This window comes from Ahaetulla prasina, chromosome 1, assembly GCF_028640845.1.
Source record: "Ahaetulla prasina isolate Xishuangbanna chromosome 1, ASM2864084v1, whole genome shotgun sequence".
Taxonomy (NCBI): domain Eukaryota; kingdom Metazoa; phylum Chordata; class Lepidosauria; order Squamata; family Colubridae; genus Ahaetulla; species Ahaetulla prasina.
Genome location: NC_080539.1, coordinates 205,515,213 through 205,774,367, shown reverse-complemented (window position 1 = coordinate 205,774,367; position 259,155 = coordinate 205,515,213). Strand labels below are relative to the sequence as shown.

Here is a 259,155-nt window from a genome sequence, read left to right as displayed (position 1 = left end):
TTTACAATTTCCCATGTTTTCCAACCTGTTCTAAAAGACCTCTCATTTCTCTGAAATAGAATAAAGGGTGAATGGTGAACTGTATGGAAAAATATTTCATCCCAGAAAAAAACAACCAGTCTATTGATGTATGAACATAATTTAAATATTCCCCTAGCAATTGTCAAGTTTTAAGCAGAGGAGCATTTAGTTACAACTATTTTCTTCTTGTCAATCATATATAAGAGAATAAAAAGAGTAGCAAAAAGGGACAATAGATTAAGTATTGAATAGAATAGAATAGAATAGAATAGAATAGAATAGAATAGAATAGAATAGAATAGAATTTATTGGCCAAGTGTGATTGGACACATAAGGAATTTGTCTTTGTGCATATGCTCTCAGTCTACATAAAAGAAAAGATACCTTCATCAAGGTACAACATTTACAACACAAATGATGGTCATAGGGTACAATTTAACCCTTAATGATAGCAACAAAAAGTTACAGTCATACAGTCATAAGTGGAAAGAGATGGAAACGATGAGAAGATTAATAGTAATGCAGATTTAGTAAATAGTTTGACAGTGTTGAGGGAATTATTTGTTTAGCAGAGTGATGGTAGGAATTTAATAATTAAAATTTTAATTTTAATTTAATTTTAATTAATTGGTTACTTAATTTTAAAATCTGTATTTTTCTGTGTTCTAAATATCCATAAAGTTTCCCAAATTGATCACAGAGAGACAATGTACAGTATGTTTATATATATCATGGATTTATTCCTCAAATAACAGCAGTTCAGAACAAATAGCAGTTCTGAATTAGATTTGTACTTTTTTTTCCTTTAGATTCTTTAAGATTTGTCAAATTCTTTAGATTTGTCTCAATCTTATCAATATATATATTTGGCTATAAACAGAATGGTACAGATTATTTAGTTACAAACCAGTTATCAGTTATATATGTTGGATAACCATCTGTCTGAGATGGTGCAGGGTTTCCTGCCTGGACAGGGGGTTGGACTAGAAGGTCTCCAAGGTCCCTTCCAACTCTGTTGTTGTTGTTGTTGTTGTTGTTGTTGTTGTTGTTGTTGTTGTTGTTATTATATACTTTCTTCAATGGAAATGTATGATTCTATGTCTATCTGTACTGTTATATTTACTATTAAACTTGTTTCATGTTTTCTAAAACTACTTAGAAGCTCAATTACCTCACATTTAAATATTTATAAAAATCCTGAACACACTAAAACCATAGCAGTTTTTCCAACAGAATTGATTTATTGCTAGCTGGCTATAATTATTTTAAAATAGCTCTATTTAATCATGTTTACAGTATTTAATTTAATAAAGAGGCATAATAGTTCATTTAAATAGAAAAATTAAATAGCATCTGTTACAAATGGAAAATGGAATTATGCTTATTGAAATATAATGTAATGGGTTTACAATTTTTGGTAGTTATTTAGTACTGATGTTATAACTATTGAAAAATGACTAGAATAGTATTCCAAAAGAAACTAATGAGCAAATGAGCACTCCACTGAACTTCTCCTTTCTTTAAGTAAGTGATATCTTTTCTTTACCAATGTTATATTACATGAGATGTCAGATCTTTGGACATTACTTTTCTACAACTTAATGAAATGACTTCAGGGTGTACATTTTATTCAATGCTATACAATAGTAGAAACGATAGGCAGTGTTTCTCTCTGTCAATTCCTTTCACAGTGGCAGAACCATAGTAATCCAGTGAGGTAGTGTGGTCTAGTAAATTAGAATGGCAAAATACATTTTTATAAAACATTAGACAATAATGTCACAGTCCTTTCATTTAAATTAGTAACTCACAATTTTAATAGCTAGTAGATAGCTATCCTCACAGATAGTATGGTGTATAGTGCTTTTCTTCCATCATTTACTGTAGATATTTGATATTATTGTTTATAGTGGATGCTTGATGGTTAAATTTACTTTGAAAATTGTTTATTATTTATTGTTTTATGCTATTGTATGAGCTGGGAATATGCCACAATGCACAGGAATGAAATTAGCAGCACATAAACTTGGCTAATAAATTTGGCTAATAAAGGCTGTGCATAGCATTCAGCATTCAGGCTTTGAAGCAGCTATGCAAATCTTGCAAAAGATGTAGCTGCTTTAACAATTGAAGGGGAGATCTTTCATTTGTGCTTTCCATTACAAAGCACTTTTGTCTCAAAGCTACCAATTGCTACTATTGTAAAGGCTCTCTGCCTCTGGAATCAGAAGCAATATGTATGACATGTTTCAGAGAAAAACAATACACGAAGGCTATTTGTTGCTGCCTGTTTTGTAGGGTTTTCTTAGGTAACTTATTGTCCACTGTTTGAAACATGATTTTAAGTATATACATTTTGCTCTACATAATAAATATTATTAGCTTCATTGACAGAAAATTAATAAGGGTCATATTCAGTGGTGAAATCTAATTTTTTTTACTACTGGTTCTGTGGGTGTGGCTTGGTGGGCATAGTGTGGCTTGGTGGGCGTGGCTTGGTGGGCATGGCAGGGGAAGGATACTGCAAAATCCCCATTCCCTCCCCACTCCTGGGAGAAGAATATTGCAAAATCTCCATTCCTACCTCACTCCTGGGGGAAGGATATTGCAAAATCCCCATTCCCAGCCCACTCTGGGAACAGCCAGAGGTGGTATTTGCCGGTTCTCCGAACTGCTCAAAATTTCTGCTACCGGTTCTTCAGAACCTGTCAGAACCTCCTGGATTTCACCCCTGGTCATATTTAATTTTACTTGATTAATTTGCCAGTGTTTTCCTACTACAGTCCTAAACAAAATGATCTAGATAAATCCCAGGAAGTTTAATGCCAAGTAAATATGCTTATAATCACCACCTTTAAAAAGCTTTGAGGGTTTTGTTTTGTTTTTTGCTCATTGCTGATACTAAGTGACAAAAATGCTGAGGACTTTAAAGAAGAACTTACCAAGCCTTCTTCTCCTGGTCCTGGGTAGGTCACTGCAATATCTCTTCCCTTTTCATTCAGAGCTTTGATTTCAATGCCCAAGTTGGATTCAGGTTGTTTTAGCCAATTTTGCAAAACAGTCTTCACATCAATGCTCTGCCAAATACCAGTCCCTGGGTTCATGTCAAGTTTCAAGGATCGAAGTGCAGTCGAAGTTGTACCATCTTTCATAGGTCTGATGAGTCTCAGGATCTGCACAAATATTGTTGTAGGCCTCTGGACTTGTCTTAAGTAAATCCATAACTGGGCTTTAACTACTCTGTTATACTGTATTTTAGAACTAAATTTAAAGAAGCAACATTTGGGTTTTCCTTCCACAGGTATAGGAAAATCAGCTATAAGTAAATGAATAAGAAAAAAAAACTTGCTTGCAAATGAAAAATATTTTTAAAAGTAATACATACACACACACACACACACACACACAAAAGTGATTCTTTTTTTGTTTTTACTGAAGTTGATCACTCTGAATAAAAAGGAACAGTGAAAAAATGCATATTCTTTACCGCTGCAGAAGGAGAGAACCTGTGCCTTCAAGTACACAAATTCAACTCCCTGCATCTTTAACTTCTACATCTCTCATCATGGACCATGTTGGATTGGACTTCTAAGAATTAGTGATTCTCAACATCTGGGTGTACACCATCCTTGCCACAGGAATTGTATTGGACTTCGGCATGCATGCAATAATCTCTTTATTTAGTAAGAATAAAAATTAAATTACTGAAGTTTCTAAACGTACAATAATTATTTTAGAAATGGCCCTATGGAAACACATACAGGTAGTCCTCAATTTACAATAGTTCATTTAGTGACCATGCAAAGTTACAATGGCACTGAAAAAAGTGAGTTATCAGCATTTTTCACACTAATGACCATTGCAGCATCCCCCTGGTCACATGATCAAAATTCAGATGCTTGGCAATTGGTTCATATTTATGACGGTTGCAGTGTTCTGGGATCATGGGATCAGCTTTTGCAACCTTCTGACAAGCAAAGTCAATGGGGAAGCCAGATTCACTTAATAACCATGTTATTAATTTAACAACTGCAATTATTCACTTAACAACTGTTGTAAGAAAGTTTGTAAAATGATGCAAAATTCACTTAACAAATGTTTCTTTTAGCAACATAAATATTGGCCTCAATTGTGATCATAACTTGAAGACTACCTCTAGTAGAAAAATACAGAACTTTGAAATACTAAAATTAAAATATTCTAATTGTATTAATTCTGATTTTAAAAAAAGCCCTGTGGGACAAATTCATTAAATCTTAAAGAAAACTAATGGAAATATTTAATCCATCAACTGCAGAGTTCATGATATCTGCATAGATTTTTTAACATTTATTTTTCAGCCTGGCATTTCATGTTTGCAACATGCGGTATTCTTGTGAAAAGTTACTTAAGAAGAAAACAGATTGTAAATACTCCCTGAGATTCTTCAGGAGTTTATTACTTAAAGTAATTGACCAGCTGTAGAAGTCACTCTTTGAAAAACTTTCAATCAAAATAGCAAGAGATATTGAACGCATTGTATTATATTTTCAGACTGATAAAGGTTGAGCACCTGACATCTTAATTGAATATTTATTGACCTTAAGTGTTTAATATAAATAAGATTGCAAAGAAGCTATAAGAGAATTCAGATTTTGCAGTAATAACACTTGTAAGTTATTATTTTAGGTACGATAACTTATTTAATCTTTAATTATTTGGCCATGTCTAATCTGGTTTATGAATCCTGAAATTACGTTACAGTTATCAAGAAACTAATGTTAGCATGTAATGAACTGAGAAAAACAACTTACCTAAGAATACATATGCATGCCTACAAGATGTCTTTTTTATATGTGCCTTGGTGTGATATGGATTATATTAATAGAATCACATCACATCAGTATACACAAAACAATACCTGGAAGGCATGCACATGTGCTTGTGACCAAGTTACTATTCTCAATAGTAGCAAGAGTGCTAAAGCTGCACTTATTCTTTGTTTCTTTTTATGCATGACTCTACCTCCTGACTGAGATGAGATTTGGGACTCATCTAGAGACAGCACATCAAATTGCTCAGCAGAGCTTTGTGCCTGAATGCCCTGCTGTGGTGTAACAGCAGAGTTTAAATTGACTTTATAATCCTGGAAGTAAAATCCACTGAATTATATTCTTGAAGATAAAACTCCACCACATCTACACATTTAATATAATGAAATGACATGATTGAAATTCATTTTCATCATAAATGAAAATTCAAATAAATAGAAAAAAGTTTTTTTCCAGATGTTTCTCCAGTCAACAAAGATGAATAATTTTTGAAATGATTTGCAGACATTTTGTAACAAAAGCAATTTAATTCCTTCTTAATACTTACGATTATTCTCAAATATATTTAGATTATTGCATTTAGATGAAATAGATGCTATTCTTAGTATTATATCAAATGAAATCTCAGTATAGTATATCACTGCTGTCTGCTGGTAGCAAATCTGTGTCATCTGGGCCTAAGTTTTCATTTTACAATATTTCATCATTGCCTTAAGTGTTATTCTGAAGACAGCTGCCATGTCCAACTTTAGCTAATGAAGAACATAAGATACTATAATATAAATTCAGCAAAGATACTTGATAGGAGCTGTGGCAGATGCTTAGCACTAAGGCGATAACGGAGAAATGCTCATTCAATAAATAACTTCATTTCTTCTTAACATAACTAATGTTTATTCATAAACATTAAATATAGCACTGCTGACAATTAAAAAATGAGTTTCATTATGTGGCTGTTAAAACTATATAGTTTGTGTTCACTGATGTCTGTTGACAAGCCCATGAGTTAGAAAAAGAAGTATATAACAGTTGAGCTCAGGTTTTTATGAACTTTTTGTAAACCATTTAATTGATTTTTCCAATCGTTTCAGTGATTCAAAGCGAAAGGCTTCATTAGGACAATTTATCTGAAAGTGGATTCCAATGTTTTGAATATAATTATAACTGGAACAAGGATTCAGGATGAAAACTTTATGGATTTTTATCCTGGTAAAAAAGTAAAAGGTAAAGGTTCCCCTTGCACATATGTGCTAGTCGTTCCCGACTCTAGGGGGTGGAGCTCATCTCTGTTTCAAAGCTGAAGAGCCAGCACTATCCGAAGACGTCTCCATGGTCATGTGGCCAGCATGACTAAATGCCAAAAATGCACGGAACACTGTTACCTTCCCACCAAAGGTGGTCCCTGTTTTTCTACTTGTATTTTTTATGTGTTTTCAAACTGCTAGGTTGGCAGAAGCTGGGACAAGTAACAGGAGCTCACCCCGTTACATGGCACTAAGGACTCAAACCGCTGAACTGCCGACTTTTCGATCGATAAGCTCAGCTTGGTGGTGAATCATAATCACTCTGAGGTGAAATTGAATTGGTTCTCTGGATGTGTGATGTCATAGTATTTGGTATGTTATTCCTGACTGGCTGATATTATGTAAATACAAAATAAATTAGATAATTAAAAAAACATATCTAAAAGAACAAATCTGTAAAGATAAACATAACTTTTAATGGTGTAAACAAACTGTATGGTAAGTCAGTTTGGTGTAGTGGCTAAAACACTACACTAGAAACTGGGACCCCGCAGGTTATATTCTCACCTAGGTAAAAAGCCAGTTAGGTAATTTTGGGCCAGTCACTCTCTCCCAGCCCTAAGAAGCAGGTTAGGGCAAATCAATTCCCAAAAAATCTTGCCCAAAAACTAGTCCAGGGACTAGTCTAAGTAGTTGCCAGGAATCAAAAATTAAATCAAAAGCACCAAAAATAAAAATAAAAAACTACAGAGTTGAATAATGATTTTTACATAAATATTTTTTTAAATTCTAACTTACATATCTCTGTAATAAAAATAACATATGATACATGAGCAGATTGGAGCGATGATATTTGTTTTAGAGTGTTATTTATGTGAATGTTTTTTGTTTTCCACTTTTCAGAAAAATGTTTTTAAAACCAGGTTCTTCAGAATGTTTCGGTATATGTCTTTTCTATGTATTTCTTGATGTCCTTTCTATGTAGTTCTTTTCATATCTACAGCAAGCAGATGTTTCTTGCAGAATAATTTTTATAAGAAAATATCTTTCTACTTTTAAAAATAGCGTCTCTGTGGTACGTGCTTTAGAAAACAGTTTGTCTGAAAAGTCTGAAATGTGGCTTCTCAGCACAAAGACAAAAGTGTTTGTTAATAGAGGAAATATTAACAAAAATTACTTACAGTCTGTAGGCATTGTAATAATAGTTTCTGTTGTAGCATGATAATCGTCATCTTCTAAAGAGTCATCACTATTGTCATCTCTCTGGATATCATACTGATCAATCAGTTCTTGTAGTGGAGGAGCTTTAGGTAAAAGTTGCCTTATAATATCCCGGCTAATGTTAGGTGCTTGTTCTAGACGCAGTTTACTGAGGATTTGAATTTTTATAGCTTCTATTCTTGAAGATTTTGTATTCTGCCTCCACGTACATGCGTTGCATAGTCCACCTTTTTCTGTATTCTCATTTGCCTGATTACTTTCATTAAGTTCCACAGGTATGATTAACATGAAAAGATAAATACACAGATGCATTTTTAGTTCGTGTATAATCACACTTTCAAAACAGTTCTTTTTCCTTCTTTTCTCTTTCTCCTTTTCCTTCTCCTTTTCTTTCCTTTGGTTATTTTTTTTTTAAAAAGATCTTTCAGTGCTCTGTGAATCACTGAAGGCAAATGCAATCTGAGACACCTCAACACTCTGGTGAAACTTGTATGTTCCAGAGGGCTTTTTATATTCCAACCTTCCTTAGACATGTGTCGTCAAAACTAATGATTGGCTGTTAAACCAATAATGAATCTAGCTGTCAGATGTTAAAGCTGTATCTGCCATAAGTTGGTTGGCTGCATTTTGTTTCTGCCAATGATGAACTGGTCTGGTTATTATTCCATAGAGAGTATCTGCTCACATGCTGAAAAAATATTTCCAAAGAGCACAGTGAGCAGTATCAAAAGATAATATTTCCATTCTTAAATTTGAATCAGCTGTTTATTTTATAATGGATCTGTTCCCCTATCAAAAAAAGTCAACTTATGAATAAAAAGAATCTTACATTTTAAAGATTTTATCACAAACATTTACCCCAAATATTATATTACAGCATTAGTTGGAAAAATGAGATTTATTTGATTCCAAGGGATTTAGAGTTCATGCATCACAGCAATTATTAAGAATATTTTTATTCATTTAATTACATTTAAATATTCAAAATGAAGTGTCCCTCATTTTGAATTTGGTCATGTTATTTTCTTAAAAAGAGTACAAAGTGGTTTGTCTTTTTTTTCTTTCAAGGATGTTTTCTCAATTTCCAAGTTTAGCTTATAACCTAGGATTTCCTAGTGGTCTCCTACCTAAATACTAAATGAGCCTGATCATTCTTAGCTTATTTGAGATCTCCCAAAGTTGGCTTGGTGCTGTCATGCCCTATGGTCATATAATTTATTCAACGCAGATGGAAACAGATGAAATTTCATTCTCTTTGTGAATGTTAACATTCTTATCAGTGGTGGCTCTAAATTTTGGGGAGCTTAACCAAGACACTGTCAGAGGGAACCCAGTGTTATTCCCTAGGCTTCTGTTCTTTTTAAAGTTTTTAACCATCAGATAATTTGTTATGTAGAGAATCACATTTAAGGAATTCCTATTTCCAGGGATTCTCCTAAAGTTCATTCTCAGTGGCAGTGCACTCCAAAGTTGGGACTAGTGTGTAATTTGGGAATCCTCCTGGACTCTCAACAAAGTCTTAGCTCTTAATCAGTGAACAAGTTGCACTTATGGCTAGGATAGCCTTTGTACAGATTCATTTGATGTAACAATTTTATTTGTACCCTATGACTATCATTAAGTGTTGTACCTTAGAATTCTTGAACAAATCTTTTCTTTTATGTACACTGAGAGCATAGGCACAAAGACAAATTCCTTGTGTGTCCAATCACACTTGGCCAATAAAAAAAAATTCTATTCTATTTTATTCAATTTTGTCATCTGAATCAGGAAGCCCTTCAACTAAAGCTGATAGAAGATGAAGGAGAGTGAATAGCTGTAAGCATACCCCATGTTATTCAAGTAACGCCTCAGTTTCATAATCTGCACTGACTAACAATTGGCATCTAGAAACAATTCATGGACTCAGGACCTAGATACCCATGAGACTGCCTTTCTCTGCCCATCTTTTAAGGTTTGGCAGGGTCAAAATGTTCCAGGCTCCCTTCTTAAAGCGGTATCATTTTAATTGGCCTTTTCAGTAATAGCCCCTGCCCTTTGGAAGAACATTCTCCCTTATGTCCATGTCAACCTGAATACATTATCTTTTAATGCCAGCTCTTGACATCAGCCCTGATCCAGAAACTAAATTTAATACACAAAAGGGACACCTGTGCCAGAACATTTAGGAATCCAACACATGGCCACAGGATTGAAAATGCTCAGTGTTCATTCCACTCTGCAAAAAAGTTACTCTAAAGATTGCTCCAATTATTGCATAATTGCTCTCATCCCTCACATCAGCAAAATTAAAATTATATAAAATTATATAGCACTAACTGTCGAAAGGGAATTACAGATGTTCAAGCCAGCTTCCAAAGAAGTCACAGCACCTGCAGCCATATTGCAAATCTGTACTTGATCATGGAAAAATCTTGTGAATATCAAAAGATCATTCACCACTACAACAACTACAAGAAAGCCTCCAATTGTGTTGATCATGAGAAGCTATGGCGAGCCCTAAAAGACCTGGGGGTACCAGCACATCTGGTCAAGTTAATGAAATCATGTTCACAAATCAGGAAGGCATGAACACCAAATGGAGACACCATTTGGTTTAAGACAGGTGAAATCCAGCAGGTTCTGACAGGTTCTGGAGGACCGGTAGTGGAAATTTTGAATAGTTTGGAGAACTGGCAAATACCATCTCTGGCTAGCCCCAGTGGAGAAGGAATGGAGATTTTTCAGTATCCCCTGCCACGCCCACCAAGCACACCACACCCACCAAGCCACACCACAGAACTGGTAGTAAAAAAAATTTGGATTTCACCACTGGTTTAAGATGGAGAAAAGAGTGAGACGAGCAAAGTCGGACATGACTGAATGGATAACATAATCATCATCACCCACTTTTCACTGAGGCAAGTTTTGACTATAGTGGATTTTTACCATATTGCAGGATCCAATCTGGGTCGGTCATCGGGACCAGAGGTTTAGTCTTCCGAGCTTTTGGACTCATGATAAAGCCCATTCTCAGTGAACTTCTCTCTACACATTCTGCTAGAGAGAAATTCCCGAGGATAGGCTACAGCACAAGTCTGAAAGCTCAGAAGATTAAACCTCTGCTTCCAGTGACTGGCCCAGATTGGATCCTGCAACATTATCCTGGGACATGTATATTTGTCTTATACTAGATTGTTGATGCTAAATTTCATATGAGCATACTTTAAAATATTTAGAGTTATGGGTAGCTTTAAAAACACTAGTTATGTCTTGTTACATACAGACATCAGTAATACATTTTGCTATTTAACTATCTTAAGATGCATCTGTTGATTTAATCATCAATATATTGCTATGTGGCGAGGAAGCTGCTGTATATAGTCTATTTGTATTTGGTAATAGAACTTGGCAAGGTATTTTCCAATTCATCTTTGTTTCTCTTAAGTGATATTAAAGACCTTGGAGTTTTCATATCAAATGATCTAAGTGCCAAAGCCCACTGCAACTACATCGCAAAAAAGGCTTTAAGAGTTGTAAACCTAATCTTGCGTAGCTTCTTTTCCAAAAACACTACACTACTAACCAGAGCATATAAAACATTTGCTAGACCAATTCTAGAATACAGCTCGCCTGTCTGGAACCTCACCACATTTCTGACATCAATACAATTGAACATGTCCAGAAATATTTTACAAGAAGAGTTCTTCGTTCCTCTGAAAACAACAAAATACCTTATCCCACCAGACTTGAAATCCTAGGCTTAGAAAACTTGGAACTCCGTCGCCTTCAACAAGACCTAAGTTTAACTCATAGAATCATCTATTGTAATGTCCTTCCTGTTAAAGACTACTTCAGCTTTAATTGCAATAATACAAGAGCAACCAATAGATTTAAACTTAATGTTAACCGCTTTAATCTAGATTGCAGAAAATATGACTTCTGTAACAGAATCATCAGTGTTTGGAACACTTTACCTGACTCTGTGGTCTCTTCCCATAATCCCAAAAGCTTTAACCAAAAACTTTCTAATATTGACCTCACCCCATTCCTAAGAGGACCATAAGGGGCGTGCATAAGAGCACAAACGTGCCTACCGTTCCTGTCCTATTGTTCTTCTTTTTCTTCTTCTTATATATATATGCTTATACCTCCTAATATCTACTCATATATATGCTTATATAGTATATAATCTTTTTTGTATGATACTTATATATATTGTTGTGACAAAATAAATAAATAAAATAAATAAATTAAGAAATCCGTTTTGTACATTAAACTCCTGTGGTAGCCAGTATTAATTTACTGCTTTTCTAGTCTATCTTTTAAGATTGTAGACTTTATATTAGGGTGCAGACAGATAGTTACAGTCACTAAATAGGCAATATTCTGCATTTCCTTTGAATTCAAAGATTATGTTTAGATATTAAAGAGATATGCTGACTTTATGTTCCAAATTGGTCTTCAACGTCTAGCAGGAAAAAAACCAAGTTCAGTAGCATGATCTTCTTTCATAAGAAAATAACATTTTCTGAAATAAATGTATGATTTATGATTATTCAGGAAATTGGGCACAATAATCTAATTTCTTTATTAAGCAGATTTTAGATGAAACAAAATATTCACAGATCAAATCCCACCTCTGGGAAACAATATACAAAGGTTAAAACACACCTCCTTATGAGAAGCAAGTCGAGTAGGCAAATCTAATCCCTCCATGGTTGCAGCTTCGGTTAGCATGAATATGTTAACTAGCTAGCCACAGTATAATATGACAAGTAGGAAGGGATTGTGAGAATCCTAGTCCAAAGCAGGGGTGAAATCCAACAGGTTCTGACAGGTTCTGAGAACTGGTAGTGAAAATTTTGAGCAACTCGGAGAACCGGTAGCAGAAATTTTGAGTAGTTTATTTATTTATTTATTTATTTAATCGTATTTATATACCGCCCTATCTCCCAAGGGACTCAGGGCGGTTTACAGGCACTAAAAACAGATAAATAGAATATAAATACAATATAAAACATTTAAAAAACTTATTCTAAAGCCCGTCCAATTAAAAATAGAAATAAAACCCAATTTAAAACCCAAAATTTAAAATCTAGCTCAGTCCTGCACAATTAAATAAGTATGTTTTAAGCCCGCGGCGGAAGGTCCGAAGGTCCGAAAGCTGACGAAGTCCGGGGGGTAGATCGTTCCAGAGGGTGGGAGCCCCCACAGAGAAGGCCCTTCCCCTGGGCGTCGCCAGCCGACATTGCCTCGCTGACGGCACCCTGAGGAGACCCTCTCTGTGAGGCGCAGGACGGTGGGAGGTATTCGGTCGCAGTAGGCGGTCCCGTAAATAACCCGGCCCAATGCCATGGGCGCTTTAAAGGTGGTCACCAAAACCTTGAAGCGCACCGGAAGGCCACAGGAAGCCAGTGCAGTCTGCGCAGGATAGGTGTCATATGGGAGCCACGAGGGCTCCATCTATCACCAGCGCAGCTGCATTCTGGACTAACTGTAGCCTCCGGATGCCCCTCAAGGGAGCCCCATGTAGAGAGCATTGCAGTAATCCAGGCGAGGCGTCACGAGTGCGTGAGTAACCGTGGATAGGGCATCCCGGTCCAGAAAGGCGCAACTGGCGTACCAGGCGAACCTGGTAGAACGCTCTCCTGGAGGCGGCCGTCAAATGCTCTTCTAGAGACAGCCGTTCATCCAGGAGGGCGCCTAAGTTGCGGACCCTCTCCATCGGGCCAATGACTCGCCACCGATGGTCATGGATTTAGCTGACTGTGCGGGATGCCGGCATCCACAGCCACTCTGTCTTGGCGGGATTGAGCTTGAGCCTGTTTCTCCCCATCCAGACCCGTCGGCCTCCAGACACCGGGACAGCACTTGATAACCGTTGGGGTGGTTCGGTGTGAAAATACAGCTGAGTATCATCCCATAGAGTATCTGCTCACATGCTGAAAAAATATTTCCAAAGAGCACAGTGAGCAGTATCAAAAGATAATATTTCCATTCTTAAATTTGAATCAGCTGTTTATTTTATAATGGATCTGTTCCCCTATCAAAAAAAGTCAACTTATGAATAAAAAGAATCTTACATTTTAAAGATTTTATCACAAACATTTACCCCAAATATTATATTACAGCATTAGTTGGAAAAATGAGATTTATTTGATTCCAAGGGATTTAGAGTTCATGCATCACAGCAATTATTAAGAATATTTTTATTCATTTAATTACATTTAAATATTCAAAATGAAGTGTCCCTCATTTTGAATTTGGTCATGTTATTTTCTTAAAAAGAGTACAAAGTGGTTTGTCTTTTTTTTCTTTCAAGGATGTTTTCTCAATTTCCAAGTTTAGCTTATAACCTAGGATTTCCTAGTGGTCTCCTACCTAAATACTAAATGAGCCTGATCATTCTTAGCTTATTTGAGATCTCCCAAAGTTGGCTTGGTGCTGTCATGCCCTATGGTCATATAATTTATTCAACGCAGATGGAAACAGATGAAATTTCATTCTCTTTGTGAATGTTAACATTCTTATCAGTGGTGGCTCTAAATTTTGGGGAGCTTAACCAAGACACTGTCAGAGGGAACCCAGTGTTATTCCCTAGGCTTCTGTTCTTTTTAAAGTTTTTAACCATCAGATAATTTGTTATGTAGAGAATCACATTTAAGGAATTCCTATTTCCCACTGCAAAAGCTCACATTTCCAACGAAGTAGATATTTGGAGGATCAGGTGTAATTCCTGAAAATATATAGAGAGAGACTGCTTGGAGGCCACAATTGCCTGGGCAGGTTTCCCCATCTTTGGTGACAGCCTTCTTCCCTAGAAGGTATAGGGAAAAGCTATGGAATTGTCCTTTCATTTAGTTTTGTAATTCTGGAGTTGGGCTACTAAAATGCTTGGGTTTTTTTCCTATCCAATTTTTAATGACATTTTACAAACTGATATAAACTAGAAAACAGAATGGTTTTCTGTTACAAACTTCGTGTTATTATACTAAAAGAAATTGTGGTAAGTATTGTAGTGTTAAAAAGATCCAGTTTGGTCTAGTGGTTAAGAGAGTGTGAGTTCAAGTCCTCGCTTAGCTATGAAAGGTGTCTTTGGGCCAGTCCCTCTCTCTCAGTCCCTCCACAGGGTAGTTGTTGTGGAGGAAAACAGAAGGAAGGTGTGTTGGATATGTTTGCTGCTTTGAATTATTCGTAAACGTTTAATAAAGGTAGGATAAAAATAAAATACCAATACAGAATAAAGAAAACAACCACATGTGATAAAATATACCTGGACTTTGATTACATTTCCTGCATTTATTGGAAGTTCCATTATACATTCTTGCCAATCTATCAGGAGTCAAACACAATCGATGTATCACCTTATAAAAGTAATCTTTCAAACTGTAATTCAAAGTAAACTTTAAACCGTTAATCCATATATTTTCCCATTGATGAAGGTTTTTCACCCATTTTAACCATACAATTCTTGAACAAATCTTTTCTTTTATGTACACTGAGAGCATAGGCACAAAGACAAATTCCTTGTGTGTCCAATCACACTTGGCCAATAAAAAAAAATTCTATTCTATTTTATTCAATTTTGTCATCTGAATCAGGAAGCCCTTCAACTAAAGCTGATAGAAGATGAAGGAGAGTGAATAGCTGTAAGCGTACCCCATGTTATTCAAGTAACGCCTCAGTTTCATAATCTGCACTGACTAACAATTGGCATCTAGAAACAATTCATGGACTCAGGACCTAGATACCCATGAGACTGCCTTTCTCTGCCCATCTTTTAAGGTTTGGCAGGGTCAAAATGTTCCAGGCTCCCTTCTTAAAGCGGTATCATTTTAATTGGCCTTTTCAGTAATAGCCCCTGCCCTTTGGAAGAACATTCTCCCTTATGTCCATGTCAACCTGAATACATTATCTTTTAATGCCAGCTCTTGACATCAGCCCTGATCCAGAAACTAAATTTAATACACAAAAGGGACACCTGTGCCAGAACATTTAGGAATCCAACACATGGCCACAGGATTGAAAATGCTCAGTGTTCATTCCACTCTGCAAAAAAGTTACTCTAAAGATTGCTCCAATTATTGCATAATTGCTCTCATCCCTCACATCAGCAAAATTAAAATTATATAAAATTATATAGCACTAACTGTCGAAAGGGAATTACAGATGTTCAAGCCAGCTTCCAAAGAAGTCACAGCACCTGCAGCCATATTGCAAATCTGTACTTGATCATGGAAAAATCTTGTGAATATCAAAAGATCATTCACCACTACAACAACTACAAGAAAGCCTCCAATTGTGTTGATCATGAGAAGCTATGGCGAGCCCTAAAAGACCTGGGGGTACCAGCACATCTGGTCAAGTTAATGAAATCATGTTTACAAATCAGGAAGCCATGAACACCAAATTGAGACACCATTTGGTTTAAGACAGGTGAAATCCAGCAGGTTCTGACAGGTCCTGGAGGACCGGTAGTGGAAATTTTGAGTAGTTTGGAGAACTGGCAAATACCATCTCTGGCTAGCTCCAGTGGGGAAGGAATGGAGATTTTTCAGTATCCCCTGCCACGCCCACCAAGCACACCACACCCACCAAGCCACACCACAGAACTGGTAGTAAAAAAAATTTGGATTTCACCACTGGTTTAAGATGGAGAAAAGAGTGAGACGAGCAAAGTCGGACATGACTGAATGGATAACATAATCATCATCACCCACTTTTCACTGAGGCAAGTTTTGACTATAGTGGATTTTTACCATATTGCAGGATCCAATCTGGGTCGGTCATCGGGACCAGAGGTTTAGTCTTCCGAGCTTTTGGACTCATGATAAAGCCCATTCTCAGTGAACTTCTCTCTACACATTCTGCTAGAGAGAAATTCCGAGATAGGCTACAGCACAAGTCTGAAAGCTCAGAAGATTAAACCTCTGCTTCCAGTGACTGGCCCAGATTGAATCCTGCAACATTATCCTGGGACATGTATATTTGTCTTATACTAGATTGTTGATGCTAAATTGGGTCAGGTCCAAGGCCGTCATGGAAGCCGTGAACTCCCGAGCCGCTGTCGATGGCGGGCGGAAGATGGCAAGTTAAAGTCCCCATGACTAAAAGTCTGGGGTCTCAACTACCACCCGGCCAGCACCTCCAGGAGCTCGGGCAGGGCAGCTGTCACGTAGCAAGGAGCCAGGTACGCGATCAGCAAACCCATCTGACACCTATGACCCCATCTCACAAGAGGATTCGCACCCGGCAATCTGAGGCACAGTGGTCTCCCTCGGCTCTAGACTCTCTCTAATCACAACCGCCACCCCACCACCCCTACCCTGGGCCTCGGTTGATGGAATGCACGGAAACCCGGCGGGCACATCTCACGAGGCACACCCCTTCGTGCCCAACCAGGTCTCCGTAATGCCTATAAGGTCCATGGAACCCCCTGAATAAGATCACAAACAAGGGGCTTTGTTCACCACGGACCGAGCATTGCACAACATCAACGAGGCCCGGGCTCTGAGGATCCTGACCATCCGAGGCAGGAGAAGTCCAAGGGGTCGGAGCGTGATCGCTTTCAGACATTGAGCACGCGCTCCCGAAACTTGGTATGACCCCTCGCTTCCGCCATATCTGCCTCTCCCACTTACCGTGTCAATAGAACCACCCTCATCAATAGGAACACCTCCACCCCATAACCTCCGAACCTGATAAAGAAAGACCGCCCATGAGCATGTGCAGAGACTGGCCCTTACCCGACGGGTTACCCCATTGCCCGCCCTTACCCTCCCACCCCTTAAAAGTTCCCTCTCTAAAAACCCCACAAGCTCTTCTTTTTCATGCCACCTCTGTGGGTCCCAAGACCCGTCATGGAGGCCGGCCCTCGGTAGTGAGGAGGCCATTCCTGCGGCGGGGCACCTGCAGGCGCAAGAGTTCCTCATGAGTATAGTGCGTAGCAGCTGAGACTAAGAATCGGCAAAACAAAAGCTCCATCTCCGAATGGCAGGTGGTAGCAGATGGTACTAGTCCAGAATGAGGGCGGACGCAGAATGGAACAGCGATAGGCACCAAATGACAGTCTAGGTGGTATTCTGTCAGTGTATAGTCCAAAACATCCTGGAACCGGGGTGAGGGAGATGGCACTCAGTCCTTGGGCACATCCTCCTCCGTCTTCCTCTGTCCCCAAATAAGTCCCATTGTCTCCCCAAAAGTCCTAATAGGACCAAAACGCCAAAGAAGTCCCAAAAGGCCGAGGGGCATGGATGATGTTATCACAGTCACAACCACAGACTGGTTACAGGGGAACCGCTCCGGAATGCCTCCATCATCTCCCAAACCTCCAACAACCCCTCAGACATGGCCAGGAATAAATCCTAACCACCCCAGAGGCCAGGTCTCTCCAGCCTTATCCCCCAAGAGGCCAGGCCCATATAAAGGCTGAACTTCTCCGAGAGGCTGGAGGATATGAAGGCTGCCAAGTCCACAATCCGGCAGCAGGAGAAAGCCAACAAACCGTGGCACAAGAGGCAGATGGCAGTAGTAAGGGTAGATGTAATACCTCCGCTCTCATCCAAGTTGCAGAGGCTGAAACCCCCAAAGTCCGAAGTCGATGGTCAGAAGAGGGCCGGGAGACGAGTCCAATGGCTAGAGGCCCGCCAGCGAAACGAATCGGCGAAAAGCGGCCGAAAACGCCGACTCATCGCCCCACCTCTGAGCCTCAGAACATGGCCTCCGAATCCACCGCCAGCCTACCCGGCCTCGTTCTCGGCATCCATGTATCAGAGAAGGTCCAGAGACCTCTCCCATGGCTGCTCGAAAAGAGATCTCCCGGGCCGGGGGCAGCAAGCGGCTAGACGGGCCGCCAGGACATTGCCAGCATCGGAGGGGCCTTTTTCTTCGCCGGAGCCGAGTCTTCAGAACAGCGCCATCTTGCGCATGCGCAGAGCTTGAGTTTGGAGAATCAGCAAATACCACCTCTGTCTGGCCCCAGAGTGGGGAGGGAATGGAGATTTTGCAGTATCCTTCCCCTGCCGTGCCCACCAAGCCACGCCCACCAAGCCACACCCACAAGAACCGGTAGTAAAAAAAAGTTGGATTTCACCACTGGTCCAAAGGGTCTAAAAATTATTAAGTTGACAAGCCCTTTGATGGAAAACCTATACTGTATGGCTAGAAAAACTTTTAAACAAAACTGCTTTTCTTGAGTGATAGGTAAAGATAACGGACAAGTTATGAAGGCATATTTAGGGATCTCTGCTATGTAGTTCCAGTTGCTGGAAAGGGGAACATCATGATAATACAAGGAAACCATTTGAAGAGGGATTCCTAAAAGGAGTTTTTGTTTTTAATTTGCTGACGTATTTATGCCAAACTAGGGCAAGATATTTAAACTGGGCAAATAGATTCCAGTTTCACTAGTTGACCTTTGTTAGCAATTGCCAGTATTCTTTTAATACAGACATGATTTTTTTTCTTTTGTTCTACTTTATTGTCATATATGCATATGAAAACATACTAAAGACCTATATTATGGAGAGGACTTTTCTCCTGAAAAACAATGTATAGAAGGCAGGTTGGAACATAATTGAGCCTTTGTTGCTTCTCTGGTATAATTATCTTCATCCAGCCTATTACTGCCTAATTGAAAGAGGAGATATCATAAACCCCAAGTTAATAGATAATACGTTGATGCTTTGCACTGAGATTAAATACAACAAGAAATGAACCCCAAGTTGCCAGTGCAAACAAGCTATTCTACTACTTGTTTCCTTGTGCTTTGGATTACTGTAAATTGTTAGCATTATCCTCAGTTTTATTTGTTCCCACAATTTTAATTTATAGGACTTTTTCATATAAAGCATTGTTATGACAATTTAAACCACCCAGTTCAAACCTAAATATATGTGTTTATTTAAGTATATATGTTTATATACTACATAATCTTTTTGTATGATACTTACATATATTGTTGTGACAAAATAAATAAATAAAAATAAAAATAAATAAGTTTAGTCGTCTAAATCCTAAAATAAAGAAATAGGACAAAAATTATCCTATTTCCCACTGCAAAAGCTCACATTTCCAACGAAGTAGATATTTGGAGGATCAGGTGTAATTCCTGAAAATATATAGAGAGAGACTGCTTGGAGGCCACAATTGCCTGGGCAGGTTTCCCCATCTTTGGTGACAGCCTTCTTCCCTAGAAGGTATAGGGAAAAGCTATGGAATCATCCTTTCATTTAGTTTTGTAATTCTGGAGTTGGGCTACTAAAATGCTTGGGTTTTTTTCCTATCCAATTTTTAATGACATTTTACAAACTGATATAAACTAGAAAACAGAATGGTTTTCTGTTACAAACTTCGTGTTATTATACTAAAAGAAATTGTGGTAAGTATTGTAGTGTTAAAAAGATCCAGTTTGGTCTAGTGGTTAAGAGAGTGTGAGTTCAAGTCCTCGCTTAGCTATGAAAGCCAGCTAGGTGTCTTTGGGCCAGTCACTCTCTCTCAGTCCCTCCACAGGGTAGTTGTTGTGGAGGAAAACAGAAGGAAGGTGTGTTGGATATGTTTGCTGCTTTGAATTATTCGTAAACATTTAATAAAGGCAGAATAAAAATAAATTTTAAAAAAATTAAAACATAAGAAGATTCCCTGTAAAAAAAGATTCCCTGTTCTGTTTACTCCCCCATTTGTCCATTTTTAAAACAATACTGAGTAGATTAACCAAACAAAATCAGATTTTGAACGTAACCATTTCTGTAACTATCCTACTAAAGAAAGCATCAGAAAAAAAAGAACCATTGTGTCTAAACTTGAAAATATAATTATGACATAATGTAATGTTTACTTTGTTTTTTCTGAATTTGATAAAATAAAACCATGTAAAGCTGGGGCTACTTGTAGCCTTTTTTAGTTATCAGGAAAAAGCACAGAAAAAAGTAAAAGTAATTACAGTAGAGGATGCTGCTGATAGTCCCAGATTTTTTTTAACTTCTTTTGATGCTTAAAATACGGTTAAGCTTGCTTCTTTTTCAACAGAATAGCAGGTTGTTGCCTTCACTATCAGTGGAAAGGGAAGAATAATGGAATAAATTGGTGAAAAACTTACATTAATATTGCTTTAAATATCTTGGTATGACTCAGACCACTATTTAAACTGTACTTTAAAAATATTTTTATTTTTCCAAAAATAAAATACCAATACAGAATAAAGAAAACAACCACATGTGATAAAATATACCTGGACTTTGATTACATTTCCTGCATTTATTGGAAGTTCCATTATACATTCTTGCCAATCTATCAGGAGTCAAACACAATCGATGTATCACCTTATAAAAGTAATCTTTCAAACTGTAATTCAAAGTAAACTTTAAACCGTTAATCCATATATTTTCCCATTGATGAAGGTTTTTCACCCATTTTAACCATACAATTCTTAACATTCATCTTCCAAATTTATTCTAAGTAGCATTTTATAAACTTTAGAAATCAAGTGGTCATCTCCAGAGTATAAATTCCATTCCAATTCAGATTTGCGAGCTGCAAAAACAAAACTTTTATCAAGTTTAAATCTTTCAAATATTCTATAGTAATTAAACCAATCACAATTAAATCCATCACTTACTAGTTGTTCCCTCATTTTTATCTTGGGTTCCTGTTCTTCCAATATCAGTAGGTCAAAATGTGTCATTCATTTGGACTCAACATCTCTTTCCTGTATAGTGCTTCACGTGGTGATATCCACAATGGATATTTTAGTGGTCAGTTTTCTTTTATACTTCACCTATATACGCCCAATCGACTGCCTAATAAAATAGTTCTTAAAACCTCAGTTTAACCTTTACCTTATCATACCATAAATATGCATGCACAACTGAACTTTATCTTAGATTAACAAACAGTACAAATACGAATATTCTCCCAAATGTTTGAAAAATATAAATATTGCTTTTTTTGATATATGTGGCAGTGAACTGCAGTATTCTCTGGTTTCTAAACTTCAATTTAGTTTTATTTCCACCTCACGCACACAGTAAAAAATCGAACTCTTTTCTTCAGTCAAGGAGTTTATACTATATTCAGATGCTTAAATTTTGTGTAATTTTGAAGACTGTCAGTATAAAAATCATTAGCAAAAATAAACAACCGAATTACATAGACCTAAACATATAGTGACCCCTGCTGGAATATTTAAGACCCTAATATTTTAGGAGAAAAAATTATATTCTACCTAATTTTTTAAAGAAAATAGATAAATCGATGCTTGACAAAATCATTTTTAAATTAAATATTATGAGTTACCATTTTTTGAATTTCATTACTATTTTGTAATATTTAAAATTTAATAATTTTGTAAATATGTTTGTTTGACATTAGCAATTAAAATAACTTGTATCTGTTTAAATTAGATTTTTTTCTGTCTGTTGAAGTTTTATCTTTTTGAATTGTTTTTATTTGAATAAAGACACTGAATACAGATATGTGTACAAATTGCCTCCCTTTTTTCTTTTGTTTTATACAAAAACAAAATTTTTATACAAATAGGTAAGCACTAATGAGAAATCTCTTAAAGTTAATTGTGGTAGAAATACTCGCTTACTAAATTGCATATTAAATATATTTTGTTACTTATGCTGTTGATTTAACAGTCTTTAAGTGAGTTATAAACACAATTTAATATCTAAAACAGAAAAGATAAATGTTCTTACAAATGAAATAACTTTATGGCAGTCATTAACTAAAAATACAAGGGAATTGGTATTAAATATCCAATAGAAGTATAATGAGAGTAAGCAATATTCTTATCTCACATGAATTCTCAGTGCCAAATTTATTCTAGGAACTCCCTAGTATTGTGATGAAAGGAAAGAATTAGATAAACTGAGATTCAGGATATTTTATAAGAAAGAATTTTAATATTATTTTAAATCATGCTTCTTTGAAATCTGATATTAGTTTTCTTATTTCCTCTAAATGTAAAATTATTGGCACATAAAACTTTTTATTTTATATAGGTAGACTTCATTTAACAATTGCCTTTGAAGTTACAGTGGTGATGAAAAAGTAACTTTGTGACCCACATCACCATTTATGACTTTTGCAGTATCTCTCAGCCAGGTGTTCACCACTGCAATCAGTTCGTAGGGGTTGTTCCAGGGGTGAAATGCTCCCGGTTTGGACCAGATTGCCCGATCTGGTAGCGATGGTGGCGGGTGGTTCAGAAAACCACCCTGCCCTCCCCTTCCTGCCCCGCATGCCCAGCTGAGCCGTGCGATCATCAGAGGTTTTTTTTTTACTTTTAAAAGCATTTTTTCTTCAGCCGAAAAAATGCTTTTAAAAGTTAAAAAAAAAGCCTCTGATGATCGCGCGGCTCAGCTGGGATCGTCAGAAGCCTTTCAAAGCATTTTTTCTACAAGCTCTTCAGCTGAAGAGGCTGTAAAAATGCTTTTAAAGGGTTCTGTCAATCAGGCAACTCAGCTGGGATTGTCAGAACCCTTTAAAAGCTTTTTTTCCTCTGGCAATCCCTGCTGAGTTGCCTGATCATCACAGGCTTTTAAAAGCATTTTACTTTTTTTTAAAAAAAAAGTTGCCCACAGCCACCCAGTCACATTACCGCCCCCCACCAAGCCACGCCCACAGAACTGGTAATAGGTTTGCTATTTGCTAGGTTTTAAATGTTTTAATTTGTATATATTCCTGTGTTTTATCTTGGCTGTACACCGCCCTGAGTCCTTCGGGAGAAGGGCGGTATAAAAATTTAATAAAATAAATAAATAAATAAATAAATAATAACAAATTTTACATTTTACCCCTGGGTTGTTCTGTACCTGTTGTTTTCCCTTTCCTTTCCCTCTTACAGAGAGGAGATTACATAAACAAATGATCTCTTTCTAAGCTGCTTTTCTGCCTCACAGTGCTTCCCCAATCTAAACCTCAGGCCAAGTCATTTTGTCCCACAAGCCTCAGGATTGGCCTTTAATAGCCTGCATATTCTGTATACGAATTCTTTCAATTTAACTTTAAGAATGAAAATCAAGTATGACCAACTTAATGACCAACATTATTCCTCTGTTTTCACTAGTTAGTTATTTAAAATGTTTATCTACGTTCTTTACCTTTTTATCCAATAGTATTCTGTATATTATGACCAAGAATTAAATTGATTTAGGCTTTTTCGCAGCACAATGCTCCAGACCCCATTTCAGTCATAGGATTAAATACTAAAGGACTAAAGATAGATTTTTATTAAGCCTATGAGAAGAGTCCTGTTATCTTTCCCTTTAGCAGTAGGTCAACATAACAATCACTGATGTATTTCTAAATGCAAAGTTATACTTTCCAGTTAAGCAGGAACAACAGAATGCATGTTAAGGGGTGGGGGGGAATCTTTTGTCAATGGCATCTTCAGATTTTCAAAAAATATATTTCACTTAATTTTCTGTCAATCTGCTAGGGAGAAGACAGTGAACCTTTAAATACTCAAAGGAGTGCATTATTTTAAGTGCCTGTCTGCATGGTTATTTTTATTACTTCATTATTTAAATTTAATTTTTTTTAAAAAAGATAAGAGAAGATTCACAGAAATCTCCTAGTGCTGGCTGCTCAGGAAGTGACACGAGGCTGGCTCCAGGGGATTATAAATGCTTCTTTGGTGGAAGGGGTTTTCCCCGCCGCCTTGAAAGAGGCGGTGGTGAGACCTCTCCTTAAGAAGCCTTCCCTGGACCCAGCTATTTTGGGGAATTACTGTCCAGTCTCCAACCTTCGCTTTGTGGCGAAGGTTGTAGTGTGGTTGCATGGCAGCTTCCCCGGCACCTGGATGAAGCTGTCTATCTAGACCCGTTCCAGTCCGGCTTCCGACCCGGTTACAGCACGGAGACGGCTTTGGTCGCGTTGGTGGATGATCTCTGGAGGGCCAGGGATAGGGGTTGTTCCTCTGCCCTGGTCCTATTAGATCTCTCAGCGGCTTTTGATACCATCGACCATGGTATCCTGCTGCGCCGGTTGGAGGGATTGGGAGTGGGAGGCACCGTTTATCGGTGGTTCTCCTCCTATCTCTCGGACCGGTCGCAGTGTTGACAGGGGGGCAGAGGTCGGCCGCGAGGCGCCTCACTTGTGGGGTGCCTCAGGGGTCGATTCTCTCGCCTACCCTGTTCAACATCTATATGAAGCCGCTGGGTGAGGTCATCAGTGGTTTCGGGGTGAGTTATCATCTGTACGCTGATGATACTCAGCTGTACTTCTCCACCCCGGACCACCCCAACGAAGCGGTCGAAGTGCTGTCACGGTGCCTGGAAGCCGTACGGGTCTGGATGGGGAGAAACAGACTCAGGCTCAATCCCTCCAAGACCGAGTGGCTGTGGATGCCGGCACCCCGGTACAGTCAGCTGCAGCCGCAGCTGACTGTTGGGGGCGAGTTAGTGGCCCCAAAGGAGGTGGTTCGCAACTTGGGTGTCCTCCTGGATGGACGGCTGTCCTTTGATGAACATCTGGCGGCCGTCTCCAGGAGGGTTTTCTACCAAGTTCGCTTGGTTCGCCAGTTGCATCCCTTCCTTGACTGGGATGCCTTATGCACAGTCACTCACGCTCTGGTCACGTCTCAGTTGGATTACTGCAATGCTCTCTACATGGGGCTGCCCTTGAGGTGCACCCGGAGGCTACAGTTGGTCCAGAATGCGGCTCTTGCGGTAATGAGGGCGCTCGCGGCTCCCATGTAACATCACTGTTGAGTAGTCTGCATTGGCTTCCTGTGGTCTTTCGGGTGCGCTTCAAGATTTTGGTTACCACCTTCAAAGCGCTCCATGGCTTAGGACCTGGGTACTTACGAGACCGCCTGCTGTTACCCTATGCCTCCCACGACACAGAGAAGGTCTCCTCAGGGTGCCGTCCGCCAAACAGTGTCAGCTGGCGGCCCCCAGGAGTAGGGCCTTCTCTGTTGGAGCATCGACGCTCTGGAATGAACTTCCCCCTGGCCTACGTCAAGTGCCTGATCTTCAGACCTTCCATCGTGAGCTAAAAACATATTTATTTATTCAAGCGGGATTGGCATAATGGTTTTTATAGTTATAATCTTAAATTGGGGTTTTTATTGGGTTTTTAAAAATTTTTATAATTTTAAATTTAAACTTTTAATTATCAGCCTTTTGAAATTTGCTAGGTTTTAATTGTTGGTTTTAATTGTATATGTATTGTGTTTTATCTTTGGCTGTACACCGCCCTGAGTCCTTCGGGAGAAGGGCGGTATAAAAATTTAATAAATAAATAAAAATAAATAAATAAAATATAAAATAGATATTACATAAAAAAGTTGCAGAATATGAAAGTAAAATACAAACCCTTCCGTTGGAAAAAGTATCCCGGTTTTTTCCTTTCTGTCAACTTGGTTTGAAGCAAATACAGATAGTCTTTTAGTTACAACAGTTCATTTGGTGTTTCAAAGTTACAACAGCACTAATAAAGGTGACTTATGACCATTTTTCACACTTATGACCATTGCAGTGTTCCCATGGTTTACATTTGGATGTTTGACAATGGTTCCAATTTATGACAGTTGCAGTGTCCCTGAGTCATGTGATCCCCTTTTGTGACCTTCTGAAAAAGAAAGTCAATGAGGAAGCCAAATTCATTTAACAACCATGTTAGTAACTTAACAACTGCAGTGATTCACTTAACAAATATGGCAAGAAAAGTCATAAAATGGGGCAAAAGTCACTTAACAATTTTCTCACTTAGCAACATAAATTTTGGGCTTAATTGTGGTCATACATCAAGGACTATCTGTATAAAGATAGTTTCATGAAGTTGCTCTGTTAATAATGGCAATTGGGAGCAGAACTGTTGTCACTAAGTCCTGGTTGTTGTTGTTAAGTGAGGAATGGGTAGATTATTAAATGAGGACCTCACGTGACTACTCCCCACTTCCTGCTGGCTTCACCATTGACTTTGCCTATGGAAAGGTGGAAGGGGGCATTGGAAATCGTGATCACATGACCGCCATGGCTTGCTGAAACTCTTGAGCATTAGTCACATCATTTTTTCAATGCTGTTGCAATTTTAAACAGTTGTAGAACAAATGAACACAAGCTGAATACTATCTGTACTTTAGTACTGTTTTATTTAATTAATAAAGTCAAAATTTCATCCTTGTGATCTATTTATGGGGCCAGTAATGTTTTACACTCACATGATGGTACATAATCAAAACTGAATTTTAGATTAGCTAAATGTAATAAAAATAATAAAATTTTAGTTCCTTTATTAAGAAGACCCAAACTTCAGATGTGACAGCAAGCCATGTACTGAATAAACTATTTACAAGTTAAATTAAAAATAACATTGGATTTGTTTTTCATAAATAAAATTATTTTGAATATTGTGGAATATTCCCAAAGTTTAAGCTGCCATTCTTTTAGGGAAAGAATTAAATGTGTTTTCAATAAACGCATAAAATAACCTGGTAGCATTATCAAATGCAAGGCTAATTCAGTATATTCTGTAGTTAGGCAAGATTTAATAACACATAACAGAAAAATAACTGAAAGTATCAAAATTTGAGACTTGTTTCATCTTACAAGAGATCACCCTCCAGAATAATTGAACTTTACGACATTGTCACCAGATACAGTAAAATATTACATCTTGTTTTTTACATTTTTTACATAACAATTTTCTTAATATGTATGGTATTTTCCATTTTAACAATCTTAAGTAATGCTGGAAGAAAAATCCGGTCCAGTTCCAAGCTTGATGAAGAAAGATGCTGGAAATAAAATGGAGGCTGGCTGCAGGAAAGAAGGTCTGTTTATTTGGATGCCAAAAATTTGGATTCAGTGACAGCACCATGTTTCTGGGATGGCTGACAAAATGGGGTTGAGATAAAAAGGTAAAGTCGTTGCTGACTCTAGGGGGCAGTGCTCATCTCCCTTCCAAAGCCGAAGAGCCAGCGCTGTCCGAAGACATCTCCGTGGTCATGTGGCCAGCATGACTCAACGCCAAAGGCGCACGGAACGCTTCCCACCAAAGGTGGTCCCTATTTTTTCTACTTGCATTTTTTCGTGCTTTCGAAACTGATAGGTTGGCAGAAACTGGGACAAGTAACGGGAGCTCACCCCATTACACGGCAGCACTAGGGATTCAAACAGCCGAGCTGCCGACCTTTCAATTGACAAGCTCAACGTCCTAGCCCCTGAGCCACCGCGTCCTTAGGTTGAGATAGGTGGGCTTTTATACATTCTTTAGGGCCTTGTGATTGAGCTTCCTGTTTCTCTGCAAGAATAGAATTTATAGAATTTTATTGGCCAAGTGTGATTGGACACACAAGGAATTTGTCTTGGTGCATATGCTCTCAGTGTACATAAAAGAAAAGATACGTTCATCAAGGTACAACATTTACAACACAATTGATGGTCAATATATCAATATAAATCATAAGGATTGCCAGCAACAAGTTATAGTCATACAGTCATAAGTGGAAAGAGATTGGTGATGGGAACTATGAAACGATTAATAGTAGTGCAGATTCAGTAAATAGTCTGACAGTGTTGATGGAATTATTTGTTTAGCAGAGTGATGGCCTTCGGGAAAAAACTGTTCTTGTGTTTAGTTGTTCTGGTGTGCAGTGCTCTATAGCGTCGTTTTGAGGGTAGGGGTTGAAACAGTTTATGTCCAGGATGCGAGTGATCTGCAAATATTTTCACCGTCCTCTTCTTGATTCGTGCAGTATACATGTCCTTTAATATTCTAATGGCTGTCGCCAGATTCCTATGGGGTCATGGCTGGCTCTACAGACAAAAGGGAAAATGCAAATCCTAGGTGTTTGAACTAATCTTACCAACTTTGGCTTGCCTAGTTGTATTGCTTATTTGAAATCTCCATTTGCTCTTTGCTTATGAACAGAGTAGCCCAATACAAAATCTCCTAAACACTTCTGTTCGAGTCTGTTTTCCTATAGCAGGAAGACCAGGGCTGCTTTCTGCCTTTGTTAAGATTTTTCTCAATTTCTCCTTTAGGGGAAATATTTTATCCTGCTCTTCTTATTATTAAGAATATTTTAATTTGGGGGAAGGGCTTTCCTACAGTACTATACCAGTAGAAAAACAGCTTGTACCAGTTTTCTTTTGTTTTCCATTGATAATCCTTCTGTTGCATATCAGTTCTGTTTTAAGATTTTCAATGGTTTTCTTTTGTCTTGCTACAGGCATCTAATATTTCTTTGCTTTGAGGCTTACAAAACATTTTGCATCTCTAATAGTACCTTGCATTTTACAGTGCTTTAATACGGTAGCCTAAATCTATGCTTGTCGTCTTTTATATTTAGATAAATCCTCTTAGAAAAGGTTGGGAAGATGAAAAGTTAATCTTTCAGGCAGAAAGCCTTGGAGTGCTTTTCCCCTTAAAACCCAGAAACATGCCATATTTTCCGAGAAAATCTGCTTAATTTGGAGCGCTACCTAACACTTTCAAAGCAAATAAAATCGGGGTCCCAAGCTAACAGATGTGTTCAATAATTAAACCCGATAAATTCGAACACAGAAATTTCGTAATAAACTACAAAGGAAACGCTGCCCGCTCTTTATTCTAGACACAGGAGGCGGCGACGTCCAAAAATGCAACATTTCCGAAGAAACGGCAGATAACCCACCTGCAATTTTATTTGCGTTTCTTTTATCAATCTCTCGTGACCGGGGATAAAATTGGAAAATCTTTTTTTAAAAAAACAAAACACAACACGTCCTTAGGCTAGTAAAGCTCACTCGCCTCCGGGTGTCGCTGCAGAATTAATACGCGCGGCTGGATTTGCAGATTGATCGAATGGTTAATTGTGCAGGTTAAGCGCATGGAGGATCGGGTGAATTGGTTAGGATTTTCTATAAACAACCGGCAGCCTCAATTTCCTGGGTGGACCGGTCGGCGGATTCAGACGTTTTTAAGTGATCCCGATTTTGGGCCCACTTCGTTCTGTGAAAGATGCGTCCCTTTTCTGTTTCCAGGCGAGCGGGGGTTGGAGCCGCAGCAACAGCCTCGAGAAGAGTGAGTAGCCCAAGGCAGGAGAGCAATTTGTCCTTTTTTTATAAAAAAAAAAATTATTATTATTATTATTATTCGTTAAACAGTCACTACGGGAGGGGCTGCTGCTGCCCGGCGCCCTTTGGTGTCTCGACAGAGCCGAAGGCAGAAGGCTGCGTCGTGCCCGCCCAAGGAGGCAATTGCTCTGTGTGCAACCTGAGTGAAACCGGAGAGAAAGGGGAAGTTGGGCGGGAGGGCGCTGCCCCCAAAACAAAACGGTGTGCGACGCTCCTGGGCCACAAGGGGGTGAAGAGCGATGCGTGGCTCGGTCGGAGACGGCTCGCGTTTGTTTTCCTGCCCAGCTGTGCCCGTCACGATCCAAGTGGCTGGAAAACTGTTTGCTTTCCCGGCGTGGCCCCAGCTCCACCCATATAGTCAGCGCTTAATATCTATTCCACCTCGTTCTTCTCTCCCTCCCCCCTCCCCCGCTAAGTTGTTAGAAAGGCACAGCCGCCTACTTACTCCGGTTAGCTTCTCTGAAGCCGACAAAACTAAGGCGGGGCGGGTAAGTGGGGTTTGAAGCGATTTGCGACCCATCCGTTGCCAAAAGGTGGGCTTGGGAGAGAGTCGTCAGCAGGGGTGGAGAGCAGGGCTGGATGCGTGGTGTCGCTGTGTACTTGCTGAAGAGGAATAGCTCAGGCCGGCTGGCGAGTTCCTTCCCTTGCCTACTAGGTGTAAAAAAACCCTCATTCGTAAAAAGGCTGTACTTGCGCGCCCCTTAGGCTTAGATCTTGACCGGGAATGGGTGGGTGGGGTCTTAGTCTTGCAAGTCGCAGACCTCTGCTCTGGGGACAGGGATGTGATTGCTGAAACTTGTCTCCCCCACTCCCACCCTCGACTGCCATGTAGTTTATTAGGCAGATAGAATTTGCAAAATAAAAAAAAACCCGTACAAGTGGACACCACTAGGAAATGTGGCTGGGTGCACTTGCTTTTTTTACATCCATCTTGGAGGCAACTACACAGTATTGTAGTGGGGGAAAACTTGCTTGGTTTAAAATGATTTAAACTGGCGTTTTATCTACCTCTAGAGGATTTTTCCCATCGTCCTGCCGGTAATTTACAACATAAGGGCTAAACTGCAAGGTAAACATGGCTAAAAGGCAGGCTTGTGGAGAGTAACATTTTTTTAAAAAAATTACGATTTTGCTCCATTGCTCAATTTGTGCCATCTAGGTGTAGGCATTGGTTTTACAAGTAACGTTCTCTTATAAGACAGACTTAGAAATAGTTCAAAAGGTAACTATAGCTCCCCACCCCTTCCCTTGCTTTTCATAAGTAAATGGTAAGAATATATTCTATTATTATGAAGTTTATAATAAATTAATTAGCTATAGTGAAAAGAGCCAGCATGGAATAGTGATTAAAGATACAGTGGCTAAATACTGAGAGATTGTGAGTTCCCGTCCTGCCTTAGGCATAAAAAAATATTGGTGACCTTAGGCCAGTCATTCTCTCACCCTAGGAAGAAGGCAGTGGCAAAACAGTTCTGAAAACTTTGCTAAGAAAACTAAGAAACCATCCATTTCATAGCCAATGACAATCTTGACTTGCACTGTGTACTGAAAGCCAAATGGTATGCCTATCTAATGTGCTAGGATCATGTTTGCTAATTAGTTTATTTCTTAATTTAATTTACATTCATAGAACTACAAGGAATATTTTGCAGTCTGAGGAAAACTCTATTTAAATTATTAAAATTAAAAAAATATTTTAAATATTTTCATAGTGAAAACAAATCTTGATTTCAATAACTCAATAGCAATAACTGTTTTCAGCTTCAAAAAAACCCAATGATCACTGGACAGCACCATAGAGTTGGATCTTTTTATAAATCCTTGTTAGTAGCTATCTTGATTTTTGTTTATATCTGTCATCAACAGAATCTTGGACTTCTGAAAATGGACATTGTGTGATTGCTAGGAAAGCAGCAAATTATATTTTAGGAATTATGAGAGTGATGAAAAACGAAACTGACAGTACTGTAATGCCTGTATGCCAGACCTAGGCATTTATGGTCTGCAGGCCTCAACTGGCCCTTCAGCCATCCCTGTTGGCCAAGGTGGGGGAGGCGAGGGTGGCGGCAGGGGATGAGGCAGGGTGGTGGTGGGCGGTAGTGGCAGCTCTCCACAACAATCCAAGTTGTTGTGGAGATGTTCCCTTTAGGAAAATTAATTGCCCACCCATGCTCTATGCAGATCTGTGATATTGACATATTTGAAATCATTTCTAGTCAACCAGCTGACAAAAAATGTGTTACCAAATTCAGCCTTCAAAACAGGCTCTCAAATTGAGCGTTTTCTTTGTGCCGACTTCATGGATCCATCAATACAATTGTCTTATAAGTGACTTTATAATCAAAGTGGATTTGAAGAGTTGGCCTATTAATGACTGATAGTCATTATGTGTTTATTTAATTGCGTTATCTATTGCTTCAGTCTAAGCATTCTAGGATATAGTAGTTACTAAACTTATTACACAACAATAATACAGTTCAAACAGATAGGTTGCATAGATTAGAGAGAAGCTTGCCCACAGAAAGAAAAGATGGTTCAAATTTGAGTTCATAAACCGATGCAAGCATTTCTATCAAAATGCATGCAACTCTTATTGATTACTGTACTCAGACTTCATAGAGTATAAAAGGATAGGCATATATTCAATTTATTGGCAAAATGACATAAAGTTTAAGAATTTTTTTTTATAAAATTATACACAATAGAATAGAATAGAATAGAATAGAATAGAATAGAATAGAATAGAATTTTATTGGCCAAGTGTGATTGGACACACAAGGAATTTGTCTTGGTGCATATGCTCTCAGTGTACATAAAAGAAAAGATACGTTCATCAAGGTACAACATTTACAACACAATTGATGATCAATATATCAATATAAATCATAAGGATTGCCAGCAACAAGTTATAGTCATACAGTCATAAGTGGAAGGAGATTGGTGATGGGAACTATGAAACGATTAATAGTAGTGCAGATTCAGTAAATAGTCTGACAGTGTTGAGGGAATTATTTGTTTAGCAGAGTGATGGCCTTCGGGAAAAAACTGTTCTTGTGTCTAGTTGTTCTGGTGTGCAGTGCTCTATAAAGTTCTTGATACTAGGATTACTCTAAAATTCTAACTCATGCAACTGCATAGACTGGGAAAATGACTGCAATGGACTAGTCTGAAATGGAACAGTGAGGAGTAACCATATCTGCTACCAATCTTGCATAACATGGCAAAACACAAAGTATCCTTGTGCTTTGTTGAGGAAATGGTTAGACATTCTACAAATTAAATCATCTGATTTCTATCCCAGATATGCTTTTACGAGAAAAGGGACCAAAGATAACTGTATGTGATGTCTTGAGATCCCATTTGGCCCATCTTCACAAAATTTACACTGGTTTTCCCTGTAAGTAGATAGAGCCTCCAGCAAACGTAGGGTAGGGTAGGGTATCAAACTCTGCTTAAAGCAGGAGACCTTGTACTATCCTCAACAAGTGGTTGCCAAATCTTTTCTTGAAATCTCAGAGATGGAGCACCCACAACTCCAGAAGGCAAGCTGTTCCATGATTAATTGTTCTCACTGTCAAGAAATTTCTCCTTAATTCCAGGTTGGATCGTTCTTTGATGAGCTTCCACTCATTGGTTCTTGTCCTATGGTTAAGTGCTTTGGAATACTGGAGGACAGCTATCATGTTACCCCTAAGCTTTCTCTTTTTTAGGCTAGACATACCTCACTCCCTTAACTGCTCATTGTACAATTTAGCCTCTAGACACCTTTATTGTTTTTCTCTGCACTTTTTCTAGGGCCCCAGCATCTTTTTTGTATTTTGGTGACCAGAATTGGATGCAGTTATTCCAAGCATGGCTTCACTAGTGCAGTATAAAGCAGTACTATCACTTCTCTTGATCTTGATGCTATCCCTCTGTTAATGCAGCCTACGACTGCATTAGCCTTTTTGGCAGCCCAGTAAGATAGAGGCTGTTTTATTGCCTGGGCATATATGAATGAAGCAGAAGTAACACAATATCACTTTGTGACCATATGCTACTTGTCCAGGTAGTCGGTATAAAATATATTTTTTATCCTCCATACTTGTACTAACTTTGAAAAAAATTGAGATGTGAGCCTAGCACTGAGTTTGTATTCAGCAAAAGTAAATATAAGCTCTGGTAATTGGATGAATTATAGTAAAATTTGAGCAACCAGTGGGATACTTTAAATACATCTAGCCAGAGGAAAGAAGCAATGAAATCCTATTGTGCCAATAAGGAAACATTCATGCGACACAGCCCAAGGCCACTCTTATTAAACTTTGCCCTATCAGTGAAAGTGGAAAAGTAGGGGTGCTATTATGCTCTGTGACACAATAACTGTCAGAAAGAAATATACTTTTAATATATTCACATTTGCTTTGGCTTTTTGCCTGGAGTTGCATTTCTGTACTGCATTTAAGGAATGGCTTTAAGGTCCTTCCCCACTATTGAGTTAAAAGTGCTAATTGAACAAGTATGAGTATTAATAAAACAATACCCAACGTGAAACACACTTTCCAAACTGCTACTCCCTCTTCCTGCCTATTTTGCATCTGTGTGAAATCACTCTTCAATGTTGTCTTGTGTTTCAAGTGTGCCGCTCATTACGTCAATTTCTCTCTTCTCATTTTGCTGGTATGAAAATATCATCACTATATCACAAACCAGGGAAAATCTCCATTTAACAGGCATTGTAGCAGGAAACAGTAGGCTTGACTTCTAAAATCATTGTGGGCCTCTCCAGGGTAGCTTGCTTTCTCTTCCACATGCTGTATTATTTGGGCATTTTCCAAGTGAAAATAATGTCAAAGAAAGAAAGAAACACTTGGGAGGAAATGCTAGGGTTAGGGTTAGAGATATCTTCAGAACAGAAGGTGGCAGACCATCATCCCATGATTTTGAAGCTAGCCAGGATCTGCAGAATTGGAGCAGTGAATTAAAACTGATCAGCTGCTGGGTGACTATTTCTGTTCATGGTTACGACAGAGGACAATGATTGAAAATAATACATGCTGAGAAGCTTGTTGGATGCCTGGAAGGAAGCTGATGTCAAAAATAGGAAATATTGTGAATGGGGCAGGGATGACAAGGATGAAGAAAACTCCAGGGGAGCATTGCTGATGGAAAGAGCAAAAGCTGGAAGAGAAAGGACTGAAATGGATGCTAGCTAGTAACCGGAGTAGAGATGTTCCAATACCACACAACACTCCAAAACCAAACCTCTGATCAACTTCTCTATTGATCATTTGACTTTTCCTCCAAGATATGCTCACACGTATAAATACATGTACATATCTTGATTCTGCCTTTGGACAATATTGAAATAAGGGGAAAATACTTTTATAGTGATTCAATTTAATATAACTTAATAATTGTGTCTCTCACAGGCTGGTGATGAAACAAAGGCAGTATCATGGGGACACTAAAAATTGATTTTGTCAATAAGATGTGCCCTGTTGCAAGTCTATAAGCCATATTTGTCACCTCAATAGGATTCTTTTTTAAGATAACTGGTGCATAAAATCTAATACCTTTTGCCTCATTGTGTTAGATCTACATTGATGTTGGTCTCACTCAGATTAGGAATTAATTCTAAAGATGTCTGACATGTATGCTCATGTATGACTTGCATAATAACTTACATTGTCTGAAATGGTATAAGGTTTCCTGCCTAAGCAGGGGGTTGGACTAGAAGACTTCCAAGGTCTCTTCCAATACTGTCATTCTATTCTATTCTATAAGCAATTTCTACTTAAACTTGAAGAATTATTGTATAATGTTTGAAATATAATTTTCAGTGTGCTGGGTAAGTTTGACTGTAGAATATTTTTGTTATACTGAGATTATATTTCATTCTTCATGTGTCTAAAACATCAATAAATAATATCAGTTATTCTGAAGACCTTTGCTCTTTACCATTACAATAAAAATACAGAAGTAACATTTGACCCAAGGTTGCATTGCAAAAGGAGTTCATTTCGAAGACTGTCAAGTATTTGAATATAAACCTTTAAAGGTTGGACATATTTTAAAAAGTAGTTGTCTACTTGTGTCACTGTAGCTCTTCAAACAAGTAGAATCTAAAGTAGTTTGTCACATGAAAAGCTAGTAAAAGGAAAGCCTTATGCATGCTTCCTCAAGCACATTGATCTCAATACTACATGCTCTAAGGTGTGTGTGTAGAATTTCTCATTTCTGTGCTCTTTGGGATTGTTAAAACATTCAGGAGCACTCAGATTTTAACTGGATTTACAAATAAGCAGAGCACTCTATAGTGCGCCACCTCATTGCACGCATATCTTTGTTGAGAATTCTTGCTAAATTGAGGCTAGTAGTCTTTAAACATACTTTTACCATAATGTAAATTCCATTGAAATCGGTGGGATTTATTTCTGGGCAAACTTGGATTGGATTGGATTGTAGGAATCCAGTTGGGGGCAAAGAGGTGAGAGAAATTGTAATGCATTTGAAGCTATTATTTAACAAGAATAATTCTCTCTTGCTACACAGGAATCTAAACTTGTTGCGCCTCATATTCTGTGGATCATTAGGAAAAATATATTCAAAACAAGATACTAATTGGTAAGTGGCCTTCATAAACCCTTATAGAGATCATCGTGGTTACATTTTCAGTGGAGAATCTGGCACATCTACTTTTGTCATTAAGACAGAATATGCTTGCATGTGCAAGGTTTTGTTCGCTGGTTTCATTATACTTTCATTATAAATCATAATGAACGGAAAGTTACAGACCTAGCTAGACAATAGGTAAAATCTTTACTGGATGCATAACATAGTTTGAGCAGAATGTTTAGGTATTCAGCTTTTCTGGGTGTTTTATTACCATTCTGAATTCTAATCACATAGTTCTTGTATAGAATGTACAGTGTATAGTGCAGCTTTGCTCAAAATGTGGAGCAAATTCAGCCAAATATTAGCCTAAATTCCACTATTGTAAGTAGAGATTTAGACATTTTGAGTATGGCTTCTTTTTCATATCAGTTGTCTTCACTTTCCTGGTTTCTAAATATCTGACAATTAAGTTTTGTGTTTCATGCGCTAGCTTAATTCATGGATTGTAATGGACAGAACCGGGGCCAGTTGTTCTGAGATCATACAATGAAAGATCCTAATCTAAAGTGTGGTTGAATATTGTAAATGATTGTGGCTTCATAAGTTTCATTTAAGATAGTAAAGTTAAACACAGTATTGTGTGTTTAGAATATAATCCGAAGTTGTTAATTTCCTACATACTCTAATTTATTATCCATTTGATTTAAATGTACCGGTAAAATAGTGGAGTAAAAATTTGTACTGACATTGGCTGTTGCGAGAAGAAAGAGGACTAACATGAAGTTTCTACCCCCAGGTTTTCTCAAGAGTCTTAGAAGCCCTTAGTGTAATCATAACCCAGCTAGGTGACAACCCATAATTGACCTTAGCTGACTTGAAAAGCTAAACAGGATTAGATCTGGTTATTATTTGGAGGTATCACCATGAAATTCTAGAACTCTGAGCTAGTCTCTAAAGTTAGAAAAACATTCTGAAAAAAGGAAATAGCAAGTAGCAAGCGTGGACATATCCATGAAATCATCAAAATTGAGCTTTATTTGAAAGAGGCTTTATTTTACATGCTTCTCTGCTCAACTACGCATGTAAGAAAAGAAAGTTTAAGGATTCAGTTCATGGGTTGTTCTGTAACATTCCATTTTGTTTCCAGGATACAAAATTTAAAATATCATTAATTATTGTAGAACTATAAATCAACCTTAGTTTATATAATCTAGTTTTCCACATTAAATATGGTCTAAAATTAACTAGAAATATAAATATTAATAATATCAATGTGTTTTTAAATAGCTTTATATACTAATACACCTGTAAAAGAAGAGGGATTGCTTTTAATGATTTTACAATACAGAATAATACAACATTGGTATAAATCAGCGGTTCTCAACCTGTGGGTTGCGACCCCGTTGGGGGTCAAATGACGATTTGCCAGGGGTTGCCTAAGACCATCGGAAATATGGGAAGTATACTTGCGAGTCAAAGAATCGCGAATTCGGCTTCAGGCACAATGAATTAAAAAAGAGAGAAATATTTGCTCTGATGTCTCCCTCTCAAGCCAGCTGCAATCACTCCCAATCGCTAGCCTAATCTGGCTTCAGGTGTGATAAACTTAACAGGGGAAGAGTCTCTGCTTCAATGCCTCCGTCCTCAAGGCAATCGCAAGCAATTCAGATCGCTAGCCAATACGGCTTCAGGCATGATAAATTCAAAAAAACCAGTTTGCCGCTTTTCCCCCCTTCTGTGGCTGCTGAGATCACTGCCTAAAAAATAATAATTTTACGGTTGGGGTCGGCACATCGTGGGGTATTGTATTAAAGGGGTCACAGCACTATAAAGGTTGAGAACCACTGGTATAAATGAATATTGAAATAGGCTTCTAGTTTTGAAGGGTTTTTTTAAATGATTAATTGCAAAGAGAGAATTCTTTTAAAGCTGGGATATAAGAAATAGTTCATCACAGGGGTGAAATCCAGCAGGTTCTGACAGGTTCTGGAGAACTGTTAGCAGAAATTTTGAGTAGTTTGGAGACCTGGCAAATACCACCTCTGGCTGGCCCCAAAGTGGGGAGGGAATGGAGATTTTGCAGTATCCTTCCCCTGCCATGCCCACCAAGCCAAACCACGCACACCAAGCCACGCCCACAGAACTGGTAGTAAAAAAAATTGAATTTCACCACTGGTTCATCATTTGAGATATTGTAGGGGGAGAGCCTTATTTGCTGGGACAAAAAAAAGAATCAAGTGTCTGGTAACGCCTTTTCTGAGAAGCCAATTTTTATTTAAAGGCATACACTTTCATGAACTGAAGCTCACTTCATCAGATGCATAAAATAATGAGATTGATGTAGGTAGGGATGGTAGGGAGGGGAAAAGGAGTTGATTATGCATTTGCAAGTTGTGTAGAAGACAGATTAAAAATACCATATCAACAGAAAATTGTAATGTAATTATCTAAGGGGGGGTGTGTTTCTGTATTTTCTCTAGAGAGACTGTGACGGCATGAAAAAGAATTACACTGTTAATTAGACAATTCTGAATGTATGTTTATTGAGTAAAATTTTAGAGAGACACTCCAAATAGTAAAGCTCTTGGAATAAGAGTATACTGGATATAAAGTAGGCAGGCTGTCCATAAAGCTATATAGTATTCTGGTTTTGAAAGGAAAAATGTTTCGATTGTAGTTGCATTTGTAGCACCTATTGCCTTTCTCCCTAAATGAAATCTGCCTTTTCCTTGTCTTCGATTCAAATCTAGGAGAAGAACACAACTTCTTTGAAGGTTTTAAGGTTCTAGTTCCCATCTTCTTGGGAGTTTGATTGCTAACTATGTTGACTGAATGGGAGTTGGAAATCCAGCACCCTTTAAAAAGCACAGATATTTCATCTTGATTTATTTACTTAATGTATTTTCTTTCCCTATTTGGATCCTTAATGGAAGTTATCATGAGACTCAAAAGTCTACCCTAATCAGCCATAGGAATGCATTAGATTGACACTAAGTGTCCTACAGTTTCCCCCATAGGAAAATAGAAGTAATTTCTCAGATCGCCTAGGAATGTACTTTTTTTGTACTTTCAGATTTTCATGCTGTACAGTCTTCCTACAGATATAACTTTCTTTTTAATTGTCAAAGACATACATTGGAATACATCCAAGTATTATATAATTGACAGCAGAGAATGCTTTCATTAATACACATATTATGTACTTCAATGCTAATTAAACTTCTGTTCTTAAAGCATTTCCTCTTCAGTGAACTGTAGCAACAATTTGGGATTTGATGAACTCCTCTATAATTGATAAAGGATGTCCCTGAAAGGCCCCCCCCCCATGAAAATTATGTCATGTGTTTTTTATCCAACCCATCATTTCCTTAGTAGTTTCATATATCGGTAATTTCAGAATGATCTCTTCTATGATGAGGGTTGCTTGATTAAATTTATTTATTTTTCTTGGCTTACATACCATGTGTCTTAAATTCCATGTCTCTGAGTAAAGCTAGCCAAGATAATGATCTATTAAGAAATCAAAAAGATTTGCTTAGCACAATCATTTCTCAGGACCAAAAGATAGTCTTAAGACTCTTCAAAACAAACAATGCTCTGAGATGTATGGTCAGTTGCTTTAACTTTTTTATTATAGCAACATTGGTGGATATAGTACTCAAAGTAACAAATGCTCACACTATTGGAATTTAATGGATAAATCCAGCAAGATTAATAAATGTCACAAAAAGTTTACACTTTCAGGTATGAATTATATCCTGACCAATCCTTACTTTTACTTTAAACAGGTTATCCCAATACAACTTATGACCAATTGAGGCCAAAATTTCTGTTGCTAAGTGAGATAGTTGATAAGTTAGTTTTGCCCCATTTTACAACCTTTCTTGCCACAATTATTAAGTGAATCTGCAGTTTTCAAGTTAATAACACAGTTACAAAGTAAATCTGGCTACCCCATTGATTTTGCTTCTCAGAAAATCAAAATAAGTGACCACATGACTCCGCAACATTGCAGCTGTCATGAATGAGTCAGTTGCCAAGGTCCAAATTTTGATCAGGTGACTTTGGGGATGCTGCAACGGTTTTGTGAAAAACAAAAAGTCACTGTTTTCAGGGCTGTTGTAACTTTGAATATTCACTAAATAAAAGATTATCAGTTGAGGACTATCTGTATAGACTCTTTTCAATTTTAACATTTTCTTGAAGAAAACGCCTGAAAAGCTATTTAGAGGAATAATCCCTGAATTATTTTTTAATCTGTATAGTTCATAATTAACTGAATTATTTTATTTTTTTATTTTATTTGCATTTATATCCCGCCCTTCTCCGAAGACTCAGGGCGGCTTAAAGTGTTGGGAGGCTATGCGGTATAGTATTCAAATAGATAAAGTGATGGCTTTCTGTTGGTTCGTTCTCTTTGCTTAATTACTGCTGCAACATATTATTGTTGAGCTTTTCTGATTCAAGCACTCTGAATTTTCAAACATCAACTCTTGGAGTTACAGATAAGAGGTATATGCCAGGCAGTACAGAAAAAAACTGCAGAGAAGAAACCTTTACATGCACAGGAAAAATATTTTCTTAGTTCAATAATATTAGAACTCTCACCCAGTCACATGACACCGCCCCCCCCAGCCACACCTACACAGATTTTGTGGCTCCCATGTTTTTCTTTTCTGTGGGAAACTGGTCTCTCTCTCCCTCCCTCCCCTCACACACACACTTAGAGTTTAGCATAAACATGCAGGGAGACAAAAAAAATAGAAGCATATACATTTTATTGGCAATTAAAGCAGTCATTCATTCAATTTAGTGTTTGAAAGACTGGGAGACTCAGCTCTCAAAGGAAGACAGCCTACCCTATATAAGTTAGATGAGTCTCAATAAAGGGGGCATTTGCCCTCTCTTTCATATCTAAGAGCCTAAGAATGGTATCCAAAGTCATCTAGAGTTCTACCAGTTAATTCCTTCACCTTATATTATACCTGGTAAGTAGCACACTACTATTGATCTTGGCCAAAAGGCCGAGCAGCGGTTGGCAACTAGCAAGATTTATTGTGTAGGCACTGTATGAATCTTCTACCTAACATTAGCAGTTGCATTTTATATCCAGTATAATTTCTAGAAATTTTTTAAAAGTAGTCCCATATAAAGTTCATTATAAAAGTCAAGATGAGATGTAATAATCTAGTATATAAATGTCACCAGATTTGATGGTTTATTTAGGAGCAATCATACCTATAGTAGTCATAATTGTGCACATTCAACTGAGCTTTTTGCCAAAGCCACTACTTGCAGCTAAAGTATTAAGAAGTACTTCTACACTTTAGCCCTACCCTTTCAGTACAAAAGAAGCCCTATCTAGAAGAGTCTGAAGCTCCATTCCCAAGAGTAGTGCCTGTCTGCGAACAGCATCTCCATTTTCTTTGGATTTAATTTCAGTTTGGTCTCCCTCATTGAGCTCATTATCAAAAATCATTCCTTGAAAGTAGATAATAAGTTGCAGTAGAAATAACTCTCCTTGGCATACTGATAGCCCCTATTCCAGATCTCCATATGAGTTTTGCCAGTAATTTGGCCCAGAAAGCTCACTTTGGATATTGAGCACCATGAGATACAAGGTAGAGCCCTGAGGAACACCACAAGGCAGTACCCTGTTTCCCCCCAAAAAAGACATCCCCTGATAATAAGCCCAATTGGGCTTTTGAGCGCATGGCAATAAGGCCAAGCACTTATTGCAGGGTTCAAAAAAATATAAGACCGGGTCTTATTTTCGGGGAAATATTTTGAAAAGTAATCGTTTGCTTCACCTTCTGGACCAGGCCTGACAATAAAGTTGAAAATCATTGCAGAACAGTTCCTCCCAAACCTAGGCAGAGGAACTAGCCGCAGCCTGGGAACGGGCTGCGGCTGGGGCTTTAGACCGTGTCGTGCCTCTGCGGCCTCTGACCCGGCGCAGATCCCAACCGGCTCCTTGGTTCTCCGAGGAGCTGAGGGGGATGAAACGCCGGAGAAGACGCCTAGAGAGTTCCTGGAGGTCCAGCCGTTCAGAGACTGATCGGACACTAGTTAGATCCTATACTAGGACCTACCTAGTGGCACTGAGGGAAGCGAGGCGTTGCTACGCCTCCTCCCTCATTGCGTCGGCAGATAACCGCCCAGCCGCCCTGTTTCGGGTGACCCGTTCCCTCCTTCACCAGGGGGAGCGGGATGACCCGTTGCAGGGACGTGCTGAGGAGTTTAACGGTTATCTATACGATAAAATCGTTCAGCTTCGGGACGGTCTGGACCAAAATTGCGATGATTCAGATGGGGCGTCTGAGGGCGGTCTTGGTGATATTGTCTGGGATGAGTTTGATCCTGTGGCTCCCGAGGACATGGACAGGTTGTTGGGTAGATTGAATGCCACCACGTGTTTACTGGACCCGTGCCCCTCCTAGTTGGTGCTGGCCACTCAGGAGGTGACACGAGGCTGGCTCCAGGCGATTACGGCGCTTCCTTGTTGGAGGAGTCTTTCCGGCCGCCTTGAAAGAGGCGGTGGTGAGGCCCTCCTCAAGAAGCCTTCCTGACCCGCTGTTTTAGGTAATTATCGTCCGGTCTCCAACCCGCCGCGCGGCGAAGGTTGTAGAGAGTATGGTGGCATATCAGTTTCCCCTGCACCTGGATGAAACTGTCTATCTAGACCCGTTCCAGTCCGGTTTCCGGCCCGGTTACAGCACTGAGACGGCTTTGGTCGCGTTGGTGGATGATCTCTGGAGGGCCAGGGATAGGGGTTGTTCCTCTGCCCTAGTCCTATTAGACCTCTCAGCGGCTTTTGATACCATCGACCATGGTATCCTGCTGCGCCGGTTGGAGGGATTGGGAGTGAGAGGCACCGTTTATCGGTGGTTCTCCTCCTATCTCTCCGACCGGTCGCAGACGGTGTTGACGGGGGGGCAGAGGTCGACCCCGAGGCGCCTCACTTGTGGGGTGCCGCAGGGATCGATTCTCTCGCCCCTTCTGTTCAACATCTATATGAAGCCGCTGGGTGAGATCATCAGTGGTTTCGGTGTGAGGTACCAGCTGTACGCGGATGACACCCAGCTGTACTTTTCCACACCGGGCCACCCCAACGAAGCCATTGAAGTGCTGTCCCGGTGTTTGGAAGCCGTACGGGTCTGGATGGGGAGAAACAGGCTCAAGCTCAATCCCTCCAAGACGGAGTGGCTGTGGATGCCGGCATCCCGGTACAGTCAGCTGAGTCCACGGCTGACTGTTGGGAGCGAGTCATTGGCCCCGATGGAGAGGGTGCGCAACTTGGGCGTTCTCCTGGATGAACGGCTGTCTTTTGAAGATCACCTGACGGCCGTCTCCAGGAGAGCTTTCCACCAGGTTCGCCTGGTGCGCCAGTTGCGCCTTTCTAGACCGGGATGCCTTGTGCATAGTCACTAACGCCTCGTGACATCTCGCCTGGATTACTGCAATGCTCTCACATGGGGCTCCCTTGAGGAGCATCCGAGGCTTCAGTTAGTCCAGAATGCGGCTGCGCAGCGGGTGATAGAGGGAGCCCTCGTGGCTCCGTGTGACACCTATCCTGCGCAGACTGCACTGGCTACCTGTGGCCTTCCGGTGCGCTTCAAGGTTTTGGTGACCATCTTCAAAGCGCCCATGGCATAGGGCCGGGCTACCTACGGGACCGCCTACTGCTACCGAATACCTCTCACCGACCCGTGCGCTCTCACAGAGAGGGACTCCTCAGGGTGCCGTCAGCGAGACAGTGTCGTCTGGCGACACCCAGGGGAAGGGCCTTCTCTGTGGGGGCTCCCGCCCTCTGGAACGAACTCCCCCCAGGACTTCGTCAACTTCCGGACCTCCGAACCTTCCGTCGCGAGCTTAAAACACATTTATTCATCTGCGCAGGACTGGACTAGATTTTAAATTTATAGGGGTTTTAAATTGGTTTTAATATTTATATTATTTTTAATAATTTGGCTTTTAGAATAAGTTTTTTAATGGTTATCTTAATTTGTACATATCTGTTTTATTTGCCTGTGAACCGCCCTGAGTCCTCCGGGAGATAGGGCGGTATACAAATATGAATAAATAAATAAAAATAATAAATAGTTCTGCCAGATGATTTAGAACAGCGACCTCCAAACTTTTGGGCACCAGGGACCAGTTCTGTGGAGAGAGGTTTTTCTGTGTAATGGAGGGGGGTTGGTTTTGAGTTCTGCCTGCACCTCCGCAGATGGGGCTTTGCTTGTTTGCATGGCCTGGGTTCTGGCATGCCATGGTCCAGTGCCGGTGCGGGGATTGGGGGTTGGGGATCCCTGATTTAGAAGGATATCATAGTTGAGAGTAGTAAAAGTAAATTAATCAGATGAAATCTGAAGCCAGAATGTCCTTTAGAAATTAAATATTTATTTACTAATAGTTTACCAGTTGCTTTCAACTTCCTGCTTGTCTGCCTAGAACATTAAGTGAGTATCCAATGATAATGCTTAGTAACATATGCAATAATCAAAGCTAATAATTACATATAGCTTTAGTGTTAGCTAGCCTCGCCACTAGCCTTTCCCAAGGTGCAGATTTTTAGATTTGGAACTCAGAATGAATTTGAGAGGCAATTTTTTTTTTGGTGGGTTTTAATCCTTGCATACCACGCAAAGTCAATTCCATGTGGTCGCTGGCTATATAAATTGAATGAAATAATAACGATTGAATTAAATATCAATGAAACTATTGATAACAAAATTGCATAATTCAAGTTTCATCAACTTTCTGAAGGTACTTTAGATGCTAAACTATTCCATTCTGCTCTCTTTAAACTGAAATATAATACTTATAGCTTTATATAGATTTAAAGATGAGTTGACACTGTACCACTTGGGGGTGGTCTATAGGTTGTACAACGTCCTAGACAGCCACAATTTGATTTGTTGCAACTATTTAATCTAGGAAATTACTCAGTTGTTGTAAGCTCAGATTGTTAATATTGTTTAGAAGAAGCATATATTCATCAGTAAACAAGGTTAGGCTAATTTTGAAATTTTAATTTTGAACATACAAGAAAAGCTAGGCAGTCCTGCCCAGAAAACTCAGGCTGTTACCTCTCAGTTTAAAAACTATGTTATCAGTGATAGCTGGTTGATGGGGGAGGGGTTTTTCACCTCTTCACCTGTGATTGGTCTAAGTGCTACATGGTCATAAGGGTTTTATGAGCTAGAATAATACCACATTTCTATATATAGTATAAAGTAATCTTAATGAATCTGAACAATATTGCAGTGAGTATCAGTATTGATTGCTGCTTAGGGCCCAGCTGAGTATGGGTTTATAATACTTGTTTGTATGTTAATGCTTCGAAATATGCAGAACAGGTTTCCATATGCTCCACACAGTATCATAGTGTTGTAAACAACATTGTGTCTTCATGAGCAATTTAACACAAACCATTCTGCTTTCGATCTATTTTCTAGTATTGGGTAGACTATTGTTAGATTCAAGGTCTACTCCTATTGTGCAATGAATTTCTGCTGCAAGGCTGCCGGTATTCAAGGAAATTCACATCTTCTGCTCCATCTCGTAAAAGATCACGTGGGTCAATGTAAGCTTTTTAAATAATTGAGGAGTGGAGGGATACAGCAAAGCAGTAGGCTGAGAGGCAGTTCTTCAGAAGAGGTCACAAATGCTTTCCTGAGGTTTTATTAACAGAAGGATGTTGTTTTCAAAAATTGCTAACGTGAATTAGAATGTACCTTCATGCATCCATATTTTTTTTCTTCCTATCTTTGTAGCTGCTGTAATACTTTGCCAACAGCCTATTGACTTTTCTTAAGAAGTAGTTAATAAAGTAGTGTTAATTTAACATAATATTCAATGTTTGCTGAGTTATAAATTTTATTTATTTTATCTTTAAATAATCTAGAATTCCAGTGGTGTCTGGAAGCCCACATTCTTTTTTTTCTTAACAATTTTTTAAATATTTTTTTCTTTAACATCCATAAGTATTTAGTAGACAGTGTGTTATCTGGGTCAATATATTTTGCATACAGTTCTGATAGTGATATTACCATTTAAATATACATAATCATACTTTTTCAACTTCTAACATTTGTGTATATATAGTAATCATAATATGTTCTATTATATTTCAGTATACATAATATTATTTTCCCAATTTCTACTTTCTACTTCTTTTTTCTAACACTTATTAGAATAACCACCATGTTAAAAAGTATTCTATATCTATCCATCCATGGATGGATGGAGGCCCCCATTCTTGATTTCTGTTCTTTATCTTGCCATGACTTTGAAAATGTAATAAATCAGTCTGAATTACTGAGTTTTCTCCAATGTAATCTTGAATGAGGGATTGTTGTGTTAGTATGTGGCAGCTACTTTCTTTGATTATTAAATATTGAATATCCAAAACCAATTTGAGTTGTAAGTTGAAACTATTGGTAAGGTCATTATTTCAAGCCCAGTTTATTATAAATAGGACGAAGGTACGATTTTTGAGTATTTATGGTAGTTAAGATGCTGACAAGAACTCAGCTGGGAGTCTAGAACTTGAATTTGTGAAAAACAACTACCGTATATACTCGAATATAAGCCGATCCGAGTATAAGCCGAGGTCCCCAATTTTACCCCAAAAAACTGGGGTAAACTGGGGACTCGAGTATAAGCCGAGGGAGGGAAATGAGGCAGCTACCGGTCAGGGAAAGCCTCCCTCCCTCAGCCGAGAAGGCTGGCGGCTCCCCCGCCCCGCCCTCTCACTGCACCGGCAGGGCTTCCCCGCGCTAATGCAAAAGCCCGTCAAGTTTGCACCATCCGGTATAATGTGAAAAAAAGAAGAAAAAAAAAAAAACTCGAGTATAAGCCGTATATACTCGAGTATAAGCCGAGGGGACGTTTTTCAGCACAAAAAACGTGCTGAAAAACTCGGCTTATACTCGAGTATATACGGTAGTTCCATTTAGGGCTGAAACAAAAAGAAACTCCCAATATTTCCTTCCTGCTGGAATTTTTAAAAAAAAATAAATCTGCTTTTACATGCAGATCGGGATGCCTTGTGCACAGTCACTCACGCACTCGTTACCTCTCGCTTGGATTATTGTAATGCTCTCTACATGGGGCTCCCCTTGAGATGCACTCGAATGCTTCAGCTAGTCCAGAATGCAGCTGCGCGGGTGATAGAGGGAGTGTCGCGTACCTCCCATGTAACACCCCTCCTGCGCAGACTGCACTGGCTACCTGTGGCTTTTCGGGTGCACTTTAAGGTTTTGGTTATGACCTTTAAAGCGCTCCATGGCTTAGGGCCTGGGTACTTACGGGACCGCCTACTGTTACCATATGCCTCCCACCGACCCGTACGCTCTCACAGAGAGGGACTTCTCAGGGTGCCGTCCGCCAAGCAATGTCGGCTGGCGGCCCCCAGGGGAAGGTCCTTCTCTGTGGGGGCTCCCACACTCTGGAACGAACTTCCCCCGGGTTTACGCCAAATACCTGACCTTCGGACCTTTCGCCGCGAACTGAAGACGCATCTTTTTATTCGCGCGGGGCTGGCTTAAATTTTATGGATTTTAGTTTTTAGTATTAATTTTAAACGGGGTTTTAATTTCTATATATTTTAAATTTTTTAGGCAAATTATAATAAGTTTTTTAATCTCGCATTTTATAAAATATTGTCTTATCTGTTTTTATTTGCCTGTACACCGCCCTGAGTCCTTCGGGAGAAGGGCGGTATAAAAATCAAATAAATGAAATGAAATGAAATGACATGTGCCGAACACAAAAATAAATGGAAGAAGTAACATTCTAAACCCTGCAATGTTAATTTTTTTACCCACAGATATTGGGAGAAGTGCATACTCTCATCTCTGCTTGCAAGAAAGTGACATTCTGTACCCTTCTAAAGGACAATACATCAAGGCTGACTGTGCAGCTAAATTGAATAGCAGTCGTACCATGGGATGTATAAAATCCAAAAGCCCCTTCCCACACACTATTCTAGACGATGGAAGCAGGGAAGTCGGCAAATACGATAGTGGATGTAACCTTGAAAAATCTTCCCTTATTCAGGCAAACTCTGGGATGCCATCTTCAACAAACACTGCAGTGCTGGACTTTGCTCACCGTCTTTCCCTTGAGATTCTGGATCAAGCTGTGAAGCAATGGGCAATAAATGAAAGCAAATACAGTGACATCCCGTTCATAGAAAGTGATGAGCCATGAACTGCAGGGTTTGGCTTCCCAACATGCCTGTGAGGCATCTCGTGTTTTGGTGCTAGCACAAATAAAGCAACATTCATATGAGAGCAGTTGTGATTTTAAAAGTCATCATACATACAGCTAATCCTGACTGAGGTAACTTTTTGCCTTTAGTTGTAATAGAACCACAATAACATCAAATGGTTCTAGGCCTAGTATGTAATTCAGTATTCTGGTAAATCCCATTTCAGTATCTACAGTATAGGAATATAAGAATGCAACAAAGCCAAGTATAAGTACCTTAAAAGCAAAATCAGCCCTCCCTCAACCATGAGGGGAGGGAATGTTTGGGTCAAGGTCTCAGAAAAAGGTTTTAGCTATATAATTCCTATTGAGCTAAACAGCAGGTGTCAAACTGGCGGTCCGCTGGCTGGATGCGTCACGCGCAGGCCATGCCCATCCCAGCTCCATGAAGGGAAATGTCACGTTGTGGCAATGTGATATTGTGAGTTTGACACCTGTGCGCTGAAGTATCTTGGAAAAAAGAAAGTAAAGGGAAATATTGGTGCTTAACTTCCCTGTTTACATAAAGTGGATTTAGTTACTTAACATGACTCTGAACCCTATCAGGGCATTATGTGACTATCAAAGGTTTCTTTCCAAAGGCATCTTACTTCTTGTTGAAGTGAGACTAGTTGTTTTATAATTTTACTTGGTTGAGCACATTAAACTCAGACCAAAGACCTGCACGGATAGGTTTTTTAAAAGAGTAATACAAAAAAAAGTACATTTAATAGTTGGAAGAAAAAATAATTGAAATTATAATGATTTTGAAATTATGGTGATTTTGCAAATTATTAGTAAAGTCCTTATGAAAGTGTACTAAAAACACTGGAGGGATTATTTCTCTTGATTATCAATTATCAAGAGGACAATAGGGAGAGTAGACAAAGGGAAAGCAAAAATGCAATCTATAACAAGTGTGGCAGCTTGTATATATGGAGAAAGGTGACTACTGAAAATGTGGGAATAATGTATTAATTTAGTATTAAATTCAAAGAAAGCACAGTCTTTGTCCTCTTAGTTGTTCAGGAAACATAATTACCTGTTCAAAGGGAAATTATAATACAATAATACCGAAGAACTGCTGTTCTTAAACTAAACTGTATATTATTTTCTCTAAATAAATACACAATTCCTAGAATAGCAGAGTATATTTTCAGTGCAGAATTGAAAGGAGAAAGCTATCATTTTGTTTGGGTATAATTCATTGTAGCAAAAATGTCACCCCTAATGGTTTGAAATTACACATTTCAGATACTTTATAATGTAGTTTCCTTTGGAGCAGAATATTTTGTAGCAATTCTTTTTCCAACAATATTCAATAAGCACACACCAAATTGATAATTATTCTGGCAAGTAGTAGAAAGTAATTTGACTTCTCTAGAGCCAGAACTCCTTCAGTTCTTATACTTGTACATGCATATATATTCTACATAATATTACCCCATTAGTGGGCAAGGGCCAAACACAATTGTACAGTGAATGTCAGACTGACTTCGTATTGGATTTTGTAAAAGCTATACTATAGCAAGTGTTATATAAATATATCATCACAAACGGTCTGATTACGATTATGCCATAAAGTCATTGTTGACTTAGCAATCACAAAATAGATTTTATCCATGAAGACCTGTCTTTATTGGAATTAACAAGATACTTTAAAAAAATTACTAAATAGGTATATAATAAGGATACTAACTGAGCAATTTTACATGTTGCAGACTGGTTTTCTAGTAATCTCTTCATTTCCCTCTTTCTGCTCTTGAAGAAGTAACAGCCAGCTGCAGTTTTCACAGGATCTTCTCAGAAAGAGATATGGAGATCCAAATCTCAAATCTCAAATTTGAATCTTTAAATTTGGATCTCTTTACATAGGTTAAGTAGGCTAAATTCATTCTGTCCCTTATTTGTTAAACCACAGTAGCCAGATTTAAATCATTATTTGCAGTTTGACTACGATATCATTTAAGGAACAGTTTAAGGAGTTTCCTTAAGGAAGGAAACTACCATTGTTTTCAGCATATGTATTTTCCTTCTAATTAGTTAATTGCTTGAAATTATGTTTGAATAAGGGAAAAAAACGTATAACTTTGTGTATTTATCTAGAACTCTATATGAGAGTTCTAAAAAGTTTGGGCCCTTAAATATTCATATAACAATTACTCATCTATGAAGTAAAACTGGCATGTTTAGACAACCATGTCCAACTGGGAATGAAGATTAAAAAAATTTCATTGTAGACATGAATGTTCACTCTGATGCCTGACGAGACCTTGCTAAAACCTTTCAAAATTTGAGTGCCAATAAAACACTAAATGTACTACTAAAAATTCTCAGGGTACCATTTAGAAAGGATGTTGGGTGGAATGTGGAAAACAAAATACCACTTATGCTGTGAACGGAATGGGACAATTTGCTGCCAGCTTGATGCAGGACAAGTTGCCATGGGACAATTTAACAATTAAATTTAATTATTTAAAAGAAATAAATATTTTAATTTTTGTCATTCACATTTCATTTTGTTCTTTCTTTTGCATCCTTTTTAAATGATTCTATTCCACCATTTCTTCGATATTAGTGTAACTCTTGCCTCACAGTGAGTTGGCTGTGGCAAGTTGACTGTGGTGAGTTGGCGTGATGAGTTGGCTGTGGGAAATTGTCATAGACCCTGCTATGAAATATATAAATGGTATGAGTAAAATGAAAAACGTCTCTGTATTTCTGTTTTCAGATTTTTCAAGAGTACAACACAAAGTTTGGATTAATCAGTCATTTCCTAGTGCTTAAACCAAAAAGGACAATTTCTTTGAAGTTGGAAAATGGCTGAAAAAGACAAGGCATAGCAAATTAGGCTAACAAGATAATTATCTTTTTACTGATCATTTCATTTTTTCCCCCTTCCAAATGAAAAATGCTTCAGGAAGAAAGAATAAAATCCAGCTTTCTAAACAGTGTAAAGAAATGGACAAGTGTGGTGAACATCGCAGCAAACAATGAAAACATTCACAGCTATCTTTGGGTGAGGATTGCACATCCTCTCTACTCACTGAGGCTAGGAAGAATTCCCTTCTATTTCTTAAAATCTTGATTTGAAAGGCTGTGGGTATTTATTATAGCTGTATGATGTTCTGTTGTATCTTTTTTTTTTTTTTTTTTTTATAAAAAAGTTTTATTTTTACAATCTTATCAAATAATTCATCCAATGTACAGTTATATACAATTAGTCGGGCCTGCCCAGTCACCACCCCCCTTTTTAACCTTCTTCCCTCTTCTACCTTCTTTTACTTTCCAAACCTTCCTCTCCTTCTCTTATCTACCTCCTCTCCTCCCTCCACCCTACACTCTTCTCCCTCTTCTACCCCTCTTCCTTCCTCTTCTCCTCTTTCCTACCTCCTACTCTCTCTTTTTTCCCTCCCCACCATTCTAAAATGGCAACTGGTCAGACCCGACCCTACATTAATTATATTTATACATCTTCAATAATCCCTGTACATTAACCATCACTCCATCACTAACCTCAACCCCCCAATTCCCTTCCCCTTTACCCCCCACCCCGACTTCCCAGAACAAAATGCAGGGTATCAAAACTAACAATCATAATCTAAAATAATTCCTAAATTATAATCTCCAGTCTCTCCACGCTTATTCACACTCTCAATTCCCCTCTCCTTCAAAAATATATCTAATACAAATTATTTCCTAAATTTACTCATATGCTATTTGATATTTTTTTATCTGATACTTATTTTGAATATAATCAATCCACATTTTCCATTCTAAAATATATTTTTCTTGTGTATAGTCTTTCAAGTAAGCAGAAATTTTGCCATTTCTGCCAGATTTGATACTTTAAGAGTCCATTCTTCAATTGTAGGTAATTCTTCTTTCTTCCAATATTGAGCAATCAAAAGTCTTGCGGCTGTTATTAAGTTCAGAATCAATTTAGTCTCTATAGCTGTACAATCCATAATTATTCCTAGTAAAAAGAACTGCGGGGTAAACTTAATCTTCTTTTTCAAAATATTCTGCATGATCCACCATACTTTAATCCAAAATGCTTTAACTTTTTTGCAAGTCCACCATATATGATAATAAGTAGCATCTTCACAATCACATCTCCAGCATTTAGCCTGTACATTAGGATACATACATGACAATTTTTGGGGGTCTAAATGCCATCTATAAAACATCTTATAAAAATTTTCTCTCATATTTGCGCTTGTGTAAATTTAACATTCCTCACCCAAATTCTTTCCCAAGTTTCCAACATTATTGGTTGCTGAAAATTTTGTGCCCACTTAATCATACAATCCTTAACCAAATCAGTCTCTGAATCTATTTCTACTAATACATTATACAACCTCTTAATATGCTGTTGACCTTGATCTCTCATTTGTTTTAACAAATTATCCTCAATTTGCTTAACACCTATTTTTTGATCTAATTTCCATCTAGCTTGTAGTTGTCCATATTGGAACCATGTATAATTTTTCCCTTCTTCCCCCATCTTTTCTCTAGATTTTAATTGTAACTCCCCCTTTTCCATACAAAGAAGTTCTTTATAAGTAACTACCTCCATCTTTTGATATATATTTATATTTTCTATCATGTGTCTCGGGTTTGCCCATATTGGAATCTTTCCCTCTATTTTGTATTGATATTTCCTCCAAACCCTCAATAATGCATTTCTAATTATATTATTTTTAAATATTTTATCAACTTTCTTATCATATAATAAATAGGCATGCCACCCATATAACAAACCATAACCTTCTATATTCAGAACTCTTTCCTCAGTTAAATTAATCCAATCAGTAATTAATGATAAAACAACTGCTTCATAATACAATTTTAAATTAGGCATTTTAAGACCCCCTTCCCTTATATCCTGCATTACTTTTAATTTTATTCTTGGTTTTTTGCCCATCCATACAAATTTACTAATCCCCTTTTGCCATTCCTGTAATTTAATATCATTCTTAAACACCGGTATCATTTGAAACAAAAACAAAAACCTGGGCAAAACATTCATTTTTATAGCCGCTATTCTTCCCAGCAAAGATAGTTGTAACTTCTTCCAACTCTCCATTTCTTTCCATACCTTCTGCCACAATACCTCATAATTATTTTTGTATAATTTAACATTTGAAGCTGTAATATATATTCCTAAATATTTAACCTTTTTAACGATTTCAAAACCTGAAGTTCTTTCTAACTCTTCTTTTTGTTGTATATTCATATTTTTAGTTATCATCTTTGTCTTTTGCTGATTCACCTTAAATCCAGATACTTTACCATACTGACCAATTATATCTTTTAAACCAGTTACTGAGTATATTGGTTGAGATACAGTAACAACCAGGTCATCTGCAAAAGCTCTTAATCTATAATCTTGATGTTTAACTCTAATTCCCTTTATTCGATCGGAACCACGTATGTTATTCAGAAGAATTTCTAAAGTTAAAATAAAAAGTAATGGGGACAAGGGACATCCCTGTCTCGTCCCTTTCTCAATTTTAAAAGTTTCTGTTAACCCACCATTTACTATTATTTGTGCTGTTTGCTTCTGATATATTGCTTTAATTGCACGAATAAAATAATCCCCAAATTGCATTTTTTCTATTACTTTAAACAAAAACTGCCAATCCAATCTATCAAAAGCTTTTTCAGCATCCAAAAAGGAATGCCGCTGATACTTGGTTGTTTCGTTCCAAATATTCAAGTAAATTTACGATTTGCCTCACATTATATCTCATCTGCCTACCCTTAATAAATCCTGACTGATCATTATGAATTATTTGATTCATCACTGGCATTAATCTATTAGCCAATATCTTGGTAAATATCTTGTAATCAGTATTTAAAAGTGATATAGGCCTATAATTCTCTGCTTTAATACCATCTCGATCTTCCTTGGTATTAACGAAATAAAGGCTGTCCTCCATGAAGGGGAACATCTCCTCCCATTTGAATTTTATTAAATAACTCTTTAAGTGGTTCAACCATCTCATTTTGTAAATTTTATAATAAACAGCTGTTAAACCATCTGTTCCTGGTGCTTTACCGATTTTAAGTTGTTTAATTACTAAGAAAATTTCCTCTGAAATAATTAATTGATTCAATTCTTCTCTTTGATTTTCTGTAAGCTCACAAATATTTTGTTGTTGTAAATATCTTTCTATCTCTGTATCATCAACCATATCCTAGAATATAACTTACTATAATACTCTAAAATGCTTTTTAATCAAGTTCTTTTGATAAACTTCCTTACCCTATATTCTATTTTATCAATCGTTCGTGATTTCTGTTTTTCCTTATTAAATAGGCAAGCCATCTTCCTGGCTTATTGGCATTATTAAGCGTATTATGTTTTACATATTGTAAATTAATTGCTACTTGATCTGCCATCAACATATTAAACTGACCTCTCAATATATTTATTGATTCTTTTATTTTACTATTTCCTGGGCTATTTATCAATAATTGTTCTTTCTTTTAATTTCCTCTTCCAGTTCCTTTTTCTTTTCTGCAATTTATTTTTGTATTTAATATTCATTTGTATAAGATTTCCTCTCATATAAGCCTTACTGGAGTCCCAAATCATCTCTATAGATGTCTCTTTTTTCATATTCATAATAAAAAATTCTTTTATTTTGTTTTTATATTTATTTACAATTTTTTCATATTTAAAAAAAATCTCATTCAACCTCCCTGATCTCCTAGCCTCCTTTTCGATTAAATTCAATCCAAACTGGACTATGATCAGATAAAGTTCTTGAACAAATCTTCGTCTTCTTCACTCTAGAATACAAGTCATTAGTAATCAAAATAAAATCAATCCTCGAAAATGATTGGTGCCTATCAGAAAAGAAGGTAAAATCCCTCTCTTCTGTATTATGTTCTCTCCAAATATCTCTTAATTCCAAGTCCTCCATCATAACAAAAAAAGCCTCTGGTAATTTCGCCCGGCTTGATATCTTCCTTAAGCTTTTTGTCTTTTGAGTATCCAACACACCATTCCAATCACCCATTAATATATATGATTTATAATCCCAAAATACTATTCTTTTATGTAAAAACTTGAAAAAATTTTCTTGTTGTTGATTTGGAGCATAAACTCCTATTAATAATGTCTTCTTTCCCTCCAACAAGAGTTCAATAGCAATGTATCTTCCTTGCTTATCCACCTCAATTAATTTTGCTGATATATCCTTCTTTATATATATAACTAAACCATTTTTTTTCTCCAAAGAGGAGGCAACAAAATGTACTCCCAGTTTTGAATTTATCAAATATTTCTGGTCTAAAGATCTAATATGTGTTTCTTGTAAACAAGTAATGTCATTTTAAATTGTTTCAAATAATGAAATACTTTCCTTCTCTTCTGGTGAATTCAAACCATTAACATTCCAAGATAATAGTTTAATTGCCATTATCGGCCAAAGGAAACTTTTGGAACACTAGCCGCAAATCACATTTTGCTTTAGGCCTTGCTCCTCCCACTGTTTCCGTTGTAGTAGTTGCCAGTTGTTGTTGTGCCTTCATCTCTTGTTCCTTGCGTTTAGCAGCAGCTCTTGTCAGCCTTTGTTCTTTTGAATCTGGACCCGTCATAGGTATTTCCAACACTTGTAATAAATCTTCTTCCATCGCAATCTGTTCTTGAACCTGCTTCACTTCTCTTTCCTTCACTTCAGTCTCCTTTCTTCTAGCATCCAGTGGAGAAAGACTTCCAACTTTTAATGCCTCAACATAAAATTCTCTGCTTTTCCAACTGTATTGAGACGATGTACTTTCCTGCATAATATACTATTATACCAGTTGGAATATCCCATCTATATTCAATCTGACGTTTTTAAGTTCATTCACCAGGAAGGCAAATTCCTTTCTAGCTCTTAACATTTTGGTGGAATTTCCTTTAATATTAAAATATCCTGACCAGCAATCTGAATCTTCTCCCCCTTATATGAGGCTTGCAAAATCTGATTTCTCACTGTTCTATTTGTAAAATAAATAACAACATCCCTTGGCAACTTTTTTTGCCTTGCTATCCAAGAATTCACACGATATATTTTATCAATTTGATAAGCCACATCTACTGGACGAGCTGCTAATATCTCAGCAAATACTTCAGAAAAAATTTCCCTTAAATCCTCTTCTTTATTCTCTTTCAGACCACGAATTCTTAGAGCAAATTCCATATTTCTGTATTGTATCAAAACTATTTCATCCTCTGTCTTTTCCATTTTACTTTGAAATTCAGCCATTTTATTTTCTAATTTTAAATTACATTGCTTAATTACTTCAACCTCCTCTTCTAATAAAATCACATTCGTTGCCAAACTTTGTACTGCCATTACAAATCCTTCTTTAACTTCTTTATTTCCCACTTGAATTTCTGATATCTGCTCTTTCATTTCAGACATCTCATCAGTTATTACTTTAAATTTTTCTTCTATAAAGCCTTTTAAGTTCTCTTGTAACGCCTCTAAATTCAATGTTCTAGTCTCTGCTGTATGAGCTGGAGAGGCACCAGCTGATAAAGTTCCAGAGCTCTTTGTTACAGTAGACTTTAATTGTTTGGCTGCCATCTTCTATAAAATTATTTATTTATTTATTTCCAACTTAATATTCACTTTAAATCTTCTTAACTTCTGAGAAACACAGTCTTTTAAAGCAGTATTTAAAAAATCTCCCTAGATTCTATCAGCAGGCAGCAAAGAGTTAAAGCAGCAAGTAACATGCAAATTACCAACTGCAGAGGCACACGCTGAAAGTATCACTTTCGCTTTCCACTCGTTAACTTGTTAACAATTCGCCTCCATTTTCTTGCTGTTTTCAAACTTATTACAAAGTATCGGGGAATCGGCTTGGCTACTTGCTTAAAGTTCTCCCACTTTCGTTCTGTCCGGTATAATCCTTTATTGTCCAAAATAAATCTCGGCGTTTGGTCGTGGTGATTGGTTCCGCCAAAGCAGAAGAATCCTCGGATCTGGAGCTCTTCGGGTTGCTGGAGGGAACTTAACCCTTCAAACCCCTTTTTTCTCAGGGGCTTTAGGGAAATTCAACCTCTGCCCTCAGCTCACCCCTTCTCCTTCTCCCGAAGAGGGGGTTTTTCGAACCGCTGGACAGCAGATTTAAGCTGTCCTAGCGATTCCACATAATCCAGAGGTTGGTGATCGTAAAGATCACCGCCATCACCTACGGTGCCAAACAGGAAGTCGATGTTCTGTTGTATCATTGTACTTCGTTACTTCTTCATGGTTACTGAACACATTTCAAAGATTTCCCAGTTCTTTCTATTGTTGTTTTACCCAAAAAAAATCTAAATTCCAATATTATTACATCATTTATTGCCATGGAAACTTGTTGAAGAATGGTGATATGACCTATCCATGAAAAGATGTATACACAGTTGTGATATAATTTACTGGTTGATCACTAGTTATCTAAAAATACAATAAAATAATTAAAGAATATAGTCAGGTGCAAAATAATCAGAACAGAAGAAAATTAAAATCCTAATAAAATGTAATACTTGAATAGGACCATGTAATGAAAGAATATGGGCCTGCTGGTCTGTGTGCATATGCTGTATGTATAGTAAGTAACCCATCTTCTAGGGATTACTTGCAGAATAGGAGTATAGTACTGTTTTTCCTTATAAAATTATTTCTAAATCCTCATCTATCATCAAGTAATGATTGTTGGTTCCCAAAATGTGCACTTTTAAGTCATAAGCATGAGACCATATCTTATCTTCACCATATAGTTTTGAGTTAATTTTTGTTCTGCTGTAGCTCAGGGATGTCAAACTCAAGGCCCGTGGGACCGGTCTGGAAATAGCAAAGGACTGTCCCGCAGTGTGTCCGCTAGCAAAAATGGGGCATGGGCGGGGCACAGGCACCCCCCCAACTGCTTTTGGCCTCCAGAATAGTTCAGACAGCCTTCCAGGTGTAAAATGGGGCCTCTGGCATTACCCAGGCCCAAAACAGGGCCTCTGGAGTCACCCAGGAGGCCATCCAGGCCCAAAATGGGACTTCTGGAGTGTTCCTGGAGGACTTCCAGGCCTAAAACGGGGCTTCCAGAATGCTCCAGGCCACCTTCCAGGCCCAAAACGGGTCCTTCAGAGTGCGCCAAGAGGCCCTCCTTGACTCAGAAGTTTACAAAAGGGAGGAAAAGTAAAATATTTTACCTTTCAGGCTTGCAGGATTCTACTACTGTTGAATACTAACTAGGAGTGGGCGTAGACGCCACTCAGGTCCGCCAAAATGTTGGGAAAATTCTCAAACCTCATTGGCTGAGCCATCTGACAGCTCCCTATAAAAGGGCAAGATGTCAGACAAACCGGCTGTTGGGTTGCACCGATCGATTCAATAAAGAGCTGCTGTTTTGCTACAAGCTGCGTCCTGCCTCTTCCATCGCCCAATCTAACAGCTACTATAGCCTATGTCAATAATCTATAGTTCTAGTTTTCCTATGGAGTTTCTTGATCTGGTCTCTCTTTCTCTCATAAGATGATCAAGTAAATCAAGTAAGTATTAAACAAAATCACAGAAATGTTCGCCTCCCTATTTTTATATATGAAGCCATGTCGGTGGAAACCGTGGCCACGCCCCCACCTGGCCCTCCAAGGTCAAACCCAATCCTGATGTGGCCCTCAATAAAATTGTGTTTGACACCCTGCTGTAGCTGTATTTTACATTAGTTATTTAGAACAAAACCACTTTCTATTTGGCTAGCCACCATCTTGATTACAATACTTTATCTTTCTAGGATTTTCTCCTTGATAAAAACTCTAGTAGATTATGTAGACAGAGATAGACCTGATTACACTTTGTAGATGGCCTATATAAATGACCTGTGGCAGAAACAGGATGGTAATGTTAAATTCCCCAAAATTAAATAATCAGTTCTTGCAAGCTGGAATGAACCAGTTCAAGCATACCACTGGGAGGAACTGTCTCCAATTCAGTTCTACCAAGACCAAGTGCTATCACAATCTGGATATTTAATCTCTAACTTTGGCCAAGGTAGCATTTCCCAATTCAAGAATCATATGCAATCAGGGAGTGTGGAGTGGACTCATAGCTCTTACTCAATGATTAGATATCAAATGTGGCCGGGAAGACCTTTCCACTGCTTCACTTGGTGCGCTGTTTCCTAGATTGGGAAGCCCTTCGTACAGTCACTCATCTGATAGCTAGATTACTGCAACAAGTTCTACATGCGGGTGTCCTCGAAGACCACTTGGAAGCTCAACTGGTCCAGAATCAGTGTGGACAGTGAACTGAACTGGCTGAGTTTACTTCTGGGTCCATTTCAAGGTGCTGTGTATAACCTATAAAACCCCACATGGCATAGATACTGGTTATTTGAGGGGTTGCCTGTTTCTTATGGTGTTGGCCTACACCTCTCCAGGTTCCTTCAATTAAGCGATGCAACTGGGACCTGAAAATGTGCCTGCTCTGCTACAATGACTGTCCTGGGAATGAGTTTTTCCCTGATCGCTGGATGGCTCTCACTGTAATGGAATTCCAGAGGACTTTGACCTGATTCTTTTCTCAGGATCTGGACTAGGATCGGTGGATTCAGTTGCCTAATGTTGTATATATTTGTTAAGCTGACTGGATTTGCCCTCTTGTTTAATATGGTATATTTTCTATTTTTTTATTATACTATTTGATATTTTGTTTTCATGATGTAAGTCATTGTCAATTTGGAGTTGAGGTCTGACTCAAAATACATATAAATGAGATATTTTTCAGTCATAGTAGGCTAATAGTTCCTTGAAGACAATTCTTGATGTGGAAATTCATTCAGATTTCATTCAGGCCTTGTGAGATCCCCTAGGCCCGTGATGGCAAACCTATGTCACGTGTGGGCACCAGCTGCTTTTCCGGTTGTGCGCGCCGGCCAGCTGCTCTTCAAGCATGCTGTAGCGCTGGAAACCTAAAGACTAGTTGGCTGGCGCGTGGATACGTACCAGCCAGCTGATCGTCAGGTTTCTGGCACTCCGGCGCACGCGCTCACACACACGTGTGCACACATTCTGGTTTCAGCACTTGGTGCTGAAAAGGTTTGCCATCACTGACCTAGGCCCTGGTATCTTGTCTTCCATGCTGTTTTATAGCCAGAACATGGTTTTGCTCTGGCTTTACACACGTTTCTTCTATTTTATTCTAGGGAAGAAATCTGTAGAAGTCCTGAATAAGACTAGAAGCAGAACATACTGGAAGTATTTGGGAAGAATATATTTCCTTTAAAAAAGAATCAATATCAGTTTTGAGTGATTTTAGATTATCTTAGAAGGGCAACTGAAAGCAATGTAGGTTTTGTTTTAACTAGCTGTAGTATTACCTTTTTTAGAGACAGTTTATCTTGCTACAGTTACACATATTCTTTTTACTTTTAGATTAATCTAGTACCAGTGCACTTTCTCTAATGTGCAAAACCTAAGCTGGTGAAAAATATAGTATCAAAATGTTGGAGAGGAGCTTTGATTAAAGAAGCATCACATGCCCCAGTTACCACATGCACATGGTCACAGATTTCACTTAGCAGGAAAATCCTTTCACATTAGTTTTGTCAGTGAAGTTGAAGTGGTGGAACAGATAGTTTTTTATAGCTGTACCCGAACTACAGGGGGCAATTGCAGAATTTTCTGAGTAACTACAGTCTGCAAGTAAAAAAAAAAATCTCATACAATTTTATATATAAGAGAACTAAGATATATTGCATCAACACTCATTTTGGACAGCTGCTCAACTCTCCTTTGAATTAGTGCAGTTCATTCTTGCCATATTTAACTGTCCATATAACAAATTGTTTTAGCTGATCCAGAATGTCACATTTTACATTGCTTTCACAGAAAAATAAAAACGTATAGGTACCAAACTCCTAGAATCTGGAATGATATTTGTTTCTGAAAAATATAACTCCTCTTCAAAGCATTTCAATAAATTCCAATTCTTTTTATTACATGATGAAATAATTTATTGGATTAAATTCATCATACATTTTACTGGGTTATATAATACAGGCTTTGATTTTACATTAGTAAAACATCTTTATAATTTGAGGTCATCACTTCCAAGAGACTTAAAGCATGAGTCCAAAAATTCATCTGTTACTTCTTCAAGAACAGCTGGCTTCCATTTAGGGGATTGGTCTTTGTCGATAAGTACTAGTAGAGAAAAATGTTTTCAATTATGCTGTTCTTAATAATCATATTAGAAAGATCATTTTCTAGTATTCTTACCATGTATGAAAGCTAAAACCATTGTGGAGATCAGTACATTATGTAAGAGTTATGAATTTTCTATAGAAGATAAAAGTGAGCCATTGGATTTCTTGAATAGAAAAATACCTTATATTCCCATCTCCTGAAAACAGAATGACTGAGAATCCAACATTAAACCATTTATTTATTTATTGAATGGGGTTTTTTTTGTGCCAGCCCACTAGATGCATTTTATTATTTATATTCCTAATCTAGTCAATTTCTGTCAGAAAGACAAGTAAGAATAAATGATTATTTTTTAAGCCAAACACCAACAAATTACTTAATATAAAATTCTCAATTTCAACTCTGTCTCAGTGGTGAGTCTTTATACCTCCCCCACATTGCATGTCCTTACCACCAGTGGCTCCATGCTTGGATTGAGGGATCTCCTTCAAATCCTCTGCACTGCTCCTCTACCCAGCTATAATGCACTGAGATGTTTCAATGAAAAAACTCCTTCTGCAAGGCGCATTGAGCCTTCTAATATACTCTCCATGGCTATGGAAGTTATACTTGCCAGTTATATGGCAGTTGAAATATGCTTCTGTTTGGTATCTTCTGTTACAGATTTTGCATTGGCAAACCCTATGCCTGGAACAATCTTACATACTAGCACAACCAGAACAGAATGTTATTTTTCTAAGAGCAACTCAATTTTGCATACCCAGTCTGCTACCCAGTGAAATAGGAAGCAATATGCTTGATGTTCTGAATAACTATTAATGATTTTAATTATTGTCATTAATTATCTTATTTTTATTAATTATTTTAATTTTATTAATTTTAATTAATTTTATCTATTTTATTATTTTCTACTATCGTTATTACTTAATACTACTAAAACTGTTTCAAATAAAAAGAGGTCACCAGATTAATATATGTTGCAAGTATCCTAGAGAAATATTGTGTCCAAAGAGCATGTCTTAAACTGTCCCTGCCACCAGAAACATGTCTGAACTAATTGTTTCTGAAGAATCTCACTAGGTCTGCATTGTAATTCACTTAAAATGGGCTTGAAATGGCTTCAAATTTTACCTGATCGGACACCTTCAAAGAAGTCATGGCCTCGCTGTAAGATAAAAAAAGTCATTAGGTAATTTCCTAGTATATTTTGAAATACAATTTTCTTTCTATATTTTGTTCCCATAGCACTTTTTCACAAGAAAAATATCTTCCAATAGGAAAGAATATCTGTAGCTCAGGGTTGAATTGTTGGCTTCCTGGATGTTCTCCGGGGTTGGTTGGTTGCTTGTAGATGTTTCATTAGATATTGTTTATTTGGGTAATGAAATGTCTGTGGGCAAACAACCAAGCTCAGAGAACATCAAGAACTCCACACACAAAAATATCTAATCTAAAGGCCACTTTTGTATATTGATTTTCAATCTGGTAACATTTGTAGCTTGCGCCTTTGAGATTCCGGAACGAGATCCCTATGGAAGAATGAGATTTTGCACAGGGTCAGTGGGAGGATTGTTTGATATAAAGATTATACTACAAAATAAGCCGTTGATGGTTTTTCACAGTTCATTTTTGAGCTTCGCATACAGAACATGAGAGAATAGCAAAGCTCGCTTACTGGTGATGAATAGCCAAGTCAGTGGAGAACTGATGGCATGTGCACCTTTCAAATGAAATTATCTCACTCGGAGTGCATTCCAGATGATAATGCCAGAAGTTTATCTGGCAGTATGACAGATAGTAGGAAGCGACTATAATGGCCATTACATCACCCCTGCAGAATGAGTCTTCATTGAGTATAGTGTAATAATATGTAAGCTAGATGAGCCAGTTGCTGTAGTGCAGTGTCAGCGAACCTATGGCACGCGTGCTGAAAGCAGCACATGAAACCAACCCGCGGTGAATGCGCAGCCTCGCCAGCTCCTCTTCTGCATTTCTGTGCCTAAACGCACGCCGGTCAGCTGGTTGTCATGCGCGGGGTGGACCCCGGAAGAGCAACAGTCCATCGTACATGCACAGGCTTGCACCCGACCTTCTGGGTTGCCATCGCACGCATGCACGAAGGCCAGCTGTTCATCGGGTGTTTAGGTGCGGCTTGCACATGTGTGATGGACCGTCGCTCTTCCGGGGTCCGCTGCCCCCACGCGCATGATGGCCAGCTGACCGGCGTGCATTTGGGCACAGGAATGCGGAAGAGGAGCTGGCAAGGCATGGTTTTGCGTGCTATTTTGAGAATGCCAAAGGTTCGCCGACACTGCTGTATAGGTTAAAATATCAGGTTAAAATAAAATATCAGGTTAAAAACCAGGAGACTGTAAGTTCTAGTTCTGCTTTAGGCAGAAAGCGAACCTCAGATACAAAGCTACAGAGCCAGGTGACCTTGGGCACTCTCTCAGGCCTAGGAAGGAAGCAACAGCAAACCATTTCCCAAAGACTTATCAAAAAACTGCAGGGACTATTCCAGGCAGTCATCAGGAGTCAAAAACTAACTTGAAGGCACAACAACATGAACATTCTCGATCAACCAATGGGAGACAGAGGAAGGAGAAAATATTTTTTTCTTTGCCTGTAACATAGCAACAGCTTTTTAATCTTTTGAAAGAACCAAGTATAGTCAATATAGAATGCTAAAGCTTGACAAACTTTCAGAATTATATAGCATAGTCTCAAATGAGGTGAGGGAACCAGGAAAAATGGGTAGCAATGTTTTGATTGAACTAGAAACTAAAAATTACTTCAGGAAAAAAAACGCACATGCATTCTTATCTGAGTGGAACACAGCTTTATGAAAAATACATAAAATGGGGTCATCCTGTAGTATATCTGCTTTGTTACGTTGATGAGATAACCAGAACAAGGACACTTTCCAAGGTACAATTTATGTTTGCTAATCCCTCAAAAGGTTTGTTCATCAGCACTTGACAAATCATAAGGACTTCACTGACATGACAATGGCAATCCAGGTTGTTTTAGACCTTGAATTAATCCTTATAAGTTCTTTTATACATTCTTGGGAAAAGAGATTTCTCCTACACAAAGCCACAGCAAGTTGTAGCTGTCAAAAAAATAAAGCTTAAGTGAAAGAATACAAACTCATAAAAAAAAACAGAAGTAGAGAAAGTACACTATTCAGCTTAATGTCACTTTTCCCCAGCCCACAAGATAGTAGCAACATCAGACGCCAATCAGCCAAGTGGATCTCAAATGTGGAAGTACATGGAGATACATGTGACTAAAGTGTGATTGTATGGACCCTTCACATCTTGGCTATCATCCTCTTTATTAAGGTTAATATGAAACAATACTGAACAAAGTCAGTAAGAGAACAACAAGCCCTGTAACTTGCACTGCCAAGATCAAATGCTAACATTTAAAATCAATGGTGTAAAACATAATTACTGAGATCTTGGAGGTCGGCACAAAAGGGAAGCTAATTCTCATTTAGAAACAGTAAAATAGAAGGAAAAAATGACTTTATGGTATGAAGAAGGATAGTTTGTCTACCTTTAGCTAAAGGGTTTGCACCTCGTCTAATATGTTCACAGACAACAGTGTACAAAAATAGAATGGAATAGATAACAGAATTCCTGTTTGTATCCTTAGTCGACTATAGGAAATACCAGCAGTCCTGTAAGCCATACTTAGTGACATAAAAATATACTTGGCTCAGAAAATGCAACATGTCTTACCATGCATGCTTGACTCAATCTATATTCCATTGTGAATACATCTTGCAGGTTCAAAGAAGCTCCTTCTTTAAGTTGCCGGAAAGTTATCTTGAGTGAAGTTGGGGACATTTTAGCGATTGTCTGCAGGAGGAAACAGCTGATGAATATTTGATTCCAAAGAAGAGAAACCACAAGTTACAGTTTCATGTCAAAAGATAAAGTAATGAGTAAATTAACCATACAAGATAAAAATAAAGAAAAATCACCTAATAAAACTGAAACTCCTGAAAGACATACATTCAAACAACGATCATGAAATGAATACTCTTCACCTCATCCTCATCTAAAGCTCTTTGGTTGATTATTTTTCTCATAATAGATTTATAATACTGTAATTCTTCTCATATCTTTTGGCTCAGCCACATAAGACAAAGCTATATTATGATGGCATAGAGAAGAAACATTACAAAAGAAATAACACATTTGCAGTTGATTCTTGAATAACCTGCTTTAGTTAATAGAGCTCTGGAATCATGGTAGGTAATAATACTACATTGATATATATTTTTGTTTTTTATAATTTTAATTATAAATATATACTGGGAGTATTTGCCAATTATGACAGTATATAAAACAGATACTGTGTACATATAAAACTAATGCTCTCTGAGCATCAAGGGAATTAAAAGATATCTGTGTATAGAAGAACTGGGAAAGAAAGAATGCAAAATAATCTTCAGTCTCAAGAAAATAATGGAACCTAGACAGAAAGTACACATTTCTCTGAAGAACTACAGTATTTAGTTATGGTGAATTATGAAAAAAGATGCATCTCTGTACAACTATTTTAAAAAACAGTCTTCCATTAAAACAAATGAATGAGAGTTGTAGTAACAGAAGTAAAAAGCTTCACATGATAACATGGAGAGGACCAAGAAAGACTTGTCAGGAGACTACTGGATAATGGTGAATTAAATCATTCCTAAAAATTTAGCCAGTGGACTAGAGAGAGGACAAGTAGCAGCAGCAGAACATTAGACTGTGGATAGCTCAGGCTGGTAAGAAGCCTGTTATTAGAACACAGCAGCCTGCAATTACTGCAGGTTCGAGCCCGGCCCAAGGTTGACTCAGCCTTCCATCCTTTATAAGGTAGGTTAAATGAGGACCCAGATTGTTGGGGGGGCAACAAGTTGACTTTGTAAAAATATACAAATAGAATGAGACTATTGCCTTATACACTGTAAGCCGCCCTGAGTCTTCGGAAAAGGGCGGGATATAAATGTAAATTAAATAAATAAATAAATAAATGAGGAAATGGCTGCCTTCCTCAAAATGCTGGGTTGCAACAACTCCCACTATCCCAATTAATATGGTTGAAGGCAGGGAACTGATGTACAGATAGTCCTCATTTGGTAATTACTTCCTTTACAGCATGGGTGTCAAACTCAAATCACGTCACGTGATGTATCGGGATGTTTTTTGCCTTTGTGGAGCCGGGGTGGGCATGGCCTACGCATGACGCATCTGGCCCACGGGCCGCCAGTTTGATACCCCTGCTTTAGAGACTGTTCGCAGTTATGATGATAATCAAAAACCATCCTCACATTTACAATGTTTGTAGGTCTGTGAAGCAAAGGAAAGCTGAAAATCAGATTGCAAGCAAAGTCTCGGTTTCACTTAGTGACTGGTTTGTTTAGTTAAAAGGGTGCTGGTCCCAACTGCAGTTGCTAAAAAGGGAAACTGCAACTAGCAACTCCGATGCTAAGCAATGTGATAATAAAGCACGATCTCATATGATTGTACCACTTACAACAGCTGTTGCAGCCATTCTGGTTGCCATCATTAAACAAATTGCAATGATCACCATTTGTGACCTCCTGCCAGCTTTCCCACTGGTTTTCCTTGTCAGAAGCCAACAATGAAGGTTAATGATTGATTAACTGATTAAATGATTATTGCATGACTGCAAGATCTACAAGCATCGTAATCACAAGCCAGTTGTCAAGCACCAGAATTGTGATCACAACCATGGGGACATTGCAATGGCCACATCTACAAGGAATGGTCTTAACAAGGGTCTTTATTCAATGCCATTTAACTTTGAATGGTTGCTGAACCTGTGGTAGTTAAACAAGGACAACATGGAAATATGGATATACCACTATACTGGAGCCAAGGTACTCCACAAGTGGAAAGATCCAGGTTTTAACTTACCCTGAACCATGGAAAATCATTCTGCCTCAGCACAACCTGTATCATAGAGTTGTTATGGGAAAAAATGGAGGATGAAACATAGCGTACAATGCCGTGAGCTCCTGAAGGAAAGGCAGACCGTAAATCAAATAAAGAAATGATGTGTTACAAGAAGTTGAAATGGGAAAGGCCATCTTTCTAAACAGCTGGATAAAATGCTCAAAGCACTGTTTATTTATTATTAAAATGGGCAATATTTGCTTCAAGAAGTTTGCTTGGTGCTTGTTGATGGCCCTACAGTCACAGCGAAGTAAAAGATGGAATTGTTTTGTTCACAGTCTGCTTCAGTTGGAGCCACTTTTGAGGCACATCCTCTTTTAATTCTCTTTTAAAAGACAGGAGTGAAATCAAAACTTTTTTAGCTGAGAGAAACTGAAGGAAATCTATCCTTGGGTAAGGTGATACACAACTTCCTTTCTCAAAGGAGGGGCCTTCTTGGGTCTGGAATGGCCATCTGTCTGCTGCCAAATAGTTTTTCATAAAATGTAGATACAGAAGCTTCAACAAGTATAGAATGTTCATTATAACATTCTGCCTTGAAGCTAGCTGTGCTCAGCAGGCAAAGGAACAGATTTACCAAGTGCTGTTCTTTTTATAAAAACATTAAAACTACTAACCCATTGGAACAAGTGGCAGGTTTCCAGCGCTCAACCATTTTTCTGCTCCTGATTACTCAGTTCTCCTGGTTATTTTTTTTTTCCAGATGTCAGCTGATAAAAAGCAGTGACCCATTTTGCTTAGGCCTTTAGATCAGCTAATATGCAGTTGCTGGGCAGATCCTGCAAGCACAAGCAGGATAGTTTTATACCTCTGGTTTTTGAATACATGAGTCACTACCAGCTGGCTTAATAGGGAAGCAATGAGAGGACAAATATTCCTCTGCAAAATAGCAAACAAAGCGAACAGCACACATACACAAAACCCCAAACACAGACCAGCTTATTAATAGCATCTATTTTCACCCTTAATGTTCCAGTTCCTTTATTTTCCTTTAGTCAGGAGCTCATTAAAAAGGGCTAATTTGATACTGACCTATCCTTCCAGTGAGGGATTTCTGCACAGGATACACACCGTTTATCAATTTTATCTTAAGAATCCAAACTCTTGTCACTTATAATGCATGAATTTGTGGCATCTTGGTCCTTGTACCCATTGAGAAACTAATGTAGATACAACTTTATCTGAAGCAATAACCAGAATGAGCTTAACTGAGTTTGGCTGAAACCTGAAGCTTACTACGGTAATAACATGGAATGAAGGGAGTGGAAAAACTGCACTGCACACTAAGGTACAGGTAGTCCTCGCCTTATAACACTTCACTTAGTGACCATTTGAAATTACAACGGCACTGACAAAAGTGAGACCATTGCAGCATCCTTATGGTCATGTGATTTACATTTGAATGCTTGACAGCCAGGGGTGAAATGCTCCCAGTTCAGACTGAATCAGCTGATCCGGTAGCGATGGCGGTGGGTGGTTCGGAGAACCGGTAGTAAAAATCCCTGGTGCCCCCACCTATGCCCACCCAATCGTCCGCTTGCCTGCTTGTCGTTTCTTTTAAAAAATGCTTTTAAAAGTAAAAAAAAAGGCTCTGACGATCACAGCTGAGCGATGCGATCGTCAGAGCCTCTTTTTTTACTTTTAAAAGCATTTTTTTACAACCTATTTGGCCGAATAGGTTGTAAAAAAAATGCTTTTAAAAGTAAAAAAAGGCTCTGACGATCACAGCTGAGCTGCCTTTACTTTACTTTAAAGCATTTACTTAACACTGCTTAACACAATGGAAGCCGCCCTGAGTCTTCGGAGAAGGGCGGGATATAAATTCAAATGAAAAAAAATAATCACGCGCCACAGCTGATCACCCCCACACCCCCGTGCTATTCTACTTATCCCATGCCTCGTTTTGGCATGCCCTGTGCGCACACACATCACATTTGGTGTGTGGTGCGCCCTGCGCATGCGCGCAGCACGCATGCACAGCTAACGAATTGGTAGCAAACTGGTTCAGATTTCATCACTGTTGACAACTGATTCATATTTATGATGGTTGCAGTGTCCCAGATTACCTTTCGTGACCTTGTGACAAGCAAAGTCAATGGGGAAGCCAGATTCATTTAACAACTGCAGGGATTCGCTTAACAAACGTGACAAGAAAAGTCATAAAATGGGACAAAAACTTACTGTAACAAATTTCTCACTTAGCAACATAAAATTCTGGGCTCAACTGAGGTCGTAAATCAAGGACTACCAGTAATGCTGGCAACGTTTGGCAAAACTGAAGCAATTCAGTAAAACTTATTTCAAGAGGAGCATTAGAGCTCCCAAATTCTTGAAGACATGGAACTCTCTACTTGGCTCTAAAAGCTCTGGCAAGGAGCAAAAGTATTGAAAGGCCTTGGAACAATATAATCAGTGGTGGGTCGCTCCTGGTTCGATCCGGTTCTTGCGAACTGGTAGTAATGGCAGCAGAAGGCTCCACCCACACGCCCCAACATCACCACTGACGATCTGCGCATGCGCAGAAGCGGGCGCGTGTGCTCCCGGTAATAAAGGTAAGTGGAACCCACCCCTGAATTTAATGCATAGGAATGAATTACTATTTTCCCACTTCTCACTCCCTACTGGTTTCTAAGCAGCAGCAGCTTCTTTATTCGCTCTATGATCATTACAGAATTCCCAGCTTCTGTTTGCCTCCAGCAGCTTTTCAAGCTGTAGCTTTCAAAGCAGCAAATTCTGCAAAGTTCAGGAGACCTATATTCTCTTCCTGTTGCAGGGGATCCTTTGCAACACTGCACTTGGGGAAAACGAACAGTCAGTATGGATTTCTCCAAAAAGTAGCTTGTTTTTCTATTTTTCGTGGGATTCAATTTTGAGCCAATCCTACATGAGTCGGGACAGTTTATCCATCACCAATCTTTTGATTCTGCAGACTAAAGCAGAAAGACTGTTTCTCTTGTATCCGTGCTTCACCTAGAACATTTTTCAGAATAAGATGTTCCTCAAACATTAACAAGTTGGACAGTTTTATGCACTGGTAGTTCAAGGTAGTTCTAATGCAAAAAGAAAGGATGAAAAGAAACAGCTGAAAATATGAATGGTAGGGAAAATACTAAGAAATATCCCCCCCCCTCTCTCTCACACACACATACACACACACACACACACAGGAGGTGACAGTCAAAATTAAGAATTTGAACTGAGAATAAATGAAGAACCAATCAGTTAAGTGAAAGACAGACTATATGCTAACAGGGGAGATTAATTTATTCTTGATAAAAATGCTGTCTAGAGAGAGATCCTGATTTTTCCAAGGGGGGTTTAAATCTGGATAAGCTGCAGCACCTGGTATTCATCAACTCGTGCAGACCAAGGAGACTCAGAAAAAAATGGGCAGGCACGCGAAACAGCAGCATCCGACTACGGACGTTTGAGAAACGGTTTCTTTTCTCATTGTGGAAAGAATAATAATGGATGAATGAACAGCTGTGCAGTCAAGAGAGGGCTAGAAAGGAAGCTGCCCCAGATTAAGGGATCTTCTGGGAAATTGCAGCTTTACTAATCAAGCATTTCTCCTGTGTGCAATGTTTATTAATTGAGTCTAGGACTATCAGCCCTTTGAGTTAAGCAAGGTCAAGAAATGGGTTCCAGAAATGTTATTTATTATTGTAGAATAATAAATTAGAATCTTGAAAGCTTGCCAGGGTTTCTCTCTGCTCCATCTTATAACTGAATTGAGTTCCACTCTGGCCTGTCTATAAACGTAACATATTCTGGGTTGCCATGGGGTCCAAAAGTCCAGAAGATATAAAATTATATTTTGTTTTCTCCATTTTCCCCTTAATAAGCACTTATTAACTTTCTGCACAACAACAAAGACAAAACATAGGCATCGGTTACATCCAATCTTACAATAGACTGAGTTTCATTAATAATTGCTTGGGGTGTGTGATGAGAACTGATATCATGTGGCTGGAATTGGGGAAGGAACACAGCTACACTCATCCCACTATAGGTTTAAAATGACAGTGTAAGCAGTAGTTGAATCCAATCTAAAGTGATGTTTTACAGAAATAAAGAGAAGAGAGCAATATGTATATTCACAATTGAATATATAATGGATGTCATGGGCTTTGGTCTCAGGAAGGTGATTGCAGAATTGAAGCCTAAATAGTTAACACTGAGAAATACCCTAGATTTGTCTTATTCTCATATAAAAAATATAATTGCTTTTAATTGCAATTATAATTCTTGCATTGCTATTTACGTACTCAAACACACAAGCACTGCAAAAATGTAATTAATTTCTTAAGTAAGAAAGTTTTCTGTGACCACAGGCAAGCATATATACTGGAGTAATTGGGCAATACATCTATAAATAAAAAATAAATTCCCCTAATATTGCTCTAGCAATAATGCCTCCTATAGCAAATTGTTTAATATTATATTATATTGAAATATACATCACAACTATACAAAAGTTATATTTCACCAAAAGCACAATGAAATTATAAGTAACCATTCTCCCTCCCTCTCCCTCTCTCTCTCTCTCTTTCTCTCTCTGTCACACACACACACACAAAGTATACACATACACACAAAGTATGTAATTAGGACATGTAAGAAGTAGAAATAACAAAGTCAGTTCTACTACCACGATGACTTGACTAAAAATAGATTTGTGTTTATAATATGAATTGTAATGTTATTTTTATATATTATAGGTTATATAATACACTTTTTTATGTTTACGTATGGGTACAGCATGTATTTGTTATCCCAGTTCCTTGGTTTCAACTGTACCAAATTTAATACAAACTAGTTTTATAATCAATATACTGTAACTATTGAATTATATCACTTAGACGGAAGGCAAGCTTAGGTGAGTTTGGTATGAGTAGCAAGGAATGAAGCCCCCCCCCCTTTCAGGAACAGATCATTCTAGTGATTTCTGGAACATTCTGTCCTTCTTTGGACCGTGCCAAGTCTCTTCCTGAATTACGCTGTTCCAGGAGTGGTTCAGCACTTTCCTGAAATAAATCCTTTGAACCAGAAGCCGATTGAGATATTCCAGACATCAGGCTCCAGATAAAATGGGCCTAAATAAGTAAGGTTTGCATGTCCTTACAAATCATATATTTCAATGAAAAATAATGTTTTAAATAATTCTTTTTTTAAAAAAAATAGAGATAAGCTAAAAAAAATAAAAGCAACTCTGTGGTTCACCGTAATGCAGATTATTAATACATGGTTCAAAAGAAACTCATTCTGGGATAGATTTTTTTAAAAAAAGGGATAAACAGAGAAAGGGGAAATGTGGCAGTTTATATATTACAAAACGACTTAGCTGAACAGCTCTAAAGACCACCAAGCACTTTACATTTTTTTTCTGCATAACACCATGTGTTTGGTCATTGTTTCATAGCATTGGTATTTGATGAGTCCCTGCTTCTCTCTTAACTGGAGACAATACTGGAGTCCGAACCTTTTCGGCACCAAGTGTTTTTACTTGGATTATTATTTTATTCACTGGGTTCCATCCGGACTTGTTTTATTCTATTGATGAATGCATTACTGTAGCTGTTACGTATTTCTTGATAAAACAGTTGTAAATGTTTCATTATTGTTTAAAAAGAACTGCGTTAAAAGACAATGCTTAAGCACGGTGAAATCAGGAAAATCTTATGTTTTGCAATGAAGTATGTCTCAAATACCCTACATCAGTATTCAGTTGACTTAACTGCTGTTGCAAAGCAAAAGAAATTTAGGCATTTCATTACTTGATTATCAGTAATTAAGGACAGGAGAAGTATTGTATCATTTTAATTTTTTTTTGTGTCCTTTCATTACTTTTGTGCCACTGTGCTTTCAAAAGGGTACATATTTTTACTGTTATAAGATAACAAGGGGAAATTGTTCCTTTGATACTTGTAGATCTTGCTTCTATATATCAGCAAAGTGCTAAGTGTGATATTCTCATCTTATTTCCTAATATCTGCGGGCAAGTAAAAGCAAGGTGCTGATTTTATTTAATGAAGAACAAATAGAATTTAAGTTTGCAAACAGTGTAACTTTGTCAAGATGGGAATGTAAAAGAATATATAATACATTATTCAATTTTTATAGAGTCAATCAAAGTGTTTTCTATTATCTAGTCCTGCCTTAGGCATAAAAGCCAGGTGAGTGACTTTGGGCTGGTCACTCTCTCTCAGCAAAGCTCTCTTTTCAATAGTAAATAACTTATATCAATTACTTCAATGGCATATGGTAATGTATCTTAGCTGTGGTGTCGCAGTGGTTAGATTGCAGTATTGCAGGCTAATTCTGCCGACTGCCAGCAGTTCGATCCTGACCGGCTCAAGGTTGATTCAGCCTTCCATCCTTTCGAGGTCAGTAAAATGAGGACCCAGATTGTTGGGGGCAATATGCTGACTCTGTAAACTGCTTAGAGAGCACAATAAAGTGCTATGAAGTGATATATACTGCTCAAAAAAATAAAGGGAACACTTAAACAACACAATGTACAGTATAAGCCTAAATGCTATTATGTGCACAGTTGAAGAGAAATTCCCTTCTTCCCTTTAAGGAAGGCACAGTAATGGAAATTTACTTCTTCAGCTTTCAAACAAAAAACAACTCTCAAGCTCCACAGGCCAATTGCCTTAATGACAGGCATAAACAAAATGGAAGGATCTGTTTCCCAATCTGTTTGCTGGAAATCAAAAGATGTGCAACTGTTTAAGACTGTGTGGAAATTTGTCTTCTTTTTGATTACTGCAATCAGCTGCAGGTTTACTTTCATTCAGACTTTAAATTTAATTTCAAGCAACAGAATACATAAATGCAGCCAAACTTTGAAAAAGCCTGGATATATTCTTATGTATGGTTGCAGGAAAGCTACTGGAAGCCTATATTCATCAAGGTGCAAAACAAGTTACCCAGAGCAAAGGATGAAGCACAGCCTCATTCACTTTTAATATTGTAGCACACAGAGAACATTACTAGCCGAAGGCAGATTAGAGCAAAATGTGCTAGCCACTTCATTGTTAATAATTTCATTTCAAATGAATGTCAGCAACAAGCCCAGATCTTAAAAAAAAAAAAACCTGTAGAAATTGCCCTCCTTAAAATGTATAAAGTGTGAAGGCAAAAACATTTTCCAGGCCTATCAATAAGACTTTTCTTTTGGGAGGGGGGATTTCTTCTAGCCTTTATTTCATACTTTTTCTATTTTTCCATATCTCTCAGAAGTAACCATGGTACAATGCTATACTTTCACTGAAATTCACCCTAGCTATGATTAATGGAGGAAAAAACATGCAACCGCCACCTGATAATATTAATTTCATTTTGGGGGGGATCCAAGTTAATGAATAAGAAAAAAAAAACCAAGATGTTCTGCAGAAAATAAATGATCTGGGACTTTATTAAAGGATAAATCTCTTCAGCGTGAAAGTTTTAACATTGGATATATCAAAGGAGATATTCCATTTCTTTAAATAGAAAGGAACAGCTGATGATATTATGGCTTTTTTCAAAATACTCTGTGATCAATTAGGCTAAGGGTTTGCAACAAGAATTTGATATAAAATAAGGAAGAAAAAAGAAATCAAAGAACAAACAAAATGTGCAAGAAAAGTTGAAAAATAGAAAAGAAACAAATATATATATCAAGTGAATAAATATTCTTCACAGCAGTTATAAGTTCAACTGCTCTCTCTAAAGTTACATCATTTACGATTCATTCTATAATCTAGACCAGTGGTAGTCAACCTGGTCTCTACCGCCCACTAGTGAGCATTCCAGCTTTCATGGTGGGCGGTAGGGGTTTTGTCCAATACTGAAACACTTTCCTTTTTTTTAATTTAATTGACTTTTTTAAAAAAATTTATAGCATTATTTAAAAACATTTTCATTAGGTTTTCATAAAATTCCCCGTGACAATTTAAATTTCTGAAAATATACTATTTGTATCACCCGCGCATAAGTTTAGTTCACGTTACATAAGTGAAACTAAATGGCACTATAGTGTGACCGCAAACAAAAGAGCCTCTTCCCAGAATAGCTTTCCCCCCACACCATCCAGCTGTAACAGACAAGCAGAGCTGGTAGCCGGTGCCCCCCCGCCCCCCAAACCCAATCGACAATGCGTGAGAGGCATGGGCAGATGACAATACACAGTGCATTACTGTGGAACTGGTGGGCGGTTAGAAAATTTTACTACTAACAGAGATACAAAAGTGGGCGGTAGGTATAAAAAGGTTGACTACCCCTGATCTAGACGCAAGTTCATTTTTTATTATTTTTATGCAAAAAGTGCCTAAGAGACCTATTATATTATTGTCACCAAAGGGTTGGCAGCATTTTCTAGAAAAGAACTAAATTTGTTCTTGTGACTTATGGGCTATGTAAATTATTATTACTATTGTCATTTAATAGGACTTCAGGTTTGAGTATCGAATCTGCAACTATTTATTTATATTTTATTTATTTATTTATTTATTATGTTGCCCATGGATGACACTAATCTTTGGTGAATTCCTTGGTTTTTAAATTCTATAACTTATTTCTCCCTTTGGCTTATATAGGTAGTCCTTACAAAAGTTCATTTAGTGACAGAACAGTGGCACTGAAACAAGTGACTTATGACCATTTTTCACGCAACCATTGTGGCAACCAAATAGTCACATGGTCAAAATTCAGATCCTTGGCAACTCATTCATATTTATGACGGCTGCAGTGTCTTGGGATCATGTGATCACCTCTTCCGACCTTCTGACAAGCAAAATCAATGGGGAAGCCAGATTCACTTAACAACTGTTTTACTAACTTAACAACTGCAGTGATTCACTTAACAAATGTCTCACTTAGCAACATAAATTTTCAGCTCGATTGTGTAATCGTCCTTGTGTAAGTAGAGGACTATCTGTAGTATTTTATTAACTATGAAGTTCTCAGCTTGAGCTGCAGAAAGAGCAAAATGAGCAGAAGAAACAGAAAACCCCTGTCAATAAGTACTTGTGGTTGTAGTTGTAGTTATATATTTATTAAGTATCAGCACAGCCAGAAGTTACAATACAGTACAGTATTAGCTACACATATGGGCTAATAACTCATTAATATAATGGCCACTCACTATTGATATTTTTCCTCACATTTAATTTCATAAGGAAATCAATTTTCAATTTGAATGATTTAAATAACTCAGCCTCCTCAGAGAGCATAACAATCAAACAAATTCATAGGTTTACATCATGCTCTTGGGGCAGAAAAGAAGCCAACTAGGTAGGTAGGTAGGCAGGTAGGCAAGTACACAAACAGAGACAAAAAGATTTGAGGAGAGAGAGGGAGGGAGGGAGGGAGAGAGAAAGAGCTCTAATACCCTCACTAGGGAAAGAAGCAGAAGGTCGAAGAACATGACAAGCTATGTAGGAAAGACATTTCTTCACCATTCAGAGGAGAATTTTGCTATGAAGGAGGGAATCAGAATGAATATTGCTGGATTTTAAGGCTGGAGAGAATTTTAATGCAAAGGCATTATAAAAGATCAAAGGCAAGATATAGCTGTAACTTTTTTCTGTAGCCACAGTTTGGAAGGTGGGCAGTTTTATGACATGTACGCCTCCTCCTTCTCATAATGTAACTGCAGAATGCAGCAGCCATTGTATGAGTATCTGTTCTTGGTCTTTTTAAAAGAAAAATAGGCAGCAAAACTATATTAGTCATTTTATGTCACAGTTTGGGAGGTGGCTTTAAGGTTAATATAAACCTTAAAAGCAGGATACAGGTTGTCCTCCCTTGCATAGGCAACGCATCAAGCATCAAAATGCCGCTTAAAGTGACTGGATATAGGCATCCTTCAAATAGGATAAAAATCGAATGCAATATTACCTTTAATTGGTCAAGTGCAAAAGGAGATCCATCTTTCTTCAGATTTTGGACAATTTCTTCCATGCTGTTTGCTGAAAAAAGACTGAAAAGAGAAAATGTTCTTTAGTCAAAATGAGTCATATTTGAGAGGGAGGGAAGTGCTGCAACCTACGATGAGCAATCGGTACTTTAGCATGCAAAAAAGGCCTTACAGTAAATGTAATATATAAACTGCAAGGATATTGTTAACTTTAAATTAAGATTAAAATAATCTGAGCAGGAAAACTATGAATTCCCCCCTTGCCATCATGGTAGAACTTCAGTAAAAATATAAAATTTGAAACATTTTAAAATGAATATGGAACAGGAAATTTTGTGGGTTTTGTGATTTGTGTGTGTGATTGTTACTTTGTGCTGATGTAATTGTTATAAAGAGGCCTTGCAACTTAGAGTGGAACTGAGGTAGGCTATATATCTGATTTACTGCTCCAGGCCCTTGCCAGAGTTCCCAGAACCAGACATATCAACATCCTTTTGGGGAGGGGGTGTTTAAGTTGTAAACTTAATGCCTTACATTTTGTAGAAGCTGAAAGTACAGTTGAATCCTTTGACTTCCAATCTCCAAAGACACCCAATGTATACCTTGCCTCACGCTCCCTACAACCTCCCTAGAAACTTCCACAAAAGGTAAATCTCAAACTGCTACATCAGATTGAAAAGTGTTGTCCACCCAAATTTCCAACATTTTGCGTTGAATTAGAAAATGCTGTTTCTTCACTTAAATGTTTATTCACTCTCATACCAGATTTTGTTTTGTTTTGTTCTGACTGACTGTTTAAAAAGTCCTACAGGCAGTCAAGCTAAGACATAGTCATTACTTAAGAAGCAGATGTTACTGCAGGGATTAATCACTTCCTTCTGTTCGTTGAAAAAAAAGAAAATTGGAAATCCACGATATGCCAGCATATTGCTCATTAGTGCTACTCAACAGACCTGTACATTTAAGCAGTTTGAACAGTATATTTTTCAGCAAATTATGTTTGAGTCATTGCACTTTAGTGAAAAACAAATAATCAACGAATAGATGACTTTATCATAGACCCACCAATCATGCAAAAATGGTAGGACCATTAAAGGGCTATTCATAATGGCAATTTCCCGATCTTTAAATATAAGGAGTGCCATAAGTGGGGAGGAATACCATTTTACATTTGTTCAGGAAGGACAACAGGAAACAAATGACAACTTGGCATTGGGTCGGCCACAATCATGTATGAAGTACTGATGAGTAACATTTTTATGTTATATACAAATAGGTAGATGAACCAAAATATCTTCACTACTCACAGTTCTCTTCTCACAGCCCACAGCTAGCACTGGAATCTAGCTGGGAAAACTTTGAAGACAGTTTACAGGAGGAGGCTGGGGAAAATTTAAGACCCATTCTCTCCATCTATTTCTGGGGCGAAGCATACAATTCTCATTTATGGCCATAGTAGGACATTCAGCCCTATATAGAGCCACAAATATTTTTGTGCCCCTTAGTCAAGTGAAGATGATGATGATGACATCATGATGATTCAAGGAGAGAAGCAACTTAGAACTAAGGAGAAATTTCCTGACAGAACAATTAATAAGTGGAACAACTTGCCTGCAGAAATTGTGAATGGTCCAATACTGGAAATTTTTAACAAGATGTTGGATAACCATTTGTCTGAAGTGGTGTAGCATTTCCTACCTAGGCAGGGGGTTGGACTAGAAGACCTTCCAACTCGTTGTTGTTGTTTAAATTTATATGCTACCTGATTCCCAGCGAACTCTGGGCAGTTTTCAAATTGCTAAAAATATTTAAATACAAGGAAACTACACAAAACAAAAGGAACAAAGATGGCAGAGAATACAAACCTAAATGAGATGCTTTCAAAATATCTATTCTATGTTCTCAAAACAAAAGAATAGTTGTGTATTACTGGCTGCATTAAGTGACAAGTACCTGTTAATTTTGTCCATGTGTTCACCAAGGATAAATTCTTTTTCTTGATCAAGTTTGCACTATGAGACAAAAAAGAGAACAAAACTTCTTTCAGTGCCAAATCATTTAAAATGGTTACAGAAAAAGGCTCTGCTATTTCTCTTAATCAAAAAAACCCTAACCATTATGACAACAGCTCATTTTTATCTTTGTTATTGTGATTAGAAATAAATAAGGATTTTCCCCAAAAAATTGTTGGGGCAATATGCTGACTCTGTAAACCATTTAGAGAGGGCTGTAGAGCAGTGATGACCACAGGTGGTCCACGAGAAAATTTTGGTGGTCTGCAGAAAAATTATTTGCATTTTTTATATTGCACTAAATGCTATTTATTTTTTTAAAAAGTCATATTAGTGGTGCCCGGGATTTAAAATTATGAATTTAGTGTTCCCTGAGGTCCAAAAGGTTGGGGACCCCTGCTACAGAGCACTATGAGGCGGTATACAGTATAAATCTAAGTGCTATTTCTATTCCTTATTATTCTTAATCTCTGATCTGCAAGAGGCATTCTTGTGCAATTCCACCGATATACTGAGGACCATATTTGTGCTAGATCTTTGGAGAGATTTAGCATAAATGGAGTCAGACTTTCTTAATAGAGGTGTGCTTTGTATATAAAGATTCTCTATTATGAAATCTACTGTATAGTTTAATTTTCATTTACCTCCTTATGATAGGAATCCAAAACATCTGCAACATTTGCTTTTGTGGGGGATATTAATTCTATCAAATCTTTTTCGAGAGCAGCCATCTGCAAATAAAAGAATAGTTATAAAAAATATACAAATCTATTATCATATTCACAGTTTGAACCTTATCAAACAATCTAACATTTAAACAACAATGGGGCGGGCGGGAGGGGGGAGAGAGAGAGCCAACATTTTGTTCAATACAGGCCTTAATATTATCCAATCACATTTTTGTCAGGAAAAATGAGATGATTTTTCTTGATAATATCAAGAGAGATTTCAGATACCTATTAAAAACAATATTACATGAAAAACTAGGCTTCTTTTTGCTCTGGAAGCCTTATCTGTACAACTAGTATAGAACTAGTTGTAGAGATAACTTCTGAAACATTATAATTTCGCACAAGTGATTTCAAGACTGATGTTATAAAAAAATAGAACAGTTTGAAACCTTGGGAAGTTAGTTGACCTTTATTCTCTTTCACGACATTTTATAAAAAGAAACGGGGGAAAAGCAACTGAAGTTTGGGGCATCATCACTTTTTTAAAAAAGTTCCATCTGCAGGTAGATATCTAAGGGAGAAAGCAGAAATTTCCAACAAGAGTATAGACTTCTGAGGGGCCAAACCACTTCACTGTAAGATGTTATGAAATCCGATGTATTGTATCCTATCCTGGTTTCTATCAATAAAAGGACTTGGGATTGGTTACTGAATGGCAGAAATGTCTTTCTTCCTATAGTCCACTCTATCTTCCAAAGGACCCCTCCCTTCAGCCTCGAAATGAGACACAAACATAGGGCGGGGAGAGAAGAAAAATCCAGCAAAATATTGAAAACGATAGATTTGTATGTACTGAGTTTTGATTTGGATGGTAGCCTGGAAATTTATTTCTGAGTGCCAAATTAAACCAGACAAGGTTAAAAGACAAAGGGAGTGTTGATCACCTGATCAAAAAGTGCACAAAGTGATCTAAAAATATACCTGTCTCACAAAACTAGGAACAAGGATGCAGTATAAGCAGTAACTGTCAGGCCCAACCCTAAAGAAGAAACAGTGAAATCCATTTGAGTCCAATTCTTTATTTGCTTATACCTAATAGACAGAATCTTGCCAGACTAAAGCTATAAACCTCTAATCTATTAAATATATGCTGAGGAATTCTAGGGTCTGGCTACCCTGAACCTTTTCTTCTCTCTCCCATCCAGCTCTGGACTGGGTTCTCTCTGGAATGTACTGCCTCTTCCTGGAGAAACTGGTGCTACTGAAATACCTCCCTCTTTTTTTCAGGTGCACATCCCATAACTGTTACCTATTTTGGCAGATTTACCTTCTCTGCTTCTACAAAATGAGTTGCAATTCCTGCTGTGTGGACATCTCTTCCTCTCAGCCTAAATCCTGTAAGAGCAAGAAAATAGCCTAGCTTCCCTGGAAGCCTTGGCAAGAAATAGCCTCCACCCACATCAGGGAAAAGACCTGCAATTAAAGGGGGGAAAAAGATATGCAAGATGAAAAAAGGCTGTATAATTAAAATTTAAGTGCCGTTTCCCCCCTGCTAATAACTAGGCCTTGTTAAGTGGGCTGATTTGGTTGAAAATGAATCCTTGGCTGTTTTGCTCATCTTGTGGAAAAACACACTGTACCATTTTTGCCCACACAATTTTCTTAAGGTCTCTGCTGAAGTTGATAGCCACAAAAAGGAACATTTCCACTTTTTTAACTTGAACAGCTTATGTGAATTGTTGTGGGACACAAATATTAGTAGCAACATCACAAAATACAATTTACATGTGTAAGACCCTTTCCTCAAACTTTGTATTCGTGTGAATTATCTTTTCAAACCCATCTTCAGACTTTAGGATGATATTAATATGGAAAATGGTACTGATATATTAGGAGCCATTGGGCCTTTTTCTTTTGGGATTGGAAAGATAGTTCTCAGAAGCCAAATCCATGATACTATTTTTTCATACCAGATATTTTAAAAACCTTGTCCTTAAACACAGTATATGAGTAGTCTCAGGGTCAAATAAAATGGGACACTATGGAATGTATCCAGTTCATATTTCTAACTTACTACCCAAATCCTGGGTAACTCTGGGAAGTGAATACATACAAAAATAAAGTATAAAACCAAACCACTGGTTTATGAATAAAGGGAGCAGATTTGGGCACTTAGATTAGGGAGACACATCTGTGTTCCATTGCTGCAGTCCCCAAACTGAGCAGTTCCCTTCACATCCATATTGGAAGAAAAATTTTCTTAACCTATAAATGGTTCAGTTCATCGGGTTGCTTTTCTTCCAGATATTCTAATGATGTCCCAATCTTCTCCCCATGAACAAAATGCATTTATTCATAGAATAACTCTGAACAAATGATTCCCAACTTGTGGTCTATGGAATAAGTGCTAAAATAATTTCTAAAAACAAATGTATTGTATATTTCTGGAGATCCATCACATTTCAGGGGATGTTGGTGTTCTTAAACTAAACAAAGTGAGGCTTCAGGTGGCAGGAATTTCTTTTTTCTTTTAATTCACCATTTAATCTAAAATCCCTAAAATCTATTTCCCCATTTTGGGATCCTGCAGACATTATGTAGTTCCTGCATGCATTATATTGTTGCTCCTTAGTTAATCTGGTAGTCAGTCTCTGATGATGATGTCCTAATTCTACATAAAGAAAAGGTTACTTTTTTTTGTCAAATTCCATCTCTTGCTCTGCACCTATTTCAAAAATAAGCAAAGGACTCGGGAACAATTCTTCCTTAGTATGAAAAAGCATACTCCATGAGTGGAAATGTTCAAGAAATAAAGATCAAATCATTATTATCATTCAGATTTTATCTAATGTTTCCTCCTGTAAGTTCTAAGTGGTATACATGGGGGTGAATGATCTTCTCACAGACCCTTTGTGGGATGTTACCTGTCAGAATATGGGAGTAGATCAATAGTATTAAGTGCTGCAGCAGGGTAGGAACTTGACTCTTCACATGCTAGCTGGTATTTATACAGTAGTTTCTGCTTCTCTATGAAAAGTCAACATAAAATGCAATGTTTGGTGCTTACCTATTGCTGTCTCTGGCATTGCAAAAATGGTCCTCTCTGTAGCAACTCTGAAATGCCCATGGACAGACAAGCCCACACCCTACCAAAGGAAAACAAAAAGGAAGGGAAGGGACAGTTATGACCTGTAATAAGTTCTGCTGGGAATCCTAGTAACCAGTTTCCTATTATAGTCCACATTTAGGCCTAGCTACTCCCCATCAGCTCCATTTTTTTAATAATAAATTGCCACCATTTTTATGGTGCTACTAGATTTAGGCCATGCATTTGTCAATCATTTGGAAACCATTTTAAAATGATTAAATTATGTGCTTGATTTAATTAATACAGATTTAATACAGGTGCTTAGAAACCCTGCAGATGCTGAGTACTATTTTAAGCAGCATTCTCTCATGTCTTGTTTAACATAATACCAATTGCATATTTACATATTTTTCGCAAGGATATTGTGTCTTTATTACTATTCTATTTGTAAGATTTACATCCCATGTCTCCTCAGGATAGTCTACTTGGGGATCTCTGTATGTTTTATACAGATACATTCTCAGATTACTTTGAGAGAGCGTGATTGGCTCTTCATGATCCAGTAAGTTTCTATGGCTGACAGTGGGTTTGAAATTGGATCTCCCCATTTCTACACTATTGCCTTAACCATTATACCAAACTGGCTATCAAACTGCTACTTATTGCAGAAATACAATTTTCATTCATTCAGACATTTAGGCACACTTTTACAACTAAAGCTTACAATTAAGCACAGTAAAAGGTCTTTTAATCACACCATTGGTTTTATCTCTGGAAACAAACCCAGTTTTTCTCCCTCTAGACCAGGGCTGTCAAACTCCCGGCCCGCGGGCTGAATGCGTCATGCATTGGACATTCCCACACCCAGTTTAATGAAGGGGGGAAAGTCACAATACACCACGTGATGCCCCCATAACGATGTGAGTTTGACACCCCTGCTCTAGACCCAATGATTTTCATCAGATATTTCCATGCAAGTTGGGAAAACTGCAGGCACATACTCCTATATTTTTCAATGTGCATGTTCAAACGTATTCACTATTCAGCATACTGGAGAGGTCAGAAGTATTTGGCTCATTCAGAACAGGAAAACACTCAGCTCAAAAGGACTGGCTAGACAAGCTATTTCTTTCAGGGTCAGGAATTGCTACTTCTGGCACCTGAGATAAGGACTTCCCCTTCTGTAAAGAACGACTCTATCTGTCATTGCCAATAATAATTTAAAGGAACAGTTCCAACATTCAAAATATAAAGGAGCATAATTAAAGGTTAGACAATTTCTGGCACTCCAAGTATTTCAGAATTACATCTCCCAGCATTCCTCACCATTGCCCATACTCCCTATAGAAGCTGCGAATTGTAGTTCAAGCAATATCTGGAGTGCTACAGATTAACCACCCTTGCTTGATACCAAAATGCATCTCTAATGAATTATCAGCTCTGTTTATTTTATTTATTTTTATTTAATCATATTTTTATACCGCCCTATCTCCCGAGGGACTCAGGGCGGTTTACAGCCTAATAAAAACATACATATAAATACAAAATAAAACACCAATTTAAAAAAACTTATTAAATAAGGCCGAATATTAAAAATTGCAATAAAAATAATAAAAACCCCGTTAAAACCAAAGTTAAAATTTAAAAATTCTAGTCCAGTCCTGCGCAAATAAATAGATGTGTCTTAAGCTCGCGGCGAAAGGTTCGAAGGTCAGAAAGTTGACGAAGACCTGGGGGAAGTTCGTTCCAGAGGGTGGGAGCCCCCACAGAAAAGGCCCTCCCACTGGGTGTCGCCAGTCGGCACTGCCTGGCTGACGGCACCCTAAGGAGTCCTTCCCTGTGAGAGCGCACGGGTCGATGGGAGGCAATTGGTGGCAGCAGACGGTCCCATAGATAACCCGGCCCTATGCCATGGAGCGCTTTGAAGATAGTTACCAAAACCTTGAACCTTGTTGATTGACCTTCTAAATTACAATAAAATGCTAATTAGCTTAAGCCATTTCCTAGCAGGCCATCACTGTTGGAAAACCAAATTATTTCAGAAGATGGACTATGTATTGCAAAGCTGCTAAATTAATCCTTTAGTAGGCAATCAAAAGGTTCCTCCATATGCATATTATGCTAACAGAAAAAAGGATGTCTTGCTATTCAGTAACGTCAATTCAGGTTAAGGATGAGCTAACTTTTTGTAACATTTCAATACTAGGCACACACACAAAAAAGAACCACAAAATGCAAACACAAACCACATTTTTTTTATCACACTTAAAGCTATGGCTCATTAGAAGAGAGGAAAGCTGGGACTCAAGCCTCCATAACACTGGAGCTCAAATTTTAAGAGACATGGAAGAACAGCTTGCCAAGCAGTTCCTAATTTGTAACTTTATTATTAAATGATTCTTTCTTTTATAAATTACATGAAGCTGCAAGAAATAAACATCACAACAAGAAAGGTGAGGTATGAGTAATATATATTTTATGCATTTGCATGCTTTCATCTGATGACTCATGTTTAAATCAATGAATTAGTCAGTCCCTATTTTGTTTACATTTTAGTTATAGTTTCAAGGTTCTCAGGTTAGAATTATTTCTATTACACGCCAACAAATTTCTCCCTGTTTAATATCCAATATAAAATATGTATTTTCAATTGACTAGCAAAGCTAGCATTGTCCCAGAAAATCTCAGTTTATTCCACTCACAACTACCAGGAATTAGCCACTTATGAACCCCTCTGTATATGTCAGAGATAAATCACAGAACAATGATTCAGACTAAAATGGGGTCATTCCAAAAAATGACAAACTTCTGAGTATACAAAGATGGTGCTGGGGAACTGAATTATTTTTTCCAGTTTTAAAATTTGAAAAATCGATAACACTGTCTATCACTGTTTTTCCTCTTCTGATAAATTTCTGTAAGGAAACCTTACCTATATTCCCATCATCTTTGGATGCAGCCTTCATGACCCCTCCCAAATTGGTAGGTTGTACCGTAGTATAACAGAAAACACATTATATACATATGGACCGCTCATATTAACTAACAGCAATTAATTTAGTGTTATTCACAATAGATGTAAATCAAAATAAATTTAATTAAATTAAATCACAGTTCCCCAGCATCAGCTACTTTCTTACTCTGAACATTCCACATTCCCAGAATTAGTAAAAGAATCCATGGCAGCACTATTATACAACACATTCAACCTAACTAAATACTGTATACTAAGTTTGAAATACACAGAATCGTGGACATACTACTTTCAATTTGATGGAAAAATATACCAACAAATCAGAGGAACTTCCATGGGATCACCATTTTTAGGACTTATAGCAAAGACTGTAATGCAATGTCTAGAAATTATCCTTATCCTTCTATGCTATGTATATTCCCATGGATACAATCAAAAGTATGGATCCAGTATATTCATGACACCTTTGTCATAGTAAAAAAGGAATAAGTAGAGAAGACACATGAAACAACATCTTCTAAAGAAGGGGTCCCCAACCTTGCTCCCTTTAAGACTTGTGGACTTCAACTCCCAGAGTCCCTCAGCTAGCAAAGTTGGCTGAGGAACTCTGGGAGTTGAAGTCCACAAGTCTTAAAGGGACCAAAGTTGGAGACCCCTGTTCTAAAGAATAAAATTCATAAGGAACAAAGGACACAATAACATTCTACCCTTTCTAGGTATTCTCAGCAGCAGCTAATGGTACTAATTAGAAACACATAACTATCATAAACCATCCACACTAAGTGCTCCATTACCAAGGTGACAACCCAATTTCCCACAAAAGAAGCTGTGTAAAAACACTATTTAGATGAGTACACACTACAACCCTGAGCATCAGGAAAAGTAAACAGACTATTTACACAACTTCCAACAGAATGGATATCCATGCAATTTTATCAAAAAATTGATCGTTCAACCCCCTACGGCACAACCAACAAAAGCTATGAAAATATCAAAACTTCAGAGTAGTAGGAGAGAGGGTCAGAAAGGGGGGGAAGAAGAGAGGAGTGGGGGAAGGGAAGGGGAAGTAGGAAAGAGAAGGATAGGAAGAACGAAGAAAGTAGGAAGAGATAGAGGAAGGAAGAGAAGGGGAAGAAGAAAAGTTGTGGCAAAATAAAGAAGGGTGAATGGTGAAAGAGCAGCCCCGAACAACTGAAAATGAAAGTTAAAATATAAAATGAATGGAAAATGATGGATAAAAGACTGTACTTTTAAATATGTTTATGAGAAACAAAAATAAACTTTTTTGAAAAAAAAGAAAGAAAAAGAAAATATCAAAACATCTCCAGAAGATCCCTATCATTTTTATTTGTAGCTTTTCTATTCAATGTTTGTAATTTTAATCGTTTCCTAGTACTTTTAAACTTTTTATTACATAAGCTGCCCAGAGTCACTGATAAAGCTTCCTCCTCCTCCTCCTCCTCCCCCCCCTCCTCCCCCCTCCTTTTCTTATCCTTCTTTTCTTATCCTTCTCCTTCTTCCCCTTCCCCTCCTCCTTCTCCTCCTCCACTGAAGTCAGGAGGACAAAGATTTGGGTCTTTTGATTTGAGAGGGCTCAGATAAGTTTTAAAGGATAAAATGGGGCACCTTAACCTGCAATATTTAAATCACCCATTTCATTATTTAAAACTTGTCAATTCCCCCAAGTTCCCAAAAACTTTGTGCTGGAAAACACAAAAGAAAAAGAGTGCCTCTGTTCCCTTTACATTCACAGTGATAGAAGTGTCTCTGCCCCACCATTAATGCTTGGTTGAAGTATTGTTCAATGATAAAGTTATCCTATTTTCTTTAACTGGCAAAAGGGCGACTTCATAGATGTGATCCTGTAACCTGCTTGACAACATTACAAAAGTGGTTTGCTAGCACCACCTCTTGGGAAGCTTTTATCAACTTCCGGATTTAATCTAAAGCCCTGGGATTCCTTGGGGTCTCCTGTCACTATTTAAAAGCTTCCTGAGTTTTTTTGAGATCAGCCAGATATGGCTAGCTGCCGCCACCTGCTGTTTTACAAACTAATGTCCATAATGCCGGTTGTTTATCTTTCCACACTGGCTGCAAATGCAAGCATTTGGCTTTTGTTTCTGCAGCCAGTAAGGAAATAGATTTTTTTTTAAATTGGCCAAGTGTGATTGAACACACAAGGAATTTGTCTTGGTGCATATGCTCTCAGTGTACATAAAAGAAAAGATACCTTCATCAAAGTACAACATTTACAACACAATTGATGGTCAATATATCAATATAAATCATAAGGATTGCCAGCAACAAAGTTACAGTCATACAGTCATAAGTGGAAAGAGATTGGTGACGGGAACGATGAGAAGATTAATAAGTAGTGCAGATTTAGTAAATAGTTTGACAGTGTTGAGGGAATTATTTGTTTAGCAGAGTGATGGCCTTCGGGGAAAAACTGTTCTTGTGTCCAGTTGTTCTGGTGTGCAGTGCTCTATAGCATCGTTTTGAGGGTAGGAGTTGAAACAGTTTACATCCTGGATGTGAGGGATCTGTAAATATTTTCATGGCCTTCTTCTTGATTTGTGCAGTATACAGGTCCTCAATGGAAGGCAGGTTGGTAGCAATTATTTTTTCTGCAGTTCTAATTATCCTCTGAAGTCTGTGTCTTTCTTGTTGGGTTGCAGAACCGAACCAAACAGTTATAGAGGTGCAAATGACAGACTGTAAATGTAGGTTAGTAGCTTCTCCACAGACATGGTTTTCACAGCTTACTGAAATGCTTCACAGTGTTACTTTGCTTTTCCATTGACCAGTTCTTGAATCATTTTTTTTCCAATTATCAAGATTTATCATGAGGTAACTCAGGATTATTTATTTTTATTTATTTTTATTTATTTTGTCACACAGTATATATAAGCATAAGCATGTAATAACTATACAATATATAAGCATATATATATAAGCATAAGCATGCAATAACTATATTAATTGGATATAATGAAAGAAAACAATAGGACAGGAACGGTAGGCATGCTTGTGCTCTTATGCATGCCCCTTGCAGACCTCTTAGAAATGGGGTGAGGTCAATAGTAGACAGTTTTTGGTTGAAGCTTTGGGGATTTTGGGAAGAGACCACAGAGTCAGGTAGTTTATTCAAGCATTAACAACTCTGTTACTGAAGTCATACTTTCTGCAATCAAGATTGGAGCAGTTAACATTAAGCTTAAATCTATTGTGTGCTCGTGTATTGTTGCAATTGAAGCTGAAGTAGTCTTCGACAGGAAGGACATTGTAATAGATGATTCTATGAGTTAAACTCAGGTCATGTCGAAGGTGGCGGAGTTCTAAATTTTCTAAACCCAGGATTTAAAGTCTGGTGGCGTAAGGTATTTTGTTGTATTCAGAGGAGTGGAGAACTATTCTTGTAAAATATTTCTGGACACGTTCAATTGTATTGATGTCAGAAATGTGGTATGGGTTCCAGACAGTCGAGCTGTATTCAAGAATTGGTCTAGCAAATGTTTTATATGCTCTGGTTAGTAGTGTAGTGTTTTTGGAGAAGCAGCTACGCAAGATTAGGTTTACAACTCTTAGAGCCTTTTTTGCGATGTAGTTGCAGTGGGCTTTGGCACTTAGATCATTTGATATGAAAACTCCAAGGTCTTTAACAGGGTGGGGGTCATCTGTAAGGTAATGTCCATCAAGCTTGTACTTAGTGTTTGGGTTCTTTTTTCCAATATGTAAGACTGAGCATTTGCTGGTTGAGATTTGGAGTTGCCAAGTTTTAGACCATTCAGATACAAAGTCAAGGTCTTTTTGAAGGGTAGCTGTATTGTTGGTGGTGTTAGCTACAAAACAGTCTGCACCGTTTGTCTCTGGGATTATGTCTGCAGCCATTTGAAAGATTCAGAAAGATTCAATTTTAATTCAAGGCTGCTTCCAGTGTTTTCAGCCTTTACAGATAAATAGTGTGCTGAACGATCTCGTACAAATGCTACTGTAGGAGAGAAATTAAGATTGCCCTCAGCCAGGTAAGGGGTTTTGAACCAAACTGGATTCTCAGGGCAGTGTCAGGAAAACAGAAACGGAAATTTCTAGATAATTACATAAGGCAGTGGTGGGTTGTCCCCAGTTCGGACTAGTTCGCAAGAACCGGTAGTAAAACCAGTGGGAGGCTCTGCCCACTGACCCCGACATCATCAGGAAGCTTCTGCGCATGCGGCCCCATTGCGAACCGGTAGTAAAGGTAAGTAGAACCCACCCCTGATGTAAGGCATATATACTAGGAAGGAAAAAACACAGTAGATCAGCCAGTAATTTATCTTAAATCTCTATGAAAGTAACTTCAGTCTAATGAGAGATGTCCAAAACAAGTATCATTGTAAACTATGGTTAGAAACCACAATTTGGCCTTAAACAAACAAAAACTATATACCCGATGGATATACTATGATGTGATCACAGTTTTGTTCAGGTTTCAACAGATCAAATTACACCTATTTCAAAATAGAAGCAAACATTTTCAATCCTCTTATGGGAATACTGAGAATACTACAAACCTTGCACTGCTGGACATAATAACCCTTTGCTACAGTCTGAAGGCAACCAATACTTTCCAAATTGCATCCCGGGCTGATAAGCATTGGAACCTCAGTGACTGGAAGCCTGGAAGTAAGGATATATCTTACTTTGGGGAAGACCACTTTAGCAGCTTTTCTGATAAATACAAAAGCTTTGCTCTGGTACAGGGGTGAAATGTAAAATTTGTTACTGCCGGTTCTGTGGGCGTGGCTTGGGGGGGGTAATGTGACTAGTTGGGGGTGGCCAACTTTTTTTTTTTTTTACTTTTAAAAGCATTTTTTCTACAACCACTTTGGCTGAAGAGGTTGTTTAAAAATGCTCTTAAAAGGCTCTGGCGATCCCAGCTGAGTTGCCTGATCGTTAGAGGCTTTTGTTTTCTTTTAAAAGCATTTTCTTTTGCCTTTAAAAGAAAAAACAAGCCTCTGATGATCAGGCAACTCAGCTGGGATCGTCAGAATCTTCTAAAAGCATTTTTTTACAATCTCTTCAGCCGAAGAGGTTATAGAAAAAATGCTTTTAAAAGGCTCTAATGATCCCAGCTGAGCCTCATGATCATCAGAGGCTTTTTTTTATTTTTAAAAGCATTTTTTCGGCCGAAGAAAAAATGCTTTTAAAAGTAAAAAAAAATAATCTCTGACGATTGCATGGCTCAGCTGGGCATGGGCGGGGGGGGGAGGGATTTTTGCTATTGGTTCTCCGAACCACCCGCTGCCATCGCTACCGGATCAGGCAATCCGGTCCGAACTGGGAGCATTTTACCCCTGCTCTGATAGCACAACTACTAACACAGAAGAAAAGGATAGTAACAAAGATGGAGGCTCTGCTAATCTGCTAAGCTCTAAGATGCTCTCATCTCAGCAACTTCATTAGCTATGTAGGTTAAGAATGATCAACATTGCAGTCCAAAATATGTAGAGGGAATCAGGTTGAAGAGGAATGAATTATAACAATCCTTTCCCATACATCAAAATGCAGAAATTTTATAATCATCATTTATAATCTTAATCATTTGTAAGATTTAAATGCAAAAAAATGGAATAATCCCCATCTCCCATTATTTTAAATGACATGAAATGGTCTTGCTAAAGATGATATCTTAAGCAAATTTAACAGAAATTTTAAACCAATTTCAATGGAAGGACCCTAGTTTATAGCTCAGTGATGGAACCGTGCCCGCATACAGCACCAGTGCCGAAAAGGGAGCACTTCGCCCGCGCACACTCATCAGGAAGAGGTGCTGCCCAGGAGGCATGCGCCCACCAGATAAGGTACTTCAGGATAACATACTTCCGGCCAGCAAGTCTTTGGGTTACTGCCACACATGCGCATGCGCCGATCAGCTGGCTGGCACACATGCTCACACCAGAAAACAAAAGATCAGCTCTTCCAGTTTTCGGCACTGCCTCACGCACAAAGGCTAGCTGATTGTCGCGGGAACAAGCGACGGCACGTATGCCAGGCGACACGGCTCCACGTGCCACTTCAGGCACATGTGTCATAGGTTCGCCATCACGGTCATAGCTAATGTGGTTTGCCCGCAAAGATCCCTGGCTCAATCCTTTGCAGTTCCTTGCACAGCTGGAAAAATTCATCAATTATGGATACTCATTGCCAGAGTAAGCTACTTGGAACAATAGTATCAACAGTTATAAGCAACTTTCTATGACTCTACCTCCTATGATGCTAGGGACAGGATGATATTTCAGTACTTATAAAGACAACTAGTCCTATAGGATGTGATGCTAGAACCCTCCAAGAGGAGTCTAAAACTCAAACATATTGCATATTGTTCCATCTTGAACTCTAAATCCTCATCCTTTGCAATTACTTCATTATATTTTTGGCTGAGCTGAACATTTTATCAAGTGCACAAAAATCCCCAGAAATAATTGCCAATTATGTGGAAAATGGCATCCGTGGCTATTTATCAAAATGTACAGGTGACAATGCCATCAGAACATTCAACCAAGTGCTTATTTTTTTAAAAAGGTTCAGCCATCCTTATCTATGTCGTTATCACAATTCCTTACAAATTTGTCATCAAGCTGTAGATAACTTGAAAATGGGAGATGGATTTACTTAGTACAAAGGCATAGGAGCACATGGCTAATTGGATGTCACTGAGCTATGAATATATTAATAGCTACATCACACATTTCAATGTGTGAAATATTTTAAAGCTGTTCTTCAGAGCCATCACAAGAATTCATTTATTATTCTTAACTTTACAATTCTTCTTTTTCTCAGAGTACAGAATTTTGTTTGAGACTTCCATGGGGGAGATACACAGAAGTGGGGGAGAAAAAGGCAAAGCAAAATTATTATTTTAATCCCAAAGCTAAGTGGCCTACCTACAATGCTATGTAGAATCTAATATTTTTATGAAATTACAGAGAACAAAAAGTGGCATAACATATGAAGAACGGTTGCAGCAGGAATTGGGTATGGCGAGTCTAGAGAAAAGAAGGACTAGGGATGACATGATAGCAGCGTTCCAATATTTGAGGGGCTGCCACAAAGAAGAGAAGGTCAACCTATTTTCCAAAGCACCAGAATGCAAAACAAGAAACAATGAATGGAGACTAATCAAGGAGAGAAGCAACTTAGAACAAGGAGAAACTTTCTAACTGTGAGAACATTTACCGTACTTTTCTGAGTTAAGACGCACTTTTTCCCCACTAAAAGAGGGTGGAAATGTTGGTGCATCTTATACACTGAATATAGTCCCCAAGCCCCGCCCCACGCATCCCATTTTTGCAAAAAACGGCTCTGTTTTTGCCAAAATGGGGTGCACAGAGGCTTTGGGAGGCCTGCAGAGTACTCCTGGGGGCCGGTGAGGGCAAAAACTTTTTTTTCTTACTTACCTCTTCAAAATCTTTGTGTGTCTTATGCACCCATGCGTCTTATAGTCCAAAAAATATGGTAACCAGTGGAACAGCTTGCTTTCAGAAGTTATGAGTGCTTCATCCCTAGAGGTTTTTAAGAAGAGACTGGACAGTCACTTGTCTCAAATGATATAGGGTCTCCTGCTTGAGCAGGGATTGGACTAGAAAACCTCCAAGGTCCCTTCCATTATATTCTATTTCTTAGCTATGGTAAAAGCTACATGTCAGGGGCTGTAAAAGCCAATGGCAACTAGGCTGGATTGATGAATGCTCTCAATTGTCAACACTCCCACTAACAAATGTTAAATAACAATTTCTCAGAAGAGCTTTCTATCCTAGGCCCTGAATTCCATTTTTATTGATCTTCATCCAAGAAAGTGTACACCTCAAATGTCTCATCTAACTCAGAATCCATAAATAAAGTCTTCATTTGCACAATGTTGACATCTTTCATTCTTAAACGACTTCATCTGGCACCTTCATGCAGATATTAAGATTTACAACTAAGAAGAATTCTATACCAGAAATGCAATACTATACCACTATATGGACCTGGCTCTACAGTTAAATAAATTAGACATACATACATACAATTAGATGATTAAGAAAGAATTATGAGTAAAACATTAGACAGCTACTGTCATTTGATGTTAACAGATAGTTCATACTAATGCTGAGATGTATGGAAAAGGAATGAGGAAGCGGGAAACAAAGAATCTGTCACTCAGAACCACTGAAGGAACATCATTAATGGAAACTAAGCAAGGCCATGACTCCAAGCTAAAAGACCTTTTGAACCCAGTTGCCAGAGAATTTAATGGGAAGATTACACACACTGGATTTTTCCTTAAGCATTCTATAGAGCAGGGGTGTCAAATTGACAGCCTGCAGGCCGGCTGCATCACACACAGGCCACGCCCATCGCAGCTCCGCAAATGGGAAAAACATCATGAAATGTCACGTGACAGCAATGTGACATGGCGAGTTTGACACCCATGCTAAAGAGGCATCTGCTTGACCACTGTAAGAACAGAACGCTGAATTAGATGCTGGTTTTGGATTAAACTAGCCAGGTTTTTTTATATGTGCTTTTGGTTTGAGCTGTGGATAAAGAAATGTATTTCATAAGTACACCAACATCCACAAATATCTATCTTATTGCAATCCAAAAAAGTATCTATGCACACATACAGCTCTTATCTTTCCGCCTATCCATATTAATACAACTTTTAGTTCAAAACCACATTGTGTTTTCTCTGTCACTGAAGCTACATTGGCACTTATTTACATATATGATACAAAAACGGAAAAGACAATACATCTTGAACAGAAACAACAAAAATAATGCACTACAGTGGCTTTGGCTGGGAGATGAATAGATTATTCCCAATCACTGCAGTACTTCATTTACTTAGAATTCATTTAAGCTAGAACATGATTGTCAATACCTGTACATTTGTCTATTGTTAATTTAAACTATGTTTTAATTCCCATCCCTATAGAACCCCTCCCAACTAAGGAAATATATGTGTAATGAAAGTTCTAAGAGACTACCATCACATCAGATGTGTTGGTCTTTAAGATGCTTCAGGGCTCTCAGCTGTTTCTTTCAACCCAGCTCAGCTACCTTTTTAGAAATTCTAGGCAATTTGCACATGGAAACAAACTAACAGAAGTCAATGAGGTTTGCTCCTCAGATGCCTTTTATTGTTGTTCTTGATGAGAAATAACTTCCATAAACTCTGTGTGAGGACATTTTTGAAAAACAATAGTAAGTAAACCACTCCTGTTCTATAATAAAGCTGCTGGTATCTGAAATTTCCCTGGGCACATTTTACCCTGGTAAGTTATTTCTCCTTCACTATTCCCAACAGAAACAGGAATTCTTTGGTTGTCAATTCATTACATTCATTCCACCAGGAACAGAGAAATCACAATCTGCCTTTATTTTTATATAGCCATCTGCAGCTTTATTTACTGATGCTCCCCGTAAGAGGAGCTTTTACTACACACTGCTAAAAATACTGTGGATACTTTTAACGTATTTATGTTTTTACACATGCTTGTAAAAAACAGCTGCTAACACTGCCTAATCTTTTGGATCAGTTCAAGTGCATTCAAAAATTAGTGGGGAAACTTAATACCGAATAAAGGGCTATGAATATTCACTACAGATGTTATATGATCAAATAAAATATCCTTATTGCCGAATCAGCAGTCAAAACGAATCTGGAGGGAAAACAGGATTCTCAGAGACCTTCAAATCATACATACTTCCTCGCATAGCCTATTTCTCACCTTGGGGGTTGGGAGTGGGGTGAAGACTTCAAGTCAGGGTTGTCTCTTGGCAGCTGCCTGAACAAGTCCCTTCAGTTTTCTTGGTGAAATTTTTGGGAAATGGTTTGCCTCTGCCTCCTTCCTAGGGTTGAGAAGGAATGCCTTTTCCCCCCAAATGCCATTCAGTTGGCTTCCGTACTTAAGGCTGGGCTACACCTTCATTTTTAAAAGCAGTGACTCTGTGGTAGACCAGATTTAATAAATGAGTAGAAAATAAAACGAAACATCTAAAAACCAGTCTTGTGAAACATCAATTTGGTTCCTGCATTATATGCCTTATTAGACTAATGTAATCCATTTAAAGTGCAATTTATTCCATTTAACATGCAGTTCTGGTCAACCGATGGCCTGAAATGTTCTTAAAAGCTTCAGTTGCTTTGTTCAAAAGGAAGCGGTCTGCTTTCTGTTTTGTTCCACCTACAACATTTTATCTGAATTGCTGTTTGCGTCTTTTCTGCTTCAGTTCCATTTGGGCACATATCATCTGAAAACTTATGATTTCAACAGGAAACGACTACTGGACTCTAGGTCAACTGACAAAAAAAAAAAGATACAATTATCTACTATTTCAGGATGCATTTTAACCATGCAAGGCCCATCAACAGTTTTGCTTTAATTTAGCTGCTACTGCAAACAATTGTGAGACACTTTTACCCATTGCTATGCAATGCATCGAAGTGTGATTTAGGCATAGTATGAATGAACATTGGCTAAATGTTATTTATTTAGTAAACTATAATTAAGCAAACTCTCTCTTAAAATTTATCTATTCTGCATTTAAATACCTTGCCCTTTCAAAGATGACATTATTACTCGGCTTGCCACCACAATTGAGGCCGGAACTATGGTTGTAAGTGATGCTGGTGGTTAAGCAAGTCATCACATGACTGACCCAGCTTTATGACTTTCTTTGCAACAGTCATTAAAGGAATCACCCTGTCATTAAGCAAATGCCAGTCATTTTTACTGAAACCCATAATGTATGTATGTATGTATGTATGTATGTATGTATGTCTCTCTCTCTCTCTCTCTCTTTCTCTCTCTAATTTGTTTCCCATCTCCCAGTTCAGACTTTGAGTGGATTATATCAAATTAACAAAAAATCCAACAATTATAAATATAAAAACGGATTAAAATTACAACAATTAAAACAAGCTAAAAACAAGGGTTTGGAAGGTAGAGGCAGGCTGCCTTCTGTGTTAGTGTACAAATCACCTTCAGCCAGCAGCTTTTCCTAAGGACCCCATGCCAGTTGGTAAAGCCGGGTTTTAAGGTTTTTTCTGAAAGCTAAAGATTTCTGGAGAAAAAAAACACTGCAAATTGTGGTCATGTGGCCACGGGATGCTGTAAATTGGCTGGCTGCCAAGCACCCAAAATGCAATCACATAACTGGGGGGGATGGCAGCCACTGGACCTTCAAATCCTGATCATAAGTACCTTTTGTTTGGTAAGCGGATGCTAAGCAACTACTTATAGGTCAGACTGAAACAAGTAATTTTGCCTGGGTCACTGGATATCAGCAAGGTTACTCTCCTTTTAAATTTCAATTTTATTTGTGTTATTATGGATGATTAGGGGACTGGAGACTAAAACATATGAAGAACGGTTACATGAACTGGGCATGGCTAGTCTAGTGAAGAGAAGGACCAGGGGAGACATGATAGCAGTGTTCCAATACTTGAGGGGCTGCCACAGAGAGGAGGGGATCAACTTGTTTTCCAAAGCACCTGAAGGCCAGACAAGGAATAATAGATGGAAACTGACCAAGGAGAGATTCAACCTAGAAATGAGGAGGAACATTCTGACAGTGACAACAATCAACCAATGGAACAGCTTGCCTTCAAAAGTTGTGGGCGCTTCATCACTCGAGAAAAGATTGGATTGCCATTTGTCAGAAATGGTGTAGGGTCTCCTGTTTGAGTAGGGAGTTGAACTAGATGACCTATAAAGTCCCTTCCAACTCTATTAATCTGTTATCTGTATTTATTTTTTGTTTGTTTGTTTGTTTGCATCTTATATAGCATTTGAGACTCAATTTTGTGGAGTGGTTAAAGATACGGGGCAAGTTACCAGGAGACTGTGAGTGTTAATCCTGCCTTAGGTCTAAAGTCAGCCAGATGACCTTGACTAGTTGCTTTCTGAAAACCCTAGGTAGAAGGCAAGGGCAAATCACTTCCAAAAATATTGACAAGAAAATTACATGGATTTGTCCTAGTAGTCACTAGGAATTGAGATTGATCTGAAGGAACGACAACAACAACAAAATAACACTGTAAATTGCTAACTTAGATCATATAGTTCTTTTTAATTTGACACTTATATTCTTTTATTTATACTTTTATTATTGTATTCTTCTATTTATACTATTATTCTATAACTACTACCATTATTATTTTCATTCTTTAATAAGGCGAAAGCACGCACACACTTTCAAGCCCCCTCAATACCTGGAAGTTAGACCTGGAGGAATTCCACTGACATCCTTGTATAGAAGAGGATAAAGAAGTACTATGTGCACCTCTGATATCAATAGCACATTTTGGAATGCAAGTCTCCATTTAATGCCACAAGCCCTGAGGAGCCCAAATACCATTCTGGGTGTGGCATAAGGGTTCCTGGCCCAATGCAATTAACAGACCATTCCTCAATCCCGAGAAAGATGCAAAATCATGGACTCAAGTCGTATAAGAAGCCAGAAATGGAAAAGAGCAAGCAGACTTCAACAACCTCTTGCCATTATTACAGCTCTGCTCTAGTGGCTGAGAATATGCTGAAGTCTCACAGGATTGGTCAGTACAGCTGGAGGAACTGAGACCAATAAATTCTGAATAAACATTGTTTCCTTTGTTCATTCCCCTCCTTCAATAACTAGATTTTCCTGGCTGGCTCAAATAGATGTGTGAAAGTCAAGAAGCAGTATCAGTGATCTTGATACATTGGTTTCTCAGCCTACAGAGATTATGACAGCTTGATAAACGAACTGATCTGCAAACCCCGTCCAATCTTGCTTTGGGTGTAATGGGTGATTGTCTGCAACTGTCATTGCCCCAGTGAGAAACATTCCAGGGCCTAGAGTGTATGAAGTTGGATCTTGTTTTGTTTTTTGGGGAACTCTCGGCTTTGGTTCTTTGTCTGAATACCCTGAGTATTGCCTAAGTAAATAAGATACACAAGGAAGGAATGTCCAGAGCTTGTCTGGTCAAGCAGTTTCGAAATACAGAATGTTCAGCTAAGACTTCGTTTTGGATACACTGATATAAGGTGGCAGATTAGTCACAATGCTTGCCCACAGACAAAAGGGCTCAGCTGCACATTTGAAATCCACAGCTGGTCCTAGGATCAAATGACACCTTTTTTAAAAAAAAAACATTGTCATGGGACAAAACACAAAATGTCCGTGCTACCATTTAGCAAGGAAGAATTTTAGGAGAAAGAGAGTTTACCTACTCAGCTCTTTCAAGATGGGAAGGGGGTCATATATAATTGCGTATAATGAAAAGGGGGTCTCCAAAAAGCCTGGTGACTAGACTACATCATTTGCAGTCAGACAATGATTACACCAGGGGTGAAATCCAGCAGGTTCTGACAGGTTCTGGAGAACTGGTATTTTGAACAGTTCGGAGAACAGAGCTGGCCCCAGAGTAGAGAGGGAATGGAGATTTTGCAGTATCCTTTCCCTGCCACGTCCATCAAGCCATCCCCACCAAACCACACCACGCCCTCCAAGCCACGCCCACAGAATCAGTAGTAAAAAAAATTGGATTTCACCACTGGATTACACTCAGTTTTTCAAGGATTGGCTATTCCCAAGGGAGCAGAAGAAGAGGAAAAATACAAGAGACAACAGGAGAACATTCCCAATCCTACCTAAGATAAAGCAGGCAATTGCTTTTCTTTGCAAAAGGCATGCATAATACAGTGCTTTATTTGTACCCAACCACTGCTTATCTGACACCATCCAAATATTAGCAGAAGGAAACTAGATTCTTCAAGCAAGATGTTTTTTTCCCCCCAAGAGCACAATCCTTGTCTAAAGCACAACCAAGGTAAGATGGTCATTGGCATCACAGTGCTAGTTACGTAGTGGGACAAACAGTACCAGGCAGAAATTCCTTCAGTATCTTTCTGAAAAAATATTGTATTTAAAACCTGGTAGAATCCCTAATTATCTTGCTTGTTTAACCTTTATTTTCTGTACATTATTTGCTTCTCTGCTCACAACAGAATACCTAATGCCACCAGACTTGAAATTTTGGGTTTAGATAATTTAGAACTTTGCCGTCTTCGGTCTGACCTAAATAAAATTAATTTATAAATTACATAAAATTATCTGCTACAATGTCCTATCTGTCAATGACTACTTCAGCTTCAACCACAACAATACATGAGCACACAAAAAATACAAACTGGTGGTAAACCTCTTCAAACTCGATTGCAGAAAATATGACTTCAGTAACAGAGTGGTTAGTGCCTGGAATGCACTACCTGACTGTGGTTTCTTCCCCAAACCCCCAAAACTTTAACCTTAGACTGTCTACTGTTGACCTCACCCCATTCCTAAGAGGTCTGTAAGGGGCATGCATAAGCGCACTAATGTGCCTACCGTCCCTGTCCTAATGTTCCTTTTATTTGTATCCATTTCATGTATTCATAATCATGTCTATACTCATATCTGTTATCTAATACATGCTTGACCAAATAAATGAATGAATGAATGAATGTTGTTCCTCTTAAGGTAGCTCCTCCCTACTCTTTGTCTACTGTTTTTTAAAGACACTTTTCACCTTGCACCTTTAAATATTCTTCCTCCTGGAATAACTTCTTTCAGAGTATTCTCATTTTTCCTTACCATTGTTCTTTGTTCTTTTTGCAGCCAAAAATAGTTTTTACTATTAGTTTAATAAAGCAGCACGATGAACATTTAGTATGAGAAGACAGTATTGTGAACCTTCTTTCAATATATATAAATGTCAATTTTATCCATCAAATAAGATTGCTTGAAATTGCTGTAACTAATTCACCCACAATTTTTAAGACTCGTTATGAACACAAGTTAAACCAATCTGCTTATTTTACAAAATGTTTCCACTTACACCACCCATTGTAATTCCATCGATAAGTGCCACATAAGGTTTCTTGCAGGTGCCTGTCAAAAATTATAGAATCTGTTATCCTACTTAAAATATTAGAATGCACACTTATCTAAGGAAATTCATCTTTATAATGTGAATAAAATATTCAAAGGGGTAAATTTATAAATTTCAATCCTTTTTTCATTGTTAAGAGCATTTTTAAATATACTTTTACGTTTAGGTTCTTTTTTTCCATTCTTAATGTTATTTTCGGAGGAAAAACCAGCTGTTCATTTAACCTGATTACAATAGTCGCCTTGTAAAAGATAGCAGAGAAGTAAAAACAGGCCAGAATAGAAAAAGAAGAAGCTGGTGGTACCCAAGTTAATAATCAGATTAATATCGATAAGGATAGCACACAAGAAACGGTTATTTGTTCATTGTCAAAAGAACAACATATTAAATGTTACATAGGTCTCAATAAGGAGGGCATTCTGTAATGCCCCCCTTATTGAGTTTTACATTTTAAATCTGGTTTTACATTTTAAATCTGGATACACTGTTCTTAGAATAATTTAAGTAAAAATTAAGAAAAAGCAAACAAGTTAAAAAGGAAATTGGTTTAAATATTCCACCTTTAATGTTTTTATTAGCTTTACTTATATAAATGCAATGTAAACAGGAAATGGGGACACCCCTAGCAGGAATAGCAAATAAATACTACAAGCATATATTCAAATAATATAAATTTTGCACATAAGGGGTTATAGCACTCTTTATCTTTTGGGATGTGACATTAAAATGATCTAAGAAAATAACTATCCTAATTTTAAAAACCTTTCATAAAATTTCACTCTCCTCTGCTGTTGTGCTTTTTTAAATGAATAGCTTTCACTCCTAAACATGGAAAAGACTTCCCCATCAAAGATACCAAGCAGAACAGACTTTATTGGCTTGCACAATAAATATCTATTATCCTAAAACAGAATTTTCCCTGCCGAGATGAAGTCAAAAGAAGTTATTAAGGGGATACTATAAAGAGTACACATACCAGTGGCATTATTCAGTATGTATTCTTCTCTGAAAAAATCTTTTGTTAATCTGTCTCCATGTTTTTCTGCTTCACAGATAGCTAAAAAACAAAAGTTTCAAAGTTAATGATGACAACATTTAATATCCTGAAATATTTGTCATTTTTTCTTTCCTTCCGGCTTCCACAACTCCTTTCACAAGAATTAGCAAATCCTGTTAACTATGGTGAGGTAGGATAGAGAGGGCATGCAAAACTTTTGCCAGACCAGTTCTTGAATATAGCTCATCTGTCTGGAACCCACACTGCATTTCGGACATTAATACAATTGAACGAGTCCAGAGATATTTCACAAGAAGTGTTCTCCACTCCTCTGCTCACAACAAAATATCTTATGCCACCGGACTTGAAATTTTGGGCTTAGAACTTAGAACTTCACCCTCTTCGGTCTGACCTAAGCATAGTACATAAAATCATCTGCTACAATGTCCTACCAGCCTACCAGCTGAATACTTCAGCTTCAACCAAAACAATACAAGAGCATACAACAGATACAAACTCAAGGTAAACTGATTCAAACTAGACTGCAGAAAATACAACTTTAGTAATAGAGTTGTCAACGCCTGGAATGCACTACCCGACTGTGGTTTCTTCCCCAAATCCCCAAAACTTTAACCTTAGACTGTCTAGTGTACACCTCACCCCATTCCTAAGAGGTCTGTAAGGGGCATGCATAAGTGCACTAACGTGCCTACCGTCCCTGTCCTAATGTTTTCTTTTAGTCATACCCTTTACATGTATTTACAATTATATTTACACTTATATCTGTCATAAAATACATGCTTGATGAAAATAAATAAATAAAAATAAAATAAATAGAGAGTGGATCACCCAAAATCAAATGAGGCCCGAGGATATCGCTTCCTATGTGGTCCTCTCAGGTTCAAAGATAAGAGGTTCATGTCAATAGGCCATCCTGGCATTAGCACGCAATGAGCATGGTGGGTAGGATGACATTTCCTTGGATTCAAAATCAAGGAGAAAGCATGAACTTCGTTAAAAAAAAATGTTCACATTCTCACCTTTTATATCACCCCCAGCACAGAACACTTTTTCACCAGCTCCTTTTATTAATATTAAGAATGTTTCAGGATCCTGCTCCCACTTCTGAAAGAAATCATGGGAAAGACTATGTCAGAGCATTAGATGTTTTAAATGTGCTGTCTCGTTTCTTTCAAATTATGCAACGCATATAAAAGTCGCCTAGATCAGGGTTGGATTGTCCAGAAAGAATAGAAAGCCAAAGCATTAGAACTGTTTGGAGCAGGCCTGAGGACCATTGTCTATTGTCAGCCTCACTCAAATAGACCAGGAGGAACATGAAGATGCTCTTGCAGTCAATGTATTTTATCACAAGGCTCGTGACATCATTACTATACTCTCAAGCCATGCAATGACTGAAGACCTATGTCACAAACAGAACCTTCAACTCTCTTCAAAGCAATACTTCTCAACAGAATCTATTTACACTTTTAGTGGCAAAGTATACTGAGAAATCAATGTCAACTTGACCAGAAGTGCTGTCTTTGTTTAGCTAGTCTCATATGTCTTCTGTCAACCCATTCATCAATTGTTTTACAGATAGACCTCAACTTACAACAGTTCATTTAGTGACCACTCAAAGTTACAATGGCACTGAAAAAAGTGAAATGACCGTTTTTCACATTTATGTCCTTTGTAGCATCCCCATGATCGTGTGAACAAAATTCAGATGATTGGCAAACTGACTTATACTTATGATTGTTGCTGTGTCCCAAGGTCATGTTGCGACCAATCTGACAAGCAAAGTCAATGGGGAAGCCAGATTCACTTAACAACCGTGTTACTAGCTTATCAATTGCAGTGATTCACTTAACCACCATGGCAGGGAAGGTCATAAAATGGGGCAAAACTTACTTAACAAATGTGTCACTTAACAACATAAATTTTGGGCTCAATTGTGGCCGTAAGTCAAGGACTACCTGTATTTAAAACATTTTGGTATTGTGATAACCTTAGTTTCATATAAAGCCACCAACCTTTAACTGGGGATAGATCTGTCGAATCATGGAAAGAGTAAGGGCGTTCAGAGCTTTTGGTCTGTTCATGGTAATAATGCCAGCACACCCTCTTTTTTCCAACAGAACCTCAGCTGAAGGATCCTTAGTCATACTCTGTAAGGAATGACAAAGATTTTAATTAAGCTGATGCTCCAATGACAGATTGGTTGGCAATTCTACACAATCTGTAATTCTGCAGAGCTTAAAAGCATAATTAGTACATACTAAAAATGGCTATTTTTAAGACAAGTGCTTTGAGCAGAAATCTACAAAAATACCCAATACTGACTATAAGAACATCCACCAATTTTGAACCGAGTACTCCAGACATACAACTCTTTCTTACATTCCTTACACTTTTTGAGTTAGTTCTCTCATTCTTACACTTGTTCTTAGTTCTCTCATTCTTACAGTCAAATTACCCAACCTATTACAGAATTGATTTTATCTAAGAGGTTGCATAGTTAGTAAGCTTATAGGCCAAGGTGAAATCACTAGGAACCTGTCAACTCTGTTTTATAATACTGTTCATTATGCTTCATGCATTTGGCTTGAATAAGACTAAATTGTTCCTTTTATATTTTAAAGAAAGCCATATTACCGTATATACTCGAGTATAAGCCGAGTTTTTCAGCACGTTTTTTGTGCTGAAAAACGTCCCCTCGGCTTATACTCGAGTATATACGGCTTATACTCGAGTTTTTTTTTTTTTTTTTTTTCACATTATACCGGCCGGCGCGAACTTGGCGGGCTTTTGCTTTAGCGCGGGGAAGCCCTGCCGGTGCAGTGAGAGGGCGGGGCGGGGGAGCCGCCAGCCTTCTCGGCCGAGGGAGGGAGGGTTTCGCCGACCGGTAGGTGCCTCATTTCCCACCCTCGGCTTATACTCGAGTCCCCAGTTTACCCCAGTTTTTTGGGGTAAAATTGGGGACCTCGGCTTATACTCGGATCGGCTTATATTCGAGTATATACGGTATTTAACTATCTGATGTTCTTCAGATTTTTCCCATAACAAAAGATTACCAGATGATAGTTTTGTCAGAAACTTGCTCCACTTTCAAAAGTATTTTTTCTTTTGCCTTGAGAGTTTGCTATTTAAAAAACACAAATCAACGAACTCTCATTGGGACTGAGGAATTAGTCTGTGCATTCTGGCTATTGTGTTTTAAACAAATATTTATTCACCCAACTTCCATACTTACTAAGTGTCGTAGTGTGATTTGCAACCTGTTGAATGTTTTCAACCTGAAACAAGAAACTCAAGGTCAGACATATTTCTGCCACAGCAAATGTAAATACATAAAGCAAATTATGTATTTTTGTTAGACTTGTTTTTAGACTTTCATTCCACTGCATATTTCTCAAACAGTACAAATATTATTTCCTTCTATTGCTCCGATACAAACAATACATAACTTCAAGAATACTGGCCAGACATATGGGACTTTACATGCCTTTGGTACATTTTTCTTCTAATGCCCTCTCTCCACTGTTTCCCCCAAAACATTCTAAAAACAAATATATTTCCCATATGTTTTATGTCATTCTAGGATCTGGGACTGAATAGAATGACATAAAACATATGGGAAATATATTTGTACTAATTAATAAAGTACATCCTTTGTTTTTAATTTTAGTTTTTTTTATTCTGTCTTTATTATTTTATATCAGCGGTAAGCTGTTTAGAAATTAGGATAGAGAATCGGACTTTGCATATACATATATGTGTATATGCAAATTCTCTATCCTAATTTCTTAACAGCTTACCGCTGATATAAAATAATAAAGACAGGATACATGGATATTTTTGATTGTTTATTTTGTTGCACAAAATTAACCGTAACTGCCCTTGGATGCAGGGCAGGCTCCAAATCACTGCTTAATCCTGCAGCGCAAATTTGGTTGATAAATCAAAATGTTTGCCCTTACAGTTCAAGCTTGCTTACAACTAGGAACACCGATTCAAGCTTTTATTATCATGTGCAGTACAGTGCTATGCGTGAGAAGTTTTTCAATCAATCAGGATTGATTTTGTTGACTGGCTAGGAGGCTCAGTGGCTAAGACACCAAGCTTGTCGATCAGAAAGGTCGGCGGTTCGAATCCCTAGTACCAATCTGCGTGGGGGGGGGTTGGACTAGATGACCTCTAAGGTCCCTTCCAACTCTATTACCGTTACAGGACGATAGCGAAGTATGTTTTGCTCGCTTGCAGCGCGTTATCTATGAGAGAGGGAGCAGCTGTAATTTACGCTGGGACGCCCAGCTGCCACCGTCTCTCCGGGGTCTCATGTGTGGCGATACACGCAACATGCGAACTGGTCTGATTCAAAACGGCAGAGTTCCACTATCAGAACTCCGAACTCGTTGGGACTTTTAAGTAAATCCCCGGGGACAGAGCAAGCGGTGGAGAGGAGGGCTGCGCTGGGCACGTCTTCAAGCCTCCCACTCCATCCTATTAAGGTGGTCAAAACTGAAGGTCGCGGTCGTCGGAATCTACCTGGGAAGACACTTCCGCATCACAGGGGTCACCAGCAGCCCCATCACGCCGGCGTCTGCTCACGCCCCCTCCCCCCCGCCGCCGAGAAAGCGCGCCCTGATGACATCATCATCCAAGCGCGCTGGAAGGCAGAGCGCCCGCTGCCGCCTAGCACGTGTACGGAGGGTCTCAGAAGCGAAGCGAATGTGGGGAAACGATCTCGTAGTCTGGATTAGAACTATCTGGATTGGATGACTTCTCCTGGCGCAGAAGTCTCTCACAGAGGATAACTTTGCCATGCCCTCCACGTTTCACGTTCAGGATGGAGTGCAAGAGGCACCCAACAATGATGCATCGCTGGCCATACGGTGGAGACAGTTCTGGGTTTACAGCTAAGAGCATCCCTCCCCTGTTACAGTTACTCATCGGTGCTTTTAGCGGTTCAGATAATGCATTTTAAGAATGGACATTTCGTATGGGGAACTCATAGCCATCACTCTCTCTCAGCCTTAGAGAAAAACCAAGCCAAGTGTAAACCATAAAACTAAAAACTTCACAAAAACAACAGCAACCACCCCTGTAGAAACTGATACGTAAACACCTTCTAAGAGTCAATACTGGCTCGAAGAGACTAAAAAGATTTATTTGGCGGAGGAAATAAAGGGCAGCTGGTAGGGTCAGGTCACCGACACATCCGATAGAAATCTGGATCTTGCCCAAAGTGTTACTTTTCTGATCTGGAGGGACCTGTGCTATAAAGTTTTTGGCGCCCAAAAGGAGGAGTTCCTAAAACCCCAGATGGGGAGCGTTGCTTTGCTCTTTTTGTGAATGAAATTACTTGGAAACACATTTCAGAGTTCCCTTTCAAAGAGCGCTGGATTGCCGTACACGGCGACTCCTGGTGGTAATTGAAGCAACTGCGCTAACCCGAATTCTTTTCTATTCCCTACAATGCAACTGTCATACAAAGGTAGCCTATCTGTGGTGATTCACATGTTGGAAATAGGAATGTGGAAACTCAGGTTTACCCTCAGCTATGGATGGATATTTTTTAAAAAAAGCAAAACTCAGCAAGAAACCTGATCATAAATCCAACATGTTTCTACTGTTGTAGTTAATGTAAAAATAAGGATAATACAATTTTAATAACAGATGAGAAGAATGAAAACAATCAATTGTATATTATCTGTTTTAATTTTCAGTTATCTGATAATGTTGAAGTTGGGATAGAGATAGTTTCTTACAATTGGTCTGAGTAATATAGAATAGAATAGAATAGAATTTTTATTGGCCAAGTGTGATTGGACACACAAGGAATTTGTCTTGGTGCATATGCTCTCAGTGTACATAAAAGAAAAGATACGTTCATCAAGGTACAACATTTACAACACAAATGATGGTCAATATATCAATATAAATCATAAGGATTGCCAGCAACAAAGTTACAGTCATACAGTCATAAGTGGAAAGAGATTGGTGATGGGAACGATGAGAAGATTAATAGTAGTGCAGATTTAGTAAATAGTTTGACAGTGTTGAGTGCAGTGTTAAAGATAACAAAGAAGAATATAATATGAAGATTTGATAATGGGTGATAGTATGAAACTGTTATCCATTGACAATATAAAGAAAATCATGAATCATGAGAACTTTGTGTGTGTGTGCTTTGTGACATGCTGTCAAAAGTGATTAGAATTTTTTTTTAAGTTTAGGAGGCAGCATCTAATATTAAAAGAAATCTAAAATGCTATTCATAATAATTAAATTAAAAGTATGTATGCACTTTTATTTTCATAAAAAACAACCATTTATAATTCATCAATATTTTACTTGGATTAGAAGCTATGTTAAAAACAACTCAAAATTTAAAAATTCAATTCGAAATTACTGTTCTCATGGTTGATGAACTAGGAAGACAATTATGACATAAGGCCTTCCATTGTGACATCATATCCTTACTAACTGGTTCTCATGTCAAGTAGGTACAGTAATAGTGTTCACAGGAAAAAGAACACAATTCCTTATCTCCTATTTTGATGGTTTTTACCCACAGCTCTGTTGAATGAGTATGACAAAGAATCAGTAATATATAAGAAGAAAACAAATCAGTTAAACATGTAAGTAAGATTTCTCATTATCTAAGATAGTCTGAAGAATTTATTAGAATAGAATAGAACAGAATAGAATTTTTTATTGGCCGGGTGTGATTGGACAAACAAGGAATTTGTCTTCGTGCATATGCTCTCAGCGTACATAAAAAAAAGATATGTTCATCAAGAATCATAAGGTACAATTAATGATAGTCATAGGGTACAAATAAGCAATCAGGAAGCAATATCAATATACTGTAAATCTTAAAGATACAAGCAATAAAGTTACAGTCATACAGTCATAAGGGGGAGGAGATGGGTGGTGGGAACAATGAGAAGTAATGCAAACTTAGTAACTAGTTTGACAGTGTTGAGGGAATTATTTGTTTAGCAGAGTGATGGCATTCGGGGGAAAAACTTTTCTTGTGTCTAGTTGTTCTGGTGTGCAGTGCTCTATAGTGTCATTTTGAGGGTAGAAGTTAAAACAGTTTAGGTCCAGGATGTAAATATTTTCACAGCCCTCTTCTTGATTCGTGCAGTATACAGGTCCTCAATGGAAGGTAGGTTGGTAGCAATTATTTTTTCTGCAGTTCTAATTATCCTCTGAAGTCTGTTTCTTTCTTGTTGGGTTGCAGAACTGAACCAGACAGTTATAGAGGTGCAAATGACAGACAGTTCCTCTGTAGAACTGAATCAGTAGCTCCTTGGGCAGCTTGAGTTTTCTGAGTTGGTGCAGAAAGAACATTCTTTGTTGTGCTTTTTTGATGACGTTTTTGATGCTAGCTCGCCATTTTAGATTTTGCGATATGGTAGAACCTAGAAATTTGAAGGTCTCTACTGTTGATACTGGGTTGTAAAGTATTTTAATAGGTGGGAGTATGGAAGGGTTTCTTCTAAAGTCTACCACCATTTCTACGATTTTGAATGTGTTCACTTCCAGATTGTTCTGGTCACACCACGAGGCTAGTTGTTCAACCTTCCATCTGTATGCGGATTCATCATTATCTCGAATGAGACCAATCACTGTTGTGTCATCTGCGAACTTCAGTAGTTTAACAGATGGATCGTTAGAGATGCAGTCATTGGTATACAGAGAGAAGTGAGGAGAGCACACAGCCTTTGGGGGCTCCTGTGCTAATTGTACAGGTATCTGATGTGATTCTGCTTAGCTTCACCTGCTGCTTCCTGTTTGTTAGGAAGCTTATGATCCACTTACAAGTGTGTTCAGGTACCTGTGGCTGGTTTAGCTTAGTTAGAAGGGTGTCTGGAATGATGGTACTTACTTACTTACTTACTTACTTACTTACTTACTTACTTACTTATTTATTTATTTATTTATTTATTTATTTATTTATTTTGTCACACAGTATATATAAGCATAAGCATGTAATAACTATACAATATATAAGCATAGATATGAGTATATAATAACTATATTAATTGGATATAACGAAAGGAAACAATAGGACAGGAACGGTAGGCACGCTTGTGCTCTTATGCACGCCCCTTAAAGACCTCTTAGAAATGGGGTGAGGTCAATAGTAGACAGTTTTTGGTTGAAGCTTTGGGGATTTTGGGAAGAGACCACAGAGTCAGGTAGTTTATTCCAAGCATTAACAACTCTGTTACTGAAGTCATATTTTTGAATTGAATGTTGAACTAAAGTCTACAAAGAGGATCCTTGCGTAGGTCTTTGGAGATTTAAGATGTTGTAAGATGTAGTGCAGAGCCATATTAACAGCATCATCTATTTATCTATTTGCTCGGTATGCAAATTGTGAGGGGTCTAACAGCGGATCCGTGATGGTTTTCAAGTGGGACAGCACTAGCCTTTCATGACTACAGATGTTAGAGCAACTGGCCTGTAGTCATTCAGTTCCTTGATGTTGGGCTTCTTCGGCACTGGGATGATAGTAGAGCATTTGAAGCAAGAAGGAACATAGCACATCTCTAGGGATTTATTGAGGGACCAATTGGTCAGCACAGACTTTTAAGCAAGAAGGAGTTATCTTACCTGGGCCTGGTGTTTTTCTGGCTTTTGTCTGTGAAATAGGTCTTGCACTTCCTTTTCTGCGATGACTAGGGATTGTGAACCCAATGGGATGGGGTCAGTTGTAGGAGGCTTAGCTGTTGGTATGTCTGAGATGGGGGTTGTGAAGATAGGTGGCTGTAGTTTTCTTTCAAACTTGCAGTAAAACACATTCAGTCATCTGCCAGTTGTTGATTTCCTTCAGGCTGGGAAGGAGGTTTGCCATAGCTGGTGATATTTTTAAGAGTTTTCCACATGTTTGCTGGTTCATTTGTTGAGAACTGATTCTTTAGCTTTTCAGAGTACCTTCTTTTTGCTGCTCTGATCTCCCTTGTTTTTTTAATTTATATTTATTTATAATTAATAATGATATTGCAAATCATTTTTAATTATTCTTTACCTTCAACTATCGTATATGTACCAGAACTGAGGTCATACAAAAACTCATTCCATGTTCCTTCGTACAACAATATTTCTCTTTATTTTTCTAACACACATATAGTTAACACTGGGATGGGGAAAAATGAGTATTCTCTGTATTTGTTATAACTGCTTTTCTCTATGGCCATTTCATTGATGTACAACAAGCCTGTTCTCTTAAAAATATTAAAGCAATCCTTCTGCTAACAATAATGATGCAATATTTATTGTTCATATGGACTTAGGCGTCCTCCTGGATGAACGGCTGTCTCTAGAAGATCATTTGACGGCCGTCTCCAGGAGAGTGTTCTACCAGGTTTGCCTGGTGCGCCAGTTGCGCCCCTTTCTGGACCGGGATGCCCTATGCACGGTCACTCACGCACTCGTGATGTCTCGCCTGGATTACTGCAATGCTCTCTACATGGGGCTCCCCTTGAAGGGCATCCGGAGGCTACAGTTAGTCCAGAATGCGGCTGCTGGTGATAGAGGAGCCCTCGTGGCACGCGTATAACACCCATCCTGCGCAAACTGCACTGGCTACCTGTGGCCTCCCGGGTGCGCTTCAAGGTTTTGGTGACCACCTTTAAAGCGCTCCATGGCATAGGGCCGGGTTATCTACGGGACCGCCTACTGCTACCGAATACCTCTCACCGACCCGTGCGCTCTCATAGAGAGGGACTCCTCAGGGTGCCGTCAGCGAGGCAATGTCGTCTGGCGGCGCCCAGGGGAAGGGCCTTCTCTGTGGGGGCTCCCACCCTCTGGAACGAACTACCCCCAGGACTTCGTCAGCTTCCGGACCTTCGGACCTTCCGCCGCGAGCTTAAAACATACTTATTTAATTGCGCAGGACTGAGCTAGATTTTAATTTACGGGTTTTAAATTGGGTTTTATTTTCATATTTTTAATTTAGGCTTTTAGAATAAGTTTTTTAATTGTTTTTAGACTGTATTTATCTGTTTTTAAATGCCTGTAAACCGCCCTGAGTCCTTTGGGAGATAGGGCGGTATATAAATTTAAACAATAAATAAATAAAAATAAATAAATAAATCTACATATGAGATTTCTTACCATTTTTGTCTACTAGATTTTTGTCATAACAATATTAGTGTTATGAGATACTATGGGAAGTAGCTTTATTTCTCACTATAAAATCAAATAAAATATTCTAAGCCATCTGAATACCTTAATCTCACATTTTGCGGAACTGGATTGGAAAGCTAGGTTTAATTGCTACAAAAAGTAGCAATTATGATCTTTCACTTGTGACCTAATTTCGGGAATCTGAATCCAATCTAGCAGTAAATAGGGTGGTCACATTGTTAGTATCTGTCACATTCTTGTCATATAAAGCTACAAAAAGTTCCATTTGGTGTCAAGCTGACTAGCTCAAGGACCGTAATATGGGTGAGGGAGAAATAATTGGAAAATCACATATGCACTCTCCCTCATATTTTTCAATGTTTTTTTAAAAAACATATTTTTATTGTTTTAAATGTTTAATGTTAAAATAAATTATTATTTAAAAATAATTGTTATAGATTATAAATATTTATTTACCAATAAATATGAAGTCGATGTCTGGTCATATAAGATTTTCTTACTGTATTTAATCTCCAAAACAATACAATAAGGCAATTATTGTCTTAGTTTTCAACCTGAGGGGGAATCTCACTGTGTTATGTCTGCTTCTTTAAGGATCAAGGAATAATAAAGACATTGATTATAGCCATATTAAGAAATTTTTTCCCCTGGCGATCATTAATAATGAAGTCCACCCACCCTTTTGAAGCCCAAATTATATTTCTTTGATACCAGAAGTTGCAATATGAAACCTGCCAAGCTGGAGATGGAAATTCCATATTTATGCAAATTAGAATAAAATGTAATTCACAAGGGCAGAGGTGGTAAGCTAATGAAGGTGGGACTACAGAGATAGATTTATTAAGAATACAAGAGAGTGTAGATTAGAATAATGATTTTTGACTGATGTTTCTTTTGTTTCCCTTATTTCCCCATAGCTCATCTCCAAATAGCTTCATCTCCAAATACCCCTTTCTCCTTGTTATCAACATTTCTTTGCCTTCTAAGCATTTTAGGGCATTTTTATTGATTCTGTAATGGATCTGGGAAGCAGGTGTATAATCCATTTAGCCTACTTAGCATCATTTTTTATTTTCAGCTTATCAGTTCCTAAAATCCAAAAAAAAATAAAAATCAGACAAGGCAGACAGAAATATTAGTAACAGGCTTCTCATACGAGATTCAATATTTGCAAATTAGGTTTTCACCCTAATGAATTAGGATCAGTGAATGTTGTGCAACACTAGACTTTAGCGCTTTCTACTTTTATTTATCTATTTCATGTAACTGATTCGATTTGGCAATGGAAGATAATAATCTCTAGCCGAATTTGGTTGATTTCTAAAGCCATGAAAGGCTGCCGCCCAACATTATTACTTAGATCAGGGGTGTCAAACTCAAGGCCGGGAGGCCCAGATTTGGCCCACGGGGTGCTTAGATCTGGCCCGGGGGGGGGGCACCCTGGAAACAGCAAAGGACTGGCCCACGGTGCCTCTTCCAGTGAAAAAGGAGTGGGCAGCTGTTCCGAGCTCCGTTTTCACTGGCAGAGGGTTGCAGGAGGCCGTCACAGCCGAAAATGAAGCTCGCCAGCCCATTTTCGCTAGCAGATTGCTCGGGCCACTACAGGTGCCCCGATGAGTGATGTTGAGCAGGCCACGCCTACCCTGGCCGCACCTACTCCTGCCTCTGAGGTCAAACACAACCCTGATGCAGCCCTCAATGAAATTGACTTTGTCACCCGACTAAGATGAAGGAATCTCCTAGATCTAAACTGCAGGCTTGACCTGAAAGCATCTTTAACCTCTCTTATTTGCCCAATAACTACACTATTGTCTCTACTTTCCTTACACCTGTAAATCCAGAAACAGATGTTTTTATGCGACAGCTGCTATAACGTATGTCAATTTAAAGATGTAGAAATACGCTCATAAATTTCTCCTCCTCTCTTCAACTTGAGCTGTGGCCTTCTGGCCAATTGTAAAATCACAACCTATCTTTCAACATATCATTAGCAGGGCTAATGTCAATATGAAAGCCCTATCCACCTATATTTTTCACCTGTAACCAGTTGTGTTTGCTGAGACATACCATCTGTTTTTAATTCTCTTCCAAATAATATTTTATCTTGTAACAGCTGCTCTGAACATTCTACCAGTCACAGAGAAGGAAATGTACAACAGCCACCCTTGCATGGTGGATTCTACTAGTTCCTTCCCATTAGTTTATAGTTTATGCAGATCCTACACATTTATACTTTGAACAAAGGCAATCAGAAATAATGCAAACAAATTGGCCAACAGAACCCATCTGTACTTCCCCTTTTATAACCTGTATGTGTTGTCACCAATTATTGAAAAGGGTGTGGAAAAAAGTATGCAGAACAAGGTAACTCTTTTCACAGCAAATTTCAAAGTGTATTTATTCAGTTTCAAATTCCAGGTAGCTATACCTAGGATTACAGTATTTCATGTTTACTCTGAAGTCCCACTTTATTTATCTATCAAGTTTATATGTCCGCCAATCTCACATAAAGTGACTCTGAAAAGGGGAAAAATAGAATGAAATATTCCATGATAGGGTACCAGCTCTGAGCTGCAAGAATCTGGACGGCCATTGGATATTAGCAAAGAGCTACAGAGGACCCTCTGCTGCCATCTAATAGTAGTCCAGGTTTTTGCAGATTAGATCTGGTAACTCTATTCAACAAAGCATTGTCCAGAGTACCTTTATGTGAATTGCTACCTAAGTCAATAATAAGATATTAAAAAGAAGGGCCCTAGATAAACCTTTGGAAAGTTCATATAGGTGACTGATATTTCCTCTGTAGTTAAAAACAGAACATAGTCTTATGTAGGTTGATTCAAAAGCAGAGCGTTTAATACAATAAATTCTGACCCAATTAAATGCAGCCATAAAATTAAGTCTTAACAATCCTTAGCAGTTGTTAGGGTGACGTACAATATCAATGCAATGGCTATGTTCACACATCCTTAACAAGGTCAAAGACTTAGCAACTGTATTCACATCACATGCTATCTTGACTATTGTGAACCTTGGTTAATTTTTGATGTCTTAGCAAATTGTGTCATACCCATCCTATTTAGTTGCTTTATGATTCATTAACTTAACTGTCAGGCTTGGAAGCCATTTTGGGCATTGGATCTTCTGGCCTGCCATATTTAGTGCTGTGGGAAACTGGGAGGGGGGATTATATGGAGCTGGGAAGATATATAGTCAAAATAATATTCCTTTCTCCGAGAGTCAAGGCCACCCTGCCCTGCACCTGGAGGGGTGTGACTGGGAAGTATCTCCAGTTGGGATGGTGCATTGATTGGACCATGTGATGGACATGTAGGTGCTGGGGAAGGGACTTGGGCCTTCATTTAGATGGGGAAAACCTGGAAGCTTTCAGATTCGGGTTTTCCCAGATGTGCCAATATGACATCTCTAATAAAATGGAACTTTGAGGAACTTCTAGCCTCGGAGTCTTCTTTCATTGGGGGTGTTACTTGGAACCCTGACATTAACTTTGTTAACTTTGAAAGAGCAATAAGCTGTATGAGTGTTTCTGTAAGTATGTGTTTCCAATTTCAGCAATTGCATATATTCACTGATTAACATGATATATGCATTGTTTATGTAAATGCATTGACATAATTCCTAGAACAAACAATATAAAGGAGTTGATTCTTTAATGCTTCCTTCTTTAAAGCCTGTGAATAGAGAATGAGTAGGATGATTTTATAGACCCAGAGGCCTACAGTTGCAGAGGGAAAACCACAAAACTCAGCAGGAGTATTACATATATAAGCAGGATAATTAAATGATAAAATCTGATAATAGGATGGCTCCAAGGTAACAGAGAGAAAATAACAGGAGTATTTTAAAGTAGAAAAAACTGCTTTAAAAATATTGAAAAAAGACAGAATCATTATATAAGGGAAGCTGCAAGAACTGAAGAGTTAAGTTGATCAATATTGATGCATTTCCCACTAGGAACTTAGAATCACATAGGCATTATAAATATAAGGTTTGTCTTCATTTTTTATTTTTTTTTTGGTTAAAAAGGGGGGAAATAATTGTAGATAACTCTAGCAGATACTATAGGTTACTAAGGAAAAATAAGTTTTAATGCATCTGAAAAGTGTCCTCTAATGTATAAACTGTATGAGGGAAATACCAGTATGATTAACCAGCTTGAGCTGGGGCTGTGCATGAGATTAAAGCAAAATCATGAGGACCCGGCACATAATTGTCCCATGTGTCTGGGTTGAGCAATGGTTTCTTGAGGTGGGTATACATTTCTTTTTTTCAAAGATGGAAGTAACATTCTGTCTATCAAGGACATCACTATCCTGAATCAGTTTCCCAACACTTCCCTGGAGGCTTTTGCCAACCAAAAGAACAAGAAGATCCTGCCCACTTCTTTAGTAATTAAGAGGATCAAACTCATCCCAGATAGCAGGTTTTGCACCAAAGCACAATATGTTGCTTGTTTTGTGGCTTCGGGTCAAATCTATACCTAGCTACTGCAGTACGTAAAGCCACATTTCAGTCTAGCATGATGCATGAACTCAGTCATTTGTACAATAAACTTCGATGAGCAGAACTATAGCTTAGTACAATTACAACTCAAGCTCAACTACAGTGTTAAATAGTGTAGTTTTGTAATTAAGCTCTTACAAATTATAAATAATGTCTATCCTCAGTTGGATAGCCTCTAATATCGGCTGAATATGCTAATATGGAATTAGTTTTTTATCTCCACACGAGGAAAAACTGCACATGCATTTTGCCTATCAAACAAACTATTGTTAGAAGCAAAGAAACAGTTTTGTTTTATTTTATACTGTTAACCCTTTGAGAATATGTTTTCTGTTGAAAATAAATATATGTCTAGGAATTTCTAGCATCAACAGGTCATATAAATGATTTGCATGTTAATTTAAGAAGATTAATCAGTCTTTTCCATTTCCTAGAGAGAATTATAAGTATGCAGGTCTAGGTAACAAATGTACATGTTTTATAGCACTTAAATTCATACTTATTTAACCAAAGTATAATACTATATGGATATATTTCTTCAAGTCAGAATTTTCAAAGCAATGTTCTCTGTGGCACAAAATAAAATTACTTTAGCTAAGTGTGACTCCATTTACATATCATGGCTAAGATTTACAATCTGCAATGGCTGGATTCACATGGGATCCTTTACCATAAACAACCCCAAAATGCAAACCAAGCTTCGGTGTGTACATGATCAACAGATAAAGCATTATCAGTAATCAAATTAATTTATACATAAATGCCTCAGTTCTCTATAAAAGAAAATATGGACAATGTTTCCACAGTTATACTGTTGTTAGTAATGTAACGCAAATTAAAGTCAGGTCTGGTGGCATCTTTAACACAAAATTGGAATGTAGTTAACTTGTTGCAAGAAGCAACTAAGCTGCTTTTTTGAAAACAGAGCAACTAGGAGATTTCCAGTGGGGGGCATAGCTAGCTGAATGTTTTTGAAGGAGCAGGGACAATATTGCAACAGATATCAGTGATCAGAAGGTGAATTCTGGCTGCTTTTAATCTCTCCAGAAAAAGGAGAAATTTTGAGATTGCCCACAAGCTATTTCTCATAGGCAGGAACCAAAATTTTGTGGTCAGTTTGTAAGTGGGACAGCTGGGACAAAAGGGAATTCCACCAACCTCACAGTCATTTTCATGTAGCCTGTATGGGAACAAGCTCAGCCGAGTCTCATTTCTTAATCAGTTTTGGATTTGCTTTTTAAATGCTTTTAAATTATCAATAACCAGCACATTAACAAGGTTTATAGCATTTGAGTTGAGACTCATGCTAACTGGTCATCATAATTTGCTAGTCCAGCTGCTAATGAATAGCTGGAATAGTAAAAGTTGTCCTTATCAGCCTTTGATAGCAGAAATATTGGTGTAAGTTTATTTTGGTCACATTTTAAAACGGTATTCACTAGATCAGGGGTGTCAAACTCAAGGCCCGGGGACCGGATCTGAGCCCATGGTGTCTCTGCCAGCAAAAATGGAGCTCAAGAGGGCCATGAGCAGCCCCCCCAAGCTCTGTTTTTGGGCCTTCTGCAACTCTCTGCCAGCAAAAACAGAGCTTGGTTTTTGCTGACAGAGTGCTCAGGCCACCACAGCTGCCTCCAACATGAGTGATGTTGAGCTAGCCACACCCACCCTGGCCACACCCACCTTCTCCCCCCCTAAACACAACCCTAACGAGGGCCTCAATGAAATCGAGTTTGATGAAAATTGAAATATTGTCACATAATCATATGCAAGTGAATAACATTAGGCATATTGCTGTAGCTCCTGTTGTCAATTGTATAATGCTTCTGTGTCCCACTATTAGTATTCATCTCACTGGTTATAAGTAATTATGATAGTTCTTAGATCTTCAGAGTGCCCCAAAACAATAAGCATTTGATTATGAAAATGTGTTATGTGTCATCTCTTTTGAGATTGAGTTTCAGTATTAACAGAATGGATTTACTCAGGTTTTTAAAGTACTATGTGAGTATGTCCATGTAATGTTTTAAGTCTTACTGTATTAAGCATATGCTATCTCTTTCACACAGAACAATGAAGCTTCCAGAATTGGCAAAGAACCCTTACAAATGTTACTAATGAGCTATGAAACAGTTTGCAAACCTCTCTTAAAGTTGCACAGATTTTTATCCTTTATATTCAAAAACTGAAGCTTTTTAGTCAAGTACGACTAACCTTGAAAGAGGAGGTACAAGATATAGTATAGACTTAACCTTCTCCAAAATGCCTTCATTGTGGCCTGGAATTATACAATACACTGTTCCAGATACCCCCTGACAATATGTTAGCCTAATATGTTTTTCAAAGCAAGCCAGTTTCTTAGGCAAGTTACTTGCCATTGTTTTGACACCACTTAACTCCTCCAAATGTTTGTTCATGCTGTAAACCAAGACTAGCTATAGAAATAATACCTTCTCCTAAAATCCACCTAAATTAGAACATTTCAGAAGGTAAATATGTGTATTTATTGGGTGTAGCCAAGTCTTGTTTTTAAAACAGAGCTGTTTTTAATTTTTTTAAAAAGGCTAAGCCAACATTTCTGGTTCCAGCTTTACCAGCCTATACCAGCCTCAAAGCTGATATTTATTAGATTTTTACCCCACCTTTATTACTTTATAATAATTCAAGGTAGCAAACTTACATAATACTCATTCTTCCTCCTATTTTCCCCACAACCACCATCCTGTGAGGTGAGGTCTGAGAGTGTTTGACAGGCCCAAAGTAACCCAGCTGACCTTCATACCTAAAGTGGGACTAGAACTCGAGTCTCCAGTTTCTGGGCTAGTAGCTTAACTACTACACCACTCTGATCATATTTTTTTACACCATCCTTCTATGGTCATCTTGATCAAGTTACATATTTCCATTTTATAAAGGACTAAACTTGCTAGGCATGGTGTAGCAACAAGGAAGAACTGGTTGTCAGTCTGGGTTGTGAATTTTAAAATGCAGCTTGGAAATCCCCTCTCCCTGGACTTATAGTGATGGTTTTATAGCGCAAGATAAATGTCATTGGTAAATTCTCCTTTCTCTGATTCATAAATGGAATAATAGTAACGCTTTCTGAATGCTTTTTAGGAGTCTTCAGCTAGTAGTTTGGAAGGCAACAGTACCTAAAAACCTTAATTGCACTTGTAATTTATACAAGTTATTTTACATCATGTTGTATAAAAAGCCCACAGTAAAGAAGTGTATGTTTGCAGATAATCCTGTTCTGCTGAGCATTAAGTCTTGCAGGTTCATATCATAATAGCAAACATCTAAGTAAATAGATAAAAGAAATTAGAAACCTGACATTCTCCCAGGAAGACTGCTGTCTCAACTGATAATCTACCTTTGTAAAAACACAGACTGACACAATCCCACTTCAGGCTCCACTTCCTTTCCTTTAAGAAGCCAGTTCTATTTTGTTTTTTACATTTTTTGAAGGACATTTATTGATTAGTTTCTCTGAGATGTAAGAGGTGAAGAAATTATTGGAGATTACAGTAGTTCAAAGATGTCACTATTGTAGCTTGCCTTCTGCCCGGGAGGCACAGGAGAAATTGTGGTCTTCCTTTAAAGATGGAAGCCTTAGTTTTGATCTTATTTAAATTTTTCTTGGAGTATTCTGTGACTTCAAATAAAATTTACCTTTGAGTAACTTTCCACAATTTTGTAATTGTTTTTATAAATTGGTTATTATACTACAAATAGCTTCTTTGGGAAGTGGGGATGACTATTACTATTATTACTTAATGTATTATTCCTTGGAAAATATGACTATAAAATTACAGCAAATGCATACTTTTCATAGATTATGCTGCTGCTAAGCAAATGGGCTTATTACTACGGTGTTATCAGTTCAAAAGTTGGGTGTAATGTCTTTTAAAGGATCACAGATATAAATTCCTTAGTGCTCTTCCTTGTTTTATCTTCAATAATGCTGGTTTGATTTAGTCCTGACTCTCAATTCATCTAAGCCACAAGTCATGTTGCTCACACTTCTGTTATAACAAAGCTCCTGGTATGGGAGAAGACTATTGTGTAAAGGATCCTTTCAGACGTGGAAATAACGGTCTTACATTGCCTTTAAATATAATTACACACCAAATAATTATACTGAAATCTAATGTCAGTGTGGCTCTCCAAACATACAAGGATTGGAGACAGCATCTTTGTATGCTGCCTGGAGTAATTGTGTGTGAGTTGAGTGGCTATATAAATCTGTTCAGTAAATAAAAATATAAACTGCACTCTCTTCGAACTCCTGAATCAGAGTTCCTGTGCAAGCAATCGTATTTAAGTAAAATGACAGGAAGGACAATTACACTATAGGCTTTTTTAATTATTTACATACTGATCTCTTTTGAGCAATATAGAAGCAGATCCTAAGTAATTATGTTTACTGAAAAGTAGTTGGAAGATTTTTTTTTTCTTCCCAGCTGGCAGATTCCTCCTATATTTCACCAAGCACACCCTGGAAGTAAAAAGGAGAAGCCTCAGATTAAAAACCACAGGTTTCAGTCACGAAGTTGCATTACTCCCTCTTCCTTTCTACCTTGCATTTCTATTTTCTGGGGAGTGGGATCAGGGACAGTAACCATTTTAGAATGATTTCTTTATGAAACTCACTTCCTTCAAAATCTGGATTTAAATTTGGGAACAATCTGGTTTTCTTGAGCAGCTTCAGAGAAGCTATGCCTCACCTCAGAGGAAGTCTGTTGGTTTTTTTAAGCAACTCCTTCACTTCTGTATTTGAGTTTTGACTTGCTCCTGTGGTGTTTTCAGAAGTCATTCTGAAACGGAGGTATATTTAGCCAAGCACAAATCGCATAACATACCAAAGCAAGATGCTCTTCCTCCAGCTGCTTAGGAGTCACCTTTGAAGCAATGAAGATACCTCAAGCCCTGGATGCACAGTGTTGAGAGTTTAAGCCTATGCAGAGGCTCAAAACCAAAAGGGCAATTCTAGGGGTGTTTATTAAAATTTGGCCCCAAACTTCATGGCTCTGCTTCCATGGTCACAAGCTGCACCTGACCTAACTTTTATATGTCTGGATGACAAACAAAAAACTTTCACAAATAAGGGAGTGCTAACCTAAACAGTCAACAACTGTGGGAAGCTTCCCTTCCCATTCCAGCAAGAGTGAAAAGTGAAAAACAAACAGATTAAAAGCATAGTTCAGTATGAACGCTAAATTTCTAGAATGTTCTTAATATGGAAAAATCCTAAATCCCTGAAATCCAATGATCTTCCACATTACCACTACAGGAATGTGCTTATATTATTAGAAGCAAGTATGTCTCTTATGTGTTATTTACTCCTGAACATTTTGCCCTTGTTTTCCATCATTCACTTTAATTGTATATTTAAACAAATCATATTCTACTTAAAAATGAAGAATTGGTTAATATTTCAGCTGCTTTGATTCTGTAAATACTGATGGGCCAGATGTTGCAACTTTATATGAAGAATATTTACAGGGAAATATATGTTGCAAAGAACTCAGGAAGGCAGTAGTAGTAAGAGAATCTTGACAAAATTGTCGATTGGATTATAGAGAGCTGTAATCATATAAACCAAGTATTTCTAAAAACTATTTGCAAATAATATTTGGAACTTTTATAAAATCAGAGATAATTCATACAATGCAGAATCTGTTCATCTCTTTTTCTTAACACGAGGGACTAACAAATTAGGGCAAAACAGGACTACTAATTAAATATTTATACTCATATAACAAATTTATATAATTTTATATAATTAAATATATTAATTTACTTGTTAATAGCAAAACTTAATGCTAATATTCTAATAAAATGCATTAATTCCACTCTACTATGGTACTCCATTACAAGTATTATATACAAGTTTAATCATATTTTTAAAAAAATTCAATTGCAGTAAAAATAGTTTTTAAAAATGGCAAAAAAGATGGTCCATGGTCAATTCCCTGTGATCACCTGGACACATCTGTCTTGAGGACAGTATGTTAGAGACTGTCCTGTTCCAAGATGTTCTTGACTCTCCTGACAACCTAAAATTCTACCAAATGAAATTCTGTAGAATTCCTACCAGGCAGGCCATTGCAATCAAGAATTGCATTGGGCCTTCCTGAAAGTAACCCAAAAGTAGAGGAGAGTGGTCTACTTCAATCGGCTCCACATTTGTTAAGTGAATCACTGCAGTTCTTAAATTAGTGAATCTGTTTTCCCCATTGGCTTTGCTCATCAGAAAGTTGCAAAAGTGGATCACATGACCCCAGGTCATTGCAGGTCATAAATGAGAGTCAGTTGCCAAGAGTCTGAATTTTGATCACATTGGAAGAAATATCCATCTGGTTCAGTTCCAAGCTGGGAGAAAGACACTGGAAACATGAAGGCTGATTTAATGGTTGGAAAGGTGGTTTAATGATGAAGCAGAACCACATGGGTTCTGAATAGGTGACTAGGTTTAAGTTTAGGTTTAGGTTTAGGCTTAAGATGCAAGAACATGTATTCCATTGTAGACTATTGTCATACCTGACTCTTTAGGTTGTCTGAGCTAAGTTTGGTTCAAGTTTGGAGGGTGATGCAATGAAGGGGCTTTGGGTAATTCCTACTGTAGCTGAGGGCTAATCCTACCTTTGTTGGATCTTGGGTGAGGGCATTTGCTTATGAATAGAGCTAGCTATCTCTTTATTTCTTAAGTGCTGACATCTGTTGAGGGCTATCAAGAAAGGTAGAGTCTGCTTTCCAAGAGCATGTTTCTCCATTTCTCATCCAGGGAAATATAATATTCTGCCTTTTTAATATTTCTCAAAATATTTCATTCTTCTAGGAGAGGGGTGGGTGCTAACTTTCTGCAATCACAAGGGCCATGAGGATGCTGCAATGGTCGCAAGTGCGAAAAATGGTCATCAGTCACTTTTTTCAACGCTGTTTTAACTTCGAACCGTCACTAAAGGGACTGTTGTAAATCGAAGACTACCTTTATTTCTTATTTAGGCCAATGGGCTTAGTGGCCTTATGGTGATCTGTTAATATTTCAGATAAAAACGCTGCATACCCTTCCGGGCGCTTTTCGTTCCTGCGGTGAGCAGCCATCAAGCAATCGAGGTTGGAGCGGCAGAGCCACCTTCGGGCGACTTTCGGCAAACGGAAAGAAAAAGGGAAGCAAGAAGGAGCAGCCGCACCGGGAAGGCGGAGAAAGGGCGCGGCGCTGGGGAGGAGGGCGGGGCTGCTGCTTGCACCTGGCGGCTGCTGGGTCCTGCCTTCCCTGGAAGCGCTTTGGAGCCGGAGTAACCCCGGGGAGGCCGGCTCAGCGTCGCCCTGCGCTTTGCAATCCGAGAAGGCGGGCCTCGCACAGAAAACCCGGAGAGAAGCGGCGCCGGGGCAGCAGCCGGGCGATGGTGCGCGGAGCTGGGCAGCCGCCAAGCCGCCCTCGGAGCGGGGCCGGGAGGGCCGCCACCTGCCGCGGCTGCGCCTGCCGCCTCGGAGAAGTAGCCTCGGGCGGCGCCCCGCGTTTGATCAAGGTGAGTCTCTCCCGGCCGCAGCCGGGTGGGGACCCGACGATCGCGAGGGAAGAGGCAGCGAACAAAAGGCTCCGGGCAGGCCGGGTTAGGTGGGTCGCCGGTGGGGAAGCGTTATTTCTGGGCGCGCTCCGTGGGATGATGATGATGGTGGTGGTGGTGCCTCTGGTCTATGCAATATGCAATAGGTGGGAATGTCGGAGCCATGGCGTCAGCAACCCGAAGCGTTCGCCCTGGACATCCGGTGTGCAAGGAGAGCTTGACAGAGTGGCTCCGACTCCGGGGTTTGATTTTGGAAATGAAAAAGGGAGGAAAGACCGGCGAACTCTTCAGATGAGTCCCGGGCCGGGCTTTGGATTTAAGACCCCGATCGCTTTGAAAGTCAACATCGCGAGCGTGGGTCAGGGGCTGCCGGTCGCTTCGTGGGAACGGGTTGCAAATGGGTTTTAAAAGCGTCTTGGAGGGCTTCGGTTGCGAGCGGGACAGAGCTGCGGGCAGGATCAAGGTGTTCTTTGCCGTTCTTTTATTCCCACATTTCCCTGAAATATATCCCTTGAGTTGGGAGTTAACTCTAGAATCGGATTGGTCCTCGAGTACTTTTTCTCGAGAAGTGGGAACGCTGGCACCTCCACACTGTGCTGAGGAAAATATCTCGGGCTTCCCGACCCGGTTCTGTAATTCGCGCTTTTCCTTTCAAGACCGCTTCAAATGGATCCTTGAAAACAGGAAATCATTGAGCACCGGCTAGGCATCGACTAGGATCCTCCTCTTCTGTCAGCTGAAGTCCGCCTCTCGTCTGTTTTTTCGCGACACGCCAAAGAGCCGGTATCGGCCGGGCGGTGACTTCCGCAGAGCCTCCGGGGCCAGGGGAAAGGGAAATATGGCCAAGCTGCGAGCCGGTCTGGAAGCCGAGCAAGCAAGCAAGCCAGTCGCGAACTGGCTCGGCGGCGTCCTCTAAGGAAGCACCGCATCCTTTTCACCACGCTGCCGCGCCCGTTGTTGTTTTGCTGTAGGCTTCGGGGTTTTTTATTTTTTTAATCTATCTACCCTCTGTGTGTGTGTGTGTGTGTGTGAGAGAGAGAGAGAGAGAGAGAGAATACAGGTAATCCTCGATCTAGGAGCACAATTGAGCCCAAAATTTCTGTTGCTGAGACAGTTGTTAAATGAGTTTTGCCACATCTTATGACCTATCTTGCCACAGTTGTTAAGTGGATTACTGCAGTTAGGTTTAATAACATGGTTGTAAAGTGAATCTGGCTTCCCCATTGACTTTGCTTGTCGCTAGGTCATAAAAGTGATCACATGACCCCAGCACTTTGCAACCATCATAAATTCATGCCAGTTGCCAAGCATCTGAATTTTGATTACCTGACCACGGACATGATACAGTGGTTGTAGGTGTGAAAAATGATAATAAGTCATTTTTTTCAGTGCCGTTGTCACTTCGAATGGTCACTAAATGAAAGGTTGCAAGTCAAGGACTACCTGTGTATGGATTAGTTATACATATTTATATTTTTATAAATAACACAAGGTGGCGAAGATACCTAATAATCCTTTCTCTCCCCCCCCCCGTTTTCTCCCCAATAACGATCTTGTGAGGTGAGTTGGGCCGAGACCAAGTAACTGGCCCAAAGCCACACAGCTGGCTTTCATGGCTAAGGCGAGACTAAAATTCACTTTCATCTGTTTTTAGGCCAACATCTTAACCACTAGATCAATTCATGAGCTTATGGCTGGGCATACAATTCCTGCTTTTGTTTTGCAAGTTAGTGCCAAATTCAGTATGTTGATGGTCACTAGGTTCAAAACAGGACATGGGTTTTATTGTAATCATTCAAATGAGTTTAACTCTTAACAATTAGGAACCAATAGGTTAAGATTGCCAAGGTTAGGAAGGTGAATGCTTTCCCTATTAGAAATTATGGGCCTTTCCTCCCCTGTACCTTCTTTCAGGAAACCCCACCCACCCAGCTTTCCCAGTTGCCTTCATCTCATCCCTGTTCTGTATCTGAGCACTTTAAGTAGTCTTTAGTTCCCCCATCAGTGCTTTCCACTATAAAACAGATCACAACAGTGTTTTTTTTTAATTTTTATTTTTCAAATTTATATACCGCCCTATCTCCCTAAGGACTCAGGGCGGTTCACAGGCAGTTAAAATACATATAAATACAGATTAAAAAACAACAATTAAAAAACTTATTCTATTGCCGAATTTAAAAAACAATATAAATAATAAAAAAACCCTTAAAACCAATAACCAGAGTGTTCCTGCATGCACACTCTGATGCACCTTGGATCTTGCTTGCTTGATGTTACAGCCAGGTGATCAGTCCTTAAAGGGTGGGATCTATTGGATTCTGTTGTCCACTTTAGCCAGATTGGATAACATCCATGCTACTTTGGGCAGAAAATCATTTTTTTGCTTATACTAGTTATCAGTCTCTCTTTCCTCTGCTCCCCTCCCATATTTCTTGGTTGTTTGAGTTGCTCCTTGATTTACCATTTATTTATTTATTTATTTTTATTTATTTTTCACATTTTTATACCGCCCTTCTCCGAAGACTCAGGGCGGTGTACAGCATAGATAAAACACAAATACCAAAAAATTTAAAATCCAATATATTATTAAAATCTAATTCAATAAGCTGAATATTTAAAATAAGTGTATAAAATTATAGAAATAAAATAACCCCTTAAAAACCCCACTAAAAACCCTTGATTAACATTTATCATTAGGCCAGCCCTGCTTGATGAAAGAAAAAAGTTTTAAGCTCGCGCTTAAAGGTTGAAGATCAGGGAGAAGGCGTAGTTCTGGGATGACGCTAAACTTGTGATCAGAAGTAGCCTTCTGTGGTTTGTTACAAATTCATTTAAAGGCACTTTCATGCATGAGGTTAGTACTACTCCAGAATAACACTAATCTTCTCTCTAAATCCAATGCTTTGAAGTGCTTTCTATCTATCATTGGCAAACTACACTGATATGAAATTTGCTGGCCCATTGTTGATCTTTCAACTGCTTATTTCTGTCTTCTAGTGCCACACAACCATTATTTAGGTAGCAGAAGGCCTTTATTACTGTTATAATGGATGAGTGACTGGAGGTCATAAAGGTCTTTTCCCATTTGCAGTCAATTACAGCACAATCATGGCCTGACTACATCTGTTTCCAGGTTCTCATGATGTTGCTTCCTCATGTTCCTTTTATCTTGGCCCCAACCTAAGCAGGAGACAGGCATAAGCATGCCTTATCGATTATTAAAATAATATTTTCCCTTTACTCAGCACAGGCCAGAGATAACTTCGAGGTATATCAAATCTGTTAAGTGTTTTTACCCATGATCTTGGAGGTAAGTCAGGTAATTAGTCACGACAGGGAAGGTGGGGAGGGTAGAGCTAGAGTAGGAATTTGCAATGAGGAAAGTAAATAGCACACTTGTATAGTGTTCTTCCAACTTAAGCTTGGATAGAATGCACTAACTCAGTTATGGCAAGGATCAATTTGATGGTCTTGAATTGCTTATATTTGTTAAACGTTGTTAGAACAATCTCTTTTGAGAAGATTACAACACTGTCCAAATACCGGGTAGCATTTTCATTTTTACTGAATAAATAAAATAGTTTAAAAGAGAAACTTTTATTGCAGATATCCTGTTTGAGCAGAAATGGGGAACAAGAAAGCTTTAAAGCTAAACACCCCTCTAAACAATAATTTTATGTCAGTCTTATTCCTGCTGTGATGGTGATATATAACCTCAAATATCTGAGGACTGGATTGCATCTTTTATTGTGTTTCATTGATGGTTTACTGGCTCCAGGATTTTGGACAGGCATCTTTTTCCAGCAGTATCTAGAAATATCAATCAAATCGTAAAGCGTGTACCTTATGAATGAGTTATGGCCCTTCATATATCAAACTACTACTCTCTCTAGATTAATTTTTTTTTAAAAAAGCATTCACTGTTTTAATCTTCCAATGTAATTTCCTTTAGCTTCCACTGAAGCAGTGGCCTTTCATCTTTATATTTCTTAAGACTACATCTTTCTAGACTAATAAAAACACATTCACTGTTTCAATGTCCCAGTGTAGTTTTCTTTAGCTTCTGATCAAGCAGTGGGTATCCACCCTGCATTAAAGCAGTTGTTCCCAAATGTCTTCTTTCAATACCCAAACACACCTGTCAGAAAGTCCTTTTTACTCAGTTTAGGTAAAACACTTTAAATCAGTTTAAGTGTCCTAGTTGTGATTGGCTAATGACACATGAACTCATTACCCAAAGAAAAACGCTTACCCAATTAATGCAAAGCACTACATTAAAGGGTAACAAACAAGGACCATCATTTTCCTTATAAAAAAACAGAAAAGAGGACCTAGGGATGGTACATAACCAGAATGCCTCCCTATATTGGTACATGCTCACACTTAAATTGAAATATGGAGATGGCTTTAATTGTGCAGAATTGAGAGTGTTCTTTTAGCATTTGCCATAGCCATAATAATGATTGGTTTTCTCAAAGCTAATAGCAACAGCACTTACTTATATACTTCTCCATAGTGCTTTACAGCTCTCTCTGAGTGGTTTACAATGTCAGCATATTGCCCTCAACAATCTGGATCCTCATTTTACCAACCTTGAGCCGGTCCAAATTGAACTGCTGGTAGTCAGCAGAATTGGTCTGCAATACTACATTCTAATCTCTGCACCACCATGGCTCTTTAATCCATAGATGAGAAAACCTGATAGTAGATAAACACAGAATGGTTCTTTTGTCACACTGAACCACAAATTAACCAACTACTGTGCATCTTAATGTACTGCATAGACCCAGCATTGAATGCTAGTTTTTCTTTATGCAAATATGGAAAATTGGGCTAAGTTAACTATAGCTAAAACATATTTACAGAAAGAACCTCTAGGGTAATCCATTTGACTTCCTGATTTTATTGTGGTAAAGATGAGAAAAAATAATAGTGAGGTTTTCCCCCAGCCATATATTCAAGTTTCATGTTGAGTACCAGTGGTATGTTGTTGAAAACTATTGTCTGGCAACAGAGAAGTTACTCATCTTTTATATAATTTACAGAGATGAACTGCTGTCATTCTCTGCTCACAAGGGCCTTTTTTCACATATCCTATGGTATGGACATAAATATAGAATCAGGGCTTCAGGATCTTTGTGTTAATTAATCACAGTTTAAATGACATCAGTCTAGTGGTTCATCTTAATTGTAGTTGTTGAAACAAATTACCTTTCAGAACTATAGTTTGTTTCCCCAAACTATCAATCAGACTAACAAGAGACTGTAAGATTCTGAAGACGAGAGCAAGTGTTCTTAATATCAAAACAGAATGACAGCTTCCAAACTGCCTATTATGTGTCTAAGTCTTGATTGTTCTGTAATAAACAATAGTTGGGTCTGTCCACTGTGCATTAAGCTGGGATTTGTTTAACTCTGCCAGTTGAACAAACTAAGCTCCACAGGGAAGATTCACCCAAGATGCTAAAATGCAGACATATGAGTTAGCACATTGTGCGAATGAGTCCATTGTTTTAATGTTATGGTTAAACAAGTTGAGGAAGAGTTGAGCTAACTTACCTGTTCCATTCTTTTATTTACTGTCAAACCTTTAATTAAAAGTTATTGAGAGCAAGTATATGCAAATACCTGAATGTCTGTTCTAAAGGAAATGATGAGAAACTTGTAATAAGCTTTTTATAAAACTGTTTATAAAAAATATCCTGTTTGGGATATTTAACAGACATAGGATTTGAAAGGGTTGATCAAAAATGGCAGATGAAATATGCATTTTGTTGCACTTAATGTCTGCTCCAGGATGTGATTTACAATTAAATAGGGCTGTCTGCACTTTAAGAAGATTTGGAAGAAATGGTTTGCCCTTGACCCGAGTACCAGCCCTTTGTGCTCTTTGTTGAGGGACAACACTACTGTAATGAACCGAAGAAGTACTATGCTTCTGTGAGGTTTCAAGTATTTCTTCGAGCCATTTTCCAAGTATGTTCAGTCCCATTTATAAGTGCTCTTTATGGCGAATAGTAGAAAGTGTTTCCCTTCTCCTTCTTAATACTGAAACTCAGGGTTGCATAGGAGCCCAGTTGGTTATTAGGTCTAGCTGGGTCTTAATGTAGAAGTTGGCATTTTTATCTTGATTTTTCTTAGGGTGCTTCCTTAAAATGAAGATAGGTAATGTACTCCAGTGGGGAATCTACAGAAATACCAAAGAATATCTGTAGCTCAGGCTTGAACTATGGAGTTCTTGGTGCTCTTTGTGCTTGGTTGTTTGAATGCAAACATTTCATTTGCATGCTCATCTAGAGCAGGGGTCACCAACCTTTTGGACCTCAGGGACCACTAAATTCATAATTTTAAATCCCGCGGACCACTAATAAGAATTTTTTTTAAAAAAAAGATAAATAGTATTTAGTGCAATATAAAAAATGCAAATTTCTTTCTGCGGACCACCAAAATTTTCTCGCAGATCACCAGTGGCCCAGGGACCACCAGTTGGTGACCACTGATCTAGAGTAACATCAGTATGTTTGCATCTAGTTGGGTAATGAAATGATTGCAAGCAAATATCTAAGCTGAGAGAATACAGCATCTGTATTAATTGGCTCTTGTGCTGTATGCTCCTGTAGAGAACAATACAGTTTCAAATGAGGGTTACTATTATGGAAGAGGTATTGTGTGTTTTGAGGCCAGAGGGAATGGTTCTTCAACACATCCCCTCTAAAAACAAGGCAGCCTATCTCTTTACATACATTTACAACCATTGTTTCAAATATACAAGTGATACGCTATTATTTAAAATTTGTGCAATAATAAAACTTAAATTTAAAACTTAATGATGAATTGTTTAAAACAAGTAACAGTTGTAGCTTCTTGTCTGAATGCACATGTATGAGAATTCCTATCTAGAGTAATTTAACTCTGGGTAACAGCTGTGGTTGTAATCCTATCTCCATTTTTATGGCAATAAACTTTAGGTTACAACATGGGAGTATATCTTCACAGTATGCATAAAGGTGCTCATCATATTTAAGCAATATGAGGTTACTGAGATTCACATTGGGCTTTCCCCTTTTTGTAATACACTGTCAAAGGTAGTAATTGTCTTTTTCTACAAAGTCTAAACAAAATACCTTTTCATCGTTCATTAAGGATCCCATGATTAAGGAAGGGTTACATCCAGTGGTGGGATTCAAATAATTTAACTACTGGTTCTCTGCCCTAATGATTTTTTCCAACAACCAGTTCACCAAACTGCTCAGAAAGTTAACAACTGGTTCTCCCGAAGTGGTGCGAACTGGCTGAATCCCACCACTGGTTACATCTCAATAAGAGTGTATGCAGAAGATCCCAGATCCAATATCCTTTCATTTCTAGATATGTCTTTCTGAAAATTTGATGAATCCCTTTTGGTCAGTATCAGAAAATACAGAGATAAATGGATTAATAATCTGATTCAAGACAGTATAAGGCTAGCTTCTTATATTACTTTATGTTTTGACAAAATAAATTGTTTACTTTATTTTGTTCCCTGCCCAGCAGTATTTTGTCTCTTTCCCATAGCAATCCTCATATCTAAATAGTTGATATTTGATGTTTTCATTTGAATATCTCTTATTTCAGCTTGCAAATCAGTATTTTAAATGGTTAACCTCACTTCCTATAACTTCAGTAATAGACAGTATGTAAAATAACATTTAAAACCTTACTGATCCCTTTGGTCTTGATTTTAATTTTCTATTTAATTCTTCTAAGTTTAATTTTTAAAATTAAAATTTTATAGTTTTTTTTTTTACTTTTTATCATATTGTAAATTGCCCACATTTGATGTATTAGTGAACCAGGCAGCATAAAAATTCAATAAAGCAGTAAAGAGTAATAACATGTTTGGACAAATGAAAATAAGTATAACCATACTTTAGTTTAAGATCCTAATAAACATGTAATGCTTAAAGAAGGAAATTGTTGTGGTGAACTCAGAAGACAGGACAGGTTATGTAGGTTGTTTCAGGTTCTCTTTTAAAATACAAGCCAGAGTAAATTATATTCGAGTAGCTATGCTCATTTTAAAAAAGTAACATTTTCACAGCTGTTGTAGCTTTGTGGATACATGTTGAAAATTATTTCTGGGAAAAAGTGGCTGATTGTTACCACAGTCAAAGAAAAATAAGCAAGAAGATAACCCTTAGTTTCTTGTATATAGTTAAAGGTGAGAAAAGATCATATCAGTTCTCAGCCATAAATAATACCCATCTTGTTGTTGTGTCTGAAGAGACTGGCTGAAGCTTCCAGGTCCCTTCGGACTCTTTTAGTGACAACCAAAACAGTTTGAGAGCATGATATATTTTTTAAAAAAATCTTTAGGAGACCATAACCTTGCCATCAACTTGAGGGTCCACCCTGAAATCTCTTACATCATTGACAGAGGCAGATGGGGTGACCTGGTGAATTGTGACGTAACAACAGGACTACAGGGATGTTAAGTAGTTGAATAGCAAATCACTAATTTCAGTCAGTGGGGGCCTGGAGGAGTCAGAGTTAAGGTAAATTTTCCCAAATCACTTAAAATGTAGATTGATGTATGTTGCTAGAAAGGTCTGCAAAACTGAGGTAATTAACAGCAGGGTTTTTATAATGTAAACCATTTTTTTCCCAGAGATTAAAAACAAAAACTGGATATATATATATTTATTTCTAGGATACAACTGCACGTGGAAAGAAAGCTCAATGAGTTTAATAACACTGCCATTGACTGTAAACAACAACTCTTAAATAATATTTGGCATTTTTAAAAAAATTAATAATAAAAAATTTAATTTGCAATGAATTTAGGCAAGACTGGATCACTGTGCTGTACTAGGCAGCCTTTTTAAATGTTTACAGTTAATTATAATAATTTCTGTTGAGGAAACCAGCCAGCACGTGAGCTTCTTTGAACTCTTTTCATTGAAGTAAACAAGTCTGATTTCCTCCCCAGTTCTTGGAGGCACTCTCTGACATCACTTGGCCTTGTAAAGTGAATAACTGCCATTGTGCATAGCAGTGGTGCTGGTCCCTTTCCTCTTTCAAGAACAAATATATCCCCTTCTATTGCTATTGTTTTCTCTTCCGGAAAACAGCTCCCATGAGCTTTATAGCACAACCTCTATGAATGGATGTATTTGAGTCAATTGATGTGTAGCTTCCTGGGTTCCAGCATGGTGGCAGCTCCAAAAAGCGTATGGAGCTGAATCACCTGTTGGAACCATGTGGAGTGTGTTGTTGATAAGTATGGGGAAAGTTTAGGAGACGTTTGCACCATGTGGTCTGTGTAGTTGCAGGAAAAGCACTTGCCACCATTTTTTCTGAACTTACAAAACTAGCTAAGGTGCTGAGTACATATTGTAGTTAAAGCTTTTTTTTTTTGGTCTATGGAGGGAGGGATTGATTGATGTTCGAATCAGTGGACTTGATGAAGGAAACATTCTTTGCCTGAGATGTCACAGTGATGATGGGGAAATTTCACTAAGAAAAAAGTGTTTTGAACAAGAGCGAGCAAGAAAATGTATAGCTAAGAAACAAATAGGAATGCTGACAAACAGGCTTCTGATTGTCGTCAGTGGTATAGGTGTGAGGCCTTAGGCACAATAAAAATGTAAGGGCCCCTAATATTCATTAATTTCCTCTAATAATGTATCACAAATAATATCTAAACAATTTACAACAAATGGTTGTCTGCCTTTTAATTGTAGATTTTGTTCTTAATAAATTGTTAATATCTTTACAAACAATGGAGTTTATATTAAAAGGTATGTCTTCCATGATTCCAGAAGATGCAATTCGCAATAAATCATAGAGAAATAGAATTGCATCATTTCACAGGCATAGATAATTTGATATTTGGAATGTATGCACATCATCACTGTTTTGTATTTAAACCCCCCTTTTTCAACTCAGAAAATGGTATGGTCTGATTTCATACGCAGGTGAGTTTTCTATTGGTTATCAGGCGGTTAAAAATTCGAATAATAACTGTGCAACATGGGGGTGGAGAGAATTGCCACGTGTATCAAAAACCATGCTAACCCAAGGCCCCAAAGGTTGCTCCTGGAAATCCCCACTGATTTGAAAAAGGATACATGAAAAGAGGGGGAATCAATTTTCTGAAAATGTAATTTTTGGAAAACAGATTTAAAAGGATGGCAAAGAACAACAGTTTGCTTTTTGGTAAGTGGATGTTTTATGGCTGGTGGCCTGTCTAGAAAATGAACATACATCTCAGGCCAGCTGTTTTTTGTTCTAAATGTATAAAGGGATGCTACCCATTATTCTGTATTTTTTTAAACTTTGAAGCCTGGTCAAAGGAATGATTGTACTCAACTAAAGGGTTTCAGTATGTGCCTTTTCTGAAACATAACCCCCACCCTTCAGTGTATGTTTCCTCTTCTTCATGAGCAAACAAACCATCTTGTGTATTTTTATCAATCTTCCCTCCAAATTTTACCCCCCCAAGCCTTCATTTATCTAATCTTTCTGTTTAATACTTTATTAGTGTTAATTGAAGACTTTCATGTGTATTTTTCACTGTACATTTAGTTGTTTATACTTAATCCTCATCAAAACTTTACTGAAGAAAAAAAGGTTTCCTCTTTTTTCTTTTCTTTTCTTTTTTTGTTGAGAAAATACAGTTCAGTATCCAATCTTTTTGAATAGAACTGAAAAAACAGATTAAAAGTGTCAACATCTTAATTATCGCTGTGGCTATAACTAATTGGTGAGACAAAGTCTCTGCTTTAATACTAGTTTAAATATTTATTCATTTTCTCTCTGCGGAATCCTTTACTTGCATTAAGTCAAAGTTTCAATTCACAGACCAATTTATGCAGCCTGTATTAATGCAGCTAAATAAATACAGGTTCTAAAAGGCAAATGTTACTTCCTTCTTCATTATGTAGGAAAATCTGGGAAAACTACAGAAATAATAAAAATCCAAAGGGAATCTAGGAGAGTTTTTCAAACCAACACATCTTATTAATGTGTTTATAAGGCATAAGTTTATGAAAGCTACCTTACAATTGTTGTAGCTTCTTACAATTGTTCAATGAGAATTCATGTAGCCTCCTTCAGGTTGATCTAGACTTTTGGTATTTTCATGGACTGCTGATATAAGACGATTCCACATTTTTCTTTTCTTTCTTCTTGTTTCTTTCAATACAGCTACTTTTTGATTTATGACCACAATTGAGCCCAAAATCTCTGTTGTTAAGTAAGACATTTGTTAAGTCAATTTTGCCCCATTTTACAACATTTCTTGCAACAGTTGTTAAGTGATTCACAGCAGTTGATAAGTTAGTAACCTGGTTTTTAAGTGAATTTGGCTTACTCATTGTCTTTGCATGTCAGACGGTTGCAAAACATGACCCCGGGATATGCAATAGTCATAAGTATGAAACAGTTGCCAAGCATCTGGATTTTGATTACATGGTCATGGAGATGCTGCAAAGTTTGTAAGTGGTGAAAAATGACCATATGTCACTTTTTGCAGTGCTGCTGTTGTAAGTCAAGGACTACCTGTATTGATTTTTCACTTCCGTTATGCAAGATGTCTTCCTGCTTTCAGTAAAGCACCCAACCTGTTAAGATGGTTTTAGTAGGGAAATGTAAAAAATGCCTTTGGGGAACTTTCCAATGACTGAAATAGAAGGAGTTTCATAATAGTGATGAAACGCAGTAGTGAAGGAGTATCCCTTGAAGTCAATAGTTTTGTCAGCCACCTAGCTCCTCTCTTTCATTCCCCATGGAGAAATCATGAACTGTACTGCCATGCAATGACAAACTAGAAAAATGAGGCACCAAGGGGATAAAATGCATTATTACTGGTTGAGCCAATTGCATCCCACAATTTGAAACAGAAATAATAGAATTATTTCTAGGAAAGGGAGAGGCTCCAGAGTGAACTGCCTCCTGAGATTCACATGGCTCTCTTGATGCAATCCATCTCTTCCTAATGGGAACGCTAATGGTGAATGTCTTTCAGTCTATTCCTTTCCCTTCAGCTAAGTGATGGGGTTAATTTCAAGCCCATATCACATGGTTTAAAAGCAAGTATTCTTACTCTGAGGTTCATAATGGCACTAAAGTGTAAGCTGGAGGTCTGTTCAAGCACCAAATGCTAAATGCTTTTCTGTGAATTGCCATCATTTTCTTTAGCTCTGAGCAGCATCCATCATTAGTTGGAGTCAACCTTATTTCTGTAGACAAGCATCTGAAAACATGTCTTTCTTTTACACTTTCATATTGCAGCATATGTAGAAAGCTAGTCCCTTATCAACAATAGCTAGGATGGATAAATAGAAAAAAATAAAATAAAAAGGATCAGAAAAAAACAATAAATAAAAAGGATCTGAAAAAACAATAAATAAAAAGAATCTGGAAAAAACAATAAATAAAAAGAATCTGAAAAAACGTGACCTGAAATAATGAATACCCATGAAAAATAAACAGTTGATATTGTAGCTCAGTTTTCTAATAGACTTTTTAGCTTAAATTATAGTTTAAATGATCCATTGATTAATTTTCTATAGACCAGTTAGGTGACCACTTCAGTTTTTCTGGGATCAAAAAGCCAAGGAAGTTTGTTGCGTAAGTACTGTAGCAGCTGATATAAGTTCTGTTCTTTTACAGATGAATAAATTAATCCTTACATAACATTTTGTGAGTTAAAATAATAATAGTCATCATACTTTGCATTATTGCTTTGTTTTCCAAAAGTAGGATGTAGCAATATCTTAAAATATTTTTTACAATGGATCAGACATATTTATTGCAATATTCCTAACATTTTAAAGATAACTAATTACAATAGTAGTTAATTTACTTTTGTGACTGGTATAAGTATTAAAATTGTTTCTGGCTGAAATATGGTTTTTTTTTTGTGGTGGTAATAAGGTGAACGCTTTAAAAACATCAGCCCAACATTTTGACACAGATGATTTATCACTGCAGTCTTATGAATTATTTAAAAAGTACTCCAAAATTCTTTAGTCGATATGACCATGTTATCTAAGAGTTGTACATGCTGTGGTCCAAGATAAATTGCAGAGTGCACCAGAGTGAGGAAGATGTTCTAGCACCTAAAATATAAGTGTAACCTAAAAAGGAATTTGTGTGTGCCTCACTCACCACAGCATAGTGTAATAATTCATATAATTTATCACTCCTAGTAAATTATGAATGATAACCTCAACTGCATTCTCCCTCCCAAGCACTAAATAGAGTCCTCCATTCTACTATATAGCTGCAAGGTAAAATGTCTGCTGAAATAATTATTTGTATCCTTCCAAATGGTAATATGGGAATTGCTAAAATAGTCTCAGTTAGATCAGCTTATAATTTATGTTTGATGAATTAGCCAGTCTGTGCATAATTCTCTTCAGCAGCATCACCACAAATCTGACATCAGGAATGATAATGTTCTAAAATTAGCAGGGGAACATTAAGGAACAACAAAAATCAGTTTCATTGAGAAATAGCTTACGTGGTCATTTAAGAATATGAATTAATTTGCTTTTTTCACAAAGCCTTATGGGATAATATTTTTGGAATGTTTGAACTGGTTTTGTGATAATATACATATATTTGTCTGTGTAGGTGTGTGTGTATAGGTGTATTTGCTTTGCAATAAATCAGTTTGCTGAGCCAAGAAAAGGGATGCTCTTTTTGTCTAAAGCACCATTCATTCACAAAGTGACCAAAAGTTTTTGAATAAGAATAAATTTATGAAAGATTCCTTGGTTCTGGGTCAGAGGGCTGGCTTTTCACTTCCTATGGAATGAGCAGTTGACTTGAGATATGATTCAGTTTATTTCCAATGTTCCTCATCATTTTTAAATAATTTGCTTTTTGGTCATTCCCATTTCCACTCCATTTTCACGCCCGATTCTCTGCTCCTTTAAACCTATGCCTGCATATAATTCTTTCTGTTTTGATTAAGATGGAATAAAATTCTCGTAGTATAGCAGAAAAATAAAAATTGATGTTTTATCAAGCCAAACTAAATATTATAAAGAGATTGTATGTTTTTACATATTGCAAGGGTGTCTTATTAGAAGACAATGGTAGCCAATTCCAAGATGCTGATTATTTCCTGGTACTATTTGGCTTCAAGAAGTAATTGGGTGAATGAGTTTATGTTCAATAAACTTATCTTTGCAATTACCCCCATACTTTCTGTTTTCCATAGTCTTGTTGGCATTTGCCTGCCCTCCCCCTCCATATTTCCTCATATTGCTGCCTATGTGTAGACTAAAGCCACTTTCAGCTGCCCAATGGGAAATGCAAAAAGTAATGCTCCAACTGGTGCTTTTGCTTCTTCATGCTGGCCACTATATGTGGAAGGGAGGGGTGGAATAGTCAACAGAAACAACAGAAAAGGGAAGAATAGCTAGACTCAATGAGACTAAATTGAAGAAATTCCAGTAGTAAAACCAGGAGGGACTTCTTAATGATCTACCCTAAATTTTTTGAAAGAAACTCTACAGTAATGTCTTCACAATATTTCCTCTGGAGGATCAGCTAAGTTGAAAGTCAACTGGCTCCTCCAAGAAGACTTCCAGATATCACATAAGATCATGAAGATCTAGGAGTGATATTGATCTCAGATTAATTCAGATCTTATATATAGCCATAGTGAGAAGTGAAATATTTTATTCTTTGGAATGACAGCATTCTTCCCACCCATCCACCCCTGAGTATTAAGTACTGTCCTATTAACTGCTGATTTTTCTGTGTCTACAGGCTCCTTGAACTGAAGTCTGGAGAATCACATGTATATCTCATACTTGCAGTGAAATCATGGCTACCAATGATAAAGTAGCTATCTTAACTGACGATGAAGAAGAGCAGAAGAGAAAATATGTGCTCGCTGATCCTTTCAGCGGGATTCCCAAGGAGCAAGACCTCCAAACCCAAAGTGATACTCCTTCAACTGAAACCACTACTATTCCAGACGAAGAGCTTGATTGGCTTGAAAGACACTGCGTGAAAGTGAATAATGATCTCTTGATCTCAAAAGTTTTTTATTTTTTCTTTTATGCTGCTTATGGTTCCTTGTACCCGTTGCTTCCTGTATACTACAAACAACTAGGCATGACTCCCAGCCAGAGCGGACTCCTAGTAGGGATTAGATACTTCATTGAATTTTGCAGCGCTCCGTTTTGGGGAGTGGTAGCAGATCGCTTTAAAAAGGGAAAAGTTGTTCTTCTCTTCTCCCTATTATGCTGGGTGCTGTTTAACTTGGGAATTGGATTTGTTAAACCAGCAACCTTAAGGTGTACGCTAAAGAAACCTATCCCCGTTGCCCCTACCAATGCCAGTCACTTTACAGCAGCATCCCCACAAAATATCTCCATTTCTTCTGTCTTGCCCACTCTGGGAAGTACAATAACAAAGGGTCGAGGGAAAAGAAATTTGCTGACTTACAACTTGCCAACTCTGAGCTCAGCTTTGTCCACAAATCCTAAAACTACCTTTTCTCCAACTATTCAAAATGGAGCTAGGAAACATGCTTTAAAAGAAGAGGGCACAACTGTAGCCAGCACCCCAAAAGGTATTGTTACTGTGGGTCTGTTGGGAAACACCAGTCACACAACGGCATCACCTAGAGTCACCACAAAATCAGCCCCTCCTGCCCATTTTGCTCTTGTGTATGATCATGAGGAAGTTGAAGCGATCTTCTTGCTCATCCTCCTTGTTGTGATTGTGGGAGAGTTTTTCAGTGCCTCCTCAGTTACTATAGTAGACACCGTGACTCTGCAGTATCTTGGCAAACACCGGGACCGTTATGGGCTACAACGAATGTGGGGATCTCTGGGCTGGGGACTGGCTATGCTGTCGGTGGGCATTGGCATTGACAATACCCGTATTGATGTGCTCATTGAAGGCCAAGGCTGTAAGTCTCCAGACTACAAGAACTACAGGATCGTTTTCATAGTCTTTGGAGTCTTGATGACGCTCTCTTTGATTGTGGCCACCCAGTTCAGGTTCCGGTACAATCACTACAAGCAAGAGGAAACCCAAAGCCCAGAGCCAGAGGATTCCCACTTGGACAGAAACTCTTCCACAGATTCCTCCCATGACACTCAGAGTGATACAAGCCAGTCCCAGACTTTTAATTTTTGGCACTTGATTAAGCTGCTCTGCAGTATCCAGTATGGCTCAGTGCTGTTTGTGGCGTGGTTTATGGGTTTTGGATATGGCTTTGTGTTCACCTTCCTTTATTGGCACCTGGAAGATCTGAATGGCACCACCACGCTCTTTGGCGTTTGCTCTGTTTTAAGTCACATCTCTGAACTGACGGCATATTTCTTCAGCCACAAGCTGATTGAGCTGATTGGTCACATCAGGTAAGCCAAAGCTATAAGCATCCTAGAACAGTTTCATGTAGATGTTGAACAGGAGAGGCGAGAGAATCGACCCCGCGGCACCCCACAAGTGAGGCGCCTGCGGCGATCTCTGCCCCCTGTCAACACCGTCTGCGACCGGTCGGAGAGGTAGGAGGAGAACCACCGATAAACGGTGCCTCCCACTCCCAACCCCTCCAACCGGCGCAGCAGGATACCATGGTCGATGGTATCAAAAGCCGATGAGAGATCCAACAGGACCAGGGCAGAGGAGCAACCCCTATCCCTGGCCCTCCAGAGGTCATCCACCAACGCGACCAAAGCTGTCTCTGTGCTATGCCCGGGCCGGAAGCTGGACTGGAACGGGTCTAGATAGACAGCTTCCTCCAGGTACTGAGGGAACTGCCGTGCCACCACACTCTCTACAACCTTCGCCACAAAGCGAAGGTTGGAGACTGGGCGATAATTACCCAAAATAGCTGGGTCCAGGGAAGGCTTCTTGAGGAGGGGTCTCACCACCGCCTCTTTCAAGGCAGCGGGAAAGACCCCCTCCATCAAAGAAGCATTTATAATACCCTGGAGCCAGCCTCGTGTCACATCCTGAGTGGCCAGCACCAGCCAGGAGGGGCACGGGTCCAGTAAACATGTAGTGGCATGCAGCCTCCCCAGCAACCTGTCCATGTCCTCGGGAGCCACAGAATCAAACTCATCCCAAACCACATCAACAAGACGAGCCTCAGTCATCTCATCTGGATCATCGCAATCTTGGTCCAAGCTATCCCGAAGCTGAGCGATTTTATCGTATAGATAACCACTAAACTCCTCGGCACGTCCCTGTAAGGTCATCCCGTCCCCTGGTGAAGAGGGCGGGTCACCCGAAACAGGGCGGCGGGCGGTTATCTGCCGGCGCAATGAGGGAGGAGGCGAGAGAATCGACCCCTGCGGCACCCCACAAGTGAGGCGCCTGCGGCGATCTCTGCCCCCTGTCAACACCGTCTGCGACCGGTCGGAGAGGTAGGAGGAGAACCACCGATAAGCGGTGCCTCCACTCCCAACCCCTCCAACCGGCGCAGCAGGATACCATGGTCGATGGTATCAAAAGCCGATGAGAGATCCAACAGGACCAGGGCAGAGGAGCAACCCCTATCCCTGGCCCTCCAGAGGTCATCCACCAGACCAAAGCTGTCTCCGTGCTATGCCGGGCGGAAGCTGGACTGGAGCAGGTCTAGATAGACAGCTTCCTCCAGGTACTGAGGAACTGCCGTGCCACCACACTCTCTACAACCTTAGCCACAGCGAAGGTTGGAACTGGGCGATAATTACCCAAAATAGCTGGGTCCAGGAAGGCTTCTTGAGGAGGGTCTCACCACCGCCTCTTTCAAGGCAGCGGAAAGACCCCTCCATCAAAGAAGCATTTATAATACCCGAGCCAGCCTCGTGTCACATCCTGAGTGGCCAGCACCAGCCAGGAGGGCACGGGTCCAGTAAACATGTAGTGGCATGCAGCCTCCCAGCAACCTGTCCATGTCCTCGGAGCCACAGAATCAAACTCATCCCAAACCACATCAACAAGACGAGCCTCAGTCATCTCATCTGGATCATCGCAATCTTGGTCCAAGCTATCCCGAAGCTGAGCGATTTTATCGTATAGATAACCACTAAACTCCTCGGCACGTCCCTGTAAGGGGTCATCCCGTCCCCCCTGGTGAAGAAGGGAACGGGTCACCCGAAACAGGGCGGCCGGGCGGTTATCTGCCGGCGCAATGAGGGAGGGGGCGTAGGAACGCCTCGCCACCCTCAGTGCCACTAGGTAGGTCTTTGAAAAAGACCTAACTAGTGTCCGATCAGCTTCGGAGCGGCTGGACCTCCAGGTGCTCTCTAGGCGTCTTCTCCGGCGTTTCATCTCTCTCAGCTCCTCAGAGAACCAAGGAGCTAATCGAGATCTGCGCCGGGTCAGAGGTCAAAGGCACGACACGGTCCAAAGCCCCAGCCGGCCTGTTCCCAGGCCGCGACTAGTTCTTCAGTCGTGCCGTGGGTAAGATCCTCAGGAACGGCCCAAGCTCCGCCTGGAACCTCTCAGGGTCCATCAGGCGCCTGGGACGGAACCAACGCATTGGCTCTCTCCTGCAGTGGTGAGTAGCGGTCTGAAAGTCTAGGCGGAGGAGAAAATGATCTGACCATGACACCGGTATTGTCACTAAATCTCTTACTACCAGATCATTGAACCACTGTCCAGAGATATAAATCCAGCGCGGATCCCCCCGTGTGAGTAGGGCCATCAGTTACTTGAATCAGGTCCAAGGCCGTCATGGAAGCCTGGAACTCCTGAACCACTGTTGATGACAAGCCAGCCGATGGCAGATTGAAATCACCCATGACCAAAAGTCTGGGGATCTCAACAGCCACCCCGGCAAGCACCTCCAGTAGCTCAGGCAGGGCTGTAGTCACGTAGCAAGGAGCCAGGTACGCGATCAACAAACCCATCTGATTCTTATGGCCCCACTTCACAAGAAGGGATTCACAGCCGGCTATCTGAGGAACAGTGGTCTCTCTCGGCTCTAGACCCTCTCTCATTACAACCGCCACCCCTCCACCCCTACCCTGGGCCCTTGGTTGATGGAATGCTCGGAAACCTGGCGGGCACAGTTCAACTAGGGGCACCCCCCCTTCTGCACCCAACCAGGTCTCCGTAATGCCCATAAAGTCCGTGGATTCCCCCTGGATAAGATCGCAAATCAGGGGGGCCTTGTTAACCACGGACCGGGCATTGCACAACATCAACCGGAGGCCCGGGCTCTGAGGATCCTGACCTTCCGGGGAACGGGGAAAGACTAGGGGGCCGGAGCACGCGATCGCTTTTAAACAGCGAACACGTGCTCCCAACGAACGATACGCCCCTTGCTTCCGCCATATCTGCCCTCCCACTTACCGTACAGATGGAGCCAACTTCCAATTCTGGAACGAACCCCTCACCCCTCCCTCGGACCAGATGAAAACGCCGTGAACTGGGACTGGGACTGAACCAACCCTCCCGACGGGATCTCCTCCCGCCACTTCCTCCCCTTTAAAAACCCTTATTAAAAACCTATGTACAAAACCCCATAAATTCTTCTTCCTCATGCCACCTCTCCGGTGCTTTTGTAATTTGCATGTTCTTATATATTAGGATACATAAACATTCTGCTTGGTGTCTTACACTGAACAAGTACAGAGCAAAGAACTATATTTTCGTGTACTATTCATGTAAGGTAAACAATTATTTCTTACAATAAGTCAAGGATCTGCAAAATTAGCCATTCCATGGTCGACCAGATTCTAGGTCAGCACCCTTGGATGTTCCATTTCTTCTCCTGATCATGCTGATCCAGCCATGCGGAGAGTGATCTAGCAGTTTTCTAGAGGTTAACCCCCTGAACTGAACACTGTCGATGGTGTTCCAGTTGGAAGAGGCTTCTTTCAGGGGCTGAATCGAGTCGAATACCACAAACTGCTTGAAACCAAAATTGAACTGTTTTGTTTTTTTTCGTTTTTTCCCTATCCTAATAACATTTGGTCTTGGTAAGTCTTAATGATAACTGTAAGACTTTACGTATGTTTGAAAGTACTTTAAGAAAATATCTGAAAATAGAGGGTCTTCCTACCTTAGCCATGAAAACTGGCTAAATGTCTTTGGGCCAGTTATTCTCTCTCAGCCAATCCACCTTACAGAGTTGTTGCTGTAGAAAAAATAGGAAGAAGAAGATACATATACTGGGTACCTTCACCACCTTAAACTATTCGTAAACATAGTAAAGGCCATATACCAATAAATAAATAAATAGACATGAGGTGGAATGGAAAAAGGGGAGGAAGATAAGATGGTTGTGCAGATGCAGGTTACTAATGAGACAGATTACAATAAGCAAATAAAAACTCATTATGTTTATTAAGATCTTCTGAGATGGCCTGAAACCTTTTGATGTGTATGTGAGTTCAGCAGTTTCTTGCTTTATTGTGGTGGTGGTTTTTTTTAGTGTGATAGTTCCAGAATAGCTACTTTGAGACCTATAATGGAGTGTCCTGGCAGGTTAAAATGCTCCGATACTGCTTTGTCCTTGTTTTGGGTCCTAATGTCATTATTTCTGTCCATTAACCTGACCTGCTTGTACAATATAGAGTCCACAGGCATATTGCTGTTAAATGATGATATATATCTTATTGGAGAAAAAACATGTGAAAATATAGCTAATCTTATGTGTGGGGACCCGTTATTGTGTTGTTAATGTAAATGCAGGGGCAAAATAACCATCTGGTTTTATTGCCGAGTCTTTCTCACATTAGCATCTGTTGTTTCTGAGAATCTGCTTCAGGTTATCTATTTGCAAGTATGGGTTTGCCACCCAGTGCTTGAGAAAGTGTAGTGGATTGCAGATTATTAATAATGTATTTCAACCGTTTGAGATGTGAACCGTAGGTCAGAGTTCCCCAACCTTTCCGGCTTTGCAGACTGGCAGGGGGAGAGGATTGCACATTTATGTGCTCGCCCGCAGCTCGCACAAGTGGGGATGCGCGTGTGCACACGCTCACCCGCCTTTTCCACAGCCAGGTTGCAAACACCTCACGGCCCACAGTTTGGTGACCCTGGCTGTAGGTGACAACCTGTGGTGTTCTATTGTTCTGTCTTTATGATCTGTCTTTTGTTAGGTTTTTCCCTGGAAATTGATTTTTATCTGTTGATTTGATTGTTGATCTTGTTAGGTGGATAGTCTCCTAAATGCAGGGTTTAAAGTAGGAGTTTGCTGCCTGGTCTTTTCAAAAGTAGCTGCAGTCATATAGTCAAGCATCCCCTCTTCCCCTCAGGCATTCTTCCATTTTCTCAAAACAGTACATTCAAGCAGGTGGGGAGGTTAGGCCTTCTCCCCACTTCACCATGCTAGGAGGCTTAGACTTTCTTCCTGGCACTCTGCTTAATGACTTGTGTGTCGTTTAACTGCAACTGAGAGAACCAAGATTGTGATCATTGAGTGAAGCTATCAGGTAGCGTCTTGTTTACCACCCCCCTCACTCAATTATCAAGATTCCAGACCCAATTGTGGTTATAAGTGAAAGACTCCCTACTGTAGATCCAGTTTCGGAAAAATAAATATTTATAATTATGAACATATTTCGGATTTCAGACATTCAAAAAGACATTAAATATGCCAGTGAATCCATATGGGCTCCGTTAATATTGAAATATATTTGTTTCCAATCTTATGCATTTAGAAAGACAGCTTATTCTGATAAAGGCATGACATATTTACAATAAATATTCTCTCTTTTGCCAGTTATATTTTTTAATTATTACTATTTACTTTGTATAGTTTTACTTCAAGTATAAGCCAAGAAATATTTTTAGTAATTAGTTGAATATTCTTACTATTGTATTTATACCTGGCACTTGAGACTCAATAAAATACAGCATATGATTTATATTTATTCTTTGTTGTTGTTTTTTTTAAAAAATGAACCCCGCTGGTTTCTTTGCAGTAGTACTCAGAATGATCAACAGGAAAGCTATCTTAACAATTCAGTGCCAATAAATATTTAAAGCAATTAGCGCATATACAAATACATCTAATAATATACTAATATATTATGAAAGATAATAAACATAATAAAATGCTTTAAAAGAAATGTGCAACTGTTACTGTGCGTAACATTTTCACTGAAAATACAGGTAGTTCTTGACTTACAACCACAATTGAGCCCAAAACTTACGTTGTTAAGTAAGAAATTTGTAAAGTGAGTTTTGCCCCATTTTATGACTTTTCTCGTCACATTTGTTAACTGAATCACTGGAGTTGTTAAATTAGTAACATGGTTCTTAAGTGAATCTGGCTTTCCGATTGACTTTGCTAGTCAGAAGATCGCAAAAGGGGATCACATGACCCTGGGATTCTGCAACTGTAATGTGAGTTAATTGTCAAGCCTCTGACTATAAATCACATGACCATGGGGATCCTGCAACAGTCATAAGTGTGAAAAACGAATTTGTACCCTATGACTATCATTAAGTGTTGTAAGTTTGTACCTTGATGAAGGTATCTTTTCTTTTATGTACACTGAGAGCATAAGCCAATAAATTCTATTCTATTCTATAAGTGTGAAAAACGATCTTAAGTCATTTTGTTCAGTGCCCCTGTAACTTTGAACAGTCACTAAATGAATTGTAAATTGAGGTCTACCTGTAGATTGAACGGTAAGTGGGATTCTGCAATGAAATGTTGCAGTGTCATTTTTTCACTCCATGTCATTTCTTGCTGTACCACCCTACTTGTCTATTTTCCCCTTCAACAAACAATACTCTTCAGTATCTGCTGATTGTGTGTGTGCAAGCACACACACACACACACACACACACACACACCTTTGATTCAATTTTTGTTTCCTAGTGACTGTTTAAACTACACTCTTCAGTTTCTTGACAAAATTTCAAAAGAATTGGCTCCTTCCTAGAGCTGAGAGAAAGTGACTAAAAGTCTCCCAGCTGGTTTTGTGCCTAAGGCAAACCTAGAACACAGTGGTCTCCCAGTTTCTAGCCTGGACACTTAACCACCATACCGGCTGGTTCTATTTGTTGAGTAGAATGGGCAAAATGTATCAAATTTAAATAGTTTGGGCGCTACTATCTCTGTGTGTTTTCCCTCTGCATTTTAAGGGGGTTTGTGAACAACTTGATGTCCAGTCCTGGATATATATATATATTTGAAATCTTCATCTTTTGTGAAGCTGGAGTAGATCAGGTTGAAAGCAATACAGATAATTTGTTGGTAAGAATATTAGAACACATCAGAAGTAATCAGCGATTTCTCCTCTCATTTGCTTGCAGAGTCCTGTATATTGGTCTTGCCTGCAATACAGCTCGTTATATTTACATCTCCTATCTAGAAAATGCTTGGACTGTTTTGCCTATGGAAGTCCTTCAAGGTAAGAAAACAGGGTGCTTCTGTGTTTGAACGCTACAGTCCAGGTTCCTACTTGTAATGCCTGCTGAGCCATAACTAAGCATACGGTAAATCCTCCTGGGCTTCAGCTTTCATCAGGGATTAATCCAAAGGGATCCGTCTCTTTTTGTGCAATTCTATCATGGCAGGTGGAGAAAAAAAAGGCGAATGACAGGAAGTGGTTTCTGCAGTTGGCAGACATAATATTCTGCCATGTGATCTAAGCCAACAACACACCCTTTCACCAAACAAGGGACTCCTGATGAAACTTGCAGCAGATAAGGCTTAGTTGCTAGCAGGGCTGTATCTAGAAGGCATTAATTTCTTAAGCCTGTTAATATCCTATTACCTATAATTGAAAGGAAAATATTGTTTTTTTTAAAACCAACTACACATTCAGGCAGAACCAGTTTTGTTCTGTTTTGGTTAATATCAGTCATTTTCTGTGACTGAGGTGAAAGTTAAAGGCCAAGTAGCTGATAATGGATTTGGGGGAGGGAAGAGGTGGAAATTCTGAGATCCAGGCAACACTTGTTGAGATGTATCCTGCGCCCTATGAATTAATGCATCTGAGTCAAAGGGAGGCAGTGCAAGTCCAAGAGATGCTTCCAAGTCCAAGAGAAAAAAGAGGAATAATCAGGTCCTCCAAAAAAACCCCAAAATTAAAGATTGCCCATCCAGATTAGAATAGCTGTGCTCATAAGACGTTTTCATCCATTAAACTTAAACTACCTTTAGTCTTTTCCCTCACCCAGGTTAACATTCTTCCCTCACTTGGGTTAACATTCTAACTATGAATAGAATGTTTTTATTTATTTACTATTAGATTTATATTTTGATTTGTACAACTGAAGGCATCATATATAATGTTCCCACCTCCTATTTTTCCCCACAGCAGTGACCCTTTAAGGTGGATTGGTGTGATAGACCACAAAGGGGAAGTGGTGTGGTGGACTATAAAAAATGGTAGTTTTCCAAGAAGGAGAAAGCACATTCCAGGGGGGGTGAGACAACAGACAACACAACCCAGAGCTGGATCACAGAAGGAGGAAGAGATTTAGAATAACCACTCCCTAGAAACTCCCAGGATATATCAGTTAGTGTTAGAGTAGTATAGGATTGGTCTGACAAGATTCTATCCGGTATGAGCAAATAAAGAACTGAACTTTTGTCTTGATTGTTCTATGTTGTTCTTGGGCTGGGCCTGATAAGAGTGAGAGTGACTGGTCCAAAATCACACCTTTTGTGGTTAAAGGAAGACTAGAACTGAAGTCTCTCAGCTTCTATTCTAGCTACCTTAACAGTTACATAAAACTGGTTCTCCAATATTCATAACATTAATTGTAGTACTATTTAATATATGTAGTATTAGCAAGTATATGAGTGAAAGAATGAAGACTGCAGCAATATTGCTTGGAATTTGAGCTTGTTACTTTTTGAAATTTGTTTTTGCTATCTTCTAACTTAGGAAATAATTTATTTTGTTTTTACAAAAAAAGAAAACCTAGATTAGTTGCAAGATGTATTTTACTAAAGGTTATATTAAGTACTCTATTAAAAGTATGGAAACTTTATTTAATTTAAATGTGACACTTTACAGGCAAGTTAATTGACCAGCCAAATTTATTTTCATGATTTTTTTAAAAGTAAAATATATTTTGCTGAATTTGTGCATCTATAACAGTGATGGTGAACCTTTTTGCCATTGCATGCCAAAAGTGGAGGGAGCATGGGGGGGGGTGTCACTTGTGCCACACCCATAATTCAATGTGCCCCGCCCCCCTGCTTTTGGCACACAATGTCACAGTGGCCTTCTGGAGGCCATTTGCCAACTTCCAGTGGGACCAGAAGTCCCATTTTTCGCCCTCCCCAGCCTCCAGAGCCTTTCTACGAGCCTGGGGAGGGCAAAAATGGCCTTCCTCACCCCACCCCCTTGAGGCCAGAAATAACCTGTTTGCCAACTTCCGTTGCATTTTCAATGCCATTGTAACTTCAAGCGGTCACTAAATGAATTGTTGTAAGTCGAGGACTGCCTGTACAGTTTTTAAGATATATTTCATGCCTCACTGTTCACATGTGGGCAACTTGAGGACAATGTGATGCTCACTGCTCAAGTAGCATTCCTACTTTGCTTACTTTCTCTGCATTCAGATGATGAGTTTTTGGAAGACCTATATTGTTTCTTTGGCTACGAGTGAAGTATTCCGGGAAATAAAGTCTTTATAATTTCCCCAGATATGATGCTAATGAAGGAAGTGACAGGTGCTAGATATATGAATGTGTTCTGGCACTCTTTACCACCAGCCTCATTCAGTTTTATAGTTCTTGAAGAGTACACAGGGCTCACAGCTCCACCCTAAAATGGCCACGATCAGTATTTGTTGTTTAACTCCAACACGCCTGCAGAACAATCATCTTTAGAATACATGGTGCTTATGTTTCTGTTCTTTGTAGGTGTAACCCATGCAGCCATCTGGGCAGCTTGCATTTCCTATCTAAGCGCTGCGGTGCCTCCGGAACTGAGGACGTCAGCCCAAGGGATCTTGCAGGGCCTTCACCTTGGCCTGGGTAGAGGATGCGGAGCAATGATTGGTGGAGTGTTGGTCAATTATTTTGGTAAGGGAAGTCTGGGGATTTATATAACTTTCAACTGTTTGAAGAGAGCTTTTCCTCAACCGTTGTGGAAATGGAAGAACTATGGTAGCAGTCAGAAGTGCTACCAGGCTCCTCCTAATTTGGCTTTCCTCAACCAGATGCTGTATAGTTATCTTTAGGTCTATGACAATTCGCCACGGCTAACTCCATGGCCAACTCACTGCAGGACAACTTGCCATGGCCATCTCGCCACAGGGCAACTCACTGCTGGACAAGAGTTGCACTAATACCAAAGAAGTGGTGGAATAGACTCATTAAAGAAAAGATGCAAAAAGATGGATAGAATGAAATGTGAATGGCAAAAATTAAAATATTTTTTATTTATTTTAAATAATTAAACAGAATTGTCAAAATGACCCACGGTGAGTTGGCCATGGCAAGTTGGCTGTGGTAAGTTGGCATGACAAGTTGGCTGTGGCAAATTGGCTGTGGCAAGTTTTCCCATTCCCGTCGTCTTAGGCTGTAACTCTCACTTTTGCAGGCAACCATAGTCAATTTGAATACTTTCCTTTGTTTGGCTGTCAAAATGCTCAGAAAGGAAAAAGTCACACTGGGGAGAATGCAGCCTATATCAATCGCAAATACCGGTATCAATAACTCAACTTTCTCTGCCGTGGTTCAAGAGGCACATCTACAAGTCTCCGAACTTCATCTCAAAGTGACTTTGCTCACCATCTTCTAGGAAATATTCCACATGGCGTTCCACTTTCTTCTTATTCTCAGCCCATAACCAAAACCAACTAATTGTGAGATTTTCAATTCAGTGCGGAAGTAGAGATTTTCATTTTCTGTCAGCACAAACCCTGCTATTTGCATGATAGATGGTGCTCTTGCAATGACTATGGTGATTTAGTAGCTGGGCAGACTGGCTGGTTTGGGATGCAGCCTCCTCTCTGGTAATTATTGCTATTATTAGATTGAACACGGCCCAGACTTGCTCTATGAGAAAAATGGGCTGTTTTGGTGCCACAGGAAAGGTGCATGCAGGCTGTACTTCTGATCCAACACTGTACACAGAATTTATCCATGTGGCTAGAAACGCCAAAGTCCAAAGCTCTCTTTGGGTTCTCTTTACCTAGTTTTAGGATTTGGGTGGAGAATAGATGATGGTTTAGGTCACATTTATGCAGAAATACTGAAAATTCAAAAGGTGTCACAGATGTTTAAGCACCGCTATAACAGTCAGATGCCTTTGCTGATTTGCAACGAATCACCCAGCTCTACTTTCTACCCACTTCTGAATTATTCGAATTTTGGAAAGCTTGCAGATTCAGAAATCATGAAGCGAAACCAAAGTCTCTTTTCTTCAGAGTTTGCAGCAGATAATATGTGGTCTTGTTTGAAAGAAATAGAAAATTCTTCCAAGTGTAATATCCAATGAGTACCAAACTTTTAATGAGTATTAAAATGATTTTTTAAAAATACAGACTTCTACTGTGAGAACATTTATTTTCACACTTTCCAATTCCAGTTATAAGCCAAAATAGACAAGTGTGCACATTTCTAATGAAACCTGAGACCCCCTAATGGGTCCTTAAAGAACAATAACTATTAAAAAGCCTCTCATACTGTAGCGTAAATAAAACCTATAATAATTATCTTGTGTAATTTCCTTAATGTGTACTGTAAGGTCATAGCTATTCAGCAATTCTTAATGAAAAGTATTTGTAAATTAAGATCGTTTCCTCTGCTTTTTTTTTTAAAATGGCATCCATTTTTGCCTGTTCAACTAAAATACAGTTCCACTTGTCTCTTTGATCTCAGCATTCATGACCCAAGCCATCTTCTGCCTTTTGAGGGAGAATAAACAAAATGGTGCAGTGATCCACTACTTGGTGCAGCTGCTTCCTTGAAGGACGACTCCTCTCATATGCTTCTGCGCGGCAGAAAGTCTCGTTTAAATGAGGATAGGGGTTTGTTTGCTTGTTTTTGTGCCACTGAGTCAATTTTGACTCCTAGGAATTGCCCATTATTCTTGGCAAGATTTTTCAGAAGTGATTTTCCATTCCTCCTTCCCTGGGCTGAGAGAGAGTGATCTGGCCAAGGTCACTTGCTGGCTTTGTGCCTAAAGCTAGAACTAGGGTAATAGTCTCCTGATTTCTAGCCTGGTGTTTTAACCACTACACCAAATGGGTTCATTTATTTACTAAAGCACAAGAAGGGCATGCTTTAGTAAATATGTCTACCTTGTCAATTGCTGCCATTCAACTGAATAGCAATAGCGCATAGACTTATATACCACTTCATAGTGCTTTACAGCCCTCTGTAAACCATTTACAGAGTTGACATATTGCCCCCCAACAAACTGGCTCCTCATTTTATCCACCACGGAAGGATGGAAGGTTGAGTCAACCTTGAGCCAGAGAGAATTGAACTGCTGGCTGTCGGCAAAATTAGCCTGCAATACTGCATTCTAACCACTCCGCCACCAGAATCAGGCCTTATTCTGTGTGCTTTTTCCTCTACAGGAGCAGCCTCAACCTTCAGAGGGATAGGAATGGCTTTTCTTGTCATCCTCTTGCTTTTTGCTTTGATTCAGTGGGTGGCAGTTCAGGATGAGAAAGAAGGTAAAATTATTATTCCTTAGGTATACAACCTTACCTAACCAGTTTTTCTCCTATGGGGTATTTTTAGTTTGCATTATCCTGAAGTCCTTTTTGCCTTTTTTTTAGAAAAAAATTGCTGTCTCTAATCAATTAGCCGGGGTGATGACTTTTTATGACTTTGGATTGGATTAGTTCATGTGACATATTGTGTTGTTTACCACATAGCTTTGTCTACTCTAGCCCTACCAGATCTGAACTCCAACAATTCAAATAGCTTCTAATGGCAGCAGGCCTAAGCAAAAATAGGTTAATATTTGTTGCCATCTAGTGGGCATTGGTTGTTTTGCAGCCATTACACTATGCCTTTATAGTAGATTGGGTTGCTGGATTTTTTTTTCCCCTTCATGATGTCGGATTGAAGCAACAGTAAACCTGGTTTGTGTTCTTGATATAATACAGATTGATTTAAAGTAATGGAAAGACATGGGTAAATGATACCAGGAAAAAAGTGGTAAAATCCAATGTCTATAAAAAATGGTTTCTGCTAGTGAAACAATTTCTCCCAGTCTTCATCCCATAAATTTGTGATTTTCAACATGCAGATCTATCTGGAGGTTGTCTCTGGAGTGTTTTTGGCTGTATAGAAGGATGTAGAATGGGGAGAAATGTAGAATGACTCACATATAAGCTAAAAAGCTTGCTAAAAATAAGCTTGCCTCTATTAGTCTACCTCTTTGTATAATAGGCCTGTTTTAAAAATTGGTTTTGTAGATGCTGTGATACATTTCTCTGAACTGCATCTTAGAAGAATTAAATGACCTAAAATTAAATGAGAAGTTTGAAAACTTGGCTCCATTTGGCTGTCCCTGTACTATTTTCTTTGAAAATAAGATTGGAAGTTAAAAATTATTGATAATTGTTTTATACAGTGCTTGGTTTTCCTTCTTGCAAACAAAAAGAGCTATATTGCAATAGATTGAGAGAAGACTCCTTACTTCTGTTGTATTATATTGGGTGTGAAGTATTTTTCCCCAGTACAGTAGCTAGCAGTCAGTAAGTGCTAACTTCATAATTGAGGAAATGGAGCTTGCTATCAAAATCTAGCAATGGATTCCTACTACAGCCAGAGAAAAGCTAGGATCCGAACGCTGGATTCAGAAAAGTGCTTGCGCTGAACTCTTAGATGGTGAGTTCTCTTGAAGTGAACATCCTGTCTGTTGTTTGAAATTTTAGAAAAGACCATGCTGGCTGAAAGGATCCCAGTGCCTTCAAGTCCGGTGCCCATTGCCACGATTGATCTGGTACAACAGACTGAAGATATTATGCCTCGCCCGTTGCCCAAGCTTCCTGCCAAAAAGACCAAGCACCAAGAAGAGCAGGAAGATGTACACAAGCCTGCTTGGGGTGTCAGTTCTTCACCCTGGGTTACTTTAGCCTATGCTCTTTATCAGATAAAAGAGATGGTTCAGCTCTCCAAAACCAATCAGGCACTCGAAAACCAGCCTTTGCAGGTAACCAGGGCTTACCAGGTGCATGAAAGGTATTTCCAAGCAAAAAGTTGCACACACCTGATACTCAAGGCTTTCCAATTCTAAAACAGAAACTCCAAAACTACAGTATTAGTATAATGCAGTTAGAAACAGGTGACCCTCTATGCCGGGGGTGTCAAACTCGCGTCACGGCATTGTCATGTGACAACGAGGTTGCTTTCTTATATCAGTTGGTTCGTGCACAGGATATAAAATTAATCTTGTTATTTAGTATTTTTACTTGTTTAGCTGGAGAAGAATGTTTTACAGCACATTCTTAGGTTAGCAATGTCTTTCTTGTAGCTATCCCTTTTGTGATTATTAGGAAAGATAGTTTACTTGTCTGCTGAAATATTCATAGTTCTGCTCCCAAAATAGCACAGTGCTGACATTCCAATAGAAAGCACTGCATAGAAAGTCTATGAGGAAAATATGTCCAAGTGCATAAAGAGAAGCATGAAATGTATTAAGCTATGAGGAATGTTCTTTCTTACCTACACAGAATTATTATAATTTGTCTTAAAATACACTAAGTCTTTTTTCTACATGCTTCTTGGGGAAAAGCAGTTAGGAAAATATAGGACAGGTAAGTTTATCTGATCTGTTACCTGCGTATGATGGCTTTTGCTCTTGCTTGAATGCTTGTGCGCTGTGCTGTGTATATGATTTTGTGATCCTTGTTAAGAGGAAGCTACCTTGGCTTACGAGGAATGACAGTTTCTGTGTATTTTCTGAACAATTCCACATAGCCGGATGTTAACTTGTGGTTTTCCCTTCTTTTTTTGTAGAATGCCAGCAGTAATCATGATTCCATACCAGATAGTCCTCTGGATCAAAGACCTGATGGTTCAGTGGTAGAACCTTCAGTACCTACAGCTACCCTTGAAAACCACCCCAGTTTGGACTGCCCTGTTCCTTCGGAAAGCAGAGCTCAGTCTCCTGAGAGGAGGCACGAATAGGACTTTTCTTGAATCCAGCTCGCGGCACTGAATACTGCTCTTGGCAATCAGAAATAGACTGACGTGGGAGTTTGAGGCCTCACTTCTTGGCAATAGTAACCTGATACAGCCAAAGCTTTTAAAATATTTAATGCCTTTTCTGTGACAAACCTGAGGCCTGTTGCAGGAACAATTTGGAAGGCTAAGCAAAAGCGGCCGGGTTAATAACTAGCAAAGGATCACGCTATTTCATCTAAAGTTGTTTTTTTCCCCACCTGAATGGAAGTGTTGTAAACAAACACATCTGATTGTCTTCATAATTTTCTGGATTGTAATTAATTTTCACGGACAAAACCCCCCGCCATTCAGTTCCATTTCTTCTTGCTTAATGCACTTGAACATTTTAATTCAATATTAGGGAAAGGGAAGACAAGAGCTCATAGCAGTTTTTCTTAGACAGTGATTATTTATTATGAGGTGCAGGCTTCCCTAGAGCAGTTCTGTAACCTACCGAAACTTTAGAGAAAATACAATAGTTAAATACGGAAATGAAGGAAGGAGCCACATAGAATTCTGTCTTTTGTAAAGACTTCTCAGAGATGCTGAAGAACTTTTGGCTGGTAAAGTTCTACATGAAGCATTTGCTAAAGCCTTCCTAACCAGACAAGTGGCATTTATGTTGCTATGGCCAGGCCAGAGCGCATTAGCATTTTAGAAAGAACCAGAACAAGAAAATGTGATTGTCCATAACCCTGCAAGAACAGGATATGGGTTGAGATGTGTGGTGTTGTGTTTGAAGACCTGAACTGTGAGAGTACAGTTGGAAAATACTAATGATTTTATATGGGATGAATTTGCCCTAATCACTGAAGAGGGATTGTCCTACAGAAGCAATCTATGTGGATTCTTTTTTGCCTCTGGTGTATGTGATAGGGGAACATGACTCCTTCACCTCAGACAGATCCGAGAAGTTCCTACTTGTGTAACACAATAACAACAAAGGGTCAGAAATGTCCAGCTTTATTAGATTTTTGGGAGTGGTGATGCTGATAACACTTCCCTAACCAGGGCCTGCAGTCTGTTCTGAAAACCGGCAATGAGAGGATGTTTAGCAGCAGGCATATATATCAGCTGCTTCTTGAGAAGTTTTCTTAGCCAGGCCGATATAGTTTATTTTACGATAGAATATGTTTATTTAAGGGGAAAGGGAATAAAACTTTATAGAATATATTTAAAGTGCCTGTGGATTGGGAAGGGGTATAAATCCTAATTATTGTATAGGAAAGGAAGACATAGTTAATAATAAAAGCAGCTAGAAGAAAAAAATGGATATTGATCATGTTGTCTTAGCACTACTTTGTCAAGACGTTGACAGATTCGGATTTGACATTTCACATTTCACTGAATTGAACTCAGTTCCCGTACATTCTTTGTTATTATAGCTGAAGGAAAACGTTAGAATCAATTTTGTAGCACTTAGGCTTCAAGCATATACTCTATATCAAACTTAGCCTTCCTTTAGAGGAGTCCCATTCATGCGTGGTTTGCCCAGATGGTTTTTGACTTCTGCCAGCCAGTGGGATGCCATTTATGCCCCAGGGGGTGGTGTGGCTCATAGAATTAAATTTCAGATACTTGATTTTGAATGCAGAATATAGAATACCTTAAGATAGATGTTAAGGGTGTTTTCCTTACATAAGCCTTAAGGGACTATAACAATCTGTACCTGGGACCAAATATTGGCAAGTAGTTATTAGCTATTTTTTGCACTTCAACTTAAATGTACTGTAAATTTCTCTTGACTTGTTTAAGTGACCTTTAAAAATAAAATCAGAAATCTATTTATTATATGTTTATACTGCAGAGGGAAGGAAGGAAATGAATTTTTTTTTAAAAAACAAAGTAGACTGAAAATGTTTATTTAAAAACAGACGGTGGATCCTTTAGATGAACTTATCTGAAGTCTACATGATTAACGCTCTGGTAATAACTGTTAATGTTGGATATCTGAGTTGTAAGGCATTGAACTTGCACATTATGTTTACTTATCCAACCTGCCTGTCAAATCGGTTCCTTCCTTGTTTGTGAATGGGCTGTAGACGGCTCTTGTATTTGTGAAATTGTTAAAATGTAGTGAGATAAATAAAATTCCATGTATATGTCAAAAATGTCATGTCCCGTTAAAAACAAAAAAAATGTTAAACATTAAAAACCATAGGAGGGGATGGATTAGCAAGCTTTTGTATTTACTAAATACAGTACTTTTATTAGGCTAGTTTTGAGATACTCACCATTCAGCATCCCTTCTCCAGTTAATGGCTGACTAGTGCCAGGTCTTTAAAGAGTACTGGATGAAGCACAATATTAACAAGATTTATGATCTAATCTGACTGCTTTGTTTGCAGAAGGGGCGAATGGGTGACTCATCTCATTCAGCCATTGGATGACCGCAGGTATTCAGCATGTTTGTTATCTGCTTTATATGCACTGAGTGCCTCAATGCTGAGGGAACATTTTGCTAGTCTCCTGCTGAAAATGAAGAAAAAGGATTCACTAACTTTTTGCCAAGCGATTGCACAGCAAGAGTTCTCTATAAAATTACCAGCAAGGAAACCCTCAACTCAATAATGACCATATTTGAAATCATCATAGCTCTTAAAATGGTTATGAGGACACTTGTCCTGCAAAAAGTTGTTTTTGATAATCTCCCCACACTGAGCTTGACTCCCATTTACTAGGTGACTTGTCCCTTTCTTCTTCCAGGTTGCTTTTATAACTTCCCTACAGCCTGGGATTTTCTGGAGGACTTTGTTTTTTTCTAAGCACAGGTTAAGTGTCTCTCTTTTATCTTTGAGGTTAGCCGATGTTGGCTTGACACGGTCACTTTTTGCAAAACAAGGCAGCTTTTCTTCTTTGGCACCTAGAGTGCAATCAAATTGTTCCTGCTCTAATCTAACCCTTCTCATTTGCTGGTACATGAAGCACAGAAATTCGTTGCAAGTGCAGACAAGTATTGATCGATGGTAGTCTGGCTAGTTCAAGAGCTGCCCTTTCCTTTTCCTTGCCCAGAGGAAGTTAATTATATCCCTTTTCTTGTTTTTATTTTTGGCATCAAGGGGTTCACGGAAAGAATTTGAACCCGGGAGATGAGCAGTAAATCAACATTATCAACCATCTTGTTCAGCAAGGATCTCCATCTTTAGCACTATCAGATGCTCCTTGTATAGTGTCCTGTGGGCTGCTCCGTGCAGGAATTAAGATACTTTATTAATACATTCGAACACACTTTCTATTTACAATGGCTCATTTTATTTTAAAGTGAATATTAAAAACAGGTTGGGATTTAGAAAATCCAAGCACTTCTCCAATTACTCCACAGTGCATTTTGTCAGCAACGCATCAATTGACATACATACACATTGTTATTGTTTACATTTATACTTTTTAAAAAATCAAGGTATATAAGATGGCTTCTCCATTTTTAAAATCTTAACAAAAGCCAGTGGGATAGGTTAATCAAAAAGATCATGATTACATTACAGCAAACTTCGAGTCTTGTATGCTAGACTAATATGAAGTAATTAGAGAGTAATTAAACAAGTTCTCTTCGATTGCTGGGCCAGCAGTCAGCGTGGGGATGACTCCTGTCTGATGACGACTGAGTCTGCCGGTTGAGAAGCTCCTCCTCTTCCTCTTGCTTCCCAGCTTTCAGACTGTTTGATTCTGACTAGACATTATTTGCTGAGCTCTCCAAAAATATATTACAAAAAATTCAAAATCATTCAAAATTGATTAAAACAATTGGAACTAAATTTAAAAATATTAAGCAAGGATATTAGAGAGCAGAGCTTCCCCAATCTGTCTGGGGTTGCTTCCTTCCAGTGTGAAGGGCTCACGCCCGAGACCGCTGAGGACGCTTCAGCGTTTCTGTGGAGCCTCCCAGACAGCTGGTAGAGGCTCTGCTGGATTGCAGCATGAATGGCTCACGCCCGAGACCGCTGAGGACGCTTCAGCGTTTCTGTGGAGCCTCCCAGACAGCTGGTAGAGGCTCTGCTGGATTGCAGCATGAATGGCTCACGCCGGAGACTGCTTCACACCTCCAACCCTTGGAGGTTTTCTCTCGCCTTTCAGAGCGATTTGAGGTTTTTCCAGCTTGGCTGAGCACCAGAAAGCCACACAGGGACAGCGGAGGCTTCCGATCCCCAGCTGATTGCTGGTGATGGCTGCAGCCGTGCCTAGGCAAATTCTTTTGCCCTCGGCTTTTCAGAACCTCGTGGGACTCAGGCGCGCTTTCCCTTGGCTGGGGGGAAGCCCAGAAAGCGCCCAGAGAAGGAGCAGCTCGCACCTGAGACCAGGACAACACCGGACAGCTGCAGAGCGGTGAGAGCTCCCACTAATGGCCACAGGAAAAAAGAGAATAGTTTTAAAGGGGAAAACCCTAGAATAGACTCTCTTACAGTCTGTCCTTCTTTATTCTAATACCATTCCTTGCAGGAAAGCTGCCTACTGGCCACCATTTTGATTCATCTCGTGGCGATTAGAGGCCTAGTCCAGATTCCAAATGGCCGACCCTATCCCTCAGCGTTCTCATAAGAGAGATTCCTCTTCCAGAGAATCATCAGGGTCTTCTCAAGCCTCAAAGAGGACTAGATCCTCCAGATCTCAGTCATCAAAGGCAGACTAGCCTTCCACATCTATGGATAAGGGCTCACTAAAATGCCACAAGGCCATTGAAAAGGCCATAGAGAAAGCAGTTCACCTTTCTGCTCTTTAGGAGACCTCTCCTAAACAGACTTCTTCTGCCGCTCCCCTCCCCTCCCAGCCCCTGCCCCATCTGCCCAAAGTCCTGTAGTTAGCATTTCTACTCCCTTAGCTCTTTCCCCAAATGGATCATCTTCTGCTTTAGCCAAGTCTGGGGGGATAAGTTTTTTTTTTTGTTTACATTTATATCCCGCCCTTCTCCGAAGACTCAGGGCGGCTTACAGTGTGTAAGTAAGTGAGAGGCTTTTTGGCCCTGTGCCCCAAATTTCTGCCACAGATAGTCAGGCACAAATCCTTCCACCACAACACTCCGGAGCTTTAGGAGAGGAGGAAAGGGTAGAACCAGGAATTTCATCGGAGAGGGAACCTGTTATTTCTCCTGAGATAGCTAACATGATTCAGGCAGCAATTCAGAACATCTTAGCCACAGAATTGCAGCATAGAACTGAACCCTGGGTGTCTGACTGTGATAGTGCAGCAGACTGTGACTCCAGCCCCCGAACCTGACCCCATGCCCGAAAGTGACTCCGAGAGTGAGGGGGAAGGGCCGGTAAGGCTTACTTTGGGAGCTCCGATGCCTTTGGCCCGGCTGCAGGAGCCAGAACCAGGCCAGTCGGAGGACGTAATGAGGCCGTCATCCCCTGATTCCTCCCTTCCTCAGGCTACGCCCTCAGACCCAGCTGATAATAACAATAATAATAAAGCTTGGATTAACCCATGCTTCAGAAGATTAGAGAGGCGGCGTCATCAAAGGGAAGGGTGGGGCAGGAGCCCCACCCCACAGGATATATAAGGAGCTTTGGGACTGCTCGCACTCCACGGGGAGCAAAAGCTTAACTGAACTGTTTCAAAGAGAGCTGAAGTTTTACTCTGTGAGTCATTTGTTTGAACTTTGGCAGGCAGCTGCAATTTCTCTGCCAGGACTGATAAGAGCCTTGAATCCACTGGCTGAAGGCCAGTTCGTTACTCTGAAGTGGGGAAGGAGACAACACAGACTGTCACTCCCAATTGTCGGTGGATCAATCCCGCACTCGGGCACAGGCCCTCATTGGTGCTTCTCCTAGTCAGGTTTCATCAGAAGCAGAGGACACAAGAGACCTAGACTTGTCTGATGATGATGATCTTTCCCCAGATCAACCATCGTTTGTGGGTCTATTTAAGCCCCAGCTTTTCCGATCTCTCTTACACAAAGCAAGGGCTACCACTGGCCTTGGCTCTGCAACTGCCTCTGAGTCGGCTTCCAAGCCTAACCACCCCTCCATTCCTCTATTTGAGGAACCAGCTCTAGAGTCTGAGGAGATTCCGGGCCCCAAGCTTTTCTAAGATGTTCTCAGCCGCCAATGGAATGCTCCTTCATCAGGTCCTAATCCTTCTGCATTAGATAGGAGATTGTATAATTTGGCCCCCGAGGTTTCCAAGCTTCTTCAGGTTCCTTCTGTAGATTCACCTGTAGCAGCCTTATCCTCTCCTACTGTCACGGCAGGGCCTCCTGAGGAGCACCTTAAACCGGAGGACAAACGTTCAGAATATTCTTTGGTCAGGGCTCACCAGGCTGCGGCTTGCAGCTAAGGCTATAGGATCCATGGTGGCTTCACCAATGGCAAGCAGATGCTAAGAATAAATGGCGACTAGCATCCTCTCCCTTCCAAGGGGACAAACTTTTTGGAGCCTCCCTCGAACCCCTCCTCACTGAGATCAAGGATAAACGTAAGATCCTCCCCAGTTTATCCTGCAGAATGGGCACCCGCCCTCCCTCATCCTCAGCCTATAGGTCCTTTCGGTCCTCAGATCAAGGGGGATCAGGGAACCGTTCCTAGCATTATTTCCCTTCACGACAGGCTAGTCACAGGATAGACAAGGAGTTCCCGGGCAGAGGGGCATTTCCAAGCATTCCTTTCGAGGGGCAAGGGGGTGTCCCTACCGTAGGTATCGCTGACAAATCCGCAGATCTTCCCATTTGGGGCCGCCTGGCCTTTTTTGCCAGCCAATGGGAGATCACAAGTTCAGATGCCTGGGTGCGGGAGACGGTCCGGCTAGGCCTCTCCCTGGAATTCATCTCCACCCCTCCGACACGATTTCTCCAATGCCCCCTTTCATGGGATCGGTCAAAACGCTTCCTGCTGGAATTGGCTATAGACCATCTGTTGGAAATTCAAGCTATCCAGCCGGTTCCTCAGGATCAGCACAGGCAGGTCTTTTATTCCCACCTATTCCTTGTTCAGAAATCGTTGGGGGGATGGAGAGCCATATTGGATCTAAAATCCTTGAACCGTCGGGTAGTTTATCGGCGGTTCAAAATGCAGTCTCTCCAGACCATATTGGAGGGGCTTCGCCAAGGGGACTTTCTCACATCAATCGACTTGACGGAGGCTTACCTTCATGTCCCCATTCACCCAGCATATCAAAAATATCTCAGGTTTTGCCATGTGAGTTGTCACTATCAATATCGGGCTCTCCCATTCGGTCTAGCCTCAGCCCCCCGAGTATTCACCAAAATAATAGCTGCTTTGGCGGGTCATCTTCGAACTCTGCCAATAAGAATTCAGTGTTATCTAGACGATCTGCTTATCCAGTCCAGCTTGGAACGTCTAGTGCAACAAGACCTGAACACGACCCTCCGGGTCTTGAGAAGCCACGGTTTTTCCATCAACATGGCCAAGAGCCATTTGGTACCGACGACTCGCATCCAACACCTGGGGACAGTCATAGACACCTCTTTCAACAGTATTTCTTTCCCAGGAACGCCTGAGCAGTTTGCGGTCACTGGTCAGGTCAGTCATGTCAGGGAGTCCAGTCTTCCTGAGGTCACTATCCCAACTCCTGGGGAAGATGGTATCCTGCATAGGGATAGTCCCGTGGGCACACCTCCACTGCAGGGCCCTGCAGTGGTTCCTCCTTCCCTTCCAAAGGAAGCTGCAGGGATCTTCCCTTTGCAAAGTAGTTCTCGCTCCCAAGATTCGGCTGTCTCTTCGTTGGTGGATTTCTCCAGCAGTGTGCAAGGGCATGGTGTTCAAAGAACCACGTCGACTAGTCCTGACCACTGACACCAGCCTTTACGGCTGGGGGGCTCCCTGGAGACAGAATTAGCTTAAGGCAGATGGACTTCCCACGACCAGTCTCACAACATCAATTGGTTGGAGCTGAGGGCTATCCACCTTGCATTATGAGTATTTCAAGACAAGGTTCAAGGGCAGGACATTCCAATACAGACAACATGGCTGCAAAGGCCCATGTCAACCGCCTCGGAGGGACCCACTCCCGTCATCTGATGAGGGAGGCGGAGAGCTTGGGCCTCTGGGCAGAGAGGCACCTAAGATCCATAAGGGCAATTCACATCTCAGATGTGGCAAATATCAAGGCAGACAAGCTCAGTCAAGTCACGGTGGACCAGGGGGAATGGAGCCTTCACCCGGACTTGTTCAGGGAACTGTCGGAATGGTTCGGCACCCCACAGGTTGATCTTTTTGCCACACAGACCAACTCCCAGACAGCGAGATTCTTCAGCAGGTTTCTGACCCCAGGGGCAGAAGTCGTGGATGCTCTACGCAGCCAGTGGCCTCCCGGCCTCTTGTACACCTTACCCCCCCTCGCCTGGATTGCCAGGGTAGTCAGGAAACTGATAGAAGAACAAGCAGACATTGTCTTTGATAGCACCACATCGGCCTCGTCAGCCCCGGTTTGCGGACCTTCAAGCCCTATCAGTCCAACCACCGTGGAGGATTCCTCCCCACAAGGTGGTTCTGACCCAAGGATCTCTGACACACCCATCGGCAGGCTGGCTTCAGCTAACCGCTTGGCGGTTGTCCGGCGCTTGCTGAGGGAGGCAGGCGTCTTGTCACGAGTCATCAACACTTTACAAGCGGCTAGACAAGCCCCTACGACTCCACTTGGGCGAAGTTCACTTCTTGGTGTTCTAAGAAGGGCTTGGTTCCCACAGAGGCTTCCACCTCACGAATATTGGACTTCCTCCAGGATAGGTTAGATGCAGGCCTCGCCCCTAATACCCTATGCAGGCAGGTAGCTGCCCTCTCTTCCATCAGGGTATGTAGGGCTTAGGATCCCGTCCCAGGTCCCTCTCATTCGGGAATTTTTACGGGCTGCCTCTAACCTCAAACCTCCCACTCTACATCGCTATCCTTCATGGCACCTTTCGAAGGTTCTCAATGCTCTCACCAAGTCCCCATTTGAGCCCTTACGGGAAGTGGGTCTAAAATACTTAACTTACAAGGTAGCCTTTTTGGTGGCAATCACATCTGCTCGCCGGATTTCAGAATTAGCAGCCCTTTCCACTAGACCAGACCTTTGTGTTTTCCACACGGACAGAATAGTACTTAGATTAGACCTCACGTTTGTCCCTAAGATCAATACGCCCTTTCACAGGGTGCAGGAATTGGTTCTCATGCCCTGGAACATTCTTGGCATAACCCTGATGTCCGCAGAGCTCTCTGGATATATCTCAAATGGACTTCTCCCATTCGGAGATCGGAGGCGCTCTTTATTTCATTTCAACCAGTTTCCTTAGGTCAGGTTTCCTCTTCCACTTTAGGGAGATGGCTTAGGGCAACTATTGCCACAGCCTACACCTCTAAAGCCCTTCCAATTCCTTGCCACATAACAGCCCATTCAACCTGTAGTGCCGCTACCTCAGCGACCTGGGCCACGCAGGCGTCTTTAGAAGAGGTCTGCAGTGCTGCCACCTGGTCTTCCCCTTCACCGTTTATTAGGCACTACAAGGTAGACAGATTTGCATCAGCCGAGGCTGCATTCAGTCGCAGGGTTCTCCAGAGGGTTATTCCAGTTCCGGGCCCGTCGGATCCAGTTTCATTATCCCTCCCTATATGGTAGCAGCTTTGGCATGTCCCCACTCTGACTGCTGGCCCAGCAATCGAAGAGAAAGGGCATTGGCTTACCTGAACGCATCTTCTGTCGACTGCGGGGCCAGCAGTCAGCCCCACCCTGTTGTTCTTTACTGGTCCGCTGGGGATCTGTTACAGATTAGGCAGGGAGGGGAGGGCGTATTAACCTTGTCCTTACAGCTCAGTATGTCAGTCTGCCATATCTCCTTCATCTGAAAGCTGGGAAGCAAGAGGAAGAGGAGGAGCTTCTCAACCGGCAGACTCAGTCGTCATCAGACAGGAGTCATCCCCACTCTGACCGCTGGCCCCGCAATCGACAGAAGATGCGTTCAGATAAGCCAACACCCTATCTCCTTGGTTCCCTTTCCAAGTTTCTAAGAATATGCTAAGTGCACATACTTCTGTGTGAAATGCTTCAATTTGAGGACTAGACTTTACAGTTTGCGTCCCAAATCATGAACTACTATGAAAAACATAGCATGCCTACCTAGTCCAAAGGAGTCAGGACGCAATGCAAGGAAAATCACAGTCCTGGTAGCCTATGATTACGCAATTCTTTTGGCGACCTGCTGCCTCAAAAGAAAAATCAAGTTTCTTTGAAATTTCTACAAAAACAAAGCTTCAGACCTCCATCCTAAATCAGCTGGTTGGAGCCAAAGCAACTCTTTAACTGTCTTTCCTTACAGATATGTTTCTAAGGCTTTCATACCTTCATTTATGTACTTCAGTTTCAAGGCTGCCTGACTCTATAGTGACACCATGTAACTTACAGAAAAAACATCAAAGTATATCAAGGAAAAAAACAATTATTGGCCAAAGACAAAAAGACAAGCAACAAATAACCAACCAAACGACCATGCAATCTGCAGAAATGTGAGAGCAATTCTTCTTGTAGACTTGGAAGCTTTTGGGATTTAGGACTCCATGTACATAGGAGTAAACACCAATTCTGTCCTACTTGTGCTACTAGCCCCTGAGTCACTATGAGTTGGATGGCATATAATTTAATAAATATTATTTTTGTTGGTCACACCCTCTGCCAGACATTTAGACTGGATTTGGCATTTTTATCCACCTTTTGAGTCTTTCCAAGGACTTAGGATAGGCAGATGATATTTGATGGTATTAAAAGGTACCATCACAGGATGTGAGCTGTTCCAAGTAAAGCTGCCTTTTGCAATTGACTGGTGGTGATTTTGTCCATTCCGATGGTGTTCAAGTGGTGCTCCAGATGTTTTGGAATTGTGCCCAAGGTACCTATTATTTCCTTTGCTTTCATTGCTGCTACTACTGCTATGCTCCAACATTTCCTTTGGCTCTTCTAAAGATGAGTGCCTGTAGTATCTAAAACGCTCAATTTATTTGCAAATGATGCTAAAACAACACAACTTCAGCTTTTCCCAATTACTGGAGAGAAATAATTACCATAAAGTGGTTAATCACCAGTAACTTCAACTTCTCGGCTCATTTTCCCAACATTAGTTGTCTTTGCTGGGTCACTGGTCCCAAGCAATGTGATTGTGTTGGTGTGCAGCCGTTGTGATTTACAAACCAAAAGTTATGGCTTAATGTGTTTGTGTTAACTCAACAAATGAGAGTTAAGCACACCATGGGTTAATGTGCAAACTTAGAAACCATGATCAGGCAAAAAGAAAAAAGAAAGACTGCTTGTAAATTGGCAGAATAACTGAGAGGAATTCCATGCTCCAGCCCTCCACAGACTGCCTCATCAAACCTTCAGCAAATGGTTCCTCTAAGCACAGACGTTAACTAAATCCAGTATTGTTCAGATGTGCCTGGATTCCCTCCTTATATAACTCTAATCATGATGGGTTGCAAACTTAACTGCTTCCTGGAAACCAATGAAGTCATGGTAAATCCTTCAGAATGTCTTTGACTGCCCTCTACAGTTCAAAAACGCATGTTATTCCATGTTTTTGCTGACCTGGGCAGCAGCTCAAAGAAATTCTCTACTGTGGAAATGCCGGATGTTTGGTTGTAATAGTCTCAGTCCTTCCTCTTTGTTTCTCTCCTCCACCTCAGGAGAAGTGTTTTGGGGCTCTGATTCTGCCTCGGTCTCAGGGTGGAAAAGCTGTTGCTCCAGGAGGGGTCCTCCGATGCCATACTGTGCCTCATGGGCTATCACTTCTTCAGCAGATACATGAGGGGAACCTAGTACAAAGTTTGCAAACCTGGAGAAAGGAGAAAGAGGGATCAATAACCAGAAGAAAGCAATGCACCAAACACTTAAAAGTAACGATAAAAGGGAGGGGTGCACGGAAGAAAAATACTGGCTCATCCCCATCTTGCTTTAAATCTCATCCACAAAGGCATCAAGTGCAGACCACCAGAGAGGATTCCTCTGGAAGAGCAGCCTCAATGGAAAATAAGCTTCTGCTATTTTAAAACCACAAATGAAGCCTTGAGATATGGAAAAGAAAAGAAATGCTCCTACTTTTGTGGAGATTGCAGTTTGACCACAGCTACCCAGGAGGGGAAAGTGGGATTCCTACAGAATACACGCAGCTCTTCCAGGGCCTTCACGGTCTCTGCTTCTCCTTGTTCCCGGTATTCGTCTTCCGTCAGATAGCGAGGCTCCAATTTTTCTGGGTGGAAATACTGAGCAGCTTTTCTAAAACAGGGAGAAAGGGAGGGCACTGTAAGGGTTGCACTATGGATTTGAAACCCAAAGGGTATGGAATACATTTTTAAAAAAGAATATCTAGAATCTGACAGGCAGACTGTTGCTCTTAAACAACACTATACTAAATGGAAAATCTGAAGTTAAAGTAACCGAAGTTAAAATAACCAAAGAATTACATTCAAGGCAGTTTGAATTTATTAGCTACGTTGTTTGCCCCTAAATTCCAATGATTCTTTCTGAGCAGACATATAGAGAGGACTGTGTTGTACCACTTTGCAATAGGGAAAAGTAAGAAGTGACCTTCTAACCGTGTCACCTTGGAGATCGGATCTCCTTCTTAAGGCTTCTCCAAGCACAGCCGAACTCAAGTTCTTCACAAAGTGCCAACTTTGTACCTAAACAGTTCTACAGCCCTTTAATGAGATTCCAAGCACAAATATGATTAGAATTCAAAAAGCTAAAAAAAAATTTCTCCCCAGGTTCCTGAGTTTATTGCTAAAAGCCCTAACATACAGGTATCTTATCACTGTACAATTTAATGGGTGAACTGCTGTACTCATTGAAGGCACTTGTATTTAGACACACGCTGAATATCTGGCAAATAAAGCAGAAATCCTAGCATACCTTTTCATCCAAAAGAGTAATAAAATTAAGTCTCTTTGCCTGTGGTGTCTACCATCGCATTAATACTAAAATGTGCTGAATAAAGTATAATAGCTTAAATACTAGAACACAACCATTGTCAGAAAAATCTCTACTAATGCTACTACTTTTAAAATGACACACCCAAGATATAAAGAATACTCTATATTGAATATGGGCTCAGATGATTGTTAAGCTTCCTAGAATGATTGCTTCTAAGGTAGTACAGAAACTAAAAAAACAGAAACTTGGATTTCACATAATGCTAAAACAGGGGTTCATGTAACTACAGACTGTTTGAAACTCTTAATGCACCACAGGTAATAAAGCAAAGAGAAACTATGGTTACACATTCTAATTTGTTTTAATCATGCTTTATTAGGGCTGATCCCAGAATCCTAGATTTGTCCTTGATTTTTGTGCTGCTCTCTAGAACCTTTGCCAATTTACTAAGATCCTAAGGCAATTGTCTAAACAGACTCTGTTTCTCAAAGCAACCAATGCTTTCTTGAGAGTATGGGAGCAACCAAACCAGGAAATTGTTTTGTTTATCCTCAAAGAATGATTCATGCTTCCTTAACTAAATATCATTAACATAATTCCTGCTTTGCACTGGCTACAAACATAGCCAATTTATTTATAGAGTGATATAAGCCATTTCTCAAAAAAAATGTCATAATTCACTAGAACAATAACTTTTAGAAAAAGAGCACCAATGCCGAAAATTACATCCTCAAGCACAAGTTGTTCTCTATATATTGTGATGCTACTCAGTTTGAGCTGGAAGGCCCACATAGCCTTGCGCTGAATGACTTACAGCTGAGTGAGGACAGAAACAAACTACCTCTGGGACATTGCAAGCTCCACTACATATTAGACAGAGAGAAAACAACATAGGTGGCAAATAAATTTAATAAATAAATAGCGATACAATTTCCATTGATAGTACAAAATTGCCTGAAATTTCAGACTACATTATACAAGAACAGTTGCTTCAGCTAATTTTGGTAAGAATATTGTTTTGTAAGTGAAAGGTTACTAACTTGCCAACGTAACAGGATGCTCGAAGGGGATAATGCAGGAATTTTGTACAGAGCATAGCAGTTGTGACTGCATAGGCAATTTGGGGGATTGCAATACCAAAATAAATTAAGACCAGGCCTTTCAGCTGCAACATCCACATCAAGAGATTCATACTCTGCTCGCTGCCGAGTGGCCCATGCTTCTTGCAAATAGTAAAAGAGATTAATCCAACTGATAAAATATATCCTGAAAAACAAAACACTTAGCTGTGAAATATCAGTAGATTAAAAAAGTGATACATTTACTTCATTTTAGGGTTGCAACTAACCGTTCACTTGGAGCTAAATCGTGTTAAGTAAGATTTTGCTTAAGTAAACTGGAAGTCAATTCTTTCTGCTCCAGTTTTTTTTTTTTTAAGTGGGATACTTTTCATGGCATAACAGCAAGCTTACAGTTACACCAAGTATATCCATCTGAAGGGCAGATAGGCTGCTTACTCTGGAAATGTATCTGCCCACCATTTTCTGGGCAGATTAATATTAATTAATACGAATAAATGGTAGAATGTGCTCATTTTCCAAATGCATCATTTAAAATAATACCCATGGAAAGAGGGTTTTTTAAACTTTCTGAACAAGATTCCAGTAAAAAAAAGAGTGACATATTATATATGTTCATGAATATGTATGGATATTTACTGAGAGATAAGTCTCATAATACAGGTAGTCCTCAAGTTACAACTGGTTGTTTAATGACCAAAGTTACAATGGACGTCTCCGGAGTTACATACAACCTGTTTCGAAGTTACAACAGTTGCACCCCTTCCCTTTGGTCACATTTTGTGCACTTGGTAACCGGCTCACCTTCATGCCACTTACAGTGTCCCTCAGTCATGTGACCATGATTTGTTACTTTTTTGCTGGTTTCCAGTGTTAACTTCCAGTTTCTCACAGAAAATGTCAAAAAAATCAGATTCGGTCACATTTATGGCTCCTTACAACTGCAACAATAACCATAGTTTGGGGCTCAGTTACGGTTGTAAGGTGAGGACTATTTGCTAATATGACTTTAAAGCAGGAGTTTGCATAACTGCTGCTACATGGCAGAGGTTGAAAAAGCATATCTCTTACTCAGTTATTTAGTTCACACAAACTAGCATATGGATATTTGAATCTACCCGATTGCTCAGCATTATGACCCAGCATTATATAAAAAATAAATAAATCCTGGTTTAGTGCTATGAACAAACACAACCAGCAATGACTAAACACAAAGTGATTATTTATCATATATATTAAAGGACACTACATAAAGAATGTTTGTATCACTTCACATAATTCCAGATGATCTTGAAGCCTCTGGACAGCATATTTTGCAGATCTGAAGTGTCGTCTTTCCCATCAGGGAAAAGGCAGGTTTTTTATATCCAAAACAATGAAAGGCTGCTGTATCCCAGAGCCAGGGGAAAGAGAACAATAAAACCTCAGTTTTTGAAGGTTTTCAGAATAGTCTTTCTGTCATTCAAATATAACTAAATAAGATTCACCAGGAATGCAACCAAGACTTACTACCACCGCTTAAAATTTCCATTGCTAAGCAAGGCAATTGCTAAGTGAATCTTGCCCCATTTTTATGATCTTTTTGTCACATCGTTAAGTGAATAATTGCAGTTATTAAGTGAATCATACAGTCAGGCTTCCCCCATTGACTTTGCTTGCCGGAAGCTGGCTAGGTAGGTTACAAATGGTGATCACATATCCCCAGGATAGTGCAACTGTTATAAATACATGCCAGTTGCCAAATGTCCAAATTTTGATCGTGTGTTCATGGGGATGCTGCAACATTCATGGGCCTCTGGTGGCTCAGCAGACTAAGTCTGTCTGTTATTAACACAGCTGCTTGCAATTACTGCAAGTTCAAGTCCCACCAGGCCCAAGGTTGACTCAGCCTTCCATCCTTTATAAGGTAGGTAAAATGAGGACCCAGATTGTTGGGGGCAATTAAGTTGACTTTGTATATAATATACAATTGGATGAAGACTATTGCTTAACACTGTGTAAGCCACCCTGAGTCTTCGGAGAAGGGCGGGATATAAATTCAAATTTTTTAAAAAAACAGTTATAAGTGTGAAAAATGGTCGTAAGTTACTTTTTTCAGTGACATTGTAACTTCGAACAGTCATTAAAGTAATGGTTGTAAGTTGAGGATTACCTGCAATAGGCATGCCTAATGAGGATATAGTTAGTCTGAATCTGCAACCTTTGGGAGAGGAATGTACTTCATTTGACAAGTTTTCCACTTTAGGACTGAAAAGAATTGTAACTGCAAAAGAAACTCCTTTTCAAAGTCTCTTATATTATTATTAATTCTCATACCCAGTATATAATATGTAGAATTGTTCCACATCCATCTCAGTTTTTCTCTTGAAATATAAAATATATACAGAGAAGAGAACCAGCCCCCACTCATTAAAATCCAGAAGGTACTTAGCTAAAAGAAGGGAAGAGAAAAGAAGAATGATGTTTGATTAGGGTGCATGATTGTCCATACAGATATACAAAAGTGGAGTTAGTGAAACCACCCAAATCAAGCTGAAGAAAGTCTAGATTGAAGAGAAGAGCTCACAATTAGTCAAACCTACTGTATTTTTCAGATTATTATTTTTGTCTCCCAAAAGGGGGTGGAAATGTCTGTGCGTCTTATAGACTGAATATTGCCGAAGCCCCGCCCACCAGCTGGCTGTTTTTTTTGCCTCTGCACGGCCCATTTTCAGGCCTTTTTTGGCTCATTTTCAAGGCTTTTTTTGGCCTGCTTTTGATCTTTTTCCAGCCTGTTTTTGAGGCTTTTTGGACCCATTTTTGAGGCTTTTTCCAGCCCGTTTTCAAGGTTGATATTCGAGACTTGATTTTGATTGATTGGTTGATTTTTGGCTGAAAAAAGCCTCAAAAATGGGCCAAAAAAAGTCATGAAAATGGGCCAAAAAAGCCGTGAAAACAGGCAGAAAAAAGCCTCAGAAACGGGCCGAAAAAGGCCTGAAAATTGGGCGCGCAGAAGCCAAAAACTTTTTTTGATTTCCTCTTCTTGATTTAGGTGTGTCTTATAGTCAGGTGTGTCTTATAGTCCAAAAAATACGGTAATGAGAATGTCATTTTGGAGCTTAAAAGTCAAAAGGTTCTTCTCGCAAAAAGCCAAATATACCTCTTGTCCCACAGTTACATACTATTTTCACCACAATTAGCACAAACATTGCATGTAAGGTTAGAAAGGCTACACCACTACACGATCAGCTCATGCCTTTCCTCTGATGAACATCTAATGGCCACTAGGGAGGATTTTTTACAAATACAAATGCAGCCTATGGATGGGAAGCCTGTTGTGTCTTGCCCGCTCTCACCTCAGCCGGGGTCTGCTTATCTGCTTCCGAACGCTGAAGAATGTCCTAGTATGCCTCCCGGCCCCAGCCCTGGCTCCATGCCCAGACAGGCTGAAGAGGAAGAAATACCTCCAGCCCCCAGCTCTGGCTCCATGCCCAGGCAAACGGAGCAACTAGACCCCTCCCCCTCCTCCACAGCATGTGAGCCTGAGGAAGGTCAATTACCAACAGCTGCCGATTGGAGTGACCCTCGCGTCAGAAGACTTGATAGGCGGAGGCAACAGAAGGAAGGGAGGGGCAGGCCTGGATAAGTGCTGAGTCATGGAGCCACACCCCATGGCCTATATAAAGGATCTGCTTTCTGGCATTCTCTGAGTCAGGCAAAGTCTAAACATATCTTGCTGAAGTCACTTTCTGATCTCCTGCCTGCCCTGAGGACTTTGCTAGGACTTTGGCAGAGCTACAGAGGCACGCCTGATTCGGATTTCCCTGACCCGGCCGTCAGCGGAGGAGTGGGACACGACAAGCCCTTACATTTCTACTTGATCAAAACTTAGTAGAGCCACAAAAAGCAATTAAAATATAACCCACAGTCTAAATTTACACGGAACAAAACCAAGCAGAACACTGAACAAACATGGTATTTTTAACACAGCACTTTAAGGACTGGTATTTCTTGGTATATCACTTGAAAGCTAATCTTTGTGTTTCACTGACATGGAAAGTAAAATTAACTCTTCCATTTTATGGTCAACGATGAAGGAGTGATTAGATTATATTTATCAAGAACTGCCGGGTTATATTTCAGTGATTCTTTCCTTCTACTGCAGCTCCCTACGTCTTCAGAAAACTTGCTTTGAAGGGTTAAGGGACCTTTAAAATAATGGGAAGAAGTAGCATCGGGGATCTCCTGAGAAAAGGACAACATAAAGACCAATTATCTTCTTCTACTAGTACAACATTTTAAATTGAATTCCTCTCCAGGAATACTTCCAATGGAGAAAAAGAATCTGGATTCAATTGTTTTCTTGAATGTGCTTTGTTTATAGAGACAAAGAATACCAAAATGCTTTGCCTACCCTGTTACCTATCTTATGATTTTGAATCTTCCACCCATAGTGATATCTTGTCCAAAAATAAATAACCAGTGGACTTTGTCTGTTTAGAAAACATTGAATTCAAAACTATTTACCCCAAGCTGCAGCAATGTTACGGTTTTATTCTTCTTTACCAGTTAGTGACCATCTACTAGCTGGCTACTGAAATATTTATTCCATGGTTAAAACCACTTCAGTAACTTTTGATTCATCCACAAAACTAAAAGCTCAGTTAACACTGGGGACATAAACTTACCTTGGGAATAAACCTTTTAAGCATGAAAACGAGAAAGACTAGAGGTATGAAAATGCCAAATGCTATCCCAGCACAATAATAGAAGATATTACTTCTGTTTGGGAGAAACACATGAATGCTAGTAAATCTTTTGCACACAGAAAACAAGTTCAAGAAAGTAGAAAAGCAACAATACAGCTTTATTTAAATTCTACAGATCACTTAACTTACTTATACAGCCCCCCCCCCCCCAATCTTGTAATTAACATAATGCCTGGATTCACACACTGTGTTAAACTATAATGTGGTTGGTTCAGTTTTAGATTATCTTAATCTGTAAATCCAGTCTTTTTGGTTTGTATATCATGATTCATAGCTGAATGTGATGGGTGAATTCAGTCACGGTTTGTTAAATACATCATTGCTAAGCCAACTACTCAGCCCTGGTATAGTCATTCAATTTATTTCTCATTATGTGCCTTTATTAATTCCACCCACTGATCACTGATTTAGACAATAGTGCATGTCTAAATAAATACACTCTTTAAAAATTGAAAGGGCAGAACCCACCCATCTCAAGTCTTTCTGAAATCAACTCAATTTCTTAGGTTGGCAGACTTGCAGCTCATTATTTTCAAAATTAGCAAGTTCATGTAATTGACAGACTCCAGTAAAGCTAGCACATACCTACTCAAGTTATAGGCAAAATGAAAAAGAAGTCCACCAGCAACAAATAACAGAATGAGTTTGCTCTCCAACACTGGAACAAAACAAAAAGATTGGGAAATCAAAACCTGTTTCGCTTATGTATTGAAACTGCATACTTCAAATAATACAAAAGTATTTTATAAATGGATTTCTCTTAATATTACTCACTCTTTTGTTGTACGCTCACAGTGAAGAGTTCTTTATTTGTCGGTTCGATCCTGAAACATGTTTTGCCAACATACTGGTCGACTGTTATGATCGTTTGATTAGACACACTAGGCTGCCAAATATTGCTAATCAGGCACTTCAAAAAATCTAGGAAATGTTCGGAATTTTGGCATTCACGTTCATCTGGGATATACACCACTTGAAATAATTCAGTGCTGTTTATGGACACCTAAAAAAAATGTAATAATTCTTAATTATATATTCAAAAGCTAAAAGGAATTGTGAAATAGGGAACAGTGGGATTTCTTACACCACTGAAGTTTGTCTACATTTACATACACTTTCAATCAGAAATCCTGAGGCTACCACAGCCATTTGCACAAGCAAGTGAACAAGTACAGATATGGGTAGTTCTCAACATGACCACAATTAAATCCATAATTTCCACTGCTAAGCAAAGCGGTTGTTAAGTGAGTTGTACCTCATTTTATGACCTTTGTTCCACAGCTGTTAAACAAATCACTGCAGTTAAGTGAATAATATGGTAATTAAGTGAATCTGGCTTTGATTTTGCTTGTTGGAAGCCAGCTAGGAAGGTTACAAATGGTGATTACATAATCCCAGGACACTGCAACCTTCATACACATCAGGTGCCAAGCACTCTAATTCTGATCACGTGACCATGGAGATGCTGCAACAGTCATATGAAAACCTGTCACTTTTTAAGTCACTTTTTTTATTGACAGCCAAACGGTCACTAAACAAATGGTTGTGAAATAAGTGCTATCTGTAAATAATGAATTGCATTTGAACTTGGAACTTGCTCTTAAACTTGGAACAATCTGTTGCTCCAAACCCAAGCAGAGCCATTGTAAGCCATTAATTCCTGGCTTGATATCTTGCCTTGATTGTAAGTTACAAACTAAAAACTCAAGTTCTAGTTAACACAAATGATTTATTCTGTACTCAATCATACAAGTGGAAGAAAAAGCAGGAGGCAAATACTGATGCTTGTCTGAAAACTTACAAGATTGCTCTCCCAAAATTAAATCTACATATAGTACTGGGGCTCTACATGTAGACACTACCTTATAGAAGACCACATGATTTATTTAGAGTAAGGGTGAATGTAGCTCTCTAAATGCTGGTGAAATGGAACATGTAAAATTCTAAGTAGCATCGATACTACCAAGAGCTGCTGAGAAAAACCTTAGCTGCTTAATTTTTGAGTGTATCAACGGCATGACTTTACCTGAATAGTTGACCAAATATTTTGTAAGTACATTGCTCCATTTGGAATGTAGCAGAAACAAGTTGATTCTGTACTATGCATTATCTTCATTATCTTCAACTGTTTACAGCTACTATCTATATAAACGGAAAAGGGTTAATCACCGCATCATGAAATACTGTATATGCAAGTTGTTTAGACATTTTCCCAAGAATTATATTTGTCACAAACCAAATCAAGCTGCCACGTTGAAATATGCCTGCCTTCTATGATTTGATGGATTTGGTTTATCAGCCCTGCAATCCATTACTGGGGTCCTAAATTCTTCCTATGAAAAACACACCCATATATGTATTTGGGGCCACTGTTGTCCCATCTACAACCGTTTGACAGCATAACTTTCTTGTTCATTCCCCTTTTACTCTAAGCTAGTGTTTCTCAATTTTGGCAACGTTTGAAGTCTAGACTTCAACTTCCCAAATTCCCCAGCCAACATCGTATGTGTGGACTTAAATCAGCTTAAGTCCAAGAGTTGAAGTCTACACATATTACAGTTGCCAGGGCTGAGAAACACTGCTCTAAGAAATCCAAATCAGAGACTTCATACATTAATTTGCAAAGCTGTGAACAAGAACAGGTAGTCCTCGACTTATGACAACTGAGCCCAAAATTTCTGTTGCTAAGTGAGACAGTTATTAAGTGAATTTTGCTGTCTTACAGCCTTTCTCGTCACAGTTCTTAAATGAAACTCTGCAGTTGTTAAGTTACTAACACGGTTAAGTGAATCTGGCTTCTCCATTGATTTTGCTTGACAGAAGATTGCAAAAGATGATCACATGATCGACTGCAACCGTCATAAATATGAACCAGTCGCCAAGCATCTGAATTTTGATCCGATTACCTTGGGGATGCTGCAACGGTCTTTTGAAAAACGGTTATAAGTCACCTTTTTGTGTCATCGTAACTTTGAACGGTTACTAAATGACCTGTTATATGTACAGTCCTAGCACACCTTTTGCTTTCCAAACAGTCAAGAGGGACACAGGCGCAGGAACACTGTCTAGACTGCTAGGCAGTCCCATCTGAAGCGACAAAGAACCGCCAGGCGAGCGGTTGGGCAAGCTATCTGAAAATTTCGGGGAAAGAGCGATAATGGACGACAGATAGTCCTCAACTTAAGACCACCCTTGAGCCCAAACGTTATGTTGTTAAATGAGAAATTTGTGAAGTGAGTTTTGCTCCCTTTTACGATTTTTCTCCCCACATCTGTTAAGTGAATCACTGCAGTTCACAAATTAGCAACACAGTTGTTAAAGTAAATCTGGCCTCCCGGTTGACTTTGCTCATCAAAAGGGGATTGCATGACTCCCGTCCTAAATGTGAGTCAACAGTCGAACGTCTGCATGTAAATCATGTGACCATGGGGCTGCTGCCACGGCTGTAAGTATAATAATAATAATAATAATAAAAGTGATGGAAAGGATCTTGGAGGTCTTCTAGTCCAACCCCCTACTTAGGCAAGAAACCTAAACTTCAGACAAATGGTTATCCAACATTTTCTTAAAAATTCCCAGTGTTGGAGCATTTACAACTTCTGCAGGCAAGTTGTTCCACTTATTGATTGTTCTAACTGTCAAGAAATTTCCCCTTAGTTCCAAGTTGCTTCTCTCCTTGATTAGTTTCCACCCACTGCTTCTTGTTCTACCCTCAGGTGAAGAAGAAGTGTGAAGAACGGTGGTAAGTCCCTTTTTTTTTCCAGTGCCGATGTAACTTCCAACGGTCACCGAACGAACTATTTTAAGTCGAGGACTACCTGTATTAGGGGCAGAAATCCGAAAGGACAGACAACCGACCGCTTGCCCTTGCAGGACTCAGAAGCCGCGGTTTCTATCTAATGGCAACTGGTGAACCGATTTCAGACGGCAGCATCCAGCCAGTTACCTGCTAATAAAGGCAGAGCTTCGCCAACGCTCACGGCTTGGAAGAGCCCCGTGGCGAGCACTTGCCCCAGGAGCAATGCCAGAGACCGTCCCCGGCGTTGCAAAAACAGCCGCTCGCCGCACCCAGCCATTCTCCCAGCGCGCCGCCTGCCACTGTTTGAACACAAAGCAGGAGGGGAAGGCGAGGGAATCGAGCTTCGATACGTTGTTTAGGGTGAAGCCTGGGCGGCCAAACCGGATTGGCTAGTTGAGTCTGGAGGAGGAGGGGGGGATCGGAACTTCCCCGCCTCCTACGGAGAGGTCGGATCAGGCGGGTCCCGGAGGCAGAAGTCCGGCTCGCCGCGCCGGTGGGAGGTGGCGCGCCTGAAAGAAGAGCTGCCGTGCGCCTGGGGGGAGGGTTGTTAGTTGGGAAGGGCGTTCAGCGCCGGCGTCTCTTTTCAGGCCCCAAAAAAAAAAAAAAAAAAAAAAGGGGGCGTCTCCTTGTTCGGTTCTCGTCCCCTCCGCTGCACTTTTTTTCCTTTTAACGAATTCTTCTTCTCTGAGTGCGGGAGGGGTGATGGTGTGAAGAATAATAATAATAATAATAATAATAATAATAATAATAATAATAATAATAATAATAATAATAATAATAATAATAAAGGGGCGTGCATAAGAGCACAAAAGTGCCTACCGTTCCTGTCCTATTGTTCCCTTCATTATATCAAATTAATATAGTTGATGCATATTTTTTTACTTATATATATATATATTTTTCTTCAAGATATGTTGTTTTATCTATGACAATTGTTTGTGTATACTGTTGTGACAAATAGAAATAAAAAAAACCCCTCTTTATTACGCTGCCATTTTTCACCTCCAACAAAATGCTTGTCTTTTTTTTTTAAAGTCGTTTAATATGAATTGGATGTTGCTGGTTGGATTTTAATGGCTTTTACGTTGGTTTATTATGTGCTGCCCAGAGTCTTAGGATGCTGTAAATGCATAGCGGTGGGAAAGGTGCAAAAAAGGTCTCTCTTTCCTGTTAATTTCATTGAGGCGCATAGTACACTAAAGCAGGGGTCTCCAACCTTGGAAACTTTAAGACTTGGGGACTTCAACTCCCAGTTTTGCTGGCTGAGGAACTTTGGGAGTTGAAGTCCACAAGTCTTAAAGTTGCCAAGGTTGGAGACTCCTGCACTAAAGATTCTTAAGTGTTTCTCGGGAAAGGGGAGGTTTAAAAATGCCTAATTTTAAATTATATTATGAAGCAGCTGCTCTCTCTGCAATAAGTGATTGGTTTAATTTAACAGAGGACAGAATTTTGAATATAGAAGGTTATGATTTGCTATATGGATGGCATGCATATTTAATTTATGACAAAAAAGTGGATAAGGCCTTTAAAAATCATGTGCTAAGAAATGCCCTTCATGTGTTTGGAAAAATACTCTTATAAACTAAATTATAAGGTTCCTATATGGGCAAGTCCTAGACATACAGTAGAAAATATAAACATAGAACAGAATCAGGAAATGATTACATATAAAGATCTTTTGTATACTGAAAGAGGTAATTTGCAGTTAAAATCTCTGCAAGTATTAAGAGAGGAAGGGAAAAATTATACTTGGTTTCAATATGAGCAACTACGTGCTAGATGGAAAGGAGATCAGAAAATTGGTATAGAGCAGAATGAGGGAAATTTGGTAAAGCAAATTAGAAATCAGTCTCAGGAGCATATAAAGAGATTGTATAATGTGTTACTTGAAATAGATTCTGAAAGGGACTTGGTAAAGGACTGTATGATAAAGTGGGCACAAAATTTTCAGGAGCCAATATTATTGGAAACGTGGGAAAAATTTGGGTTAGAAATGTTAAATTCACAGGCACAGAATCTGAGGAAAATTTTTATAAAATGTTTTATAGATGGCATCTAGATCCTAAAAATTATCGTATGTATCCAGAAATGCAAGCAAAATGTTGGAGATGTAATTGTGATGACGCTACATATTTTCACATTTGGTGGACTTGTAAGGACATAAAGGCCTTTTGGATAAAAATTTGGTGGATTTTACAAAATGTTCTGAAAAGAAGATAAAGTTCCTGCCGCAATTTTTCTTGTTGGGAATTATTACGGATTGTACAGTAATTGAGACTAAATTGATTTTAAATCTAATAACTGCAGCAAGATTACTAATAGGACAATATTGGAAGAAAAAGAAGTACCAACAATAGAAGAATGGATATTGAAAGTTGCCAATTTGGCTGAGATGGCGAAGATATCAGCCTTTTGAAAGACAATACGCAAGAAAGATACTTAAAGGAATGGAAAAATGGATTGACTATATTCAACGAGATATCAGACTAAGAGTTATCAGACTGTTTTGAATGATTATGATGTATTATTTTGATTGCTTTTGGGGAAGTTAGGAATTGATGATTGTAGGGTATAATTAAGTTGGGACGAAAATTTTTAGCATATGTTGTTTTATTTTTAACTATACCTTGTGCTCGTTCCGGGAAGTCGGGGGAGGGGTTGCTAAGGAGGGGGAAAGGGGGGAAATTTTGTAAAACTTTTTGAATAAAATAAAAAAAAAAGATTCTTAAGTGATCCAGCATTGGAAAAGTGTGAAACGCAGGAAGGTGTATCTGTTCAACACATACACCTAGTGCCATTAATAATCATGGTATACGCCAGGGGTAGTCAACCTTTTTATACCTACCGCCCACTTTTGTATCTCTGTTAGTAGTAAAATCTTCTAACCGCCCATCAGTTCCACAGTAATGCGCCTTGTATCATCGTTTGCGCATGTCTCTTGCGCATTGTGGATTGGATTGGGGGGGCGCCGGCTACCAGCTCTGCTTCTCTGTTACAGCTGGGTGGTGTGGGGGGAGATGCGCGAGCTATTCTGGGATGAGGCTCTTTTGTTTGTGGTCACACTATAGCACCATTTAGTTTCACTTACGTAACATGAACTAAACTTATGCACGGGTGATACAAATAGTGTATTTTCAGAAATTTAAATTGTCACAGGGAATTTTATGAAAACCTAATGAAAATGTTTTTAAATAATGCTATGAATTTTTTTTTAAGTCAATTAAATTAAACAAAAGGAAAGTGCTTCAGTATTGGACAAAACCCCTACTGCCCACCATGAAAGCTGAAACGCCCACTAGTGGGCGGTAGGGACAGGTTGACTACCACTGGTATACGCAGTAGACCATGCTATATTGTACTGCTTTACTCAGTCCAGTTTATCTAAAACTGAAATAAAGTTTTTCTGGCCAGGACTGAAACTCCCTTATATGAAGATTCTTAGTGGTTTCAATCTGTGGTCGTGCTGTCTATGAATTAAAAATAGAAAGTAACGTGAAGTAGTAATGAAAGCAACAGAAATTTGTGTTAGAAAACGAAAATATCTCATCCAGCCACCATCTGTATATCTGTTCCTCTGCTCTTATCAGCCCAGGCTAGGGATGGTTTGTTTGGAAAACGAACTAAGTGCCTGCCGCCACAAACACATTACACAGATTCCCAGGAATGAATAGCTGGGAGCTTTTAACAAAATGCAGATTAAATAAAATAAAAGAATGATCAGAGAAGAGAATAAGAAATGAGGAAGAAAGCAGAAACTGCTTAGGGTCAACACCAGGAGCCAAATCTACTGTATACCACGATATTGAATGTTAATAACACTAGACATATTGTTCCACAGATACAACTACATAGGTGCAGGGGAATTCATATGCATTAGAAACAAAACAGGCCTGTGGGTGCTGTTAAACATCTAAATGATGGAAATCATAAAAATATATATGATGTTGTCTGCTACGACAGAAAAAGCAGCACAATTGGAAATGCACAAAGCTTTTTTGAGTTTCATACTGAAGAAAGAGATGCTGTGGAAACATTTGGAAAAGCATTGTATGTAATTTCAAATGGAAAGTGAACTGATTAAGCAGCACGAAGAAGCTATTAGTGAAGAGACAGTTTTAATGGTCAACATTTCAGTTAATGATAATAAAACTGTTAAGATGTCTGGAAAGGAGCAACTGTTGTTTGCACATTTTGATCAAAGACCAGATCCTGATCATATACCAGTTCCTTCAAGAGCCACTTCTTGGTTTTACAGCACTATTTGCATGTTGCTTCCATTGCCAATGTAATCATAGATGAGTGTGTACAATTGGCTCAATTCTATAAAAATTATGGTTAGGATGTAATAGGTGCTCTAGGAAAATAATAGAAAAGTGATAATTGAAAATGTAGGTATTTCTAATTTTAACTATTATTACTATGTGAAATGCATTACATGGAAAAATACAAGGATACCAATGGTAGGTTGCTGCCGGTTCGCCCCAGATCGGGCGAACTGGTAGCAGCAATGGTGGAAGGCTCTGCCCGCCAGCCTGGACGTCTCTGCACATGTGCAGAAGTGCGCGCAAGCACGCACGCGTCCACAAGCAAACCGATAGCGATAGGATTTGAAACCCACTACAGAAGGATATTTTTTTTCAACACCTTGACTAGATTTTTGATTAGTTAAGCAAACTGGCCATTATCCCGAAGGTGCTTTTTCAAGAGGCAACTGGACTGCCTTGTTTTTCTTTGAAGACATTTTGCTTCTCATCCAGGAAGTTTCTTCAGCTTTGACTGGATGGTGAGAAATGGAAGGATTTATATTTCTTGCAGACAGCTGGTCATTTGCATTCTTTTAGCGAGTCATTGAGGCCACTTGGTGATTTGGAGGACTGTGTTGTAGAGTCTCTCTTATGAGAGGGCTGTTCAATTTTGACACAGATGACCCCTCTTTCAAAACAGTGGTCCTCTGTCCAAAATGTGGACTTTGGTGTCTTCAAAAGAGTGGCCGTTGTCTTTTAAATGCAGAAGGACTGCTGAAATCTTGTCCTGATGGGTTTGTTATCCTATGTTGAACATCCCTCAACAGAGGGGGAGGGATACAACATCATCTATCTCCAGTCTACAACACAGTGCTCTCAGCAGTTCCTAGAAGGGTCCACACACATTTGCACTACTCGGGTGATTCTGAAGACACAGATAAACCTCCAAACATCTTCAAAGGAAAAATCAGAAAGTCCAGTTGCCTCTTGAAAAAAGCACCTTTGGGACAACCATGACCTGGATGACTGAGAATCTTCATAAACAGAAATTGGCCATTACTGTTTGCATATCAGTTACAATCTGTGTTGAGTACACAGGCATTCTTTTTCTGTTTTATGATAATTTCAGCCTATTTGAAATGTTGGAATTGAGATGTAACCTCTGCAGACTATTCAGCTCATTATTATGGAAACATTCAATCATGTCTGGGTTTCCTAAGTGTCTTTCACAGTTACAGAGAAAAAGAACGGGCATTTCAAGAAAATATTTTCAACTGTTCAAAATTTAGCAGACAAGTTGGTTGTTAACTAATTATTTCTAGATAATGGCTGGCAAATATGTGTCCCAAATTCTGATGGATCAACTGTGGAAGAACGCTTTGATTAATTAGTCTTTGTACTATACTTGAACTGAATAATTTCAGTGCTGGAAAGCTGGTTTGCTGCAGAAGGAAAGCAAATCTCCAATGTTTTCTCTCTTCATCCACTCTAGATGTCAAAATTTGGATATATAGAATTCAAAGCAAAGAGTTCAAAATATCAGTGAATTACATGAAATCAACACATTGGTGTACTGGTTAAGGCATCAAGCTAGAAATTGTGAGAACATGAGTTCTAATCCCACTTTAGGCGCAAAGCCAGCAAGGTGACCCTGGACCAGTCTCTCAGTTCCAGGAAACAGGCAAGGGCAAACCACTTCTAAAATCTTGCCAAGAAAACTGCAGGGTGTAATCCTGATAGTCTCCAAGGAGACAAGAGACTGATTTGAAGGCACCCCTCGCCCACACAAAAAAAGGGCATTCAGCTCATTTGAAATGTTGAAGGAGAAACAAAATATTCTAAAGATGGAAAATAGAGTTCTACATTTACCGCAACACACACATATATCTCCTTAAATTCATTAAGCAAGCCTGATTACAGTACTCTGATATTACTAGTAATAACTTGAATAGTGGAAAAATGGTTCAGTTCATTGAGAAGAGTAAAATTGGGTAGGATCAACAAGAAGGGCAGACATTACCAGGTTTTTGCATGGCGAGTGTTTATCACAGAAAACTGATGAAAACAAGGACAAACTAATCCAGAATGAACTTGATAAATTTGCAGAAGATCCCAAACATTTTGAGAATCTGATTCATACATGGCTGGTTAACAGTATTTCCTATTTTTCTGACAGTTATTCTAATTCTTTGATAGAAATGTGTGTTTAATGTTAACCTCTGATATGGCTGTCTTAGGTGAACCTGCTTACCAGTCATTCCAGCTGCACCCTTTTTAACTGGTGAGTTTGGGAAGGTGGAGAGAGAACAATTGTCATATTCTTTGTCCTTACAGTCAGATGCTCAGAATCATCTCTTTTTCCTTTCTCTGTTGTTCCATCACTATTACTTCATTTCATCCATGTCTTGGAATTTAAGATTCTTTTTCAGTTTCTTGTTCATCTTTTCCATCTTATTTCACTCCTCTCTCCTTTTTTCTCATAATATATTCCAATATATTTTTTTGTTCAAAGATGTGTTGCATTCACTTCTCCTTCATTCCTTTATATTACTTGCAAGTGGTTACTTTTTTACTATCAAGGCTCTTACCTTGCTGTGAGCTTCAGGGTGGGGGCAGTATGGTGAACTAAGAAAACTCTGAAAAAGTGGAACTGATGACCTTGGTAAAGACCAAGGAACCAGTGAGTAGAACAGTTGGGACCTTTCCAAATAAGAGGACAGAAGATCACTTACATTTTCTCCTGGTGACTCCTCGAGAGGACACTTCAGGATAGCAATTTTTTTCTTTGGGTTTGAGCCCTGAGAGATGATGTTCTCAAGTTCACAAACTTGACTTTCTAATCAATTTCGGAAACTCTTCATTAATCACTTCAAAGCTGGTAGAGATCTTCAGAATGACAAGTTTGAAAATGCCAGATGAGTCTGCCTTCAATTCTGAATTTAAAAAAATCATAAGCTTAAATATTTAAAGTAGTCTTTGAATTTGAAAAAAAACCTGATCAGAGTAAAATCCTATGAGATATGTAAATGAATTAGAGATTAAGAACACTAAGAGCAAAAGGAAGGAGCACAAAGTTGATTTGTTTGACCAAAGTTAAATTAAGACATGTTTTTTATAAAATGCTAGAAACCTTTTATGGACTTATTGCTAACACCAGGACTGAAATGTTAATTTATGGATTTGCATATAGCTAAGGTTGGGTTATGGGAAGAAGAGATACTTGGAGGTAAACCTTATGGGGAGGAAGAATTACAAAGTTTGTATTTGTTGTGACAAAGTTTGGAAGCCGCTCCTTTAATATTTCTTTTTATTTTCTTTCTTCTTACTTTTTCTTGCACTTTCTATTCTCTGTTTTCTTTTCCCTTCTGAGTTTAGATTGTATTGATTTAAAAAAAAATAATAATACAGATGATTAAAACAAATGACATCAAACATGATATCCAATGCTACCATGCCCCAGTGGTGAAATCTGAACCAGTTTGTCACCAGTTCGCTGGCCGTGTATGTACGCTAAGCACCAAGCGCGCACTGCATGCGTGCATGCACAGTGCAAGCCAAACACGTGCTGCATCCATGCGCATGCATGCTTTGCACCAAATGTGTGCTGCACGCGCATGTGCAATGCACACCAAATATGTACATGTGTAGTACGGACCAAAAGGAGGCTTGGGAAGGTAAATAGAACGGCGAGTGGGTGGATCAGCTGTGCCGCGTGATTTAGTTTCACTAGAAAGCGGGATTTCCTGCTTTCTAGCAATTTTAAATCGCACGGCACAGCTGATCATCAGAAATACCGGCTCGGGGGTTCGCCTGAACCACTGTGAACCAGTAGCATTTCACCACTGCCATGCCCCCATTCCCAGAAGTAAGCTTGTATGTGCCTGCCTGGCCAAGCCCCTCTTTTTCTGTTTTCTTGGGCAAGGCAGCAAATTGCTTTTCTTGGGCAGGGCAAATCAAACTGCCTTTGATTCCTTGCCCAAATCTCCTGCTACATCAACTGCTTTAACTTTGTGAAGATTTAACTTTGGGAAGATTGGATTCTCATCACTGGGGGTTGATGAGCTTTGGTAGTTTGAATGGGGGTTGCAAAACTTAAGCTTAGTCTCACAATTTGACCACGGAACTCATTGAGTGTCTGAGACAGATATTGAGTTCACATACTGTAAAAGCTAAGCTGTGTCTTTGTTTGTGTGCCTTCAAGTCAGGCTTGACACTTAACAACTACTCTTAACAACTACAAGTCTGTACAGTTTTCTTGACAATGCTTTCAGAAGTGTTTGCCCTGGCTGCCTTCCTAGTGACTGACCAAGCTGGCTTCTATACTTAAGCAGTGGTGGGATTCCAATAATTTAACAACCGGTTCTCTGCCCTAATGATTTCTTTCAACAACCAGTTCACCAAACTGCTCAGAAAGTTAACAACCGGTTCTCCCGAAGTGGTGCGAACTGGCTGAATCCCACCACTGTACTTAAGGCAGGATTAGAACACACTGTTTCCTGGTTTATTAGATAAACTGTAATTGCTAGGTTTGCTCATCAGTTTGGAAAGTGTAAACCATGGGTTGTAAGCCACAGCATATGCAAAGCCATAGGTTAGGTTTATAAGTAGCTTATTGTGCATTTATTCTGCTCTTGTGCATGGTAGCTGTGAGTTTTCACCTAACACATTGCAAGGCTCTATGAATATATATTGACATTATTTTATTCTCTCTTGGCATACGCACAAAGCTCAGCTCTTTAATTGAGATTATAGATTTATTGTGTCGTGCAGACCCTCCCTGCATCTTAGGTCATTATAAACTCAGTGATATATCAGATCTTGTGGTGAAGTATAGCAGATGTATAGCAGAGCTTTGCTGACTGGGGTATTCTGGGAATTGAAGTCCATCAGGCTTAAAGTTGTCAAGGTTGGGGACCCCTGAGGTATAGTAGCTAGTTTTGGATAAGCCAGGATAGTGGCCATTTTGGGTCCTCACAACATGGTAAATCTGAAAACCACTTAAAGTGCCAAATTCAGGAGGAAGGCAATTAAAATGATGCTACGGTGCACTTGAGGTTTGTAAATGAAAATTTGATGTCATGGACTGGGTTCACACAACACACAGAACTAGTTTGTTTAACAAGAATTTGTTTAATGAGCCACTATTGATCAGTTTCACACAACATAGCTAGATTGATACACCTGCTGAGTCAGAAATCATTATGGCTTAACTTGAGGCTTTAAGCTACCCATTATCTCTACCTTCAGCCCGAAGTAGATTTACTAATGTTGACTGTTCTTATTTGTAGAAAAAGCTTATTTCTAGCCTAAATTTCCCCATACATCTGATTTTTAAAGCAAAATGGTGCATTTCTAAGGCAAAATGGTGCATTTCTAAGGCAAAATGGTGCATTTCTAAGGCAAAATGGTGCATTTCTAAGGCAAAATGGTGCATTTCTAAGGCAAAATGGTGCATTTCTAAGGCAAAATGGTGCATTTCTAAGGCAAAATGGTGCATTTCTAAGGCAAAATGGTGCATTTCTAAGGCAAAATGGTGCATTTCTAAGGCAAAATGGTGCATTTCTAAGGCAAAATGGTGCATTTCTAAGGCAAAATGGTGCATTTCTAAGGCAAAATGGTGCATTTCTAAGGCAAAATGGTGCATTTCTAAGGCAAAATGGTGCATTTCTAAGGCAAAATGGTGCATTTCTAAGGCAAAATGGTGCATTTCTAAGGCAAAATGGTGCATTTCTAAGGCAAAATGGTGCATTTCTAAGGCAAAATGGTGCATTTCTAAGGCAAAATGGTGCATTTCTAAGGCAAAATGGTGCATTTCTAAGGCAAAATGGTGCATATTATGTGAGTCAGACAATAACTTATTCCCAAACATTAAAGTTGTTTTTCTTGGGCAAGGCAGCAAATTGCTTTTCTTGGGCAAGGCAGCAAATTGCTTTTCTTGGGCAAGGCAGCAAATTGCTTTTCTTGGGCAAGGCAGCAAATTGCTTTTCTTGGGCAAGGCAGCAAATTGCTTTTCTTGGGCAAGGCAGCAAATTGCTTTTCTTGGGCAAGGCAGCAAATTGCTTTTCTTGGGCAAGGCAGCAAATTGCTTTTCTTGGGCAAGGCAGCAAATTGCTTTTCTTGGGCAAGGCAGCAAATTGCTTTTCTTGGGCAGGGCAAATCAAACTGCCTTTGATTCCTTGCCCAAATCTCCTGCTATATCAACTGCTTTAACTTTGAGAAGATTTAACTTTGGGAAGATTGGATTCTCATTACTGGGGGTTGATGAGCTTTGGTAGTTTGAATGGGGGTTGCAAAACTCAAGCTTAGTCTCACAATTTGACCACGGAACTCACTGAGTGTCTGAGACAGATATTGAGTTCACATACTGTAAAAGCTAAGCTACGGCTTGCTTGCTTTGTTTGTGTGCCTTCAAGTCAGGCTTGACTCTTAACAACTACCCTTAACAACTACAAGTCTGTACAGTTTTCTTGACAATGCTTTCAGAAGTGTTTGCCCTGGCTGCCTTCCTAGTGACTGACCAAGCTGGCTTCTATACTTAAGCAGTGGTGGATTCCAAGAGGGAGCAATTAAAACCATTCCAAAGAAAAAGAAATGCAAGAAAGCAAAATGGCTATCTGAGGAAGCTCTGCAAATAGCTGAGGAAAGAAAGGAAGTGAAAGGCAAGGGAGAAAGAGAAAGATACACCCAGTTGAATGCAGAATTCCAGAGAACAGCTAGAAGAGATAAGAATGCATTCTTAAATGAACAGTGCAAAGAAATAGAAGAAAACAATAGAATAGGGAGGACCAGAGATCTATTCAAGAAAATTGGAGATATGAAGGGAACGTTTCATGCAAAGATGGGCATGATAAAGGACCAAAATGGCAGGGACCTAACAGAGGCAGAAGAGATTAAGAAGAGGTGGCAAAATTACACAGAAGAACTATACAAGAATGAGCTTAACATCCCTGATAACCACGATGGGGTGGTCACTAACCTTGAGCCAGACATCCTAGAATGTGAAGTCAAATGGGCCTTAGGAAATCTGAGCAACAACAAAGCTAGTGGAGGAGACAGTATTCCAGCTGAGCTATTCAAAATCTTAAAAGACGATGCAGTAAAGTGCTACACCCAATTTGCCAGCAAATTTGGAAAACTCAACAAGTGGCCACAGGATTGGAAAAGGTCAGTTTACATTCCAATTCCAAAGAAAGGCAATGCCAAAGAATGTTCAAACTATCGCACCATTGCACTCATTTCACATGCTAGTAAGGTTATGCTTAAAATCCTACAAGCTAGGCTCCAGCAGTATGTGGATCGAGAACTACCAGAAGTACAGGCAGGATTTCGTAGAGGCAGAGGAACTAGAGATCAAATTGCCAACATATGCTGGATCATGGAGAAAGCTAGGGAGTTCCAGAAAAACATCTACTTCTGCTTCATTGACTATGCTAAAGCCTTTGATTGTGTGGATCACAACAAATTGTGGCAAGTTCTTAAAGAGATGGGAGTACCAGACCATCTTATTTGTCTCTTGAGAAACCTGTATGCGGGTCAAGAAGCCACAGTGAGAACTGGACACGGAACCACTGATTGGTTCAAAATTGGGAAAGGAGTCCGGCAAGGCTGTATACTATCACCCTGCCTATTTAACTTATATGCAGAACACATCATGAGAAAGGCGGGGCTAGATGAATCAAAAATTGGAATTAAGATTGCCGGAAGAAATATTAACAACCTCAGATATGCAGATGATACCACTCTAATGGCAGAAAGCGAAGAGGAACTAAAGAGTCTCTTGATGCGGGTGAAGGAGGAGAGTGCAAAAGTTGGCTTGAAACTCAACATTAAGAAAACTAAAATCATGGCATCCGGCCCTCTCCATTCCTGGCAGATAGATGGTGAAGAAATGGAGGTAGTGACAGATTTTATTTTCCTGAGCTCCAAGATCACCGCAGATGGGGACTGCAGCCAAGAAATTAAAAGACGCTTGCTCCTGGGGAGGAAAGCTATGGCAAATCTAGACAGCGTATTAAAAAGCAGAGACATCACCCTGCCAACAAAAGTGTGTATAGTCAAAGCTATGGTTTTCCCAGTTGCAATGTATGGCGGTGAAGGCTGGACCATAAGAAAGGCTGAGCGCCAAAGAATTGAGGCCTTTGAACTCTGGTGCTGGAGAAGACTCCTGCGAGTCCCTTGGCTACAAGGCAACAACAAGTCAGTTCTAGAGGAGATCAACCCTGACTGCGCTTTAGAAGGCCAGATCCTGAAGATGAAACTGAAATACTTTGGCCACCTAATGAGAAAGAAGGACTCACTGGAGAAGAGCCTAATGCTGGGAAAGATTGAGGGCAAAAGAAGAAGGGGACGACAGGTGGCTGGATGGAGTCACTGAAGCAGTAGGCATGAGCTTAAATGGACTCCAGAGGATGGTAGAGGACAGGAAGGCCTGGAGTAATGTTGTCCATGGGGTCACGATGGGTCGGACACGACTTCGCAACTAACAACAACAAATTGTGCATTTATTCTGCTCTTGTTGTGCATGGTAGCTGTGAGTTTTCACATAACACATTGCAGGGCTCTATGAATATATATTGACATTATTTTATTCTCTCTGGGCATACGCACAAAGCTCAGCTCTTTAATTGAGATTATAGATTTATTGTGTCGTGCAGACCCTCCCTGCATCTTAGGTCATTTATAAACTCAGTGATATATCAGATCTTGTGGTAAGGTATAGCAGATGTATAGCAGGGCTTTGCTGACTGGGGTATTCTGGGAGTTGAAGTCCATCAGGCTTAAAGTTGCCAAGGTTGGGGACCCGTGAGGTATAGTAGCTAGTTTCAGATAAGCCAGGATGGTGGCCATTTTGGGTCCTCACAACATGGTAAATCTGAAAACCACTTAAAGTGCCAAATTCAGGAGGAAGGCAATTAAATGAAGCTACTGCAATTTGAGGTTTGTAAATGAAAATTTGATGTCATGGACTGGGTTCACACAACACACAGAACTAGTTTGTTTAACAAGAATTTGTTTAATGAGCCACTATTGATCAGTTTCACACAACATAGCTAGATTGATACACCTGCTGAGTCAGAAATCATTATGGCTTAACTTGAGGCTTTAAGCTACCCATTATCTCTACCTTCAGCCCGAAGTAGATTTACTAATGTTGACTGTTCTTATTTGTAGAAAAAGCTTATTTCTAGCCTAAATTTCCCCATACATCTGATTTTTAAAGCAAAATGGTGCATTTCTAAGGCAAAATGGTGCATATTATGTGAGTCAGACAATAACTTATTCCCCAAACATTAAAGTTGTTTTTCTTTCTTCTGGCACTCGCAAAGTTGTTTGGTGAAATTGTTTCTTCGCCTCTCTATCTGTAATGCTTTTAGCTAATGTTCTCTTCTTTCTCTTGCTCTCAAAACAGACGGGCGAAACAGCCAGTAATGTTACTGTCTTCGGAGTATGCACATTCTCAGAAAATAGTCCCTACATAAGAATGGAGGCATGAACTCAAGTGCAGAAAGTTCTGTGAGGATGTACAAGACCTGGATTCTGCTGATGCAAGTAGTTCTCGATTTACAACAATTCATTTAGCAACTGTTGAAAATTACAGTGGCACCGAAAAAAAGTGACTTATGACTGTTTTTCACACTTACGACCATTGCATCATCCCCATAGTCATATATGCTTGGCAAATTCAGATGCTTGGCAATTGGTTCATATTTATGACAGGTGCAGGATCCCCGGATCATGTGATCACATTTTGTGACCGTCTGGTAAGCAAAGTCAATGGGGAAGCCAGATTCACTTAACAACTGTAGGAATTTAGCACCCACCCCCCTCCTAGAAGAATGAAATATTTTAGAAAATATTTAAAAAGGCAGAATATGTTTCCCTGGATGAGAAATGGAGAAACATGTTTTAAAGACAAAGGAGCTTCCTGACTCCCCCCCCACCTTTGTCAATGGGCCATTAAAGCCTCAGCTAAGCTCACTCATTCTCCCCACCTTTCTCAATGGGCCATCATCATCTGCAACATAATAGAACCCATCTAGAACAGAAACTCACCACATGGCACCTGGGAAGATTACATCAGCCAGCAAGGCTAGCTAAGACCCCCACCCACTGGGAGTCTGACAACCAATCAGGATACTCTTCCTGTGCCCCAGAAAGTTCAAAGCTCAGAGAAAGCATAAAGCCAGGGAGCACACAGGATCTCAGCCCTTTTTCTGTTCAGGAACTCAAGCCATGTGATCCTGACCACCATTAAACCATCTTTCCAAGCAGCCTCCATGTTTCCAGTGTCTTTGTCCCCACTTGGAACTGAACCCAGATGGATATTTCTTCCAACACAACTACGTTACTAACTTAACAACTGCAGTGCACTTTTCCCCTTCCCTGTGAATTAAGAGTACTGATTGTCCAACAGAGAGTCAAGGTTAGTTCTCCCGCTCTATAAGTTCTAGCTAGCAGCAAAACCATTACAGAAGCATTGCTTCCATCTTCTCTGTGGCTACTGTGCACTTTCCTTCTTTCCTGCTGCTTTTCTCCCCGCCCTTTTAATTAGCTTAAGTTGGAAGGTCATTCAAGGGGTAGACAAACAAGGCTAGACAAACTCAAGCAGAGCCCTGAAGCCAGATCCACCCTGTTACGCTTCCTTGTTCCATTATTAGATATTTCCCCAACTGGATGCTGACCTTTTGAAAGAAGATGTTGAAGCAAAGCCAGAGAGGCAAGTTAATCACCATGCCAATACTGTTTGCAACGTTCACAAATCAAGATGCCTCTCATTCTGCAACGTCTTGTAACAGTTTTGACAGAGGCGGAAAAGAATTTTGCAATAGGGACAACATCCCAAAGGTGCTTTTTCAAGAGGCAACTGGACTTTGTTTTTACTTTGAAAACGCTTTGCTTTTCATCCAAGAGGCTTCTTCAGAGTTGAAGAAGCTTCTTGGATGAGAAGCAAAATGTCTTTTTTTAAAAAAAACCAGAAAATCCAATTGTCTCTTGAAAAAGTACCTTTGGGGCAACCATGACCTGGATGACTGAGAATCTCCATAGACAATAGGGACAATGATTTTTATGACAACACAGTTTTGTCCTGACTCAGTTTGAATTGGAGGGTACTTTAGCTTAACAGAGGAGGAAAAAACCCCAGAAATGCAAAAATCCAGAACCATGCAAGTGGGCTTTCGATAAATGCAAATAAACACAAGACCTTTATAAGCCCAATGCCCTCATTTTAGCAATGCAGAATTAATTCACTATAAACCAAGCCTCAGTAGAACTCCTCTAAAATGCAGAAGTGGAATATCTTAAATTTTTGAAAGTTTATAAGACAAAGTGTTCCAGCAAATTGACCCAAGAAGGTGAATCAGTATGACATAAACTATACCTGCATAGATATTTTAATCTTGTGATATTTAATAAGATTGGAGTAATTTCACAATTGAGGATAGCAAATTATGGATCTATAAATGAGTTATGTGACTCTCCCTGTATAGATACCCTCCAGCTAACTCATTCATAGATCCATAATTTGCTATCCTCAATTATGAAATTGAGGATAAATATGTGGAACCAACCTGTATTTTGTCTTTGGCCTCAGAATCGTTCCTCATCGTGACCAGCTGAGGGTGATCAAGAGCTTTTTGTGAAATGTGTAATTATAAAATGACAAATACACGATTCCCCTGAGTTTTTATATTCAGAGCTGATATAAGCTGTAATTTTGAAAAAAAAAACATTCAAATGAGTAAACGGTTGGATATATTTAGATTTTAGACTGCCACACAAAAAATAATTATATTAGGAGGTGTTGAATGAAGATTGGCTTTATGGACAATAAAAATGTCTTATCTGACAAAGCCAGATCAGGCCCACAGAGAACATGAGAGCTTTAATTTTTATTATTTTAAAAAAGGGTGCAGTTATTCTTCTTTGACTCTTTAGTTTTTCTTGCACTATGGATCAATTCTACCGGCTGGATTTCAGAGCGCCAGTCATCTTGAAGCTTTAGGAGGCTGGATTTTTATAGCTGACACTCTACATCAGGAGTCCCCAAACTTGGCAGCTTTAAGACTTGTGGACTTCAACTCCCAGAATTTTCTAACCAGCTATGCTAGTTGAAGTCCACAAGTCTTAAAGCTGCCAAGTTTGAAGACCTCTGCTCTACATGGTTGTACATCAGCTTGAGACCTTTCTTCCTATTTGCTGGATTGTCCTCTAAGCTTACCCACCTTGTGGCACCATCTGTGTTATTGTAGCCATGATGAGAAGCAATAATGTTGGAGCACCGGAGTCTCCCAGTGGTTTCAGTTTCATTCTGCAGTTTCTTCAGTCAGCTGGAACTTTATATTGGGGTAGGATTTTCAGCATCTACCCACTAAGCAGCTTTTCCTTCCTGTTATGCTTGCTACTGGACTTTGGTGGTGGTAACAACAGTATAATGGAGTAGTGCTAGGCCAGGGGTCTGCAACCTTAAAGACTCAAAGAGCCATTTGAACCCTCATTTCCATCCAGTCAGATGACACCCCCCAGTCAAGTTTCCAAACTCCCTTCCCAAACTTTGGTCACTAGCCACAGTCATCCCCATCTTCAGAAAAGGAGACCCCAGCTTAGTCGGAAATTACAGACTGATCTCTTTGTGGTGCGTCACCTGCAAAGTCATGGAATCAATCATCAACCAATCCATTACCTCACACTTAGAAACTAACAACCTACTCTCCAATAAACAATTTGGTTTCCGGAAAAAATTATCATGTAATTTACAACTACTCCACTGTAAAAACATATGGACTACAAATCTTGATCAAGGCAAAACAATAGATACAATCTACATAGACTTCTGCAAAGCTTTTGACTCAGTAGTACACGATAAACTTCTCCTAAAACTAAAATCCTATGGCATCTCAGGATCCCTTCACAAATGGATATCTGTTTTTCTGTCTAACAGACAACAAGTGGTCAAAATTGGCAATGCTTTATTAAATCCTGTTCCTGTCAAGAGTGGCGTCCCTCAAGGCAGCGTCCTTGGACCAACACTCTTCATACTATACATTAATGATCTTTGTGACCATATCTCAAGTAATTGTGTTCTCTTTGCTGACGATGTCAAACTATTTAACACCACCGACAATACATCTATCATTCAAAAAGACCTTGATCATCTAACCGCTTGGTCTAAAACTTGGCAACTCCAAATCTCAACAAGCAAATGCTCAGTCTTACATATAGGAAAAAAGAACCCAAACACTAAGTACATACTAGATGGACATTACCTTACAGATGACCCCATTCCTGTTAAAGACCTTGGAGTTTTCATGTCAAATGATCTAAGTGCCAAAGCCCACTGCAACTACATAGCAAAAAAAGCTCTAAGAGTTATAAACCTAATCTATGTAACTTCTTTTCCAAAAACACCACACTACTAACCAGAGCATATAAAACATTTGCTAGACCAATTCTAGAATACAGCTCGCCTGTTTGGAACCCTCACCACATCTCTGACATCAATACAATTGAACGTGTCCAGAAATATTTTACAAGAAGAGTTCTCCATTCCTCTGAAAACAACAAAATACCTTATCCCACCAGACTTGAAATCCTAGGCTTAGAAAACTTGGAACTCCGTCGCCTTCGACAAGACCTAAGCTTAACTACAATAGAATCATCTATTGTAATGTCCTTCCTGTTAAAGACTACTTCAGCTTTAATTGCAATACTAGAGCAACCAATAGATTTAAACTTAATGTCAACCGCTTTAATCTAGATTGCAGAAAACATGACTTCTGTAACAGAATCATCAGTGCTTGGAATACTTTACCTGACTCTGTGATCTCTTCCCATAATCCTAAAAGCTTTAACCAAAAACTCTCTACTATTGACCTCACCCCATTCCTAAGAGGACCATAAGGTATAGCACAAACGTGCCTACCGTTCCTGTCCTATTGTTTTCTTTCTTCTTCCTATATACATATATTGTTTATTTATTTATTTATTTAGACAAATATACATATATATATACCTCATATATTTACCCATATATGTGTTTATATATTATATAATCTTTTTGAATGTTATGACAAAATAAATATAAACAAGATTACATTTGTCCTCATATTATCTTTCACTAGGCCAAACACTAACAAACACACACACAGTTATTACAAGCATGAACAAAGAGCCACATGTCAGAGCCATTTGTAGACACCCTTTCTATGAGAACTGAGCTGCAAAAATCTATTTGACCATCAGATGGCAGTAAAGCAATATGAAAAGCAAACTCTGCAGGAACTTCTTCGCAGAGAAATACAATTCATTGCTGCCATCTAGTTTTCATCCTGATTATGACAAGCTGTTTCAGATAAACAGCCACCTCAAGTCTGTTTTTGTGAATTCAGTTTTTTATGCACAATATGTAGAGTTTATATTTTAAAGGACTTTTTGCCCTCTGCCAATTCATATTGAAAGCCAATGACCACTTTCATTGTTAAAGATTGCTTCCAGACTCTATCCAACAATGCCTATAAAACAATTTAAAGGAAATGAGAGACATGCACAGATGAAAGGGTCTCAATGGCTGTTAATCTTAAGGGTGATACATTGCCTCCAGTTTCTCAGGCAGGGTGTCTCTCAATTCCAAATGCTCGAGGGTATTAGCTGGCAGATACTTTGGAGTTGTCCTCCTGCATTTCTGACCAAGAAAAAATGGCATTACTGTAGTTCCCAGTATTCAAATAGGATTTTGATTAAAGCACAACTGTGTGTGCAACCCTAGGTTGCTTCATTGGCCTCTGCTTGGCCACTCTGAGATACAGTTCATTTATGCCTCCCCATAAAATATAATGGCCTTTGCAGTTATCTCTCACCATACATGTGAAGATCTCCTTTTCTTCTCCTTCTCTTTTTGAATTCTGCATTGCTCAGTCCTGAGACTGGAAATTCTCCTTCTGATTCTCTAACATGGGAAAACTCAGCAAGAAGTCAGGTTCTTATGGTCAGGGACGCAAGGAGGTGTCTATGTAGGGAAGTCAAGACTACCAAGATGGCAGCTGCAAGTACCTGCCCTTTTCTTGTGGGTATTGCACGTCAGCATCAATCTTATTTCCAAGAATGCTTAATTTTTGAGTCGCGCAGCTCAGCAGCTCTTCTAAGACAAATATCATTCTGAAGACTTTTGTGCTTAATACAATCGATTTTTAAACTTTAAATACCTTTTTAAATTTATGAGGGAGTTGGTAACACAGGCACATATACAAAGAGTTGGATGTCAAGAGGGTATCCAACACCATGACACTGCAAGCTCTACCCCTTTGATGAGCATACCGTAATGTCGCATACACATAGATCTTGAGTCTTGACAATGCATTGCTTTCACTATTTGGATACTGTCGCTTGGTAAAAAATATTTTAATTTCTTATTCCTGCAATGAATATGGTAGACTGCAATTTGTTTCTTTGTATTATAATAGAATAGAATAGAATTTTTTATTGGCCAAGTGTGATTGGACACACAAGGAATTTGTCTTGGTGCTTATGCTCTCAGTGTACATAAAAGAAAAGATACTTTCATCAAGGTACAACATTTACAACACAAATGACGGTCAATATATCAATATAAATCATAAGGATTGCCAGCAACAAAGTTACAGTCATACAGTCATAAGTGGAAAGAGATTGGTGATGGGAACGATGAGAAGATTAATAGTAGTGCAGATTTAGTAAATAGTTTGATAGTGTTGAGGGAATTATTTGTTTAGCAGGATGGCCTTGAAAAACTGTTCTTGTGTCTAGTTGTTCTGGTGTGCAGTGTTCTATAGCGTTGTTTTGAGGTAGGAGTTGAAACAGTTTATGTCCTGGATGTGAGGGATCTGTAAATATTTTCACGGCCCTCTTCTTGATTCGTACAGTATACAGGTCCTCAGTGGAAGGCAGGTTGGTAGCAACTATTTTTTCTGCAGTTCTAATTATCCTCTGAAGTCTGTGTTTTTCTTGTTGGGTTGCAGAACCGAACCAGACAGTTATAGAGGTGCATATGACAGACTCAATAATTCCTCTGTAGAACTGAATCAGCTGCTCCTTGGGCAGTTTGAGCTTACTGAGTTGGCGCAGTTGTCCTTTTTTGATGATGTTTTTGATGTTAGCTGTCCATTTAGATCTTGCGATATGATAGAACCTAGAAATTTGAAGGTTTCTACTGTTGATACTGTATTGTCTAGTATTGTGAGAGGTGGAAGTATGGAAGGTTTCTCCTAAGTCTACCACCATTTCTACGGTTTTGAGTGTGTTCAGTTCCAGATTGTTTGGTTGCACCACAAGGCTTCATTCAACTCTGTCTATATGCAGATTCGTCATTGTCTCGAATGAGACTGTTGTGTCATCTGCGAACTTCAGTAGCTTAACAGATGGATCATTGGAATGCAGTCATTGGTATACAGAGAGAGAGAAGTAGCACACAGCCTTGGGGGCCTATTGCTAATTCAGGTATTTGATGTGATCTTGTAGCTTCACCTGCTGCTTCCTGTTTGTTAGGAAGCTTGTGATCCCTTACAAGTCTGTTCTGGTACCTGTAGCTTTAGTTTTAGTTAGAAGATGTCTGGAATGATGGTATTGAATGCTGAACTAAAGTCTACAAAGAGGACCTTGCATAGGTCTTTGAGACTCAAGATGTTGTAGGATGTAGTGTAGAGCCATATTAGCATCATCTGTTGATCTATTTTGGTATGCAAATTGCAAGGTCTAACAAGCGGATCATGATGGTTTTCAAGTAGGAAAGCACTAGCCTTTCAAGGTTTCATAAGATGGAAGCAACTTTTGTCATTGAATTCCTCAGATTGGGCTCAGGATTCTTTGGAGAATGTTAAACTGCATTAAAGACAAATATTTTGTGATTCTTGAAGAAATGCTAATTGGAGATCCTTCAGAACTCATTAAAGTCTGCTATGGTATTTCTTAGAGCAATACTCTTTCAACCAGTTTTGATTCTGGAAAACCTAGTCCTATGTACTTTTGTTGAAAATGTACATAGACAAATCTGGCTGGTCTTTCAAGAAATAATGTCATTGATGCTTTCAGTTAGGAATCAAGATTTATTTCTTTCATATGATTTTCCTTGCTGAAATCCTTTGTTTGTTTCTAAAGTTGCTTCTTCATTTGCATCCTTTTCTGTTTTAATCTACAAAAAAGTTTTAAGGTGGTATAAAATCTTTTAAATAAATAATAATGTGAGTCCAGGATTTGAAATTCAAATGGTTACAATATTATTTTATCTATTGTTATTTTATTATCAATTATTATTTATCTATTTATTTTTTGTCACAGTTATAAGCATAAATATACAATATATGCTATATATGAATATATTTTATAGAATATGATGTAATACTATATTAATTGGATATAATGAACAATACAAATATTTGTCTTATGGCACAGACTTCTTGGAATGAGGTGAGGTCAATGGTGATAGTTTTTAAGCTTTTTTTGGAAGAGATCATCCAAGCAATAAACAATTCTGAAGTCATATTTTCTGCATATTGTGGTTAACATTAAGCAAAATCTATGTGCTCTTGTTTTTCATTAGCTGTAATCTTGGAAGGACTTTGTAATAGATGATTCTATGAGTTAACTCAGGTTATGTCTGTTCTAAACTAAAATTTCAAGTCTGGTGGCATAAGGTATTTTGTTGTATTCAATAGAATCTTCTTGTAAAATATTTCTGGACATGTTCAATTGTATTGATGTCAGAAATGTGGTTTGGGTTCCAGACAGTCGAGCTGTATTCAAGAATTGGTCTAGCAAATGTTTTATATGTTCTAGTTAGTAGTGTAGTGTTTCTGGAGAAAACACTACATACTATTCTATACTTTGCTAGCTGCCTGATAATGATAAATCAAGTTAAAAAAACAGTTTTAATGCTGGTCTACAGTTCTGTCATCTGATTCTTGGGTAAATGTCTGCACTTGGATACACACCAGGTATTTTTTTTATCAAGTCACACACTAGTTCATCATATTTTTAAAAATACCAAACCGGCATTATACAGAAAGTTCCTTCTAAATGGAAGCTGCAGATCTGACACAAATATATTTGCAATTACAAGGATGTTTCTAGGTCAGTATTCTCAGATGGGTCAAAATAGATCAGTGCCTCAACTGGAATTTAGAACTGAATGTGCTTGACAACTTTCTGTTCTTTTTCTAATGCCATATCCAATGCATTTTGTAAGTTTGGGGCATCTGCAGCTTCTTTTTCTCCAGGCTGGCCGTTGGATTGTTTGTCTCTATGCCTAAATTAATGCTAAAGTCAAAGGAAGTCTCTTGACTTTCTGAGACATGTTACAATCCAGGTACTTTGTGTTTAATTTCCTGAAAAAGAAAAATAATATCACTGCAGATTTTTTCAGAGAATGGTAATGAGATGTTCAAGCTTAATCAAGATTTGTTTTAGTTTCTTTTTTGAATCATTTTTAAAAGAACTCATGGCTCTAAATCTTCTATTTTCTCATTTTAACAATGCCTAAAATATCTTGTGATGTTTCTTTATCACATTGACAGAAAAGGATACAAATATATTTATTTAGGTCCTCTGAACATGCAAAACATGGTGATATTTTATATAATGTTTCACAAAGCAAGATTTCATTCTTGAAGCTTTCTTACAAATTAGGTGGGACTTATTTTTAATGGGGAAAAAAGACAAGAAAATCAGCATCACTGCTTATTATTTTAATACTTCAGATTTTATAAATATTTTTTGCAATGATGAAAACACCTTTCACTGATAGATACTTATTAAATTGCTGGGCTTGTCATTTGTGTTATGCTAGCTAATCATTTGTGAAAACTTCTGCCCTACATTTTAATTGTAAAATGAGAATACAGTCAGTGGGAATTCTAGTTTTGCAAAACATAAACACAGACTATAATTAGAACTGCAGAAAAATGCTACCAACCTGCCTTCCATTGAGGATGTATATGCAGAATCAGAAGAGAATGTTCAGATCTGCATCCTGGACATAAATATTTCAACTCCTGTCAAAGCGGCTATAGAGCCTGCAAAAACAGAACACAAAACAGTTTTTTCGAAACATCACTCTACTAAACATAATTCCTCAACACTGTCAATTATTTACTGAATCAATACTATTAATGGTTTCATAGTTCCATTACCAATCTTTCCACTTATGACAGCTATAACTTGTTGCTGTAATCCTTGATTTATATTGATATATTGATCATCAATTATGTTGTAAATGTTGTACCTTGATGAGCGTATCTTTCTTTTATGTACACTGAGCATACCAGACAAATTCCTTGTGTCAATCACACTTGGCCAATAAAATTCTATTCTATTCTATTCTATATTTTGTTTCCTTTTCTGTCTGGATTCAGATCCTGATGCTCACTTCAGTGTGGAGATTTCTCAAATGAACCAATCTATTCTGAATAATGATGAATCTTACTTCTGTTTCTATAACTATTGTGATGTAGAAGTTGCTTTTATACATGACACTTGTACTCATAGCCTGCTAAGGCATTCAGGATTGAGGTTACCATACCGGCTTGAACTATCTGGATGATTTCAAGAAAAAAGTATTTCTTTTTTGAATCTTCTTATCATTTTCAGCCTGGATATGGTATTTTGGATATAAACAATATGAAGATCTATAATTTTATCTAATTGATGACTTTTGTAATGTATCTTTAAAAGTTTTGGCGGGAAAATAGCACGTTGCTGATTGGTTGAAGTCCCCGGTTAAACTGTATATAAAGAGAGGTTTTTCCCAGCACTGGTTGCTGGGTTCACCATATAGTAAAGAGCTGTTGTCACTATCCTGGTCTCCTGCCTGCGTTGTGCCCGAATCTAACACTGGCGCGAGGTGGGATCTCGAGCTAGGCGCCAGGAAAAAGCTGAACTCACCAGGAAGGCGAACCCAGCAAAACAGAGGAAAGCAGCGATGTCCGGCTACACATGCCAGCGCCATTCGACCCAGCTAAGGAAAAATGGGGTCATACATGGCTCGCTTGAGTGTTTCCTCGAGGCGAACGAACTTCAAGGAGTTTCAGACAACAGGAAGCGGCGTATTTCCTGAGCCACTGCGGTCCAGATGTTTTGACAGAGAATCCTGGCTGAGCCAACGCCCGGTACAGTCGGTACCGTGGCAAACTCTGCAAACTTTATTAAAGCCCATTTGCACCAATGCCGTCCAAGTATGTGCAGCAGTTCGAATTCGGGCGCAGACAGCAGAGGCGAGTCCATCCCATACATGGCCGCCCTGAGGAAAGCCTCAAAACATTGCGAGTACCGAGACTTGGATGAGGCATTGCTGGAGCAACTCATCCATGGGGTCAGGGACATCCGTTTGCGGGCGGCTGCTGTCTAAAAGCAACCTAACGCTGGCAAGCGCCTGGGCGAAGCCAGGGCTCACGAGATGTCTGCAAGCGGCGGAAACCCTACAAAAGCAGGTCGCACCAGCTGGTCTGAAATCAACCCGGTCCACAATGAAGAGGTCCAGGCCGATCGGACGGTGAGGAGGAGGAAGAGTCTTCCACGGGAGGCGGAGAAGGACCGGGCGTGACTGCGCGAGTTGCGGAGGGCAACACCAGCGACAACAATGCAGATTTAAGGATGCAACTTGTCGGTCGAAAGGAAGGGCACCTAGCACAGGTCTGTCGAGCTCCCAACCTTCCCGCCAAAAATTCAAACCGACCAATCAGGCGGCGAGAGTGGGCGGCCCGTGATTGGTCAGTTAAAAAGGCGAAGTTGAATCAGACTGTCGTGAGAGTGGGTCACGCATCAACCGCCTAGAAAAAAATCTTTACAAAGGCAAAGATTGAGGGGTGCCGTGCCGATTGGAGGTGGACACGGCTCATCGATCACGATCATGTCCTGGGACAATCTCGTGAGAGCCTTACCCGCCATATAAGCGCAAGCTGCAACCACAGAAATTAAAGGTACAAGACTACCAGAGATCGCATCCCTGTTAGGGTAACGTCCGTCCACGTCAGTATGGACATACAAGAAAACTCTGCCCATCACCATCGTCGATGGGACCCTGCCAAGCTTGTTGGGACTGGACTGGTTCCGAGCATTGGGCATGGGGTGACTGGAATCTTCAGGAAGCAGTGACCTCAAAGACGCACTCGTGAAAGAATTTGGGGCGTTTTCAGAGACTGCCTGGGCAAGTACAGGGACCCCTATCTCTTTAATAGACCCCAAGTTGCCCTATCCGTCTAAAGGCTAGGAGGGTCCCGTTAGCCCTAAAGCCCAGGATTGACCGGGAACTGGACAAGCTAGTAAACCAGGAATTCTAGTGCCAGTTGACCATGCTAAGTGGGAGACCCTATAGTCACCCAGTCAAACGGACGGATCGGTCCGGTTGCGCTGACTACAAGGCAACGCTTAACAAAGCGTTGCAAAAGTCTTACCCGTCCGGTGGTACAGCACTTACTGCACTCAATGGGGCAAGGGCAAGTTTTGCCAAGCTAGACTTGGCCCAAGCCTATCAACAGCTGCCCGTAGATAGCAGCACAGCGAGCGCAGACAATTGTGACTCACAGAGGGGCTTTTAAGTGTACCCGGTTACAGTTTGGGGTTAGTGTGGCTCCAGGGTTATTTCAGAACCTAATGGGCGGCTGTGCAGGGCCTACCAGGGTGGTACCATACTTTGACGATGTACTGGTATCCGCTGAGAATCTAGAGGAATTAGGGGTAAGGCTGCGAAAAGTTTTGGGCATTTTCCGGTCTGCGGTCTCACGGTTAAACTAACAAATGCCAGATCGGGGTTGAGTCTGTGGAATTCCTGGGCTACGGATAGACAGGAAGGATTCACCCCACTGAGAGCAAAATGCGGGCCATCAGGAAGGCCCCGGTTCCAAAGACCAAAATGGAGTTACAGGCATTCTTAGGTCTGGTCAACTTCTCGGTATTCTTAAGGAATAAGGCAACAAGTAGCCGAGCCGCTGCATAAATTACTAGCAAAGGCGGCTGCATGGTCTTGGGGAAAGGCGGAAGCTAGGGCATTGAAGGGTAAAGAATCTCCTAACGGTGATAGCCTCCTTATCAATACAATGGCACGCTGCCATTAGTGTTAAGCTGCGATGCATCTCCCTATGGGGTGGGGGCTGTGCTCAGCCACAGGTTACCAAATGGCACAGAAGCCCCTATTGCATACTACTCCCGAACCATGTCATCAACTGAAAGGAATTATAGCCAGCTTGATAAGGAAGCCTTGGCTATAGTCTCTGGTAAAGAAATTCCATGAGTATGTCTTTGGTCGTGATTTTGAAATCATCACGGACCATAGACCTTTGCTAGGTCTGTTGGCAGGCGACCGCCAACGCCCGTGGCACTTTCGCCCAAGACTGACCCGATGGACTATCTTCCTGGCAGCGTATTCTTACAAATTACTACACCGGCCAGGAAAGGAATTAGGGCATGCAGACGCCCTGAGCAGATGCCCGTTACCAGAGACTATCGAAGACCCCACTCCGGGGATACCAGTTCTGCTAATTGACTCTTTGGACTCTGGCCCAGTCACATCCAAAGAGGTGGCTCGGGCTTCGTATAAGGACATTACAATAAGAACTGTAATTGGTTGGGTACAAAGAGGTTGGCCCGCTGCGCCGGGCGAGCGTTTTAAAGAGTTTGTAAAAAAACGTGGGGAACTCTCGGCTCAAGGGGGGTGCCTGCTATGGGGGGATCGAGTGGTGATCCCGGAGAAATTGAGGAAAAAGGTATTGGATCTCCTTCACGAAGGCCACCCAGGGATCGTGAGAATGAAGGGTCTAGCGAGAAGCTATGTGTGGTGGCCCTTAATGGACTCGGAAATAGCTGAAAGGGTAGGAAATGCCAGGCCTGCCAGGAGTCAGACCGCTACTAGCGGCCCGATTCGGGAATGGGAGACCCCAGGGCCCTGGTCTAGGATCCATATCGATTTTGCGGCCCTTCCACGGCCAAACCTTTCTGGTAGTAGTCGATGCCTACTCCAAATGGCTGGAAATCATTCTCATGAGATCCATGACAGCCGAGGCCGTGATTTCAGTCCTCGGCACCTATTTGTAACCCACGGGTTGCCCGACACTAGTCTCCGATAACGGCCCGCAATTCCACGGCAACCCAGTTTGAGGGTACTTGGCAGAGGAGGGCATCCGACATGTCCTCTCGGCGCCTTTCCACCCTGCGAATGACGGCCTTGCAGAGCGTTTCGTTCGGGCGCAAAGGAAGCATTGTCAGAATCAGGCCAGGCGATTGGCAAACAAAATTGATACATATCTAGCAGTCCAACACAGAACCCCTGTGTAACAACTGGCCGCAGCCGGCGAGCTATTAATGGGTCGGAAGCTTAGGTGCCCACTAGACCGTTTAAACCCAAACTACACACCAGGCGGTTACAAAGGGGCACGGTAAAACAAGAGAGATGGCAATAGGCGACCTAGTGTGGGCACACAACTACAGCGAGGCCCGACCTGGTTAGCAGGAAAATCCTAGAAATAACAGGGCCAAAATCATATCTAGTAGAGATAGAGGATGGCGGGTATGGGCGCCACATAGATCAAATAAGGAACGCATAACTGATAAAACAGGACCCTGACCATTCAATGTATGAATACACAGCTGACTCAAACCCAGAGCAAGCGGACTTATCTGAGTTCCAAGAGGTCCAGCGACGCAACCGGTTCCTCCTGAAAACAGCAGGGCGACTCTGCCAATAATCCAGGGCGGATGGCCTAGAGGAGGAGCTGAGAGGAACGAACAGTCCCTCCGGTCAGCTCGACTCACTCCCAGAGAATGCATTGCGCAGGTCCGAAAGAGTCAGGAGACGCCCAGTCTACTTGCGTGACTACGTTGACAAATGAGATGTTAATTTCATGTAAATAGTGGTAAAGTGTTTTCTGGGAGGGAAGGAGTGTAATGTATCTTTAAAAGTTTTGGCGGGAAAATAGCACGTTGCTGATTGGTTGAAGTCCCCGGTTAAACTGTATATAAAGAGAGGTTTTTCCCAGCACTGGTTGCTGGGTTCACCATATAGTAAAGAGCTGTTGTCACTATCCTGGTCTCCTGCCTCGTTATTGCCCGAATCTAACAACTTTCATTAGTCCTGGTCTTCCAGTAAGGCAAACTATTCTTGGAGCAAGCGAACTGGCTTCCAAACTGTCTAGATTTGTCTAGATTTGTCTAGATTTTGAAACGAAATATGTCAGTAAAATTCAGCTTTGGAAGCTTCTTGGAACTGCTTTTCTTGGAAAGCATGGAGAGCAGTAGTGGGTTCCAAATTTTTTTACTACCTGTTAAGTTCTGGAAGTAACGAGGCTGGAGACCAGGGTAGTGACAACAGCTCTTTAATATAGGGTGAACCCAGCAACAGGCTGGGGGAAAAACCTCTCCTTTTATACAGTTCTGTTGAGGTTTCACCAATCAGCAACGTGCTGATTTCCGCTCAAATATTTAAAGGTACAAACAGAATACATAACACCTCCTCCCAGAAAACACTTTGCCTCTATTTACATATTTATTTACATGTTATTTTTCGTAGTCACATAAATAACCTGGCGTCTCTAGTTCTTTCTGACCTGCGGTTCAGTTCTGGGTGGTGTTTTGAGCTGGTCGGAGGCTGTTTTCTCCTCAGCTCTTTCTCTGGGCCACGGGCTCGGATTATTGGCCGACTCTTTTTCTTGGCCATCCGGCCTTGGATTAATTTGGAACTTTCCTGCTGCTTCCTCGGGGACCTGATGGCGTCGCTGGAACTCTGGGACCTCAGCTAAGTCTTGCGCCTCCCGGGTCATTGTCAGCTGTGGATTCAAATTGGTATTGGTCATGATCTGTTTCATTTGGTTCGGTTTGGTCAGTTATTCGTTTCCTTAACTGATCTGTGGCGCCTCCACACTCGGTTGTCTGTAGCTCTACCACGTCGATTTTGGGCGGTTATCTTTATTATTTGTCCTGCGAACCAACTAGGGCCGTCCCCATAGTTTGGCCCACAGTCGCCTATGCTCATTTCCTTGTCTTTTCTAGTTCCCCTTGTAACCCTCTGGTGTGTAATGGGGTTCAAGCGGTCAAGTGGGCACGGGTTTCCGTCCCATTAGCAATTGGCTGGGCTTTTCCCGGTGGCGTGCTTGGGGTTCTGTGCTGGAGCTAGGAAAAAGTCTATTTTGTTTGCCAGTCACCTGGCTTGAGCCTGGACAATGCCTCCTTAAGCGCTCCGGACGGAACGCTCTGCAAAACCATTCGGCAGGGTGGAAAGGCGCAGAGAGGGCATGTCGGATGCCTCCTCTGCCAGGTATTCTTCAAACTGGGCTGCCGTGGAATTGGGGCCCATTGTCGGACACCAGAGTGTCCGGCAACCCGTGAGTTGCGAATAGGTGGCGCAGGTTGCGATTACTGCTTGACGTGGTGGATTTCATGATTATGATCTCCAACCATTTAGAAAATGCATCCACAACCACTAGGAATGTTTGGCGTGGAAAGGGCCAGCAAAATCAATGTGGATTCTTGACCAGGGCCCTTGGGGCTTTTCCCATTCTCTGACTGGGGCCGTTGGGGGTAGAGGTCTGGACTCTTGGCAAGCTGGCATTTCCCTACCCTCTCAGCAATCTCTGCGTCCATGGTGGCCACCATACATAGCTTCAGCTAACCCCTTCATCCTTACGATCCTGGGTGACCCTCGTGGAGGAGGTCCAATACCTTTCCCTTAACTTATCAGGTTACACGATCACCCCATAACAGGCACCCCTTGAGCCGAGAGCTCATCTCGTTTTTAACAAATTCTTTGAACCGTTAAGCCGGCGCAGCGGCCACCCTCTCTGTACCCAACCGGTACAGTCCTTAACACAATGTCTATGATGCCGAGCCACTTCCTTAGATGTGACTGGGCCAGAGTCAACAGTCAATAAGTAGGATGGGCGTCCCGGGTGGGGTCTTGATCGCCCCTGGTAGTGGGCATCGTGCAGCGTCTGCATGCCCCACTTCTTTTCCTGGTCGATGCTGCAGCTTGTATGATAAGCGGCTAAGAATATAGTCCATCGGGTCAAGCGTGGCGAAAGTGCCACAGGCGTTGGTGATCGCCAGCCAGTATCCTAGTAGCGGTCTGTGGTCAGTCACGATTTCAAAATTCCGCCCAAAGACATACTGTGGAATTTTTGACCCCTGACACAATGGCTAGTGCTTCTTTGTCTAATTGGCTGTAGTTCCTCTCTGGGGAGGACATCGTTCTAGAGTAGAAGCTATAGGGGCTTCTGTGCCGTTTGAAGTCTATGGCTGAGTACAGCCCCACCCCATAAGGAGGCATCGCAAACCAAGCACTAGGGGTAATGAGTCGTGATATTGGATGAGCAGGCTATCACTTGAGAGCAGGTTCTTTACTGCTTCAAAAGCCCTATTTTCTGACTTTCCCAAGACCAAACAGTATTTTTCCTAAGAGCCTATGCAGCGGTTCCATAGCAGTTGCTTTGTTCTTTAAAAGACCGCGTAAAAATTAACCAATCCCAGGAATGCCTGCAGCTCTGCTTTGTTTTTGGGCGCTGGAGCCTTCCTAATTGCCTTAACCTTGCTCTCAGTAGGGTGAATTCCTTTCTTGTCTATCCGGTAGCCCAAGAAATCGACGGATTCGACCCCTATCTGACATTTGTTTGTCTTGACTTTTAATCCGGCTGTCCGGAAAATGCTCAAGACCTTTCTTAACCGCTCCCCCAATTCCTCCATGTTTTCCCCTGAAATTAGGACATCATCGAAGTAGGGAACTACCCCTGGGAGCCCCTGCAGTAGTCGTTCCATCAGGTTTTGGAACAGCCCTGGTGCCACACTGACCCCAAATTGCAGTCGGGTGCACTTGAAAGCCCCCCTGTGCGTCACAATCGTTTGGGCTTCGGCTGTGCGGGCGTCTACTGGCAGTTGTTGGTAGGCTTGGGCCAAGTCTAACTTTTCAAAGACTTGCCCTTGCCCCAAAGAGTGCAATAAGTGTTGCACCACGGGAACCGGGTAAGCGCTTTTCTGTAAGGCTTTGTTAAGCGTCGCCTTGTAGTCAGCGCAAATTCTAATTGACCCGTCCGGTTTTATGGGGGTGACGATTGGCGTCTCCCACTTTGCGTGATCGACTGGCACCAAAATCCCCTGATTAATGAGCTTATCCAGCTCCTTATCGATTTTTGGTTTTAGGGCAAAAGGGACTCTCCTCGCCTTAAGCCTAATGGGGGCTACCTGGGGGTCTAAGTTGAAGGAAATAGGGGTCCCCTTGTACTTGCCCAGGCAGTCCTTGAAGACATCTTCGAACTCGTTAAAGAGAATGTCTTTCAGGTTACAGTCACTTCTGTAGATGCCAGTCACTCCCATGCCCAGGGCACGAAACCAGTCTAGTCCCAACAGACTGGGCAGAGTTCCTTCGACGATCGTGATGGGCAGGGTCTTTTTATGTGGACCGTACTCGACTCGGACGGAGGTGGTCCCTCGAACAGGGATGCGATTCCCCTGGTAGTCGTGCACTCGTAGCCGTTGTGCTTGCAGGTGGCGCTTCGCGACGGACGGCAGCGATTTCGCCAGTGTCCCAGGACATGATGGTGATCGCTGATCCGTGTCTACTTCAAGCCGGCACCGTACTCCCTCTATTTTGGCTTGGTGAAGATCTTCTTCTCCACTTTGGTTGTAGCGGCCTATGACCACAGTTGTTTGGTTGGAATCCGCGCCTTTTTGTTTGAGCCAATCGGGCCGCCTTGCCGATTCGCGCTCTGATTGGCGATTTGAATTTTCGGCGGAAGGTTGGGCGCTCGACAAACTTGAGCTAGGTGCCCTTTCTTCCCACACCGCATACGTCGCGTCTTTAAACTTGCAGCGTTGGCGCTGGTGTTGACCCCGCAGCTTCCGCATTCGTCTCGGTCCCTTGTCGCGTTTCTCGGTCCGGCAGACCCCTTCCTCGTCTTCACCGTCGGATTCGGTCTGAACCTCCTCCTGGTGCACCGGAGTTGCCTTTGCGCTCGCCTTTTGTAGGACCGGCTTCTGCAGTGTCTCTGCCGCTTGGGTGGACATTTCATGTGCTCTGGCTTCGTCCAGAGCGTTGGCCAGTGTGAGGTTGCTCTTTGCTAGCAGCCGTCGTCGCAAACGGATATCTTTGACCCCTCGGGTGGGTTGCTCGAGGAGCACCTCGTCTGGGTCGCGTATCCAGTCCTTGGACGCTTTTCTTAGGGCGGCCATGTAGTCACCGATGGATTCGCCCTCCATCTGCCTTCGCTCTCCGAATTCAAACCGCCGCACGTATTTGGACGGCGTTGGTGCGAAGTGATTTTTAAGCAAAGTCTGCAAAGTTGGCCATGACACCGACTGCAACGGTGTTGGCTCTGCCAGGGCTTCCGCGATGTCGATGACCTCCGGACCACAGTGGCTTAGGAAATAAGCCCTCTTTCGGTTATCCGGAATTCCGTGCAGTTCGTTGGCTTCTAGAAAGCTTTCGAAACGGGTCATATACGTTCCCCATTTCTCTTTAGCTGGGTCAAACGGTGCGGGCGGAGTGTAACTGGCCATCTCCGCTTTTCTGCCCTGGGATTGCTGGGTTCGGGTCTATCGTGCTTCAGCTCGGTTCTGGTTCTCCTCAGCCTCGAGATCCCACCTTCGTCGCCAATGTTAAGTTCTGGAAGTAACGAGGCTGGAGACCAGGGTAGTGACAACAGCTCTTTAATATAGGGTGAACCCAGCAACAGGCTGGGGGAAAAACCTCTCCTTTTATACAGTTCTGCTGGAGGCTTCGACCAATCAGCAACGTGCTGATTTCCCGCTCAAATATTTAAAGGTACAAACATGAATACATAACACTACCGGTTCTGTGAGTGTGGCATAGTGGGTGTGGCAGGGGAAGGATACTATAAAATCTCCATTCCCACCCCACTCCAGGGGAAGGTTACTGCAAAATCCCCATTTTCTCCCGATCAGCTGGGACTTGGGAGGCAGAGAATAGATGGGGGCAGGGCCAGTCAGAATTTTTACTACCGGTTCTCCGAACTACTCAAAATTTCCGCTACCGGTTCTCCAGAACTGGTCAGAACCTGCTGAAACCCATCTCTGATGGAGAGCATGCTTAGCCTACTAAAGAGACAACTGAGGGCGATAGAAGCCCTCAAATATATGAAGGGTTGTCACACACAGAAGAGAAGTAGATTCATTTTCTATTGCCTTAGGACAAGAACCAATGGATTAAAACAGTGGTGAAATCCAATTTTTTTTTACTACCAGTTCTGTGGGCATGGTGTGGCTTGGTGGGTGTGGCCGGGAAAGATACTGTAAAATCTCCATTCCCACCCCACTCTGGGGCCAGCCAGAGGTGGCATTTGCCGGTTCTCCGAACTACTCAAAATTTCTGCTACTGGTTCTCCAGAACCTGTCAGAATTTGCTGGATTTCACCCCAGGATTAAAACTACAATAAAGGAGATTGAGGCATAAGCAGGCATTTCCTAAACTGTCAGCCAGAGGAATAGTATTTGTATAAAGTGATATATTCTCCTTCATTGATGGTTTTCAACAGAGGTTGGGAGGCCATTAAACATGCTTTAAGCTTCATGGACTTCAATTCCCAGAACTCCCTGAGCCAGCCTTCTTCAGTTTTGGAAGTGCAAAAGGACAGAGGGGGCAGTCACGGCAGTCCTTGTCAAAGCCTTTTCTGATCTCAGGTCCTTCAGGTATGTGGCCATTGCTGAGATTTCATTGAGCTGAAGGCCATACATCTAGAGCAGGGGTGTCAAACTGGCAGCCCATGGGCCAGATGCGTCACATGCTGGCCACGCCCACCCCAGCTCTGTGAATGGGAAAAACATCGCAAAACATCACGTGACAGCAACGTGACGGTGGCAAGTTTGACACCCATGATCTAGAGCAGGAGTGTCAAACTCATGTCGTCACGGCGGTGTCACATGACGTATTGCGACTTTTTCCCACCTTTGCTAAACTGGGGGTGGGGGTGGCCAGTACGTAACGCATCCAGCCCACGGGACACAAGTTTGACAGCCCCGATCGAGAGGATGACCAGGAAGGGAAAGAATGCACTGGAACACCTTTAAGAAAAATTAGCAAGTGTTAAGCATTGCTAAGCCATGAACCTATACAATATGAACTTCCTTGTTGTGCCATTCCTTCATCAGAGGTACTGTGGGAAGCCCCCCTCCGAAGAATGAAATATTTTGGGAAATATTAAAAAGGCAGAAAATTATATTTCCGAGAAACATGCTCGTAAAGGCAGAAAGCAGTCCCCAAGTCTTTCTTAATAGCCCACAGCAGATGCCAGCACTTAAGAGATAAAGAGCTTATTGAAAGAGGAAGACAAGTATCTAGATAGCTCTATTCATAAACAAAGCAAATATTGCAAGCAGAAATCCATCCAAGACAGGGATATTTTGAAGCTCCTTGCAGCACAGCTGACAACGGCAGAATGATAAGATTAGAAAGCAGCCCCTCACCCAAGATCCAACACAGGACAAAAGCCATTAGCCACAATAGTTATTGCCCAACACCCTCTCAGAACACAAGCCCCTTCATTGTACCACCTCCAGAACAGTTAAAACTTCAAAGTCACAAAAACCTATAAAGATCCATCCACTCATTCAACCATTTGTTCAGTTGACCCAGAACTGCATACTGTCTTTGTGGTTCTGTTCAATAAACCAACTTTCCAATCAGCCTCCATGTTGTTTCCAGTTTCTTTCTCCCAGCTTCAAACGAACCAGATGGATATTTCTTCCAACAGTACAATATAATGTATTAAATTATATGTTAGCCTAAAAGGGCTACATTACCCATCGTGTCTCAGGAAAGATCTAGGAAAGCCTTGCGACTGAAATCCTGGAAGCCCAGGCGTGACTCAGTTTTTTGTGCGTCTAAGGTGAAAGGGTATTTTTGTGTATCTAAGGGATGCGGTGGCTCAGGGGCTAGGACGTTGAGCTTGTCGATTGAAAGGTCGGCAGTTCAGCGGTTCGAATCCCTAGTGCTGCCGTGTAACGGGGTGAGCTCCCGTTACTTGTCCCAGCTTCTGCCATCCTAACAGTTTCGAAAGCATGTAAAAATGCAAGTAGAAAAAATAGGGACCACCTTTGGTGGGAAGGTAACAGCGTTTCGTGCGCCTTTGGCATTGAGTCATGCCGGCCACATGACCACGGGGACGTCTTTGGACAGCGCTGGCTCTTAGGCTTTGAAACGGAGATGAGCACCACCCCCTAGGGTCGGCAACGACTAGCACATTTGTGCGAGGGGAACCTTTACCTTTACCTTTAAGGTGAAAGTAGGTCAGGGCAAGCTGAGACAAAAAACAAACAGGTACTCTGAATTGCTATTGCTGGTGCTGAGCTCAACAGTTTTACAGGGCCAGATGGAAACTCATTCCTCACTGGTACATCTTGTGCCAGCCAAGCCAGGATATGCAACACCAGCCTTTGTACATTATGATGTGGGTGTGGAAATAGTTCCCCTATCCAGAGCTGCTTCCTATAACCATCTATTGTAGTCTTGCAAGAGGCTACCAGGGCCACTTATTCTAGATTTTTGGGGTTCAGGAGGACTTTCACTGCCATCTGACAATCTGGAGGCAGCTCTTTGCTGCACCAATAGTCAGGCTTCAGATATAATTTTAATACAGTAATACACAGGTGAGCCCTTCCCTCATTGGAAATGTTTGTATCATCTTGGCCTGCCAAAGAGTTTGACAGACTGTCATGGACATTGTGCAAAAGTTACCAGGGGTGACTCCAAATCGTCAGAAGCAATTGCTAAGGAACTTATTTATCACTTTTCTAAACAGCATTTGTGTATTTCATGGATTTCCATATGCTTTCAATATGAGAGGGAGAGGCACAAAGGCCACGTTTAAAAAAAAAAGAAAGGAAAGAAAGAAACGGAATTTGGGCTTTATAGATCCCTCTGTTCATGCTGAAATGCAGAGCGATCCTGAAAAGATGGCTCCAAAATTAATAACACAAATAGTTTAAACATAACTATTTTTGTTATTAACCAAATCTCCTATTGCTGGTTTTAAGATTAATCATTCTGAAAAGTAAGTTGTGCATTGTTATGGAGAGGGAGTTAAATGCCTAATGTGAAAACAATGGAGAACATATTGATGCTTGAATCCAATGTAGTCCAACTAACAGCTGATGAGGTTTCTCATTGCAGTAGAAGCAGAGGTTTGCTGGTTCTCCGAACTTCTCAAAATTTCCCCTACCAGTTCTCCTGAACCTGAATTCAGCCAGTTCTGACCTGTTCAGGCGAACTGGTAGCGGAAATTTTGAGTAGTTTGGAGAACCGGCAAATACCATCTCGGGCTGCCCTTGCTCCCGATCTATTTGGTGTCTCCTGAGTCCCAGCTGATCGAGTCCCAGCTGATCAGCTGGCTCTTCTTTTGTTGCCCTGCATAGGAGAACGGAGCTGGAAAGCAGGTTAGTGGGATGGGGAGGGAATGGAGATTCTACAGTGTCCTTCCCCTGGAGTGGGGTGGGAATCAGTAGTGGGTTTCAATTTAGTTTGCTACCAGTTCACTCGTGCATGCGCAACACTTCCCCGCATGCAGAAGTAGCAACCCACCACTGATGAGAATGGAGTTTTTACAGTATCCTTCCCCTGGAGTGGGGTTGGGCATGGAGATTTTAGAGTATCCTTCCCCTGCCATGCCCACCATGCCACATCATGCCCACTAAGCCACACCCACAGAACCGGTAGTAAAAAAATTTGAATCCCACCACTGAGTAGAAGGCTTCTTTCTGTTGTGGTCCACCAACAGCCTGCGAACCTGGCAGCGGAGTCAGACAGTGAGGAGGCTGGGGAGGACAGTGGGCCAGTCCTGGAGTAAGGAGAAGGCCCAGACAAGGGCTCTGCTTCAGAGGCAGAGATGGGGCCAGGGCCATCTGGGACCGATGCGCAGACTCCAGAGTCTCCAGAGGTGGACAGCAGAGAGGCAGAGGAACAGGAAGAGCCTGTTCCTAGTGCACGCATGAGAAGAGCTGCCAGAAGGCAAGAGCAGTTGAAGCAAAAAGGACGACTCGGGAGTAAGGCCAAAAGATGATTGGCCACCCCAATAAGGCTTAAAAGAGCAGCAACGAGAACTGTTGGGTTCTTTGTGGAAAAGCAATGTTGATTCCAGTGCTTCTTGTCAGTGTCGCTTTGAACTTTCCCAAGAAAAGCCTTTGGCAGGTTGCCAAAGACAACAAAGTTTGGTGATAAGGCCGAAGGACTATTTGCGAAGAATTTGTTTTGGACTAAATTGAGATTGAATTAATTTTCAGCTGTTTGAATAAAATAAGTTTGTTCAGGACTGAATTAGGGCCGTGGTAGCTCAGGCTGTAAGAAGCCTGTTATTAGAACACAGCAGCCTGCAATTACTGCAGGTTCAAGCCTGGCCCGAGGTTGACTCAGTCTTCCATCCTTTATAAGGTAGGTAAAATGAGGACCCAGCCTTCCATCCTTTATAAGGTAGGTAAAATGAGGACCCAGCCTTCCATCCTTTATAAGGTAGGTAAAATGAGGACCCAGATTGTTGGGGGGGCAATAAGTTGACTTTGTAAATATACAAATAGAATGAGACTATTGCCTTACACACTGTAAGCCGCCCTGAGTCTTCGGAGAAGGGCGGGATATAAATGTAAATTTAAAAAAAAAATTATGTTTGGTAATCACTACTTAGGCCTCGGTCACAACACTTTCCACTTCATCTTGTCTGTTGTTTCTCCTCTGTCTATCTATGGCTATTCAAACTATTCTTAAACATTGAACCTGTTTTTAAAAGTAGCTCGAATACCCACTGACAGGTGCAGATTGCTGAGTGGGTGGCATGGTGAAGCAGAAAACGCACAGGTACATTTTCACAGAAACAAGCCAGACCATGTCTATAGCACACATTATGCTAGGGGAAAATATAAAACACTACTTTAAAACTGGAACAGCTCAACATGACTTTTTACCCAAGGGGTGAGCAAGGCAACGTTTATGGGCAGAATCGCAAATGACATAAAAGGAATGGTTACAGAGGGCATCATGTTAATACTTGGGATCTTATTTGCATAAAATGTCCAGCATATTTGTGCCTTCCTTGCAAGGGCATGGGATAAATCGTTTGGCTTCTTCTATCTTACTCATTTTTTAAAACTCAGCCGAAGTGAGAACAATATTACAAATAGCGATTCACCTCAGAGTCTCTCAGAGTCTGGCTGAACTGGAGGATTGGGGTGACAAGTTCTAAAAGTGACTACAGGAGGAACTCCAGGAACAAGATGCTGAATGTGTGTGAGTGTGTTTGTGTGGAGGGGGGTGGGTGGGTGGGCGTAGGCGAAGGAGGATGTAATGGCTGGCTTGGATCCAGGTGTCAAGATACAAAGTGAGGCCAGTGTCCGCCAACGAAAAACAGACCACCCACAAGGACCAGAAAGCTGATTCAAAGCAAAAGACCAGCTTTACTAACGGGCTTCCATTATGCTGGAGCAAGTCAGAAATAAATCAACTTAGCTTCTAAAACAACACAACACTGGATTAGTCAGGCAGGTCCAGCTATGTCCCCAATGGGAGGAAAAAAAGTAACGAATAAAAAAGTATGAAAGGATAAATCTGCCTGTTTCTGGAATCAAAGACATTCATTATCTTTGTTTTTTCCCCCTCTATCTGCCTTTTGCCTGGTATTTCACTTTTCAGATTTGTATTTGCATAAAAGTTCATGTACTTGCCATTGTCGTGTCTGCAGAATCAATTAATAATTTAAGAATTCGGAAGCACAGGCTTAGTAATTCAGTTTCTGTTTAAAAGTATAGAAGATCACACTTTTTCAAAATACCTGTATTTTTTTTAAGATAATGTAGCTCTAAAGCATTCAGGTAACTTAACAATTAAACTCTGCATGATCAAAGGAAGTTGTCAAGTTTTCCAAGAAGAAAGGAGGGCTCCTTTATTATTAAGTTCCAATAATGATTTTCTATTATTTTAAAATAATAGTTTATAATTATCGCTAGGGTTGTCGGTTCATCGAGATACATTTGGTGGAGAAGACCCAAGGGGCACCATGGTAACGAAGTCATAAACAATAGAAACGATGACAAAAATTATGAAAAGCAATAGATAAGGTTGGTAGGCAGCAAGGGATTCTTTCTCTAATTCTATTCCCAAGTATTCCAAATAGTTATTCTAGAAGACATTTTGCTTTCCAATTTCACCTGCAACTTTGTTTCCAAGTATTTGTTTTTACCTGAACTATAGGATAATCTTTAACTTTTTAGAATAGATTTGTCTTAGTCAAAGTAGCATCAGCCTAAATCAGTGATGGTTAACCTTTGTGCTGCCGAGTGCCCAAAGCCTGGAAGGACCTGGAAAACCTCCTGCACCAACCTGGAAACCAAAATGGGGGGCGGGGGGGCGTGAGGCTGGCCACACCCCGTTTTGGGCCTGGAAAGCCTCCTGCACCAACCTGGAAACCAAAATGGGGGGCGGGGTGGGGCATGAGGCTGGCCACACCCCGTTTTGGGCCTGGAAAGCCTCCTGCACCAACCTGGAAACCAAAATGGGGGGGCAGAGGGGCGTGAGGCTGGCCACACCCCGTTTTGGGCCTGGAAAGCCTCCTGCACCAACCTGGAAACCAAAATGGGGGGCGGGGTGGGGCATGAGGCTGGCCACACTCCGTTTTGGGCCTGGAAAGCCTCCTGCACAACCTGGAAACCAAAATGGGGGGGCGGGGGGGCGTGAGGCTGGCCACACCCCGTTTTGGGCCTGGAAAGCCTCCTGCACCAACCTGGAAACCAAAATGGGGGGCGGGGGGGCCTGAGGCTAGCCACACCCCGTTTTGGGCCTGGAAAGCCTCCTGCACCAACCTGCACCCCCGCGCATGCACACGCGCATCTCTGCATGCATCCCTGCTCCTTGCGCATGCATGGCAGAGACCTGAAGACCAGCTGGCCAGCGGAGGGCATGCACACATGCATGCGCGGTGGAGCTAGGCTGGGGCGACAGCTGGCGTGCCTACAGAGAGGGCTCTGTGTGCCACCTGTGGCACGTGTGCCACAGGTTTACCATCACCGAGCTAAATAGTGGCGAGACTGTCTTGTCTGATCTCAAACAGCAAAAGAAAATCAGACAGGTTAGTACTTGAATGAAAGGTTATTGGAAAATATCTGGACTATAGGCTAGCCCAGGGGTCTCCAACCTTGGCAACTTTAAGACTTGGGGACTTGGGGACTTTAAGACTTTAAGACTTGGGGACTTCAACTCCCAGAATTCCTCAGCCAGCTTTGCTGGCTGAGGGGTTCTGGGAGTTGAAGTCCCCAAGTCTTAAAGTTGCCAAGGTTGGAGCCCCCGGGGCTAAATCAAAAAGCCAGAAAAATATACCAGAAGAACATAATGGCAAACCACTTTCATATTTGAGAAGCAAACTAGATGGCCAGGTCCATAAAATCCCCTTTGATCTTTTAGACAGAATCACTTTAGATGAAGCTCAGACTCAGTGCTCAGTGGTATGACTGAAAACATCCATGAATGTAACATCCATGAATGTAGCACATGTCCAAAATTGCCATATTGTGACTTAACCCAAAGGTGCTTTTTTTCAAAAGGTAATTGGACTTTCTTGGGGTTTTTTTCTTTGAAAATGTTTCGCTTCTCATCCAAGAAGTTTTTTCTTCCTTTGGGACCACCATGACCTGGATGATTGAGAATCTCCATAGACATTGTGGCTTAGCACAGAATTTGTCTGAAAAAGGGTCCTGTATAATTAAATATGTAAAGAATATTTAAACATGTTAAGAATATTTAATTAATATTGCTATGTTAATTAATATTACATATTATTAATATTAATAAGGAAAGGAGGACTAATTCTCTTGAAAAGAAGAATATAAACTAGCTTGTAGATAATATTCAGGTTGAGGACAGATCATCTTGGAGAAGTCTACATAGGCTACCAAGAGTTTACACTGATTTGATGGCATCTCATTAATCACAATCAATGAAGCTGTGATATGATAAACATGTATTAAATTAGCCACTATCACTTAACATCAAGCATAAACCCCCTTTCAGTCAAACTTTTCACCAGTGGATTCTGGTGATCTTTTTTTTACATTACGACTCTTTCGCTCTACGTTTAATTTGCTTGAGTACTTTATTTTCAGATATGTTGGCCACTTTTTGGTGACATTTTGGATTAGAAAGACAGATTATATATTTTAATGACAGATGGGTGTGTGTTGTAATACAGTAACATAGTATGAAATGGAAAACTAAAGCAAGTTGATTTCTTGTGAGCATCTGATTGGCAAGGGTAGCACAAAACATTAACCTAAGTATCATTGATTAATCTATGGCTTAGTATGCCCTAGAAAATGCACCCTATGGGATTAGAAGATGGTTCAGAGTACCATATAAATCCCTCAAGTGGATTAATTCCATAAATCATGGTTGTTAACCATGCTTAAGCATGTTGTGCTAGCAGAGCCACTGTCGAAATATAATTTTTGCTCACTGTGGACACAAGTATGTATGTAAATATTTTCTCTTGCTTGAAGCATGGTTCTTGTTAGATCTGATGATAGAAGAGACGGACACAGCTCTTTCAGTAACAACAGTTCTTTATTAGTAGACCAGTACAACCCAACAGAGTGCTAGTCTGGCAGTGTCCTCTTTTATAGACGGCTGCCAATGAGATTCAAATACTTTCCCACCTTTTTGGAGGACCTGAGTGAAAACTATAGCACACTCCTTATATGGTACATAACAGTTCTCCTCTACCTTCTACACATCAACAAACTGACATATCCACAGAAAGAAGTCTAAGGATGTGATAGTGACACATCTCATTCTAACAAGCCTAAGCAGTGGGGGGAATAAGCCGTTCCATTATCGGTATGCAATAATATTTTGTATTTCTAGCTTCACATTAGTAACTGTGTGGGATCCAGTTCTGACCTGGTACAAAAATAGGAAGATGAAGGACTGAATTTGAAAATAAGATGCTTATTAAAATGGAAATTTGCTTTAGGGAAGCTATTGAAAAAGAAGATATCATATCTTTTATGTATAGTGCATTAAGTTGTTAAGTATCTAAAAAGAATATGAAGCCTGGGGAATCTGCACTTAAAGTGCTTGAAAGAAGTAATTGTTCATTATATCTGACTGATAAATGATTTTATTTTTATGACATTTTTAAAGCAGCAATCAAAGGAAAGGGAGTGAGAGATGTAGAGTGAGAAAGACCAGATATGACAACAAACAAGGAAAGAAGTTTGGTAGTAAACCAAACTGTTGTTGATTAACAAACTAATTATTTCAATTTATTCTGAAAATGAATATGGAATACACCAATCGAGACACAAGCTGTCAAAAACAATTTGAACAGTTGTCTAGCCTAAGATAAACAAACTAAGGCTGCATTATAACAAACAGAACTTCTTTTTTCATACAAAATATATCATATCTTCTGTCTATCCCTATTGATCAGATCTGTGGCAAGTCACAACTAAATATATCTACTAAGAGCCACTCTAATTTCCTTTCGATGGTTTGATTAGCCAGCCTCACTCAATCCTTATAGGCCAGTGGTCATTTTGCATATTGCACTTACACACTTGCACATCTGCACACTGGTCATTTTGAGAGCTATTAAGAAACATTACCTCAAGAGGGAAAGAGAAGTGGCAGTGCTGGCAAGCTAATTTCCTCTTTGACTGTCATCATTCTGGGAAAGCCACTTCAAATGGCTGTTGCCAGATAATCTCCAGCTTGGTGTCTATGAAACATACAATGGCTCAACTCGTGGTTTGCCAGGTGACATGGAATCTTCTGACCACACTCGAAAGCTCTGTTGGGGTTGTGAATGCTTGTAATGCTATGGTATCAGTAATCATTCTCATTCTCTCTCCCTCCTTCCCTCCCCTATTGGGCATGCTTTTGAATAAAGTTTGATTCCTGACAAGTACCTGGACAATCTTTGCAGGTTTTTTTGGCAAGATTTCAGAAGTGGCTTTTCCTTGCCTGCTTCCTAAGGCCAAGAGAGAATGACTGACACCCAGCTGGCTTCATACCTAAGGTGGAATTAGAACTCACAATCTCCCAGTTTTCAGGCTGGTGCCTTAACCACTGCACTAAGCTGGCTCTCCTGATACTAACTGATGCTGTTTGAAATTGGACATGGCACAATTGCCACTCAGAAGCTTTTGAAGTATGTTTAGATGGCTTGCTCAAATAGCCCCTGCTCATCTGTAAGGTGACTGGTCATCATTCCCTGCCATCAGATTGAGAAGCAAATGTAACAGATAGGCATCAGAAATTCAGTCATGAGGAAAATAAGGATTTGTATACAAAATTATTGTATAGTGCAAATACAGAATTTCTCAGTTCTTCTATTAAATGTTTGCAACTGAGACACACATAGAAGATTTAACTTTTCAGGGGAAAACAGATATTTATTTTCTGTCTGGGGTGAGTCACAAGTTATCTGACTAACTGATCCTTAGGAGCAACGGGGAGGCTTGGCTTTCAATTGAAGGGCTGTGTAGTTGAATGAAAGCTCATGAGTATTGTTCAATCCTTGGAATTCGGACTCATTTTCCGGGCTCCCTGTGGAATTTATGCCTTTTGATGTTTGCAGGTCTTCTTCATCATGGAATATCCAGTCAGCTCAGAGTGCTGCGTCTAAAGATTGTAATTAATGCTATTTTAGAGTACTGCCCCAACAGAGTAGCACCATATGCTCCCTGTTTTTCTGTGAATATGAAGGTGGTGCTCTCTTCTTTTTTCTGCTATCTTGTTAGAAACTGGGAGAAAAAAGTGACATAAAAAAAAACAGGGGGGAGGGAATGAGTTATCTGCAATGAAACAAACCCAGAACCACAAAGTCTTAAAAGAGAGACAAATGGTTCCAATAAAGGAGACTATTTGTAGCTCAGGGTTCAAATGACGGTCCTAGATGGTCTCTGAGCTTGCTTGTTTTGTTGCAAACGTTTCATTATCCTAACTAGGTAACATCATCAGTGCACTAGTTTAGGATAATGAAACACCTGCAACAAAACAAGCAAGCTCAGAGAGACAAATGGTTGCTGTGGTGGGGAGTTAATAACCTGAGAAGGGGCATACAATCAGAGGTGGGTTTCAGCAGATTCTGACCAGTTCTGGAGAACCGGTAGCAGAAATTTTGAGTAGTACCGAGAACCGGTAAATACTACCTCTGATTGGCTCCGCCCCCATCTATTCTCTGCCTCCTGAGTTCCAGCTGATCAGGAGGAAATGTGGATTCTGCAGTAACCTTCCCCTGGAGTGGGGAGGGAATGGAGATTTTACAGCATCCTTCCCCTGCCACACCCACCAAGCCACACCACACCCACCAAGCCATGCCTACAGAACCGGTAGTAAAAAAAATTGGATTTCACCACTGGGTGAAACACAACCCTGATGCGGCCCTCAATGAAATCAAGTTTGAAACACCCCTGCTAGAATCATGGCTTATGGCTTGTTCAGTCCACTTCTTCCATATTTCAAAACTTTTTATCCTGTAATAAACTTACTCTGTTGAGAATAGACTCATTTATTTATTTATGAAATGCATTGGCTGGCCATCTTACCATAGGGTAACTCTGGGTGGCTCACAGTCATAAAAATATATCTATACATATACATAAAAACATAAATAAATTAAAATGAAATATTAAGGATGCATGGGGAGAGCGGGAACAGAGTGGGGAAAGTGGGACCTGTTATTACTTGATCAATCTCTTCCACTGTGCTGTTCCTCCATTGGGGTCCCAGGCCAACTGGCAGAGCCAGGTCTTTAGGACCTTATGAAAGGTTAGGAGGGTTGGGGGTCAATCTCACATGGGGAGGGGCAGCAAAGTGTTCCAGATGTTCCAGATAGGATCATTCAGGGAGGATCTTGCAAACCAACAGCAAGAAGACCAGGATGAAGGCAGAAAGGGCTCTGCATCATTGCTTCCAAACAAGGTTACAGGAATTGGCGGGGACAAAGCTGTAGAGAGAGCCATGCTGCTTGTTCACACTTGAATTTATGCAAGATTGAAAGATGTGCTTGTTAAATTAAGCATTTGTAAGATAAAATAATAATCTACCACAAAGCCAACAATAGTTAATACAAAGCAGTTGTGTAGCAAATGGATGAAACCAGCAATCAATAATTTGGCTTCCTGATGGTCTTTTCCATTTTCATATATTTGTCCCTAAATCTCAAAATATTTTATTTATATAGCAGTAATCATTTTTACTACGATATTTTTACACATTAAACTCTTAATGTTGCCCAGGCTTTACAATATACTGTATATTACGCAGCATTGGAAAGGCAGATTGCAAAGATATTAAAATGCAGGGTTTCTTTTTCATGATTTGCCATAAGATTACTTTTCTGGTGGATGGGGTTTCTTTTGGCATGCAGTTAGGGTTTTTAAAAAATAATTTTGGATGATTTGAAAAGTTCCAAATTGAAATCTGTTACGTATGACCCAAGTTAGGTATGTAAGCCTAAAGCAAATTGTATGGATAGTATTAGCACATTTCATTTGGAGAATTTTAAAGAAGACCCCTCCTCTCCCTCTCCCATCACATTAGCATTCGAAAACTAAAATCAAGTTCAGACATAGTCATCTTCTCTATGGATAGTCCTCGTGAAATAGGTGATTTTTGTTCCCTCCTATGGAACTCTTGCTTCATGAATACATTTTTTTTTGGTCAAGAACGTATTAGGTAATATATATAAGTATAAGCATGGATTGGATACATAAAATATATACAAATAGAGGAAACATTAGGACAGGGACAGTAGTCCCATTCTTTTTTATTTGCAGATAAACAAGAGAGAGTTTTGTGTAGTGGAAAAGATGCTGGTCTAGAAATCAAGAGAAATCGTGAGTTCTAGTGCCACCTTAGGCATGGAAGCTATCCAGGTGACTTGGGGTCAGTTGCTCTCTCTCATCCACTCAACCCACCTGACAGGATTGTTGTTGTTGTGGGGAAAATAAGAGGAGGAAGGTGTACTAGGTATCTTCACCACCCTGAGTTATTTATAAAACACAATAAAGGTAGGAAAATAATTCAAAATAATGAGCTGTGCACCAGATTTGGGAACTGACCCGATGAGAAAATGTTTACTGTGTGCCTTTTGTCTGATCTTATTCCACCTTTGTCCTCTCTGTAATTATCAGAGTATCAGCGTCATTTTTTAAAAAATGGGATAAAACAAGATTTATTGCAAAGGCTTGAGTAGGAGTAATGTTGGCATTTGCAACGTTCCCTTCCTCCTTGGTGAGATCTGGCTGTCTTCCAGTTGAAGTGGAAAGAAGTGCTGAATTTCATTTTCAGCAACAGATCCTTGGCATTTCATGGTTTATGACACAGAAAGTTTTCAATGTGCCCTTTGGGTAATCTGCGTGCAATGCCTTACAGCAGGTATAACCACCTTAGATTGGATTACTGCAGGACCCTTGTGCTTAGGCCAATAGTTGGCAAAAGCAAATTCTTTCATTTGGCAGCAATACCACTGAATATCTGGTACTTTATTTGAAATCTTTCTATTTCTACACTGCCAGGAATCCAACAATGCTGGTTAATCCAACCTTGTATTTTAGCTTGCATAGAAAAGAAGGAAGTTTATACACTTGAGCAAGCAGAGAGAGGACAGTTCATTATGGTTGACTTCAGTCATTACACAAAGCCAAAATGGTCTTATTTTGTTTTGGACTAAAGGCAATATGTATGTAATGTAAATTAACAAACCATGGTGTGTGTGTTTTTTAATGGCTTAATGTGGTGTGGGAATCCAGCTATCCGACTCTCCTATCTTGCTTGGTTTCTTTTTTTTTTAGTCATTAAAAGAAGAAGATAGCTTTGATAACAGATATTACTGAATGCTCAGCATCCTGGTTATTGCTGTGGTTTCAAGACTGGGCAAGGCAATGGTGAGGTTCAAGCAAATCTGAAAGCAGATTCACTGCCTAAAATCACACAATGTATCAAGTCATTGGCCATGATTTACAAATGCGATGCCTGACTTCACAGAATATTTAAGCCAAAATCCAATAAACTATGTTGTAACTGATTGAAAAGTATGAACTCTGGCATGTAGGCAGCCTTAGGAGAAAACCTTAAAATAAACAAAGTTTCTGTGTTATAGCTGAACCCAGCTAGTAACATGCTACAGGGTAGTTGCTGATTCTAATTGCTGTATTTTATTGTTGTTTGCCAAAGCTTAACAGTATTTTCATAAAGGGGGCTTAAGTGATTTTTTCTTACATCTGTAAATTGAATGAAACATCTAAATTAACTAGAATGTCTACCTGATTTTCAAAACCTGCCAATGACAATTATACTTGTGTTTGTGTCATTATATGTTCATCTATATTTTTCCTTTTTGTGTACACATTCCCCCTATCATTAACATGTAAGCTATTGGCTTCTTGATACAGGAATCTATTCCCTTTTCTCACTACTTTGAAAATCATCAGGAGCATTGATTCCCTGACTGTCATTGCCACCATTATCATTAATTTCACCTCCATTTTGTCTCATTGTTACATCATTTGCAAGTGATGTATTCGTGGTGAAAAGCACTCTAGGATCATTAGGTACAGAACACAACCTTCTGTACTTTAGCTTCTCTGCAGCATGTACTGATTCTGCCAATATTATGATTCTATCTATGGAGTTAACAGTATTTGAAAATACAAAGAATACAGTCTTGTGTAGATTTACTGAGAAGTTAGTCTTACCGACTGGCTTTGCACATCAAGTAAACTAGTGTCAATTTGATTTAGTAGTTACGAAGTATACTGGCCTGCAGCATAGTCCATAAATCATGGTTCATACGTGTTGCAATTGAGTCTCATAAATTATACTAAGCCAAACCAAATCATGGCATAACACAACTTGTCAACCCAATTTTACATAGGGACAAGCTTCATTAGTTTGGGCAGTTATTTTTAGATACCGGTAGCTATGAATATGTATAGGATTACTTTGTTGATATACAGTGCAATATACTCATTATTATATAATATATCTAATCATGTGTTTGGAGTCTGAAATGGCAGATTAGGAGAAAGAAGCGCTGACTAGAAGCTATCCACTGAAATTGTAACTGTGTTGTTCTGTTGTGATGTTATAGAAGCAAGGTTATTTAACAACTCTTGTTTCAATCCTGAGGGACGGAGTGGTAGCATTACAAATACTTTTAAAAATTGCAATAGTTTTGTTCAGAATAGCCTTTTGCTTTGTAATGTTAAGTAACTCACAATTTAATAATTTAACTAACTTGCTTGAGTATCGACAACATACTGATTCATAGATTAACCAGATTATCTTAACCACATTTTGTCTCAAATGCTGGCTTTATATTACAAATTTGAATGAACTGGCTTAGCAGCTTAGTCATGCATTAGACTGCAATGGGTAATGGCTTTATCAAAATCACTAAAATCCCATTTAACTAGGTCTTCCTTCCCAGCGTTAAGCCAATCTGGTCAATTGGAAGCTATATTTACATTTTATAAGCATATTAGATTGTTCCTCCCTCTGTTTTTTAGAATAATACAACCTGCAATGCAGTAAAGCACCAGATGAATCTTACCTTCAAAATAACATATCTGCTTGGTAAGTCTGGTTGAGACTCAATAAATCCACCAAAAGAAATAGCAATGCCAGAGAAGGGTTAATGTATCTTGGTAGGTGCAGTTCCAGAAGAATTACTGTCCCCTTGAATGTTGACATTTGCAACTAAGGGATGCTCTTCATTTTTATCTTTGGAGAACTAAGTAGCTTCTTTGGCACAACTCCCTTCTCCTTCATCAGTTGTAGGTATAATAGAGATTCTAGCAATCTCTGTAGTAGGTTATTGTAATGCCTTAGCTGTAGTGCTGAAGCCTTGTAGTGCTGTAGCCTAGGAGCTGCAGTTAATTTCAAATTATAAGATGTAGCCCCTTGAATGGGATGAAGCACTGAATATACGTATGCCTTGCCAGTGATTTAAGCAGCTACACTGATTTATTTTATTTGTTAGATTTCTCTAGTCCACCTTTTATGATCAGGGGCCACAGCACTGTACACTGCATTTCCATCTCCTATTTGTCTTTATAAGTCTCCTGAGAAGCTTCTGTGCTTGAAGGTGAGCTAAAGCCTGGGTCTTCTCATTCCAGTCCAACAAGTCAACCTCTGTACCATTCCACTTCTTCACTGATTTACAGCAGCGATGAAAAAGACTGTCAGTCTTGAATGATGCTCCCAAGAATCTAAAAAAGTTATCAAATTCTATTTTTTAATAAGTGAGAAGGACAATAATTAAATGGATGATTAGAGAGTAATCACAATCTATGTTTGATTCTAATACATTTTAATGGAAATCAAATCAAATGTAAGTTTTGGGAGGAAGGTACTCAGAGAATTGACTTGCCTGTATTAGCTTGTCTGTGGCTGGATATACACAACATGGATTTGTGAATTCATAAACTATGATTCATGTTGATTGGATTCTCACAGTACACAAAGCCAAAGCCAAAACCAAAACAAGGCAATTATGGCTTGACACAACCTCGTGATTTACTCAAAGGTCTTCTTCCAAGGGCTATTCTGTGCGATAGAACGATGGGGAATGGGACAACTTGCCACAGGCAACTTGCTGTGGCCAACTCACCATGGCCAGGTAGCCAGGATAAACTCGCTACAGCCAACTCATCATGGTCAACTCACTGCAGGACAACTTACCCGGACAACTCGCCGCAGGACAATTTAACAATTCTATTTCATTATTTAAAATAAATAAAAAATATTTAAATTTTTGTCATTCACATTTCTTTCTGTCCCTCCTTTTGTATCCTTTCTTTAATGATTCTATTCCACCATTTCTTTGGTATTAGTATAACTCTTGTCCAGCAGTGAATTGTGCTATGACGAGTTGGCTGTGGTGAGTTGTCCTGCAGTGAGTTAGCCGTGGCGAGTTGGCCATGGTGAATTGTCATAGACCCAGGATGATGGGTGATATCTTCTCAGTGGGGCACCACGCTGTAGAATGTTAGTTACAACAAACCTTGCTTTGTTTCTGTACAGAACTAGGCATCCACAATTCCTTTAAAAAAAAATCAAAGTTTTGTATTAATTTTCTTTTCTCAGATTTTTAGTTTTATGATGCTTTTCTATTCATTTTTCATTATAAGAAGACAAAGAACAATAAGTAGTTATAATTCATCATAATTAAGTTGCTATGTTACATTGTTTTTCTGTTTTATTTTAAAATGTATAGTTTTAGTAAAGCGCTATGTAGCAGTATACAAGTCTAAGTGCTATTGCTATTTCTTTGGGGAAAAATGAACAGGATAATATTCTTATGACAAACAAAGCAGAAGTGTGGGTTTTGGACAGTATTTTACAAATTGTTGAGGATAGCACCCCCACCCCAATGATTTATTTTAAATCAAATCTATCACCCGGCTGCGCGGGTGATAGAGGGAGCCCTCGTGGCTCCCATGTGACACCTCTCCTGCGCAGACTGCACTGGCTACCTGTGGCCTTCCGGGTGCGCTTCAAGGTTTTGGTAACTATCTTCAAAGCGCTCCATGGCTTAGGGCCGGGTTACTTACGGGACCGTCTGCTGCTACCGAATACCTCTCACCGACCCGTGCGCTCTCACAGAGAGGGACTCCTCAGGGTGCCGTCGGCCAGGCAGTGCCGGCTGGCGACACCCAGGGGAAGGGCCTTCTCTGTGGGGGCTCCCACCCTCTGGAACGAACTTCCCCCAGGACTCCGTCAACTTCCTGACCTTCGAACCTTTCGCCGCGAGCTTAAGACACATCTATTTATCTGCGCAGGACTGGACTAGATTTTAAAATTTGAATTGGTTTTAATGGGGATTTTATTATGTGCATTGCCATTTTTAATTATTCGGCCATATGTAGTAAGTTTTTTAATGTATGTTTTATCTTGTATTTATATGTTTTTTATCTGGCTGTGAACCGCCCTGAGTCCCTAGGGAGATAGGGCGGTATAAAAATACGAAAAATAAATAAATAAATAAATAAAGTAAAGGATGAACAGAAAACTCTTCACTTCCAATTCATCTTACTGACAATGGAGACAGGATCCCTGCTGGAGTGTAAAATTCTGTCTTTGCCATCCTGTAAGAACGATGCAAGGAGGCATATCTAGTGTTTCTGTGATTAGTTTGGCTAAGTGGAAGTGGAATAACACCTGTTATTGTGATAATCTCTCAAAAATTCTCCATTGCTGCTTTAGCCCTCTGCGTAGGTCTATATGATTGAGATAGCTACTCTAATATGTCTAACCCTGGAAATAATAGGAGTTGCTGAAACAGACATGCATCCGGAAAGTTACCCAAGAAAAGAACAAGTAGGGAAACAATTTAATGGCAAATTTGCTATTGGGGGCCATAATGTTATTGCAATAACTTTTTTATTAACTCTGCCAGATTGTTTCAAAGATGAGAAAAAATCATGAGAATCTGTTTCCTTTGGCTACAGTCATCTCAGCTATAGGAAACTGGAGTTCAGCAATATCTGGAAGACTAGAAGTTCTCCATGTCTAAATGAATATAGCCAGATTAGACATACGGTAGAAGTAGTTTATTTAATTGTTGTTGGTATCCCTATGCTAGGTTTCCAAAGTATGTTGATTATGGGATTGATTTAAAATCTGACAGAGATGAATATCATCTTCTGCGCAAGAGGATTAAGATATGTCAAGTGGCTGAATCAGTTAGCACAATTTCTTGTAAGAACTATTTGCATAGTAATCTCCTGCTTCTGGAATAAAACCTGCTTGAAGTAAAGTTCTTCTTGGCTTTTTAACTTAGTTCGTTCTCTCTCTCTCTCTCTCTCTCTCTCACTCTCTCACTCTCTCACACACAGAGTAATGCTGAAGAACATTTTCCAAGGGGCATTCATTCTGTAGGCGGAGGATGTGAAGATCATAAGCGAAGACGAAGCTATTGAATTCCTCTGTGAGGAGCAAGCTGTGTGGTAATCTTCGCCTGAATCACAAAAGAACTAATCATGTTCTGCTTCAGTCAGAATAAACACATATAGAATTCAATGGTTTTTTTTTTTAAAAAAATCAGGTTTTGGAAGACAGAGCCCATGATTTTATTCAAACCTTTTAGAGGATTTTCAGCCTGAAAAGCTAAGCATTTTGCCTAAATCTCCTTATAACAACTAAAGGCAAGGTACAGGATACAGTAATTACTTGGCAGGTGTGACGATAGAGCCTGATTATTACCTGTGCAGATCAAGGTCAGCAGCACCATCTGGCACCCTCCTCAAGCAGATGTTCAAGTTCCGGTATTCCAGCAGTCTATTGACGGAACTTACTGTTTAAAATTTAATCATTAAAAAAGAAAAACTCATGGATTACTACAGTGCCTTTACCAACAGAGCAGGCAACAAGTGATCTTTCCTTTGCTGATCCACCCCTTACCCACTGCCCCTTTGCTTTAACAGTGACAGCAACAAAAAATTTGACTTCTGGCTACCAGATCAGTTTCCCTTTTGCTTTAGTAGCAAAAATTAGAAGGAAGAAAGAGAAAGAGAAGTGATGGAAAAGCAGGGAAACATCAGATAACCAGCCATATTTTGGGATACTGTACATGGATGTGATTATCATCCCAAAGAGAGAAAGGACTAGGCCAGGGGTGTCCAAACTTGGCCCTTTGAAGAATGGTGGACTTCAACTCCCAGAATTTCCCAGCCAGCATGAGCTATAAACATGAGCAAGTTGCTTCCTGGGGAATTCTGGGAGTTGAAGTCCACCACTCTTCAAGGGGCCAAGTTTGGACATCCCTGGACTAAGCTCTCACAAAATGAGATCAAAACTGCAGTAGAATTTTTGCTTAAAAATTGCATAGAAAGGAGTGATTCAGAGCAGGGATCTCCAACCTTGGCAACTTTAAGACTTGTGGACTTCAACTCCCAGAGTTCCTCAGCCAGCAAAGCTGAGGGAGTTGAAGTCCACAAGTCTTAAAGTTGCTAAGGTTGGAGACCCCTGATTCAGAGGACAGGATGTAGCTAACTCAGGACCCCCGAATTCTGTTCTCAATTCTCCTATCATGTCTGTAATCATAAAGGTTATTGTAGAAAGAAGGCAACATGAAGTCTTATTAGTTTGACACCAGAGTTCACAGGTAAACTCATTTTGGATCTCCTGTTATGGTGATTAATGTCTCATCTTCTCTAAAATTAGAAATACAGACTCATGTCATGACAAAGGATGTGCTAAATATGGAAAGCTGGTTTGGAGAGAGAATTTCATCCGAGTTCAACATCCAAAGTCACTCTTTACACACACACTAAAATTACCATTTTCTCTATGGAATATAGTCAGTGTACTAAAAGTCAGGCCCCTCATGCAATTTATTGTATAAATTACATTAAATTTTCCAGTTAGTTGCCATTTTCTTCTAAATATTATCTTACTTGGTTGATGCATGACCCTTGAACGTTCTTAAGTACAGTAATATTTTCTATGAAAAAAATATTAATAAAACATACTGTGATTGCCCTATGGCAGGGGTGTCAAATTCGTGTCATCAAGGCGTCATCACATGACTTTTTTCCCTTCGCTAAACCGGGCCAGCGCATGATGCATCCGACCCGCGGCCCACAAGTTTGACACCTCTGGCCCATGGGACCAGCTTTTGATACACTCTGTATATAGTTTGCAAACCAGATGTTCCTAACCCAGTCCCTTCACATACTATTTATTTGTTTGTTTATGAAATGTATAGGCTGCCCAAATCTGTTATGATTTTGGTGGCTTATAAAAAAAAATACATCTCTGAAAAAAACAAAATCTGGACAAACCATTCAAAAGACCAAACCAAAAAGCTCCATCATCCACTCTGATCCTGGGCTGGAGGATACAGTCAGGTTTTAAGAGCTGCTCTAAACAGAGCCTAGGTGAAAGTCATATGAATCTTAGGGGGACTGGTGTTCTAGAGCAGATGTCTCCAAACTTGGCAATTTTAAAGATTGAGTTGTACTTATGGGCCCAAGAAGGCCCCCAAATTGCCCTCAGTCCAGAAGAGGAAAGTGGAATTTCTATCAGGATCAAAAATGAAACCTCTTTCCTCCTTTGGGACTAATACAGTAAGATTTAACATGCTCATAATTTCCAGAATCAGCAAAGAATCATAAAAATTGCAACTCAGCATACCCTGGAGGACATCAGGATGGGGAAACTGTTCTGGAACAACTTCAGATTCAATTGAAGTAAAGGTAGTCCTTAGGCTATGACCATAAATTTAGCAACGGTTCAAAATTACAATGGCACTGAGGGAATGATTTTAATACTGTTTCTCGGAGTGCCAGCCATTGCGGCATCCCTGGGGTCACACAATCGCAATTTCTGACATTCTGTGTCAGCTTCCCACAAGCAAAGTAAATGGGGAAGTCAGCAGGAAATCAGAAGTCATGATCATGTTAGGTCCTTGCCTAATGAGTGTATAGTCTTCCCTTAATTAAGGCAATTAGGATTGATAAGGGCTGACGGCATTTCTTAAGAATGGAAAATCCAGTCCCAATTGCCATTGTAACTTGAGGACTACCTATGGAAATATTTTTTTTGTTAACCTCAAAATCTTCTATACATCCTATGTTCTTTGCCTGATCAAGTAGGTTTTCATTGATTACTAAAACACTCAGTTACCTCATGCTATTTTTAACACTGACAATTTGGGCCATACCAATTCTTGGTAAATATAGAAGGATGACACACCGTATTCTCATTCATACTCCCTCAAAGGTTAGTTTATGGTATTTGGATTCAAGCTGTAGAGTTTTGGTGACTGATATTAACAAAGCTGGGGAAACAGCGAAGGTATGATATTAATATTTTAACCCAAGGGATGGGGTGGTTCAAAAATATGAAAAACAAATAATATATATAAAAAATGCACCGTTATATTTTCAGCCATGAAAAAAAAAACCTTGTCATGTAAAACAGTTTGAAATTTGATTAATAGCATCGAAGAATTCTTTCTACAATACCTTACAAAAATAATTTCTTATTTAAATACACTGAATTAAAAATTAAAAGAGGTGATTTCAAAAAGAAATTTGAGGTCATTGCATGAAAAGCAGAACCAGAATAATTTTTTCTGGGGCTTTCTTTATTTTCTCTGATGCGCTTTATAAATTTGCAACATTACATAAATAAAGATGCTGATTACTTTAGTCATTAATAAATTTATATGCCACCCATCTCATTATAGACATGATTTTGGATGGCTGACAAAATAAAAACAGAGAAAAGGCAAAATCAACAATTAAAACATAAGTAATACAACACAGCCTTAATCTAAGGCCAGAAAAAGAATGATTAGTGACACTCTGCCAATTTCTCCCCTGGACATATGTACCAGAAACATTCAAATACCTTAATTTTGCTACTACACTTCAGTGCCAAAATTGGACAAAATCTCTAATTCCTTATTTGTTTGTTTGAAATAGAGTTCAAACAGTTCAAACAGTTCAAACTTTAACAAGTTTGAGTGTAAGCAACTGAAACAACGCAAGTTATCTCACTTTATCTGCTCAACAACCCTATGATGTTAGCTGGGTCAGCCAGAAAGTTCTTGGGTGAGAAGACCGATTTCCAAATATCCACAATGGATAGCATCACTAATTCTTTCCACTGCTGGTGAGCCTCCTGAGCAAAAGAATCTGATGTAGAGCGAATTCTTTCCAGACCTAGAATATGGCAGTCATGGGATAATACACATGATAAATTTGCCTTCTTAACAACAATAAACTCTTTTTTTACACTCTGACCGCTACTTCATCTTGAGTTGTGGCTATAATCCAGAGGGATAGAAATTTCTTTTTAGACAGTTTTATGTGTGGGAAATTTCATTGAGAATGAAAATAAAGGCTGGATTCCTCTTTAAATTAATTAATATTGCAAAGAAGCAAACCAACCAACTAATAGCAAATATACAAAACTAGTTATCTAGTTCATTTTTTTAAGATGAAAAATTAATTAATGTAGTCTTGTAACATTTTCATTTTTTTAATCCATATCTAAAAAGAGATGTCAGTTTTTCATTAATGTTCTTGGCTTGACAGATTCTAAAGGCACATCTGTTTTTCCACCAAAATTTGCACTTAGCTGAAAAAAGAAATTACAGTTGTGATTTACAGTCTTTTTCATAATTTGGTGGAAAAGACATTGGTCTTTCATAAAAATTGATTTATGTAAAATACTGCTGTTCTATCAATAAGTCTGTTTAAAAATATTTGACATTTTCTTTCATTTCCAGGGAAAAAAGAGAAGGAAAACAATAAGGCTAGCTTAAAAGTATGTGTTTCATTAATTGGAGTGCAGAATTCTTGTATAGTCAATGCATTGCTCTTTGGACCATTCTTTCAATATATTATTTTGTCTACTGGTATAATTTCAACATTATGTTTTGAATAGCTTTTGGTAATTTGTACCATGAATTTGTTTGTGCCAAATAAACCCATTTAGCAGCTAGTACGTAATACAGGAAAAGTAGATTTCCTATTATTTCTCCAAGAATTGGTGTATAGACTTCCCCTATGTAACTAATTTATAATCTTTGAATTTGAATTTCTTTAAATTGTCCATGAAATCTAAAGAAAGGAGTCCACCTAACATAATAAGGAATTTTGGGTTTTCATGGAAGTACTTATACTATTGAAAACATGGGAATAAAGGTATGACAGACAGACCATGATACATGTGTTTATACTTAGATGAAGAACAGTTCTCAAATTACAACCACAAATGAGCCCAAAATTTCCATTGCTAAACTGAGTTTTGCCCCATTTTACGACCTTTCTTGTAATCTTTTTTAAGTGAATCACTGCAGTTGTCATGTTAGTAACAAGGTTGTTAAGTGAATCTGGCTATCCCATTGACTTTTGCTTATCAGAAGGTTGGAAAAGGTGATCACGTGACCCTGGGACACTGCAACCATCCGAAATGCCAGTTGCCAAGTGCCCAAATTTTGATCACGTGACCATGGAGATTCTATAGAGTTTCTCAGTCATCTAGGCCATCCAAGCACAACCATGACCTGGATGACTGAGAATCTCCATAGATATTTAGCTATGCACTTTGGGATGAACACCTTTCAGTGTGGGAGTATGAAGGGATTTCCAGAAAAATTGGCCACCATGGAGACGTTTCAACAATCGTATGAAAAAAGTCACTTTTTTTTCATTGCTACCTTTCTCTAGAATAGAATGACCTTCATTTCCAGATCATATAGTCTGTCCAAATCTTTCTGTCTGGATGATTATACACAGAGATTTGTAAACACTTATTCCATCCGAAAGATTTTAGATGCCAAATTACAAGCATAACTCCGTTTATTTTATTTTGTAAGAGTAATATTTAGGGAAAGGTTAAGAAGTCAATATTGTAATACATTGTGGTCATTTTAACCATTCAGTCATGTGCCTGACTCTTGGTGATTTTACAGGCACATGCTCTCCATCCTCATCCACTAGGATGCATTTGAAAAAGGTGGAGCTTTGATCAAATGGTGGTGGCCACGAGCATAATTTTTTTTCATGCCCCTGCATAGTTCTCTGTTCCCATTCCTCTATTGTTTTATTTTATTTTTCTATATACACCCAGAACCCTGACACCAAAACTTTAGGGAGAAGAAGTTGGAAGAACTGTATGTTTTTTGACTGGCAGCATTCCCAGAGCTCTATCTGGAAACATCCTGATTCTCAAAAGATGTCTACATAAGCCTGCAGCCTTTGCCAGTTTTTCTTTGGCCTGGTAGTATAATTTTAGGCTCCTCAGTTCTTCCGACATGAGCCTGCTGGGCTGGCTGTCTTGGCTGCAATCAGATAAGAGCGCAGGTGGTCTTACCAGCTGTAACCTGGAGCAGGCACCTCCCGGTCATGACCAATGCCTAAATTGAAAAGGTTGCCAAGGGAGAAGATGCTGGGATCCAAGATGCTTTCTCTTTGCTTAAAAAGGGGGCTTAAAATAAGACCAAGTAGCTTCGCAATGGCAACTTTTTGAAGATATAAAAGTCCTTCAAATACAGAAAGTTTTTAGGTTATTTTTATTACATTCTGTTTTTAATGAACTGTGATGTACGTTTATTAATTTGTCAAATTTAGGTACCGTCCATCTGATTCACAGAGTGACTCTGAGTTCCCTATCTTCCAAGCAGGCATAAGCACATTAAAATAAGAACACAAGTAAAAAGAATGAAATGAATGGATGTGTATTTGTGTGGCTGGATCTGTGTATCCAGAGTTGTTTCAACTGATTTATTTGGGAGTCTTGATTACAAGTACTCCTCAACTTACGACTATATCAGAGCTCAAAATTTCTGTTGTTAAGTGAGAAATTTAAGTGAGTTTTGCCCCATTTTGTGACCTTTCTTTCCACAGTTGTCAAGTGAATCAATGCAGTTGATAAGTTAAGTAACCTGGTTGTTAAGTGAATCTGGTTTCCCCATTGACTTTGCTTGTTAGGTTACATAACCCTGAGACACAGCAACGGTCATAAATATGAACCAACTGCCAAGCATCTGAATTTTGATCACATGATCATGGGGATGCTGCAAAGGTCATGACTGAAAAACGGTCAAAAGTCACTTTTTTTTGTTCCGTTGTAACAGGTCACTAAATGAACTGTTGTAAGGTAAGGACTCACTGGAGAAGAACCTAATCCTGAGAAAGGTTGAAGGCAAAAGAAGAAGGGGACAACAGAAAATCAGGTGGCTGAATGGAGTCACTGAAGCAGTCGGCATGAGCTTAAATGGACTCCAGAGGATGGTAGAGGACAGGAAGGCCTGGAGGAACATTGTCCATGGGGTCGCGATGGGTCGGACATGACTTTGCAACTAACAACAACAACAAGTCAAGGACTACCTGTAGTTTATTTTAAACATCCAAAAGTATTTCAGAGTTTTTGTCCCATGAGGAGGTATGAAACTTGCTTTGTATTTTCAATAAGGCCTTGTATTCTCAGGATATCTAAGTAGTTAACAGCACTGTGTGGTTTGCATGCATGCACACACACATGTGCACACACACACACACACACACACACACACACACACAGACAGACAGACAAACACAAGGAACAGGCAGAGGAAAGCATACAGAAATTTCATATGCTCTCCCACACATTTGAGAGAACAATTAAAAAATTAAACTAAAAAAAAAAATCTCCTCAGGATACTGATGAGATCTAAGTGACTGGATGTTAAGCCAAACACCTACTTCTGGGCTCCAAGTCATACTTGCTGTCAATCAATCTGGTTTTGTTTTCTGCTGCACTATTTCTAGAGAGCATTTATCCCACTACCATGCTGGGCTGCTCCCAATTCATCCTTAAGGCATCTGAAAACTCGACTGGCATAAAGTTGCCTATCCCCATTATGAGATCTCTATTGTCTCTCCCTTGCTTAATCAGTTGCCATTCCTCCCAGGTCATGGGCACCACCGCCCAACAGATCTATACATCTGGAGGTTATCCTTGGGGGGGTGTCAGAATGAGGAGAGGAATGATACTTTCATGACGAACTTACAACTGTAATAATAATAACAGTAACAGAGTTCGAAGGGACTCTGAGGTCCCTCAGAGTTGGAGATCATCTAGTCCAATCCAGTGGTGAAGTCCAATTTTTTTTACTACCGGTTCTGTGGGCGTGGCTTGGTAGGCGTGGTGTGGCTTGGTGGGCGTGGCAGGGGAAGGATACTGCAAAATCTTCATTCCCACCTCACTCCAGGGGAAGGATACTGCAAAATCTCCATTCCCACCCCACTCTGGGGCCAGCCAGAGGTGGTATTTGCCGGTTCTCTGAACTGCTCAAAATTTCCGCTACTGGTTCTCCAGAACCTGTCAAACCTGCTGGATTTCACCCCTGGTCCAACCCCTTGCTCACGCAGGAGACCTATACTAGGGATTTGAACCGCCGAACTGCCGACCTTTCTGATCGACAAGCTCAGCGTCTTAGCCACTGAGCCACCTAGACAGGCTTGACTGCCATATTTAGAGTCTGGGGATGAAGTCAGAAAAGGGATACCTCCACATAATGCATGCACCATCTATAGGTGCAAATGAGGACATGGAACTGAATACAGGAAAACCTCGACTTACGACAATTGACCCCAAAATTTCTGTTGCTAGGTGAGACAGTTGTTAAGTGAATTTTGCTCCATTTTATGACCTTTCCTGCTATAGTTGTTAAGTAAATCACTGCAGCTGCTAAGTTAGTAACATGGTTGTTAAGTAATCTGGCTTCCCCATTGCCTTTGCTTGTTGGAAGGTTGCAAAAGCTGATCACATGACCCAGGACACTGCAACTGTCATAAATATGAACTAGTTGGCAAGGATCCAAATTTTGACCACGTGAATGTTACAATGATCCTGTGAAAAATGGTCATAAGTCACTTTTTTCAGTGCTGTTGTAACTTCAAATGGTCACTAAACAAACTGTTGTATTTCAAGGACTACTTGTATTTTACAAGTATTTCTGCAGTGCAGATAACTGAATTTCATTCCAGGAACTGCTCATCGTAAGTAAGTAGTTTGGTAATTCTGTTATTCACTGTTACTTCTGCAGCCTTCTGGTTTCTGACTTTTTGTGTGATAATGGCACAAGAAGGCAGGAAGGTGTGGGGCAAATTTCAACAGAAATGCATTAGTAGGGATGTGTGGCTCTTTTTTAATTGACACGTCATTTAATTTGGAGTTGTCTCATGCTGCCTTCATATGTCTGTCAACATTATCTTAAGTTTAGCTTCTCTAGCAGAGCTGGGTTTCACCAGGTTCTGACCAGTTCTGGACAACCGATAGAGGAAATTTTTAGTAGTTTGGAGACCTGGTAGTAAAAATTCGGACTGGCCCCACCCCCATCTATTCTCTGCCTCCTAAGTCCCAGCTGATTGGGAGGAAATAGGGATTTTGCAGTAACCTTCCCCTGGAGTGGGATGGTAATGGAGATTTTACAGTATTCTTCCCCTGCAACGCCCACCAAGCCACACCCACAGAACAGGTAGTAAACGTTTTTGAAACCCACCACTGTTCTCTAGGTATGCTTTTATAGCTTTTCCTGGACATGGTAAGGGCTGAAATTGTGTGGGGTTCTTTGCCTTTAAGGCCCCTTCAGAATCAGTACCAACATTAAGTAGAACAGGCCTGGTGATGTTTTCAAGCACTAGGTACAAGCAAGGCGCATGTATCCCTCCCCCAAAATTGAAATTTTGCCTGAATCTTTAAAAAAACAAAAATCACACCCCATGAAATTTCAGTGATCAAAATTCTCCACGTAAATTATATATTATAAGCAGTGGTGGGTTTCAAAACTTTTTATTACCAGTTCTGTGAGCGTAGCTTGATGGGCATGGCATGGCTTGGTGGGTGTGGCAGGGGAAGGATACTGTAAAATCTCCATTCCCACCCCACTCCAGGGGAAGGTTCTGCGCTTGTACAGATTGTCCATGATGATATCCAGACAGGTGAGCGGAGCCTCCTGCTGCTTTTAGTACCGGTTCGCAAGAACTGGACCGAACCAGGAGCAACCCACCACTGCCTTGGAAGTACCTAAACCAGGACATTTTTAAGCCTCTTGCATGCCATGCCTGTTTTGCAACCAAAATGTGCAGATGGTTGCTTTCCCCACGTGTAGCTTCCTTCATTCCATTATACTATATAAAATCAGAATAACTTGGAACTATTATAAGAAATCTATGGTACACTGAGAACGCATACATATGCAAAGAATCATCAACCTTCTGTATCAAAAAGCAAACAGTTTGGAATGTTTTCTTCACAAATGACAGTAGCATCTTTGGAAAATATGGTTAAACATACATTTTAAAATAGTAGTTCTGTTTGTGCTGCAACCTTATGTAGCAGCCGAAAGCCTGCACAATTAAACAGACTGTACTGAGTGGATGAGGCACCATCAACTTGCTATCCCCTCCTCCTCCTCTTCTTCCTCCTCCTCCACTTCTGGTGTCTGTCAAAGACACTGAGGAGCAAGTCGTGGGAGATGAACTTCAAGAATCTCAACAGGGAGCTACACCAGCTGTTATGTTTGCAGCCTTAGAACAGCTTCTGGAACTTTCTTGACACCAACTGTATTCCCAAACATTTTTTAAAAAATTGTATACATCTTGCAGGGTGCTCTGAGAACTCACTTACCTGTTTCTTACATTGAGGCCACCCTTATGATTTCAAAGACCCGTGCACAGCAATGCCAGCTGCTACAATCTTTAAAATTTAAATCTTTCAATGTCATTTTTGATGTAGTGATTAAAAATTCAGACACTGCTGTGTAGGTGATCTCTGGCCTGCACATATTTTAGAAATTAAAATAAAAAGGAACAACGTTGAATGTGATGTCTCTCTATTTTGTTTAAAAATATGACAACTCAGTCATATTCTCTTTCAAAGCAAGATCCCATGGGATTGCTGTTAGTAACAATTTTTGTCTCTTTTGTATGTAGTTAATGAACTTAGGTTATACTGTGTACAGCAGATTTATTTCAATAACTGAGAGCATTTAAGTGAATACAACTTAAGCAGTGATGATAGTTACAAGAATGCATGTTTCCACGTAAGTTGCCACAAACTGCAGTTACCAACTTATTTCCTATTAAGTTTTATTTGCCAACGGAAGGTTTGCTGCAATGCAACAAAAGCTGTACAACTTTTAAACTTGTTCAGCTCATCCGGGAACCATCATTTAAACCACCTGCACCCCGCCCCCCAGATATGTGCAGAATCGATTTGTATTGCCATCGCATTTCCAACATTACCATTCTGAACAGTGGTATCTTTTACGCTACATGTATGTTCAGCAGTGAAGCCTACTGGATTCTAATGGGTTTTGTGTACACTATGGAAGTGGGGAGGATTTTCATGTCACGCACAATTGCAGTCGAGATAAATCGGACAGCAATCGTTTATGCCAGATCCAAAAGGGCAGGCAAGGTCAGAAGGAGTGGGATTGTGTGGGAGAAGACTTTTGTTCCCATGCATTCTCTTGATCTGATTAGCGCATCAGCTTTGCTGTTGGGAAACAGATCAAATCAATTTCCCAGCCTGGTTAATGTTTAACTTCAGCTTCCTAAATCCTTGGCCAACATTAGGTAATAACTACAGACTATGGGAGCTAAGTTCAACCAATATGAAGGGCACAAAATTAGGGAAGTCTGGAATAAATGATGTCAATAATTTAAAATGACAGGTTGTAAGAATGATATGGAAAAAGATGATGTATGGCCATATAAAAGAAATTGGTGTAATGTCTTAATACTTAGAAGGAATACACAAATAACCAAGAAGGTGAACTGGATTAATTTCCTATGTTGCATTTACAAAAGAGATTGTTAAAAGCTTTTTTAGAATGTTGTGAAAAGGGACTAAGGAAAAAAAATAAAATCAATTGTGATTTGATTTGACATTATTTGACTAAAATCAAGTCTAAAAATCAAAACTGTTAAAAATGAAAGAAAGGAATATAAAGTTGGTTTGTTTGATCAGGGTTAAATATATATGTTGTTACCTCTAGTAACTCTTAACAGATTTTTGCTAATTAGGACTAAAATAATGAGGTTTTACAGATTGCTTTATAATAAGAGAAGTGCTGTGGAAGGAAGAAATCATTTGTTGCATTTTAACAAAAGGAGGTAAGTTATTAAAATTGTTTATACATGTTGTGATGAATGGGAAAGTAATTTATTTTATTTTTCTTTACTGACCTTAAGCCAGACATCCTAGAATGTGAAGTCAAATGGGCCTTACGAAATCTGATCAACAACCAAGATAGTGGAGGAGACAGTATTCCAACTATTTGAGCTATTCAAAATCTTAAAAGACAAAGCAGTAAAAGTGCTACATTCAATTTGCCAGCAAATTTGGAAAACTCAACAGTGGCCACAGTATTGGAAAAGGGCAGTTTACATTCCAATTTCAAAGAAAGGCAATGCCAAAGAATGTTCAAACTATCGCACCATTGCACTCATTTCACATGCTAGTAAGGTTATGCTTAAAATCCTACAAGGTAGGCTCCAGCAGTATGTGGATCGAGAACTACAAGAAGTACAGAGAGGATTTCAAAGAATCAGAGGAACTAGACATCAAATTGCCAACATACGGTGGATCATGGAGAAAGCTAGGGAGTTCCAGAAAAACATCTACTTCTGCTTCTTTGATTATGCTAAAGCCTTTGATTGTGTGGATCACAACAAATTGTGGCAAGTTTTTAAAGAGACGGGAGTACCAGACCATCTTATTTGTCTCTTGAGAAACCTATATGGTGGTCAAGAAGCAACAATGAAAACTGGACACGGAACCACTGATTGGTTCAAAATTGGGAAAGGAGTCCAGCAAGGCTGTATACTGTCGCTCTGCCTATTTAACTTATATGCAGAGCACATCATGAGAAAGGAGGAGCTAGATGAATCAAAAGTTGGAATTAAGATTGTTGGGAGAAATATCAACAACCTCAGATAAGCAGATGATACCACCCTAATGGCAGAAAGCGAAGAGGAACTAAAGAGCCTCTTGATGTGAATGAAGGAGAGTGCAAAAGTTGGCTTGAAACAGAACATTAAGAAAACTAAGATCATGGCATCCAGCCCTCTCAATTCCTGGAAAATAGATGGGGAAGAAATGGAGGTAGTGACAGATTTTATTTTCCTGAGCTCCAAGATCACCGCAAATGGGGACTGCAGCCAAGAAATGGCAAATCTAGACAGCGTACTAAAAAGCAGAGACATCACCCTGCCAACAAAAGTGCATATAGTCAAGACTATAGTTTTCCCAGTTGCAATGTATGGCTGTGAAATTTAGACCATATGAAAGGCTGAGTGCCAACGAATTGAGGCCTTTGAACTCTAGTGCTGGAGAAGACACCTGCGAGTCCCTTGGACTGCAAGGTGATCAAACCGGTCAATCCTAGAGATCAATCCTGACTGCTCTTTAGAAGGCCAGATCCTGAAGATGAAATTCAAATACTTTTGTCGTGTCCCACTCCTCCGCTGACGGCTGGGTCCGGGAAATCCGAATCAGGCGTGCCTCTGCAGCTCTGCCCAAAGTCCTAGCAAAGTCCTCAGAGCAGGCAGGAGACCAGTAAGTGACTTCAGCAAGATAAGTTTGACTTTTGCCTGACTCAGAGACTGCCAGAAAGTAGATCCTTTATATAGGCCATGGGGTGTGGCTCCATGACTCAGCACTCATTAAGGCCTGCCCCTCCCTTCCCTCTGTAGCCTCCGCCTCTCTAATCTTCTGATGCGAGGGTCACACCAATCAGCTGTTGGTAATAAACCCTCCTCAGGCTCACCTGCTGTGGAGGAGGGGGAGGGGTCTAGCTGCTCCGTTTGCCTGGGCATGGAGTCAGGGCTGGGGCCGGGAGATTCTCCTTCTGCAGTTTGTGTGGGCATGGAGCCAGGACTGGGACCGGGAGGCATACATTCCTCAGTGTGCGGGAGCAGGTAAGAAGGCCCCGGCTGCTCTGAGGGCGGGCAAGACACAACAACTTTGGCCACCTAATGAGAAGGAAGGACTCACTGGAGAATGCTGGGAAAGATTGAGGGCAAAAGAAGAACGGGACGACAGAGAATGAGGTGGCTGGATTGAGTCACTGAAGCAGTAGGCATGAACTTAAATGGACTCCAGAGGATGGTAGAGGACAGGAAGGCCGGGAGGAACGTTGTCCATGAGGTCGCGATGGGTCAGTCACGACTTTGCAACTAACAATGATTTTTCTTTACTATCTTCTTTCTTTTCTATTTTTCCCTGCATCTATTTTTTTTTCATTTTTAGAGGTTTTTTATTATAATTATATTTTAATAAAATTATGATTACAAAGAGGAATATATATGCATGCATATGCGTTAGACCAACGGTTTAAATGCTAAGTCTTTTTTCCCAATCTTTTTTGCTTAAGAGATTTCTACCATTTCCCCCCCCAGTCTTGAAGGCTGACAACTGTTCAGTGCCTAATACAACAGTTCTTTCTACACTTACCTTGACAGCTTCATTCCTTTTCATGTCTTCCTTTGTTGTTCCACCTCTGAGCCCTATTTAAAGGGTTGCTTTTTAATCTTTTCAGATCTTCTATCTTCATTTTTCTCTTACGTGCGTTCCTAACCTCTAACCTCTCCTTCAAGTGTCCTGTTCAGAAGTCTTTTCCAAATGAGGTGAGACAAGGTTAATTAGGGATAGCCTATGGTTGATCTTTCACACAGTAGATTACTTTAGAAAGTCTTTCTTGGAATTATATTTTAAATTTATTTATTTATTTTGTCAAGCATATATAAGATTACAGATAAAAGTATAAGCATGACTATGAATACATGAAATGGATACGAATAAATGAGGACATTAGGACAGGGACTGTAGGCACATTGGTGCGCTTATGCACGCCCCTTACAGACCTCTTAGGAATGGGGTGAGGTCAACAGTAGACAGTCTAAGGGGGTTTTGGGATGAAACTATAAAGTCAGGTAGTGCATTCCAGGCATTGACCACTCTGTTGCTGAAGTCGTATTTTCTGCAATCGAATTGGGAGCGGTTTACCTTAAGTTTGTATCTATTGTGTCCTCGTGTATTGGTGTGGTTGAAGCTGAAGTAGTCATTGATAGGTAGGACATTGTAGCAGATAATTTTATGTACTACGCTTAGGTCAGACCGAAGGCGGCATATAATTTTAAGTTGTGTAAGCCCAAAATTTCAAGCCTGTGGCATAAGGTATTCTGTTGCGAGCAGAGGAGTGGCGAACTCTTCTCGTAAAATATCTCTGGGCTCACTCAATTGTATTAATGTCCAATATGCAGTGCGGGTTCCAGACAGACGAGCTGTATTCGAGAATTGGTCTAGCAAATGTTTTGTATGCTCTAGTTTGCAGTACATTACCAGAGCTATGCAAGATTAGGTTAACAACTCTTAGGCAACATTGGCAACATTGTTACAATGCGCTCTGGCACTTTGATCATTAAATATGAGTACTTCAAGGTCCTTGACATAGTGAGGGTCAACTACGAGGTCGTATCCGCCCACCTTGTATTTTGTGTTTTGATTTTTTTGTTTTTGTCAGTGTGTAAGACAGAGCATTTGTTGGTTGAGATTTGGAGTTGCCAATTGTTAAATGTTAAAGGAAGGCTCTTCGAACTTATATATCTGCAATATGAGCTTCTCTGTTTCTTATTTGGATTTAATTGAAATATGCATTATGTGATTTCACTGCTAGGGGAAAAACACAATTATATGCCACCTTTTCATCTGTTAATATCACATTTTATTATTTTGTTCTTTTTATTTTATTTATTTATATGTACCCCTTTATTTTTATTCCTTTATTGTTTTTACGAATAACTCAAAGTGGTGAACATATAAAACACACCTTCCTCCTCCTATTTTCCCAACAACAACCCTGTGATATGAGTTGGACAGAGAGAGAATGACTGGCCCAAAGTCACTCAGGAAGCTATCATGGCTAAAGAACTCACGGTCTCCCACTTTCTAGTCTGTGCCTTAACCACGAGATCAAACTGGCTGTCAGATTTCAGTCAAAACCCTGAAAAACATGCTTTGCTTAACTGTATTAATATAGTTTAGTAAAAATAAATTCAGAAAATCAAACAGTATGTATAATACAACAATTATCTATAGAGTCCTTAATGCTCTAAGTTTGGCTGTTTGAATGTAAAACAGTGCACTGATGATGTTACCTAGTCAGGTAATGAATCATCTGCAAGCAAACAACCAAGCTCAGAAAGCACAAAAAAATCCAGAGTTCAACCCTAAGCTATATATATATATATTCTCTTCTATTGTTCTATAAATCTAAGGAGCACCATAGGCATATTCTACAGAATTTCCTGATTATTATTTTTTTTACTGTTCACCTTCTATTTTTAATCATTTATAGAGTAAGCTTCTTTCTTATTTAAAATGTATAATAATAGTATGCATTGTTAATAATTATAGTATTAATAATAGGCAATCTGACCTTGTCACACACATTCTTTTAACATGAGATTTGAGAGAGCTCACTAAGGGAAGAAATATTGTCTGTCTGTCTCTCTCTCTCAAAGAGGGAGAGAAAGAGAGAGAAAGAGAGGGAGAGAGGGAGAGAGAGAAATATTGCTTCTAATGTACCAAATTTAAGTCTCTTAAATTCTTTCTTCTAGCTGAACATACATTGCCATTAGTGATTCATAAAATAGAAGCAAATTGCTCTTTTGAATTATTTTGAATATCACAGAGATTAAGAGGTGACTAGGTAGATTCAAATATTCCTTTCCTACCTCTTGGAATCCTTCTCGAACTGCCTCTTTAAATATATTCAACACAGTTTCTCTCCCACCATGTTAGTTGTCATTACCGGGTTTTTTTTTCTTATCCCTCTACAATGTTTTGCTTGCTTATAGTTTAATCATCTTCCCTTCTCTTTAAATCAGAATAAATTCTGCAGATTTTAGACATATGCTTACATTTTAAAAACAACTACAGCCACCAAAGGTATTTTGTTCACATTAAGGGGAGTTGTATGCAAAATATGGAAAAAAGCATAGGGAATGCAGGTATATGAGATATAGGATAGCACACAGTTGCCATTGCTATCTTCTCTGGATTTGGGAGACCCAATTTGAGCTAAAGGTAGGACCTTGGATATCCAAATTCACTGTTCACAATTTGATGTCATTTGCCAAATACTGATCCTCGCCAATTAATCTCTAGCTTATGAGCATCTAAGGAATTATCAGAATTTTAAATAAATGTTTGATGATGGAGAAGTGCATGGGGTATCTTGTTTCTTTTCAAATTTACAAAATCTTCACAACACTTAGAAAATACCTGTGACTTTGTGTATGATGCTCTATAATCATCTGCAGGTGAAAATAACTGAATCTAGAAAATAGAAAACGAAATGAAAAAAAGCAAATCCTGGGTCTATGTAGAAATATGTTCAGCTTGTAGCCTAAAAACCAGTTAACCCTGACGGCAACAGGATCAAGCTCCCCCTCCTACTAATAATTATTTTATTTATTTATTTATTATTTATTTATTTGATTTTTATACCGCCCCTCTCCCGAAGGACTCAGGGTGGTGTACAGGCAAAAATAAAACAGATAATACAATGTACAATTTAAAATGTAATTAAAAAATTTATTTTAAAATTAGCCTGAGAAGTAAAAATATACAATAAACTAAAAACCCCATTGAAAATTAATTAATAAAAATTTAAAATTAATAAAATTCAATTCAAGCCAGCCCTGCACGAATAAAAAGATGTGTCTTCAGTTCGCGACGGAATGTCCGAAGGTCAGGTATTTGGCGTAAACCCGGGGGAAGCTCGTTCCAGAGTGTGGGAGCCCCCACAGAGAAGGACCTTCCCCTGGGGACCGCCAGCCGACATTGCTTGGCAGACGGCACCCTGAGAAGTCCCTCTCTGTGAGAGCGTACAGGTCGGTGGGAGGCATGTGGTAACAGCAGGCGGTCCCGTAAGTACCCAGGCCCTGGTGCATTCTTATAGTAAACTAAAGTGCTTGAGAGCCAACATGGCAGGAGCTAAACAGCATCACTGAGAAATAGGAACACTATTACCAGTGTGCCCACTTGAAGCAGAATCAATAATTTTTACTCTTTCAGGAAAAAGGATAACTTCCTCTCTCATTAGAAATAATACAATAAAAATCCAACATTCTTTGTAGCCTCCAGGCATCCAGGAAGGCTCAGTTGCAATAGAAAAGAGGAGTAATTGCATGTATGCATGTGTGTGTGTGTGTGTCTCAAAAAGAGAAAATAAACATATGCCCATCAGGTTACATATTAGGTTTTGAGCTCTTTACAGCATGGCTGGCTCACAGTTTAAGCCGCAAGACAATCAACTTCCTCTGTGGTCAGTATAACTCCACATTTTGAATACCACTAGAAATAACAGATAAGCATTCCAATCTACATGTGTTCTGTTTGTAGAAATTCCAGCAAATTCTCTTCTTCCGGTTCAAAGTAGATTCCTTTAGATACTGTGTAAACTCGGGGTCATTCCCCACTTCCATTTAACTAACTCATAGCAATACTCAGCAACATCTTTTTTTTCCCCTATCATGGCCCCATGACATTGTCTTCATCATGACTGAGATGGACCTAAATCATCTGCAGCCGAGTTCGTTTAAAGCAGTATTAACTGAACGGGAAACTGGCCTGTTGCCAAGCCAAGTGCTAGCCTCTGAATTATATTCATTTACAAAAATGTCTCTGAGATCCACATTTGGATATGAGGACTTAATCCACAACTTTGCTGAAAATGTACTTATCTGCCTAGAAAATTATTCTGGGTGTGGTGGGGCTGACAAGTGTCAGATACAGATGTTATGAACATCTGTCAGATGTTCCTAATAATTTACAAGCATTTTAGACTGTTTATAGAACCATACCACGTTCTGCAACCCAACAAGACAGACACAGACTTCAGAGGATAATTAGAACTGCAGAAAAAACAATTGCTACCAACCTGCCTTTCATTGAGGACCTGTATACTGCACGAGTCAAAAAGAGGGCTGTGAAAATATATTTACAGATCCCTCACATTCTGGACATAAACTGTTTCAACTCCTACCCTCAAAACGATGCTATAGAGCACTGCACATCAGAACAACTAGACACAAGAACAGTTTTTTCCCATTACTTTGCTGAAAAAATAATTCCCTCAACACTGTCAAACTATTACTAAATCTGCACTATTAATCTTCTCATCATTCCCATCACCCATCTCCTTCCAGTTATGACTGTAACTTTGTTGCTCGTATCCTTACGATTTACACTGATATTGTTTCCTGATTGCTTATTTGTAGCCTATGACTATCATTAAATGTTGTACCTTGATGAAGGTATCTTTTCTTGTATGTATACTGAGAGCATATGCACCAAGACAAATTCCTTGTGTGTCCAATCACACTTGGCCAATAAAGAATTCTATTCTATTCTACACAGAACCACTGAATTTAAGGAACGATTCTCGTCTTTGAAATAGGGATATCTCCAAGGGGTTTGGGGGTGTGCAACAGTAGTCAACAAAATAGTAATCACAATAGGCGTAATTAAAGGAGTGTACCTTAAAAGTGGATGGAGCTTTGTTCACTTGTTTGCGCTTACCATTTTGATGCTGTTGACTCTCCGTGAACACTTCTGTCTTGAATTCCGCAGGCTATAAATCCCTTTGGGTAAGTTTTACCTGTAGGAAACAAAAGGCACTTGATTGATTTCTCTTATGGATCAATCCCATAGTAAGTTGTCCTGAACACCAGTCTGCCTTTTTATGAAGCACTTTCAGTTTATTGGACAGGTGCAAGTGCAGTAGAAATGAGAATTGCCCGACATAAACCGCTTAGTTATGAATTGTATTTTGTGATGTATGCTGGGTGGAAACTAGGAAGGAAGAGTACCAAGAAATATTAGGATAGTAGACTAGACTGAGAAAGCAGGATAAGAGCCCGGGGAAAAGCACTTCTATCTTGTTGCCTTCAAGACTTCAACTTGACTAAAGGAGACTGGAAACTGTGAATAGCAGCCAACCAGTTTCCAACATATGCCAAGGCTTATGTTGTTTCATATGATGTTGCATGGAAAGAGAATCTGGCATTCCAGGATTAAAAATCCTGGGAAAAACTTGCTAGGAGTTTCATGGTGATGAAAGACATAATGGCATGGAAACAGGAAACTTAGGACATTTTTTTAAAAAAAATCAAGAGGAAAAATGAAGATGGAATTCAAGTACAGCAAGTGTTCTCCTTAAAAGCATTACAATGTTTTTAAATAAAGCATAGCCACAATTAATAAGACCTATATCTTCTGTATTTCTTTGATGCTGCCAAAAGCAGCGTTCAGAAGACAAGAAAAATGCAACTGTTTCTAACGTAATGTTTCTCTAGAAATATTAAATGTATAGTTGTACTTTTGAGAGCGTTAAAGATCAGAATACATAATTACCTACATCATCTTTAAGGTTTGCCACTTCTTCTTCTTCTTTTTTTTTTGGTCAGTGATAATTACTAAGAAAATTATTCACAGGAACAGGAGTAACAGGGAGAAAGCAGTCGTCAGGTTACAGAATACGCCCTGCGTCTGGTGGTCCATTCCAGCCCTCTGGTCTCAATGCTACACCCCTATCAGTAGACCTCTGAGGACCTGAGTTTTTGGCTGTTGCTGTTGAATGCCAGGTCAGTCGGTAATAAAGCTGTCCTCATCCATGATTTGATTAAGGGGAAAGAACTTGGACACCTGAAGCTTGGCTGGGTTTGGAGAGAGATATTTCTCTCTAGAAGATATGCTTAGCTCCTCTCTAGGAGATATTTCTTCCTAGGAAATATGCCTATGCCATGGGTGTGGGCATCAGTCATGTTCTCTGAGTGATCATCATGATTCTTCCAGAAGCAATTGTCAGGTACAAGACCCTGCTTGCTAGGCTGGGCTCTAGGGTACAGTTGGGATTGTTGCCAATGTGCCAACCCCCAGGCTACTTAGTACCAACACTCAGGCTGCAATTTCCCTCCTTGGGGTGCAAGGTCTGAGGAAACGTGAATGTTCATGGCCACCATCACAACCATGAACTTGTCTCAGGTCATCCAAGCCTGGCCCATACACCTGATCTGGATGTGAGAGTAGTGGTAATGTGATCTGGAATTGGGAGACTTTTATTTGTCCCATCATGTTCAGATGACTCCCTGGCAGCACTCTAGTTCTCTGATGCTCCCCTTTACTGCAGGGAGGTCAGACTCATCAAACTGGCCAAGATGACCAAAAGACCTACCGTATATACTCGAGTATAAGCCGAGTTTTTCAGCACGTTTTTTGTGCTGAAAAACGTCCCCTCGGCTTATACTCGAGTCTACGTCTTCGGGAACCCCGCACAGGAGGGGGTACCGAACGGACTCCCATGGGAGGGACGGGGAGCGGGCCCGCCGAGGTCTCGGGATTTGTCGCCCCAGGCCGGCCCCATTCCCGTGTCTGGTGGGCGGGCGGCGCAAACTTGGCGGGCTGTGCATTGGCGCGGGGAAGCCCTGGTGGTGCAGTGTTCCCGTTCGCCTGGCCTCCGTCCTCCGATCTCCTGCGCTGGGAGGCGGCGGCGAGCCAGCGGCAACCGGGCACCGCGGACTTTGGCAAGGAGGAAGGTGGGAGGAAGCGGAGCTGCCGGCTGTGGGGGTTGAGGCGTGCAAGAGGAGTGGCGTGGAAAGGCCTTTTGTGTGTGTGTGCGTGTGTGCGCGCCTGTGTGCCCTAGGGAGGAAGCGGAGCTGCCGGCTGTGTGGGGGTTGAGGCGTGCAAGAGGAGGCGTGGAAAGGCCTTTTGTGTGTGTGTGTGCGTGTGTGTGCGCGCCTGTGTGCCCTAGGGAGGAAGCGGAGCTGCCGGCTGTGGGGGTTGAGGCGTGCAAGAGGAGTGGCGTGGAAAGGCCTTTTGTGTGTGTGTGTGCGTGTGTGTGCGCCTGTGTGCCCTAGGGAGGAAGCGGAGCTGCCGGCTGTGGGGGTTGAGGCGTGCAAGAGGCGCGCCTCCTCCTCCTCCTCCTCCTCCTCCTCCTCTTGCACGCCTCAACCCCACCATCCCCACCCTCTCCAGCGTGAAGGTCACCTCCTCCTCTTCCAGGCGGCGGCGGCGGCTCGGCGGGCGCCACAGCCGGCAGCTCCGCTTCCTCCCACTGGTCCCAGTCCAGCGAGCGGTGGCGACATGCCGGCGCGCTCCGCTTTCACCGTTCGGCTGGTTGGCTTCAGCATGGGTCGCGGCGGCGGGCGGGGAGCCGCCAGCCTTCTCGGCGGCGCTTTCACCGTTGAAACCCTCCTCCCTCAGCCGAGAAGGCTGGCGGCTCCCGCCCGCGCGCGGACCAAGCAAGCGGTCCCAATCAGCGAGCGGTGGCGGGCGGCGCTCGGCATGTCGCTTTCACCGTTCGGCTGGACTGGGACCAGTGGGAGGAAGCGGAGCTGCCGGCTGTGGCGCTCGCCGCCGCCGCCGCCGCCGCCGCCGCCGCCGCCGCCTGGAAGAGGAGGAGGTGACCTTCACGCTGGAGAGGGTGGGGATGGTGGGGTTGAGGCGTGCAAGAGGAGGCGGCGTGGAGGAAGAGGAGGAGGCGCTCCTCTTGCACGCCTCAACCCCCATACAGCTGGCAGCTCCGCTTCCCTCCCTAGGGCACACAGGCGCGCACACACACACACACACACACAAAAAGGCCTTTCCACGCCACTCCTCTTGCACGCCTCAACCCCCACAGCCGGCAGCTCCGCTTCCTCCCACCTTCCTCCTTGCCAAAGTCCGCGGTGCCCGGTTGCTGGCTCGCCGCCGCCTCCCAGCGCAGGAGATCGGAGGACGGAGGCCAGGGCGAACGGGAACAGCCCACGTCGAGAGGAAAGGGAGCGAGTGGGTGGGTGGCTGGGACGAGACCCCACCACAAACACACACACACACGCCCCGTGAGACGTCTTGCTTGCATGTCACACACACGCACCGCTCGCTGGGAAAAAAAAAAGGATGGATGGATGGATGGAAGTAAGGAAGGAAGGATGGATTGATGGATGGAGGCGACCGCTTTGAAGCGCAACCCTTCTCCCGCAACTAAGGGGGGGGTCAATGTTTTCCCCAATCCTAGGGTGTGGGGAAACAGTCATTCTTTCTTCCCTCCTAGTCTCTCCCGAGATCGCACTGCAGCGCCCATCATCCCCAGCCGGCAATCTGAGCTCGTGCCATGGCCGGCGTGGAGGGTGTGGTGGTGGTAAAACGGCCAGGAGAAAGCTTTCGCTCTTTTCGAGAGGTCCTCTTGGAAGGCTGCCTTGGAAAGGGAAAGTGGGGAGGGGGCAGAGATTTCTCCCTCAAAGGTCCCCTTGGAAGGCTGGGTTGGAAAGGGAAAGTGGGGAGGGGGCAGAGATTTCTTCCTCGGGTCCTTCTAGAGTCCTTGAGAAACTGATATCATACAAGGTTAATAAATTATACTCCTCCTCCTCATTGATGAGTTTTTCATCCTGAAATTGATTGAAACATTGTACCATCATATGCTGCCATAGTATAGTGTTAACAACATCTGTAAAGATGATATATGAGCATGACACTAAGTTTTTTCTATATTTCCCCCTTTATTGAAAAACTTCCATCATGCTTCTTTCTGAAAACAAAGGTCATTATAATATACCTCATTATATATTTGATTTGATGATATTTCAGTTAATAAATACCATTTAAGGTGTTAAGCTTCTTTTCTTTTTCAGCAGCAAAGTGAATTACAACTTTAAAGAACTTTATTACTTTATATTCATTTATTTTAAGTATAGATTTTAGATTTTTAAACAAATATGTTTAGAGCTTTTATATCTTTCAAGTTATTCAAATTATCCCCTCAGCAGGTATATAATGGCATCCAATTCCAATATCATGTTGGGGCTTTTGAGCAAGGGAGGAGGAACGTGAGCACCGCCTTTCGCGCTGGCATTCCGGGATTTCCCTTTGTTTAGAGCTGGGAATCCTCCTTCCCCCTTTTGCACTCCCTCCCTCCCTCCCTCCCTCTCTCTCTCTCTCTCTCTCTCACACACACACACACACACACACACACAGACTTCTAAAGTCGATTGGCACAATGAAAGGCAAAGACCACAATTGTTTTAAGAAAGAAGCTTTAGCAGGGAGGGGGGATGGGAGGGTGTTTTAAGTTTTGGCAAACAGCCAGGCCAACTGTATTGGAGAAGGTCACACAACTGGCCTTAACATTTTAGCTGCTGTCTTTTTCCTCACACTTGGGTTTAATGATATTAGAGACCCTTATTGCCCTGCCAAAAAAAAAAAAAAAGCCACTAGCGTCTATGAAAATTACCCTTCTCTGCCAAGAGACACTGTGCAGGGTATTTTCACTATTGGTGTGCATACAGGCTTAGATTTGTGCTGGGTTCTTAGTGCTTAGAGCACTGACCTTCAGAGGCACCCTGGTCCCTTGGAAGCTAAAGGAGGACTCATTTTCATGCTTGCAGTTGTATTGTCAATTTCTGTGAGACAATGTTGTTGAAGTAACTCACTCACTCATTCATTCATTCATTCATTCCTTGTGTGTCCAATCACACTTAGCCAATAAAAATTCTATTCTATTCTATTCTATTCATTCATTCATTCATTCATTTATTTTGTCAAATACATATTAAATAATTATATAAATATAAGCATGAATTGAATACATAAAAGGAATACAACTAAAGGGAACATTAGGACAGGGATGGTAGGCACGCTGGTGCTCTTATGCACGCCCCTTACAGACCTCTTAGGAATGGGGTGAGGTCAATACTAGATAGTCTTTGGTTAAGGCTTTGGGGATTTTGGGAAGAGACCACAGAGTCAGGTAGCACATTCAGGCATTAACAACTCTGTTACTGAAGTCACATTTTCTGCAATCTAGATTGGAGGTTCACTTTTAAGTTTGAATCTATTGTGTTCTCGTGTATTGTTGTGGTTGAAGCTGAAGTAGTCATTGATAGGAAGTACATTGTAGCAGATAATTTTATGAGCTATGCTCAGGTCATACCAAAGGCGGCGTAGTTCTAAATTTTCTAAAGCTGGGAATCCTCCTTCCCCCTTTTGCACTTTTATTGTTTTTCGTTCAAATAAATATTCATGTTATTTTACTTGGCTCTATCTTTATTTTTTACATTGACCAGTAGCTGCCTCATTTCCCACCCTCGGCTTATACTCGAGTCAATAGTTTTTCCCAGTTTTTGTGGTAAAATTAGGTGCCTCGGCTTATATTCGGATCGGCTTATACTCGAGTATATACGGTAATTGGGTTCCAGAGAGAACTTGGGTTTGTTCCCAAGAGTCTGCTATCTAGTTCAACTGAAATCCTGAGGGCCACCTTCAGTGAATGGGCACTAGGGCTTTGGATTGGATTGGTTCCATGGGTGGTCAACAAACAAACAAACAAACAAACCCACACTTTGCTAAGTGTTGTCATCTATTGTCACACAACTCTATCTGACAATATTCAGAAAATTGGCAATTCATTTCACTATGACTTACTTACTCTTTGCAACAATTTATGTATACGATTGGAACAGTCTCAATGGAATCAAATAAAATCATTTGGAAAATCATTTGGAAGAACAGTGAAACTTAGCAGGTTCTTTGTCCATGTGAATAGGAGTTTTGTTAACAAACTCATTGTTTCATGGGTGCTCTATAAATGACAGATTATATTAATTTTTGGAATATATTTGTCATTATTCTCTTTTAATCCCAGTTAATGAAAATCATCATTTCCTCTCTTTTCAAAAGTAATGCTTTTTCAGATACTGCAACTTTACTGTCCCATAAGCATTTGTGTTTTAATTGGAAGGTGGTGGCTTTATGACTTTATGATAGAATATTCAGGAACAACATTAGAAACAGCTGAAAAAAGCAACAGCAATTAAAAAAAAGAAACTGGAAGCTGGACAAATACCGTATATACTCGAATATAAGCCGATCCGAGTATAAGCCGAGGTCCCCAATTTTACCCCAAAAACTGGGGTAAACTGGGGACTCGAGTATAAGCCGAGGGTGGGAAATGAGGCACCTACCGGTTGAAACCCTCCTCCCTCAGCTGAGAAGGCTGGCGGCTCCCCGCCCGCCCTCTCACTGCACCGCAGGGCTTCAGTCCGTAAAATGTGAAAAAAAAAAGAAAAAAAAAAACTCGAGTATAAGCCGTATATACTCGGGTATAAGCCGAGGGCTTTAAAAAAAAACTAGGAGTATAGGCGGTATAGACCCGAGTATAAGCCGAGGGGACGTTTTTCAGCACAAAAAATGTGCTGAAAAACTCGGCTTATACTCGAGTATATACGGTAACTGAAAGATACAGTGCAGAAATAAGCACAAGCTTGAAAAGACTGAATAATATATTATCTGGGGTGTAATATCACCATAAAACCTTTAGTCTGTTGCTACAATCTGACCTTTACTTTAAGATGAAATCTCACTGTGCAATTTGTATAATCAGACATGTGCTACAAATGTATGCATTGTTGGATAGAGTGTTTGAATTCTTGGAAAGCATTCAAAAGACGAGAAGCGGAGGAATATAGGGGAAAGAAAGAAGGTGCTGCAATTCTCTACTCATTTTAGGCCAGCAGCCCCCAACCTTTTGGGCACCACGGACTGGTTCCATGGAGAGAGGATTTTCCACGGACCAGAGGGGGTATGTGCTGCCCTCATCCCTGGATGGAGTTTCTCTTGTTTGCGAGGCCCAGTTGCAAGGCATGCCGCAGAGCCTGCCAGTCCACGGACGGGGGTTGGGGATCCCTGTTTTAGGCAGGAATTAAGAATTCACTTTTGAACAACCCTGGACATGACTACTCAAATAAATCACCCGCTTATGTCTATTTTCTGGGGGAAAATACTACTGTTATTTATTACTTGCATGAAATTACTACATCTTAACTACCTTGCTTTGTTGCGAAGGTTGTAGAGAGTGCTGTGGCGCGACAGCTACCCCAATACCTGGATGAAGCCGTCTATCTAGACCCGTTCCAGTCCGGCTTCCGACCCGGGTACAGCACGGAGACAGCTTTGGTCGCATTGGTGGATGATCTCTGGAGGGCCAGGGACAGGGGTTATTCCTCTGCCCTGGTCCTATTAGACCTCTCAGCGGCTTTTGATACCATCGACCATGGTATCCTGCTGCGCCGGTTGGGGGGATTGGGAGTGGGAGGCACCGTATATCGGTGGTTCTCCTCCTATCTCTGACCGGTCATGAGCAGTGTTGACAGGGGGCAGAGGTCGACCGCGAGGGACCTCACTTGTGGGGTGCCGCAGGGGTCGATTCTCTCGCCTTCTGTTCAACATCTATATGAAGCCGCTGGGTGAGATCATCAGTGGCTTTGGGGTGAGATACCAGCTGTACGCTGATGACACCCAGCTGTACTTTTCCACCCAGGCCACCCCAATGAAGCTGTTGAAGTGCTGTCCCGGTGTTTGGAAGCCGTGCGGGTCTGGATGGGGAGAAACAGGCTCAAGCTTAATCCTCCAAGACGGAGTGGCTGTGGATGCGGCACCCGATTCAGTCAGCTGCAGCCACGGCTGACTGTTGGAGGCGAGTTATTGGCCCCAAAGGATAGGGTGCGCAACTTAGGTGTCCTCCTGGATGAGCGGCTGTCGTTTGAAGATCATTTGACGGCCGCTCCAGGGGGCCTTCCACCAGGTTCGCCTGGTTCGCAGTTGCGCCCCTTCCTTGATCGGGATGCCTTGTGCACGGTCACTCATGCGCTCGTTACCTCTCGCTTGGATTATTGTAATGCTCTCTACATGGGGCTCCCCTTGAAGTGCACTCGGAGGCTTCAGTTAGTCCAGAATGCAGCTGCGCGGGTGATAGAGGGAGCTCCGCGTAGCTCCCATATAACACCGCTCCTGCGCAGACTGCACTGGCTGCCTGTGGCCTTTCGAGTGCGCTTTAAGGTGTTGGTTACGACCTTTAAAGCGCTCCATGGCTTAGGGCCTGGGTACTTACGGGACCGCCTGCTGTTACCACATGCCTCCCACCGACCCGTACGCTCTCACAGAGAGGGACTTCTCAGGGTGCCGTCCGCCAAGCAATGTCGGCTGGCGGCCCCCAGGGGAAGGTCCTTCTCTGTGGGGGCTCCCACCCTCTGGAACGAACTTCCCCCTGGTTTGCGTCAACTACCTGACCTTCGGACCTTTCGCCGTGAATTGAAAACGCACTTGTTTTATCTTGCCTGTACACCGCCCTGAGTCCTTCGGGAGAAGGGCGGTATAAAAATCAAATAAATAAATAAATAAAATAAATAAAAACAAGTGCTCAGAATAGTGGCAATTAAGATCTTTAAGAAGAACTCAATATGTATGAAGGCCAAGCCAGCAGGCAGTCAATCAAGAAAAGCTCTTAGAAACAATGACTCTAGAAAAGAAGCAATTGAATACAGATTTGCTCATTGGAAGAATAAGCCAATTAAGACTCAATACTTGAAAGATACAGTAGTGGCCAAAATTGTGGAAACCTTTTGGGAAAAGTATATTTTTGAGGTTTGATGGCCAATAATACCACTTTTTTGGGGGAGTTTCAAGATAATCATATTCCACTTCTGGAATGGCCTGGGAACCTTAATCCAATTGAAAATCTATGGTGCCGATTAAAGAAACTTTAGTCAGAAGTGACCCAGCAATAAAATCCAGTTAATAGAACTAATCATTCAATCTTGGTTTCACATTATAACAACTGCAGAACTAAAAGATTTGGTTCACTCCATGGGAAGACGTCGTAAGACCATAAATCATACTAAAGGTTAGCCAACTAAGTATTAACTGACGTGATAATTTTTGTATATCTCGTTTTTTTATCTGTTTCTCTTTTCTTCTTTATACTGTAACTGCTATTCTAATAGCAAATCCTTCATAAAAGTTACTGCATTACATTCTTGATTAAATTATCTTTTCACTGATATATAATTTTATGGTACTACTCCAAAAAAAGGTGGTGTTATTAGCTAGTTTTAGAAAATACACTTTTCCCAAAGGGTTCCACAATTTTGGCCATTATTGTACAGAAGGAAAAGCTGACCAAAAAAGAAAAACCCACCAAGGAGTTAGTTAAGATCAGGAGTATTAAAGAAAGAAACTGAAGGCATTCTTTTAGCAGCTCAAGAACAAGCTTTGCCAACTAGCTGCATGAAGGTAAAAATTCAACAAACAACAGCAAATGTCAACTTTATAGTAAAAAGGATAAAACAAGTAACCATTTGATCAGTGGCTACAGCAAAATTTCACCGACTACAAGCAGCATCATGATTGAGTTGCCAGAATTCCTCACTGAAAACTTTGCCGGAGGTTTGAATCTAAATGTAGTAAAAACTACTGGGACCATCAAGTTGAGAAGGTTTTGGGTAATGAGTGGGTAAAGCTTTCATGGGACTTAAAGTTCCACATAGGCATCTTATTCATAACATGTCTCATATCAGTTATTGAAAAGAAGAATGTCTGGTTCATTGAGGATGCTCTTACGGGTGGTGCTAGTATTGATGAAAAAATAATTGGAAAAAAAGATGAAATACCAGGGCTTGCAGACTGAAGTCGAACACTTACAGAAAAAGAAATACGTTGTTATAACCAATCCAGAGCAATTGATAGCTGGACATATTGAATTTATCAGACCCTAATTTTACACACACACACAAAAACAAAACCTTGCTTGGAACTGCCTGGATTCTTAGACGCTACC

The 259,155-nt window shown here is 39.9% G+C and overlaps 4 protein-coding genes and 1 long non-coding RNA gene across 9 annotated transcripts in view; 2 read left to right on the top strand and 3 right to left on the bottom strand.

Moving 5' to 3' along the window:
- Window positions 1-7,757, bottom strand: part of MSTN (myostatin) — a 9,794-nt gene extending 2,037 nt beyond the window's left edge. Inside the window, exons 1-2 of the mRNA XM_058164903.1 lie at window positions 7,258-7,757; window positions 2,964-3,337 (exon numbers count right to left, since the gene is read on the bottom strand). Of these exons, the coding sequence (XP_058020886.1) occupies window positions 2,964-3,337; window positions 7,258-7,609 (726 nt within the window). The 5' untranslated portion in view covers window positions 7,610-7,757. The remainder of the gene's footprint in view (window positions 1-2,963; window positions 3,338-7,257) is intronic.
- Window positions 7,758-29,767: 22,010 nt separating this feature from the next.
- LOC131201084 (uncharacterized) lies at window positions 29,768-47,854 on the top strand. Its single transcript, XR_009155778.1, has 3 exons — window positions 29,768-29,837; window positions 35,884-35,955; window positions 47,780-47,854. It is a non-coding gene; the product is annotated as an uncharacterized LOC131201084 (long non-coding RNA).
- Window positions 47,855-61,167: 13,313 nt separating this feature from the next.
- HIBCH (3-hydroxyisobutyryl-CoA hydrolase) lies at window positions 61,168-106,600 on the bottom strand. 2 transcript variants are annotated; one of them, XM_058188635.1, is made up of 14 exons: window positions 106,510-106,600; window positions 105,215-105,257; window positions 103,995-104,129; window positions 102,999-103,083; window positions 101,938-102,018; window positions 100,908-100,960; window positions 83,023-83,101; window positions 81,283-81,350; window positions 79,929-80,015; window positions 79,226-79,284; window positions 77,254-77,335; window positions 65,134-65,253; window positions 62,519-62,552; window positions 61,168-61,384 (listed from the first exon to the last, which is right to left on the bottom strand). In XM_058188635.1, the coding sequence occupies exons 1-14, from the start codon at window positions 106,551-106,553 to the stop codon at window positions 61,269-61,271; spliced, it is 1,086 nt and encodes a 361-aa protein (XP_058044618.1). In that variant the 5' UTR covers window positions 106,554-106,600; the 3' UTR covers window positions 61,168-61,268. The 2 variants fall into 2 exon arrangements, with proteins under 2 accessions (XP_058044618.1, XP_058044611.1); XM_058188628.1 differs by having other exon boundaries at window positions 61,171-61,384; window positions 81,283-81,428.
- A 17,336-nt stretch (window positions 106,601-123,936) lies between these two features.
- MFSD6 (major facilitator superfamily domain containing 6) lies at window positions 123,937-157,413 on the top strand. Of its 2 annotated transcripts, XM_058188607.1 has the most exons (7): window positions 123,940-124,184; window positions 138,990-140,596; window positions 147,444-147,541; window positions 150,013-150,174; window positions 152,682-152,780; window positions 153,993-154,270; window positions 155,077-157,413. In XM_058188607.1, exons 2-7 carry the CDS (start codon window positions 139,047-139,049, stop codon window positions 155,245-155,247), a joined length of 2,358 nt encoding a protein of 785 aa, XP_058044590.1. In that variant the 5' UTR covers window positions 123,940-124,184; window positions 138,990-139,046; the 3' UTR covers window positions 155,248-157,413. The 2 variants fall into 2 exon arrangements, with proteins under 2 accessions (XP_058044599.1, XP_058044590.1); XM_058188616.1 differs by lacking the exon at window positions 153,993-154,270 and having other exon boundaries at window positions 123,937-124,184; window positions 155,077-155,237.
- Window positions 157,414-165,739: 8,326 nt separating this feature from the next.
- Window positions 165,740-245,746, bottom strand: NEMP2 (nuclear envelope integral membrane protein 2). 3 transcript variants are annotated; one of them, XR_009155773.1, is made up of 10 exons: window positions 177,906-178,170; window positions 175,986-176,101; window positions 174,734-174,962; window positions 174,545-174,617; window positions 173,879-173,972; window positions 171,528-171,642; window positions 170,486-170,597; window positions 169,173-169,398; window positions 167,299-167,475; window positions 166,896-167,035 (listed from the first exon to the last, which is right to left on the bottom strand). XR_009155773.1 is itself a non-coding variant. In XM_058188590.1 (9 exons), exons 2-9 carry the CDS (start codon window positions 176,073-176,075, stop codon window positions 166,801-166,803), a joined length of 1,239 nt encoding a protein of 412 aa, XP_058044573.1. In that variant the 5' UTR covers window positions 176,076-176,101; window positions 243,957-245,746; the 3' UTR covers window positions 165,740-166,800. The 3 variants fall into 3 exon arrangements, 2 of the variants coding, with proteins under 2 accessions (XP_058044573.1, XP_058044565.1); XM_058188590.1 differs by lacking the exons at window positions 170,486-170,597; window positions 177,906-178,170 and adding an exon at window positions 243,957-245,746 and having other exon boundaries at window positions 165,740-167,035; XM_058188582.1 differs by lacking the exon at window positions 170,486-170,597 and having other exon boundaries at window positions 165,740-167,035; window positions 177,906-178,144.
- Between the last annotated feature and the right edge of the window lie 13,409 nt (window positions 245,747-259,155).

Excerpts from the sequence above, each read along its gene's own strand:
- MFSD6 (XM_058188607.1), top strand. The coding sequence starts at position 139,047 with ATGGCTACCAATGATAAAGTAGCTATCTTAACTGACGATGAAGAAGAG. Across the intron at positions 140,597-147,443 it reads GAGCTGATTGGTCACATCAG|AGTCCTGTATATTGGTCTTG; the intron begins GTAAGCCAAAGC and ends ATTTGCTTGCAG. Across the intron at positions 147,542-150,012 it reads GCCTATGGAAGTCCTTCAAG|GTGTAACCCATGCAGCCATC; the intron begins GTAAGAAAACAG and ends TGTTCTTTGTAG.
- HIBCH (XM_058188628.1), bottom strand. The coding sequence starts at position 106,553 with ATGGGGCTGCTGGTGACCCCTGTGATGCGGAAGTGTCTTCCCAG. Across the intron at positions 83,102-100,907 it reads ATGGAATTACAATGGGTGGT|GGTGTGGGCTTGTCTGTCCA; the intron begins GTAAGTGGAAAC and ends TTCCTTTGGTAG. Across the intron at positions 77,336-79,225 it reads CACATGGACAAAATTAACAG|TCTTTTTTCAGCAAACAGCA; the intron begins GTACTTGTCACT and ends TTCTCTTTTCAG.
- NEMP2 (XM_058188582.1), bottom strand. The coding sequence starts at position 178,035 with ATGGCTGGGTGCGGCGAGCGGCTGTTTTTGCAACGCCGGGGACGGTCT. Across the intron at positions 174,618-174,733 it reads TGTGAGCGTACAACAAAAGA|TGTTGGAGAGCAAACTCATT; the intron begins GTGAGTAATATT and ends GTTTTGTTCCAG. Across the intron at positions 169,399-171,527 it reads TTCTACATATTATATACTGG|GATATATTTTATCAGTTGGA; the intron begins GTATGAGAATTA and ends TTTGTTTTTCAG.